This window comes from Coregonus lavaretus (assembly GCF_964263955.1).
Source record: "Coregonus lavaretus genome assembly, chromosome: 5".
In the NCBI taxonomy this organism is placed as follows: Eukaryota; Metazoa; Chordata; class Actinopteri; order Salmoniformes; family Salmonidae; genus Coregonus; species Coregonus lavaretus.
In genome coordinates, this window is record NC_139992.1 from 68,122,304 (window position 1) to 68,324,570 (window position 202,267).

Sequence of the window (202,267 nt, forward strand, 5' to 3'; positions counted from 1 at the left end):
CTGTACCATTCAGCTTTGTCTGGAAAATGACCATTATGAAGTTCCACATTTTGTAATCGCATAACGCAATTTCAATGTAATAGCAAGTTCCACTACTTTTATGTGTGTTCTTACAAGTAGATAGCTTGCATACTTTCACTTTTAAGTAATATGAATATGGGCACAAACCACCCTATGTGTCTATGGGGATATCATTGTGTGTGTGTGTGTGTGTTGCTTAAGGTACTGAAGATGGACAGGAGGGTTTAATGTCTAATGTTGTGGGGCACATGTGCTAGTGGAGCTTGAGGGTGAGTGATGTCATCAACATCTTTCAGGAACCAGACAGCAGAGAGAAGTCCTGTTGAAGAAATGCCACAATTAAAGATCAGTAGACTTTCATCACAATTATTGTTTTACGTATGAATTTCCCCCCATCATAATATTCTAAGAAATGTAAAGATGACAGGTAATTGTATACACAATATGTAGTGTTGATTTGACACTTTACATACCAATTCAGTTTGTGATTTGTACTTATGGTTAGAACCTGCTTGGACAACAAAGCAACAGCTATCGATGAGAAATCTTAATTTTTTTCCTGAGCTGTCCTCTCCTGCCCTCCCTCACTGCAAGATATCTATCTCTAAAATAATTAATCCTAAATTAGTCATACCTGAGCCTTGAGCCTGTGGAACAAGGTCAAGAATCCACAAATTCAAGCTAACACTAACCCTACACCCAATCAAAACACCCCATTAAATCGGCCAAAAGGTTGTACCAATCATGCCATTCATATGGGGATATGTGGTACCACAGCAGGTAAGGGGCGCCTTTTAATGGTGATACGCAAACCACACAGAAGGTAAAGGACGCCTTTTAATGGTGATTCATAACCTTTTGAGAATTAGGGTGCAGGTCTGCAATGGAAGACCAATCTCCCCGAAATATGTATTGGAACGACTATAAGGCTTTACATGACTTTCACATGAAGTCGTACGTTGTTTACACTTCTATATTCGTGGAATCAAGCAGTAAATGTACTAATACTAACTGTATACAACACCATAATTCTCAAAAGGTTATGCATCACCATTAAAAGACGCTCTTAACCTCTGTGTGATTTGCGAATCACCATTAAAAGGCGTCCTTTACCTTCTGTGTGGTTTGCGAATCACCATTAAAAGGCGCCCTTACCTGCTGTGTGGTCCCACATATAAATGTTGTCCTGTGGAATCCACTGGAGAGAACAGCTCATCATGTGTCTCTATAAAAACCCAGTCGGCGTCTCTGTGGTCCCAGTTGAAAGCCAAGGTGAGTTGATGTTATCTAAAAATTCATGTAAGTTATATGAGAAATTAAAGTACGTTTAAGTTATGGTTACTGTTTGATATGTTATATCATGACAAACAGTATGGCTAAGGTTAATGTTAACAAGGACCTTAGGAACGGCCATGTGTCAATAATGCCTTCAGAGTTAACGTTGGGGTCTTCAAGTTAGTTGACGGACGCTAACGTTGGACTAGCTAACGTTACGTTAGTTAAGTTGGCAGACAACTTTAGATTTGGCCAACTAACATTACATGGACAATAAAAGTGCCCCACAGTTGTCCGGTAACACGAACAATAAAGGGAGACAGAAAGTTAACATTGTCAAGTTACAAACAGTAACGTTAACCAGCTAAAATTTAAAAATAGTAAAGCGATTTGCTTAACGTTATTTAGCTAGCTAGTCAACTGTCCTTAGGCGTCACGAGATGTTCTTCAGAACAAACTAGCAAGCTGCAGGTGTCTCTGAGAGGCGGTTAGAACTGCCTTGTTGTAACGTTAACTCGGCTGCAAAGCACCAATATTATTTTTTCTTCTGTTTACCCGTTCTCTTTTCAAGGTAAATTGTCATGTAAAAGACATTACAGAAAATTAATCATTTAATTTAAGGGATTTTCTTAAACTCCTACAATTAGATGTGAAATGTTTGAGTAAACTAATCTAATTGAGTACCCTTATTTGCTGTTTTGTTTACAGTACCATGTTTGCTGTGGTTAATTTCCTGAACGAAGATGACAGTTTAGCTGTCATCTAAAAAACCTGGTGCACCAAGGACAAATGTTATTGGCCTCCATACAAGAGCCAAGAGAAGTTAAGGCAGTGACGTCGCATGAACTGCCGGACATTGATACATGGGAGGTGTATTCAATTCAATTACTGAAGACAAAGAGTGAGTACTTTAACTGAATATTAAGATACTAAATGTCTCGTTTGCAGACATTTTTCAGATGAACTGATAAGCTCCTGTTTTGTGATGTTTTCAGATTTATATGAGAAAGCCCATGAGTGCCTGGTTCGGGCTGAAAAAGGCTCAAGCCTGGAAACAGAGCCAGAGTCTCACCAAAGAAAGAGAAAGTAAGATTTAGTGTTTGAAATAAAAGGAATCTAAACACTACACTACTACTCTGAAAACGTAATGCTTACTGTCATTCCCAGGCGAAATCCTAAATGTGATCAGACCGACTGAGGAGTCTGACACTGATCATAACCAGCACCCACCAGCGCCAAAGGCCCTAAATTCACCAAAAAGGGTTGATTCCACACACACCAAAAGTATATGCAAGATTTCATTTCTTGGCAATGAATTGTTCATACAAAGTATGTCTAATTTTCACAACCTGCATTTCATTTTCACAATTTGTAACAGTATCTTCAAGACCCTCTTTGTTACTCTCTGTTGGGGGTAAGTGCCTCTTATGTACTGAATGTAATGAATTATATCACATAACATTATGCTTAAGAACTAATAATGTTATAATCTGTTTTTTGAAGGAATTCTGAAATAGTTTGGCTGTGAACTCAGATGTATAGGACAAATAACTATGCTTAACTTTGATCTGAACAGGTCCTCAGTCCTCTTCGTCAAAGGGGCCAGCTGCTCACCAGTCTGAAGGTACCTGATCTTGACATTATACTATCTGAGGTGTAAAGGGAGAAATGCTCTACAATGTTAATCTTTTCAAAAAAACAAACACACATCTTCTGTCAGCAAGTTACCACAGGTGATTATCAACACGATTATCAACACAAACCATTTTAGATTTAATTTAAAAAATGTTTTACAAGTAGGATATAGAAATAATGGAGAAATGTGACAGAAAATGAAACGTTAATGGAAAGTGTTCGTTACCTTTGCGAGCAAGTAGTCGAAAGTGAATTCTTGCAATCAAAACGTTGTCCAACTGGGAAAGTTCACCGCTAGTTAGCCATGAACAAACTTGTCTTGTTCACTCCATGTGTTCACTTGTGAAACACGTCAGTTGACTGATTTAAGATTGCATGTGCTTCATTTCTCCAGCAGTAGCTAACTTCCAAATAACTATTTTAGTGCTAGTAATGCTACAACATATGGCCAGTTGCAGTTTGTGGGAAACATTGTTGCAAAGGGGGATTTGGGAATATCTAGCCAAGTCATTTGTATCTGGATACTTTCCCCCAGTTGAGATGTGGGCGCTACTTACTTTAACTGAAATTCTACATTTGTGTATTGTACTCAATTTGCAACAGAATCATCAAGACCCTGTTCCCGTGCCTCTTCGTCAGAAGATTTTCTGGCAACAGTCCACAGTCATTTTAAGTATTCCACTGTACACTTGTTACTGCGTACAGTCTATTAGAAAAGCAAAGTCTGGCTACTACCAGCAGCAATTCTGTAAAGATACATTTAATTAAAAATAATAAGTATTCTTATTAGCTGCATTCTTAGGTAGTTATTTTGAAAATTCTCATCTCAAACAGCTCAATCCTCCTCATCACTGGGCCCTGCTGCTCGTCAGTCTGAAGGTAACTGCAATATGTGCTACATAGTTGTAGTGTGAGGGGCTCCATAATTACATGAAGTGGAATGTTATACAATGTTGATCTTTAAACATTTTTTGTAAAACATTTTTTACATTTACTGTAAATGACAGTGGCTTACACTGGCTTACAGTGTCAGCATTGGTTGTGCATGTTTGGCCCTTGCATTCCATAACTCAGAATCAAACCTGTTTTCATAGAGCTTTTATCTTGTCATTCGAAAGGAATAGGTTTCCAAAGTTTATAACTTGCCCACTGTCATATGTTAAGATTTCCCACTGGCTATCATAAATTGAATGCAACAATTTGTAAGTCGCTCTGGATAAGAGCGTCTGCTAAATGACGTAAATGTTAAATGTAAATGTATTTCCACAGGCTGATTCTTCAGCACCTGAGAAAATTGGCAGAGGATGTCAGAGAGTTGCAATACCAGACCACAGTAAACAGGAACCTCTTAATGCAGCTGACCAATGGGTCTCATGGGGACATGGTTCTGCCAGAGGACATTGTGCTTCCTCTGAAGGACAGGCTGATGCTGGAGGAGCTTGAACATCGGCTTGCTGGGAATGAGGAGCTTCAGGAGAAATTGGTATTTGGCAAGAACATGGCATCACACTACATACAGATACCAGAGGTTTTTGGACAGCGACACTTTTTATCATCCTTAGGGCTCTGTCTATGGGATTAAATAAAGTGCAGACTCTTGGAGTATTGTACATGTTAAGTAATTGGGTGCTTATGAAGTCTGTGACTCGGAAGAGCTCCCCACTGCTTTTCTTTGGAGGGACTTGAGACCTGTAGTTTCTGTATGGTTCACTGCTCTATATACCACTAACTATGGACAATTTATTTTACAGGTGATGTTTTTGGCTGCTAAAGGGGGCAAGTCCGTCAAAGACTCAGTGAGGAGGATGTTTGCCTGCCTTTTCTCCAATGACCTGTCCAGGTTTTGTAACTGGACTGGCTTGGGACATAAGATCTCTTTCAGGCAGCTAGCTTTAAAAAGCATTGTTCACAGTACGTTTCTATTAGTCTATGAATTCACTTTCTGGTAATATAGATATCTTTGATTAAACCTGGAGACAGTTTTGAATCTGAAACATGTGTTTAAATAGTTCTTGACCTTGTTCGTTCATGAAGAACAAATATTGATAAGAATTGTTCTGTGGTTTCAGTAGCGATAAGAAAGAACCCCTCTACAAAAGAGGCAACAGAGTCGCAACATTTCTGAAGGGAGCTGCTGACAGAGAAGGGGGTAGGAAAGAAAGACGGGCCAATTGAAGAGGCTCAAGAAACAATTTTCTGTTTGTCTGTGTATATTGTATTGTACATACTCATTATTTTGTAGTCCAGGACATTATGTTCTGTAATAACAATTAGCCTAAATCTCTATATATATATTTTTATTTATTTATTTATTATTATTACTAATTGTATAATACTTATTTTTTTAAATTATAAAATGCATATTCATCGTTACCATGTATTCAATGTAGATATTTTTATATTGTAGTGTTTTACAATGAATTTGCAATGATTATTGAGGGTGGTGTACATTATTTTGGATTCATTACTGTATGGAAAGATACTGATAATATGAACGCTGGACCGACCGTGGACCGCCAACAAATACTTATTATGAACCAGCGGCCCAGTAGCGGACCTCTGTTGGTAAAGTGGCGGCTGCCGCTGGTGGTCCGCTGGAAAAACGATGCGCAAAACGCTGGCGAACCGCAGGCGGTGCCCACCGGTGGGCCTCTAACTTTGCCACCGGTGGACCACTACTGGCCCGCCGACCATATGTTTGCTGGGTTGGAGCTAGGAACACAAGCATTTCCATACACCCGCAATAACATCTGCTAAATATGTGTATGTAACCAATACGATTTGATTTACGGTGATACTCTGCAGAAGTCAGGGCATTCATACTTCTGGTGATTCGCGAAGCAGCGCAGAGCTGTTGTGAAGGAAGTGAGTTTGTATTTATACAGGATCTCCCGCCCTCACCTACCGTCAACCAATCATGTCAATGCGGAGCTATATGGAGCATTGTTACAAAATTTGAGAGGCGTACGGTGATGCGGTACAGAGCTCAATTTGGCCTCTGCGTGCCTCCAGAGGCTGGTGTCACACCATCCATCCATATGGCGCCTCCGACTACATTTTCAGATCAAGCATAAATTGGCTCTTCAAGGGGCAATGTCATCTTTAAGAGCAACAGAGCTCTTAAAGGGGCAATTTCGTCTTAAAATGGCAATGACATACTTTGTAATAGAATAAATAGTTTTGAATAATCATATTTCTAATAAAATAATAATTGATAACAAAAAAAATTTTTTTTTTTTTTTTTTTGTCATTTAGCAGACGCTCTTATCCAGAGCGACTTACAGGAGCAATTAGGGTTAAGTGCCTTGCTCAAGGGCACATCGACAGATTTTTCACCTAGTCGGCTCGGGGATTAGAACCAGCGACCTTTCGGTTACTGGCACAACGCTCTTAACCACTAAGCTACCTGCCGCCCCAATCAGGATGTTGTGTCCAATGGGTAAATGCAGATGGACAAACCACATACTTCAGCCTATGTACATTTTATAGCCACTATGCTTCATCAGTTGGGCTACAGGTGATAATGCTTATTGCTAATAGCACATCTGATAATATAGAACAGGTCTGGAGCCTGTTAGTTTGCTGTTCTACCTGATAATTAATTTCACACACCAGGTGTCCCAGGTCTAAATCAGTCCCTGATTAGAGGGGAACAATGAAAAAATGCAGTGGAACTGGCTGCCAGGTCGAGAGTTAAGTTTGGTGGGGCTATATGCATGGTCCAAAATGTTAAAATAACTTTACATTTGTTTACCAAAATGTTATTGGGCCCATTTCTGGAGGTGGAAATTATATTTTAGATGGCGTCAGCATAATTTTATTTAAGAGTAGAATCGCCTTTTAAAAAGTCACCAGAACCGAGCTTCTCAGTCCTACATAAAAATTATCCCGAGGAGGACCAAGTGATCCTACCAAATGATCATCTTTCCCTAAAAGCATGATGGTCATGACTTTCTTAAATGAAAGGGAGGTTAAGTTGGCCCCAGGCAATCGATCTGAGATCGACTTGTTTCAGTCATGGTATTTATTTTGCTCTAACCCCTGTATGAAGGGGTTTATGCCATGTTTATTCCATGTGTATTATGTGAAAGGATTGCTTGGTTTCTAGCATTTTTCTGAAAGGAACATTTTTGTGTGACCATTGCTTGTTATTTATACTGAATGTGTGTTCTCCACTGGCTGAATATGTTTCTGTTACAAAGTTGTGCAGCTACAAGGTCTTTTTCTTTGTCCTCTGCTATCGTTGAAGGAATGTTATTTTATAGACAGTATAGATGGGAGTACAGATTTTCTTTGTCCTCCAGCTATGTAGTCCTCTGTAGCTGTTGGTAGAGTATGAAGCTTGCAATTCCAGGATAGTGGGTTCGATTCCTGGGACCCCCATACATAAAATGTATGCACGCATGACTAAGTTGCTTTGGATAAAAGCGTCTGCTAAATGGCATATATCAGGGTTCCCCAACTGGCGGTCCGTGGGCCACATTTGTCCCATTGGTGGTTTTATTTTGTGTGGAATTTTCATTGTTGGACATAAAAGACTAAAAACACCAGGAAATCAGCTCCAAGTGATTTTAATTTAAGAACTATGTTCAAGTATTCCCACGCATAATAGAGAGACACATTATCATATTCAAATGTAAGCAAGGTTTGAAATGATTATGTTTTAGTCAAACATTTCTGTTTGGGCTTCTTGCTGTCAATTTGCAGTCTACAAATTATTTGTAATTATGTTCCGGCCCCCTGACCATCCGCTCCAGAAAAGAAATCGGCCCGCGGCTGAATCTAGTTGATGATCCCTGGCATATAGTAGCTATACATGACAGGAGAGGCAACCAATACAGATATAGAAGTTGTTCTAAACATTGAGATACTTTTGAATTGCAATGCGGTTTCATTGACTTTCAAGAGATACACTACATGACCAAAAGTATGTGGACACCTGCTCGTCAAACATCTCATTCCAAAAATCATGGGCATTAATATGTAGTTGGTCCCCCCTTTGCTGCTATAACAGCCTCCGCTCTTCTGGGAAGGCTTTCCACTAAATGTTGGAACATTGCTGCGGGCACAAAAGTATTAGTGAGGTCGGCACTGATGTTGGGCGATTAGGCCTGGCTCGCAGTCGGCGTTCCAATTCATCCCAAAGGTGTTTGATGGGGTTGAGGTCAGGGCTCTGTGCAGGCCAGTCAAGTTCTTCCACACAGACATTAACAAACCATTTCTGTATGGACCTCACTTCGTGTACGGGGCATTGTCATGCTGAAACAGGAAAGGGCCTTCCCCAAAATGTTGCCACAAAGATGGAAGCACAGAATCGTCTAGAATGTCATTGTATGCAGTAGAGTTAAGATTTCCCTTCACTGGAACTAAGGGGCTTAGGCCGAACCATGAAAAACAGCCCCAGACCATTATTCCTCCTCCACCAAACTTTACAGTTGGCACTATACATTGGGGCAGGTAAAGAGTTTTCCTGGCATCCGCCAAACCCAGATTCGCCAGATGGTGAAGCGTGATTCATCACTCCAGGGAACGCGTTTCCAATGCTCCAGAGTCCAATGGCGGTGAGCTTTATACCACTCCAGCCGACTCTTGGCATTTCGCATGGTGATCTTAGGCTTGTGTGAGGCTGCTCGGCCATGGAAACCCATTTCATGAAGCTCCCGACGAACAGTTCTTGTGCTGACGTTGCTTCCAGAGGCAGTTTGGAACTCGGTAGTTTGTGTTTTTACACGCCACGTTGTTGCTCCTAGGCGTTTCCACTTCACAATAACAGCACTTACAGTTGACCGGGGAAGCTCTAGCAGGGCAGAAATTTGACGAACTGACTTGTTGGAAAGGTGGCATCCTATGACGGCACCACGTTGAAAGTCACTGAGCTCTTCAGTAAGGCCATTCTACTGCCAATGTTTGTCTATGGAGATTGCATGGCGGTGTGCTCGATTTTATACACTCGTTAGCAACGGGTATGGCTGAAATAGCCGAATCCACTAATTTGAAAGGGTGTCCACATACTTTGTACAGTGGGGAAAAAAAGTATTTAGTCAGCCACCAATTGTGCAAGTTCTCCCACTTAAAAATATGAGAGAGGCCTGTAATTTTCATCATAGGTACACGTCAACTATGACAGAGAAAATGAGGAAAAAAAATCCAGAAAATCACATTGTAGGATTTTTTATGAATTTATTTGCAAATTATGGTGGAAAATAAGTATTTGGTCAATAACAAAAGTTTCTCAATACTTTGTTATATACCCTTTGTTGGCAATGACACAGGTCAAACGTTTTCTGTAAGTCTTCACAAGGTTTTCACACACTGTTGCTGGTATTTTGGCCCATTCCTCCATGCAGATCTCCTCTAGAGCAGTGATGTTTTGGGGCTGTCGCTGGGCAATACGGACTTTCAACTCCCGCCAAAGATTTTCTATGGGGTTGAGATCTGGAGACTGGCTAGGCCACTCCAGGACCTTGAAATGCTTCTTACGAAGCCACTCCTTCGTTGCCAGGGCGGTGTGTTTGGGATCATTGTCATGCTGAAAGACCCAGCCACGTTTCATCTTCAATGCCCTTGCTGATGGAAGGAGGTTTTCACTAAAAATCTCATGATACATGGCCCCATTCATTCTTTCCTTTACACGGATCAGTCGTCCTGGTCCCTTTGCAGAAAAACAGCCCCAAAGCATGATGTTTCCACCCCCATGCTTCACAGTAGGTATGGTGTTCTTTGGATGCAACTCAGCATTCTTTGTCCTCCTAACACGACGAGTTGAGTTTTTACCAAAAAAATATATTTTGGTTTCATCTGACATTCTCCCAATCCTCTTCTGGATCATCCAAATGCACTCTAGCAAACTTCAGACGGGCCTGGACATGTACTGGCTTAAGCAGGGGGACACGTCTGGTACTGCAGGATTTGAGTCCCTGGCAGCGTAGTGTGTTACTGATGGTAGGCTTTGTTACTTTGGTCCCAGCTCTCTGCAGGTCATTCACTAGGTCCCCCCGTGTGGTTCTGGGATTTTTGCTCACCGTTCTTGTGATCATTTTGACCCCACAGGGTGAGATCTTGCGTGGAGCCCCAGATCGAGGGAGATTATCAGTGGTCTTGTATGTCTTCCATTTCCTAATAATTGCTCCCACAGTTGATTTCTTCAAACCAAGCTGCTTACCTATTGCAGATTCAGTCTTCCCAGCCTGGTGCAGGTCTACAATTTTGTTTCTGGTGTCCTTTGACAGCTCTTTGGTCTTGGCCATAGTGGAGTTTGGAGTGTGACTGTTTGAGGTTGTGAACAGGAGTCTTTTATACTGATAACAAGTTCAAACAGGTGCCATTAATACAGGTAACGAGTGGAGGACAGAGGAGCCTCTTAAAGAAGAAGTTACAGGTCTGTGAGAGCCAGAAATCTTGCTTGTTTGTAGGTGACCAAATACTTATTTTCCACCATAATTTGCAAATAAATTCATTAAAAATCCTACAATGTGATTTTCTGGATTTTTTTTTCTCATTTTGTCTGTCATAGTTGACGTGTACCTATGATGAAAATTACAGGCCTCTCTCATCTTTTTAAGTGGGAGAACTTGCACAATTGGTGGCTGACTAAATACTTTTTTCCCCCACTGTATATATAGTGTATGTATTATGTTTTTCTGTCATCAAAAGTGTTGTTGACATTTAAAGTGTCCATTAGTTGAACTTTGCAGTCTGCCATCTCTTGAATGCATAAACCATTAGACCTCCCAGTAAACCACAAAATACACCCACAACAGAATCTGGTGTGAGAATTGGTTTATTTTATGCTGCTTTTACAATATGTACCAAGAATAGAATAATAGGATCTAGCTCTTTGTATTAGAACAAGTGGAGGGAATTAAACTAGTGTTTTTACATCCAAAATATAAACTAATCATTCTTCAATAATAAAAAAAGTACATTGAAAAAATGCTTGGGTATGGACAAGCTCAACATGCACCCAACAGACACAGCCAACCATTCCATGGATTTGTTGTCACAGGCGCACACCCTTCATGTTCCCATGGACCCCACACCCTGTCAGCAAGGCGTGCATGCTGTGTAGAATAATATTGCATGTCTTGGTACCATTTCAGCAACACGTAAAACTCTTCGGCTCAATAGGACCACAGAGTAGTACATCCTCCATTCTCGAAACAGGCACAGTTGGGGAGGGGATAAGCAGCATTGTTTGTTGTCATTACTTTATATATTTTGCCTTTCATTTAGCAAAAATTCTCTCATCCTAGTAGCTATTCTACTTAGTAGAAAAAGTATATATAAAATTATGAACCTTAATTATTTTTAAAAGTTATGCAGTTAATAAAACTGAATTTATACACCTTGTCACGCTTTGAAGCTTAAAAGACAATATAGTGCTTTTATCTCAATAACTGTACAAAGTTCCTGCAAGAAAATATATGTACATGGCTACAGGAAAGTTATGCTAGCAAAAATACAATATAAAACACTTAAAAAGCAGTACTGAATTCATTCCACTTGTTGTATGGGTAAATGTGCACAAATGCTGCAACTACATATCTGGAAACTCAAAATGGATAAAACTACTTCTTCTATAGCTTTATAGTGGTAAAAAAAAACATGTTGGCTTTTGTTCTTGGTTATGTCCCCACACAATATTACAGTCTCACTTTCGCAAGTCCCCATTTCCCCAATCTACCACAATGATGATGTGATACAGATACTGCTGGAAACAGGACTGTCAGTGTGTTTGATTTGATTAAAAAGCAGAGCCAGCTCGTGTGTTCTTGTGAATAACCCAATGACAGAAAAGTATCAATAGTCAACAAGACAAACAGGGCTATTTTCAGATCAGTCTTCCAATTGGAACATTAAATCAACACTGGTATGCTAGCATTATCATTACTGGCCATTATAGACTCAGTACTGTGTGTGACTGCTTGTGCTCTCTTAGTAACTGCTGTGAACTGTGAAGTGGATGGCACTTACGTAGGCCTATATGTGAAACAGAACAGATACAGGGGTCGTTGAATGTCCTGCCTCACTCAAGGGACATTGGGTTATGTTACGACAGAGAGTGGATCACCTCTGGGGCAGCTCAGCAGACAGAGTCAGTGTTGGGAGGCAGTCTCCCGCTGCGTCGTGCCTCCTTTTCCCTTTTCTCCCTCTGTTTCTCTAGCTTCTCCTGGGCCTTCCTCATGTCCTTTAGCTTCTTCTTGATGGTGGCCCGGTCACTCTGGCTGGACACACCCAGGGCCTGAGGGGACAAACATCACTGGTCACATTCTAGAACACTACTTTCTGAAATGCATATAAACGTCTGACAATTTCATCTTGTTTATTATGTGTAATTTTCCTTATGTACCATGTTAGTGTACATCATTGTGGAATTCACCCAGTTTATGTTTGGCCATTAGGTGGCAGTCAAGGCCTTAGAAACCTGACTGCTGTAGAAAATAATTGAATCTGTATTTAAAGCGAAATGACATTGTCAGGAGCAGCACCGCAGATATTGAGATGAGCGAGATGCAAGACTTCGCTCTCACACAGTATCTGCGCATGTGCAAGGGTTCTCACGCTGTTCACAGCGTGGTCGCCGGGGCACCACAACACTGGAGAAGTGAAGTCTCGCGCTTCAACGCTCTTAGTTGTTGCAGAAATTGACCCACTATGCTTTTTACTTTCTGCATCTATGTCATATCGCTGAGTCTACCTTTACATTTTCTTCATTCTGACTAACTGTTCACTCTTCTGGAGTCTGTGTGTATTCAACACATGATTCCTCTCACCTTCAACTTGTCACTGTCCAGCTGCATGAGCTGATGGCCATCCACACCCTTGGCAGTGAACTCAGGCGTGTATTGGTCCATGTTCATGCCCATCAACCAGTGACAGACTTGCTGATTGGTCCACTCGGAGACAGGGCGGTTCTGCCATTGATACTCCTTCCCTGTGGGCACTGGCTCATCATCCAGGGTCTACGGAACACCAAGAAACACATGCCATCCCAAGAAAACTAACAAAACAACAGTCACCGACAGCACAGTATAATGGATTAAATAGCGAATCAATGTCAGTTACATGACAACGTTTAAGCACAATATCAAAATATCATTGCACGGTGCAAAGCACATTTGGTACATGCATTGCACATCCAGTGACTGAAATCCCATAAAAAAGCTGTGTGCACTGGTTGATTCAGAGTTTGTCACAACGCTGTTAAGTGGAAGAGGCCAGAACATGCAGAGGGAGCATGTTTGTTTTGTTCTACCTATCATACCTGGTTTGTTTGAGTATAGTAGACAGGGCTTTGGTCTTAACGTTTATCTGAGTATAATAAATCACTTATCAACTGAAACACCAGCCACAAAACACAACCATACACACAATCCAACAACATATAAAAAGGAATTTAAGACAAGTTCAACTAAACAGACACAGTAGCAGCACAGATCATTCTATGGTCTAACTAAGGAGCCTCTTCTGCTATTTCAGCTAGTTGACTGCACAACAAGGACCCAAAGCTAAAGACAGAAATGTGTTTTAACACCACACAGACAACTTCATCACACACATGCAACTTCATTCTCCGGCGGCCATTCATGATTCCATCATCACAGCCACAAGGGGGCAAAGAGCATGCTTGAGACTGTCCCGTCTCAGAGACATCTGAGCAGCACCATCCCACACGGGCTTTTGTGGACGTGGAACAAAGAGAGAGAGCACTCACCTCACTGGACGAGAAGATTAAAGTATGCGAGCGCCCAGACAGATTGGGCTCTGCAACTAAGCCTGCGGTGTCTGAACTGGGGCTGCCAGGGTTTGAATCATCTATGACTGACAAACTCTGGAACAAGTGGAAACAAAGAGGAACGCATTAACTAGACAAACACATGGATGGGTAAAGAACAGTTCTTTACTCTGGGGCGTAAAGCTCTAGGGAGGAAGGGGATCCACAGTAGTACTGTAAACATGGATCAATAATATAATAACACTTTTAGCAAAAATGTTTATTTTCAATTTACAATCTGTAGAAACAATGAATAGAAAGGTTCAGAACTTTTGTAAAACATTACAGTACAGTTGAAAAATATATGGCAAATATAAATCCAATATGGATGGTGTTAAGAGATAGATGGGTGGTGTTGAATGGAGTTGAAGGATGGGACTAATAACAACAAGATAACTAATAATGTAAGCATAATAAGTATATAGGTTATAGGTTGAGAGCTTTTGTGAAAGAGCACAGTTAGAAAGATATGGCATACAGAAGCAAACCGGAGGGACATCATGAAAATGATTGGAGAGGTTGAGGGTCGAGGATGTTCAGGAGTAAAAACAAACAAAATTGAATTATTGTAAAATTGACTGTGTCCATAAAATGTATATAGTATGTATAAGCTGGAAGTAGAGGCCTAAGCATTGTTGTTCACTAGTTTACTCCAATTAGGGAAGGGGTGGTGGGGTTGGAAAGTAATAAAGGAAATATATTTTTATTTAAAGGATATGTATATGTATGTATGTATGTATGTATGTATGTATGTATGTATGTATGTATGTATATATTATATATTTGCGAGAGAAAAAAACATATGGGGGATTGGAAGTGATGCAGACAATTACATTGATAGAAGTTACAATCTATCTGCAATATTAAAGCTGATCTACCCCCTAAAATAAAAAAAATAAAAAATGAAAACATGGAACTTTAGGTTGAGAACTAGAAAAGTACATTTTCTGAAGAAGAAGTGGTGTGCTTGCAAGCTTGTGAAGGATCGATTGATTCTTAGGATAGGATAACGTGAAAGTTGGTTTGGTGTCTTTAGCTTGAACAGAGTTACTGTTGGTGGGCTAATTTATGCAAATTTATGAAAATGTTGATCAAGTTTGAGTTAGGGTAGCCTGAACATGTGAAAGTTGGTTTGGTGTCTCTAGCTTGAACAGTTCAAGACTTAATATTGGTGGGTATTTTATACAAATTTGCGTCATGTTGATGGATGAGTCAGGATTTGGCGTTAACAGCACGTGTCCATGGCCCCATCCTGCCTGGTGTCAACGGTACAGGCTGATGGCAGTGGTGTACTGGTGTGGTAAATGTTTTCCTGGCACATGTTAGGTCCCTTGATACCAATTGAGCAATGTTTCCATTCCTCAAAGAATTCAGGCTGTTCTGGAGGCAAAGAGGGGTCTGACCCGATACTAGATGGGTGTGCCTAATAAACTGTCCACTGAGTGTATATAGTTATAGTTGACACATTTTTAAGAATTTGAAGTTAGGATAGCCTGAACATGCGAAAATTGGTTTGGTGTCTTTAGCTTGACCGTTTCAAGAGTTACTGTTGGTGAGTTATTTTATGCTAATTTATGAATAGCATTTTGAATAGCAACCACTGTATTACTATGGTTCTCACTCAAACCCATGTTAATTTATGCACATTTTAAATGGTTATCGTTCCAAAAGTACACATACTTTTGTTGTGTTACAGCCTGAATAATAAAAAAATTTTTTTACACACAATACCCCATAGTGACAAAGTAAAAACATGTTTTTAGCAATGTATTGAAAATAAAATACAGAAATCTCTCATTTACATAAGTATTCACACCTCTGAGTCTATGCATGTTAGAATCACTTTTGGCAGCGATTACAGCTGTGATTCTCTAAGAGCTTCGCACACCTGGATTATACAATTTTTGCACATTATTCTTTTTTAAATTCTTCAAGCTCTGTCAAGTTGGTTGTTGATCATTGCTAGACAGCCATTTTCAAGTATTGCCATAGATTTTTAAGCCGATATAAGACAAAACTGTAACTAGGCCACTCAGGAACATTCAATGTCATCTTGGTAAGCAACTCCAGTGTATATTTGTTTTAGGTCATTGTCCTGCTGAAAGGTGAATTTGTCTCCCAGTGTCTGTTGGAAAGCAGACGGAACCAGGTTTTCCTCCAGGATTTTGCCTATCCTGAGCTCTATTCTACAAGTCCCTAGTCCTTGCCGATGACAAGCATACCCATAACATGATGCAGCCACCACCATGCTTGAAAATATGAAGAGTGGTACTCAGTGATGGGTGTTTGCCCCAAACATAACGCCTTGTATTCATGACATAAAGTTAATTTCTTTGCCAATTTCGCAGTTTTACTTTAGTGCCTTGTTGCAAACAGGATGCATGTTTTGGAATATTTGTATTCTGTACAGGCTTCCTTCTTTTCACACTCATTTAAGTTAGTATTGTGGAGTAACTAGAATGTTGTTGATCCATCCTCAGTTATCTCCCATCACAGCCATTAAACTCTGTTTTAAAGTCACCATTGGCCTCATGGTGAAATCCCTGAGCGGTTTCCTTCCTCTCCGGCAACTGACTTAGGAAGGACGCCTGTATCTTTATAGTGACTGGGTGTATTGATACATCATCCAAAGTGTAATTAATAACTTCACCATGCTCAAAGGGATTTTCAATGTCTGCTTTTTTTTTTTCCATCTACAAATAGGTGCCCTTCTTTGAGAGGCATTAGAAAACCTCCCTGGTATTTGTGGTTGAATCTGTGTTTGAAATTCACTGCTCGACAGAGACCTTACAGATAATTATATGTGTGGGGTACAGAGATGAGGTAGTCATTCAATAATCATGTTAAACACTATTATTGCACACAGAGTGAGTCCATGCAACTTATTATGTGACTTGTTAAGCACATTTGTACTCCTGAACTTATTTATGCTTGCCATGACAAAGGGGTTGAATACTTATTAACTCAAGACATTTCAGCTTTACATTTGTAATTAATTGGTAAAAATGTCTAAAAACATAATTACACTGACATTATCGGGTATCGTGTTTAGGCCAGTGACACAAAACCTCAATTTAATTCATTTTAAATGCAGGCTCTAACAACAAAACGTGGAAAAGGTCAAGGGGTGTGAATACTTCCTGAAGGTACTGTAAGTCTATGGCCCTTTTTTTGCCATTGAAATGCATTGGGAACTTGTTTAAATATTGTTATAGTTAAAAAAGTATAAATGCTATCAAAACTAATAGATAAAATCGTTTAAGTTCTAGAGTGGGCGGAATAAATATAATAATAATAAGATGTCTATAGTTGCTGGCATTAAAGATTGCACTGAATGAGCTGTATAAGGCCATAAGTCAACAGGAAAACGCTCATCCAGAGGCAGCGCTACTAGTGGCCGGGGACTTTAATGCAGGGAAACTTAAATCCGTTCTACCTAATTTCTACCAGCATGTTAAATGTGCAACCAGAGGAAAAAAAACTCTAGACCACCTTTACTCCACGCACAGAGACGCATACAAAGCTCTCCCTCGCCCTCCATTTGGCAAATCTGACCATAACTCTATCCTCCTGATTCCTGCTTATACGCAAAAACTAAAGCAGGAAGCACCAGTGACTCGGTTAATAAAAAAGTGGTCAGATGACGCAGATGCTAAGCTACAGGACTGTTTTGCTAGCACAGACTGGAACATGTTCCGGGATTCTTCAGATAGCATTGAGGAGTACACCACATCAGTCACTGGCTTCATCAATAAGTGCATCGATGATGATGTCGTCCCCACAGTGACCGTACGTACATACCCCAACCAGAAGCCATGGATTACAGGAAACATCCGCACTGAGCTAAAGGGTAGAGCTGCCGCTTTCAAGGAGCGGGACTCTAACCCGGACGCTTATAAGAAATCCCGCTATGCCCTCCGACAAACCATCAAACAGGCAAAGAGTCAATACAGGACTAAGATTGAATCGTACTACACCAGCTCTGACGCTCGTCGGATGTGGCAGGGCTTGAAAACTATTACAGACTACAAAGGGAAGCACAGCCGCGAGCTTCCCAGTGACACAAGCCTACCAGACGAGCTAAACCACTTCTATGCTCGCTTCGAGGCAAGCAACACTGAAGCATGCATGAGAGCACCAGCTGTTCCGGATGACTATGTGATGACGCTCTCCGCAGCCGATGTGAGTAAGACTTTTAAGCAGGTCAACATTCACAAGGCCGCAGGGCCAGACGGATTACCAGGACGTGTACTCCGAGCATGTGCTGACCAACTGGCAAGTGTCTTCACTGACATTTTCAACATGTCCCTGACTGAGTCTGTAATACCAACATGTTTCAAGCAGACCACCATAGTCCCCGTGCCCAAGGACACTAAGATAACCTGCCTAAATGACTACCGACCCGTAGCACTGACGTCTGTAGCCATGAAGTGCTTTGAAAGGCTGGTCATGGCTCACATCAACACCATTATCCCAGAAACCCTAGACCCACTCCAATTTGCATACCGCCCCAACAGATCCACAGATGATGCAATCTCTATTGCACTCCACACTGCCCTTTCCCACCTGGACAAGAGGAACACCTACGTGAGAATGCTATTCATTGACTACAGCTCAGCATTCAACACCATCGTGCCCTCAAAGCTCATCACTAAGCTAAGGATCCTGGGACTAAACACCTCCCTCTGCAACTGGATCCTGGACTTCCTGACGGGCCGCCCCCAGGTGGTAAGGGTAGGTAACAACACATCTGCCACACTGATCCTCAACACGGGGGCCCCTCAGGGGTGCATGCTCAGTCCCCTCCTGTACTCCCTGTTCACCCATGACTGCATGGCCAGGCACAACTCCAACACCATCATTAAGTTTGCCGACGACACAACAGTGGTAGGCCTGATCACCGACAACGATGAGACAGCCTATAGGGAGGAGGTCAGAGACCTGGCCGTGTGGTGCCAGGATAACAACCTCTCCCTCAACGTGACCAAGACAAAGGAGATGATTGTGGACTACAGGAAAAAAAAGAGGACTGAGCACGCCCCCATTCTCATCGACGGGGCTGTAGTGGAACAGGTTGAGAGCTTCAAGTTCCTTGGTGTCCACATCACCAACGAACTATCATGGTCCAAACACACCAAGACAGTCGTGAAGAAGGCACAACAAAGCCTATTCCCCCTCAGGAGACTGAAAAGATTTGGCATGGGTCCTCAGATCCTCAAAAAATTATACAGCTGCACCATCGAGAGCATCCTGACTGGTTGCATCACCGCCTGGTATGGCAACTGCTTGGCCTCCGACCGCAAGGCACTACAGAGGGTAGTGCGTACGGCCCAGTACATCAATGGGGCTAAGCTTCCTGCCATCTAGGACCTCTATACCAGGCGGTGTCAGAGGAAGGCCCTCAAAATTGTCAAAGACTCCAGCCACCCTAGTCATAGACTGTTCTCTCTGCTACTGAACGGCAAGCGGTACCGGAATGCCAAGTCTAGGTCCAAAAGACTTCTCAACAGCTTCTACCCCCAAGCCATAAGACTCCTGAACAGCTAATCAAGGCAACCCGGACTATTTGCACTGCCCCCCCACCCCATCTTTTAAAGCTGCTGCTACTCTGTTAATTATTTATGCATAGTCACTTTAACTCTACCCACATGTACATATTACTTCAACTACCTCAACTAGCCGGTGCCCCCGCACATTGACTCTGCACCGGTACCCCCCTGGGTACATGTTATTTTATTTTACTTCTGCTCTTTTTTTCTCAACACTTTTTTGTTGTTTTATTTTACTTTTTTATTAAAAATAAATGCACTGTTGGTTAAGGGCTGTAAGTAAGCATTTCACTGTAATGTCTGCACCTGTTGTATTCGGCGCATGTGGCCAATAAAATTTGATTTGATTTAGTTCTGCTTTGCAAGCACACCTAATTAAACGAGGATTAGCATTGATTAAATGTGCTCTATCGTGATATCAGCACTGGGAATCCTGTGTAAATACATTTTCATCATAACAGAGGGGTAGAAAAAAAACAAAGTCAAACAAATCCACAACAAACATAACTCGACAAAATGACTAAACAAACAAACTACTTCTACTACGACACTTATGACACACAAACAACTATTTCTACTATTACAGCACTAACACACCACTCCAGAAACAATGTGCTACTGTATCAAGAGCACGCTTTCTCCATAATTTGTGATTAATTCAGACTGATAATACTAATCATCAAATCATGTATGATATGAAAGGTATGCCGAAGCAACATAAATGTGAAATGTTAGATTTAGAGTGCTTGACACACTACCACAAACCCAATTCCACTACATCGACACAAATCAATTTTGGGGTATATTAGTATGATCTAGATGCGAAATGAACAATCACAACACTAGATGAAGGGTTAGTTCTAGTCTACCAGCTCCTCTAAGATTGGGGGGATGAAAAGGAAATCATACTGTACCAAATCTAATGAGCGACTGAATAAAGAGGACCAGGAGAGATTTGTCTGTTTTGAAAGAAGGACTGTTAGTAGAGAGCTTGTCATGTCGTTCTCCATACTGTACACTGTGGATGACACTGCTCTAGCTGGCAAAGGACCATGGGACACAGACTCCGAGAAGTAGAATCCCAGCCAGCAGAACCAGGGGAGACCCTGTTTGTGGCCAACACTGCCCACACACTGCCCACTAACTCCCCACAGCCCTGGTGCTGTTGGCCTCCATCTACTCCCCAGGCAGCCTGGTTGTGAATTAGTCAGGCCTGTTTGAGTAGATGCATTTAATGGGGATAATTCTCTGGTTGCTAAGCCATTGAAATGCCAGTGAATCCTCCTCCTCTGTCGCTCTCTGATTAATAACGGGGCTGCGTCTCAAAAAGCCCCCTATATAGTGCACTACTTTTGAACAGCAATGTCATCATCCCTCGCTGGGAAACACGACACCGGCCGGCTGGCTGGCTGCCTGCTGCACATCTCTTGACTGGATTTGGTATTTATTTCCATCCAGAGCAGAAACCTTAAAACTGTGGATTACTGACCAATGAATCACTGACTTATTACTGGCCAACATACCATGAAATGGTCCAGAAATGACGGAGAGGGGTCAGTTCAGTGACACAGGAAAGGCCGGCTTTCATTTCACTTTGTAGTAGCCAGAGCCACATAGTTAGACCAACTTTTCAAATTTTGAATATTCAGTTACATAGCATTGTTTAATCATCCCCCATGTAATGTTAATGGGTAGCTAACATGGCTGCCATAGAATGTTGAAGTGTCATGTAAATGCATCATAATGCAGAAACCCATATTGGCCCAACTCTCTAAATACATGGCTAATGAAATGTAATTTTGAGTCCCGGCTGGATTTGGCATACTAGTTAAAATGGCTTAATGAAATCTCTCTTTAATGCAAGTGTCTTCTGCTTCTGTTTGTTACTGGTGATTCTGAAATGACTAAACATCTGTGTTTAGATTATGAGGGCTTTTTCTTTCCGTCTTTTGATGGGGTCAGCTGTGTGTGTGTGCGTTCTTACCTTGTTTTTGCGGTCCTGGCTCTGCTCGCTGCTGGTCTCAGTGGCTGCGTATGGTAGGCTGCTGCTGGAGGACGAAGGCTCCTTGTCCCTGTCTCTGTCTCTGTCCCCAAACCAGGAGAAGGGCATACAGGTGGGTATAGAGGTCATGGACTCAGAGGGGGACAGGTTCCCTCCAGATTCCTCCAGGAGCTCGGCAGAACCCCTGGGCATTAGGAAAATTAAGACAAATAAGCTAAGTCTCCAAATTACATATTGTCTCTTTAATAGTACAAAGGTCCTCTGATAGCAGAGCTGTGAGTGTATGGTGACGACATACCCAGGATGTGGTGACACAGTAGGCATAGTGACATGTAGTGACATACCTGCTGTCCAGAGATGCTCGCATTGCCTCCTTGTCATGTTTCTTCCCTTTGCCACCAGACTTCCGAAGGCCACTGTTGGTTTTCAAGAGCTTTAGATAACACAGGACTAACAGGACTAACAGGACTGTCAAATTGAAAACAAATCATTCTCTCAGGCACTTACCCAAAAATCGTCTTTTTGGGTTTTCCTACTGAAGAACCCTCATTTGTCTCATCTGTAACAGAGTCATATTTTCACAATAACAATGAAATAAACTGCTGCAAGCAGAGTCAGTAAGAGCCAGTAAGAGCCACATCAATATGGTGACAGTCAGCGGTGATAGTAGCAACAACTTGTTTGTAAATGTACTGTGTGAGGAGAATGTTGTTGGTAGCAGACTGATCTGTGGACATGGGCCAGTACCTTTGAGCTCCTTGCCCTTCCCCTTGGACTCCCTCTTCTTGACATTGCGCAGGAGCCCTGAGGGGGAGTGTGGCGAGAGCGAAGAGGCATCTTTAGGCGGGGACAGAGAAGGACTGCTCCCACTCTCTACGCTGTTTCTCTGGGACGGGGGCAGGGAGGCGCTGCTGGAGAGCTCCAGCTTGCTCCTGGATCTCTCCCCAGCCTCGGGGATCTCGTCCCTCTGGCTGTTCCCAGGGTAGCAGATGGGCACGGGCAGGAACAGGCTCTCCTGGATGGACCTCCTCCTCCTGGGATAATCCTCCTCCGCATCCTCCCCCTCCTCCTTGTTCTCCTGGAGGGAAAACACAGTCAGCAGTGATGACTAAAGAGAAACAGTGGCTCGGAGATGGGACTGATACATGTGAACATTGGTATTGAACATGCAGTCAATAGAAGGAGATGAGGAAGGATATATATTTGAATTAGCTAGTAATATTGACCCTGATATTATTTTCAAAATTAATGAGATAACTTTCAGAGCTGACCTGTGACTGGCAAGGGGAGGCGCCATGGTTCTCCTTCAGTTTGTTGCGAGACGGACGATTCCTCCTTGGGGCCAGTAAGCCCTTGGCCTTGTGGGCACTGGTGTCCAAGCGCTCAGTCTCAGGGACCAGCTCGCTCCAGTCTGTATCTGTGGAGGAGGGACAAAACACAGCTCAGTACACTAGACATTAGGGCAGATACAATTTGTATTGCGATTCAATACTGTGATTTTATGTTCCAAACATATTGCTCACTATATGTCTGCTGCAGAGAGACGAGAGAGCATGAGAAAACTAGTTTTGATCAGTCAGGGAAATAAAAGTGCTGAAAACTATTTAAAAAGGAGAACAAGCTATAGGATGAAAAATACCAGAGTTTTGCCGCAGGTACAGCAGAGTAGCGCTAGCTAACGCTACGTACATAAAACATTTTTACAAATCGATACTATGGAGTCAAATATCAATATAATATTGTCCCAAAATAATATTGTGATAAGTAACTGTATATATATATTTTTCTCCATCACTACTACACATGAGGCATACACTACACTATTCTCAGACACTGAGGTTCACAGACTGTGGCTGCTTCCCAAATGTCACCCTATTCCCTATTTAGTGGGCTACTTCTGGTCAGGGCCCACTGGTTCACTGAATGTACAAAACATTAGGAACACATCTAATAATGAGTTGCAACCCCTTTTTCCCTCAGAACAGCCTCAATTCGTCGGTGCATGGACTCTACAAGGTGTAGAAAGCGTTCCACAGGGATGCTGGCCCATGTTGACTCCAATGCTTCCCACAGTTGTGCCAAGTTGGTGACATCAATAAGGGATCATAGCTTTCACCTGAATTTCACCTGGTCAGCCTATGTCATGTTCCTAATGATTTGTGCACTCAGTGTATAGTAAAAAGGGTGCCATTTGAGACGCAAACACACTCTTGCCCTCCTTTGGTGGTAAATGGAAGGTGGCTCCTAGCCTCCTACTGATGCATGCTCTCGTCAAGTGTACGTTTAGCATTACCTAACAGTAGAGAGTCCACAGACTGTGTGTTGGTGACGGGGCCTTCACTCCCCTGGATGCTCCATCTCCTCTCCTCGGCAAGGTCCTGACCCGACTGGGTCTCCAAGCGGTCAGCAGACGGACCGCTGTCCTCCAGGACCGCTATCTGAGGAGAGAACCACAGAACGGACAGTCAACCCTCTCTCTACTAGGTCTGTTCTAATATTCCAGTCTCTTTCTCACAATATGTTCCTCTCACCCTGTCCTGCAGGCTTTCAAGCTGCTCCTTGTACCATCGATCCTTCTCATCTAGAACTTTCTTCAGCTCCTCCTCCTTCTTCACAAAGTCAATCTCCCTGGAAAGGAATCAGACCATTAGACTTCATAAATCATTCCACTGACGTGTGGACATACAGTGCATTTGGAAAGTATTCAGACCCCTTCCCCTTTTCCACATTTCTTACGTTACAGCCTTATTCTAAAATTGATTACATTGTTCCTCATCAATCTACACACAATACCCCATAATGACAAAGTGAAAACAGCTTGTTAGAATTTTTTGCAAATGTAATTAAAATAAAAAACAGAAATACCTTATTTACATAAGTATTCAGACCCTTTGCTATGAGACTCGAAATTGAGCTCAGGTGCATCCTGTTTCCATTGATCATCCTTGCGATGTTTGTACAACTTGATTGGAGTCCACCTGTGGCAAATTCAATTGATTGGACATGATTTCGAAAGGCACACACCTGTCTATATAAGGTCCAACAGTTGACAGTGCATGTCACAGCAAAAACCAAGCCATGAGGTCGAAGGAATTGTCCGTAGAGCTCCGAGACAGGATTGTGTTGAGGCACAGATCTGGGGAAGGGTACCAGAAAATGTCTGCAGCATTGAAGGTCCCCAAGAACATAATGGCCTCCATAATTCTTAAATGGAAGAAGTTTGGAACCACCAAGACTCTTCCTAGAGCTGGCCGCCCGGCCAAACTAAGCAATTGGGGGAGAAGGGCCTTGGTCATGGAGGTGACCAAGAACCCGATGGTCACTCTGACAGAGCTCCAGAGTTCCTCTGTGGAGATGGGAGAACCTTCCAGAAGGACAACCATCTCTGCAGCACTCCACCAATCAGGCCTTTATGGTAGAGTGGCCAGACGGAAGCCACTCCTCAGTAAAAGGCACATGACAGCCCACTTGGAGATTGCCAAAAGGCACCTAAAGGACTCTCAGACCAGGAGAAACAAGATTCTCTTGTCTGATGATACCAAGATTGAACTCTTTGGCCTGAATGCCAAGCGTCACGTCTGGAGGAAACCTGGCACCATCCCTACAGTGAAGCATGGTGGTGGCAGCATCATGCTTTGGGGATGTTTTTCAGCAGCAGGGACAGGGAGACTAGTCAGGATCGAGAGAAAGATGAACGGAGCAAAGTACAGTGAGATCCTTGATGAAAACCTGCTCCAGAGCGCTCAGGACCTCAGACTGGGGCGAAGGTTCACCTTCCAACAGGACAACAACCCTAAGCACACAGCCAAGACAATGCAGGAGTGGCTTCGTGACAAGTCTCTGAATGTCCTTGAGTGGTCCTGCCAGAGCCCGGACTTGAACCCGATCTAACATCTCTGGAGAGACCTGAAAATAGCTGTGCAGCAACGCTCCCCATCCAACCTGACAGAGCTTGAGAGGATCTGCAGAGAAGAATGGGAGAAACTCCCCAAATACAGGTGTGCCAAGCTTGTAGCGCCATACCCAAGAAGCTACTCAAGGCTGTAATCGCTGCCAAAGGTGCTTCAACAAAGTACTGAGTAAAGGGTCTGAATACTTATGTAAATGTTATATTTTTTATTAAATTTTCTTTGTAGCATTACGTCATTACGGGGTATTGAGTGTAGATTGATGAGGGGAAAAAACAATTTAATCCATTTTAGAATAAGGCTGTAATGTAATATAATGTAATATATGTAATATAATGTAATATAATGTAATATAATAATGTGGAAAAAGTCAAGGGGTCTGAATACTTTCCGAATGCACTGTACTGTACTTTCTATACAACATGACTCAGCGTAGAGGAAGTGGAACGAAGCCTTCAGCCTGTTCAGAGTGAGGGAAGCACAGGTCAACACAGAAACTCACTCAGCTGAAGTCGAGACTTAATAATTGGACCCTTAGTGAACTCAACTCACTTCTGCTGGTAATCTTTGAGAAGTTTCTTGGCCTTGTTGTATTTCTTGTCCAGGGCCTCGTACTGGCTCTGGGTCTCAGACAGGTGCTCGTTGACAGTTTTACACAGGGCCTGGGCCTCTAGCCAGTACCCTTCCAGATTCAACATTTTCTCATTGCTCTCCTCAATCTTCTGCTCCAACTCAGCCACCCTCGACTCCCTGGATGCTTTGTCCTCCTCGGACGCCCTTAGCTGTAGAGGAAGAGTGAAATGTATTTTTAGGCTTCTCATCTACTAGTACAATTAACATATTCAAATCATTACGGTCAGTCAGATGAGACAGACAGACGATAATTACGGTTGGTCACCGGGCGGCGACAGATTGCACTCCATGCATTGATCCATTTGTACTCATGTTTATGAAACAGTAGCTTGTTCTTCAGATTTACATACCTTTTCCTTCAGTTGGTTTATTTCAGCTGTTCCTATGCTGTGTTTCAGTTGGAGCTAGGGTAAAGAAATAAACCATTTAAGTAACAAAAACAAACACATTTCACACAAACAATGACACATCCACCATAATATAAACCTGTGATAATACTATCAGGTGAAATACCTCCTGGAATTTGAAGCCCATCTGTGTGGAGTCCATGTTGAAGGGCATGAACATGGCCTCTGTCTCCGGCAGGTCAAACACCTCCACCGTCCTTCCACCAGAGAAACTAGACCCTAGCATATCTTCTTCCTCTCCGTCTTCCTCCTCGTAGTGCTCCTCCTGAAACATAACAAACCACAACCACACAATGACATCACACAGCCAATCACCTGCCCACGCCCACGTGGCGCCCTGCGGCTCGGCACTCAGGGGGGAGGTATGGGTAATCACTACATCATATCCCAGTGTTACCGTGACAGCCTGCAGAGAGCCCAGCAGGAGGCCTGTATCAGAAGGAAACTCATCTCTGCATCAACATGTTCCATCACACAACCAACCCCAAACATGAGGCAAAACAGAACACAGGGAAAAACACGACATAATTCCCCACACAACTCATTGATTTGCATACCTACACAGAAGCGGTCAAATATCTGCCCATTTTGTCACCCACTACCAACACACAGCTCCTTGTACACGAGTAGCCCGGTATTCAAGTAGATGCATGCGTATGAAATATGTTCCATAACGGGACATGTATATCACCTTTTATGAGATCCAATAGGCTTAAGCTTTGTCTCGCTTTTCCAGGAGCCCTACCTTTCCGTGCCCAGTTCCTTTATAAATAAAGGCTTGTGGTTGCTTGTGCTTTTGAAAAGCAAATATTGCACAATTCCAGCAGGCTCCAGCAGCCAGATCCCCCCCACACAGCCCCAGGGTGACAACACACAATGCTCACTCACTGTGTGACTGGACTGGGCTAACCACATGGCCAGGGGCCAGTGTTGGGTGAGGCCGCCCAGGTGACTCACCTCCTCGGTGGACTGTTCGTAGGGGTCGTCCAGGTGCTGCTGCTCCTGCTGGCTCTTCTCCTGCTCCAGAGTCTCGCTGATCAGACGCGCAACCTCGCTCTGTGTCCCCGGCTTCTCCCGGCCAATCAGAAAGCTGTTTGTGTGAGAGCGTGGTAGGTCAGCGTGGAGAGTGGTAGTACCAGCAGACGCCTGGCTGGTCAATTGCATTCCCTTTTAAACTAAACTGGTATGCCAAGGCTTAGAGCAATCATAATAACTGACTCATGCTGATATGAGTCGTTGTAATGTAAGGCAAAACGGATTAAAGCTGTTTATTGAACTTTTCCTAGTGTGTGCGTTTCATTTGCCTATGGTGAATCATTCACATATTCACCCGTGCCCCGTGTGGGCTGCTCTCTTTGTGTAGGCCTGAGGCACAATCAGTATACAATAATAAAAACAAACCCATTTATTCTATATACATTTCTCAAGGATATTCATTTCCCTCCAGTCATACCTAACCACTTTAAAAAGATAGTTATGAGGTAATTTACTGGTAGGCTACCGGACTGCCACACCTTTAATCTCACGTTGCCAGATAACCTAGAACCCTGTGGGCGAGGCTAGTCACACCTAGGATCATAACGACTTATTTCAAAAGGCCTACTGGAGCTGGACACAGCTCACCTGACCGTTCCTTTAGTGTTCTTCAGGACTGTAGCAGCAAACAGCTGAGTCACTCCCACCAGACTGATCCCATCCACCTCCACTATTTGGTCATTCACCTGGATCCTAGTGGAAAGGACAACATGCAATCATAAAGCAAGACATTTAAGACGTACCGTATGTTGGAAAGAGGGCGTGTAATCAACAAGGGATGTACTGTAACAATGTTGTAGCAACTCTTTCCTTTTTTCAGTTAACAAATTCTTCCAGCTGGCAGCGCAACATAAGGCCAGATTCCCTGGGAAGCGGAAGGAGCTATTTTCTTTCGCTGCCTCACAGGGTTATAAATACAGCCAGTTGCTTAGAAATGGTGTCTGAAGACCATGGGGAAATGAAGCATTTGTACCCTTTGACATCCCGGCAGTGTTGTGGATCATTGTGATGGTCCTATTATGCATCCAGAGACAGTTCCAGGTGTCTACTGTACAACATATTTTAACTGCCAAGGATAAAACATGGTTAAAACTTGAACGCTTCTGTAAGCACAGTAGTGTGCAGCGCGTTCCCCCAGGGGGCGGGGCATCACCTGCCATCCCGTTCAGCCGCTCCTCGCTCTGTTATGGTCTTCACAAAGATTCCCAGTTTCTCCAGGCCCTGGTCAGCTCCCACTCCCATCCCTATGATACTGATGCCCAGGCCGTTGTCTCCTGTGGGACAAACAAGTATGGGAAGTTAGAATGGATGGATGGGACTGCATCCTCTGGACCCTTGTGATGATCATGATGATGCTGCTCTTTGCCAGGGAGGCCTTGTAAAAAAATCTCAATGGTACTCAGAGACACTTGGATTAATAAAGGAAAGATGAAATACAGACGAGAACACTGACCCTTTTCAATTTCCACAGGGAATACGTCCATCTTCTCCACCCTCTTCTCCAGCTCGTACTCAGCCGACGCTGCCACGGGGTCCACCTCATCATTGCGCCGGTCGTATTCCTCGTTAGAGTAGGTGCTGAACACCTGCAGTGTGGAAACACAAGCACAGAGGGCTTACAACTAGGTTCACCACAGCTTCCCCACACTCCAACAACAAGCAATTTCAGCCTTTGCCCGCCAAAAAAAAATGTCTCATAAATATTCATTTTGGGGGTGGGTAAACGTAGTTGTACCTGATCCCAACACTTTCTCACTAAACCATACTGGCACGCTCTGATAATAAAATTATGTGCATCACGAACAATTACGGCTCTGGACAGTTAGCTAGCTCACAGTGGTAAAGCGCCGAGTTCCTGACATCTATTGCTACTTGTGGTGTAGGTTTGAATCCACCATGGGATGCCAAAAAAATTCTGAAATCTGTACTCACATTTATCACGGTATTGTGTTGGGAAGAAAAATGCAATCATCACCTTGAAAATTAAGATTAGGGGCTCAATTCAATCCAACCCGCATTGCAGTATTTACGCAGTAGCTCTTTTTCCAATTGTCAAATTAACTCAGATTGGTTTTAGGTACTGTATAAAAACCTATAACTACTACCAGGGCGAACCCTCTCACAAGTATGCTTTCACTTTTCAGAATTAGTGTGTGGGCACGGGATGAATATCGTATGTAATGGATAAAACATGTTGGATTAGAACTCACAACCATTGAACTATGAGCCAACTGTTTTAGTGGACAGATCCACCAATCAGTCATAGTGGTTGGGAAAAGATACAACGAGTTGACATGACCATCATTGCCATCTATTTCTTGTTACGATGGATGTAGCTACGGATATAAACTAATTTTTTTCTTTGTAAAAGCACATACTGTAGATGTAAACGGTAAGCAAAAACATTTACATTTGGTCATATTTGGAAATGTGCCTTACTGCCTTTTGAATTTTGTGTAACGTCAGTAGTCTAGTCAAGGAAGCATCATGCTAAATATATTGGCACACTACACTTACCAAGACCATTGCCAAATAAGGCGTGCTGTCACCTGCTTTTATAGAAAGCCTTGAGGTGGTACCACCCAGCACATCTAGAAGGGAGTGTATTTCATATTGAACCCCTCCCTTGAGATGACGTAGGTGCCTCTACATCACGATTTCAATGGTAGAGTTGGAATGCTAGGGGCAAAAAGAGCTACATTTACCACGAAAATACCAAAATATATCACTTCTGCAACAAACTTTTAAAATGAAGACCAGAATTGGCGTTCCACTATAACTAAGCCAAAAACATTTGGTTTTCAATGGAAAAAAAAGTTTTCATTAAAGTTTCTCTGTAATAAGGGCCAGACACATTTTCTGTCTGTCTGTACTCATAAAACTAGTGTTATTCTCTAAAATAGGCCTGTTTTGCTCTAAACTATTCTATTTATCTGTCTCTACTGTGGTTATGAATTTCAATAAATATCAAGCAGACTAGGCCTTGAGGTCACAAACTCTAACCCTTCATTAGTTATCAATAAAAAAGCGCTCCCAGTGCCATCAACAGTTGTTCTCCCTTTGTATTGCCAGTGAAAGAGGCCTCTGTCTCTGTTATTTTTCGGACAGTGAGGTAGCTCAGTGTCTCACCCAGTTTACAGCAAACAGACGCGCTGAGGCATACAAATGCCAGTACGCACAAAGACACTGTTCCAGGGATTTCATTAAGGTTTAAAGAACCTATGACTTCAGCAGACATAACATAGCAGTCTGGTTCAGTCTCAGTTCAGTGACGATGTGGCTGTTTTCTTGTTAGGACCCTAGTCGCACACACATTATGGCAAGCAAAGCACAACCCGTGAAAAGGTAGGCCACAGCTGCGAGGAAAAGAGCAATGCTCTGTGGCAACAGGTGGTAATCCTCAGTGCTAAAATGAAGAGATAACATGAACAGCGGACAGAAAGCCTGTATTCAGTCCCCGATCTTCTGCCCTCTGCCAGCTTTCATCGCAGGTGGGTCTTTACCGCGGCCATTTCTGTGATTAAATCAAACATCACAGTATATTTACTCAGCATACCGCGTGTATTAGTCGGCCGACATGGCCTCCTTCCATAAGCCAATCTACAAAACACTCCAAGGGTCACGTTAAGGTGAGTTTTCATAGCTGTTCTCCTCATTTTGGAGATAACCATCTGCTGGGAGTGACTCAGGATATAGTAAATGCCCACATGAAAAAATACTATAGCATACTATGGTATAAATACAAAAGTATTTACTGTAGTGTTCTTGCGGACTTTACTGTAGTATTCACTGTAGTATTTACAGTTAACTATAGTATAAATAGTGTAGTAAAAGAAAACTGTAGTATACACTATAGTAATTAGTGTAGTGTTTTTGCGGATTGTAGTATACTGCAGTATTTACTATAGTGTTTTTGCAGACATTACTGTAGTATTTACTATTGTGTTTTTGTTGTATTATCTTTGACATAGAAGTGAAACCTACTGGAAAAATATTAAAATAGCAAAGTTTCCATAACCTGTAGGAAGGTAGGTAGGTAGGTAGGTAGGACTACAGGTTATAGAGCTTCTGCTCTATAACCTGTATGGAACACAATATGGTCTATACTTGGCATGTAGGTTTCTTACTTATGGGTGGCAAACATGGGATATGGGGGAGGGAAATGGGCAGGGTATATGCAAATGAAATACTGTAGTATTTACTATAGTTTAAAAAAGTGTCATGTTTCTGTGGACATTCCTGTAGTATTTGCTATAGTATTCTACAGTATACTACAACATTATATAGTAAGTACTACACATGATCAATGGATACTACAGTGTGTAGTACAGTATTCTACAGTTTACTACAGAATTACAGTATATAGTATGTACTGTAGTATTCTATAGTAAATGTAAGTATTTATTCATGTGGGTGGTACACTATATATACAAAAGGTATGTGGACACCCCTTCAAATTAGTGGATTTGGCTATTTCAGCCACACTCGTTGCTGACAGGTGTAGAAAATCGAGAACACAGCCATGCAATCTCCATAACCAAACATTGGCAGTAGAATGGCCTTACTGAAGAGCTCAGTGACTTTCAACGTGGCACCGTCATAGGATGACACCTTTCTAACAAGTCAGTTTGTCAAATTTCTGCTCTGCTAGAGCTGACCCGGTCAACTGTAAGTGCTGTTGTGAAATGGAAACTTCTAGGAGAAACAACGGCTCAGCCATGAAGTGGTAGGCCACACACGCTCACAGAATGGGACCGCCATTGTGCTGAAGCGTGTAGCGCGTAAAAATCGTCTGTCCTCGGTTGCAACACTCACTACCGAGTTCCAAACTGCCTCTGGAAGCAATGTTAGCACAAGGACTGTTCGTCGGGAGCTTAATGAAATGGGTTTCCATGGCCAAGCAGCCAAGCGCAATGCCAAGTGTCGGCTGGAGTGGGGTAAAGCTCGCCGCCATTGGACTCTGGAGCACTGGAAACACGTTCTCTGGAGTGATGAATCACACTTCACCATCTGGCAGTCCGACGGACGAATCTGGGTTTGGCGGATGCCAGGAGAACGCTTCCTGCCAGAATGCATAGTGCCAACTGTACAGTTTTGTGGAGGAGGAATAACGTTCTGGGGCTGCTTTTCATAGTTCAGGCTAGGCCTCTTAGTTCCAGTGAAGGGAACTCTTAACGCTACAGCAAACAATGACATTCTAGACGATTCTGTGCTTCCAACTTTGTGGCAACAGTTTGGGGAAGGCCCTTTCCTGATTCAGCATGACAATGCCCCTGTGCACAAAGCGAGGTCCATACAGAAATGGTTTGTCGAGATCCGTGTGGAAGAACTTGACTGGCCTGCACAGAGCCCTGACCTCAACCCCATCGAACACCTTTGGGATGAATTGGAACGCTGACTGCGAGCCAGACCTAATCGCCCAACATCAGTGCCCAACCTCACTAATGCTCTTGTGGCTGAATGGAAGCAAGTCCCTGCAGTAATTTTCCAACATCTAGTGGAAAGCCTTCCCAGAAGAGTGGAGGCTGTTAGAGCAGCAAAGAGGGACCAACTCTATATTAATGCCCATGATCTTGGAATGAGATGTTCGACGAGCAGGTGTCCACATACTTTTGGTCATGTAGTGTATGTATCCAACCTATCTAAAGCAGCCTGGGCTGTGGGCTCCAAGGACTTTATGGCGTGTCCTCTCTTCTTCAGTCACAATGTGATATCCAGCCAGAGAGACAGAGAGCCAGAGCAAGCAGCGCAGCCAGATGGGAATTCAAAGCTGCTTTTTACAGATGAGCTCAGATCTGCTCTGCTCTGGGACATCACCAGTAACACAGTAAGCTCGACTGATCACGAAGATGGAGGGACAGTCAAGAATAGAGCAGCCCACATACAGCAGTCTTCGCTCTTCAGCTTTGATATATTTAGGACATTCTGTCTTAAGAACTGCGGGAAACTGCAGATATGTTTGGGTTTAAAAGAGGAGGAATGCTGACGAGTCTACAACTGTCAAAGCCAAAGGAATGAACTCAGTCTAAAGTGGATTCTGTTCTCCCTCATTTCTAAGGCATGGGGTCAGCTTCAAGTGTGACCTCACTGAAATAGTGCTCTCCATACATGGACAGAGTAGTTGTTACCTCATGCATCCACAGTGTCTGGACCCTACCCAATGCCGTCACTATGTTATTACAACTCAATGAATAGCTCAGAAAAGAGGGACCACTGTTACAGTCAGAGCACTTTCATCGAGTAGAGAACACCAGAGACATACAAAAACTGGCGTAGTCATTCTCCAGAGGATAGACGTAAAGCCTGGCATCTATTAACACTCCATGGTTTGGGAAGTTAGATGTCTAACTGGGAAAGACTAATCCTCTCTCTCCATGGCGGTTCATAGCCGTTGTGATCTCCAAGTGCTCCCCAGATGTTGCGAGTGGTGCGGATGTATGGTCCAGGAGATTAAAGCAAGCCATCCTCAGAGAGAAACAGAGGTTGTTGTCTGCTGAGGCTGGCAGAGTGTGACTGAGCAAGGCTATAGGATTATAACTGGATTCATTTGGAAGCTTGGATGGAGTAGTAGTGAGAAGTCTGCATGATGTAATCCAGTAAAGATTTCCACTCTGGGAAGCCCAGCCTGAGGTCTGGATCCGGAAGCGGGTCTGGACTTGAGGAACCAGGCAGACCAGGCGGTCAGTCGTCTCCTACACCCACTGTCTGTGTAGACTACTATGGGTTCTCACAAGAACATTCCCATGTAAACAGATTAGAAACGAAAGGGTTTGTACACAATTTTGTGGTGATGGGAAGAATGCTATTTATGAAGCCTCATCCCCTCCTATAAGCCCAGCTCTATTCTCCTCCTCATTTAATTAGAGAGGTAGATCTAGCTTTTGACCGTGTCTGTGGGTATAATGTTGTCTTAGCTGAACACTATCCTCTGCATCCTCTCCTTTGTCTTTATTCTCCTAGCTGGACAGACAATGCTTAAGTTTGGAGACAAAGGCAAGGCCATGAAGTATTCAGATTAGAGTGGATTTGCCAATTAATACAGGATGTAAAAATGCTCTCTGGTATTTCAAATGAAAACTGTTTAGTCAAAGTACATCAGTCCTTGGATTATCTGACACACACATTTTAAAGGTTGAGAACAGTGCACTTTACAAAGTCAGTATTTACATGAACAACCAGGAAGATCAGTTTGGGATTTAATAGCCAGTTAAAATCCAAACAAATCAATAAAACGAAAGCAGACAGAAATTTAATTAAGGATGAAAAAGGCTTGGTTTTGGGGGTTTACAGTAATTAGGTGGAGAATATGCAATAGAAAATGTAATTGTAGAACGGAGGATGAATCCCAGGCCTTAGTTGGACTCAGCAGCGTTGCAGTGGTTTAGCTTGGCTTCTTTCCTCACACTTTTTTGTCCGACTTTCCTGTTGCCATGGAATACTCCAGCTATTCAGCACAACGTTCCTTTCTCTGCGGCTGAAACCTAATCACTCAAACACTGTCTTGTGTGGTAGACACAAGAAAGAGACTCAGAAATCAATCTCTTTATTAGTGCCGAAAAAACACAGCTTGCTGTTGTTATCACCGATCTCCAGTTACCATGTGAATCCCCCATTTACCTTGATCTCTGTGTGCAGGCCTGGAGGTTGGGCAGGTAAGGGTCACCATTGGTTCCAATTCTGGAGGCCCAACTTTCAGTGAACATCACTTTGCCTACACCGACCAGGACAAGCAGATTCAGATCAATCGGTCAAGCTCACTGCCTTTCCTTTGACTACTAGGCTAAAAGCTTGGCAATTAATGTAGCATTATTTTTAATTGTTTTATGTTGTGCCCCTAAAATCTTTAATGGAGTGGCAGAAGCTGTGAAGTGGCTTGGTAAACAATAGTGCCATCTGCTTCATATTTTCTCTTTCTCCACGGCTTGTGAAAGCCCGTCTCTCAGCACGCCTGGCTTGATAATTGCACGTCATCCACCTTCAATCACCACAGAGGGCTGCTGTAGACACACACACACACAACTCTCCCGTTATCCCTTCCCCCCTAAAACATACCACTGTGGGAAATGAGTCAGCAGCTGAGGGGGAAACTAACCAGAGAAGGCCGCGCCGCACCAGGGCAATAAAGCGAGCACAGAGCGCTGGATCAGGAGGAGCACATTATGTAAGCAGCTCTACAAAGACAACAAATGAAAACATGCTGTGGGAGGGGGAAAAGGGCCTGGTGCGGATCATACAGTAATTAGGAAAGAAAGCATGCTGCCAAGTTATTCAGTCCTGAATAAACCGAGCACAGAATAGGTCCAATACTTCCTGCTAGCATGCTCTACAAAAACATAGGCCCAGATAAACATATACATTGGTTGGATAACAAAAACGATGTCAAGTAGACCTACTTTTGAAACTACCTTTGAAGAAATAAACAATGAATGAATCACTCTGGAAAAGCAAAAGACACTGACTGGCTGTTTAATTGTGACAAAGAAGCCATACCCTAACCCTGTGTTTGAGAAAGTTAGAATGCGGCGGAATTCCATTTTGGAATCAGATACGTGACTCGTTTGAAGAAACTAGGCGTATGTCGCGCGTCACTACTTCACAGGAGCGCCATTTGTTTTTATTTATTATCAAAATGCTTAATAACAAACTTGTATGCTATCTGTAAATAAGAATACAATTGTTAAAATTACTAGCCTAGTTGGTTTAGCCACGGGAAAAGACAGCAACCGTCACGCAAGCCATGATTGGCTGAGATAATGAGTGAGCTGGACATGCCGAGAGATGAGTTTGGATTGGTCTGCCATGTAGCACGCTTCTGTCTATAACATGTGCTGGTCAGTATGTGTAGGTAATACTTTTTAACGCAGCTTTTTTTGATTTTACATTTTACATTTTACATTTTAGTCATTTAGCAGACGCTCTTATCCAGAGCGACTTACAGGAGCAATTAGGGTTAAGTGCCTTGCTCAAGGGCACATCGACAGATTTTTCACCTAGTCGGCTCGGGGATTAGAACCAGCGACCTTTCGGTTACTGGCACTACGCTCTTAACCACTAAGCTACCTGCCGCCCCATTTTGAAAGATATCATGTAGTAGAACTGCATAAGTGTTGCTCTCCACTTTCTGGAGGACCGAGTTTTGAAATCAGCGGAATTAGAGTATGATAGCTAAGGAAATTGAGAAAATTCTGTATTTTGATTGCAAATATGCAGACGGAGTCTAAAAGAGAACACACACCTGTCTCTGGATTACATCTTCAAACTAAGGGCAACCATGGCATCCGTGACAGCGAGGGAGAAGTGTCCATCCATGTATACGGGTAAGAGTCTAGCTAACTACATTTTCAGATATTACACGTTTGTAATTTTGTCAGAAAGTCATTTCAATTGCTAGTTATAGCCTAATGTTAGCTAGCTAACATTGAACCTGGTTGGTTAGCTACCTGCAGATTAATGCAGGGTAGTAACGTTATGAGTTGGGATTATGGTTCATTGTTTAGCTAGCTAGCTACATGTCTAAACAAAATACTCCACTATGCAAGTAACTATTTCAATAGAATGTTTATGATGTCACTGCGACAACTGTCAATAGACATAGCTGGTAAATTCGCTCTGGCTATCTACTCCGATTTCAGAGCACTCTCGTCTGAGTGTGCCAAAGCGCAGAATAACTGACGAAATTTACGAACGCTCAACACCCGTTGAATATGGCCGGTGTCAGTAAACGTTGGCAAAAAAAGCGTAATTTAATTGTTGCCAGTAGCACAGTTGCAGTCACCAACGCTCTGGATTACATAAAAATAACCTAATCAGCTCTGCTAGGGTGAGTAAAATGGTGAGCTGTTCTGGAAGTAGCTAGCAAGCTAGCCAACATTAGCCAGTTAGCTTGGGTGCTTGACTGCTGTTAGGTCAGAACGCTTGGATCAACCCTACTCCTCGGCCAGAGCGTCCAGAGTGCACTCTGAACGCTCAGAGAGTGAAACGCTCTGAATTTACGAACGGCAAATCTGACAACGCTCTAAGTTTACGAACGCCCAGAGCACACTCTGGCAATCCATATTAAATTTACGAACACACCCGTAGTATAAGCCAGCCTTTAGTCTTGAAATATTTGGTTGTTTAGTACATACAGTAGCCTCACATGTGAATCCTTTAAGAGATGGGTGGGGCTAAAGCTTAAGAGGTTGTGAACGATGCTGAATGGGTGTAGACAAAGAAGAGCTCTCCAGTAGGTACCAAAACCAAAACCAAGGGCCATTTTCTCAAAAGTGAGGTTACAAGTTTATCAACTTTCAAAGCAGAATTACTTTCCCATTGTTCCTCAACTGTGGTGTATGATATACCATTTTCTAGCTCTGAGTCTCCACTTTTATCCAATGTAAAAAAACACAATTTCAAATTGAATCGTGCCTGTTCGGTCACATATAATCAAAGGAACTTGGAGTAGAGACAAGTTGAACAGGTTTATTTACAAATGGCCCGCAGATTCTGATTAACCTCTCGTATCCTGCTGAGCGGCTAAAAAGTCTCTGATACCACTTCATCTTCTGTAACGCTGAAAACACAAGTTATTGATGTACTTATTTGTAATCACATAATGAAACACAGTATGAGTCAATCACAATCAGCCCCAGACTAGTCGGTCTCTCCCTGTGCCAAAGAGCTTAAAAGGCAGCATTGAGGCAGCTGAATTAGTATTCACGCCCATCCCTCCAGTCTCCAGCCCAGTGCTAGCCCAGGTGGCTGGAGAGAGCCCAGATCCTGGCCGGGCCTCACTCTCTTCTCAAGCTACGCTGGGTTGGCTTAAATGTGGAAGACAAATTTCAGTTGAATGCACTCAGTTGTACAACTGACTAGGTATCCCCCTTTCCCTTTCCCTGCTGGCTGGATGAGGGGTGGAGTGTGTCAGACACATTCCTCTTGCCACCAATAGACCGAAACAGAGATAGGAAATGGAAAGCATAACACTTTGTGGAGGGGACGGAAAGGAGTAGCCCATAGCGATAGAGCCTCAACTCTGTATCTGTGCCATTATAGTGTCTGTGACAGCATGGGCAGTGCCATTGAGGCTCTCTCACTTTTAAAGTAGTCAATTTTCTTCTTTAAGATTGGCTTATCCCTGCTGATGACATGGTTGGACATGACTCCAACAGGGTCACCAGGAGGGATCAGGTAATGAAGTTGGAAGTCCCACCCAGTTGACTACATTAAAATGGTGGAAGCCCTCAATGGCACACACCCTTTTGGCCACTAGAGGCCTCTATCATTCTCTATGGAGTAGCCACTCTTGGGAGTCCCCCTGGCCACAGTGGTGGGGCCGAACGGTCTCTACTCTCACTCGCTCTCCACTTTCCAGGATTCACACACAGGAAATAAAGTGGGAAGGAGAGGAGTGGCAGTCCACTGCTGTGAACAAAGGATCCGTTTCAGATTTTACAACATACATGAGTAATCACACAGCCTCTGGTATGAGGAATTCATTTTCAGGGCTTGTGGGTTAGAGCAAACGGAGCGAAGCAGGGGGACAGAGGGGAACATACCGTCACCACTGGCAGACTTTTGTCCCTTACACAGTCAGCACTAATGACGCTGCTACCGCCTACAACAAGACAGAGATGGCTGATGCCTTCCCTATACATACAGCGAACAGTACACTCCTAAAAGAACAGTGTCTAACAGTATAGAAAGTTGAGACTATAGTTAAGCCAGTAAGGAAAAAGTATTCTAGACATAAAATGCTCTGCAACCATTCAATGTTGAGTGCAGTTCGCAGCACACGCAAAAGTCAGTCAGAAAACGACTAACATATTCTTATTTACAATGTCCTTTCAAAAGTCTTACCCACCACACCCTGTATGTGAGGGAAGGGACAATGTCTGTGTTTACTTGACCGAGTCAGTGCATGGTACTTCCTGTGACAGCGTGGTGGTGGTGGGGCAGAGTGAGAGAGCAGCAGGTGCACATCCTGGTTCCTGCTGCCATTTACTTTTCTCTGATGATTAACTTATTGCCAACGTCTACTCCAAATGTCCACCCGGCTGAAACAACAATGAGCAATGCAGAACAATAGTTAACCCAGCCCCTTTGGACACTGAATTAACTGCTAACTACAGTGTACATAATACCTCTGTACTACACAGTATCTACAACAGGATAATAACACACCTGGCACTTGGGAGTGTTACCGCTCTACTATAATTCTCCAACCTGTGGTCATAGCATTGGTGTCAAGGTGAACCTGAATTCCAGCAGACACATAGCCGGGTGTGCTGTGTGTAAGCCCTGTGGTTCAGTTTGAACATAGCTCTGTGTCACACCACTCCATGATTTTCCTCAGATTAGGACACACCTAGAAAAACTATTCCGAATGTACAGAGAGAGGGGTTAACCCTTTCCTTACCTCTACTGATGGTGCAACCAAATGTTTCAAAAGCTCTTTGAAGTGCCAATAAAAGCAAAGCTATATTACACTGAGCAAAAATATAAAAGCAACATGTAAAGTGTTGGTCCCATGTTTCATGAGCTAAAATAAAAGATCCCAGAAATTTTCCATACGCACAAAAAGCTTATTTCTCTCAGATTTGTTTACATCCCTGTTAGTGAGCACTTCTCCCTTGCCAAGATAATCCATCCACCTGACAGGTGTGGCATATCAAGAAGCTGATTAAACAGCATGATCATTACATAGGTGCACCTTGTGCTGGGGACAATAAAAGGCCACTCTAAAATGTGCTGTTTTGTCACTACACAATGCCACAGATGTCTCAAGTTGATGGAGTGTGCAATTGGCATACTGACTGCAGGAATGTCCACCAGAGCTGTTGCCAGAGAATTTAATGTTCATTTCTCTACCATAAGCCACCTCCAACTTCGTTTTATAGAATTTGGCATTAAGTCCAATCAGCCTCAAAACCGCAGACCACGTGTATGGCGTCGTGTGGGCAAGCGATATGTCAACGTTGTGAACAGAGTGCCCCATGGTGATGGTGGGGTTATGGTATGGGCAGGCTTAAGCTACGGACAACGAACACAATTGCATTTTATCGATGGCAATTTGAATGCAAAGAGATATCGTGACGAGATCCTGAGGCCCATTGTCATGCCATTCATCCACCGCCATCACCTTATGTTTCAGCATGATAATGCATGGCCCCATGTTGCAAGGATCTGTAGACAATTCCTGGAAGCTGAAAAAGTCCAAGTTCTTCCATAGCCTGCATACTCACCAGACATGTCACCCATTGAGCATGTTTGGGATACTCTGGATCGACGTGTACGACAACGTGTTCCAGTTCCCACCAATATCCAGCAACTTCACACAGCCATTGAAGAGGAGTGAGACAACATTCCACAGGCCACAATCAACAGCCTGATCAACTCTGTGTGAAGGAGATGTGTCATGCTGCATGAGGCAAATGGTGGTCACACCAGATACTGACTGGTTTTCTGATCCACGCCCCTACTTTATTTTTATTTTTTTTAAGTATCTCTGACGAACAGATGCCATATCTTTATTCCCAGTCGTGTGAAATCCATAGATTAGGACCCAATTTATTTATTTCAAATGACTGATTTCCTTATACGAACTGTAACTCAGTAAAATCTTTGAAATTGTTGCATGTTGCGTTTATATTTTTGTTCAGTATATATAAAATGATAGATTGTGCAAGAGGTATCTCAGAAAGAAAACACATGTATGTTAAGGCATAAGCCCGGTGTTTTATGTTGAATATTTACCATGAGGCCTGTACTGCAGGTTATGGGATTGCTGCTGCAGCTTATTACTACTGACACAGCTGCAATGGGAATGAAGTATATCCTATCCAACGCCCCATTAAAGCGCTCCGCTACACAAATATTAACAAGATATTTCCCCACCACTGTATTAATGCATGGACTGTCTGAGGAACCTTCAGCAATACAGAGATTTAGACTACAGTAAATCAAGGAGCAGCAGTCCACCCTATTTCCTGGCGTAAACTGTAGGAATTTGAATGAGTGTGCATGTGTTAACAAGCCAGTGGGTAGTATAGCAGACTGAGAATTAAAAAGGTCCAATGCAACCTTAGTGTAGGCTAAATGTCACCTAGTAAGATAAATAAGCTTAACCTTTAAATCAATATCGCACTTCAGGTTGGAATACTCAGCTTCTGATGGGCACAGGTGAGAAGCATCACGTAAAGCTGGGATTCCCCAAGTAAAACACCTGACAACCTCTTTTTTTTATGACGGTATCAAACAGAACAAACAGATCAACTATAGAGTTAATGGAAAATGATGAGAATACATGCATCTCACAAACAATTAGTCTGAATGAATTACAATGTATTCATTGGAGAAACAAACAGTCTATCCATATGTGCAACTGCAAACTGCCTTTTGAACTTGGTCATCGGACATGTTCAGAATGGAAGTCTCCTGCAGCAGCAGCTTGACAAAGATGACCTTTCTTCCTCAGATGACAGCTCCTCTGTACAGGCTCAGGTTGCACACAGAGACCTAATCCTGCTGCAGGCTGGAGCAAAAAGCACTTCATCTCTCCTCCTGATAGCAGGCCAGGGCTCCAGAGTGGTCCGCCACGCCAGGGCCAACTCAAACCTGCACACTGCTGGAGGAAAAAGGATGGGCACGACTGCTGGGTGAGAGAGCCATTGACAATGGAAACCCCCCCAGTCAAGCACTACTAGTAAAGTGAACTAGGACGTCATTCGTAATGTGCCGCTAGAGGTGAGGACAGACTTGTGTTGGAGATGCAATGGAAAGATGCTTCAGTTAGCTAAAGATGAAGATCAAACTGTCAAATGGGTGATTCCACACCAGTGGGAGCAGAAAATATGTTGGGTATCTCAGCTTGTTCAGGCAATTCTCACTTAGGAACTTAATTGGAAGGTACAATATTTAACATGCTTTTTACATTTGTATCACAAACCATTGTTTTTTTCAAATCATGATGAAATTGGCAATTTGAGGCCCTTTTTAAACCTATACATGCCTCCTGTAAGACCTTATGATCCATACATGATACAGACAACATTATACTCCTTATAGTGTGCTCTAACTTATGGAGTATGTCTAGATTCTGAAATACATTTTTCACTGATTCAACATAACAAATATGAATGTCTCCAAACTATCCTTTTGGATTTTGTTCATTTTAAGACATATTGTTTGGAACAATATGGTCTACAAGTACATAACATTTCCAGTGGCCTCTCTGCTAATTCTGAAGTTATGATTAATTTTATGAGCACCACCAACAGAGTGAATGGTAAATGGATTCAAAGGGAACTCCCTCTCCTGGTGATTTGCTGAATGTGCAATCTTAAAGGAGGGTTGCCCATTCCTATCAAAGTCACCTTGTCCTAGAGAGATTTACACGGTTATCAAAACGTCACACCAGGGTAAGCCTACACGAAACACAGCCCTTATTTTAAGTGTTTCTAAAATCCCCTATGGGAAATGGTGGAAAAACGATTGGAACAATTTCCTTGTTTGACCGCTAGGTTTTATGGGTATTATGACTCATACTGTGGTACTCTATTTGAGAGGGAAATAATACAGCTTCCATAACTTGACTCTCTAGCCTAGTAAGGCTAGACCTTGGAAACAAATTGATAAGTATTGTAAGAGAAACCATTCCTGCTTGCAATATAATCGTTGAAGATTTGTTCCATATAGTGCATTCCCTTTCGGAGTCAACACATAGCAGGAGACATCTCATCCTTGTGTTAGTAAGAGATACTCCCTCATCACACTGAGGGCTTAGTCCTAACGTGGAGACGCCCTCTAATCTTAGTGTTATCTGGACAAAAACACTGGTGATCATACATTTATCTTTCTTTATTACAGGAGTTTAAGAAATGCATTAATTCATTAATTACTGAAACTGTTTTTGATTATGGAGTTTGCAATGGTTTGAATTCCCGAACAAGTTTGTGTATTTGTCTTCACTCACACCGTTGCGATTCTCACTTTTCTATATGTATTGCAATTCGATACTGCGATTTCCTGTTCCAAACATATTGCTCACTATACACAGTGAACAAAACCTTAGGAACACCTGCTCCTTCCATGACATCCTGACCAGGTGAATCCAGGTGAAAGCTATGATCCCTTATTTATGTCACTTGTTAAATCCACTTCAATCAGTGTAGATGAATGGGAGGAGTCAGATTAAAGAAGGATTTTTGACAATTGAGATATGGATTGTGTATGTGTGCCATTAAGAGGGTGAACGGGCAAGACAAAATATTTAAGTGTCTTTGAACGGGGTATGGTAGTAGGTGCCAGGCGCATCGGTTTGCGTGTGTCAAAAACTGCAACACTGCTGGGTTTTTCACGCTCAACAGTTTCCCGTGTGTATCAAGAATGGTCCACCATCCAAATGACATCCAGCAAACTTGACACAACTTTGGGAAGCATTGGAGTCAACACGGGCCAGCATCACTGTGGAATGCTTTCGACACCTTGTAGAGTCCATGCGCAACGAATTGAGGCTGTTCTGAGCGCAAAAGGAGGTGCAACTCAATATGTTTTGTTTCGTACACTCAGTGTTTGTCTGCTGCAGAGAGACAAGAGAGAAAATTAGAAAAATAGTTTTGATCAGTCATGGAAATAAAAGTGCTGAAAACATGTTCACTATTTAAAAAGAAGATGTAGAACAAGCTATAGGATGAAAAATACTGGAGCTTCGGTGCAGGTAAAGCCAACTAGAGCTAGCTAACACTACCTAATTTAGTAAAATATAATTTAAAATATATATAATAAATAAACTATAAATATATATATTTATTTATTTTTTACTAATTTATATTTGTAGTCAAAGTATCAATATATTATCCAAAATAATATTGTGATATGTAACTGTACCAATTTTTTCCCCCATCAGTATTAAAGCCGATTTATGGTCATTCCGCGTCCGCATTGGCCGTACAGCATTTACTGCGATGCAGCCTCTGCAGAAGTCAGGACATTCATACTTCTTGCGCTTTGCGGAGCTGTTGTCAAGGAAGTGAGTTTGTGTTTATACAGGATGTACCGCTCCCACCTACCGTCAACCAATTATGTCAATTCGGAGCTATACGGGAGCTGCACAGCGATGCGCTCCGGATCTTGATTTGGCCTCCGCAAGCCTCCGGAGGCTTCGCAATTACACACCCGCTGTACGGAGCCTCTGCATCGCATTTACCGGATAAAGCGTAAATCAGTTTTAACTCTGTCCCTCCAGGATTTCGTGCCGTTCTTTTTTTTATTTTTTATTTTATAGTTGTGGCCCAAAATGCTTGATTTAGCTTTTTTCGTGGCAATTTGCAATGATTTTGTCAAATTTATCAACAAAATGCGCTGACGGCGTTTTGCTTGATTTAACCATTTTATGCGGTGATTGGTTAAAATTGCGAGCCCTTGCAGAATCGCAAAATCCTGGAGGGACTGGTTATTGAGCTCTGTCAATATGTGAACTGTTACTGAGCAGGAGGAAGACAATGTAACACATTGTTGTAAACTGTAAAGCTAGGCTAATCTCTGCTATGTCATCCCTGGGACAGATGCAGCACACCATTGTTTGTGTCGTCCTCCAGGTCAGCTACAGGACCCCTTTCCGAGGACCTCCTCCCTAGGAACCCCTGCCAGGCCGATTGGGGGCATCCACACCCTGAGATAACACACATTTGAGGCTCTGGATAAACATTGAACAGATCACAGGCTGTGGAATGCCCTGAAGTGATTTGTTTTCCCCTGTTCTGTCAAAATGTTGATTAGATGTGGTGATAATAGGAGATATCACCCAACCCAGCCCACTCCATGTTAATGCTGTTTACATGAGTGCCAGTGGTAATGGGGGGAAAAAAGAAAGAAAATGACATCATGTCTTTGGTAATGCCAGGCACAGGCCCAGATAAGAATACTCTCTAGCTTACCATCTTTAAAATCACTCACCAACTAAGCATATAGAAAAGGCGGATCATTAACACAATAGATGGGAGGGAGTTCTGAGGGCAGGAATGTGTTGTTTATTCCCAAAAGGATTTATGTTCTGCTCGTAAAGGTAGAAATTAAATAGTAAAACCAAGATTTCCCCTTACACACCGCTATCATGAAATGACTTGGCACCGGTCTGTAAATCAGATCATACGAGTGAACAAACATCTACACGTTGGCCAAGAAGAGTCCTTACATGTTCACAAGTATGCATGGCTGATTAACAGTGAATGGAAAGAATCCTTCTCAAGGACTAGGCCTACAACCAACCACCTACAAGTCACTGGAGGAGCCATGATGAGGTTGTTTATACTGTACAGTAAAGTCAGGTTCCACCACGTCACACCAGTTCCCTACCGGCTGTCCTCATTCATAGCCCTTATGTAATGTCAACAATGTTTCCAAAAATACCCCTTGGAGCATTCCGGACTAACATCCACAAATATGTCTCCACTACTACTAGCCTAGATCCTCCGCATTGTTAATAGGAGAAATGTGACTCTCAGACACACCAGCTTTAGGCAATGCCTCAGTAATTACAGAAGCTTAAACACCCCAGAGTTTGGGTTCTCATCCATTACACGGTTCGTCTGATGATACAATACTACTACAGCAGCCATAACATCAAAATGTGGAACAAAGATACTCATTTTGTGTATGATCTGTCAGTCAACGCACTAAAGAATGCCCTCCACAAATATGTCAACACTGAGTGAAGTTAATGGTTAATAAGTTAGATCCAAAGGGCACCAGCGGTGACATTGTCCAGTATATTACCACATATACAGCAGACCTCTCTCAGACCTTTTAGGTCTGACAAAAGTTAGCCAGCTACGAAATCCTATTGTAAGGTTTGCATTCTTGAAGACTTGAATAATCAAATAAATTATCATGAACTACAGTTTAGATTAACAATGTGACATTTCCCTTTTTTATTCAATAATACATTCTTACCCGTATCGGTGAAGTTGAGAACTTGATCTTCCTCCGTGGTTCTGGTTCCTCGTCATCTGAGAGTCCAGGGGCCTCCTCAAAGTCCTCTTCATACTCCTCCTCACAGAGCTGCTCCCCCTGCTCTTGTTCCTCCTCCTCGAGGATCTGGTCAGTATCCCTATCATCCACAAATGCTGCATTCTCTATGCCGTACACCACTGGGGAAACCTTGCCCTTGATGCTTTGTTCCACCTGTTCACTCTCCTCCTCAGCAACCTCCTCATCCACCTCTTCCTCGTCGCAATCCCCAGTTTGATTTACAGGACTTGTCTCTTCCCTCCTCTCCTCTTTCAGTTCATACTGCTGCAACTCCTCAACTTTACTTACTTCTTCCTTCTCCAGTGTAATCTCAGTCTCCTTGCCCTCATCTTTCTCTAAGATCTGCTGATGGGGGTCATCATTCTGACTGATCACCTTTGGTGGTGATTCTTTTAGCTCAACTTTGATCTCTTTTGGGGGGTGCACATTCAGCTCCTCAAAAACATTGTCTTCGACATTCTCATCTTCATTCTCCTCGCTCTCGGATGACTCATTTTGGACCACTACGAGCTCAGCCCGGACCATGCCAGGCAGAGATGATGCCTGGGTAGGTGACTTTTCCATGGTGGGACTCTGTGCCACATGCCCATCACTCTTGGCTCTGTCTGAGATTTTTGCCCTGTTGCTACTGTAAACACTACTGGCAATCGTGGTATGCTGTTTTTGATCCCTGGGGGATGGACTGGAGGGTTTTACTCCATCACTACTCACAGATGGTCTACTGAAACCGTCACTGGTTGGGGGGGAGCGCTTGTAAGAGCTTTGGCCACCTGGGGATATGGGCTCTGGGGAGATGGGCTTTTGGGTGGCATTGGCTATTGGGGGAATTTGTTTTTGGGTGGCATTAGTGACTGGGGAGGTTGGTTTGAGAATGATACCGGTAACTATGGAGGTGGGTTTGTTAGTGGCATCACTAGTTGGAGTGGTGGATTTATACAAACCGTCCCTTGTCAGAGACGTAGGCAGTGAGCGATCAGTGGGACTGCATACTTTAGATGACATCTCTGTGGCTTTTGCCCCATTGTCACTGTCCACAATGAAGTTGTCTAGCCGCTTGGACATGGGTCCAGCATTCAGTGACAACCTGGACACATGTTTTGTCTCCTCAGTATCACTCCTCTCATCTGGCCGGCTTTTCACCAATGGTGTAGGACCAGGCTCTGTTTTGATGTTGCTTGTCTCAGTGGACCCCGACAATCTCCTGGTACTTTTCCCCCCATCAGACACACTGCCCAGGGACACCCTGCTTACAACTCTGTTGGTAGACTTCTCCGCTGCGGGTTGTTCTTTGACGCTCCTCTCAAAGAGTTTTCTGGTCGAGCAAAACTTCTCTGCCAAAGCTGCTTTGTCAATTTCGACATCTTCTCCCTTGGGGTTTTTGTCTAAACTTTGAGATTCTGGGCTAGTGGCACTGCTCAAGCTTGTTTTGTGTGTGGTGACTGCAAATGGCACCTTTGGTGGGGAGACCAGCGACACATCAGATTTCACCTCTTGACTCTCTAGCTGCTGACCATCCATTTGCAGGAAAATATTCTTTATCTTGTTCACCCGATTGCCAAAAGGTCTCCCCCTCGTGTCCTCCCGGGTATCACTAGAGCCATTTGCATATGTCTTTGCAGCGCCGTCGGATTTCGTCCCATCAAAGGAGCACTTGATAGCATGGAAGTCCGACTTGTATGCATTTCTATGCGGCGAAGCACTCCTCAGAGTCCTTTCTCCTTTGCTCTCGGCTTTTATCATTTTCTAAGATTTGCAGGGAGTGTCTTGGGAAGAGATTGAACTGAGTATGTCCTTGTTTCTTGTTCCACTATTGTTGTTCTCTCTCGACCAGTGCCAAGGGCCCCGCTGAGATTCTCGGGCGCCCTTACCTCAAATCATGCGTAATGTGGTGGACATCTACAAAGAAAAGAGCAAAATACACGTTCAAAACCTAGCTGCTGTTAGTACTATTCGAGCCTTTCCCGCCAGGACCAGTGTCATATTAACTTCATATAGACCTCGCAAACTTCGGGCAAATTCAAAGTAAAGGATCCCCCCCCCCCTCACCACTACTGTACATCGTTGTAGACCAACTTCTTTAACAAAAGGATATCAATAAATTTAGCCAAACTGGATTTCAAATCATTTTTAAAAATCTAACACTAATAACCATTTAAAACACACCATGCTGCAACACTATGACTTTACTAGCCTACTGTAGGCTATTGCGTAAATATATAATTGGCTACAGTCGAATTTATTGTTTAAACTGAATGGGCTTTCAAGTATGCAATTCTTAACCGGTCAAAAATTTATAATAAAGTCAGTTAAAGAGTTTCAACTGCGTCTGTGAGAAACACGTTCGATACAAAGTGTCTCTAGTGGTGATCAGTTTCATTGTAACAATTCCAAGTAACCGTGAGCAAAACATTTGAGCATTCCCGCACACAGATTAACTAACTTCACATTTTACCTCCTATGGTACTTGTTTCATCGTCCTAGGCGCGGAAGACTCCTCAGTAGGCAACTCTTGTGTAATTTATACTCCCAAACTTGTCATTTCTTCACCGCCATCATTCCCCTTTCCATAGTTTCCCTCCCTCCTTGTACTCCATACACAGACCGGTCGCGCTTAAGCGCGTACCCTCGCCCTAGAGCGCGCCACACGATCAGACAAGCTCGGGGGCGCGCACACGAACACATTCCAGGACTAGAAACCCCCACCCCCTTCTTGAGTGCATGCCGGTTGCGCAGACACATGAAAGGTTTGGGGAATGTCGTGGGAAAGAGCATTACTGTATATTTCATGGAGAAACTCACCTACCGCACTGCTGCATATGAAAGAAGAACTCGGGTCTGGAAAAACTATTAAAAAAATTCCTCACACCAACACCTGACCAATATCAGGTTAGAGCATTGGTCCAGTAACCGAAAGGTCGCTGGTTCGAATCCTGGAGCTGACAAAGTAAAAAATATATATATTGCTCCTGGGGCACTAGACAATGGTGACCCTGGCTGTAACCCCACTCCCTGCTGGTGTCTTAGGGGGAGTTGGGATATGCAAGAAACACATTTCCATTACACACTTGTGTGTAACAGGGCAAGAATAAGCACCCTATGTGTCTTCAACTGCTCTATCTGATAGTGATAGTATTGTTTGGGGGGTAAATGTCTCTCAAGAGCAATATGGATATTTGATGTTTCAAAATGTTTCCAACAAGTGGCTGAGATTTTGCTGAATAATCTGAGTGAGATCTTGTGTGATATAGGCTTGGCATTATGATACTTCAGAACAGCGCCCAGGTGCAATATCTGGCCCCTTGGTCAGACCTCACCTCCCTAAATGGTCACCTGCATGACTCTCTAACTGACAGATAAGTGACACTCAACCAATATACATTTTTGTCATTTAGCAGACGCTCTTATCCAGAGCGACTTACAGTTAGTGAGTGCATACATTATTTTTTCATACTGGCCCCCATGGGCATCGAACCCACAACCCTGGCGTTGCAAGCGCCATGCTCTACCAACTGAGCTACAGCTATATCACACAACCTGATCCTGACTGTGCATGTGTCATAACTTGACTCTGTTCATTGTGTAATAACATTGTTCCAGAATAGCTGACCTGTAAAGTAACTAAAAAAAAGCTTAATAAAAGGCACGATTTCCTCAATGAGGAACTGTGCTGCCTTGCAGAGAAGCCAAACTAGTCTCCCTCATACAAAGCAAATAGGTCACCATCACAGAGCGCTCTCTCTCTCTCTCTCTCTAGCAGCCTAAGCAGTATTTATGGCTGTGCAGTCTGTCTCATAGAAAACATGACTGGTTTTAATTTTAGATGCACTGTCTGGTGCTTCGGTGCTTGCTTAATGAGGATGGAAAAGTACAGTGAAAATGATGAGTGCAGTTTGACAGGAGAACGAGAGCGTAAACACTGGTGGTGTTTGTACAGGTATGGTAAGGAAAGATCATCTTCTCCGTGGAGAACACACCATAACACTTAGTAAATAGAGAAGATTACTTCACACTCACAGAGTTAACTATTCATTGAGATATCTATTGAGGAAAATTAAGTTGGTAAATTAGGCTATTCCAGCCAAATGTTTCCACACAATCCATACAATGGCAGTCATATTCTTTTCAGATTTAACAGTACAACACATTGTAATGCAATGACTTGATTATTATATAGGCAGATGAGTCAATACAGTACCTCTTTCATATGGAAAATGGAGCAACTACTTACCATGCAGCACTTGAAAACTGGTTCCTTCCTTGAGGACAGTAGAAATTTACTTTCATTTCTATGTAAATTCTAATGTGAAAATACCAAGATAGCCTTATCAGGATTTGCTGATGTTCTTGAGATCAGCCACAGACTCACGGAAAGAGAGTTTAGTGACATTTCCCAGGTGGCATGAGGACCTAGTTTTCAAAAATACCAACCAATCAAATAGAAAAGGGGGATAGAAGAGGCCGAAAACAGTTTCAGAAAAAAGGGCTTTGAACGCCACCCTTACAGACATCAATGTGATTTAATAGGATACATTTTTAAGTAGATGTCCAATCCACTAAAGAATAATAATATAATAATATATGCCATTTAGCAGACGCTTTTATCCAAAGCGACTTACAGTCATGCGTGCATACATTTTTGTGTATGGGTGGTCCCGGGGATCAAACCCACTACCTTGGCGTTACAAGCGCCGTGCTCTACCAGCTGAGCTACAGAGGACCACAAAGAACACAGACTTGATACAATTTGTTGATACCCAGCACAGGCCCTGACCACTTTGAAAGTCAATGTACAAGACTAACTAGATATCTTAAAAACGTTAATAAGTGGAAGTTTTAATGACATCTGAATCATCTTTGAAATGTTTGAGTGAAAGCATACAGGCCTCTGCTGTACTGAGCCAAGATTTGTTCAACAGTAGTTATTTTGTAGAGCATCAACTCATGCCCAATGCCGTCTTGGTGCAGGAGAGTTGTCAGACTGGTGTAGGTGGATGATAGGAATCAGGCGCAGGAAACCAGGAGGACGTCAACAGAACTTTACTAAGTCCAAACACAAGTATAAGTCGCCAACCCAACCGGGTGGCGCGAACAATTACGCACGAAATACACAGTGCGAAAAAACAAGGAAAAGCGCACACAGTGCGAGCTCTCGTAATTACAACACAACGAGAGAACAAACTCGAAGAGGCAGGCTGACAAAACCAATCACGCATAACACCTGACCCAAACAAACAAACTAAATAAGGGGAACAATCAAGACACAAATAAGGGACAGGTGTTATGAACAGACAAAACCAAAAGAACAAGAAACATCGAACGGTGGCAGCTAGTACTCCGGAGACGACGACCGCCGAAGTCCGCCCGAACAAGGAAGAGGAGCAGCCTCGGCCGAAACCGTGACAGTACCCCCCCCTTGACGCGCGGCTCCAGCCGTGCGCCGACCCGGAGCTCGAGGACGACCCGGACGACGCGGAGCAGGGCGCGCAGGATGACCCCGATGGAAATCGGTCAGTAGGGACTGGTCTAACACGTCCCTCCTTGGCACCCAGCACCGCTCCTCCGGACCGTACCCCTCCCACTCCATGAGATATTGAAGACCCCCCATCCGGCGTCTAGAATCCAGGATGGACCTCACGGTGTACGCCGGAGCCCCCTCGATGTCCAACGGGGGCGGAGGAGTCTCCTCAATCTCAAAGTCCTGGAGTGGACCAGCTACCACCGGCCTGAGGAGAGACACATGGAACGAGGGGTTAATATTTTTGTAGTCAACAGGTAGTTCTAACCTATAACTCACCTCGTTCAATCTCCTCAGGACTTTAAACGGCCCCACAAACCGCCGACCCAGCTTCCGGCAGGGCAGGCGGAGGGGCAGGTTTCTGGTTGAGAGCCAGACTCGATCTCCAGGTGCGTACACTGGCCCCTCACTGCGGTGTAGGTCGGCGCTCGTCTTCTGTCGACGTATGGCACGCTGCAGATGGACGTGTGCAGCGTCCCACGTCTCCTCCGAGCGCCTTACCCACTCATCCACAGCGGGGGCCTCGATCTGGCTCTCATGCCATGGTGCCAGCACCGGCTGGTACCCCAACACACACTGAAACGGGGTTAGTTGGGTGGAGGAGTGGCGAAGAGAGTTCTGTGCCATCTCGGCCCAGGGCACATATCTCGCCCACTCCTCCGGCCGGCCCTGACAGTATGACCTCAGAAACCTACCCACATCCTGGTTGACACGTTCAACCTGCCCATTACTCTCCGGGTGGTAACCCGAGGTAAGGCTTACCGACACCCCCAACCGTTCCATAAATGCCCTCCACACTCTAGAGGTGAACTGGGGGCCTCGGTCAGACACTATATCCTCGGGTACCCCGTAATGCCGGAAGACATGGGTGAACAGAGCCTCAGCGGTCTGTAGGGCAGTGGGTAGACCCGGCATGGGAAGGAGACGACAGGCCTTCGAGAACCTATCCACAACGACCAGGATGGTAGTATTCCCCTGTGAGGGGGGAAGGTCGGTAACAAAATCCACCGAGAGGTGGGACCAGGGTCGTTGTGGAATAGGCAGGGGTTGTAACTTACCCCTGGGCAAATGTCTGGGCGCCTTACACTGGGCACACACCGAACAGGAGGAGACATAAATCCTCACATCCCTAGCTAACGTTGGCCACCAGTACTTCGTGCTAAGGCAGTGCACTGTCCGGCCGATACCCGGATGGCCAGAGGAGGGGGACGTATGAGCCCAACAAATGAGGCGATCGCGTATCTCGAGCGGAACGTACGTCCGACCCACAGGACACTGAGGAGGACTCGGGTCGGTGCGTAACGCCCGCTCGATCTCACCATCAACCTCCCACACCACCGGAGCAACCAGACAAGACTCCGGTAGTATGGGCGTGGACTCAACTGACCTCTCCTCTGCGTCATACCGCCGGGACAGAGCATCTGCCTTCCCGTTCTGGGACCCCGGGATGTATGTGATCTTAAACACAAACCGGGCCAGGAACATAGTCCAACGAGCCTGGCGAGGATTCAGTCTCCTAGCTGCCCGGATGTACTCCAGGTTACGATGGTCAGTTTGAATGAGGAAAGGGTGTTGAGCCCCCTCGAGCCAATGCCGCCACACCTTTAGGGCCTGTACCACGGCTAACAGCTCCCTGTCTCCTACGTCATAATTCCGCTCCGCCGGACTGAGCTTCTTAGAGTAGAACGCACAGGGACGGAGTTTAGGTGGAGTACCAGAACGCTGGGAAAGAACGGCCCCTATCCCGGCCTCTGACGCGTCCACCTCTACTTGGAACGGTAAAGAGGGATCCGGATGCGCCAACACCGGCGCCGAGGTAAACAGGTCCTTCAGTCTCCCAAATGCCCTGTCCGCCTCAGCTGACCACCGCAAGCGCACCGGACCCCCCTTTAACAGAGACGTTATGGGAGCTGCCACCTGTCCAAAACCCCGGATAAACCTCCGGTAGAAATTCGCAAAACCCAAGAACCGTTGCACCTCCTTCACAGTGGTTGGGGTCTGCCAATTACGCACAGCTGACACCCGGTCTACCTCCATCTTCACCCCTGACGCAGATAACTGGTAACCCAGAAAGGAGACCGACTTCTGAAAAAACAGACATTTCTCTGCCTTGACATATAGGTCATGCTCCAACAGCCTCCGCAATACTCGGCGCACCAGGGCTACATGCTCAGCACGGGTAGGACTATACACCAGAATGTCGTCGATGTACACAACCACTCCCTGTCCCTGCATGTCCCGGAAAATCTCATCAACGAAGGATTGGAAGACTGAGGGAGCATTCATCAACCCATATGGCATGACTAGATACTCGTAGTGCCCGGAAGTCGTGCTAAACGCTGTCTTCCATTCATCGCCCTTTCGGATGCGCACCAAGTTATATGCGCTCCTAAGATCCAATTTTGTAAAGAACTGCGCACCGTGCAGTGACTCCGTCATAGTCGCAATCAGAGGAAGTGGATAGCTGTACTTCACTGTGATCTGATTGAGACCGCGGTAATCAATACACGGCCGCAGACCTCCATCCTTCTTCTTCACAAAAAAGAAACTTGAGGAAACGGGTGAAACGGAGGGCCGTATGTATCCCTGTCTAAGAGACTCAGAGATGTATGTCTCCATAGATTTCTTCTCCTCTTGAGACAAGGGATACACATGGCTCCGCGGGAGAGCTGCGCCTGACTGGAGATCTATCGCACAATCCCCCCGTCTATGAGGCGGCAGCTGCGCAGCCCTAGTCTTACTGAACGCCAATGCCAAATCCTCATACTCGGGAGGAATATGCAGTGCTGGCATTAGATTCGGACTCTCCACCGAGGTCGCCCCTATGGAAACACCCAGACACCGCCCCTCACATTGAGCAGACCACCCTTTAAGAGCTTTCTCTCGCCACCCAATAATAGGGTCATGAGTCATCAACCAGGGAAGACCCAGCACCACCGGATACGCAGGAGAGTCAATCAGATAAAGCTGAATTCTCTCCTCATGACCCTCCTGCGCCATCATCTGAAGTGGTGCTGTGACCTCCCTAATCAACCCAGACCCTAACGGACGGCTATCTAGGGCATGGACGGGGAAAGGCTTATCCACTGGAAGAAGGGGAATCCCTAACTCTAAACAGAACTGGCGATCTATAAAATTCCCAGCTGCGCCTGAATCTACCAGCGCCTTATGCTGGGAACGAGGTGCAACCTGTGGGAAACAAACAGGCAAGGTTAGGTGCACGACAGAAAGCTCTGGGTAAGCAGGGCGCCTACTCACCTGGGGGGACCCCCCAATGCTAGACCTGCCATCTCCTCCCCTGGAGGACCCGCCCCAGCACCTAGCCGCAGTGTGCCCTCCACGACCACAGTTGGTGCAAGGGCCGGGTCCCCGTGGGCTCCTCCTCCTCCTTTCCCTAGCGCCAGCACCCCCGAGCTCCATAGGACTCGGCTCGGAGGCGCTGGAGAGTGGAATGGACGAACCCCCCCCTCCGGGACGCCCACGGGTGGCGAGCAGGGTATCCAGCCGGATGGCCATGTCGACCAGTTGGTCGAAAGTTAACGACGTGTCCCTGCACGCCAACTCTCGCTGGACGTCCTCTCGGAGGCTGCAGCGGAAATGGTCAATATGGGCCCGCTCATTCCACCCTGCATCAGCCGCTAGGGTCCGGAACTCTAAGGCAAAGTCCTGTGCGCTCCTCATCCCCTGTCGGAGGTAGAACAGACGTTCCCCCGCCGCCTTCCCTTCTGGTGGATGGTCGAATACAGCACGGAAGCGGCGGGAGAACTCCGCATAGTTCGTGGTTGCGGCGTCCATTCTCCTCCACTCGGCGTTGGCCCACTCCAACGCCTTGCCGGTGAGACAGGAGATGAGGGCTGAGACGCTCTCGTGTCCCGAGGGCGCCGGGTGTACGGTGGCGAGGTAGAGCTCCACCTGCAGCAGGAACCCTTGACACCCGGCGGTGGAGCCGTCGTACGCCCTCGGGAGCGAGAGCCGAATCCCACTGGGTTCCGGAGATGAAACCGGAGGGCTGACCGCTGGAGCTGGGTCGGTGGTTGGAGGTGTGGGCACCCCGCTGGTCTCCCATCGGTGTAGAGTGTTCATCACCCTCTCCAGGGCGTGACAGACCTGGTTCATTCGGTCCTCCTGACCACGAAGACGTTCGTCCATATCGGCGGTCGGCGCGGTCGCTCCTGCTGATTCCATTGTGATGCGTGATTCTGTCAGACTGGTGTAGGTGGATGATAGGAATCAGGCGCAGGAAACCAGGAGGACGTCAACAGAACTTTACTAAGTCCAAACACAAGTATAAGTCGCCAACCCAACCGGGTGGCGCGAACAATTACGCACGAAATACACAGTGCGAAAAAACAAGGAAAAGCGCACACAGTGCGAGCTCTCGTAATTACAACACAACGAGAGAACAAACTCGAAGAGGCAGGCTGACAAAACCAATCACGCATAACACCTGACCCAAACAAACAAACTAAATAAGGGGAACAATCAAGACACAAATAAGGGACAGGTGTTATGAACAGACAAAACCAAAAGAACAAGAAACATCGAACGGTGGCAGCTAGTACTCCGGAGACGACGACCGCCGAAGTCCGCCCGAACAAGGAAGAGGAGCAGCCTCGGCCGAAACCGTGACAAGAGTAGGCCATAGTTACTGGTCTACCTAAGCTAATCATACAGTTGAAGTCAAATACATTTAAACTCAGTTTTTCACAATTCCTTACATTTAATCCTAGTAATAATTCCCTCTCTTAGGTCAGTTAGCATCACCACTAAATTTTAAGAATGTGAAATGTCAGAATAATAGTAGAGAGAATGATTTATTTCAGCTTTTATTTATTTCATCACATTCCCAGAGTGTCAGAAGTTTACATACACTCAATTAGTATTTGGTAGCATTGCCTTTAAATTGTTTAACTTGGGTCAAACGTTTCGGGTAGCCTTCCACAAGCTTCCCACAATACGTTGGGTGAATTCTGGCCAATTCCTCCTGACAGAGCTGGTGTAACTGAGTCAGGTTTGTAGGCCTCCTTGCTCGCACACGCTTTTTCAGTTCTGCCCACAAATTGTCTATAGGATTGAGGTCAGGGCTTTGTGATTGCCACTCCAATACCTTGACTTTGTTGTCCTTAAGCCATTTTGCCACAACTTTGGAAGTGTGCTTGGGGTCATTGTCCATTTGGAAGACCCATTTGCGACCAAGCTTTAACTTCCTGACTGATGTCTTGAGATGTTGCTTCAATATATCCACATAATTTTCCTTCCTCATGATGCCATCTATTTTGTGAAGTGCACCAGTCCCTCCTGCGGCAAAGCACCCCCACAGCATGATGCTGCCACCCCCGTGCTTCACGGTTGGGATGGTGTTCTTCCGCTTGCAAGCCACTCCTTTTTCCTCCAAACATAACGATGGTTATTATGGCCAAACAGTTCTATTTTTGTTTAATCAGACCAGAGGACATTTCTTCAAAAAGTACGATATTTGTCCCCATGTGCAGTTGCAAACCGTAGTCTGGCTTTTTTATGGCGGTTTTGGAGCAGTGGCTTCTTCCTTGCTGAGCGACCTTTCAGGTTATGTCGATATAGGACTTGTTTTACTGTGAATATAGACACTTTTGTACCTGTTTCCTCCAGCATCTTCACAAGGTCCTTTGCTGTTGTTCTGGGATTGATTTGAACTTTTCACACCAAAATACGTTCATCTCTAGGAGACAGAACGCGTCTCCTTCTTGAGCAGTATGACGGCTGCGTGGTCCCATGGTGTTTATACTTGCGTACTATTGTTTGCACAGATGAACGTGGTACCTTCAGGCATTTGGAAATTGCTCCCAAGGATGAACCAGACTTGTGGAGGTCTACACATTTTTTTCTGTGGTCTTGGCTGATTTCTTTTGATTTTCCCATGATATCAAGCAAAGAGGCACTGAGTTTGAAGAAGAGGCCTTGAAATATATCCACAGGCTAACACCTCCAATTGATTCAAATTATGTCAATTAGCTTATCAGAAGCTTCTAAAGCCATGACATCATTTTCTGGAATTTTCCAAGCTGTTTAAAGGCACAGTCAACTTAGTGTATGTAAACTTCTGACCCACTGGAATTGTCATACAATGAATTATAAGTGAAATAATCTGTCTGTAAACAATTGTTGGAAAAATTACATGTGTCATGCATGAAGTAGATGTCCTAACCGACTTGCCAAAACAATCGTTTGTTAACAAGAAATGTGTGTGTTGTGGTTGAAAAACAAGTTTTAATGACTCCAACCTAAGTGTATGTAATCTTCCAACTTCAACTGTAGATAACAAAATGCATTTAGAATGTGTTGATGCTTCATTCCAAAACTGTTGTATATAACAAAATAAATACAGAAAAACTCATCTGAGTACAATTGATTTGTTTTGAATGAAATATGAAATACACTTGGCAGCTAATGCATAAACAGATGGTGATCTATTTAGCAGGGCAATGTTTTGAGCTTTGCTATTTTTTCAATCGCCCCAGGAGTGAACGCATACATATTTAACTGTGTGAAACATGAAAATGTAACCTTCGCTGACACCATGAAAGACTATAGTAGCACATCAAACATGTTTCTCCACAAACATAATATTTTACCAAATTACTCACTCACTGCAGTGCAAAGTAGGCCTACCCAATGTATTTCCTGACAAGTTTAGTCAAGCTTATCAAAGCTGTAAAACAGTATTTTACAACATGTTAGCGTAGCAGTAGCTACATTTAGGGAAGGGATCTGTGCAGTCTGACTGGAGAAATGCTGCTCCTCAGGCATTTCCTGGGGAGTTATCTGCTCTCACATTCCATTTTAGACAGTTATCTGAAGTGGGAGGTTTTTATAAAGCTTCTCACAGAAACCCACATGTGCTTCTGGTTTAATTGTGATTTATTTTCTATAGATAGATTTAAAATTTGGTCACCCATAGGAATTGGTTGTGGGTTCAACAAGGTGAAGGTTGAAAGGTCTCAATGATTTAAATTATGAAGCAGATTGATGATGGCGCTGACTTGATTTCCCTTGACATTTAGCACTTAGCTTTTCAGTCATAACTCACGTCTAGATCCACCGTGTGTGGAGCCTTGAAAAAAAAAGTTAAATATTATTTATTGTGTGAAAATGACTATAGTATTTTAGCCCATGCCTTTTTCAGTAGTGGGTAACATGGAAACTTATCTACTACATACTAGCTGCAAAAAAAACAGCTTCCTGAATGCTTGTCAGCATCTGAAATGATGCTGCGTGTGCACACGAGGTCTGCATGTGTGTGTTTACTATTACAAGCTCACTGGATTATCTCCTAGCAACGGTGGGCCATTGGGCCCTGAAAGGCATACAGGCAGTCAGTGGGCCAGCTTCCCTCCCAGGGGTAAAATCGCAGAAGGCCATTGTCAAGCCCACAGTCCCCATGACAACATCTCAAACAATGTCTGAATGCACCAGTATCTTCAAATCAAGGGAAGACAGGACATTGTACAGGCAACAAAGCACTCTAAAATCATACTACAAAGTGGACAGCTCACATGATATCATGAAGATGTTCAGCCCTCTGAAGGACCAGAAATCACAAATGTTTTAGTAATAGCACAGCTATAAGCCATTTTTCATTAGGCCTATATACGTAGATCCTCCTGTCAGTTTTGCTGGCAGCCTCCCCTTTACTGCCAGAGAACCCATGAAATACAGACATGAATCCTGAAACAAAGGTCAGTTGTGTTTCCTTTCAGAACACCCTTTGCCATCACACCACAGATAGACCGAATCTACAACAGTCGATCAGACTTGACAGTCGTATGTTGGTATGTGAGTTGTGGTCTGTGCCCAGTTGGATAAGTATACATTATTCAAAAGTTGGAAAATAAAGGATATCATGATGTTACTGGACAGAATGCACCCAGATAGGGTTACCTTTGAGAAGAAACAGTAAATACTGCCATCTTCTGAGAGAAAATGAAATTGCTGTGAATAAATCAAATCAAATGTTATTTGTCACATGCACAGAAAACAACAGCTGTAGACCTTACCGTGAAATGCTTACTTACAAGCCCTTAACCAACAATGCAGTTGTAAGAAAACAGAGTTAAGAAAATATTTACTAAATAAACTAAAGTTTAAAAAAAAGTCACAATAAAATAACAATAATGAGGTTATATACAGGGGGTACCGGTACCGAGTCAATGTGCGGGGGTACAGGTTAGTCGAGGTAATTTGTACATGTAGGTAGGGGTAAACAGCAACTGCTCGGCATCCGACCGTAAGGCGCAACAGAGGGTAGTGCCCAGTACATCCTCTGACACCGCCTAGTATATAGGTCCTGGATGGCAGGAAGCTTGGCCCTAGTGATGTACTGGGCCTTACGCACTACCCTCTGTAGCGCCTTACGGTCGGATGCCGAGCAGTTGCCATACCAGGCGGTGATGCAACCGGTCAGGATGCTCTCGATGGTGCAGCTGTAGAACTTTTGAAGATCTGGGGACCCATGCCAAATTTTTTCAGTCTCCTGAGGGGGAAAAGGCGTTGTCGTGCCCTCTTCACGACTGTCTTGGTGTGTTTGGACCATGATAGTTTGTTGGTGATGTGGACACCAAGGAACTTGAAACTCTCGACCCACTGCACTATAGCCCCGTTGATGTGAATGGGGGTGTGTTCAGCCCTCCTTTTCCTGTAGTCCATGATCAGCTCCTTTGTCTTGCTCATGTTGAGAGAGAGGTTGTTGTCCTGGCACCACACTGCCTTGTCTCTGACCTCCTCCCTGGGTGAGATAGATCAGAAATGCTCCTAAATAATATCAGTAGTATGATGATGGCAATGATGATGACGACAATGATAATCTCATGTCAAAATAATAACTTTAAAAAAATCTATACTGTTTAAGTGCCCTCGTTAATTAATATAATACCACACATTGTTTTTATTCCCAGTTCAGTGAGGTCATTTTGGACTAAAAACTGTAATCAGATGGAAATTTCAAACACGTATTACAGTCTAGCTAACAAGCACATAGTGGATAAAAAAATAATACTGCCACAGCTAATGAGGCAAGACAACAAGATAGCCATTACTTTTACATTCCCAAGGCAACTGTTAAGGGAAGGACAAGAAACAACTTAACATTGTAATAAATGTGGTACTGTTTTTGAACTCTATTTTTCTCTTCTCCATAGTCACAGGCAAAGTTCCAACAGTGGATAAATGAGATTAGCATACACATTTCAGGAGAAATAATTGTGTGCAATATGAAAAAAAATTCATTCTATGGTCATTACAGCAGCCAAAGTATACTATAGAGCAGACATAAGCAAATCTTATTCCCTGTCTGTCCTAGCTTCCTGCTACGTGACTTCACCGGACCCTTCCTGTATGGTCCTCCAAATATCACACTATACGCCTGCCTGCCTGCATGGCATACTAATACCCTTTAGCACAGAATTCCCCTTCAAATCCATCAGAGAGATGGTTGGAAACCGGAGTGATTTGAGTGAACCAGAGTAATGTTAATTACTGATTTTTGCAAAACTACAAAACATAGGAATCTCTCTCAGGTTGCCAAATGAAAAGCAGGCATTAGCCTACATGAATGTGAAATTTGCACTTTTATTGTCCTGTGATCCACAGCGTACCAGTGTGTCATTCCAATATGGACTATTCATGACCTACCATGGGCTGACTGCAGGTTCTTTCTTACAGTGGAAATAAAAGCATTTAACTGTTTCCCTCTATATCCTCCCACTCATTTTGCTGCAGTGCTGTCACCGTGGTGACTGGCCTTCAAAGCTACTGTGTTGTTTATTGCTTGTCTGCTTTGCTTTGTCACCCCCTCAACTCAGCAGCATGTCTCTGGTGGCCGTGCATTTAGTGTGTTTGTATAATCTACTGCAATCGAACCACCATAGTCATAATGGCTTTGTATCCCAAAGTCTGCACAGTAGCTAGCTTGTTTTATTCATCATCATTAAGGTGACAACCCAGCACATTACCTCTGTTACATTCACCCCTACATTCAAGCTCATTTGATCACCTCCTCCTCTCCGCAGCAACCCCAGCAACTGACTAATATCAGCTCTCTGGAGATACGGCTCACGGCACCACTGTAACCGATTTCCATCAAACTTTGGCTGTCAGTGCTGGGACTCTTTTAGGTCCCAGGCAAGGCTGTAAACACTGAGCTATTGCAAAGCCTGGCTTTAAAGGGGCAATCTGCAATGCAAACAACAAAAAAGCGGCCACCCCAACAACTGTTTTTGGGAAACAGCTGAGGGATCAGGCTGTAGACATGTAAACACTCTCAAATTCATATGGGACAAGATGTGAAGCAAGTAAGGTTCAAAGTCATTAAAGGGGAAATCTGCGATTGGTACACCCAATGTTGGACTTTTAAATGAATGATATACAGTGAGGGAAAACGTATTTGATCCCCTGCTGATTTTGTACATTTGCCCACTGACAAAGAAATGATCAGTCTATAATTTTTATGGTAGGTTTATTTGAACAGTGAGAGACAGAATAACAACAACAAAATCCAGAAAAACGCATGTCAAAAATTTTATAAATTGATTTGCATTTTAATGAGGGAAATAAGTATTTGACCCCCTCTCAATCAGAAAGATTTCTGGCTCCCAGGTGTCTTTTATACAGGTAACGAGCTGAGATTAGGAGCACACTCTTAAAGGGAGTGCTCCTAATCTCAGCTTGTTACCTGTATAAAAGACACCTGTCCACAGAAGCAATCAATCAATCAGATTCCAAACTCTCCACCATGGCCAAGACCAAAGAGCTCTCCAAGGATGTCAGGGACAAGATTGTAGACCTACACAAGGCTGGAATGGACTACAAGACCATCGCCAAGCAGCTTGGTGAGAAGGTGACAACAGTTGGTGCGATTATTCGCAAATGGAAGAAACACAAAATAACTGTAAATCTCCCTCGGCCTGGGGCTCCATGCAAGATCTCACCTCGTGGAGTTGCAATGATCATGAGAACGGTGAGGAATCAGCCCAGAACTACACGGGAGGATCTTGTCAATGATCTCAAGGCAGCTGGGACCATAGTCACCAAGAAAACAATTGGTAACACACTACGCCGTGAAGGACTGAAATCCTGCAGCGCCCGCAAGGTCCCCCTGCTCAAGAAAGCACATACAGTGGGGAAAAAAAGTATTTAGTCAGCCACCAATTGTGCAAGTTCTCCCACTTAAAAAGATGAGAGAGGCCTGTAATTTTCATCATAGGTACACGTCAACTATGACAGACAAATTGAGGAAAAAAAATCCAGAAAATCACATTGTAGGATTTTTTATGAATTTATTTGCAAGTGATGGTGGAAAATAAGTATTTGGTCACCTACAAACAAGCAAGATTTCTGGCTCTCACAGACATGTAACTTCTTCTTTAAGAGGCTCCTCTGTCCTCCACTCGTTACCTGTATTAATGGCACCTGTTTGAACTTGTTATCAGTATAAAAGACACCTGTCCACAACCTCAAACAGTCACACTCCAAACTCCACTATGGCCAAGACCAAAGAGCTGTCAAAGGACACCAGAAACAAAATTGTAGACCTGCACCAGGCTGGGAAGACTGAATCTGCAATAGGTAAGCAGCTTGGTTTGAAGAAATCAACTGTGGGAGCAATTATTAGGAAATGGAAGACATACAAGACCACTGATAATCTCCCTCGATCTGGGGCTCCACGCAAGATCTCACCCCGTGGGGTCAAAATGATCACAAGAACAGTGAGCAAAAATCCCAGAACCACACGGGGGGACCTAGTGAATGATCTGCAGAGAGCTGGGACCAAAGTAACAAAGCCTACCATCAGTAACACACTACGCCGCCAGGGACTCAAATCCTGCAGTGCTAGACGTGTCCCCCTGCTTAAGCCAATACATGTCCAGGCCCATCTGAAGTTTGCTAGAGTGCATTTGGATGATCCAGAAGAGGATTGGGAGAATGTCATATGGTCAGATGAAACCAAAATAGAACTTTTTGGTAAAAACTCAACTCGTCGTGTTTGGAGGACAAAGAATGCTGAGTTGCATCCAAAGAACACCATACCTACTGTGAAGCATGGGGGTGGAAACATCATGCTTTGGGGCTGTTTTTCTGCAAAGGGACCAGGACGACTGATCCGTTTAAAGGAAAGAATGAATGGGGCCATGTATCGTGAGATTTTGAGTGAAAACCTCCTTCCATCAGCAAGGGCAATGAAGATGAAACGTGGCTGGGTCTTTCAGCATGACAATGATCCCAAACACACCTCCCGGGCAACGAAGGAGTGGCTTCGTAAGAAGCATTTCAAGGTCCTGGAGTGGCCTAGCCAGTCTCCAGATCTCAACCCCATAGAAAATCTTTGGAGGGAGTTGAAAGTCCGTGTTGCCCAGCGACAGCCCCAAAACATCACTGCTCTAGAGGAGATCTGCATGGAGGAATGGGCCAAAATACCAGCAACAGTGTGTGAAAACCTTGTGAAGACTTACAGAAAACGTTTGACCTGTGTCATTGCTAACAAAGGGTATATAACAAAGTATTGAGAAACTTTTGTTATTGACCAAATACTTATTTTCCACCATAATTTGCAAATAAATTCATAAAAAGTCCTACAATGTGATTTTCTGGATTTTTTTTCCTCATTTTGTCTGTCATAGTTGACGTGTACCTATGATGAACATTACAGGCCTCTCTCATCTTTTTAAGTGGGAGAACTTGCACAATTGGTGGCTGACTAAATACTTTTTTTCCCCACTGTATACAGGCCCGTCTGAAGTTTGCCAATGAACATCAGAATGATTCAGAGGAGAACTGGGTGAAAGTGTTGTGGTCAGATGAGACCAAAATCGAGCTCTTGGAGGAGGAGGAATGCTGCTTATGACCCAAAGAACACCATCCCCATCGTCAAACATGGAGTTGGAAACATAATGCTTTGGGGGTGTTTTTCTGCTAAGGGGACAGGACAACTTCACCGCATCAAAGGGACGATGGACGGGGCCACGTACCGTCTAATCTTGGGTGAGAACCTCCTTCCCTCAGCCAGGGCATTGAAAATGGGTCGTGGATGGGTATTCCAGCATGACAATGACCCAAAACACACGGCCAAGGCAACAAAGGAGTGGCTCAAGAAGAAGCACATTAAGGTCCTGGAGTGGCCTAGCCAGTCTCCAGACCTTAATCCCATAGAAAAAGCTTGTTTTATTTAATTGTTTGTAAACAATGTAATTGTAAACAAACATTGTATAGCATCAAAATATGGTTAAAACTACAATTTGGATGATGGATGGTCAGTCCTTCAATCCGAAGCTCTGTGTATGAATTTGAAAGTTATATGCTTTTTTATTTTTATTTCACCTTTATTTAACCAGGTAAGCCAGTTGAGAACAAGTTCTCATTTACAACTGCGACCTGGCCAAGATAAAGCAAAGCAGTGCGATAAAAACAACAACACAGAGTTACATATGGGGTAAAACAAAACATAAAGTCAAAAATACAACAGAAAATATATATACAGTGTGTGCAAATGTAGCAAGGTATGGAGGTAAGGCAATAAATAGGCCATAGTGCAAAATAATTACAATTAGTATTAACACTGGAATGATAGATGTGCAAGAGATGATGTGCAAATAGAGATACTGGGGTGCAAATGAGCAAAATAAATAACAATATGGGGATGAGGTAGTTGGGTGGGCTAATTTCAGATGGGCTGTGTACAGGTGCAGTGATCAGTAAGGTGCTCTGACAACTGATGCTTAAAGTTAGTGAGGGAGATAAGTGTCTCCAGCTTCAGAGATTTTTGCAATTTGTTCCAGTCATTGGCAGCAGAGAACTGGAAGGAATGGCGGCCAAAGGAGGTGTTGGCTTTGGGGGTGACCAGTGAGATATACCTGCTGGAGCGCATACTACGGGTGGGTGTTGCTATTTTTTTTTAAAAAAATTTTATTTTTTATTTCACCTTTATTTAACCAGGTAAACCAGTTGAGAACAAGTTCTCATTTACAACTGCGACCTGGCCAAGATAAAGCAAAGCAGTGCGATAAAAACAACAACACAGAGTTACATATGGGGTAAAACAAAACAAAGTCAAAAATACAACAGAAATACATATATATACAGTGTGTGCAAATGTAGCAAGTTATGGAGGTAAGGCAATAAATAGGCTATAGTGCAAAATAATTACAATTAGTATTAACACTGGAATGATAGATGTGCAAGAGATTATGTGCAAATAGAGATACTGGGGTACAAATGAGCAAAATAAATAACAATATAGGGATGAGGTAGTTGGGCGGGCTAATTTCAGATGGGCTGTGTACAGGTGCAGTGATCGGTAAGGTGCTCTGACAACTGATGCTTAAAGTTAGTGAGGGAGATAAGTGTCTCCAGCTTCAGAGATTTTTGCAATTTGTTCCAGTCATTGGCAGCAGAGAACTGGAAGGAATTGCGGCCAAAGGAGGTGTTGGCTTTGGGGATGACCAGTGAGATATACCTGCTGGAGCGCAGACTACGGGTGGGTGTTGCTATGGTGACCAATGAGCTAAGATAAGGTGGGGATTTGCCTAGCAGTGATTTATAGATGGCCTGGAGCCAGTGGGTTTGGCGACGAATATGTAGTGAGGACCAGCCAACAAGAGCGTACAGGTGTCACGCGTGCTGTAGGTGGGTGTAGTGGTGGAATCAAACGCAGGACACCGAAGTATAGTCCAACAGACTTTAGTAACTCTCCAACAAGGAAATTACGAGAACACTTGCCCGTAGGCGAAATAACGCACGACGGCGAACAAAACAATTGCGTACTACACAGGTGCGTAAACACTCCACGCAGTGGAGGGAAGCTCAACCGAGCGAAAATGCGAACATCAGCCCTACACACGACAGACAAAAATCAATAACACACAACACCTGACAAACACAACGAGAACTAAATAGGACACTAATGACACTAAATGAAAACAGGTGTGACAACAATCAGACAAAAGCAAACGAACATGAAACATACAACGGTGGCAGCTAGTATTCCGGAGACAACGAACGCCGAAGCCTGCCCGAACAAGGGAGAGAGGCAGCCTCGGCCGAAACCGTGACAGTACCCCCCCCTTGACGCGCGGCTCCAGACGTGCGCCGACTCCGGCCTCGGGGACGACCCGGAGGACGCGGAGCAGGGTGCGTCGGGTGCCCACGATGGAATTCCGTCAGGAGAGACGGGTCCAAAATGTCTCTCCTCGGCACCCAGCACCGCTCCTCCGGACCGTACCCCTCCCACTCCACTAGATACTGGAGACCCCCCATCCGACGTCTCGAATCCAAGATGGACCTCACGGAGTACGCCGGTGCCCCCTCGATGTCCAATGGGGGCGGAGGAGTCTCCCTGATCTCACTTTCTTGGAGTGGGCCAGCTACCACCGGCCTGAGAAGGGACACATGGAACGAGGGGTTAATACTTTTATATTCAACAGGTAGCTGTAATTTATAACACACCTCGTTCAACCTTCCCAGGACTTTAAATGGCCCTACAAACCGCCGACCCAGTTTCCGACAGGGCAGGCGGAGGGGCAGGTTCCTGGTAGAGAGCCAGACTCGATCACCAGGTGCGTACACCGGTCCCTCACTGCGGTGGAGATCGGCGCTCGCCTTATGACGTCGGAGGGCCCGCTGCAGGTGGACGTGTGCAGCGTTCCATGTCTCCTCCGAGCGCCTCGCCCACTCATCCACCGCAGGAGCCTCGATCTGGCTCTGCTGCCAGGGTGCCAGAACCGGCTGGTAACCTAACACACATTGGAAAGGGGTTAGGTTAGTGGAGGAATGGCGTAGGGAATTCTGGGCCATTTCGGCCCAGGGAACGTACCTTGCCCACTCCTCCGGCCGGTCCTGGCAGTATGTTCTAAGAAACCTGCCCACATCCTGGTTTACACGTTCCACCTGCCCATTACTCTCCGGGTGGTAACCCGAGGTGAGGCTCACCGAGACCCCCAACCGCTCCATAAAGGCCCTCCAGACTCTGGAGGTAAATTGGGGACCTCGATCAGACACAATATCCTCGGGTACCCCGTAGTGCCGGAACACATGGGTGAATAGGGCTTCGGCAGTTTGCAGGGCGGTAGGAAGGCCCGGCATGGGGAGCAAACGACAGGCCTTAGAAAACCGGTCCACAACGACCAGTATAGCGGTATTCCCCTGTGAAGGAGGAAGGTCAGTAAGGAAATCCACCGAGAGGTGGGACCATGGTCGTTGTGGCACGGGCAGGGGTAGTAACTTACCCCTAGGCAGATGTCTAGGCGCCTTACACTGGGCGCACACCGAGCAGGAGGAAACATAAACCCTCACATCCCTTGCCAACGTGGGCCACCAGTACTTGGCACTAAGACAGTGCACTGTCCGGCCGATACCCGGATGTCCAGAGGAGGGTGACGTGTGAGCCCAATAGATCAATCGATCCCGAACCTCGAGCGGAACGTACTTCCGACCCTCCGGGCACTGTGGTGGACTAGGGTCGGTGCGTAACGCCCGCTCGAGCTCAGCATCGACCTCCCACACTACTGGTGCCACCAGACACGACTCCGGCAGTATGGGAGTGGGCTCCACGGACCTCTCCTCCGTGTCATACCGCCGAGACAGCGCATCTGCCTTACCGTTCTGGGACCCAGGGATGTACGTGATCTTAAACGTAAACCGGGTCAAAAACATATTCCATCTAGCCTGCCGAGGGTTTAGCCTCCTCGCTGCCCGGATGTACTCCAGGTTACGGTGGTCCGTCAAAATGAGGAAAGGGTGTTGAGCCCCCTCAAGCCAGTGCCTCCACACCTTTAGGGCCTGTACCACGGCTAACAGCTCCCTGTCCCCTACGTCATAGTTTCGCTCCGCCGGACTGAGCTTCTTGGAATAAAAAGCACAGGGGCGGAGTTTAGGTGGCGCGCCTGATCTTTGTGAAAGCACGGCTCCTATACCGGCCTCAGACGCGTCCACCTCTACCTGAAATGGTAAAGAGGGATCCGGATGCGCCAGCACTGGAGCCGAGGTAAACAGGTCCTTCAGCCTCCCAAATGCCCTGTCCGCCTCGGCAGACCACTGCAGACGCACCGGGCCCCCCTTCAAGAGAGACGTGATGGGAGCTGCCACCTGTCCAAAACCCCGGATAAACCTCCGGTAGTAATTCGCAAACCCCAAAAACTGCTGCACCTCCTTCACAGTGGTTGGTGTTTGCCAATTACGCACGGCTGACACCCGGTCTACCTCCATCTTCACCCCTGACGCAGACAACTGATACCCCAAAAAGGAGACCGACTCCTGGAAAAACAGACACTTCTCTGCCTTAACATACAGGTCGTGCTCCACCAGCCTCCGCAACACTCTGCGCACCAGGGCCACATGCTCGACACGGGTAGGCGAGTACACGAGAATGTCATCTATGTACACCACGACCCCCTGCCCCTGCATGTCCCTGAAGATCTCATCCACGAATGATTGGAAAACTGACGGAGCGTTCATCAACCCGTATGGCATGACAAGATACTCGTAATGGCCCGAGGTGGTACTAAAGGCTGTCTTCCATTCATCGCCCTCCCTGATGCGCACCAAGTTGTACGCGCTCCTGAGATCTAATTTAGTGAAGAAACGCGCCCCATGCAAGGACTCAGTCATGGTCGCAATCAGCGGGAGTGGATAACTGTACTTCACCGTGATCTGATTGAGACCACGGTAATCGATGCATGGGCGCAAACCACCATCCTTCTTCTTCACAAAAAAGAAACTCGAGGATGCAGGGGAAGTGGAAGGCCGTATGTATCCTTGTCTCAGAGATTCGTCTATGTAAGTCTCCATAGCTTTCTTCTCCTCCTGAGACAGAGGATACACATGGCTCCGTGGGAGCGCAGCTCCTGCCTGGAGGTCTATAGCACAATCTCCCTGCCTATGGGGCGGCAACTGCGTTGCCCTCGACTTACTAAACGCAATAGCCAAATCCCCATACTCAGGGGGAACGTGCAATGCGGGCACCTGGTTTGGACTCTCCACCGAGGTAGCCCCTACGGAAACGCCTAAACATCTACCCACACACTGGGCAGACCACTCCATCAGAGCCCTCTCCTGCCACGAAATAGATGGGTTATGGGTACTCAACCAGGGCATGCCCAGCACCACCGGATACGCAGGAGAGTCAATCAGAAATAGCTGAATCATCTCCTGATGACCCCCCTGCGCACACATCCTAAGTGGCGCAGTGACCTCCCTGATCAAGCCCGCACCCAACGGACGGCTATCTAGGGCATGAACGGGGAAAGGGACATCAACAGGAAGAAGGGGAATCCCTAAAGCTAAACAAAATTTCTTATCAATAAAATTCCCAGCCGCGCCTGAATCTACCAGCGCCTTATGCTGGGAATGAGGTGCTACCTGTGGAAAACTCACAGGCAAACAGAAATGTGCAATAGAGAGCTCTGGGTGAGTGGGGCGCCTACTCACCTGGAAGGAATCCCCAGTGCGGGACCTGTCGTCCTCTCCCCTAGGAGGCCATCCCCAGCACCTAGCCGCGGTGTGTCCTCCCCGACCACAGTTGGTGCAGGGGATGGACCCCCTAGTAAGCCGACCCCTCCTCTCTCTAGCGCCAGCACCCCCGAGCTCCATGGGACACGGCTCGGAGGCGCTGGAGGGTGAACTGGACGGACCCCCCTCGGAACGTCCGCGGGTAGCTAGTAGGTTATCCAGCCTGATGGACATGTCGACCAACTGGTCGAACGAGAGGCTGGTGTCCCTACAAGCCAGCTCCCGACGGACGTCCTCTCGTAGACTACACCTGTAGTGATCGACGAGAGCCCGATCATTCCACCCTGCATCTGCCGCTAGAGTACGGAATTCGAGGGCGAACTCTTGCGCACTCCTCCTCCCCTGCCGGAGGAAGACCAGACGCTCCCCCGCCGCTTTCCCCTCCGGGGGATGGTCAAACACCGCCCTGAAGCGGCGGGAGAACTCGTCGTACGTGATGGTGTCCGCGTCGATCTTCCTCCACTCCGCGTTGGCCCATTCCAATGCCTTCCCGGAAAGGCAGGAGATCAGGGCGGACACGCTCTCATGTCCCGAAGGCGCCGGGTGCACGGTGGCCAGGTACAGCTCCACCTGGAGAAGGAATCACTGACACCCGGCCGCGGTTCCATCGTAGGACCTCGGGAGCGAGAGTCGGACTCCTCAGGGTTCCGGTGCTGGAATGGGCGGACTGGCCGATGGTGCTGGCAGGGAGGGTGGCGGTGGAGGCGTTCCCCAGCCTCGAATGGTGGTGATCACCTCCTGCAGTGCGGTCCCCATCTGCAGGATCTGGTCCCGTTGTTCCCGAACCTGGTCCTCCAGCGTCGTCTGGGCTGCTGCGGCTCCTGCTGATTCCATTTTAAGGTGTGTTATTCTGTCACGCGTGCTGTAGGTGGGTGTAGTGGTGGAATCAAACGCAGGACACCGAAGTATAGTCCAACAGACTTTAGTAACTCTCCAACAAGGAAATTACGAGAACACTTGCCCGTAGGCGAAATAACGCACGACGGCGAACAAAACAAATGCGCACTACACAGGTGCGTAAACACTCCACGCAGTGGAGGGAAGCTCAACCAAGCGAAAATGCGAACATCAGCCCTACACACGACAGACAAAAATCAATAACACACAACACCTGACAAACACAACGAGAACTAAATAGGACACTAATGACACTAAATGAAAACAGGTGTGACAACAATCAGACAAAAGCAAACGAACATGAAACATACAACGGTGGCAGCTAGTATTCCGGAGACAACGAACGCCGAAGCCTGCCCGAACAAGGGAGAGAGGCAGCCTCGGCCGAAACCGTGACAACAGGTCACAGTGGTGGGTATTATATGGGGCTTTGGAGACAAAACGGATGGCACTGTGATAGACTACATCCAATTTGCTGAGTAGAGTGTTGGAGGCTATTTTGTAAATGACATCGCCGAAGTCAAGGATCGGTAGGATAGTCAGTTTTACGAGGGCATGTTTGGCAGCATGAGTGAAGGAGGCTTTGTTGCGAAATAGGAAACCGATTCTAGATTTAACTTTGGATTGGAGATTCTTAATGTGAGTCTGGAAGCAGAGTTTACAGTCTAACCAGACACCTAGATATTTGTAGTTGTCCACATACTCTAGGTCAGACCCGTCGAGAGTAGTGATTCTAGTCGGGTGGGCGGGTGCAAGCAGCGTTCGGTTGAAGAGCATGCATTTAGTTTTACTAGTGTTTAAGAGCAGTTGGAGGCTACTGAAGGAGTGTTGTATGGCATTGAAGCTCGTTTGGAGGTTTGTTAACACAGTGTCCAATGCTATGGTGACCAATGAGCTAAGATAAGGCGGGGATTTGCCTAGCAGTGATTTATAGATGACCTGGAGCCAGTGGGTTTGGCGACGAATATGTAGTGAGGACCTGCCAACAAGAGCGTACAGGTCACAGTGGTGGGTAGTATATGGGGCTTTGGAGACAAAACGGATGGCACTGTGATAGACTACATCCAATTTGCTGAGTAGAGTGTTGGAGGCTATTTTGTAAATGACATCGCCGAAGAATCAATGGATGTATATCATTCATTTAAAAGTCCAATATTGGGTGTACCAATCGCAGATTTCCACTTTAATGACTTTGAACCTTACTTGCTTCACATCTTGTCCCACAGTCTATTATTTTTGTATTGTAGTAGGTATGTTTTCCAAAAGGTGCAAGCTGGTCTTGAGAGCTAAAGTCTGGCAAAAGCTCCCAGGTCTGTATTGTTTTTGGAAATTTACCAAAGTTACAGTTGTAACTCGTAGGCTAAAAATGATCCCATAAATACTTTGTTTTCAGAATATAACCCCCGTCTCCCAACCATCAGTTTTTTTTATTTATTTTTTATTTACAAAAAATAGAATTCTTAACATTCCACTCAAGTAACCTATTGCGTGAAAATGATCACAAAAGGCGTCAAATTCAACGATGCATTGAAGAGCAGGAGCGATAATAATAAAATAAAAAGAGCTGCTGATGCAAGGCTTCCTTTCACCGGGTTTATGATCTTTCCGAAAATGGTAGCAGCGCACACCTCTGGCCATTCCTCTGCGTCTGCAGATTGGATTATTTGCCTTGATAAAAGGTAATTCCAAATTTCTTTAAAATGTATTTTGAAACCAGCTTCATACTTTTCACACTACGCTATGTATTAGTCTGAATATTGAGATGAGTACTACGTTTTAGGCATTTCCTTCCAATGGGACCAGTGTAGTCTGTTTACTTGCCTCACAGAAGCAGGTTATCCTCCGCAATGCACTCTTTTTAGGCTACCATATGTTGTGTAACGGGTGAATTTGATATAGTGAATATCGCTAGGTTTATGCCTTTATAATATGTCTTCATAAATATGCCATATGACACACCGCTCTAGGCTACGTATGTTTATATTCTAGAGCCAGACCATTTCTAAACACGATATGGACTGGCTCAGAGCGTGGATTTGCATTCATTCCTAATTAGCATATAATACTACTAACTGATGATTCTGAAAGTAATAGTAGGTTACATTCTTTAATTATGAGATCGTTTACATCAAATGTCACGAGGAGATGGACAAGAACCAGTGATGTATTTACAAACACATACTGCAAAGGTCCCCCACTGTGGGTGCACCCCATGCAGTCTATTGAGTGACTAGGGTGCACCACTGGGTAAATTATTAGATGGAAATATCAGTCATTGAGTGTTGAATGTTCATAATCTATTTATGACTGACAGATATGTAACTCCCCATAATGGTCAGGTGTTGGACCCAAGGGATGATCCTTCTACAAATCAAGGTTACTCTATTCCTACTACCACTGCACTACTCTTCATGCAGAATATAACCTTAGGTCAGAAATACTGTACATTTACTTATTCGATTCTTATTATCAAGTGAGATTTGTAAACATAAGTGAATACTTCCTGGACTATATGTGCTTTCTAACAGCATTTTAAAGGTGAGGAACCTGTCAGGAGAAATAGAAAGGGCATGTGTTGAATCACCAAATACATCTATTAGGTGATACAGATGGGAGGTTGTGGTTGTTTCACTGTTGATTGCTCTAGTCTAGAGCTTTAAACTTGTCATTCTACCTTTGCCCAGAGTAGTATGATGCAAAGCTACCTGTCTGGAAAATGACTTGTAACACGAGGAGGAGATGATGCGGGGGCTGACATGGTTTATTCTTAAGGGGGTTCTCCAGGCCCTCTGGTGGCTGCTCTAAATACTGAGCTGTGGATAAGGCTGCAGGAGAGAGGAAGGAAAGAGGCCCCAGCGCTCCAGAAAACCTCCTTCTCTGCAGTCTCTCCATTCAGCACCATCACATCCATGAGAGAGAGAGAGAGAGAGAGAGAGAGAGAGAGAGAGAGAGAGAGAGAGAGAGAGAGAGAGAGAGAGAGAGAGAGAGAGAGAGAGAGAGAGAGAGAGAGAGAGAGAGAGAGAGAGAGAGAGAGAGAGAGAGAGAGAGAGAGAGAGAGAGAGAGAGAGAGAGAGAGAGAGAGAGAGAGAGAGAGAGAGAGAGAGAGAGAGAGAGAGAGAGAGAGAGAGAGAGAGAGAGAGAGAGAGAGAGAGAGAGAGAGAGAGAGAGAGAGAGAGAGAGAGAGAGAGAGAGACAACCATTCTAAGGGCAGGTTCAAAGTGCATTAGCCACACGGCCATCACGGCTTACCAGATGTGTTTACACAATAAATGTCCCTTTGTCACTGAAGAGAGTACTAGGAACTTTAGGCAGTGTAGCTTAAATGAGTTGCTTTTGGTGTGGCTCACTATCACCTGCCGGCAAACATGACTCACCTTAGGATGTAGACATTTGACATTTACAGTACTGACTTTTGATTTGACTATGGTTGGTTGTGTCACTTTCCCCACCAAACGTACGTGCAAATACAATGTGAATGGCTAAATTTAGCATTTCATATGTGCATTGTTATACTCAGTCTTGCATTAAACACAACAGGTATCAAAAGGGCCTATACCAACTACCAAGACAGTTGGTAGTCTCTCAAATATTTATGATCCCATGGTCAGCTAGTAGGGTACAGAACAAGCAGCTATAATATGTCATGATGAAAAGATGTAACTCACATGATGCAATTTGGGGCTTAAAATATTGTTGGTGTGTAGAAAAGGAATGACAGGAAATAGGAATAGCTGAATATGCAGCTGTATCCCTCACATTTAGGAATTATCTTCATAAATCTGCATCCAGTCATGTTGTTACACTTTATCAGTATTGGGAAGTTACCTCAACGCTAGGGAGTTGAAAGTGTGCCAGAAAAACGATATTTTTTGCGCACTTTACCCCCAGGCTATAGGTCAGTGAAATATGTTGTATTTCTATATATACTTTAACTGTGGCAAGTGATTCCACGGAGTAATGTGAAGGCAAGATAGTGGATCCAACACGGTATTGTCAGGGGGTGCGAAGCATCAGGAGTCAGACAGAATCAGTTGCAAAATTGTGGTATTTATTTACAGGGGCAGATGGTGAACTGGAACCATGAATATTTACAAAACGTTGACAAACACTGACAAATACACAGAGAATTTCAGATAATGTACTGGCTTCTAAGGCAGAGCGCCTATAATTTTGACAGTCAATTATTTCTTACACTACTGAGGCTGAGAGCCCTAGGACAACATGTCACTCCAGCCCAAGCTCTCCTGAAATAAGCATCCTGAACAGGTTAAATGCCCAACCCCTAACACATGGATATTCCAAAATGCACCTAAACAGGTATTTAATAAATTAATATTAATATCTCACTCAATAAACAATAATTTTCACTAGTTTCAATATCAATAGCCAACACATAATACATTTCAACAAATCACAACGTAACATATCATAGAAACATTTTACGAATAAAGATATTAGGAAAATAGCCCTCAATATAGAACTGTGGTATTCAAAGTTGGAGTCGCACTGCAGTGGGGTTGCCAAAATGAAAACAAATTATTAAGGAACAAAATAATTAGAGTACAGATTTTTGTATGGGACAATATACAAACGTTTTTGAGAAAGATAATTTGTAAGATACAGTGGGGGAAAAAAGTATTTAGTCAGCCACCAATTGTGCAAGTTCTCCCACTTAAAAAGATGAGAGAGGCCTGTAATTTTCATCATAGGTACACGTCAACTATGACAGACAAATTGAGAAAAAAAAATCCAGAAAATCACATTTTTGAATTTTTTATGAATTTATTTGCAAATTATGGTGGAAAATAAGTATTTGGTCACCTACAAACAAGCAAGATTTCTGGCTCTCACAGACCTGTAACTTCTTCTTTAAGAGGCTCATCTGTCCTCCACTCGTTACCTGTATTAATGGCACCTGTTTGAACTTGTTATCAGTATAAAAGACACCTGTCCACAACCTCAAACAGTCACACTCCAAACTCCACTATGGCCAAGACCAAAGAGCTGTCAAAGGACACCAGAAACAAAATTGTAGACCTGCACCAGGCTGGGAAGACTGAATCTGCAATAGGTAAGCAGCTTGGTTTGAAGAAATCAACTGTGGGAGCAATTATTAGGAAATGGAAGACATACAAGACCACTGATAATCTCCCTCGATCTGGGGCTCCACGCAAGATCTCACCCCGTGGGGTCAAAATGATCACAAGAACGGTGAGCAAAAATCCCAGAACCACACGGGGGGACCTAGTGAATGACCTGCAGAGAGCTGGGACCAAAGTAACAAAGCCTACCATCAGTAACACACTACGCCGCCAGGGACTCAAATCCTGTAGTGCCAGACGTGTCCCCCTGCTTAAGCCAGTACATGTCCAGGCCCGTCTGAAGTTTGCTAGAGTGCATTTGGATGATCCAGAAGAGGATTGGGAGAATGTCATATGGTCAGATGAAACCAAAATAGAACTTTTTGGTAAAAACTCAACTCGTCGTGTTTGGAGGACAAAGAATGCTGAGTTGCATCCAAAGAACACCATACCTACTGTGAAGCATGGGGGTGGAAACATCATGCTTTGGGGCTGTTTTTCTGCAAAGGGACCAGGACGACTGATCCGTGTAAAGGAAAGAATGAATGGGGCCATGTATCGTGAGATTTTGAGTGAAAACCTCCTTCCATCAGCAAGGGCATTGAAGATGAAACATGGCTGGGTCTTTCAGCATGACAATGATCCCAAACACACCGCCCGGGCAACGAAGGAGTGGCTTCGTAAGAAGCATTTCAAGGTCCTGGAGTGGCCTAGCCAGTCTCCAGATCTCAACCCCATAGAAAATCTTTGGAGGGAGTTGAAAGTCCGTGTTGCCCAGCGACAGCCCCAAAACATCACTGCTCTAGAGGAGATCTGCATGGAGGAATGGGCCAAAATACCAGCAACAGTGTGTGAAAACCTTGTGAAGACTTACAGAAAACGTTTGACCTGTGTCATTGCCAACAAAGGGTATATAACAAAGTATTGAGAAACTTTTGTTATTGACCAAATACTTATTTTCCACCATAATTTGCAAATAAATTCATAAAAAATCCTACAATGTGATTTTCTGGATTTTCTTTTCTCATTTTGTCTGTCATAGTTGACGTGTATCTATGATGAAAATTACAGGCCTCTCTCATCTTTTTAAGTGGGAGAACATGCACAATGGGTGGCTGACTAAATACTTTTTTTCCCCACTGTACCATTTTATTGAGTAAATGTATTGGTTTCTTTTCATTTTGATAAGAGATAAAAATGCAATGAATTTACATTGACATTTGAGTCATTTAGCAGATGCTCTTATCCAGAGAGACTTACAGTTAGTGACTGCATACATTTTCATACTGGCCCCCCGTGGGAAACGAACCCACAACCCTGGCGTTGCAAGCGCCATGCTCTACCAACTGAGCTACAGGGAATTGAAGGTTATTTGTTGATGTAAAAATCAAAATGTAACGATTTTAAGGTTGTGTCATTAGATTTGGTGTGGGATCGCAATAAATTCTGGGGGAAAAAAATAGGGTCCCCAGAAATTCTGGCGAAAAAAATGAGGTTCCCGCTGAAAAAGTTTGAATAGCACTGACATAGAACATTCTGCACACCTGCTGGATGCATGTGTGCTCTCCAAATCAGTACGCAAACAATCTGCTGTGGTGAGTAGGCTACAGGTCGGCGACACAATGTAAGTTTAAAGTTTAAATTCGAATAAACAACTATTTGAAATGTTAAGCGATAGAAATACGTTTGAAAACGTAACATGGACAACCATTTTGCAATCTGCTTTTGGCTCTAATCGAGGGGATATGAGTGGAGCTGAACGTCTGATGGGTGCTCTCCAGTGAGAATTGTCACACACAATTATTTTCCTAATTCTCTAACGTTGTGCTGAATAACTGACTGATAGGATATGTCCTCTCCATCTAGACCTGCTGAGCGCTCTGGGGAAGATGTGGAGATCATCCTGGCCAGGCTGAAATGTGTGAAGGCCTTTGAGCGGTTCCACCCTAGCCTTCTACAGCAGATATGCCTGTGTGGATTCTACGACTGTCTAGAGAGGGGTATCACATGTAAGTTTTGGCTTCATGTTCAAAAGACCTGTATGTTAAAACGAGGCTCTAGAATATGTTCTCACCTCATGTATTTTCTTTTACAGTATACCGGCAAGGAGATATTGGTACCAGCTGGTATGCTGTCATCTCTGGCTCACTTGATGTGAAAGTGTCAGAGACAGCAAATCATCAGGTATATTTGGGGGGGTGGGTATGGCTGAGTGCAAAGAACGGGATGCATAGAAATAGCGCACATAGAACATATCTACCGCTTCTTAGACTTACGTTCAATGAGAATAACAGATCTGTAACTCACATTTCTATGGGAATTTGGTCGGGTCACCCATAAAGTTATATATTGCAGCTTTGATTATGTTTTTTTATATATATATATATATATTTTTGTTCACCTTAGGTAAGCCAGTTGAGAACAAGTTCTCATTTACAACTGTGACCTGGCCAAGATAAAGCAAAGCAGTGCGATAAAAACAACAACACAGAGTTACATATGGGGTAAACAAAACATAAAGTCCCAAAATACAACAGAATATATATATACAGTGTGTGCGAATGTAGTAAGTTATGGAGGTAAGGCAATAAATAGGCCATAGTGCAAAATAGTTACAATTTCGTATTAACACTGGAATGATAGATGTGCAAAAGATGATGTGCAAATAGAGATACTGGGGTGCAAATTAGCAAAATAAATAACAATATGGGGATGAGGTAGTTGGGTGGGCTAATTTCAGAAAGGCTGTGTACAGGTGCAGTGATCGGTAAGCTGCTCTGACAACTGACGCTTAAAGTTAGTGAGGGAGATAAGAGTCTCCAGCTTCAGAGATTTTTGCAGTTCGTTCCAGTCATTGGCAGCAGAGAACTGGAAGGAATGGCGGCCAAAGGAGGTGTTGGCTTTGGGGATGACCAGTGAGATGATATACCTGCTGGAGCGCAGACTACGGGTGGGTGTTGCTATGGTGACCAGTGAGCTAAGATAAGACGGGGATTTGCCTAGCAGTGATTTATAGATGACCTGGAGCCAATGGGTTTGACGACGAATATGTAGTGAGGGCCAGCCAACAAGAGCGTACAGGTCACAATGGTGGGTAGTATATGGGGCTTTGGTGACAAAACGGATGGCACTGTGATAGACTACATTCAATTTGCTGAGTAGAGTGTTGGAGGCTATTTTGTAAATGACATCGCCAAAGTCAAGGATCGGTAGGATAGTCAGTTTTACGAGGGCATGTTTGGCAGCATGAGTGAAGGAGGCTTTGTTGCGAAATAGGAAGCCGATTCTAGATCTAACTTTTGATTGGAGATGCTTAATGTGAGTCTGGAAGGAGAGTTTACAGTCTAGAGAGTAGTGATTCTAGTCGGTTGGGCGGGTGCAAGCAGCGTTCGGTTGAAGAGCATACATTTAGTTTTACTAGTGTTTAAGAGCAGTTGGAGGCTACGGAAGGAGTGTTGTATGGCGTTGAAGCTCGTTTGGAGGTTTGTTAACACAGTGTCCAATGAAGGGCCAGATGTATACAAAATGGTGTCGTCCACATAGAGGTGGATCCGAGCGTCACCAGCAGCAAGAGCGACATCATTGATATACACAGAGAATAGAGTCGGCCCGAGAATTGAACCCTGTGGCACCCCCATAGAGACGGCCTCGTACTCGTCAGACTGTTGGGGGGAGGGTTCGATAGAGTACCACAGTATGAGTCATAATACCCATAAAACCTAGCGGTCAAACAGGGAAATTGTTCCAATCGTTTTTCCAATATATTGACAAAAGTCACCTTGTCCGAGAGAGATTTACATGGTTATCAAAACGTCACGCCAGGGTAAGCTTACATGAAACACAGCCCTTATTTGAAGTGTCTCTAAAATCCCCTATGGGAAAAACGATTGGAACCATTTCCCTGTTTAACCGCTAGGTTTTATGAGGATTATGTCACCTCCACTGTGGGGCTCTATTGCTCTTTGCTGAGGGGGTGACCACTGGGAGATTTCTTTGGTAGAACGACTGAGAAGGTAACTGGTAAAAAATATATTCTACTCTACTTATGTTGACACCATCGGTAATATAACTGATGCATGCCACTGCACTATAGGTGGCTGTGCACTCGTGTCTCTCATTCGTGCCGCTGCTCTCTCTGGTTGCGACAAATATATGTTGTGATTGTCACGCTGATCTTAAATGGATAATGTGAGATTTTGGCTTACCCAGAGTCAGGTGAACTCATGGATACCATTTTTATGTCTCTGCGTGCAGTTTGAAGGAAGTTGAAGGGAGTTTCGCGAGCCATTGACTGGAATTCTACAGGAACAGCTGCTGCTAAATGAATATAGGGGAAACACTGCCTTTAATTAAATAATTAATATTCCTTATGGATTGCCTGTAGGGTTGCAAAATTCCTTGAACTTTCAATAAATTCCCTGGTTTTACCGAAATCCCGGTTGGAGGTCTCCGGAATCAGAAGGAAATAAGCAGGAAATATGGAATCCTCCAACCAGGATTTCTGGGAAACCAGGGAATTTATTGAACATTCCCAGAATTTTGCAACCCTAATTGCCTGACATGGGAGAAAACCTTGTTTCTATTAGTTTGTTGGTCTCCTCTCACGTCAGAAAGGATTAACTGCTCTGTAATGTGCATGAGGAGATCAAGAAGCACATTAACCCTGGAGCTCATCTGAAGAGCCAACTAGAAAGGGCACTCTATTTCACAGTGATTTGTGTCTGAGATTGGTAACCTTGGGGACACCAGGAGCCTTTTCTTATAATTACCAGCGCCCCATGTGCCCCAGTCTGTCTGGCGGCCCTCTGTTGATTGGAGTGATTTTAGAAGCCCTCTGTCTAATGCAAGTGTTCAGATCTGCTAGATTGCGTCCCACCTTTGGGAGTGATCTGATCACTGCCGAACCCAGCATTTTGAGTCCCATTTTTAAGGGAGGGCCCATTTTTAAGGGAATAAAAACATTTGATTAGCATAGTCCCCCTACCTCCTCCCTGTCTCTTCCTCTATTAAAAACAAAGCGGAACCATCCAAGCAGAGATCATTTTTGGTGTCTCTTGTAGGATGCTGTCACGATCTGCACTCTGGGTATTGGGACAGCATTTGGGGAGTCGATCCTGGATAATACCCCTCGGCATGCCACCATTGTCACCCGGGAATTCAGTGAACTCCTCCGCATCGACCAGAGGGAGTTTAAGTCTCTGTGGGAGGTAAGCAACAGCATTACTCCTCACTTTTGTGGATTCATGCTTTCAATACACCATCCAGTATGTCTCACCTCAGATAGTGGCTGTAGCAAAGGTGGCTGCTGAGTGGAGGACAGTTCATAATAATGTCCGGAACGAAGCGAATGGAATGGCATCAAACACATGGTACCGTTCCACTTAATTCTGCTACAGTCATTACCTCGAGCCTGTCCTCCCCAATTATGGTGCCACCAACCTCCTGTGGGCTGTAGGTAAGTACCTGTATCAGTGGACTGATAATACCCACACTAGAAATAATGAGGCTTTGTGGGGGTTCTTGGATTTTCTTTGATCTCTGCAAAATAAGCCTGCAGGCCTGTTGATTTAATGCTGTTTACATTCTTTGAGGTGTGTTTCTGAGGCAGTGGTTTATACAATGTGTTTACATCACGTGAGGAGGACATGAAAGCGCAAAGCAGATTATATATACCACAAGAAATAGCCTTTTTTATATATTAATTGGGATGGTATTTCTCTTCTTGAAACATCTGTTTGAAGTACCAATATGAGACAGTATCATTTAGACCTTTTGACCACTAGGGGGAAGTGCAGTGTTATAGAGAATCAGTGCACTTCATATTGTGTGTGGGCTCATTTATCTCCATGATACGTTTTACAATTGTGGTTAGACCACTGGCGTCATCATCATTTAAGCGGTCAGCTAGAGACATTCTTCCCTTGAATAATTAGTGTAGCTCAGTTGGTAGAGCATGGCGCTTGCAGCACCAGGGTTGTGTCTCCCGAGTGGCGCAGTGGTCTAAGGCACTGCATCGCAGTGCTAGCTGTGCCACTAGAGATCCTGGTTCGAATCCAGGCTCTGTCATAGCCGGCCGCGACCGGGAGACCCATGGGGCGGCGCACAATTGGCCCAGCGTCGTCCAGGGTAGGGGAGGGAATGGCCGGCAGGGATGTAGCTCAGTTGGTAGAGCATGGCGTTTGCAACGCCAGGGTTGTGGGTTCGATTCCCACGGGGGGCCAGTATGAAAAAAAAAAAAATTATGTATGCACTCACTAACTGTAAGTCGCTCTGGATAAGAGTGTCTAGTAAAACGAATAAAAGTTTACCGCTGGGTAGATTTTTCTCCCATATCTATGACAAATGGATCCTTGTGCTCAGGGCAGAAGTATTCCATGGGGATTTGTTTTGGAAGAGCAGTATTGATGTTTGTATGTGTGTCAGTGTCACCCATGTTGGGTTAAGAGTAAAGGAGTAGAGCTTGTCATTAGCAGGTTAGACAATTATAGCACTTGCCAAATTGTCCCTTCCTGCCGCGCTGAGGAGCTCCTCTCTCCCCTCTTCCTCCACCCCTCAGCCCTACAGGAAGGCACTAGTGAGTGAGTTGGTCAGGATAGGAGGTGTCACACTGTCCAAAGGCCCCTGTCTGTCCTGTCCTGGTTGAGCCACTACACTGGCTTCCTGAGTGAGAGAGCTGGTTTCCTCTGAGAGCAGAGGGCAGGCAGGGGGTTGTTAGTGTTAAAGCTATGGACTCTACGTCACTCACTGGTCCTAACTGGAACTGGAATCTGAGCCCAGTCTGAATGTACTGTGTTTATGCTGTGGACAACCACATGGAAACACGACACATCTCTATCCAGAGGATAAGCTCTTCTGAAAGGTTGGTCTGAGGTTAGCCGCCCGAAAAAAGGCTTTTAACTGCCAGACAGGAACACCATCATTGTACATTTGCTCATGCTTCACTGATGGAACATGTGTTTGTCCAGTCTTAAGATAATACTTCCTGCCCACGGTCGTGGTTAGCTTTTCAGAGCAGGGATAAAAAGGGGTACTGAGTGATATAATGGCCTTCTATATTGTGGCTTTCAGTTGGATTTGTTGATGGTTTCAGCTCAGAACTTTGGATGATTGTGTAGTTATGTTTAGGGACTTATTTTCAAAAGATTCAACAATAACACACGTTAGTGTCTAGAGAAGTGTCTGCATCTCCCTCACTATGATGTAAATGTTTTGCATTTCATTGACTTGATCCTATTTCATTACTAATACAGCCAAGTCATTGGAGGTACTGTAGCAACTCACAGCTTAATTACTGTCAATAGTGTTCAGTGAAGGCAATCTCCTTTGCCCCAGCCACTCTAGCCAATGCCCATGACAGCCATTTGGTTCTGCAAAACATCACTCCATCGTGGCGTTGTTGCTTGACGTGCTGAGTTAGCTATGTCACACAAGCTGTGAGTGACTGAACTGCTATCAAAAGTGAACCCTGTGAACTTGCCCGTTGACAAGCTTTAAATGAATGATGTTGTCAGCATGTCTATTGTGACTTTGTATACTGGGTATGCTGTCACTAAGTATTTTTTATCACAGAACATATAACATATAAGAGTCCAGATTTCGTTGATCCCTTTCAGTTCTTTTGAGAATCTCCTCAGTGTCAAGGTGCTAGACACAACATGTTATAGGAATATTCAGCTCTGCTTGTCCTCACCTGTGGAGCCTTGGTTTGAGACAGTCCAGAGGTGCCCATTCATTTCTGTCAGCCATGCCGCAATTTTTTTATTTACAGTGAGGGAAAAAAGTATTTGATCCCCTGCTGATATTGTACGTTTGCCCACTGACAAAGACATGATCAGTCTATAATTTTAATGGTAGGTTTATTTGAACAGTGAGAGACAGAATAACAACCAGAAAATTCAGAAAAATACGTCAAAAATGTTATAAATTGATTTGCATTTTAATGAGGGAAATAAGTATTTTACCCTCTGCAAAACATTACTTAGTACTTGGTGGCAAAACCCTTGTTGGCAATCACAGAGGTCAGACGTTTCTTGTAGTTGGCCACCAGGTTTGCACACATCTCAGGAGGGATTTTGTCCCACTCCTCTTTGCAGATCTTCTCCAAGTCATTAAGGTTTCGAGGCTGACGTTTGGCAACTCGAACCTTCAGCTCCCTCCACAGATTTTCTATGGGATTAAGATCTGGAGACTGGCTAGGCCACTCCAGGACCTTAATGTGCTTCTTCTTGAGCCACTCCTTTGTTGCCTTGGCCGTGTGTTTTGGGTCATTGTCATGCTGGAATACCCACCCACGACCCATTTTCAATGCCCTGGCTGAGGGAAGGAGGTTCTCACCCAAGATTTGACGGTACATGGCCCCGTCCATCGTCCCTTTGATGCGGTGAAGTTGTCCTGTCCCCTTAGCAGAAAAACACCCCCAAAGCATAATGTTTCCAACTCCATGTTTGATGGTGGGGATGGTGTTCTTGGGGTCATAGGCAGCATTCCTCCTCCTCCAAACACGGCGAGTTGAGTTGATGCCAAAGAGCTCGATTTTGGTCTCATCTGACCACAACACTTTCACCCAGTTCTCCTCTGAATCATTCAGATGTTCATTGGCAAACTTCAGACGGGCCTGTATATGTGCTTTCTTGAGCAGGGGGACCTTGCGGGCGCTGCAGGATTTCAGTCCTTCACGGCGTAGTGTGTTACCAATTGTTTTCTTGGTGACTATGGTCCCAGCTGCCTTGAGATCATTGACAAGATCCTCCCGTGTAGTTCTGGGCTGATTCCTCACCGTTCTCATGATCATTGCAACTCCACGAGGTGAGATCTTGCATGGAGCCCCAGGCCGAGGGAGATTGACAGTTATTTTGTGTTTCTTCCATTTGCAAATAATCTCACCAACTGTTGTCACCTTCTCAACAAGCTGCTTGGCGATGGTCTTGTAGCCCATTCCAGCCTTGTGTAGGTTTACAATCTTGTCCCTGACATCCTTGGAGAGCTCTTTGGTCTTGGCCATGGTGGAGAGTTTGGAATCTGATTGATTGATTGCTTCTGTGGACAGGTGTCTTTTATACAGGTAACAAACTGAGATTAGGAGCACTCCCTTTAAGAGTGTGCTCCTAATCTCAGCTCGTTACCTGTATTTAAAAATATATATATTTGTACCTTTATTTAACTAGGCAAGTCAGTTAAGAACAAATTCTTATTTACAATGACGGCCTACACCGTGTGCGCCGCCCTATGGGACTCCCAATCACGGCCGGTTGTGATACAGCCTGGAATCGAACCAGGTGGTCTGTAGTGACACCTCAAGCACTGATATGCAGTGCCTTAGACCGCTGCGCCACTCGGGAGCCAGAATAAAAGACACCTGGGAGCCAGAAATCTTTCTGATTGAGAGGGGGTCAAATACTTATTTCCCTCATTAAAATGCAAATCAATTTATAACATTTTTGACATGCGTTTTTCTGGATTTTGTTGTTGTTATTCTGTCTCTCACTGTTCAAATAAACCTACCATTAAAATTATAGACTGATCATTTCTTTGTCAGTGGGCAAACGTACAAAATCAGCAGGGGACCAAATACTTTTTTCCCTCACTGTATTACATTTTTTATTTCACCTTTATTTAACCAGATAAGCCAGTTGAGAACAAGTTCTCATTTACAACTGCGACCTGGCCAAGATAAAGCAAAGCAGTGCGATAAAAACAACAACACAGAGTTACATATGGGGTAAAACAAAACATAAAGTCAAAAATACAACAGAAAATAAAATATATATATACAGTGTGTGCAAATGTAGCAAGTTATGGAGGTAAGGCAATAAATAGGCCATAGTGCAAAATAATTACAATTAGTATTAACACTGGAATGATAGATGTGCAAGAGATGATGTGCAAATAGAGATACTGGGGTGCAAATGAGCAAAATAAATAACAATATGGGGATGAGGTAGTTGGGTGGGCTAATTTCAGATGGGCTGTGTACAGGTGCAGTGATCGGTAAGGTGCTCTGACAACTGATGCTTAAAGTTAGTGAGGGAGATAAGGGTCTCCAGCTTCAGAGATTTTTGCAGTTCGTTCCAGTCATTGGCAGCAGAGAACTGGAAGGAATGGCGGCCAAAGGAGGTGTTGGCTTTGGGGATGACCAGTGAGATATACCTGCTGGAGCGCATACTACGGGTGGGTGTTGCTATGGTGACCAATGAGCTAAGATAAGGCGGGGATTTGCCTAGCAGTGATTTATAGATGGCCTGGAGCCAGTGGGTTTGGCGACGAATATGTAGTGAGGACCAGCCAACAAGAGCGTACAGGTCACAGTGGTGGGTAGTATATGGGGCTTTGGTGACAAAACGGATGGCACTGTGATAGACTACATCCAATTTGCTGAGTACAGTGTTGGAGGCTATTTTGTAAATGACATCGCCGAAGTCAAGGATCGGTAGGATAGTCAGTTTTACGAGGGCATGTTTGGCAGCATGAGTGAAGGAGGCTTTGTTGCGAAATAGGAAGCCGATTCTGGATTAATGTGAGTCTGGAAGGAGAGTTTACAGTCTAACCAGACACCTAGGTATTTGTAGTTGTCCAAATACTCTAGGTCAGACCACGTTGAGAGTAGTGATTATATTCGGGTGGGCGGGTGCCAGCAGCGTTCGATTGAAGAGCATGCATTTAGTTTTACTTGTGTTTAAGAACAGTTGGAGGCTACGGAAGGAGTGTTGTATGGCATTGAAGCTCGTTTGGAGGTTTGTTAACACAGTGTCCAATGAAGGGCCAGATGTTTACAAAATGGTGTCGTCTGCGTAGAGGTGGATCTGAGAATCCCCAGCAGCAAGAGCGACATCATTGATATACACCGAGAAAAGAGTCGGCCCAAGAATTGAACACTGTGGCACCCCCATAGAGACTGCCATAGGTCCAGACAACAGGCCCTCCGATTTGACACATTTAACTCTATCTGAGAAGTAGTTGGTGAACCAGGCGAGGCAGTCATTTGAGAAACCAAAGCTATTTAGTCTGCCAATAAGAATGCGGTGGTTGACAGAGTCGAAAGCCTTGGCCAGGTCGATGAAGACGGCTGCACAGTACTGTCTATTATCGATCGTGGTTATAATATCGTTTAGGACCTTGAGCGTGGCTGAGGTGCACCCATGACCAGCTCAGAAACCGGATTGCATAGCGGAGAAGGTACGGTGGGATTCTAAATGGTCGGTGATCTGTTTGTTAACTTGGCTTTCAAAAACTTTCGAAAGGCAGGGCAGGATGGATATAGGTCTGTAACAGTTTGGATCTAGGGTGTCACCCCCTTTGAAGAGGGGGATGACCGCGGCAGCTTTCCAATCTCTGGGGATCTCAGACGTTACGAAAGAGGTTGAACAGGCTAGTAATAGGGGTTGCAACAATTTTGGCGGTTAATTTTAGAAAGGGTCCAGATTGTCTAGCCCAGATGATTTGTAGGGGTCCAGATTTTGCAGCTCTTTCAGAACATCAGCTGTCTGAATTTGTGTGAAGGAGAAGCGGAGGTGGGCATGGGCAAGTTGCAGCGGAGGGTGCAGAGCTGGTGACCGGGGTAGTGGTAGCCAGGTGGAAAGCATGGCCAGCCGTAGCAAAATGCTTGTTGAAATTTTCGATTATTGTAGATTTATCGGTGGTGATAGTGTTTCCTAGCCTCAGTGCAGTGGGCAGCTGGGAGGAGGTGCTCTTATTCTCCATGGACTTTACAGTGTCCCAAAACTTTTTGGAGTTAGTGCTACAGGATGCAAATTTCTGTTTGAAAAAGCTAGCCTTTGCTTTCCTAACTGCTTGTGTATATTGGTTCCTAACTTTCCTGAAAAGTTGCATATCGTGGGGGATATTCGATGCTAATGAAGTATGCCACAGGATGTTTTTGTGCTGGTCAAGGGCAGTCAAGTCTGAGGAGAACCAGGGGCAATATTTGTGCAGAAGGTGCTCCTGATGTCCTGTTACTAGCAGCACAGGGCTTTAGAAATTCTTCATTTTCTCAAATGTTTATTCCCTGCCTGTTTACGATACATCACTTGTACTGTGCTGTAATTGATTGTAAATGCAGACTAACTCCCTACGGCATAGACAACCTGACTTCACCTTGTGTGTTTTTCTGATTGAGTCAAACACAAAGCTAATTAAAGGCAAATGATCTCCCTCAGGCCGTGACTACAGTAGTATTCAACAGTGTATGAGTTGTATATCATTATTTGTCTGAAGAAACAAAGAGTAGTAGTTGCCTTATGAGCTCCTTTGGGAGTTGATTGAGCACAGACAGATCTGTGAGAGAGAGGTCACGTTGAGGTGATGCTGACCGGAGTCGTCCGAGCCCCAGGTCCATCCCCTGAGGAAGAAGATTTTTAGGGTGAGGGAGACCTTGACGCACACACACACACACACACACACACACACACACACACACCACAGACCTCCACCCACAAAACTACACCCACACAGCTCTGAGATCTCTCTCCCTGCAGTGAGCAGAAAGCCTTTGGCTCTACACTCCTACAGAGTGGTGGCAGACTGAGAACAGCGCTGCCTGAATGAACTGGGTATTATTCTTTATTCATAGCCGCCATCTTAAGTATTCAGAACACATTCTTCATCCAGTCTCAGCCTTCTCACGTCAAAACATCATGAAAAAAAACAAAATGTCCAGACGGTACGTGTATATTCACTGACGGCTTTGCTCCACGTTTGCTCCCAGTTTTGTGCCTTAAATCTTCTTCAAAGCATTGCATCCGTCCATGCTGAAGTGAATGGGACACAAACCATTTGTGATTATGGTGTGATATACGGTCGTACTCAGCTTGACATTGACGGTGGTGGAATCACAGAAATATCTCTGGAACATGCCATGGTCATTGTTCTCTATTCCCCTGACCCCCGCATTCAACAACACTATCAACTGTCACGTATACACTCTTAGAAAAAAGGGTTCCAAAAGGGTTCTTCGGCTGTCCCGATTGAAGAACCCTTTTTGGTTCCAGGTAGAACCCTCTGTGTAAAAAGTTATACATGGAACTCAAAAGGGTTCTACCTGGAATCAAAAAGGGTTCTTCAAAGGTTGTAGATAGCCATTTTTGTTCTTAGAGTGTATCAGGCATGGCTCCCGCTCCTGCACATGTCAGAGTCTGGCTTATGTTATTGGGAGAGGCAGGCGTGTGCTTGTTTGTTTAACAGAGAAGACATGGGCTCTTCACACACAGGAAAACTGTCTGTGGCTCCAATGACCTGATCATCAATTTCCCATACACTTTGTTTCCTGTTTCCGCCGGCCACTGAGATTTGCATTTCCCCACTTCCTATTTTCTTGCACGACAGCACAATCTGTATCAGTAGCCTATAGCCAGCCGATCCCTGTCTGTTCCATGTCCTTGGTGCACATAGGATTGATTTTCATACCCAGGATTTTATTTGTAGCCCACTTTGCAGTTGTGTTATTATATCTGTGCTGTAGGGTAGTGGAGAGAAAGTGTTCAAAGGCATGTCAATTTTGGCGTGTGTGCATTACAGGCGAGCCCTGCAGAGTTGAGGCAAGGCTCTGTTGGAGGCATGGCGGTGGGTGGGTGGTTGGTGAACACTGTAACATCAGTCCATGAGGCAGCCTGGCGGGCATGGCTAAGGGGAGGGGGACAGAGGGCTGAGGGCCGGTATGTCTGCGTGTGCATGTTGTGTGTGTGTGCACCCTTACTACATCCAAATGCCAGCACATCTCAGCACAACCACAGTCCTTCCCAGAGAACAGCGGATATACACAAGGAAAGAGCACAGAGATGACTGTATCAACAACACCCGTTTATTTCCTTATCTGTTCTCACAGAGTTATTACATTATTAAAAACTTTCGAACAATGATTTTGAACCAGGAAGAGAATAATTTTTTTGTTGTACAGCAATTTTAGTTTACAGCACCATAATCTCTATTGCATCATGTCTTTAGATACATCAGATAGTGTTGAATCCCTAAAGATCTCCTTGAACTATCTTTCTGAGGATGCATTTCAAATCTTTAGATCTTAACTCTGCTTTTCTTGGCTGATTGTTCAATCGGATGCAGTGATAAGAGATCAATGGATTACATCATCACTAAATTCACATTTAGACATGCACATTCATTGCACTTTCTTTCACAAACACACACATGCATTTTGTTTTGCACTTAGTAGTGTTCCCGGGGCTTTGTGAATTGAATATGTATGCACTGCTATTTAACATAGAATTACACATTTTTTGACAATGGTCCATTATTTATTGTACAGTCGTGGTCAAAAGTTTTGAGAATGACACAAGTATTGGTCTACACAAAGTTCGCTGCTTCAGTGTTATGAGATATTTTTGTCAGATGTTACTATGGTATACTGAAGTATAATTACAAGTATTCCATAAGTGTCAAAGGCTTTTATTGACAATTACATTACGTTTATGCAAAGAGTCAATATTTGCAGTGTTGACCCTTCTTTTTCAAGACCTCTGCAATCAGCCCTGGCATGCTGTCAATTAACTTCTGGGCCACATCCTGACTGATGGCAGCACATTCTTGCATAATCAATGCTTGAAGTTTCTCCGAATTTGTGGGTTTTTGTTTGTCCACCCGCCTCTTGAGGATCGACCACAAGTTCTCAATGGGATTAAGGTCTGGGGAGTTTCCTGGCCATGGACCCAAAATTTCGATGTTTTGTTCCCCGAGCCACTTAGTTATCACTTTTGCCTTATGGCAAGGTGCTCCATCATGCTGGAAAAGGCATTGCTCGTCACCAAACTGTTCTTGGATGGTTGGGAGAAGTTGCTCTCGGAGGATGTGTTGGTACCATTCTTTATTCATGGCTGTGCTCTTAGGCAAAATTGTGAGTGAGCCCACTCCCTTGGCTGAGAAGCAACCCCACACATGAATGGTCTCAGGATGCTTTACTGTTGGCATGACACAGGACTGATGGTAGCGCTCACCTTGTCTTCTCCGGACAAGGTGTTTTCCGGATGCCCCAAACAATCGGAAAGGGGATTCATCAGAGAAAATGACTTTGCCCCAGTCCTCAGCAGTCCAATCCCTGTACCTTTTGCAGAATATCAGTCTGTCCCTGATGTTTTTCCTGGAGAGAAGTGGCTTCTTTGTTGCCCTCACTGTGCGTGCAGATGCACTCACACCTGCCTGCTGCCATTCTTGAGCAAGCTCTGCACTGGTGGTGCCCCGATCCCGCAGCTGAATCAACTTTAGGAGACGGTCCTGGCGCTTGCTGGACTTTCTTGGGCGCCCTGACGCCTTCTTCACAACAATTGAACCTCTCTCCTTGAAGTTCTTGATGATCCAATAAATGGTTGATTTAGGTGCAATCTTACTAGCAGCAATATCCTTGCCTGTGAAGCCCTTTGTGTGCAAAGCAATAATGATGGCACATGTTTCCTTGCAGGTAACCATGGTTAACAGAGGAAGAACAATGATTTCAAGCACCACCTTCCTTTTAAAGCTTCCAGTCTGTTATTTTAACTCAATCAGCATGACGGAGTGATCTCCAGCCTTGTCCTCGTCAACACTCTCACCTGTGTTAACGAGAGAATCACTGACATGATGGCAGCTGGTCCTTTTGTGGCAGGGCTGAAATGGAGTGGACATTTTTGGGGGGGATTAAGTTCATTTTCATGGCAAAGAGGGACTTTGCAATGAATTGCAATTCATCTGATCACTCTTCATGACATTCTGGAGTATATGCAAATTGCCATCATCAAAACTGAGGCAGCAGACTTTGTGAAAATTAGTATTTGTGTCATTCTCAAAACTTTTGACCACAACTGTATTGTAACACAATTTATCATGCAAGAAACTTCAGTCTCTGAATATTTGGATACAACCCAAACATATCTAATCAATGACTTCAAAACAGAGCTTTGTGTTTCCTGTCATTCCATATACCCAACATTTTCAAACACATTATTTTAACCTTTGTGTCCAAAGCTGATTGAAAGTGTTCTAAACCAAGGCTTGGGGGTCAAAGTGTGAATTCCAGAGCATGGAAAACCAAAAACAAGTGATATGATTTACAATTATATGATTCTCTTGTCATCTTTGATTATTTTGTTGTTTCCCCAAATTAGCCATGACAGACTGGGTGGCTCAGAAGCTGGGTATGAGGTGTCCACATTTACCAGAGCTCCTCCACTAACCCATGCCTCTGCACCTGCTCACCTCCTTGCCTCTCACCCTGCTCTCTCTCCCTCTCTCTCTCTCTCTCGGTCTCACTCCAAACCCCACTGAAAGAGTGGTCATTCCCACAGACACCTCTCTCCAACTATTACTCTAATCTTTAAAAAAATGTTTTGCAGTGGTCAGCCCTCAGATAATAACATATTTACAACCTAACAATATTGTCAAAAACACTTATTTGATGCCGTGTGGCTGTTGGTTACAAGGCCAGAACAGAGTTAAAAGCTGCAGGCCTGTGTGACTGTAATCAGTTGGAAGGTCAAAGATAAGATTCCATCTGCCCACTGTCCTTGATGTAATACAGAGAGGCTAAGTAATATAACCAGGTGTACTGAATGTACGGAACATTTGGGGGTCAGAACTCAATAAATAAAGGAGAAAGGATTCAGGGCCTCAGAGAATGCTCCTTGTATGCCACCCTACCGCCCCTGAAAAATAGGAGAGCAAGAGCGATTCCTCAGTCCAAAAAGCTATTTCTGCAGTTGGCTTTCTGCTTTGCTCTGGCTGTAATGTCACTTACTACCCTGCTGTAGGCCTAGTGTGCCTGGACAATACGTTACTGTCAGATTAGTTTAGTTTCAACTGTAGGTTTGAACATGCAGTTTTGAATAATGAATTAATTTCATGAATGCCCTGTGTGCAAAATGGGAAGAGGGGTGCTGTAAATGTAATTTGCCTTCATTAAACATTGGTACATTTTAATTTAGAAGTCACTCTCAACAAGAGAGATGTACAGTTGTTGCATACAAAGTGGATGAACCACAGCATATACAGTGGGGGAAAAAAGTATTTAGTCAGCCACCAATTGTGCAAGTTCTCCCACTTCAAAAGATGAGAGAGGCCTGTAATTTTCATCATAGGTACACGACAACTATGACAGACAAAATGAGAAGAAAAAAAATCCAGAAAATCACATTGTAGGATTTTTTATGAATTTATTTGCAAATTATGGTGGAAAATAAGTATTTGGTCAATAACAAAAGTTTCTCAATACTTTATGAAAATTACAGGCCTCTCTCATCTTTTTAAGTGGGAGAACTTGCACAATTGGTGGCTGACTACATACTTTTTTTCCCCACTGTAAAACAACAATTCCAATGTGAATATAAAATAATGAAATCCTCAAGTTTTCAGTAGGTATCAAATTGAGGATAACTGCATAAAAGGTACAAAAAAGTTGGTATTCTTTGTGCTACTATGATGAGTGTTCTCCCAAATCATTGTTCCAGTCTTATGTATTCACTTTTCAAGACTGGATGGCACTTAAAGTACACATCTGTATGTTCCATATAAATACGACTTCATCGTTTAAATAATAGAGTAAAGCTCCCGTTTATCCCTGCCTTTTTGGGACCACGTGAGCAAGTTACAACTCTGTCTGCGCTGCATGTGTGTAGTGAAGCTGTGTGGTGCTGTGCTGCGATGGCGAGAGCGTCCACTCATGAGTGCATGATGATTGGAGGAGTAGAGTAATCGCCTAGCAACTGCTGCGTGGGGGAAGTCAGCTGGCTGGCAGGCAGGCAGGGAGGGAGGGAGGCACTCTGCTGGGCACAGGCAGGCTGGGCTCAACTCATTTTGCTCTGAGAGAGGGATGAAGGCTGGAGCACCAGGACTGGACCACACTAACGACCAGGGGATGTGGGGGGGGGGGGTTTAGACCAGTTACTGACACAGGGACTCTGAAAGGTGGATTCTACTACTGGGACTGTAGAAGAAGGGAGTCGCATCTTATTAAGATAACTAGGCACTAACAGTTGTCTGCACATGGGACACTGAACACTTTTAGGTGAGTCTTGCTTTATCAAGTGTCTGTGTAATGCTAATGTGGAGCTTTAAAAAATGGGATGATCTTCTAGACATTAAAACACATTTTAATACATAATTTGACGACATTTTAATTATGTCTTATCATTTGTACAGAAACTTATCACAAGGATAATGTGCATAACTGCAATGTTTTGGATACTTGAAATGTCTCTGTTTGGTGAGAACCTAAAACTGCAGAACTGAACTGAACCTCTTGGGAGGGGCTTCCCCGAATTGTTTTCCAAGCAGCCTGAAGTCTGCCAGTCAATAGAAGGTATGTACTAGTTTAGAAAACGTCTTGAGAGCAGGCAGCAGTTTGTATTATGCATGTTATGTAATCTGAGGTGAATTATTCAACATACAAGTGTGCATCCGTGCATAATAATGCGCAGAGTGCTGAATGTACTCAAGCATGCAGGGCAGAGGAGCAGAGAACATGAGCTGTGAATTTAGTAATGTGACATGTTCTATTTTTGTATTTCTAGACTTTGATTTTAAGATCCATATCATGCATATCATCACTGATATGATACAGTCTGTTAGCATTCATTTAGAAATTATTCTGTATAATTTTGACAAATACATAATGTTATGTTTGAAGCATTTTAGTATTTTGAAGCATGTATTTATAGAAAAATTAACATAGAGAAGCCATAAGGGTTGGCGAGGTGGAGTGGATCGTGTGTGTATGTTTGTGAACAACAGTACGCATCAGTGTGTCAGAGTGGATGTGGCAGATCAGATAGTAGTTTCCCAGACTACCCCCCCACTTCTCCCGCCATAGAGAAAGAGCATGAGAATGGACACATCTGTCATTGCAGACTCCATTGATAAAGCCTTTGTTTGTATGTAGTATATAAGTGATGTTTATGATGAGTCACAGTGTTATAGTTGCACTCCTCTTATTATGAGTGTATTAACACATAGATATGGGGCTTTTTGGGTCTGTGTTTATACTTGACATGTCTGCATTTAATTGCATAAGAGTTGTTGGCAAAATATGATACAGTAGTCATTTTTTTTCTGTAATCTGGGTTTGTGGGTTGGATTCACTCCTCCACAGTAATTTATGTTCTCTTCTTCCAGACTCAAATCCCAGGTAACAACCTGATATGGTTCGATCATGTCCTCCAATTCAGAGAACAGTTTTTTTATTTCCTGTGTATGCCTTTAGTTCCTTTCATTAAATCCAAGGAAATCAACTCTAACAATGTTTCTAATCAAACCTCCTAAACCTACTGCTATGATGGGATCACAAACTGTTTCATTATCTGGAGGAAGACTAGGATTAGTTTTTCAGAGTTATATAAGGCAAAGAGCATTTTGACTACTAAGCCATGGTTTTGACTGTAGCCTAGTTGTAAAACAGTCTTTAAGGATTTCTTGACAGGGATTGCCTCCATAGACTGCATTTACTTTGAATGGTGACCACCAATCCTGTTGACTCTGCTTTGCTGGAGGTTCAAATGGATTCTGGATTATGCATCAGTGACTGACCCTTCTATAGTTCAATCGCGTACAGGATTATCTGAACGAACAATGGAGACAGAATGCAATATGGAATTTTATTAAATTGTTTGGGGTATGGCCTCGTCTCCAGGGAATGCTCCTCGGAGCCAGATGCTGATGACCGGTAGCCCTTTGCTGGGCAGCTGGCATCAAACCCCCCCCCTGGGGGAAAGGAGTTCCAATGACTGGGCTTAAGGTTATTATAGCTGGTGATGGTGGGGAGGTGGATGGTTGTCAACAACTGTTGCTAAAAAACAGCAAGTGAGAGAACATGGGTATGTTGACATATAAATACATCCCAAGATTTACGCCCATTGGTTGAGCAGAAGGTGATAATTGCATTGGTCCTTACTGTTGACCAATGACCGACGTAGGGGTGTAGACTTCGGCTACCGAAATTCGCCTTCCTCGAAAACAATGTGTGTGCACGAACAGCTGAAAAAACCCTTGCCGAAGACCAAAACGAACAAAATGTCATCATAATACAGTATATGCACAAACTGTTTCGGATGGGAAGCATGTGGACGCCTTTAGTGAGCTGATGAATACATTTTCACAGATGAAGAACAATCAAATATACCGTACATTATATTTGATGTTGTATCTATATTCCTTTTGTCAGGAGAGCATTTCTGGTGTAGACTATAATAAGGCAAAATAAATCATCAATAATGTATTTGATTGTTCCTCATCTGTATAGCTAAAAGCTTCCTATAGAAGCCAGTGCAGAGTACAGTAGGTCACAGGGGGAGAGTGTAGCTTTGTGAAAATGTAGTGTTTTCTGACACACCTCCCACATAAAACAAATACTACAGTTTACTATAGAATTCTGTAGTAAACTGTAATATACTATACTACACACTGTAGTATCCCTCATTCATGTGTAGTATTTTGTAAATACTACAGTATTATCCGCAAAAATACACTATAGTCCGCAAAAACACTTAAAAAACTATAGTAAATACTACAGTATTTAATTTGCATATACCCTGCCCATTCCCCTCCCCCATATCCCAATTTGTGCCACCCGTAAGTGAGAAACCTACATGCCAAGTATAGACCATATATTGTGTTCCCTATGGTTATAGAAAATAGCAGAAGCTCTGAACTCTCCGTTCAGAACCCAGTCCTACCTACAAGTTATGGAAAATGTGCACTTTCAGTATTTCTCTAGTTTTCCTCATGGAGTTTCCTCATGGAGAAAGCCCCCCACTTCTATGTCAAAGACAATTAAACAAAAACACATTAATAAATACTACAGTAATGTCCCCAAAAACACTACAGTAAATACTACATTATAAATTGGGTGGTTCGAGCCCTGAATGCTGGTTGGCTGAAAGCCACGGGTATGACAAACATTTTATTTTTACTGCTCTAATAAAGTTGGTAACCAGTTTATAATAACAATAAGGCACTTCTGGGATTTGTGGTATATAGCCAATATACCACGGCTAACGGCTGTATCTAGGCACTCTGCGTTGTGTCGCGCATAAGAACATCCCTTAGCCATGGTATATTGGCCATATACCACACTATACTGTACTACAGTCCGCAAAAAAACACTATAGTAAATACTACAGTATAAAACAGTCTGCAAAAACACTACAGTATTCCTACCATAGTATACACAATAGTATGTTTTTCCATGTTGGCCGCCATCAGCGCTAATCCCCATCTAAAATAACACCCCCACCCACCCTCTATCCAACACCCCCACCCTCTATCCAACACCCCTCCCTTTCTCCATCAGTCAGTCCCCTAGGGGAGAGCCTTATTGGTCCAGTAGGGTCATTTAAGTGTTGGAGGAGTCTCCTGTGCACTGAATGCTCTTTTGTTGCTCAGTTTAAGTGCTCCTCTCAAGCCCAAGCCCTTTCATTTTCAACAAAGAAAGATGGGCATGTTTACAGTAACTGATCCTAGAGGCTTTTTTTCTATGGCACTAATACTAATTTATTTACATGTAATAATTAATCGAAAAAGCATGCTGTTATATGCTTTCAGACAAATGTGATGATTAGGTCAGTTCTAAGATTGAATAAATGCTGATATACAATGTAAGTCTCGTGGTTTATGATACAATTTTTTCTCATTTTGGTAACTCTCAAAGAGCACAGAGTCAATTAGCGTTTTGGACTACATTAAGGGAAATGCTTTTTAAAATCGGAAGTCATTATGACATTTTCAAAAGGCTTCTTAATTAGCTGGAAAAGCGGTTTGCCTCTGAGGGGGTCTTAAAGTGATTAGCTGTGGGTAGAATTGAATTTAGAATTGGACCTCTGGGAGCAAACTGCCATCTGGTAACAAATGACTCTGTTGGTTTGGCTTTCATTAGGTCTGTAGTGACCAAAAAGATAAAGGATGGCAGGCAGCATCAATATGTTGCTAAATGCACCTTACTGAGAACCACATACCGGATTTCTAACAGGGTCATTAGCATTAGGAAAAAAATACAATTTCTTGCCCCGACCTAGCTCAATATCCAGGCGTCAGTTAAGAACGAGACTACAGCGTCTATAAAGTGACTATTAGACTTGCCACCTGTCGGAATGAATACGTTTGTAGGGGAAACAGTTTTGATTAAATTTTTATGTCACTCTCACGTGCTCATTTCTGTCCATTAAGAACCAGAGATGTGCTACCTTTATGTAGCCTTTCTGACGATGCAAACATATTTTCAGCCGAATCTCAGAGTTCTAAAACCTGACCAAAGCAGTTGGGTTGCGCAGCAACAGTGCTAGTAGCTAGTTAACACTAGTTGGATGAGAGGCAAGCGACAAGCAAATTAAGCTAGCTATATTTTGCTATGGAAGGTTTTTCACATGGCTGAAGTTATCTGTGTAAACTGTTGGCCTTGACACTTACGTGTAATCAGAGCACAAACAAATAAGCACAAATAAGATAGCGAACAGCCTTGGCTGCTAAGTTAGCCAGTAACGTTAGCTAGCTAGCTACAAGGCTGCAAAATTAGCAGTATGGACAGATCGCTATGCACCAGCACAACTTAATCTTGACAATATCTCCCACATTTTTCCACAAAGCACAGCTAGCTAGCTAGCTAGTAAGTAAGTTAATAGAACATCAAACTTTGGGAAACTGCCACGCTGCTAATGTATAATAGAAGCAATGGGCATTGCTCATCTAACGTTACTGTTAGCCAACGTTACTCCATACACTAGTCAATCTGTCTTGCCAAGCAATGTAGCGAGCTAACATTACAGCCCTTACCTTATGCATTGATTCTGTCAATGCAATTTTCTTCTTGTCATTATAATCCAAATTTGCGCTGACTGGTTTGACACAGTGTCAAGTTGCTTTTCAATGTATTCCTGAAAACCTGAAGTCGCCATCCAAGTAAAAAGTAGCCAAGGGGGTGCGGGTGCAACCAGGTTAAACAACACCAACATCATTGCTTGCTTGCATGACCTTTGCGCAATCAAAATAAAACGCCATGCTTGCTTACTTGGTTGGCTATGTGACTGTTTTCAACACATCAACTGTTTTAGACTATTTCTTTTTTTACCAAGCAAGAAAACATTCAATCAGTGCTGAGTGAATGAACAACAACAAAAGCTTCCTGTCATCACCAGACTGTCCATTTAAATAGTGTCAAGATAATGCGTTCATGGCAGGGTTCGTAGCGTAAGCATTAACGTCTTAAATTCCTGGGTTCGCCTCTGAGGAGACATTTTGACCATTTTTTTCCGTGTATAGTTTTGACACACACACCGGCCTGCACGTTGTGTGCTTATTTTCAATTATTAGGTGGCTCTTACAATAGCATCGTTGAGTGGCAATGGACAGGGACTGTGGTGTGCGTACTACTGCGCGTTTCTTGCCAATCGTGTGTGATTGCGGCCCGCAATTCTGGGCGTTCCTGATGCACCACCCCACCGTCGTCATCATAACTGCGTGAAAGCAGTGCCAGACTGGCGGGGGGCGAAGGACACTGTCTACCGGTGTCCTGGCTATCGTTAGCTAGCTAGCTACCTATCCCACCTTCTGTGTACCGGAGTACTAGCTAACACCCAGTGTCCTTCGCTAACGCTTGCCGAACACCTGCCCTCGCGGTCGTTAACAAAACTGCGGGAAAAGTGCTCTACAGGTGGGGGCAAAAGACACTGTCTACCGTTGTCGCCCCCGCCTCTTCTTCTCTTGGGTCTATCTGCGGTTGGCATCCAACGTTATGGTGCATTACCGCCACCTACTGTACTGGAGCACTCCCGCCTAAGTGCTGGAGTCTTAGCTCAATATAAATATAAAGAGGGGTTCCTGCAGATGCAGGAATGCCCACATGCAGGAACGCCCCGAATTGCGGGCCGCAATTGCACCCTTCTCTTGTCAATATCTTGCTACTACGAAGGAGAGAACGGTGGAGACTGGAGAGACCAACTCTCAAGGAATACATTGTTGCCCTCATCCCTCAGATGCACGCCACCCCTACGGTACATCCCAGGGGCACACTGCTTAATGGCATTGTGGTGGATTGTGTTACTTGAAATGTGTACACCAGCTGATTGATGGAACGCAGGGCCCTCTCTATGCACTTGTTTATCTTCTGGTCCCACTGGAAAATCCAGCTCCTCGGCTGTGCGATGTCAGAGAAGACCACCGTTGTCCCGGGAAACATTCGGATGACCACCTCTAACTCCACACATCTGCCACACCAGTGCCGTCCCCTTTGTGTATTTTAAGTAGTTTCCACCGAGGTGGATGACTAAGATGTCAGGGGGAAAAGTAGCACAGGCCCTCTGCTGGAGCAGAACTCTGAGCAGTTTGTGCCACTTCATGCCTTGCTCTCCGAGCCACCAAATGTGACAGTCAATAATGTATGTGATTAGTTCATGGGTAGGCTACATGCTCATCACTAAGCTAAGGATCCTGGGACTAAACACCTCCCTCTGCAACTGGATCCTGGACTTCCTGACGGGCCGCCCCCAGGTGGTAAGGGTAGGTAACAACACATCTGCCACACTGATCCTCAACACGGGGGCCCCTCAGGGGTGCGTGCTCAGTCCCCTCCTGTACTCCCTGTTCACCCATGACTGCATGGCCAGGCACGACTCCAACACCATCATTAAGTTTGCCGACGACACAACAGTGGTAGGCCTGATCACCGACAACGATGAGACAGCCTATAGGGAGGAGGTCAGAGACCTGGCCGTGTGGTGCCAGGATAACAACCTCTCCCTCAACGTGACCAAGACAAAGGAGATGATTGTGGACTACAGGAAAAAAAAGAGGACTGAGCACGCCCCCATTCTCATCGAAGGGGCTGTAGTGGAACAGGTTGAGAGCTTCAAGTTCCTTGGTGTCCACATCACCAACGAACTATCACGGTCCAAACACACCAAGACAGTCGTGAAGAGGGCACGACAAAGCCTATTCCCCTCAGGAGACTGACAAGATTTGGCATGGGTCCTCAGATCCTCAAAAAATTCTACAGCTGCACCATCGAGAGCATCCTGACTGGTTGCATCACCTCCTGGTATGGCAACTGCTTGGCCTCCGACCGCAAGGCACTACAGAGGGTAGGGCGTACGGCCCAGTACATCACTGGGGCCAAGCTTCCTGCCATCCAGGACCTCTATACCAGGCGGTGTCAGAGGAAGGCCCTCAAAATTGTCAAAGACTCCAGCCACCCTAGTCATAGACTGTTCTCTCTGCTACCGCACGGCAAGCAGTACCGGAGTGCCAAGTCTAGGTCCAAAAGACTTCTCAACAGCTTCTACCCCCAAGCCATAAGACTCCTGAACAGCTAATCATGGCTACCTGGACTATTTGCACTGCCCCCCCACCCCATCTTTTTACGCTGCTGCTACTCTGTTAATTATTTATGCATAGTCACTTTAACTCTACCCACATGTACATATTACTTCAACTACCTCAACTAGCCGGTGCCCCCACACATTGACTCTGCACCGGTACCCCCTGTATATATAGCCTACCTACTGTTATTTTATTTTACTTCTGCTCTTTTTTTCTCAACACTTTTTTGTTGTTGTTTTATTTTACTTTTTTATAAAAAATAAATGCACTGTTGGTTAAGGGCTGTAAGTAAGCATTTCACTGTAATGTCTGCACCTGTTGTATTCGGCGCATGTGGCCAATAAAATTTGATTTGATTTGATTATTTGTGTATTTTCCAGGAGCTTGCTTGATTGTCTTGTTAAAAGAGATCAGGGATTTTTTTCTCCAGTTTACTCCGTATTGGCTTAAATGGGTTTATGGTTTTTCGCTTCCCTCTGAAATATCAGCTATTAATATCAAATAAATACAATGAACTATTATTTCTGCCATTTGTCATTTTTTTTTTTTTTTAATTTTTTTTAATTTTTTTTAATTTTTTGGGGGGTAGATCAGCTTAATATTGCAGATAGATTGTAACTTCCATCAATGTAATTGTCTGCATCACTTCCAATCCCCCATGTTTTTTATACACTGCTCAAAAAAATAAAGGGAACACTTAAACAACACAATGTAACTCCAAGTCAATCACACTTCTGTGAAATCAAACTGTCCACTTAGGAAGCAACACTGATTGACAATACATTTCACATGCTGTTGTGCAAATGGAATAGACAACAGGTGGAAATTATAGGCAATTAGCAAGACACCCCCAATAAAGAAGTGGTTCTGCAGGTGGTGACCACAGACCACTTCTCAGTTCCTATGCTTCCTGGCTGATGTTTTGGTCACTTTTGAATGCTGGCGGTGCTTTCACTCTAGTGGTAGCATGAGACGGAGTCTACAACCCACACAAGTGGCTCAGGTAGTGCAGCACATCCAGGATGGCACATCAATGCGAGCTGTGGCAAGAAGGTTTGCTGTGTCTGTCAGCGTAGTGTCCAGAGCATGGAGGCGCTACCAGGAGACAGGCCAGTACATCAGGAGACGTGGAGGAGGCCGTAGGAGGGCAACAACCCAGCAGCAGGACCGCTACCTCCGCCTTTGTGCAAGGAGGAGCAGGAGGAGCACAGCCAGAGCCCTGCAAAATGACCTCCAGCAGGCCACAAATGTGCATGTGTCTGCTCAAACGGTAAGAAACAGACTCCATGAGGGTGGTATGAGGGCCCGACGTCCACAGGTGTGGGTTGTGCTTACAGCCCAACACCGTGCAGGACGTTTGGCATTTGCCAGAGAACACCAAGATTGGCAAATTCGCCACTGGCGCCCTGTGCTCTTCACAGATGAAAGCAGGTTCACACTGAGCACATGTGACAGACGTGACAGAGTCTGGAGACGCTGTGGAGAACGTTCTGCTGCCTGCAACATCCTCCAGCATGACCGGTTTGGCGGTGGGTCAGTCATGGTGTGGGGTGGCATTTCTTTGGGGGGCCTCCATGTGCTCGCCAGAGGTAGCCTGACTGCCATTAGGTACCGTGGTACTCTGTAGCTCAGCTGGTAGAGCACGGCGCTTGTAACGCCAAGGTAGTGGGTTCGATCCCCGGGACCACCCATACACAAAAATGTATGCACGCATGACTGTAAGTCGCTTTGGATAAAAGCGTCTGCTAAATGGCATATTATTATTATATTATGAGATCCTCAGACCCCTTGTGAGACCATATGCTGGTGCGGTTGGCCCTGGGTTCCTCCTAATGCAAGACAATGCTAGACCTCATGTGGCTGGAGTGTGTCAGCAGTTCCTGCAAGAGGAAGGCATTGATGCTATGGACTGGCCCGCCCGTTCCCCAGACCTGAATCCAATTGAGCACATCTGGGACATCATGTTTCGCTCCATCCACCAACGCCACATTGCGCCACAGACTGTCCAGGAGTTGGCGGATGCTTTAGTCCAGGTCTGGGAGGAGATCCCTCAGGAGACCATCCGCCACCTCACCAGGAGCATGCCCAGGCGTTGTAGGGAGGTCATACAGGCACGTGGAGGCCACACACACTACTGAACCTCATTTTGACTTGTTTTAAGGACATTACATCAAAGTTGGATCAACCTGTAGTGTGGTTTTCCACTTTAATTTTGAGGGTGACTCCAAATCCAGACCTCCATGGGTTGATAAATTTGATTTCCATTGATAATTTTTGTGTGATTTTGTTGTCAGCACATTCAACTATGTAAAGAAAAAAGTATTTAATAAGATTATTTCATTCATTCAGATCTAGGATGTGTTGTTTAAGTGTTCCCTTAATTTTTTTGAGCAGTGTATATATACACTCCCCTTTATTACTTTTGAACCCCGCCATCCTTTCCCTACTTGGGGTAAAGTAGTGAACATTTGTCATTATTGTGTATTTTTACTTTACTTGTATTGCTGTGTTATGCTGTATTATAATGTTGTATAATAATGTTGCATAATTACCCTCTGGTGTAAAAAACATGGATATTAGTTTTTTTGTTTTTTGATTTAAGTGAAAAGTAGGCATTGGTCTGAAGAAAGGAAATTCACATGAGCACCACATTGCCTACTCCACCCATGCACTACCAAGGTTTTCCAGTGCACAGCTTTGACCTATTACAGTAGCTATGTTGGTCTATTACTTCAAACAATGTGTATGCAGGTTGCTTAGGATTCAAACCTTCTCAAACAGTCTAATTCATACTCTTCAGTGGAATAACTTTACAGTGTCCTGCTATTCAAATAATATGTATATATATATCATTAAGCTGTATGGATTTTTAGATATAGGGCTATTGTAAATGTGTATTATTGTAGCGTAACCATCTTTATTGCAAAAATAAATACAAATACACACAACTTTAAACTACATATTCATTTGACAGAGGTAATAAACTGCCCATTGATCAGCACAGCAATTGATAAAACAGGACCATGTTTGCAAAACACGTGTTTCTGAGCTTATGTCAATATTACACAGGTAAGCTAACGGTTACAGAAATCAGGAATGCAGACAGGCTGTATACACCTCTATATATGAGTGACTGTGTCCAACACACCACCACCTTGTGTTATGTTGGGCACCTACTGACCCCAAAAAGATTTTATGAAATATGAAGGTAACCCATACAAATGAATGGAAGTATGGATGTAGTTTTGTGCCAACAAAAATAAGGGGTTAATTATGTGTCCCAAAAAATATTTCCTTAGCTTTCTTTATATCTCCTAGATATAGGACAGACACTTTAAAACCTTATTACTTATGATGTCTTTTTTGACTGTCTTTTTTGCCATCTAAGAATGTGTTATTCAATGTGTTTCTATGGGCTATAAAAGTAAAGGCCAAATTCAATATTTTATCAACTAATTTGTGTATATACAGTACCAGTCAAAAGTTTGGACACACCTACTCATTCAAGAGGTTTTCTTTCTTTCTTTTTTTACTATTTTCTACATTGTAGAATAATAGTGAAGACATCAAAACTATGAAATAACACATGGAATCATGTAGTAACCAAAAAAGTGTTAAACAAATCAAAATATATTTTATATTTGAGATTCTTCAAAGTAGCCACCCTTTGACTTGATGACAGCTTTGCACATTCTCTCAACCAGCTTCATGAGGAATGCTTTTCCAACAGTCTTGAAGGAGTTCCCACATATGCTGAGCACTTGTTGGCTGCTTTTCCTTCACTCTGCGGTCCAACTGATCCCAAACCATCTCAATTGGTTTGAGGTCGGGGGATTGTGGAGGCCAGGTAATCTGATGCAGCACTCCATCACTCCTTCTTGGTCAAATAGCCCTAACACAGCCTGGAGGTGTGTTTTAGGTCGTTGTCCTGTTGAAAAACAAATGATAGTCCCATTAAGCGCAAACCAGATGGGATGGTGTATCGCTGCAGAATGCTGTGGTAGCCATGCTGGTTAAGTATGCCTTGAATTCTAAGTAAATCACTGACAGTGTCACCAGCAAAGCACCCCCACACCATCACACCTCCTCCTCCATACACGGTGGGAACCACACATGCGGAGATCATCCGTTCACCTACTCTGCGTCTCACAAAGACATGGCGGTTGGAACCAAAAATCTCCAATTTGGACTCATCTGACCGAAGGACAGATTTCCACTGGTCTAATGTCCATTGCTCGTGTTTCTTGGCCCAAGCAAGTCTCTTCTTATTGGTGTCCTTTAGTAGTGGTTTCTTTGCAGCAATTCAACCATGAAGGCCTGATTCACGCAGTCTCCTCTGAACAGGTGATGTTGAGATGTGTCTGTGACTTGAACTCTGTGAAGCATTTATTTGGGCTGCAATCTGAGGTGCAGTTAACTCTAATGAACTTATCCTCTGCAGCAGAGAACTCTGGGTCTTCCTTTCCTGTGGCGGTCCTCATGAGAGCCAGTTTCATCAAAGCGCTTGATGGTTTTTGCGACTGCACTTGAAGAAACTTTCAAAGTTCTTGAAATTTTCAGGATTGACTGACCTTTGTGTCTTAAAGTAATGATGGGCTGTCGTTTCTCTTTGCTTATTTGAGCTGTTCTTGACTTAATATGGACTTGATCTTTTACCAAATAGGGCTATCTCCTGTATACCACCCCTACCTTGTCACAACACAACGGATTGGCTCATTAAGAAGTAAATAAATTCCACAATTTAACTTTTAAGAAAGCACACCTGTTAATTGAAATGCATTCCAGGTGACTACCTCATGAAGCTGGTTGAGATAATGCCAAGAGTGTGCAAAGCTGTCATCAAGGCAAAGGGTGGCTACTTTGAAGAATCTCAAATATATTTTGATTTGTTTAACACTTTTTTGGTTACATGATTCCTACATGATTCCATATGTGTTATTTCATAGTTTTGATGTCTTCACTATTATTCTACAATGTAGAAAATAGTAAAAATAAAGAAAAACCCTGGAATGAGTAGGTGTGTCCAAACCATTGACTTGTACTGTATATATTTTTGATACCTAAAGGGGTCCTAAAATTGAAAATCAAATGGCTAAATTATCAATGTTATGACCATCTTAAAACAATTACATATGTTAGCTTAGTAGAACTCCCCTAACAGCTTAGACTTTTAGAATTTAGGAAATACAGGCAGGCACCACATTACTACAAGACAAAATCGCTCAATCAATCAAGCATTATGGTCTTGTAAGTATAAAAACAAAGCTTGTTTTCATATAATTAAGAAAAGCTTGAAAAGATAGTGGAATGGGATTAGTGTGTGTGTGAAGAATCCAATACTTTAACTTGTATGCGGTACAAATCACATTATTGTGGGAGCACCTCTTCTAAGAGTATGAATTAGGCTGTTTGAGAATGTTTGAATCCTAAGTAACCTGTATACACATTGTTTGAATTACAATAGACCAACATAGCTACTGTAGTAGGTCAAAGCTGTGTGCTGGAAAACCTTGGTAAAGCATGGGTGGAGTAGGCATTGTGGTGCTCATGTGAAGTTCCTTTCTTTTTAGGCTTCAGACCAATGCCTAGTTCTCACTTAAAACAGTTTTTTGTTTTTAATTTATTTAGATTATAGTTGTTTGATGAGTTATGTTTAGTTTCTTATTGTGTCAATAACTCAAGACAATTGATTCAGTGACATTGCACAAAGTACTGATCTAAATGACTGTTACGAACCCCGTGGCTCTAAACGTCTAGGGTGGATGGACATGAGACCCGTAACATAATTCATGCAAATTAGGAGTGTGACATGGAACAGTGAGAACAAAAACTACACGACAACCATAAACTACCGTCAAACATAAATGGTTTATTGCTGAACACACGGTAAAGGTTTGGGAAAAAGGGCTGAGCAGGACCCAAGAAATGAAACAATAGTGTAAAAAAAAAAAACTAAACTGATCTTGCCTGCCTCAAGAACCGCTAAGCTACTGCTAATCATACAAAAGTACAGGGGGTGGTCCGCTCAGGTCTAACTAGTGTATTTAGACAGATTTCTTCCTACGGGTAATGTACGCCCAAGGGCAACTTGCTTCAACTCCCCTTTTCCCAGAAACACACAAAGTTACCAAACAAAGTAATCAGCAATTTAGTGAGTACACAATACACAGGACACCACCGTATCCATACTCGCATACAAAAAGTAGTCGAACAAAGTTACTAAACAACAGAACCAGCAACTTAGTGCGTAAACAATACACAGGACAACACAGTATCCATACTCACATACGGAAATAGTCTCTCTCACAACAAACATAACTGACTGGTTTTTATACAATGGGATGTGTGATTGAAAAACCAGCAACAGGTGGTGCAATGCAGAGGAATGTTCACTGATTGGTCCACCTTAGCAACCAGCAGACATCTCAACGACCACCAATCAGGAACATACAGGACACCTGTGATTAGGGCAGAAGGAGAGGAAAACACAGGACACAGGATACCTGTATCCGTAACAATGACCCTCTCCTTGATGTTGTGTGTTTTATTTTGTACTTGAGGGTCTAGTAGTAGGGAGACAGAATTAGCCTATAAAAGCTTAGCAGAAGAAAAGTGCTATTCTGCCAGAGAAGCAGAGCTGTATTACTCTCTCTTTGATATGGAAGCTCTTCACATATAATTACACATGCAAATGGTTTCATGCATTTTTTTGATTATTTAAGTGATATACACTGAGTGTACAAAACATTAGGAACACCTGCTATTTCCATGACATAGACTGACCAGGTGAAAGCTATGATCTCTTATTGATGTCACTTGTTAATTCCACTTCAATCAGTATAGCTGAAGGGAAGGACATAGGTTAAAGAAGGATTTTTAAGCCTTGAGACAATTGAGACATGGATTGTATACAGTATGTCTGCCATTCAGAGGATGAATGGGAAAGACAAAATATTTGTCCAGCCAACTTGACACAACTGTGGAAGCATTGGAGTCAATATAGGCCACCGTCCCTGTGGAATGCTTTTGAGACCTTTGTGGAGTCCATGCCCCAACAAATTGAGGCTGTTCTGAGGGCAAAGGGGGGGTTGCAACTAAATATTAGGCCTATACTGCATTGTTTGTTACATAATAGTCATGCTGCAAGGCACAGCTACAGTATAAGCCATTTATAGCCTTATTGTCATGCTCTGATTCCTCAGAGGATCTCTCTACATGTAGGATGAGTGCACTAATGCTTACAGACAGATATGGGTTGAGGCTAAAGCCAAGTAGTAGGAGTCTGTGGAGCATACAGTTGAAGTCGGAAGTTTACATACACCTTAGCCAAATACATTTAAACTCAGTTTTTCACAATTCCTGACATTTAATCCTAGTAAACATTCCCTGTCTTAGGTCAGATAAGATCACCACTTTATTTTAAGAATGTGAAATGTCAGAATAATTGTCACGATCGTCGTATCGAGTAGACCAAGGCGCAGCGTGTTGAGCGAACATACTTTATTTAATTAAAGTGTACACACGAATAACAAAACAACAAACGATACCGTGACGTCCTAAGTCTAAACACAACCAACTGGAACAAACCAAACGGAAACAAGATCCCACAAACACTAAGGGAAAACAGACGGTTTAAATATGGTTCCCAATCAGAGACAACCAGCCACAGCTGACACTCGTTGCCTCTGATTGAGAACCACACTGGCCAACATAGAAATACAATACTAGAACACGACATAGAAACACAAACACATAGAAACTACACACCCTGGCTCAAAATATAGAGTCCCCAGAGCCAGGGTGTGACAGTACCCCCCCCCAAAGATGGTCATTATGGCCAAACAGTTCTAGTTTTGTTTCATCAGACCAGAGGACATTTCTCCAAAAAGTACGATCTTTGTCCCCATGTGCAGTTGCAAATCGTAGTCTGGCTTTTTTATAGTGGTTTTGGAGCAGTGTCTTCTTCCTTGCTGAGCGGCCTTTCAGGTTATGTCGATATAGGACTCACTTTACTGTGGATATAGATACTTTTGTACCTGTTTCCTCCAGCATCTTCACAAGGTCCTTTGCTGTTGTTCTGGGATTGATTTGCACTTTTCACACTAAAGTACGTTCATCTCTAGGAGACAGAACGCATCTCCTTTCTGAGTGGTTTGATGGCTGCGTGGTCCCATAGTGTTTATACTTGCGTACTATTGTTTGTACAGATGAACGTGGTACCTTCAGGCGTTTGGAAATTGCTCCCAAGGATGAACCAGACTTGTGGAGGTCTACAATTTATTTTCTGAGGTCTTGGCTGATTTCTTTTCATTTTCCCATGATGTCAAGCAAAGAGGCACTGAGTTTGAAGGTAGGCCTTGAAATACATCCACAGGTACACCTCCAATTGATTCAAATGATGTCAATTAGCCTATCAGATGCTTCTAAAGCCATGACATCATTTTCTGGAATTTTCCAAGCTGTTTAAAGGCACAGTCAACTTAGTGTATGTAAACTTCTGACCAACTGGAATTGTGATACAGTGAATTATAAGTGAAATAATCTGTCTGTAAACAATTGTTGGAAAGATTCCTTGTGTCATGCACAAAGTAGATGTCCTAACCGACTTGCCAAAACTATAGTTTGTTAACAAGAAATTTGTGGAGTGGTTGAAAAACGAGTTTTAATGACTCCAACCTAAGTGTATGTAAACTTCCAACTTCAACTGTACATAGATAGGCCTAATCTACAGTACACCAGAAACCACTGGAACCCAGTTGTGTGTGCCTGTGCTCTGATGGGGGAGGGACTACACACTGGAATATTAATGCAGTGAAAAGAGATCCAGACTTATTTTCAGAAGTTTGGATGCTTCCCTCTTGTGTGAGTGTCTGTGTATGTGTTTGTGTGTGTCTTGTTAAATCTTGGTGTAATCTGTTGTAATTCCTTTTCATCTGTAAAGACTACAGATTGAGGGGATTTCATCAACTCTAAATCAACTATTCTGCCACAATCTGCTCATCCCCCAGTAATGCCATCATTAGCTACATGAAATGTGTATTTTGTTCTGTCCTTTGAAATGCACTGGGACACTGTGGAGCTGTTTGTGAGATGAAGGCTCATTTAAATGAGGCTGCATCAGTTGTAAAGCTTCTGAATGCTCATAACTGCCAGCTGGAGGCATCAGCTGTGTATTTACATAGTCCTCAATGGCCATGTTGATAAAGAGTCTACAGAGGGAGCAGTAGCGGAGCATGGGTAAAATCACTGGGGAAGCCAAGCCAGAAAAAAAAGGCATATTACAACCTATGTGTTGTGATAATTGCATTGTTCGCTCTGTAACCTGTTAGTTCATATGCCTTACCACCGTGATAAATAGGCCTAAGGCTGAGACAATAAGAAGACACAGTGGCAGAATAAATTCAACCACACCTTTGTTTCATCACAAAACCAGAGAGCAACCTCTGTCCGGTGAAGTCCACAAAGCATATTGCATGTAACAAACAGTTACATGACCTACAGCATTGTCAAGCAAGTTAATGTTTCAGACATTTTCAGACTACTAAACAACTATTGATTTAGAACCACGGAGAGTTACCTCAAGTCGCAAAGAAAACAGGATCTGTCTCCACCATTTCAACTTCAACATTTCAACATCATCAAATCACCTATGTTTATTCTAAACCAAAAACAATTTAGTCCAATTTAAGCTAAATATGATGTGGCTGTCCATGGTTCTGATTTCTCTCTGTTTGTGTATGTGCGTGCAAGTAGAAAAAACATTTTGACTCACCCTACATGTAGAGAAACGCCAATGTCATCCTCCTATTTTTCATATTGACGAAACAGTCGATGACTCTGTCATACAGTACACGCTTTTAGTTTTTGTTGTCCTAGGCTACCTGGCTAAAATGCTTGCTCGCTAGCCTAAATACCTTTAATCGTCAACGATTAGCCAGCTAGTTAACATTAGCCTACGACATCTAGCTACATATTGAACTTCCATCCTCTCAGGCCAGGGGCACAATATATGAATTTATGGTTGGATCAGAATTGCAGTTTATAATTATTGGCCAGTATGGAGAATTAAGTAAAACCACAAGTCCAAATCCCTATCCCCATCCATGGCTAATTTAGGAAAGGGACCATTTTAGCTAGCTAGCCATCAGAGGACAACAACATTCAAGTTTTGTCTGTCAATTATGTTTTGCTTTTGATGTGATGTGATTTGGTGTGAAGCCAAATCCAAACTGGCTTCCCTTGTAAACCAGAAGCCATGGATTACAGGAAACATCCGCACTGAGCTAAAGGGTAGAGCTGCCGCTTTCAAGCGGGACTCTAACGGGACTCTAACCCGGACGCTTATAAGAAATCCCGCTATGCCCTCCGACGAACCATCAAACAGGCAAAGAGTCAATACAGGACTAAGATTGAATCGTACTACACCGGCTCTGACGCTCGTCGGATGTGGCAGGGCTTGAAAACTATTACAGACTACAAAGGGAAGCACAGCCGCGAGCTGCCCAGTGACACAAGACTTCCAGACGAGCTAAACCACTTCTATGCTCGCTTCGAGGCAAGCAACACTGAAGCATGCATGAGAGTACCAGCTGTTCCGGATGACTATGTGATCACGCTCTCCGTAGCCGATGTGAGTAAGACTTTTAAGCAGGTCAACATTCACAAGGCCGCAGGGCCAGATGGATTACCAGGACGTGTACTCCGAGCATGTGCTGACCAACTGGCAAGTGTCTTCACTGACATTTTCAACATGTCCCTGACTGAGTCTGTAATACCAACATGTTTCAAGCAGGCCACCATAGTCCCCGTGCCCAAGGACACTAAGATCACCTGCCTAAATGACTACCGACCCGTAGCACTGACGTCTGTAGCCATGAAGTGCTTTGAAAGGCTGGTCATGGCTCACATCATCACCATTATCCCAGAAACCCTAGAACCACTCCAATTTGCATACCGCCCCAACAGATCCACAGATGATGCAATCTCTATTGCACTCCACACTGCCCTTTCCCACCTGGACAAGAGGAACACCTACGTGAGAATGCTATTCATTGACTACAGCTCAGCATTCAACACCATAGTGGCCTCAAAGCTCATCACTAAGCTAAGGATCCTGGGACTAAACATCTCCCTCTGCAACTGGATCCTGGACTTCCTGACGGGCCGCCGCCAGGTGGTAAGGGTAGGTAACAACACATCTGCCACACTGATCCTCAACACGGGGCCCCTCAGGGGTGCGTGCTCAGTCCCCTCCTGTACTCCCTTTTCACCCATGACTGCATGGCCAGGCACGACTCCAACACCATCATTAAGTTTGCCGACGACACAACAGTGGTAGGCCTGATCACCGACAACGATGAGACAGCCTATAGGGAGCAGGTCAGAGACCTGGCCGTGTGGTGCCAGGATAACAACCTCTCCCTCAATGTGACCAAGACAAAGGAGATGATTGTGGACTACAGGGAAAAAAAGAGGACTGAGCACGCCCCCATTCTCATCGATGGGGCTGTAGTGGAACAGGTTGAGAGCTTCAAGTTCCTTGGTGTCCACATCACCAACGAACTATCACAGTCCAAACACACCAAGACAGTCGTGAAGAGGGCACGACAAAGCCTATTCCCCCTCAGGAGACTGAAAAGATTTGAATTGAATTGCATCGACACACTGTAAAATAAACCTTGTTAAGGATTTGGCTTGTGGCTTGTTCCACCATGTCTAATTATAAGACCGTTCTTCTGTCTTCTGTGTCTCTGTAGAAATATCGTCAGTGCATGGCTGGACTGCTTGCCCCACCCTATGGAGTTATGGAAAGTGGTGGACGCAGCACTGACAGTGAGTACAAGAACTACAGTGACATCAGTAATGTTCACCTACAGTAAAATGCTCCTTACTGGCCTACCTCTTGCCTTTACTATGAAATAAGCGATATCACAGTTTGAAAGTCTAAGAATAGTCAGGTATCTCCCCTCAGATAAGGTTTTGAAGTGAAATGACTAATGATGTTTTTCCTGAAGGGTAAAAACACACACACTCTTCTTACTGTACAAATCTCCCTTGGGGACTGTCCAATGATATTATGTAACACACTCAAGGAGATTCTAGTCGACACATACTGTATCTACATTCAACATAGCATCGCGATTATGTATTTATCTGTCTAAGTATATTTGTGAACATGCACCAATTGTTGCATAGAAACAAGTGCTAGTCATGTCTGAAAATAAATACTAATCTGTGGGATTTATTTTGTGTTGCTTTGGCTTTAAACTCAGACTTAATGTTTTAGGAATGAAAACAAGTGGCATTTTTCTATTTTCTTACTCAGGAATGCCTGACAAAGAGAACATAAGCAACAACTCTTTTGGATCCATCTCTAAACATCTGAATAAGGTACAGTAGTGTATCCTGAACACAAAACGGAGACTTCATCATTAAATATCATAATGATTTACTTTCACCATCAAACATTGTCCACTATCATCATCCAAAAAGCACGGTATGACTGTGGCAGTAACCATGAAATCTTGGCAGCCCAGAGACAAAATCTAGCGTAAACGTCTGTGTACGAGAGATTAGTAACCACTTTATGTGAAGTGAATATCATCCAGATTGAACACTGTTGTGAATGGCAGAGTGACAGTTGGTGGTAAAGTGATGGGTATTTACTCATATGTACTTGCTGCTTACGTGGATCCTGATCTAACAACATCCTCTGTAGTTGCCAGAAGCTCTAAATAAGTCTGGAATGTGGAGTTTGTTTAAAGTTTGACTAAATATAAACAAGGCTGCTTCTAAGACCTGGCTTCCGTTGGTGTGCATCATGTCCTTAGTAGTTCCCGTTCCACCTTAACCCTGTGGTGACTTCCTTACCTCCATTCATATAACATGGTGCTACTCTGGAGGGGGTTTCACTATTTATTGCCGCTTGGACTTTGTTCTTTTCAGACCAGCCAAAACATGTGCACAATAAATAACTACAAGGACAGTATAAATTAGGTTTTTTATTTTTGTATTTTTTTGCAAACCCTCCTGCGGTTGTATTGTTGGTAAATATTTGCCTAACTCGAAGGCTCTACATATTTCAGTCACAGAAAAAAAACATATGCAGTGATAATCTTTTTGTTATGTAATTCATACCTTCAGTTAAAGGTGAGTGCACCCATCTATATGAATATTAGACCAGTGAACCCTAACCCTATAGACACAGAATGCATAAATTCCCACAGTAATACATTAATTATGGGAATCCACAGTCCTCACTGACATGTACGTTAAGTGCACATGCTGTAGCCTATATATTCTTAATGAGTCCAAATTATCACTGATGCATGTAGAAAGCTCTTGAAATGTCACCTACAGTATGTGACTATAGTATGCCCACTTCGAACTACATCCTTGTGTTCATCCTCTCATGTCATTTTATGACCATCATAAGATGTTAAAGTGGGTCAACTGTGCTGTGGTGTTAGTGCATTTCACCCTCATCATTGATGATGAATTTATATAGTGGTTAAGCATCTATGTAACTATTGGTCATGGCTGTGAGAGTAATGATGTTAGAAAAGAGGTTATGTAGAGTTTGAACAGCAGTCATTATGTCCACTCTGTAGTGCATGGTGTGCTGCTTTAGTGCATAGTCTCTCTTGATGTTTTTACCTTATGAATACCACATCCATCCACGACTAGTTCAAGGTGGTTTCTGTGCTGTGGGTCCAAGGGTTTGGGATGTAAGCACTGACATCTGCTAATGAATCTAGTAAATAAATGCCCATTTAATGGGGCCATGTTGATAGTGGAGGTTGTTAGTGGTAAAGACTACCTCTACAAAAATGCCTAATCTCTGTCATCATTGAAAAACATAGGGAGGGAACTGTGACCATTCACTACAGTCTGTATCATGTCATACTATCACTCATTTCCATATCATCCCTGTCCTTTATTTTGTGCTTTTATTTTGGAATCCATGATGTTTCCTTGTGTGTGTTTTTTCAGTCATTGTCATGTCATTTGATTTTTCAGAATTCATTAATTGAAAGCCCAGCCAAACTCCATCCTAAATCCATTTCTCAGATAGTAAAGACCATCACACCAGTAAAGGCCAACTCCTCTGTTTCTATTGTAAAGCCCTGCCTCTACTCCATCCTTCTATTCTCTCCCAACAGGTCCCATCTGAGAAAATCCTGCGAGCGGGGAAGGTTCTCCGTGATGCTATCCTCTCCAGAGCTCCCCACATGATCCGAGACAGGAAGTACCACCTGAAGACATACAAGTGGGTTGTAGTATCTCATGTACCATGTACACCTGCTACTCTCATGTCACAGAATGTGTACATCTGTGTGTGCGCGTGTATTGTTAATGTCTGTTTTTTGCTGTATGTATTTCCTGATGTGATGTGTGTATCTCCTGCAGGCAATGCTGTGTGGGAACAGAGCTGGTTGACTGGCAGATGCAGCAGAGCTCCTCTGTTTACTCTCGCATTCAAGCAGTGGGCATGTGGCAGGTGCTGCTGGAGGAAGGTGTTCTCAACCACGGTGAGCCACAAAAGTACAATAGACCGTAGCTAAGGATACCCTCTGTGTGTGTGGGCCATTCCACGAAAAGAGTGCCTTTTGCATCCCTTTAATATTTTAAGTAGAAATTGTGCACCAATATTGCATTTTAAAAGCCTGTTATATTAAATGAAGTGCCCGTTAATATAGACCACATGGAGAATTCAATAAATCAGATTCTTTTATATGAATAAAGGCTTGCTAAAGTGCTAAAATTCAGCATTTTGACGTGCCCCTCAGTCAACCCTGTCACTTCTAGGAAGATTTTAACCCACATTTCTCCAAGTTTCACCATCATTGTTAAGCCCTAGTTATTTTGATGCTTTGACAAAGTCTTCTCTGAAGATGATAATTTATATAATGTGATTAGTGATTAATTTATGTCAAATGTCAACAATTACAAATTTGCATTCAATTGCCACTCCCTGTTGCACACAACAAGCTTGCATTCCCTCTGTCTCAAGGGTATTTATGGCTGAAATCTGTTTATGGTCAACCCTGTTACTTTATTTGGCACTTAATAGGCACTTACTATAGTAATTTGAGATGGGGAAAACATGTTTTTTATGAAGTTGACAGAATGTTAAAATTAGGTGAAAACAACCTTTTTATTTTCACCAAGTTACACTTCTCAAAAGGCACCGAATTGGTGGAATGACCCGTGTGTGTGTGTGTGTTTGTGTGTGTGTACCTGTGTATGCATGCATGTAAAATATGCTGTGTTGGGATTGTGCTGCAGTGGACCAGGAGCTGACCTTCCAGGACAAGTATATTTTCTACCGTTTCCTGGTTGATGAGCAGGAAGACGCTCCCCTGCCCACTGAGGAGGAGACCAGGGAGAGTGATGAGGAGCTGCAGGATACCCTCCTCCTCCTCTCTCAGGTCGGCCCTGATGCCCACATGCGCATGATCCTGAGGAAACCGTAAGGACCAATCATAGAGATTGCCACCTGCTGGTATGATAGATATACAGTATCTGCAGGTTTGGCAGTTTGGGTTAGGAAAGATATATGTATGTATATATGTATATATGTGTGTAAGCTAAGTGCAAAGCTGATGCTAGCAAAGCTGATGCTAGCAAAGCTGATGCTAAAGTCCTGTTCAAAGTGAATCAATTAGATTGTAATCAAGGTCAAATAATTGTTTAATTGGTGCATATTTCCCCTTCCCCAGTCCAGGACAGAGGACAGCGGATGATTTGGAGATCATTTATGAGGAGCTGCTCCATATAAAGGCCTTATCGCACCTATCCACCACTGTGAGTGCAGATTCGGTTACAATAATAACCCATTGTAGGCCTATATTAGATGTCGGCAACAGTCGTCCCGCGGGCCGGTTTTGGATGTTGTTTTTTTGTAATGTTTTTAAAAAACAAATTCAATGATTTTTGGAAAAAGAAAAATGTGTAAAAGAAAAAGACTGTAAAAGCACCAGGAATTCAGCAAAAAAATATTTGTATTCAGTAAATCTGTTCCCAAGTATTCTTACAAATAAAAAGAGAGAAATATGTGATCGTGTCTCAATGTAATGAGGTGTGAAATTATTGTTATTTTCAAATGCAATCTATTTTTGAGTTTACTTATGGTCAATTTGCAGTGTACAAATTATTATAATTATGTTCCGTCCCCCCGACCATCCGCTTGAATCTAGTTGCCTACCACTGGCCTATATGATTTCACCTCTAACCTATCTGGTTTTCCTATGCTTCTACAGGTAAGGAGGGAACTAGCCAGTGTCCTGATCTTTGAGTCCCATGCCAAAGCAGGAACAGTGTGTAAGTAGTGTAACACTGTCTTCATGACCGGAGTTCAATTTATTTAACCTAATCAACTTTGCACGCAAGACATCGTTTTATAAATGCATTATCTACATGGAGGTTGTATACTAAACCCTTTTTTTCTGTTGAATTCTTTGAAATGTTTTGGTGGAAAACCTCTTTATAACCTCTTTACATATCAGTTTTTTGTTGTAATCTTTCACTTGTTCAGTGTTCAATCAAGGGGAGGAAGGCACATCGTGGTACATCATTCTAAAGGGCTCTGTAAACGTTGTCATTTATGGAAAGGTAAAAAAAAAAATCAGCCTTCAGAAATAACATGTATTATTTGAATCTCTCATCTCATACAATTGATCCCCATTTGATCAATACAGCTAATCACCATAGCTTACTATAGAATATATGAGTGTGTAAGAGTTATATAATTTAAAATATGCTGTATGTGCTCTCACTCACCTCATTTTCCCTGCATCGCACATGTATTCTTTGTTTGCTTGTTTCACACAGGGGGTTGTTTGCACGCTGCATGAGGGAGATGACTTTGGGAAGCTTGCCCTGGTCAACGATGCCCCCCGCGCCGCCTCCATTGTCCTACGAGACGATAACTGCCACTTCCTACGTGTGGACAAGGAGGACTTCAACCGGATCCTGAGAGTGAGTTATCTGGGGAAGTTAACGTGGCCCTCCTCCACCTCTGCTCAGTGTCAAGTCCCACTATCATTTTTCAATGGTATAGTCTCCCTCTATTGGTTGAGGTTCAACATTGCAGAATGATGCCTACATTAAAGGATACTCTACTATCAACTTTGTAGTTCAATGGAGACAGATGTCTGTAGAAAAGGTACAGGATAAACCCTAAGGCAAACCTTCAACTGTTAGCCTCTTGTCTCTCTACATTCTCCCTCCACAGCCTATTGTTTAGCCTGGCCCATATGCAGCCTGCATCAGACTTTGATAGGACATCAGGGTCTTGATTGTGTCTATTGAAAAGCGGATGGATGGATGATGGTTATCTGTGTGATCCACAGAGGCAGGCACTCTGTATTAGGCTCAATCAATCCTCTGTATATCTCCTGTTGGCTCTGGCCTGATGGGCTGCTAGGCCAGACACAGGCTACGTCCCAAATGGAACCCTATTCCCTATATAGTACCCTACTTTTGAATAGAGCCCTATGGGCCCTGGTCAAAAGTTGTGCACTACATAGGAAATAGGGTGTCATTTGGGATGCAGCCTCAGTCAAACTGCTGACCTCCCAGTCTCCCTGTCAGTTGTACTAGCATACTAATCCATCAGGCTTACAGTACCATAGTCCTGATGGGATGATGTAGTCAGGCCTCTGCATGCGAACTACCAGGGGCCATATTTAAGTCAGAGAAAGAAGTCAACTATCCCCCCATTATTTTGGCTGCATGTACTGTAGGCCTATTCTGCAGGATTTGCTTGTACAATATTACCGATATATATTATTATAATATACAGTATATATATACACTATATATACACACAGTGGCAAGTTTATTAGGTACACCCATCTAGTACCAGGTCGGACCCCTTCTTTGCCTCCAGAACAGCGTACCGAGATGCCGTTCTGCACACAACTGTTGTAGTGCACAGTTATTTGCCTGTTTGTGGCCCGCCTGTTAGTTTGCACGATTCTTGACATTCTCCTTCGACCGCTCATCAATGAGCTGTTTTCGCCGCCAACTGGATTTATTTTGTTTGTCGCACCATTCTCGGTAAACCCTAGACACTGTCGTGCGTGAAAAGCCCAGGAGGCCGGCCGTTTCTGAGATACTGGAACCGGCACGCATGGCACTGACGATCATACCACGCTCAAAGTCGCTTAGGTCACTCGTTTTGCCCATTCTAACGTTCAATCAAACAATAACTGAATGCCTCGATGCCTGTCTGCCTGCTTTATATAGCAAGCCACGGCCATGTGACTCACTGTCTGTAGGAGTGAACCATTTTTGTGAACAGGGTGGTGTACCTAATAAACTGGCCACTGTGTGTGTATATACGTATATATACATACATACATACATATACAAAAGTATGTGGACATCCCAAAATTTGAAATTGTGTTTTTTACATTGGATAAAAGTAGAGACTCAGAGCTACAAAATGGTATACCACATACTACAGTTGAGGAACAATGGGAAAGTAATTATGCTTCGAAAGTTGATAAACTTGTAACTTCACTTTTGAGAAAATGGACCTTGAATGATTTGGTACACCTACTGGAGAGCTCTTCTTTGTCTACACCTATTCAGCATAGTTCACACCCTCTTAAGCCTTAGCCCCACCCATCTCTTTAAGGATTCATGTATGAGGCCATGTGCTAAACAGAGTAAAGAAGTGTAGTAAACAACCAAAGATTTCAAGACTAAAAGTGGGTTAAGTAGTAGCCTACAATAAGGAAAAACTCCAGGTAAAAATACACTTTATCTAGTCCTTGGCCCATATCCTAATCTGACTTTGAAAGTGTACAGATCAAAATATTGTATCAATATTTTATAATTATTAGATGATGCTTACCCAGACACTTGTCTAAATTGATGGGTCATGTGAAATAAATGCTATAACCACCCCCCAGCCACATCTAGCTAAGTGGATGGGTCACTATTGTCTAAACATGTACACGTCCATGAAATACAATAAATGGCCGTAATCACCCCCAGACACACCTGGCTAACTTGATGGGTCATGTAATCATTCTCGTACGAAGTGTAGTCTTTTGTTTAGACATGTAGCTAGCTAGCTAAACAATGAACCATAATCCCAACCCATAGCTACAGTACAAACGGATTGTCATAGCTAGCCACCATGCATGAAATGCTGGAGTATGAATCTGCAGGTAGCTAAAGCTAACCAACTTGGTTCAATGTTAGCTAGCTAGCTAACATTAGGCTATAACTAGCAATGCAAATAGTTTTCTGAGATACAAATAATATTACTACACAGATTATACACGTAACGTTAGCTAGCGAGTCAGCAAGCTAACGATTGCTAGCTTGCTAACATTACGCTTTATCTTGCAATGAAAACGACTTTCTGACAAAAGTTGAAACTTATAATATCTGAAAATATCTGAAAATGCTAGACTCTTACCCGTATACATGGATGAACGCTTCACGGCAGTGTGTCTTTTCCGTTTGGTTTGTAGCTAGTTACAGCTTGTTTGGCCCATTGTTGTGTCAAGACACTCTGGTTCACACTGACCGTGTGCAGAAAGTAGTCCATCACAATTTTTTCCCACTCATCTTTGTCAATAGCGCCTGCTAAATTCTGGGCCGCAATGTTGTTGAGAGCAGTAGCAACACTTTTTCAGTTATCCATGGCTTATATCTTTCAAAAAAGCCACGGTAGCAAGGACTATCTACACATACTGAGCAGCTCATGTTATAGACAGAAGCGAGCTACATGGCAGACCAATCCAAACTCATCTCTCGGCATGTCCAGCCCATCCATTATCTCAGCCAATCATGGCTACCGGGAAGGTTCCTGTCTTTTTCCGTAAATGTAACAATTTCATTCGTTTTTACAGATGGTATACAAGTTTGTTATAAAGGCACATGAAAGTTCACATGTTCCAGATGGCATTTCTGCCAAAAAAATGCATTTTGATAAAAAACATTAGAATAACGTTCAAATGCCTCTCCTGTGAAGTAGTGACGTTTGACATATGCCTAGCTTCTTGAAACTGGTCTTATTTATGATGTTATAATGATGAATTTGTGCCTGTGTGTGTGTGTGTGTGTGTGTGTGTGTGTGTCCAGGACGTGGAGGCCAACACGGTGCGTCTGAAGGAACATGATCAGGATGTTCTGGTCCTGGAGAAGAGCCCCAGCAGCAGCCAGACCTCCACCCACGGCACCACCACCACCTCCCACTACAAGTAGCCTACTGAGCTAACTCTATCAGTCTCACCTTTTCATCTACTCACTATATGATTAAACCACTTACTGTAGCAGCACTGTTCAATAGAGGTAGATTTATATAGGAAGTTAAAGGGGACTGTAGGTGTGTGAGACCCTAACCTCACTCCCTTCAGGAAAGAGTATGAGAAACTGGAAGACAAGTCCCAAATGGCACCCTATTCCCTTTAGAGGAGTGTGGTTAGTGTGTGAGATACTCTCTTGAAGAGATTTGTGAGTGGAAGAAGTGGGTGAGTTTGAGTTACTCTCTGCTAAAGGGTGTGTAGTAGTGTGGAGCTAGAGACCGGGCATCAGTTCTAGGGTAAGCCAAGGCTGTGACTGCGAGGCTGCAGACGTGTGTTATCTACTAGCTAGGCTTAATGGAGGTTGCTGCCAGTGACCGCGGCTGCAGTAATGGAGAGAGACACTTTAATGGTAATCACTGAGAGATGGACTCCCATGGAGAAGGCAGGCCCCGTGGGTCACAATCACTCTGCCAAGGTTGGCCTCTAATCAACTACGGTGCCAGTCACATATGAAGAGTGTGAGGGTGTCAAGCTCCTCTCCTTCCCCAGTGGAGTGCCTGGCACACACCGCCTGTGTCCCAAATGCCACCCTATTCCCTATTTAGTGCACAACTTTTTTTTACCAGGACCCTATGGAGGAATAGGGTGCCATTTGGGACACATACACCTTGTTTTCTGTCTCCCCTTAACTAGCCAATCACAACAAGCCTGGCTTTGTAGTGTGTTGATTATTAAGGTCAAGTGGTGGTCTCTCCCTCTGTTTACCTATGGAGAGACTTCCACACCCACTCTCACCCAGCCAGCCCATTATAACCTACAGCACTGGTCAGGATCTCTTTGACTGTAGTTTGGATTATTATCTAATGTAGTAATCACAGGCAGGTATTCAGATGACACGGCTCAGTGAAGTGTGGATGGAATAGGAACTGTAGTGAGAACTAGCAGGAACCTGTCTTGTTTAATTTAATAGGTGATTGATTGACACTGCCATTCCAGATACACTGTGATGTCAGGGACACCAGAGAAGATTCTGGAGCACTTCCTAGAAATGATGCGACTGGACTCTCACCTCAACGAATCAGGTACAGTAGTGCACTCTGTCCCTCCAATAACATCTCTGGCCACTGTGTACTGTTGTATTTCTGTGTAGGGACCAAATTACCACTATTTCAACCCTATGTGATATGGACTAATGTAGATGGATGTGTTGTGTTCGTCATGGCTGTCGTGTTTAGATTGTCTCCACTGTACCCTCTGAGAGAGAGAGCATCCATCCTCCGTGCTGCTGCTGACCTGTTTGTTCATGTCTATAATTAGTAGCGCATCACAGTGCTTATCTAATTACACTTGGTTGTGTGGACTCTCCTGGCTGCTTTCATGTCCCAGCCGTCCACGGTGACAGAGCCATGTGTGATCAAGCCTATAATACTGTCAGCATGCTGGCCTGGCACCCATTCATCTGACATCACAGGTGCCTCTTTCTCTATCTCTCCCTCTCTCTGCACAGACCCAGCTCTGGACGACTTTGTGCTCATGCACTGCGTCTTCATTCCTAACAGCCAGCTGTGTCCAGTGCTCATGGCCCAATATCCTTTCAGTCACTGAAAATAGCAAATTATGAGCGTATATGTTTTTGTGTGAATTTTTACAAATGAGTATCAGTATCCCTTATGTATCCTGTATGTATTAGACATCCAAGAGTAGGATCAGAATCAGGATATAGGATCAGGTCCCCCATGTCCTAATAATCATATTCATTGTTACTTAAATGGCAAAACTGATCCTGAATCAACACTCTGAGATGCTTGCTACAAATGGCCCCTGGACTAAAATGGGAGTCAAGCTGTAGCTCCTATGTGTTTCTGTCCTTAACGTCACTGCACCTACCACGCTGAGGCGTCCCAGGGCTCAGAACAGGAGCGTCTGGACTACACCTTGAACAACAAGAGGAGGGTGATCAGGCTGGTGCTGCAGTGGGCCTCAGTACATGGAGATCACCTTCAGGAGGAGGACGCCTCACTAGCCTTCCTAGAGGTCAGTGGATACATCCCAAATGGCACCCTATTCCCTATGTCGTGCACTACTTTTGACCAGAGCCCTAGCCCAAAGGTAGTGCACTATAAAGGGAATAGGGTGCCATTTGGGACTTATATTCCTCACCATCTTTTCTTGTGTACTGGATTCAGCTTGTTGCTTAAAAAGATACTGCTTGCTGTACATTGTATAGTATTAGTGATCCTCATCTGATAATCCAAATGAGTTTGGGCTCATTTTGAACCTCTCCTCATTGTGAGTGTCGATATGTTGCAGGAGTTCTTTGTGTCTGTATCTGATGATGCCAGTGTGATTCCTGCTCTGAAAGATCAACTCCCAGAGTTAGAGAAGATAGTTAAAAACAGGTAAGTGTGTGTAAATGTACAGTGAGGGAAAAAAGTATTTGATCCCCTGCTGATTTTGTACGTTTGCCCACTGACAAAGATATGATCAGTCTATAATTTTAATGGTAGGTTTATTTGAACAGTGAAAGACAGAATAACAACAAAGAAATCCAGAAAAACGCATGTAAAAAATGTTATAAATTGATTTGCATTTTAATGAGGGAAATAAGTATTTGACCCCTCTGCAAAACATGACTTAGTACTTGGTGGCAAAACCCTTGTGTCACGATCGTCAGGGAGAGACCAATGCGCAGCGTGATGAATGAACATGTTTACTTTATTAAATTAAAGCACGACCAAAACAACAAACGACTCGTAACGTCCACGGTGACAATGACCGAACACGGAACAAAAACCCACAAACCCAAAGGGAAAACATACAGTTTAAATATGGCTCCCAATCAGAGACAACCAGCCAACAGCTGACACTCGTTGCCTCTGATTGGGAGTCACTCAGGCAAAACATAGCAATAGACGGACTAGAACCCCCAACATAGAAACACACCACATAGAACAAACACACCCTGGCTCAACAACTAGAGTCCCATAGCCAGGGTGTGACACCTTGTTAGCAATCACAGAGGTCAGACGTTTCTTGTAGTTGGCCACCAGGTTTGCACACATCTCAGGAGGGATTTTGTCCCACTCCTCTTTGCAGATCTTCTCCAAGTCATTAAGGTTTCGAGGCTGACATTTGGCAACTCAAACCTTCAGCTCCCTCCACAGATTTTCTATGGGATTAAGGTCTGGAGACTGGCTAGGCCACTCCAGGACCTTAATGTGCTTCTTCTTGAGCCACTCCTTTGTTGCCTTGGCCGTGTGTTTTGGGTCATTGTCATGCTGGAATACCCATCCACGACCCATTTTCAATGCCCTGGCTGAGGGAAGGAGGTTCTCATCTGACCACAACACTTTCACCCAGTTCTCCTCTGAATCATTCAGATGTTCATTGGCAAACTTCAGACGGGCCTGTATATATGCTTTCTTGAGCAGGGGGACCTTGCGGGCGCTGCAGGATTTCAGTCCTTCACGGCGTAGTGTGTTACCAATTGTTTTCTTGGTGACTATGGTCCCAGCTGCCTTGAGATCATTGACAAGATCCTCCCGTGTAGTTCTGGGCTGATTCCTCACCGTTCTCATGATCATTGCAACTCCACAAGGTGAGATCTTGCATGGAGCCCCAGGCTGAGGGAGATTGACAGTTATTTTGTGTTTCTTCCATTTGCGAATAATCGCACCAACTGTTGTCACCTTCTCACCAAGCTGCTTGGCGATGGTGTTGTAGCCCATTCCAGCCTTGTGTAGGTCTACAATCTTGTCCCTGACATCCTTGGAGAGCTCTTTGGTCTTGGCCATGGTGGAGAGTTTGGAATCTGATTGATTGATTGCTTCTGTGGACAGGTGTCTTCTATACAGGTAACAAGCTGAGATTAGGAGCACTCCCTTTAAGAGTGTGCTCCTAATCTCAGCTCGTTACCTGTATAAAATACACCTGGGAGCCAGAAATCTTTCTGATTGAGAGGGGGTCAAATACTTATTTCCCTCATTAAAATGCAAATTTATAACATTTTTGACATTTTTTCTTGATTTATTTGTTGTTATTCTGTCTCTCACTGTTCAAATAAACCTACCATTAAAATTATAGACTGATCATTTCTTTGTCAGTGGGCAAACGTACAAAATCAGCAGGGGATCAAATACTTTTTTCCCTCACTGTATTGTTACTGCGTTGCACTTATCTTTAGTGTCCCGAGCTTTAGAATGGTGTAATCTCATTTTGTTTACCTTTTCAGCTCTGATGATGCAAGATCTTCTCCAAAAAAGGTATGTGACCCAGCTATGACCCCGAGCACAGTAGTCGTATTCTGTGCTTTTGTTTTCATTGTCAACCCGCGCTATAAACTACCAGTCAAAAGTTTGGACACATCTGCTCATTCAAGGGTTTTTCTTTATTTTTTACTATTTTCTACATTGTAGAATAATAGTGAAGACATCAAAACTATGAAATAACACATATGGAATCATGTAGTAACCAAAAACATATATTTTATATTTGAGATTCTTCAAATAGACACCCTTTGCCTTGATGACAGCTTTGCACACTCTTGGCATTCTCTCAACCAGCTTCATGAGGTAGTCACCTGGAATGCATTTCAATTAACAGGTGTGCTTTCTTAAAAGTTAATTTGTAGAATTTCTTTCCTTCTTAATGTGTTTGAGCCAATCAGTTGTGACAAGGTAGGGGGGTATACAGAAAATAGCCCTATTTGGTAAAATACCAAGTCCATATTATGTCAAGAACAGCTCAAATAAGCAAAGAGAAACGACAGTCCATCATTACTTTAAGACATGAAGGTCAGTCAATCCGGAAAATTTCAAGAACTTTGAAAGTTTCTTCAAGTGCAGTCGCAAAAAACATCAAGCACTATGATGAAATTGACTCTCATGAGGACCGCCAAAGGAATGGAAGACCCAGAGTTACCCCTACTGCAGAGGATAAGTTCATTAGAGTTACCAGCCTCAGAAATTGCAGCCCAAATAAATGCTTCACAGAGTTCAAGTCACAGACACATCTCAACATCAACTGTCCAGAGGGGACTGTGTGAATCAGGCCTTCTTGGTTGCATTGCTGCAAAGAAACCACTACTAAAGGACACCAATAATAAGAAGAGACCTGCTTGGGCCAAGAAACACGAGCAATGGACATTAGACCGTTAGAAATGTGTACTTTGGTCTGGAGTCCAAATTTGAGGTTTTTGGTTCCAACCGCTGTGTCTTTGTGAGACGCGGTGTGGGTGAATGGATGATCTCCACATGTGTATTTCCCACCGTAAAGCATGGAGAAGGAGGTGTTATGATGTGGGGGTGCTTTGCTGGTGACACTGTCTGTGATTTATTTAGAATTCAAGGCACACTAAACCAGCATGGCTACCACAGCATTCTGCAGCGATACGCCATCCCATCTGGTTTGGGCTTAGTGGGAATATAATTTGTTTTTCAACAGGACAATGACCCAACACGCCTCGAGGCTGTGTAAGGGCTATTTTACCAAGAAGGAGTGTGATGGAGTGCTGCATCAGATGACCTGGCCTCCACAATCACCCAACCTCAACCCAATTGAGATGGTTTGGGATAAGTCGGACGACAGAGTGAAGGAAAAGCAGCCAACAAGTGCTCAGCATATGTGGGAACTCCTTCAAGCCTGTTGGAAAAGCATTCCAGGTGATGCTGGTTGAGAGAATGCCAAGAGTGTGCAAAGCTGTCATCAAGGCAAAGGGTGGCTATTTGAAGAATCTCAAATATAAAATATATTTTGATTTGTTGAACACTTTTTTGGTTACTACATGATTCCATATGTGTTATTTCATAATGTTGATGTCTTCACTATTATTCTACAATGTAGAAAATAGTAAATATAAAGAAAAACCCTTGAATGAGTAGGTGTGTCCAAACTTTTGACTGGTACTGAACGTACATTTCCCCCGCTCATGCTTTTGTTGTCATGCTGTCCTGTTTCAGCACAAAGTCCTGTTGCGGCAGTTCAGCATGGGGGATGAGAAGCTGCAGAAACGACAGGTCATCAAGAGTAATGATGAGAGTAAGTATGGCGTAGTGTATGTGTGAAATCATGCAGGATATGAGTTAGAAGAGAGCTAAAAGCTATAGAAAAGCACAGTGTAGTAGTATGAGCCTTTTGGCAGCCAGCAGTGACACAGTGTTTTGAACATCTACAATGACCTGGACTCTAGTTTGTCTTCCCATCCCCCATTCCTCCATGTTAATGACCCTGTATTGTGCTCTGTCCCCATGCAGTCCTGTTCAAAGTGTACTGCAGTGACCACACCTACACCACCATCCGGGTCCCCGTGGCCGCCTCAGTCAGAGAGGTCATCAGCGCTGTGGCCGACAAGCTGGGGTCAGCGGAGGACCTCCTCCTGGTCAACCTCAGTTCGGCCGGAGGTGAGAAGGGCCACAGCCACACGCTAATCAAACGATGGTGGACGCCACACAGTCTTTCCACACATAGCTATTTGCAGATGCTATGATGCTCATTAATCAGGGGCTGATTTACTGGGAAATGATTGGCTTTTGGTGCTGGATTGCTCTGTTCCAATTACCTGGTGTATGCTCAAGATAGTACCGTAGCCTGCAGGAGAGCAGCATAGAGAAAAGCTTGGGGCAATATTGCTGTTCTTGCTTCAACTCATAAGATTCTACACCCGCCTGTTGCTGCCATTGGCTGGTACTTGCTGTATGGATATTCCAGTGTCTCTGCCAGGGCGTACTTATCCACCTCTCTCTCTGGCCCATGTTTGATCTGCTCTTTCCCCGTACCAAGTAGTAAATAAAGCCAGAAGCGCAGCTGCTCCATGGTCTCTGAGACCCTAATCATATTGCCCATTAATCTAGTTATTTACTGGCATTTGTTTTGCTGCTAAGAATCTGGGCACAATTCTCTGCTGAGGATTCAGAGGAATTTGGATGCCCCAGTCTGTCATATTAATCAAATCAAATCAAATCAAATTTTATTGGTCACATGCGCCGAATACAACAGGTGCAGACATTACAGTGAAATGCTTACTTACAGCCCTTAACCAACAGTGCATTTATTTTAAACAAAAAAGTAAAAATAAAACAACAACAAAAAAAAGTGTTGAGAAAAGAAAGAGCAGAAGTAAAATAAAGTGACAGTAGGGAGGCTATATATACAGGGGGGTACCGTTGCAGAGTCAATGTGCGGGGGCACCGGCTAGTTGAGGTAGTTGAGGTAATATGTACATGTGGGTAGAGTTAAAGTGACTATGCATAAATAATTAACAGAGTAGCAGCAGCGTAAAAAGGATGGGGTGGGGGGGCAGTGCAAATAGTCCGGGTAGCCATGATTAGCTGTTCAGGAGTCTTATGGCTTGGGGGTAGAAGCTGTTGAGAAGTCTTTTGGACCTAGACTTGGCACTCCGGTACCGCTTGCCGTGCGGTAGCAGAGAGAACAGTCTATGACTAGGGTGGCTGGAGTCTTTGACAATTTTGAGGGCCTTCCTCTGACACCGCCTGGTATAGAGGTCCTGGATGGCAGGAAGCTTTGCCCCAGTGATGTACTGGGCCGTACGCACTACCCTCTGTAGTGCCTTGCGGTCGGAGGCCAAGCAGTTGCCATACCAGGCGGTGATGCAACCAGTCAGGATGCTCTCGATGGTGCAGCTGTAGAATTTTTTGAGGATCTGAGGACCCATGCCAAATCTTTTTAGTCTCCTGAGGGGGAATAGGCTTTGTCGTGCCCTCTTCACGACTGTCTTGGTGTGTTTGGACCATGATAGTTCGTTGGTGATGTGGACACCAAGGAACTTGAAGCTCTCAACCTGTTCCACTACAGCCCCGTCGATGAGAATGGGGGCAATATTGCCAGTTCTAATGCTAACATAATGCAGCCTCTTCAGAGTCTTCTTGACCACTTTCTTTGATGATGAAGTTAAAGGACGACTGGGGGTTATATCAGATGAAACAGCAGAGCTCCATGGCAACCGCAGCCAGTTAAACCCTGTAGCAGTGTAACCTTCTACTCCTGGGATTAGGGCTAAGTAAAATACCGGGGGGCATCTTTAGCACCTTACCCTTGTTATGTGACTTTTGAACATAGTATAATAATATGCTTATGTTTTTATATGATGATGATGATGATGATAATAATAATAATAATAATAATAATAATAATAATAATAATTGATTAAACTTCTATAGCGCTTTTCATAACAGAAATAAATCTCAAAGCGCTTCAAAAGCAAAAAACTAACAAACAAGCAATACACTATCATGAGTAGCCTAGAAAAAGCTAGCTAGGTCAACCAATAGAGGCCATAGATGGAGAGGGACAGTTCATGGCGTGATCAGAGGAAGGTGGTCAAAGAGATAGTTGAAGAAGAGTCTGGTGACGATCTTGTAGAGGGCTACTCTGGGAACAAGCTTGAGTTGTGTAGCCATTGGACCTTTCCTCCTTCACAGTGTGTGGCACCCACTTGGGTGATGGCTCAGCAGCTCTGGGCGCAAGAAAGCTCACCACACACAGTTCAGAGTAGTAGCCAGTCATCCTCCCTACGAACCCTCTGCCTCAGCACTGCATTCCTCCACTGCATTTCCCATTCCTCTCAAGCTTCAGATGGCTCCTCAAATGATGTTTTCAAAAGATCAGGAACCAGCAGCCAGGTGAAACAAAAAAGCTGGTAGCTGTGTCCAGATGAATCATTCAAACAAAAACATTAGCCAGCTAGCTTGCTAGCTACAGTAGCAAAGCCAAAAAGAGTTGACCTGCCAGTCAGTCTGCAAATTTGTGGGTTAAAACTACCAGATATATGTGATAAAGACTCAATGTTATAAAGAAAAAAACTGCTGATAATTCTTTTTTTTACAGGAGCTCTGTCTCATGTCTTTGCCATCTCTCGTTTGTTGTTTTCCTTCAGATAAAGTGGTGCTGAAGCCCAACGATATTTCAGTCTTCTCCACACTCAGCATCAATGGCCGTCTGTTTGTCTGCACCAGGGATCAACTGGATTCATTGGTGTGTAAATGCCCCTCAAATCTCGTGCATCTGTTACTTTGAAGCATGTTGCTTCTCATGTATTTCGCTCATGTAATATTTTGTTTTAAATCAACAGACATATGTTCACTGGCCGGAGGCTACTGTTGCATTTCGACTTGTTATAGTTGTGTAACTGTCATTGTATCTATCAAAATGGTCCTGTATTTCATATGAGTGTTAATTGTATGATGAAGAATGATATACAGACAAATGTAAATTATACTGTATATTAAGTGTGCGCTATATTTCAGACACCCTTGCCAGAGCAGGAAGGGCCCTCCACTGGCTCCATGGGCAGCTTTGAGTTGATGAGCTCTAAAGACCTGGCCTATCAGATGACTGTCTACGACTGGGAACTCTTCCACTGTGTACATGAGGTGTGTCAGACCACTGAGGGAATGAGGAATTACTTGATTCTATGGCTGTGTCCTAAATGACACCCTATTCCCTATATAGTGCACTACTTTCAACCAGAGCCCAATGGGGAATAGGGTGCCATTTGGGACGCAGTCTGTCTTCCTATCGATTAACTATTCAACCAATATATTGATACCTTATTATGGAAACTATCAGGGACACGGTAATTGACTTTCTCTCTTGCCCTGTTCTACAGCATGAGCTGATCTACCATACGTTTGGGAGGCAGAACTTCAAGAAGACCACAGCTAACATGGACCTGTTCCTCAGGAGGTTCAATGAGATCCAGCTGTGGGTGATCACAGAGATCTGTCTGTGTACTCAGCTCAGCAAGCGCGTTCAGATGCTCAAGAAGTTCATCAAGATCGCTGCCCAGTGAGTGGCACTTGCCATGTCCCAGTCCTCCTGTCGCCCTCTCTCTCTCATGCACGGATTCATGCACGTTTGTACACACACACACACACACACACACACACACACACACACACATGGCCCTGCTACTCTACAGCCATCGGGCGTCAGCCATTGAGGGAATGATTCCTTTGAAAAGAAATGAAAGCTGCTATACTGCCCTTGTTGTGCTCGTGTTGCGTCACGTCCAATGGCAGCGTCTAAGCTCAAGAATCGCTGAGGTTCAATTCTTGATGGCTGACGCATACATTCATTGATTGAAATAATGAGAAGTTGATTTTGGTTGCTTATGGTCTCGACTATATACCACTGGTCATTTTATTAAGAAGCTACTAGCTAGCATAATGTCAAGAAGCTACTAGCTAGCATAAAGTCAAGAAGCTACTAGCTAGCATAAAGTCAAGAAGCTACTAGTTAGCATAAACTCTTAGCTAGCTAGCTAGCTACATTGAGTACAGTTACATGCACACAATAATATGATTATTGTGAATAGTCAGATAGATATAATAGTTTGATTTAAACGTTTACATGCTTTGCAAGAAGAATGATTTCCCTAATAATCCTGTTTACATGGACACATCTGAAACCAGGCTACCTGATGGGACTTTGATAAATGCAGAAAATTGCCAATCAAAATAAACGTTCTACTACACATTCTACCACAGCCACCATGTTATTTTGGGGATTTCGGACATATAAAAGTTGTATGGGAAAACTATTTTTAAGATGCATAATTTTTCCGAACTCACTTTATTCGCGCAAAAGAAGGAAGCTTGCGCTGCTAGTGCTAGCACATATCTAATACACCGCTGTAACTCTGATTTAAGGCGTTTACATGTTATAATAATTCGAAAGATTGCTCAGAAAACCAGGTGTTTTAATCGGCGTATGCTTACTTCGATTATGATTTTACGCCGATTTAAGATAAACAGAGTAAGTAGGCAGTGCTACATGACTAATGCCATACTCGGCATACTGCCATAATCAGTTTAATATCGAATGTAAATGTACTCACGGACTATGTTCACAATGTAAACAAAAGCAACTAGTGTAATTAGAGGGTAATTTAGTACAACCACTAGCAACAATTTAAGGAGTACTTGCGAAAAACTGGACCAAAGCTATTGTACTTACACATAAGGATGAATATATTACAGTACATTAGGGGTATAAAAACAAATAAAGAGAGTCGCACACTCTATGTATAAAATCACTGTTAAGAAGGCACAGTGATGCCGAAACGTTGGTGGTTTCTTACCCAATAAATTACTGGGAGTTTATACATCGAGTGTGCGACTCTCTTTATTTGTTTTTATAGCTTACAGTTTATTCACCGTTAGTCAACACCTCTACACTAAATAATGTTATCTGGGTGTGCGCCAGCTCATGCTTTTTACAGTACAGTAGGGGAAAATAGAATAAAGGTGCTCAGGTAGCAGGTAGATTTTTTTTTTTTAGCAGAGCGACTTACAGTTAGTGCATACATTTTTTTCTTCCATACTGGACCCCCGTGGGAATCGAACCCACAACCCTGGCGTTGCAAGCGCCATGATCTACCAACTAAGCTACAGTAGGCAATTTCACATTGACTCGACGCTGATGGGAAAGCAACCAAACGTGTATAATGGCCACACACACACACACACACACACACACACAGACCCCTATGATGACTTATATTAGTCACATGTAACATGTGACCTGATCCTGATAAATGATTGGACTATTTTCTCTCTGTAACAGCTGTAAGGAGTATAAGAACCTCAACTCCTTCTTCGCTATCATTATGGGCATGAGCAACCCAGCCGTGAGCAGACTGAGTCAGACCTGGGAGGTGGGTGTCTGTCCGTCCGTCTTTGTCTGTCACGGTGTCTGTATATCTGTCTGTCCAACAACACTCACCTGTGTTTAGCACCTGCCCAAGAATATAGTGGTTTCATCTGTCTGTTAACCTTGCTTGTTATTTGTGTTGACAGAAACTACCCAGCAAATTCAAGAAATTTTACAGCGAATTTGAAAGCTTAATGGTGAGTAGTATGAACCATTTTAGCCCCATACAGTGGCTTGCAAAAGTATTCACCCCCCTTGGCATTTTTCCTATTTTGTTGCCTTACAACCTGGAATTAAAATGGATTTTTTGGGGGTTTGTATCATTTGATTTACACAACATGCCTACCACTTTGAAGATGCAAAATATATTTTTTATTGTGAAACAAACAAGAAATAAGACAAATAAGATATTTGTAGAACCACCTTTTGCAGCAATTACAGCTGCAAGTCTCTTAGGGTATGTCTCTATAAGCTTGGCATATCTAGCCACTGGGGTTTCTGCCCATTCTTTAAGGAAAAACTGCTCCAACTCCTTCAAGTTGGATGGGTTCCGCTAGTGTACAGCAATCTTTAAGTCATACCACAGATTCTCAGTTGGATTGAGGTCTGGGCTTTGACTAGGCCATTCCAAGACATTTCAATGTTTCCCCTTAAACCACTCGAGTGTTGCTTTAGCAGTATGCTTAGGGTCATTGTCCTGCTGGAAGGTGAACCTCCGTCCCAGTCTCAAATCTCTGGAAGACTGAAACAGATTTCCCTCAAGAATTTCCCTGTATTTAGCGCCATCCATCATTCCTTCAATTCTGACCAGTTTCCCAGTCCCTGCCGATAAAAAGCATCCCCACAGCATGATGCTGCCACCACCATGCTTCACTGTGGGGATGGTGTTCTCGGGGTGATGAGAGGTGTTGGGTTTGACAGATCATGTGACACTTAGATTGCACACAGGTGGACTTATTTAACTAATTATGTGTTCTGAAGGTAATTGGTTGCACCAGATCTTATTTAGGGGCTTCATAGCAAAGGGGGTGAATACATATGCACGCACCACTTTTCCGTTATTTATTTTTTATAATTCTTTGAAACAAGTGATTTTTTTCATTTCACCTTACCAATTTGGACTATTTTGTGTATGTCCATTACATGAAATCCAAATAAAAATCTATTTAAATTACAGGTTGTAATGCAACAAAATAGCAAAAACGCCAAAGGGGGTGAATACTTTTGCAAGGCACTGTATCAACTATTCATCCACTCACATAGTCTCTAGCCTTGCTTTCTATAGCTTCTATTTATTCAAATATTGAATTGAAACTTGACATTCTTGGATGGTCATTTGTCATCGAGCAATGTATGGATTGAGCAGCACCACCCTTGGCTGTGACTGTGATATGCCCACTTAACATGGTTATGGCAGATCTCAGAACAGTGTGAGTGTTTCCACAGGACCCGTCCAGGAACCACCGGGCGTATCGGCTCACTGTGGCCAAGCTGGACCCACCCATCATTCCCTTCATGCCGCTGCTGATCAAAGGTCATTGCAACACAACACAGCTCTCTCTCCACTGTCTATATGACCCTCCATGTTGTTTTACCCATTATCTTACCCATTGATTGACCATTGAGAGGTTTATCCTCACTGCCTCTTGTGTGAAGAAATGACTTAAATGTAAAATGTAAATGTTAAAGAAATTATTATCAGCAACTTTTGAACTATTGTTTTGGAGTGTCGACCTGTGACACAGTGTAACTACAGTAGCTTCTATATTGTTTGCTTGTGTCAATTCCACTCCTTGTACTTTTGTATATGCTCTTTCTATGTGTGTAATCATATTGCTGTTATCTTTTCAGACATGACATTCACTCATGATGGAAACAAGACGTTAATTGACAGTTTGGTCAATTTTGAGAAAATGGTAAGGCCCTCCAGGATGATATAGATTTTTACATTATATTATTTTATATTGAAAGGCTAAATTATTAATGGCACCCTGAAAAAGGAACAGTGATGCCGAAACATTGGTGTTTTAGCCACAAAATTACTGGGAGCTTACATATAGTGTGCGACTCTCTTTATTTGTATAAATTAATGATGGTAAAGTGTGTTTGTGTATTTATTTATTTTTAGCGAATGATCGCTAATACAGTGAGGATTGTGAGATACTGCAGAAGTCTGCCATTCAGTAAGTCAACATACTGTTCATCTGTGTAGTCTTCACTTGACTGGCTTACAACAGGACATTGTTTTAATAAAAGTGGGTTTCCTCTTCCTCTCAGGTGCAGAGACATCTCAGACCAGTAAGAACCACCCGGACGTGCGGAGCTACGTGCGCCAGCTGACTGTTATTGACAACCAGAGAACACTGTCTCAGCTCTCCCATAGACTGGAGCCTCGCAGAACCTGAATCCTCCCTGGACACTTGAAGGACACTGGACAGACACTGGACAGACACATGTCACATGCTGCTACTCTACTGCCAAAAATAAGCTTGCTTTATAAAGTATGTTATACTAATACACACACATACTACATGGAACTTCACATTATTACATGGATAGTCAAGTATCATTTTAGATGCTACAGCTACAGAGTTAATCAGCTCCACCTTCAACAGTATTTCAAATGTCACTATAATTTCTGCTTCTTTGTTTCCTTTATGTGTATTGTTTTCATTTTTATAAACAATTGGCAGCAGTCTGGTTTAAATTAAAGGATATTTTGGAAATAATCATCCATTAGATTGTTGCACAAATCTATGTCAAGTTGATGTTAGTAAGGAAACTTTCCGAATGGAAACATTGGCTCTTATTTCACTCCCTGACCTGAATTACAAATCCTGATATTCAGTTGTGGTTTCATATCTTTTTTTGTAAATCAGATTATATTTATACATATTTTAGTTTGTGGTTTTTTATTACACATTGTACAATGTATTCATATATTTATTATGACCTCAGCATGCAATGATTTGAGATGTTGGGCTGGATATATGTGAGCACATTCCTCTATAAAAGTCTGAGGTAACTATTGTCTGCAATATTTTTTCCCATGTTTATTCTGTAAATATTAAAAACGAATTAAATGTATCTGATGACGATGCTGTTCATTTGATTGTCCATTGATTATTTTGATAACTATTTTGTATAATAACTAATTATGAGCTGAGCTGATAATATATTTAGAGTAGCCCGAAATAATATTTCAAATACCGTTTCATGCTGCCATAGTAGTCTTTCGATGATAATAAAACTAATTCAATTCCCTAAGACTGCAGGTGTTGGTTGTTATAATATAGCTGCTACGTCTATGTAGTGCTAATATCGTTTGGGGTGTACAGATTTTGTCCATTGAGCGGAGCTGTTGTCATCAGCATTTGTGTGAAAGTACTCGAAATATGTCGAGATCTTCTCTCTGTATGCAGCCCGGGTCAAGGAAGTTGGGCAACTCTAGAAATCACAGTGTGGGAAATCATAAACGTCACGCCCGTGTTCCGAAAGTGGGGTCTTTACAGTACTGTGTTTGGTTATATGATTTCCTGCAGAAGTTACGGTACCCATTGAATCTGCCAGACTGTGTTTGCCGCTTTTATTTGTTGGAAAAGTTAAAGGTAGGTAAATCGCATTATGTTTCAGTGTAGCCTAGCCTACGCGCCATGAGATGTTTTCAATTACATCATTTTTTGAAAGCTGTGATAGTCATTAATGCGCGATGTAAACATGTACCAGACAAATAACCTAAATCCTATTATTTGTATCTTTATTTTACAGTTGTCTATTTTTGGCAAAGCTTGATCTCGTGCGTTAGTGCTTTCACTTTTCCAGGGAGAAATGTCTTAGTAATGCGCAACATGGGTGTCATCGAGGAAATGGGCTGTCTTGCCTCAAACGTATGTTAATCCTTAGCTGTCTATCTTGCTAAATTATATTTTACACAATTTAGGGCTCAATTCAATCAAACCCAGATTTTACTATTTACACATTAGGGATGGTTCAAAATGTACATAATGGGGACCTGGAGGGAAATGGGGGAGGGTCATGCTTTTTAAATTTTAGTCAGGGGGACCTTTTAGTATTTTTTTAAATCTAGTCCAGGGTAGGGTCATGTCATTTGTAATTGATGAAATGTCTATATTTATCAGTGTTCTAGAATTAGTTGCTTATTAGGCTATATATCGATGAGTGCCTGATGCTGCCCGCATCTCTGAGCCCTGGCCTGCTCTGCTCTTGCTGATCAAAACCTTTTTTTTGTGCTGCCTAACCAATGGCGGTGCTGTGTAGGCCTACTGTGGCAGATCAAGAGGAGAGTCAAAGGCTTCTCCTGATGTTTAAAAAGAAAACGTGGCCTAGTCCAAAAACTGCAATATCGTGTGCGCGGACTAGCCTATATATTCTGTTCAGTTTGAGAAGGAGAGTGGAAATATGTGAAGGAGGTCTTGAGGTCAACTTTGATAGCTTGCTACTACTATAACTGATTTTAATAACAACAAATGTTTCTTGCTCATGATGTATTTATCAGAGTTATTGACCTCACAATAAGCCAGATTCAATTAACTTGGTGCTGAAACTTGAAGCGGCAGCCGCTGCACAATCAATCTGAAATGGACAGCTCATGGTGCTGAAATTAGGCAAATTTGAGTAGGCATAATTACTTTAAACCGTCTTTACTTTATTAACAATGAGAGGGCTTTATGTTGGAGCCTATTTCTTCCTATTTAAGAAATAAGAGGTAAGCCTACCTGTTTGACAGACAGAATTAGGCTATAGGCTGCTATCCATCGATTGTTTGACCAATTCCTCCACCCACCATACACTCTTTAAATAGCCTACCTCCGTGTCAGTGAAGGGCTGTTAAGTTAAATCCAGGACTCGAATTGAGGGGTATGAGAGGGTATACCATACGCCTACCTTATATTAAAGAAAATTGTAAAAATCATAGGCCTACCCCTTGTTAGCTTAATTTACTGAAATGGGCTAAATCAGGGTCACACTCTTGGTAGTCTTAAACAAATCTACTTTGAAACAAAAGTATACACATCACACACATGCTTATGGGCTTAAAAACAAGACACCTGTACCATGTAAGACATAGAGTTGAAATGTATTCCATTTTGAGTTTGCATCCCAATATTACACTTTATATACATCACAGACAATTGAAATATAACACAACCGTTTGATATAGAAACACCGGATTTTCAGAATTTTTTAAAACGTTTATTAATTATGAAATTATGAAACATATGAATAACATTCCACCCATTAAGCCACTAGAGGGTGCTTTGGTCATTCGACTGCAGGAAAGGGTTTTTAAGATTTAAAATAAACTAAAACGGATCCAATTATATAAATTGAACTATAACAGCGCTTTGGTCCGCGATGCTTTATGCTAGAATCAAGTTGTAAAATACCTGGGAAAGACGTGACTCCGATGCATATGGGGATATCTTTGTTTTGTTTCTTTGACATTCAGAGGCTGAGCTACAACCTTCTATAGCCGAAGAGACAAAAAAATTGACTGTACTTGGAAAGTAATCTAATTCTGTCACTATCAATTGATTAAGCTATTCACTTTCTTTACAATAGAAGATGTTTAAACCCAGACAGCTTTTAGGGAAACACTTATGACCTTTTCTCATTGGGTTAAGCCACGGGAGAAGAATAGCCATCGGTTTGAATTCATAACGATGCCTCAGATTGAATTATTTGCAAACAGGGACAGTTTCGTTGCAAACAAGACACACTGATTTGGCATTGGATAAATATGATAAGATGAATGCATAACCTATCTCTCTGTCCATTCTCAGCCTGTATTTTTATGTGGTAATAAAAAAGATTCTACTAAGGCCTCCAGTCATGTAAAATGACGTAGAATTGCATGACATTTTTATAAAAGGCAATTTTTTTAACGGACCCATAAATACGATGATAGATTCATGCAATGTTTTTACTATAAAGGACATCTTTCCACCCCTACTCTTGTCCACGGTGGTCTGCGAACCCACAACCTTCTGGCTCGCAGCCCTGTGCGCTATCAAAATTCCTGTGTTTCAATGTAATGCTTACAGGACGAAGAACAATGTTCTCTGCTATCCACTTTATGTTTTCATTTTTATTTTGGGCATAGGGGAGCGTCACTTTAAAAAAAGAAATATCACCATGTCATTGAAAAAAGTCAAAATTCCCTTACGTTGATGACTTTTTGCAAATCCAATCAATTTTCCAAGTTGTTTCAACGTCATCACATTTTATTTTTTTGAAATGATATGGAAACAACGTTGATTCAACCAGTTTTTGCCCAGTGGGTAGTCTATACATATTTTGGGTGTGGTGCATGCAGCAGCATATACACCAATGAGCAATGGCCCCTTCCCATACAGTAGCTCACCCATTGTTTTCCTTGATATGGTGATCTCTCCAAACAGAGCACAGGAGTTGTAACCAGTGCTGTCCTCTTGGGTGCACCAGTATCTATACTAGTATGAGCTAGTAATATTTGAAAATTATAGCTGTTTATGCCACAAATTTACATTTTTCTTGAATCAAATGCATTATCTTAGGGTTGTGGAGAATTTGAGGGGAGGAAAGAGAACAATCTTGACCATCCAACATTTTGTCCACAACACAATGTACTTGATACACGGTAGCTTATTCAGTGTAGTATCACTGTCATAAACGTCAGTTGATAATTTTTTCCAGAAGTTTTGTTTCTTCATTAGTGCTGTTTTGCCCTGGCTGAATTATTGACTGTACATCCCTGGAGTCATTTTGATTATGTAAGGAATCAAAATGGTAGAGTTTAAACACTGCAGCTTCTCTGGAGCTGAAGTTAGGAATTCCTGATGGGACACTTACAGTGTTTGTTAATGTAGTCGAGTTAAACCTATATCAATATTTACAGGAATTACATCCACCACAGGGATGATATAGATGGGTAAAGCAGATGAGGTAATTCAATACATTTTTACTATATGCAGAGCTCTGGCAGGTATGTACTTGCCTGTATATTTCCACATGGGTATTGGTCCAGAGTGTTTACTTTCCAGTGAGGACAGGCAGAAACGAGCCCTAAAGTAGAGTGAGTGCTCCAATAACATCCCAGTAACCCTGGCGTCTTGAGTGGCCACAAAAAATGTCAGAGCTGCTCATGTACTGGGAAGATTGGTGTGAAGGTAAGTATTGCATGAATAGCCATACATTAGCAGAGAGCATTGCCTCCCCTCTGTGACAATGGAGGCATTTTCTGCTGGGTTGGATAGCAATCCTGATTCAGGTCCAGGTAAAGAGCCTCTTAAAAGCCATAATTGCTGAGCAGTAAGTGGGTCATTTATTAACAATAACCGAGCTACAATTTCCTGTAATGTAGGGATTATTTCTTTACAGGATGCATTTAGGTTGTTATGTGCAAACAAAAGGTGCAAAGCTGTCATCAAGGCAAAGCGTGGCTATTTGAAGAATCTCAAATATAAAATATATTTTGATTTGTTTAACACTTTTTTGGTTACTACATGATTCCATATGTGTTATTTCATAGTTTTGATGTCTTCACTATTATTCTACAATGTAGAAAATAGTACAAATTAAGAAAAACCCTGGAATGAGTAGGTGTGTCCAAACGTTTGACTGGTACTGTACATTAAGACATAGTCACTGTTCTTTGAATATAGAATTAGAGGTGTAGCACCTTCTTTGGGTTTGTTTTTAAAACAAGTGTGTAGTGATAGTGTGTCATTAAAGGTTTGCAGTGATTCATGGGAGACTAGAGGATGTGATCCCTTTATGAGCGCTGCTGTGTCTAGCTGACTAGCCTTACATGTACAGACCACTCTAGACTGTTCTGGAATAGTCTGTGGCTTTGGCCGTGTGTATTTTGTGCAAAGTGATCACAGCAGAGGGAGAATGAATGCCAGGGATGCCATAGTCCTTATACAAGCTGACAGAGGATCCTGGGCCACTCATTCAGTGCTTACTGGTACTGGTGACTGTTTGACGTAGGTCTGGGGCAGGCAGGCACGTTGAATGTCCCGTAAATCACTGGCTGAGATCAGGGATATCACAGTGCCACTCTGGGCAGACATAGCCAATGACACAGAGGCCTCCCTGGGGTACTGTTAGCAGCAGATTCAGTCACACACTCTCTAATGCGCTAGTGTACAGCTGCTCTTTTAGTGTGTCACTGGTGCAGGACTTTTACTTGAGGAATCAGAGGGGTCTTTTTTGGGGAACAAGCCTGAGACAGATTTGAGCATCGGTTCTAAAAAAGCATTTGAGTGAACTCTGTGCTTCTTCTTCTTCCTCCTCCACTGTCTCCTTCCCTGTGGTCCTCCAGATAGACAGACATACAGACGTCGAGTTGGGTCTGAGTGTCATTATGAGATGTCGTCTCTCAGTGCCTCCTTCGTGCAAATCAAGTTTGATGACATCCACTTCTACGAGAACTGCGGCGGCGGCAGCTTCGGTAGCGTGTACCGAGCTAGGTGGATCTCTCAGGACAAAGAGGTGGCAGTGAAAAAGCTGCTCAAGATCGAAAATGAGGTAGGAGTCGTAATTGCCAAGGCTTTTCATATACTTTTTAATTGTCGGTGTAGCAATCATTTTAATAGCTCCCCCATTTAGTGGGTTGTGGTGACTTTTGGTCCCCGTCAGTCATATTCATACTCCCCATCGCTTTGTGCACAGAATTGGCACATACTGTATGCTTTAAAATAAATATTATTGCCAAATGAGAGATCATATTAGGACCAATTAAAGCATGGGTTTCTTAGTCTGGGGATTTCTTTTAAGTGATGGCCTCATTGTCCTAAGACAAAAAACACATGGGATATACCTTTTCATGCGTATTCTATTTAATCTTCAGCTTTGAGTCTTCATTTCAATACATAGTTCACTGATATCCATTGATCTTCAGGAGTTAAACATAATGCATAGTCAAGTCAAATAATTCTTAATGGAAATGCAATACAGTCCTGTTTTGCAACTCCATTTTCCACGCTGTTATGCCGTCTGTATCTTTTGTTTTCTGTGTTTTTTGTTCAGGCTGAAATCCTCAGTGTACTCAGCCATCGGAATATCATTCAGTTCTATGGGGCGATCCTTGAAGCACCCAACTATGGAATCGTCACTGGTAAGTCCATGCAACCCTTATCTTGTTAGTTTGTCATCCAATAGTAACCACAGGTATTATCTCCACAGCAATTCAGACCACGTTTATGTCCGTCACGTTAATGGAAAACCAGGAATCACCATCTGAATCATGCTTGTTTCACAGATATTTTGTTTGCTTAGAACTGAATGGTGCTGTGGTCTATATTAACAGTATTAGTAGATGGCTTTATGGTTCAGTAAGATTACATGTTGCTGGCTTTTTGTTCATGTTTCTAAAGTTCATGCCATGTGACAGTCCTCTCCATGTGGTATGGGGAACCCCTCCCTGCTCATGTTCTGAAGATCTTATCACATGACAGTCATTGGCAGACTGAACGCTCCCATGATTAGGATGTTAGCTATGACCGTTTCTCAGCCAGTGAGTGGTGAATGACACTGCTGTTGATAGGAATAGGGCAGTGCTCACTCAAGATATTTATTTACTATTGACTTGGATTTTCAACTTTCTTTTACTACTAGGAGTTCGCCTACTCTATTTCCTTCCTTAGGGGGTTTTAAGCATGCTCTACACTCTCATTTTATGGTACACTCTTGTATGCTTCAGACTTAATTCTATCTTTGTTCCCTATAACTCCTTTTTTGGGCAAGCTTAAGTCTTTGTCCTTTTGCTTGTCATCTCTTCTCACGGTCTGGCTTTACAGTGACCTAAGCAATCAGGTCATTTTGGAAGTGTTCGACCACTGCTTTTAGGATGATTTAGACAAATTACATTTAACTACATGTATTCCTTCCCATTCAATGTCTACCCACCCACACTCCCACGCTTACTCTGCCTGCTCCTGCTCTACTCTCATAGATCATGGAAGGCTGTTGTATGGAAACTTGCTGCCCTAGTTGGGAAAAACCGAAATCACATTGCATAAATATTGTGTGTGACTTCATGGATTGAGGAATTGGAAAATACCCTCATATCTTTGTAATCAATAGGAGTTGCTAGATGGAAAAAGCTGCACCTTTGATGTTCCTGCTTGCTTCCCTCTGTCTGTTTATGTCTTATAATACAGTCATATATTTGCCCTGTAGTGTAGTAGTCGTTACAAGGCAGTAATGTTAAAATCTTTCACAGAGTTCTCAGACTTGACATTTCACTCCTCCGGCCAGTGTTACGTGAGTGCGAGAGATGGGGTTGGCTGGTTGTCAAGGAGCTGCTGTCTATATTTATCAAAGCAGAATCTAATTAGCACCAGATAAAGGAAAAATGTTAATGACCGTTCTGACCATGCCATTTCCACATTCATCAGCTCTGTTATAAATTTCCCCTGTCTGCTCATCTATCAGGGACTGTTGTCTCAGCTATCTAACAAACAATATCTATCAGGTGAAGACATTTGTCTCCGCTGACCCACGTGGCAGAGAGTTTGTCAATAACTACCTACATTTACTAGGCGAAAGCTAACTTTTTTATGTCATAACAGGTTATAACATTATTCCTTTCGGTTAACTCATGCTTCATACTCACTTTGAGAGGCTAAACTGTGACTGATAGTAAAACTTTGTATGATGAAAGCAGTTCAGGAAGTTGCATTATCTATGGAATTTTCCAGTCTTGTAAAAAAGTACAAAGTACAGAGCCAAATTAGAATTTCTGCTTTGTAGTTTGAGAAAGTGAGCCTATCTTAGAGATATATTATACTGAGATGGCTCAGTATTTGTTTTCCAGTAGGCGGACCTAATCATGCAATACCATTACAATTAACAATTTTCACAGAACTTGTTTGTAGTTACAGCTTTCGTAGGTCATGACAATTCTTTTAAAAATCTACATTATAATAGGGCATAATATGGTCAGGTCAAATAATATTATTAATGACAAGTATAAGCCTGGTTCCTTCCCTCAAGGTTGATTCTTGTTTGCACTATTTTATGTGGTGACATGGAAGTTTGGGTTGCGCATACATCCAACTCCCACTAGTCTAGCTGGTATCAGATAATATCAGTTTTAGCCATCTGTCTTTGTCAGGCCAGGCCACTTAATAGTTCATGGAGCGACTGGAACGCTGTGTGTCTGTCTCTCTGTCTACCCGGTTCTGAAGTGTCTCAGTGATTTAACAATGTTTATTGGCAGGGCTTGTGTGCTTTTTTAGAAGGAGGTGTTGCATTGAGTAGCAAAGCATCCAAGTCCACATAATGCTTCTATTGTTAGTGTGTTTCCCTTCACTACTGGTCTGGGAAAACAATTGCATTAGAGTAATATGATGGGTCTGCTCCTTCTTGAACATTGTATCAAAATTGTTTTACAAGGATCGCATTAACAGTGCCATGTACCTGCCAGTATTAATTTACAGTATATGGGAACTTTGTGTGGCCATACACCTTGACTCTATTTGGATATGCAGAGGCACAGCTTGAATAATAATGACAAGAGAACTGTTAGTGCACAAGAGCGAAGGCCCCAGGTGTTTGAACAAAGTGACTTTGAGTGACTTTGATAGAGTAGGACCCCTTTCCTGCAGTCAAATGACCAAAGCGCCCTCTAGTGGCCTCATGGGCGAAATGTTATTTTTCATAATTTCTTAATGAATCAACATGTTTTATTTGTAAAAGTCGAAAATCCTGTTTTTCTATATCAAACGGTTTCGTTATATTTCAGTCTTCTGTGATGTATATAAAGTGTAATATTGGGATGCAAACTCAAAATGGAATACATTTCAACTCTATGTCTTACATGGTACAGGTGTCTTCTTTATTTTAAGCCCATAACCATGTGTGTGAGGTGTATACTTTTGTTTCAAAGTAGATTTGTTTAAGACTACCAAGAAACACTCTGTGTGACCCTGATTTAGCCCACTGCAGTAAAAGGTTAAAGAGTATGTGGTGAAGGAACAGAGGAACAGGGACACTCAGGGTGTTTCCCCAATGCATTGTGATAAATGAGCTCATCCCGTGTAGCTCAGTTGGTAGAGCATGGCACTTGCAACGCCAGGGTTGTGGGTTCGATTCCCACGGGGGGCCAGTATGATTTTTTTTTTTATGCACTCACTAACTGTAAATCGCTCTGGATAAGAGCGTCTGCTAAATGACTAAAATGTAAAATATCTTCTGACAGGTCAATGACAGGACAGAGGACAGTACTGTAAACAAGACTTTAGCTACTGTATAAACCAAACTGTCTATTCACAAATAGAGGACATATTGTCTCACATATTTTATTAACTCATTATTTCTGAACGAGATACGGTTTGAAGTATACAGATATATTTGATATTGCACACTCTTAGAAAAAAAGGTGCTATCTAGAACCTTAAAGGATTCTTCGGCTGTCCCCATAGGAGAACCATTTAAATAACCCTTTTTGGTTGGAGGTAGAACCGTTCCACCCTTTCTACAGAGGGTTCTACATGTAACCCAAAAGGGTTCTACCTGAAACCAAAAAGGGTTCTCCTATGGGGACAGCTGAAGAACCCTTTTGGAACCCTTTTTTCTAAGAATGCAGTGCAATGTAACTGTAGATCTGGGAGTCTTAATACTGTATGTGTTTTCCCACAGAGTATGCCGGGGGAGGGTCCCTGTATGACTATCTGTCCAGTGCAGAGAGTGAGGAGATGGATCTGGGACAGGTCATGACTTGGGCCATGGAGATTGCCAAAGGTACAGTCATGATTCATTGTCTGATCTACTTGAAACCAGGCAATGCTACATGTTGTTTTGGAATTTTTGCATAGCCATTTGACTTAACTAAACCACTCACTGATATTCCACATTTGTTTTAGCTCATTACCAATTTAGCAATAGAATATATTTCAGATTTGTCCACTTATGGTCTTTTCCAACTCATTGTTATTCGAGGCATATTTTTTAAAGAATTTGGTCTCACTGAGAATAAGTGAAGTCAAAACATGTAGGCCTAAATGTGATTGATCTGTGTCCTTAGTTTGCATAAGAAATGAGCATTGAGAGGGAGGCATGGAGGAGAGCACAGACGAACACAGACTTGTTTACCTCTGCTGGTTGCACATTGATCTCAGTCAGAGGAAATGTGCTTTATTTCCCCATTAGGCATGCACTATTTACACTCAGAGGCCCCGGTCAAGGTTATCCACAGGGACCTGAAGTCCAGGAATGGTAAGGTTTAAGATCCATCTGCATGATCTCTGTGTCTGTTTCAGTCTATACAGAATATACCTCTGATCAAACTGATTATGTCTATAACCAGAGGCAAATATTACCTAAGCTGAATTAAAAGAAAACTAAAAATACATATTCTCCTAACTTGAAAAATATGTTTTCTATTGCAGTGGTTGTGACGGCAGACAAAGTTCTTAAGGTACATTTGTTTGCACATACATGGGATCTTACGTTTGCATACTGGCTTCACCCAAAACGGTTTTATCCCCAACCCTTGCTAAATCCTGGGACCACCTGTTTCCCCCCTGTGTAGATCTGTGATTTTGGGGCATCCCGGTTCCACTCCCACACCACACATATGTCCCTGGTGGGCACATTCCCCTGGATGGCCCCGGAAGTCATCCAGAGCCTGCCCGTGTCTGAGACCTGTGACACCTACTCCTACGGCGTGGTAAGTGACCAACACAAAGGACACACACTGACCACAGATCAGCTGTTGATATTCAATACAATAGTTACTTAGAAAAGGCTATTTTTATTCTCAAACTGATTATGCAAGACAATCTGCATATGTATGGACTCATACGTGGACTTTTATTTACAGTAGTATACTGTAATTTAACTACAGAAACCATCAGAGGAGATTTAGGGACTGAACCAGCTTGGTAAGGAACTTGCTTAGTTTGTAGAGGAAGCCAAATAACAAGTATGGTTAAGAAATAGCTCTAATGTCACTGTTGCAACTTCATGGCCAAGAGAGTAAACTGTCAATCAAACAGTACCTAGCACTTGAAAGAACAGACTTTACAGAGATGACATTTTCATGCCTGCATTACATCCACTGGAAAAGTAGACGCAAGTGGCATTATTGACCTTTGTAGAAGTGCTAACAGCAACTCCATAAGTTTTCTGCCACATTCCTATCATCATCAGAAGATGGAATCTGTCATCCCTAAGTAGAGAGAGATTATGAAGCCTTGGCATATGTTAGTGTGTGTGGGTGTGTTTGTGTGCGTGCGTGCGTGTGTGTGACTGCGCATGGCTTTGCGTGGTTGTGTGTGTGAACAGAAAGTATTCATACCCCTTGACTTATTCCACATTTTGTTGTGTTTCAGCCTGACTTCAAAATTGATTAAATGTTACACACAATACCCCATAATGACAAAGTGAAAACATGTTTTTAGAAATTTTGGCAAATTTATTGAAAATGAAATACAGAAATATCTAATTTGCATAAGTATTTACACCCCTGAGTCAATACTTTGTAGAAGCACCTTTGGCGGCGATTACAGCTGTGAGTCTTTTTGGGTAAGTATCTAAGAGCTTTGCACACCTGGATTGTACAATATTTGCCCATTATTCTTTCAAAAAGTATTCCGGTTCTGTCAAGTTGATTGTGGATCATTGCTAGACAGCCATTTTCAAGACTTGCCATAGATTTTCAAGACGATTTAAGTCAAAACTGTAACTAGGCCACTCAAGAACAATCAATGTCGTCTTGGTAAGCAACTCCAGTGTAGATTTGGTCTTGTGTTTTAGGTTATTGTCCTGCTGAAAGGTGAATTCGTGTCCCAGTGTCTGGTAGAAAGCAGACTGAACCAGATTTTCCTCTAGGATTTTGCCTGTTCTTATAGCTGTATTCTGTTTCTTTTTATCAAAAAAAACCTCACTAGTCCTTGCCGATGACAAACATGTCCATAGCATGATGCGGCCACCACCATGCTTGAAAATATGGAGAGGGGTACTCAGTGATGTGTTGTATTGGGTTTGCCCCAAACATAACGCTTTGTATTCAGGACATAAAGTTAATTTATTTGCCACATTTTAAGTGCCTTGTTGCAAACAGGATGCATGTTTTGGAATATTTCTATTCTGTACAGGCTTCCTTCTTTTTACTCTGTTATTTAGGTCAGTATTGTGGAGTAACTACAATGTTGTTGATCCATCCTCAATTTTCTCATATCACAACCATTAGATTCTGTAACTGTTTTAATATCACCATTGGCCTCATGGTGAAATCCCTAAACAGTTTCCTTCCTCTCCGGCAACTGAGTTAGGAAGGACGTCTGTATCTTTGTAGTGACTAGGTGTATTGATACACCATCCAAAGCCGAATGAATAACTTCACCATGCTCAAAGGGATATTTAGCGTCTGATTTTTTTTACACATCTACCAATCGGTGCCCTTCTTTGTGAGGCATTGAAAAACCTCCCTGGTCTTTGTGGTTGAATCTGTGCTTGAAATTCACTCCTCGATTAAGTGACCTTACAGATAATTGTATGTGTGAGGTACAGAGATGAGGTAGTCATTAAAAAATAATGTTAAACACTATTATTAAACATGGAATAAGTCCATGCAACTTATTATAAGATTTGTTAAGCACATTTTTACTCCTGAACTTATTTAGGCTTGCCATAACAAAGGGGTTGAATACTTAGTGGCTCAAGACATTTCAACTTTACATTTTTTTTCTTCTAAAATGTTCTACAAACAAAATTCCACTTAGACATTATGGGATATTATGTGTATAGTAGTGACACAAAATCTCAATGTAATCAATTCTAAATTCAGGCTGTAACACAACAAAATGTGGAAAAAGTAAAGGGGTGTGAATACTTTCTGAAGGCTCTGTATCTGCCAGCCTGTGTGTATGGCTGCTCGGCCACATTCCTGCATGGTGACGGAGAAGGTGTGAAGTGTAGAGTGACAGAGCATATGGGGCACGCTCTGTGTCACCCAGCCAGCCAAGGGCCTAACTCCTGAGTGCCATAAACAGTCAGTGTACAAACAGAGCAGGACCTGGGTTCAGGCCAGCTAGTGTCTGGGTCAACAGACTGTTCTCTATCACAATCCACCTGGCTTTCACTTACACTAGGGTTTATTTACATAGTGAACAATGATATTTACTAGTCTTATAAATGTGTTTTTTATGGGTTTAGTGATGTGTATAATTAGCATTTTCAATCAAGCACTCCATTTCATATCATACAAGGTTTTTGTTCTCCTAATATAGTATCTAATCTTAGTCTGTATTGTATCTCAGTTCAGTGGAAGACCCTGAGCAGACCATGTAGTCTGTGGGCTAGATGCATTATGCTCGTTGACTGACCATGACGTCTCTCCCTGTGTCAGGTTCTGTGGGAGATGCTCACCCGGGAGATTCCCTTTAAAGGCCTGGAGGGCTTACAAGTCGCCTGGCTGGTGGTGGAGAAGAGTGAGGTACAGCTACACTTGTTTTTTCCCTTTTACTCGTTATGCAGTCTTCTAGGAACAGCTGCCGCTTCCTTTATCTATGCTAATGATTTTGTGAAGAGACACATACCTGACAGTTTTTCGTAATGAGCCAGTGTATCTGTACAGGAATAATTTCAGTCATCACACACCAGCATAGCTAGTAGGGAGATCGTCATATGGGCCGAAGCCAATTGATCCCACTCGTGCAATGTCTGCATTCACAGTCTCCAGTCACATAAGTCATCAGTATATTTTACCTGCCTCCTGACATGAATGCTCTACTAATATCCTGACCTCAGAACTGAAAGCTGAAACTACTGCAATCCTTTCAGGGAAACGGGAAGAGTGAGTGTGTGTGTGACTGTGACCCTGTCTGTCTGTTCCAGAGATTAACCATTCCCAGTAGCTGCCCAGCTAGTTTCGCTGAGCTGATGAGGAAGTGCTGGGTGACTGAGCCCAAGGTACCACATCCTCACACACACAGATCATTTTAAATGACATATGTAATTCTATGCTCACGCATACCTACACACTGTGCCACTGTGCACAATAGACTCGGCACTACAATGGATAATACTAATGATTAATGTTATGTTACATACGGTTAAGAGACCAGTCGAATTGTCATGAATAGATACCCTGCATGTCTGCTTATGAATATCACACTATGCTATGTTTTTCGTTTCCATCTAGGAAAGACCAATGTTCAAACATATCCTTACAACCCTGGAGTCCATGTCCAATGACAGCAAGCTTCCTGAACAGTGCAACTCCTTCCTACACAACAAGGCAGAATGGAGGTACTGAGATCATACTGTATCAGACTGCATCTTCTCTATCTCTTCTAGACAAACACACTGCTAGAGCATAAGGAGATGCCAGAAATGTTTCAAATATGCCTATCTACACTGAGTGATCAAAGCATTAGGAACACCTTCCTAATATTGAGTTGCACCCACTTTTGCCCTCAGAACAGCCTCAATTCGTCGGGGCATGGACTCTACAAGGTGTCGAAAGCGTTCCAAAGGGATGCTGGCCCATGCTGACTTCAATGCTTCCCACAGTTGTGTCAAGTTGGCTGGATGTCCTTTGGGTGGTGGACCATTCTTGATACACACGGGAAACTCTTGAGCGTGAAAAACCGGTGCGCCTGGCACCTACTACCATACCCCGTTCAAAGACACTTCAATCTTTTGTCTTGCCCATTCACCCTCTAAATGGCACACATACACAATCCATGTCTCAAGGTTTAAAAATCCTTCTTTAACCTGTCTCCTCCCGTTAATCTACACTGATTGAAGTGGATTTAACAAGTGACATCAATAAGGGATCATAGCTTTCACATGGATTCACCTGGTCAGTCTATGTCATGGAAAGAGCAGGTGTTCCTAATGTTTTGTACACTCAGTGTATGTGCAAGTGCTGCTTTTGTGGGCCTGAAGGGACTTTGGAGTGTGCATATAGATATTTTATAATTGCACTGATAACATAAAGGCATCAAATATCTAAAGAATCCCCCATCTGGATATTCTTCCTCTCTATACCCATAAGGTCTATAAAATAATCAACGTCTTTTTCAAGTCCAAGTGTTTAATTGGCCTGTATGAGCAGCTGGAGGATTAGTGGTGTTCAGCACAGCATGGGTGTCAGCTGCTACTGCTTACTCTCTCTTTGGGCTTTTCTACGCTGACAACTCTTCATAGAGGCATGTCCAAGCAGGCATCTGCAGGTGAACTGCTCAATAACGAGAGTTGATAAAGAACATGTGTGATAGAAAGAGGGAAGTGTTGCACATCAAGCACGGTGGTAGCTAGCTTCCAAGGCTGTCTATCATCATTGTGAGAAACAGGAGAAGAGTGGAGTGGTACGGCCTGAGCTCCTCTTGCTTCAGAGGCAAACAGGTGTTGCAGGTGCATTGTGTTATGAGGGAGGCCCTGTGCAGACAGATGCTATGTGCTGGTTGGGCTGGACCACTACAGTTTGGGTTATACACAGACATATCTCCTGGGTACTATGTAACAGTCTGCCAGGCCAGCAGCTGTATATTTATCCATGTTTCTACTACTAGGTAATATGCCACTGTCCCACTGATGAAGGCTCAATGGTTATGTGAGAAAGTTCTACATTAATGTGGATGCTACCATGATAACGGATAGTCCTGAATGAATCGTAAATAGTGATGAGTGAGAAAGTTACAGACACACAAATATCATAACCCCAAGACATACTAACCTCTCACCATTACAATAACAGGGGAGGTTAGCATTTTTGTTTGGGGGGGTATGATATTTGTGCGTCTGTAAGTTTCTCAGTCATCATTATTCATGATTAATTCAGGACTATCCGTAATCATGGTAGCATCCACATTAATGTAGAAGTGTTTAGAAACATATTCTATTCTTATTTATGATAAAAGTCAATTATTTAAAACACAACCAAAACCAACAGAAAATTCATCCAACAAGTTTGTAGAGTCACAAGCTTGGTGTAATGATTGCATGCTAAGAATATGGGACCAAATACAAAACTTTTGACTATTTTAATATACATATAACTGAATTTGTCCCAATACTTTTGGTCCCCTAAAATAGGGGGACTATGTACAGAAAGTGCTGTAATTTCTAAACGGTTCACCCGATATGGATGAAAATACCCTCAAATTAAGGCTGAAGGACACCTCATAGTCATTGTATCATTTAAAGTACAGAGCCAAAAGAAGAAAAAAGGCTTCACTGTCCCACTTGCCTTGCCACCGTGATATATACAGTGGGGGAAAAAAGTATTTAGTCAGCCACCAATTGTGCAAGTTCTCCCACTTAAAAAGATGAGAGAGGCCTGTGATTTTCATCATAGGTACACGTCAACTATGACAGACAAAATGAGAAAAGAAAATCCAGAAAATCACATTGTAGGATTTTAAATGAATTTATTTGCAAATTATGGTGGAAAATAAGTATTTGGTTAATAACAAAAGTTTCTCAATACTTTGTTATATACCCTTTGTTGGCAATGACACAGGTCAATTGTTTTCTGTAAGTCTTCACAAGGTTTTCACACACTGTTGCTGGTATTTTGGCCCATTCCTCCATGCAGATCTCCCCTAGAGCAGTGATGTTTTGGGGCTGTCGCTGGGCAACACAGACTTTCAACTCCCTCCAAAGATTTTCTATGGGGTTGAGATCTGGAGACTGGCTAGGCCACTCCAGGACCTTGAAATGCTTCTTACGAAGCCACTCCTTCGTTGCCCGGGCGGTGTGTTTGGGATCATTGTCATGCTGAAAGACCCAGCCACGTTTCATCTTCAATGCCCTTGCTGATGGAAGGAGGTTTTCACTCAAAATCTCACGATACATGGCCCCATTCATTCTTTCCTTTACACGGATCAGTCGTCCTGGTCCCTTTGCAGAAAAACAGCCCCAAAGCATGATGTTTCCACCCCCATGCTTCACAGTAGGTATGGTGTTCTTTGGATGCAACTCAGCATTCTTTGTCCTCCAAACACGACGAGTTGAGTTTTTACCAAAAAGTTATATTTTGGTTTCATCTGACCATATGACATTCTCCCAATCCTCTTCTGGATCATCCAAATGCACTCTAGCAAACTTCAGACGGGCCTGGACATGTACTGGCTTAAGCAGGGGGACACGTCTGGCACTGCAGGATTTGAGTCCCTGGCGGCGTAGTGTGTTACTGATGGTAGGCTTTGTTACTTTGGTCCCAGCTCTCTGCAGGTCATTCACTAGGTCCCCCCGTGTGGTTCTGGGATTTTTGCTCACCGTTCTTGTGATCATTTTGACCCCACGGGGTGAGATCTTGCGTGGAGCCCCAGATCGAGGGAGATTATCAGTGGTCTTGTATGTCTTCCATTTCCTAATAATTGCTGCCACAGTTGATTTCTTCAAACCAAGCTGCTTACCTATTGCAGATTCAGTCTTCCCAGCCTGGTGCAGGTCTACAATTTTGTTTCTGGTGTCCTTTGACAGCTCTTTGGTCTTGGCCATAGTGGAGTTTGGAGTGTGACTGTTTGAGGTTGTGGACAGGTGTCGTTTATACTGATGACAAGTTCAAACAGGTGCCATTAATACAGGTAACGAGTGGAGGACAGAGGAGCCTCTTAAAGAAGAAGTTACAGGTCTGTGAGAGCCAGAAATCTTGCTTGTTTGTAGGTGACCAAATACTTATTTTCCACCATAATTTGCAAATAAATTCATAAAAAATCCTACAATGTGATTTTCTGGAGAAAAAAAATCTCAATTTGTCTGTCATAGTTGACGTGTACCTATGATGAAAATTACAGGCCTCTCTCATCTTTTTAAGTGGGAGAACTTGCACAATTGGTGGCTGACTAAATATTTTTTTTCCCCACTGTAGGCCTAAAGGCCGAGACAATAAGAAGACACAGTGGCAGAATAAATTCAACCACACCTTTGTTTCATCACAAACCAGAGAGCAACATCTGTCCGGTGAAGTCCACACAGCATATTGCATGTAACAAACAGATACATGACCTACAGCATGGTCAAGGAAGTTAATGTTTCAGACATTTTCGGACTACTAAACAACTATTGATTTAGAACCACGGGGGAGTTACCGCAAGTCGCAAAGAAAACAGGAGCTGCCCCCACTATTCCGGCACCATTTCAACTTCAACAATTAAACATAATCAAATCACCTATGCTTGGTCTAAAACAGTGACAACTAAAAGATACCAAAAATAATTTAAAGCTAAATATGATGTGGCTGTCCATGGTACTGATTTCTGTGTGTGTGTGCGCATGCGCGTGCGTCAGTGCAAGTAGAAAAAAACATGTTTACTCACCCTACTTGTAGAGAAACGGCAATGACATCCTCCTCTCTTTCATGTTGACGAAACGGTCTGAATAGTCTGAAAAGTTCATGAATAAAAGTTTTTAGGAGTGATCCATGCTCAATCAAGCACAATCATTAGGTGAGACCAAAATGTTCAGCTGCCCCTTTAAGGGATGTGCCATTACCATGGTAACTTGGGCACTCACTTGTCTGTGATGAAAAAAATCCCTGACTGTGATGTCTTCCTAGCAGCAGACAGTTGCAACAAACTCAAACTAACATTGAAAAACAACCTAGCGTGTATACAAAACGAAAGACGAGGCCAAAGTCACACTTTAGTAGCCTTTCTTGTCAATTCGACCAACTTCTACAGGTGGCGTTTGGATAAAAAAAAACAGTTCCCAAATGCTCTGTGTGACAGCCTTTGTGTGTGACCACCCGCCAACGTGGCTGGTGAAACAGACATTCTTACCCGCCAATGACAAAATCTACCCGCATTTGGCAGGTGTTAATTTCCAACCCTGTTTGCATAGCTCCTGTTGTAGGCTATATTAGATCTGGCATGGTGGTACAGTATGTTACTGTTAGTCCACTGAACAGTGTCTTTCCGTCTCTTTAGGCTATCAATGCACTCATTTGTGTAAATGTGACAGTCAAAAGTTGCTCACAGTTCTGTAACGATGGCTCAGAGGGCTCTTGTTGCAGTCTATTAAGGCAGTTTGGACATAGTCCAGGACAGCATGAAGATACTCCTCTTTTCCCTGTTTCTCTGGCAGCTGTCTGGATCAGAGAGGACGAGCAGACAGGGGGAATTAGTTGGGGAGGGAAAGAAAGTGCGAGTTAGAGTGCAGGGGGAGGGAATGTGAGAGGTATTTGTTTTTAAATGGTATAACCCTTACTGAAAAAACCCATTTGCACATTTTTTGGAGCACTTCACATGTGATGATACACTATATATGCAAAAGTATGTGGACACCCCTTCAAATTAGTGGATTCGGCTATTTCAGCCACACCCATTGCTGACAGGTGTATCCAATCGAGCACACAGCCATGCAATCTCCATAGACAAACATTGGCAGTCAAATGGCCTTACTGAAGAGCTCAGTGACTTTCAACGTGGCACTGTCAGAGGATGCCACCTTTCCAACAAGTCAGTTCGTCAAATCTCTGCCATGCTAGAGCTGCCCCGGTCAACTGTAAGTGCTGTTATTGTGAAGTGGAAATGTCTAGGAGCAGCCAATGTCTCAGCCGCGAAGTGGTAGGCCACACAAGCTCACAGAACGGGACCGCCGAGTGCTGAAGCGCGTAGCACATAAAAATTGTCTGTCCTCGGTTGCAACACTCACGACCGAGTTCCAAACTGCCTCTGGAAGCAACGTCAGCACAAGAACTGTTTGTCGGGAGCTTCATGGCTGAGCAGCCGCACACAAGCCTAAGATCGCCATGCACAATGCCAAGCGTCGGCTGGAGTGGTGTGAAGCTCGCCGCCATTGGACTCTGGAGCAGTGGAAACACGTTCTCTGCAGTGATGAATCACGCTTCACCATCTGGAAGTCCGATGGACAAATCTGGTTTTGGCGGATGCCAGGAGAACGCTACCTGCCAGAATGCATAGTGTTTTTCGTGGTTCGGACTAGGCCTCTTAGTTCCAGTGAAGGGAAATCTTAACGCTACAGCATACAATGACATTCTAGATGATTCTGTGCTTCCAACTTTGTGGCAACAGTTTGGGGAAGACCCTTTCCTGTTTCAGCATGACAATGCCCCCATGCACAAAGCAAGGTCCATACAGAAATGGTTTGTCGAGATTGGTGTGGAAGAACTTGACTGGCCTGCACAGAGCTCTGACCTCAACCCCATCTAACACCTTTGGGATGAATTGGAATGCTGACTGCGAGCAAGGCCTAATCGCCCAACATCAGTGCCCGACCTCACTAATGCTCTTGTGGCTGAATGGAAGCAAGTCCCCACAGCAATGTTCCAACATCTAGTGGAAAGCCTTCCCAGAAGAGTGGAGGCTGTTAGAGCAGCAAAGAGGGACCAACTCTATATTAATGCCCATGATCTTGGAATGAGATGTTCGACGAGCAGGTGTCCACATACTTTTGGTAATGTAAGCCTCGAGTCTTCTTAGGTATGACGCTACAAGCTTGGCACACCTGTATTTGGGGAGTTTCTCCCATTCTTCTCTGCACATCCTCTGAAGCTCTGTCAGGTTGGATGGGGAGCGTTGCTGCGTAGCTATTTTCAGGTCTCTCCAGAGATGTTCGATCGGGTTCAAGTCCGGGCTCTGGCTGGGCCACTCAAGGACATTCAGAGACCTGTCCCGAAGCCACTCCTGCGTTGTCTTGGCTGGGTGCTTAGGGTTGTTGTCTTGTGGGAAGGTGAACCTTCGCCACAGTCTGAGGTCCTGAGCGCTCTGGAGCATGTTTTCATCAAGGATCTCTCTGTACTTTGCTCCGTTCATCTTTCCCTCGGTCCTGACTAGTCTCCCAATCCCTGCCGCTGAAAAACATCCCCACAACATGATGCTGCCACCACCATGCTTCACCGTAGGGATGGTGTCGGTTTCCTCCAGACGTGACGCTTGGCATTCAGGCCAAAGAGTTCAATCTTGGTTTCATCAGACAAGATAATTTTGTTTTTCATGGTCTGAGTCCTTTAGGTGCCTTTTGGCAAACTCCAAGCAGGCTGTCATGTGTATTTTACTGAGGAGTGGCTTCCGTCTGGCCACTCTACCATAAAGGCCTGATTGGTGGAGTGCTGCAGAGATGGTTGTCCTTCTTGGAAGGTTCTCCCATCTCCACAGAGGAACTCTGGAGCTCTGTCAGAGTGACCATTGGTTTCTTGGTCACCTCCCTGACCAAGGCCCTTCTCCCCCGATTGGTCAATTTGTCCGGGCAGCCAGCTCTAGGAAGGGTCTTGGTGGTTTCAAACTTCTTCTATTTAAGGATGATGGAGGCCACTGTGTTCTTGCGGACCTTCAATGCTGCAGACATTTTTTGGTACCCTTCCCAAGATCTGTGCCTCGACACAATCCTGTCTCGGAGATCTACGGACATTTCCTTCGACCTCATGGCTTGGTTTTTGCTCTGACATGCACTGTCATCTGTGGGATCTTATATAGACAGATGTGTGCCTTTCCATATCATGTCCAATCAATTGAATTTACCACAGGTGGAGTCCCATCCAGCTTCCATTGAACATCTCAAGGATGATCAATGGAAGCAGGATGCACCTGAGCTCAATTTTGAGTCTCATAGCAAATGGTCTGAATATTTATGTAAATAAGGTATTTCTGTTTTTTCTAAAAACCTGTTTTAGCTTTGTCATTATGAGGTATTGTGTGTAGATTGATGAAGATTTTATTTTATTTAATCAATTTTAGAATAAGGCTGTAACGTTAAAAAAAGGTGCAAAAAGTCAAGGGGTCTGAATACTTTCCGAATGCACTGTACATGATGTATGTATATTTATACAGAAATTAATTATTCAATGTCCCCACCTGGGATTTGAACTCACAACCTCTTGGTTCACTGCATTCCGATCTTCCTGCTATGTCACCATATCTGTGTCAATGACTGATTTCACCTGTATTCTGACACTTTGGACATCAAGGTAAATCTCAGCTTTGTATAATACACTCAAGAAAAACTATGATATTTATCATAGTGTTTCAGGTGTAACATTAAACAGAATAAAATGCCCCAACATTAGACAACTATACAGAAAACCCTCAAATTGAATTTGCACTTTCACATGTAATAAAACGTGTACTTTCATGATGTCACATGTAAAAAAAAAAACATCCCCATGTTGTCACATTTATTTCACGAGATCATGTTTTCACATGCGTAGTGTCATGTTATCACATGTTGGTTTTACATGTTGTCACGTTATCACATTAACTTCACATGAGATCACTTGTGATCACATGAGATCTCATTTTATTACATGTGGAAATCTCATTTTATTACATGTGAAACGTGATCACATGTGAAATTCATGTGGTTTTTCCATAAGGGAACAGCAGGGTAGGAGGACGAGAAATACCAAGAGTGTTTGTCAGGAAAGCGACAAGCAAGAATATCAATTATGAGGAAAGTTTCGAGCATTAGTGGAAAGTCTTTGAGGTAGGGATGGGAGGAGGGACAGGAGGAATGGGAGGGTGTAGGAACGGGCGGGAGTTCCTGTCTGCATCACATGCCTGACATTGCCTGTTTATAAATAGTTACTGTGGGAGCAGATTGTCTTGGCGTCTGACAGCATGGCTACCCTTGTTGTGCTTCACAGCCCCACCTGCTGGGCAAAGCAGACCAGACCACTCTCAGTGGCTGAAACCCATTAGCAAAGACACTGGAATATAAGTGTTCCTCTACCGTCTGTGGCCTTAGGGCTGTCGCTAAAAAGGCAGAATCCAAACTTGAGAAATACATTCATAACTCCAAACTTTTGTGTATAATGCATTGATGTCAATGAGAGTCGAAATTTGAGTTTAGCACAAGTATCTCAAGTCAATGGTTTGACACCAGTATTGTAAGTGCAGAGTTGGATGGGATGAGGTGGATGATGCTTGATTCTAAACACATCTCAATGCTGTCTGTACTGTAGATGTGAGATTGAGGCCACACTGGAGAGGCTGAAGAAGTTGGAGAGGGATCTGAGCACCAAAGAGCAGGAACTGAAGGAGAGAGAACGTCGCCTGAAGATGTGGGAGCGCAAGCTCATCGAGCAGTCCAACACCCCAGTAAGTTCCTCAGTAGCCTATACCCACCTGCACACCACACCACCAACACCCTCAGCACAACCACAACTACCACACACTGTGTCTAGTCACTGAACATGAACAGCACCCCAGCTTAGCACCACCTTCACCGTGTTGGTCCATGTGTCACAGTCCACAGTCCTGTCCACATTGTCACAAGGAGAAGCAAATGCTTCAGACTGGGGTCTGTCTGGAATGAAGGGGAATGGAATTAAATGCAATGCAATGGAGGGAAATATATAAGGCTCTGGTTCACTGAGTCTCACTGATGGGCATTTGAGTTGAGGAGAGGTATTAGCTCATCATGGTACTCTGTGTGTGACTATGTCACTGAACCCCCATTGGCCATCAGTCATAATTAGAGGTCAGTGTAATTGCAACGTTGGTAATGCCAATGTTGTCACGCTGATATGGGAGTCTTTGCTGCTTGTGTGGATGTGCCTGTACTACCCTTTCTATGTGCTGTTTCCAAAGCGACGCCCCGCTAGGTCTTGGCCACCTGTTTCTGTAATTGCTTGTGCATGATTTGATTTAATTTGATTTAACACATCTAACCTGAATATTACCTTTCTAGTTGGTTTTATTGGTTGGATTTGGTTTCCAAACTTCCACATCACTAATATGTTCTATACTAGATTATTTGTTTTGTCCGTTGTGCTGTGTAATTGCATGCTACAGCCATGCATTGGGATTGTCTTACAGTGCTTTGCCTTGGTATCAATTTGACATTAGTTGAAATTGATACACGCACTGATGTAGTGTGTAAGAATCAGTACCATCATCCTGAGCTCTCCAATTGTCAGGAAAGTCAATACCTCTTTATTCGTTGTTTTCTCCGTATCTCCTACCTTCATCTGTCCTGTAGACTCCAATCATTTCAGTCCAACCTTCTCTGATAATCCAATTTACTGTATCTCTGAACTCTCCTCTTCTAGTTTTTGACAATCACCTTTTATATTGGGTAAAAAATGATTTCACATTTCATCATTCCTCTTGGTGTATGTAGTCTAATTTCCTTCCCTCCTTTTCTTTCCCGACCTCTTCTTCCCTTCCTATCCTCTCTCCCCCATCTTTCCCTCTCAGTTGTTCTTACCTGTGGCGGCAAAGATTAGCGCCGAGTCGTTCTATGAGTCTAAGATGGAGGAGTCAAAAAGTTCTGAGATGTCATGTCAGATCACATCCTCCAGTAACGGGGAGGTGGACGGGATGAGTCTGCAGGCCATGATGAAGGGCTTTGGGGACATGTTTGCCTTGGACATGGGGAGCCCCGTCCTGCACTCTGGCATGCAGGTCAACATGCAGGCCAAGCAGAACTCTTCCAAGTCCAGCAGTGTCAGAGAGGGCCGCAAAATCAACATGGCCTTGGGGATGTCAAACTTCAACTGGTCAGACGACAGTGATTAGAGCGACCTGATTGGTCCAGCTATGTATGGGCCACTCAGTAGCATCTGTCAATCAATCCCTTCGGCCTGTGTCGAAACTGTGGTCTTGCTGCAAGTTCCCATGCATATTCCTTCTCACATCACTGGTGTTATGGACACAAGCTTCGAACATTAGATCATTCATTACGAATAGTTTTTTGCATGGCTGTTTTATTTTGTAACAATCCATTTTCTTTTGCACACATTCTTTTTAAAATGCTGTATGAACATAATGTATTAGAAACCTTTCGCCTACATGGCCCTTATGGATGTCATAAAAGCCTAATGTACTGTATAGTGCCATGCTGTGAAGAAAGAGCCATGTGAGCAAGTTGCATGGAGGAGGCGAAGCTTTTATGATGAAGTGACATTTCGCTGACATTAATAGTGGCCAATTTGTTCTGTATGTGGTGGAGCATAGTTGCTGTGATTAAGTCTCTCACCAGGATGAGAAAGAACAAGTTTCCCTCAGCTGACCCAGACTGGAGTCAGCAGAAGAGAGAGAACGTTTCCTGATAGCCCTGTTAAACTACAGACTTCCTGTGCCTTTTTCTGTATACACTGTCAGGAATCTTTGGATTTCAAGCCCCCATACTATGGCTTATTGGTGTAAAGTGCACAGTAGGTGTTTGTGTCTATCTGCGAGGGCCCCAGTAAAGTCTTGGTTCATGTGCTGGTTGACAGAAGCATGTTACAGATACATATAATCAAGATGTTTATTAGGAGTGCCATAGACCTTAGACTACCACTCCTTGACAGGACGAAGTTCTCATAGACAAGGGCAACTATATAGGACCTTAATTCAATTAACTCAATCTTATTCACTGGTAAAAGCTCTACTGTGTGCTATAATAATTTATTTAAATCAAATGATATATGAAGTAAAAACAGTATTTAATTGCAGAGAGTATATGAAATACTCTTTAGAGGGCTTCTCTAAGCTAAAGATTATTTATCAGCTAAACATGTTTGCACCTGCACCAACAGTTTTGACCTTTTTTGACCACAGGCCAAAGTGTGTTTAACAACCCCCAAAGTGAGCCTATTGAAGCTCAACTAACGAGTGCCATCACCAAATGCCCTGTAAATCCTGCTGGGAGCTCTTCTCTTCTGAACATAGCCAATATGGAGGATCTTTCTGTCTGACTCCAAAGAGCTTGGGCCTAGGCCCTGCAGCTTTCATTTCCTTCTACTTAGTTGATGTATGTTTTTATATACTGTTGTGTAGTTATTAAACCTAGTCTGAAACACATCCATTAACAGACAATAACCAACCAATACACTACCTTGTGTGAATGTCAACCACTTTGTAAGGTATTTTCTAGACATCTAATGCCCAGAGTTGCAATATGATCTATGCAAACTACAGCACCTTGGATTAGTCCAATAGTGTCTCTTTAATGGTGTGCCATAACTCTATTAGACCGACCACTTTTTGATGTGAACCTATTTTGCTGCAAAATTTCTCTACTGTTCCTTGTTTCTCAATAAACATTTTCTCATTAAACATTGAACTTCCTGCTTTGGTTCTTCACTCTTCCTGTTTTCTCAAATTTCCTCTTGGTTTACCCAGTTTTGTTTACCTTGAATTAGGAAAGAGCCATATAAGTAACATGCATTGAGGAGGCGAAGCTTTTATGAGGAAGTGACATTTCGCTGACATTAAGAGTGGCCAAAATCGAACAACTAATTCAATAATGTTACAATAATGTAACAAATCAAAGGTTGTTAACTACAAAATTCCAAAAGTGGCAAGAAAATAAGAGTGAAACAATTCATGCCAGGAGAAGATTAAGCAAATGTGACTGTACTAACTTCAGATGAAAAGGTCTGTAATAAAAAAAAATTGTACATGTAAGACCTGAAATCATTCTCGTATTACATTAATTTATTTGCATTAGACCCATGTTCACTGTAGTCCTCAAGGCTTCAAATAAACATATAATCAATGGCAGGATTTCTATAACGAACTAATGAACAAGTGGTACGGGGCACTACTCATACTTGGTGCAGCACACCCATTTGTATTGTATATGTTACACTTACTGACAATGCCTGCTTAATTGCCCCTGCGGGGATTGACAGTCATATTGAATTGAATTTGTGGTGTAGCCACTAGCGTACTAGCCAATAGGTTTCCAATGCTTGTCCGCCTCTATAGTATAATCAACTTGCTACAGTATACTCCCATTCCACAAGGGGGCAGAGTGGTGTGAACTACTGAACTCCTCTTCCCTGTCAAAGGAATTCCAAAGGCTGAGCAATTTCTGCTGACTTCCCCCTTCCCCTCCTCTCATCAATTAAGATCTGTTTCCCTTTGTCAACAGTATGCTTTGGATTTTAATAAAGGATGCAAGTCATTTGTGAAATACAATATGGCTGCTCGAAATGTGATATTATGTCACTTTAATTAGGCAATATCTGTAATGGAACTTTGGCAGTAGGGTAAGGGGGTTGTTTTTGAATGTGTTTACTTCCGAACCATACCACTGCAGTAGACGGAAAATGCAGCTGGGGGTGAGGGAGTTTAGAAGGCTGCAAAGAATTGTATCGCGCTGATTCTGAAATGGCCCTCTTTGAATGTGATCTGTCGAGATTGCCATTCAGCTCAGACTGAGCTGTTATCAGATGCCGTGGGAAGCAAATATTGAATGCTTAGATTAGTCATTCATTTAGTCATCTATCCCTCAATTCCCCCGGTGCATTGTTTCTATCACCACATAGCAGCCTCATGATCAGAATGATGAAATCTTTATTTTAGCTGGCTACTTTCTGCTTGATTACACTTAATGAACAGTCAATTATTCATCATTGAAATGCATCATGAAAGACCAGTCAGATGGACATTGGACACATTTTAGTTTGAGGTAGGCCATTAGGACGCAGTCATCTTGATTGCAGAACACAATAGCTGCAAAAATCATTGCTATAATGCATGGTAAACTTGTCTTGGAATGATGTAGGCCTATATGTAATGTATTTTGTAATGCATACTGCACACATGAATGCTAAATGCAAGATTTGTGTTAAGAGTCCAAACATCAAGAATAGGCAGCACATTTCTTTATTTGAGCTGTACACATTTGTATGACATGACCATTAGAGCAGTATTCCCTGGTACTATTTCAGTTTTGTCTTTTTTTCACACAGCTCCTTTCCAACCTTCATATTCATTCCTGGACAGAGGAACATGTGGTCAGTATCAACAAATATCAATCGACTACTTCCTTTGTCTAATTAGCCATTAATAACCATCATGGCTCCACCTGAATGGCTCCATCTTAATATGAATGCTTTTGCAATTCCATCCCCACAGTACTTTTGGATGCAGCAGATATTTGGGGCAGGTATGTTCACCTTATAGATTTCTCATACTGTAGGTATGATCAAATGAATGAACCCATCATTTTGGCGTGTATGTGTTGTGTTTTAATTAGCATTTGTTTTCCATGTTCTCAGGGGAGGGGGCAAGTGGCATGCAGCTGTATGGTGACCTGTTTAAGGAAAACCACATTACAGGCAAGAGGCTGCTGCTGCTCACGGAAACAGACATGCGAGACCTGGGGGTCAAGTCCAAAGGTCACATCATGCACCTCAAGGTATCATACTACCTTTCAAACTATCGTGAACTAGCCAGTCATTTCACAATGTGTCCAAATGGTATCATTATTTAAATTGAGCTATATACTCATACAAATGATTTTGAAGTCTATGTATAACATGATTTCCCCAACAGAGTGAAATTGAGAAGCTAACCAATGATTACATGGGGCTATTCCACTTCCCTCCACTAATGAAGGTATTGTATGTCTTTTCTCTTTGTTATATAATGGTTGGCAGTGTTTACTGTTGCAATATGTTAGCCTGGAAATCTCTGTTCCACAGGATGAGTGTGCAGAGGAGGAGGAGGAGAGAAGGAAGATTGTTAATCTGGAGCTGGTGTTTGGGTACCACTGGAAAGCAGTGGGTCACTCGGTAGGTTTTCAATGGACACTGAAAATATTCTATGACAAATAACCAAGATGTCTAGGAGGGAATCTGAATATATTTTCATCCAAATACAGTCATTTCTTCCCTGCATTTTCAAATGTATTTGTAAACTAATTTAGTCTCAGCATATAGTAATAGCTAACTAACTTGTTGTTGTCAGATAAGATTAAAACTGGTATGTCAAGATGGAAATGCTCCTTCAAGTTGCTGTTTCTCTAGATAAAGATGCACATTATGGTCCCCATCAAACTCAAGCAAACACTGACCACTGTTACACTGAGCATGCTTTGCCTTCAAGACATATCCTTGCAAGAGAAACAGATGAATAAATATTTCATCTAAAGCCATGCATCCCATCCACCCCCACTTGCTCACCATCCTTTGTTAGGGTCTCAAACGGTGGAGAAAGGCTGCTTCTCCACTTGCTGTTTGAATTTAATCAAAAATAGCCAATTTAGTCAGAAGTCATTTTCTTTTTAGAAAGGCAAATGTTATTTAATCTTTCAGCTGTTCATTGTCCCATCATAAATAGTCCCCTTTCAGTACGTTCGGCGGGGCTGAAACGAGCCTGCTAATTGCCTCCCATTTCTTCTGACATGTGGTGGTTTAGTGGGTAGAAAACACAGCAGGGAGAAGGAAACAGGAGGCTGAGAAAATGAGAGCTAATTATTTTCCCCTGCCTGGTGTCAGGTTCCATGTCAGCCTTGTTTTTACAAACTGGAAGGTTTTTTGCACTAAATAAAACAAACCCGCACTGCGTTTTTTTCCGCCCCTCTTTGCTGGTGGTGTCATGGAAGCAGCTGCACTTCTCAAAGACAAAATGAGGGCCTGCGATTGTGCGGCCACCATCTGACAACCACTGAGGGTCCCCCACTAATGAGGATATCACCGCACAGCCAAGAGAAAGGTGCTGAATTATGTATGAGTTGCCATTAGACCAGACACACTCCGGTCTTGGGCATCATTACCAGACATTGTTTCTGCTGGAGTGATTAGACCAACAAGTGGACCTGGAGGCCATGGTGCGACTGGCCAGGGCCGACCCGGGGCCGCTGCCTGGTGTGTCTTGGAGCCAGAGCCTTCCTCACGCTAGCTCCCCCTTTGAGCCCCGGCCAGCCCCTGGGGACAGTGTAGGAGTGGGCTGAGACTCCTCAGATGAGTGTGTTAGTGGCACTTCTTTGATGTCTTCTTCTGTGATCCCCACACAATAGATTGGCCCACACCGTGAACCGTGTGTGGTTAAGCAGTGACCTGTGGCTTCATGGCTGGTTTTTGGGGATGGCAAAATCATTACTGCTTTGTCAGCATGCAATATTCAGCAGGAGTATGGGGTTTGCTCAGATTTGTATTTCCTAGTGAGGATTTGATCCCTGTGTGCCTTGTGCAACAGTGATCGTAATACTGAGTTTATTTTCACCTAACTGGAATAACATTAGCATTACTCAAATGTGTATTTCACCAACAATAGCACCAGGTGTCAAGATACTGCGAACCATATCCCCTACAGGAAATAATACAAGTTATTCACCATAGCAACTTATGTTTACCCCTGAAGTAAAATGTCTCTGCAAAGATTGATAGGTTCTTAATATTCTCATTTACCACTTGTTATGTCATCCTTCATGCTATGATCATTCAAGAGACATGCTATCCTCTGTGATTCTGAGAGCACATCAAAGAGTGTGTGGAAAGCAATCAATCTCCAAACGAATTATACATTTGTCTCAATTGAAGGCAACTCACAGTGGATACTAGGTGAAATTAGGATTAAAATCTAAATGTACAACATAACTTGTGCTACTGTCAAGTTTGATCATGATTTCATATAAATTCACATTACATTCCGGAAATGTTCAATTCCAAGGAACTACCTCTAGGCTGTGCTGTTGGTTTAGGAAAAATGCAGTTAGGTTCTCAACTGACAGCAGTTATTTCATATTTTTTTAAGACCTATAATCTCTCTTTTTTAGGACTGCAAATGGAAAATGTACATGGAACTTGACGGAGATGAAGTTGCAATAACATACATCAAGGATGTGACCTTTAATGCCAACAGACAGGATGTGGATGTCCTGAAGATGACCAAGGTGTGATCATAAGCATTACTCCAGGCCATGCGTTGAAAGGGCATCAGGACTTAAAAACAGTCACTTGTCCATTACATTTCTTTGTTGAAGGTTTTTTAGGATCATTGAAAGAGTGTACCCTTTTGCTAATGTTATGACATAAAAAATCCCTCTCTGTATCTTCAGATAAATATAATTATTCCTTGAATTAATGTCATTGCTGTATTGAAGATACCGTATTGAAGTAACTAACATGTATGACGATTAATAACCAACATCAAACTAATTCCTTGCAGCCCCCATTTGTGATGGACAAATGGGTAGTTGGACTATGGGAGAATCAGGTTGTTGACTGCATTGTTAATTATGAGGTGAGTCAGTCAAAACATTGCTATAGGATCAGGGCCAGATTACCACATCTGGGGCCCCAGGGCACCTACCTCCAGGGGGCCCACAAAAGGGGGAGATCTTGGAGGGTTGGTGGCCTGGCGGTTGGGAGTTGCTTCTGTGGGTCGCTCTGGATGGGAGTCTGTTAGATGACTGAATGTAATGTAAATGTTGAGCGGCTTCACTGCAGGTAGATTGTATGTTTTAATATTCAATAAAAATATATATAGATAAAAATATATAACAAATTATAAAATACATAAACAATTTGCAGTTTTATAGCTTATCATGCTATTTTACACATTTTGCAATGAGGCTTAGAGAAAAGTTTGCAGTTTTAAAGCAAATTTCCTACAATTCTACACATTTTGCCATGGGGCAGAGAGATAAATGTGCAGTTTTATAGGTAATCTCATACTATTCTACACATTTTGCCATGAGGCTGAGAGAAAATGTTCCAGTTTTAAAACCACATTTCTGCAATTCTACACATTTTGTCATGGTTTATGAGTGTTCATATGCTATCTGGGGGGGCCCGACCTCCAGGAGGCCCCAACTGATATGTTCATATGCTTTCTGGCGGGGGCCCGACCTCCAGGGGGCCCTCAACCGGTGTACATATTTATTATTATTATTATTACATATGCCTTCTGAGTGGTTGGGGGCCCCCTGGAGGTCGAGGCCCCAGGGCACGTGCCCTGCGTGCCAGGTCGGTAATCCGGCCCTGTATAGGAGCCCTTCAATATCCTAACCCTTGCACTACATACACTACACCACATTTAGGTTAATCATTACCAATAATAAGAATTATACAGTAGAATGAAGGTCCACAGTGTACTGTATGGTGTGCCTTTAAAAACAAGTAATACATTGTGAATTCAATTTGACATGTAGCTAGATATGATCAATGTTTAAAATACCCTACAGTGATTGTTGTGTCCTTATACTTGCCACTAGAATGATGTGAGATCACCCAGGTGTACGAGACATAGCCATGCAGTGAGGTGGAACCCCACCAGTGGACGAGATGAGATCAAGACTGTGGAGCTACTGATAGAAACAGCTCAGTTAAACATTGAAGGAAACCCCAGAAGCAGATCAAACTCAAAAGGTCAACTTTCTATGGTGTTTTGGATGCAGATTTCATTGACAAATGGTCAATTTAGAGCTGTCTTAAATACAGAATGCACAAATGTATGCACACATCTATGTAGCCAACAATACCAGTGGATGTTCTTTCTCCTTCCAGATGTGGATCCCAGATGGTTGTACAACCTGAGACAGAGGCAGCTGAAGAGCCAGTCAGCAGCAGAGCAGCATGGTTCCCGGACCCCCACCGGAGGCTCAGAAACCCGCACCCTGTCTCAGTTCCTGTCTGCATATGGAGATCAGGCCTCTTCCTACGCTGCAGCAGTGCGGAGGTCTCCCAACAGCCCCCTCTCTCCCTGGTGCTCCCGCAGCTCGTCCCCCACTGCTGGCCTGTCCGCCATGCTCTCCCCCCTCTACCTGGGGTCAAAGGGCAGCAGCCCCTCCAGCACCACCTCAGAGAGTGCCTTGGAGCGTGAACGCCTGCTCATTGCCGGGGAAGTGCAAGGTTACCACAGGCACAGAAGCTACATTGGCAACTCATTGAGTGCAACAAGGGACCACAACAGAGACACATGGTCCCATACAAGGGGCAACTTCACACAGAATAAGTCAAGCAGAACCTCAGAGCAAATGGGGAGGCCTCAGTCCAATAGTTACAATATAGCATCTCAGAACCGGGCCAGGGTGATACCGGGCATATCGGCGGTGGTAGAAAACCCCAGTACAGAGCAAGAGGGGGCTAAAGTCAGTGATGGGGGATGGATCAAAGTGGAGCGCCAGAAAAGGTTACCTCGACAAGACAATAAACAGGCCAGAGGAAGACAGAGAGGGGGTAGAGGTGGCCGTGGTGGACGAAGCTGAGAATAATTTGCTGTTTGAAAGTGTTAACATGTCTTAATAGATTGGACATCAGGTTTACTTTGAATATTATCTTTCACACTACATATACATTTTCTCTCTGGAGGGATCTTTCTAGGGGTCATTTGAACTAGGGACAATTGTGATTTAGGGAATGCACCCAATTCAGTCTTTTAGGGCTGAATTCTGAATTGTACTGTATGCACTCAAATAATTTTTGGATTTAGCATGTAAGCCTACATATCATTTGTAGTTGTATATTGTGAACTGTTCTACATAAGGCTATTGTAAATTGTATAGCCTACATTTTCCTAATCTTTTTATTTATGAGATATACTGTATAGCTAGATAATTGTGCCTTTTATTACAATATAAAAAAGTGAATGTACATATGGATTTTTAAAAAGAATATATATTTTTAATAGTCTATAACTATATGACGGGTAAAAAAAGATAAACGTACATGAAGTTGATGGAAAGGACGCGGGAGTTTTTCTATAAACCCGCCCCTTTATGTAAATATGTTCGCTATGATTTCGCGCCACGGCTTAGTACTTAGAAGGTTAGAAGTTGGTGGATCAGTATATGACATAATATTTTGAAAAATGTGTACAAAAATAAAAGTGTCCATCAGCAGTATTTTCTAAAGATTTTTTCACATTTTATGTGGCGTATATTTGTGTGTTCTATTTCCCTTTTAGACCGTCTTTTGAAACAAAAGTTTATACAGCTTTAAGGACATTTTCCTTGCGCGGGAAATTTCTCAGCACCCCATATGCAAGTCTGGTCTGGTGGGGTTTCCCTGCATTCGTAAAACGACTGCAGAAACGTGTACTAGAGTTTTGACTGAGTTTCTTTGCAGAAAACTTTAAACCCAACAAAATGCGTCCATCTCGCTCTACGGTAAGGAATGTTATAATATATGTAACGTACTATATCAAACAATAACAGGGTGACATACCCTAATGTTCTGATTTTATAGCTGCAGAGAATGTAAGTAGCTAACAAAAATTCTGCTGTGGTAAACCTAACGTTGGGCTCTTATTTTCTTGCTAACATTTTAGTAAACCTGTTGCCTTAGCTACTTTATGCAAAAGCTGCTGGAGACTGTGCCTACGGTCTCATTGGAGTTGCAATGCAACCATTACTTTTCTCTGTAGCTCAGCTGGTAGAGCACGGCGCTTGTAACGCCAAGGTAGTGGGTTCGATCCCCGGGACCACCCATACACAAAAATGTATGCACGCATGACTAAGTCGCTTTGGATAAAAGCGTCTGCTAAATGGCATATTATTATTATTATTATTATCTTATTAGTTACCATCTAAATTAGCTATCATTTGAATCTAGACAGTTTTGATGTTGAACGGCTGTTTTTAATTCATAACAATTTCAGTGGCTACTATCTAGTTATACCACATAGTTTTGACTACACAGATTTAGATTTTATCCTGACAAAAGTTTTGCCATTTAAAATGTCGGTTTTATCCACCATCAAAGTAAGTAAATCTTACATGGCTAATCACACTCCTTTGTATAACCACCTAACGTTAGCTAACTAGCGTCAATGACCTTGTAAGATACATTTTGTGTTGGCCTTGATATGGCTTAACTAGCTTCCATTGTTGTATCTTGCAGTCACATCCCTATCACCATAGGTATTGCTGCTTCTCTCATTTTGCAGGAGGGCAGCAGTGTGACTAATAGTACTCACTTTGTTCATATGTCTATGGTCTGAGCTTCCAGTCTATTCATTCAGTTTTTCCTTACTCGTTCATCTTGTCTCTCCAGCGCCAGCAGGCCCCCCAGCCTCCCTCCACCAGGATGGGTTTGCGGAGTTTCCGTAATGTGCCCATGGAGACATCCTCTTCTTCATCAGATGACAGCTGTGACAGTTTTGGCTCTGACGGTGGCTTTGCTAACACAGTAAGGCAAATTGCCACATTTAGCTCCGATAACAATCAGTGTTTGACCATATTCACTCATCTAATGAGTTAGTTGTTGATGAAACTAACTGAAGGTTGTGCTTTCACTTTCCACAGAAAAGTAGCTTCAGAGAAGCTAGGAAGGTGGCGGAGAGAGCCAAGGTGTTTGAGGCTAGTTCGGAAGAAGAGTCTCTCAGTGGGTTTGAGAATGCCTTCAGCAGTGAAATGAGTGCCATGGTGAGTGTTTTTTGTATTGATATTACCAATTTAATGTTATTGCACAATAGTGGCTACTATACACAAAAAACATTTCAGAATGTGTGCTCAGACAAATGTACTGTGTGTTTCAGAGAGTGGACTCTGACTCTGAGGAGTCAGTTGAGCCGCGGAAGAGGAGCCGCCGGTCCCAAACCCTTAAGGTGGCCATGAAATTCCCCACCAGGAGGGCCAGCCAGAAGAAGACTACTGCAGCAGAGCCCCCTAAACAGCCCAAAGTTTCTCCCAAACAGTCCGACACTGAGGATGGAGACAACTTCATGGACAAGAGAGCACTTAACATCAAGGAGAACAAAGCCATGGTACGACAGGATCATTCAGAGTCGTCGTTGTGGCTGTAGCTTGCTGAGTGACATTTTAGTCTAATTATGTAATTGCAATTTTATTTGTTTAGCTTGCAAAGCTGATGGCAGAACTCAACAAAATACCTGGCTTCCCTAGAAGAACGTCCCTGCCCATGATGAATGCGGTGAGTGAGACAAGATGGTGGATATGGCTGTTCTATAAAACATGTATTCAGGAAATATTTGAGTATTGATGAAATATGCTACCACCATTTACATTTTTGGACTGTAGTTAATGCGTTTTTGTTTCCTCTGTAGCCTCGTCGCGCCCCACGCCGGTCTCTGGGAGCCCCTGGACCCCGCAGGAGGAACCCTGAGCGTACCTCTAGGCCCCACACTCGCTCCCGCTCCCTGGTGGACGGCCCCCCCAGCCCCCCATCAGAGGAGGAAGAGGAGGACAAGTTCAGCCTGGTGCGCAGGAGCCGCTACTACGAGGAGGTGGATGAAGCGGTCAGTGGCACACACACCTTTGTTGACCTCAGTGTTTGGTTGGTAACGTCGAGTGTCAAGTAAAGTTGGATTTTTTTTTTGCGTTTCCTGATCTGTCCGTTCAATAATAGTGAATACCGAATTTCAGGACTTGTCCGTTTGGTTGACATGTGTGTGTTTACAGAAGGAGCCCCGTCGGCGCAGCTACAACGGGGTGCTGGCCATTCCTCATGTGGTGCGGCCTGTGGAGGACATCTCCCAGATGGAGCTGGATCTGATCGCAGGCAACGTGCGGGAGAAGGTCTACAACAGATCCACTGTAAGTTCCCATTCTCCTACAGTGGTACTCAAAACGCCTGTCTTTAAAGTTTGATTTCTGTTAGTCACCCCTCTAATTTGCTTGCTGTAGGGATCCACTTGCCATCAGTGCCGCCAGAAAACGATCGACACCAAGACCAACTGCCGTAACCCAGAGTGTGTGGGAGTAAGGGGTCAATTCTGTGGCCCATGTCTCCGTAACCGCTACGGAGAGGAGGTCCGAGATGCCTTGCTGGATCCTGTAAGTACTGCACTCGTCTTCTCCGAGCCATCAAGAGACAGTGACACGTGTCCATTTGATTATTGACTGTTTTGTCAAGAGAATACAGTTGACATCGTCTTGGTCTTGTGCAGGAGTGGGAGTGTCCGTCATGCAGAGGGATCTGCAACTGCAGCTTCTGTAGAGCCAGAGAGGGTCGCTGTGCCACTGGAGTCCTGGTCTACCTGGCTAAATACCATGGCTACGACAACGTCCATTCTTATCTCAAGAGGTAAGGTTCATTCTACTTCTGAACTTAAACCTTTGTCTTGTAATCGTATTTGTACTTCGACTGCTACTGTGTTGGGAATTAAAAATGTGTCTCTCTCTGCAGTCTGAAGAAGGAAATGGAAGAGAGCCAGTAAATCATGGAGAATGTAACCTGATTCTGGATCTGACTGACAATGTTCTCATGTGATATGGCTTTTATATTCCATAATGCAAAACTGTTGATTCTTCCATTACTGATTCTGTAAATTTTTACATTGTTTTAAATGTATACGGTTTTACTGTCAATTACTCCATGCAACTGGGTATGTTTATACTGTGATGTTTGCCTGTGACGTTCTCACTTTTAACCTGCAAGTTTGGATAAAAACAATATGTATAAATTGGTTGTCCTCTACTATGTTAATTGTACTCGAGTCGTCCATTTTTTGTATAAGAAAATTAGCTTTCGACTTCAATAAGGTTTATTCTCTCTTCCCAATGTCACATGGTTACTTTTGACTCTGCTCAGTAGTCCACCATTGTACCATCATACCCCTGAGGTGGTGAGGGTGGAAAGGGCACAGCTAGTGGGGGCTATTTCCCCCTCCTGAGCAGAGAGAAGCTATGATATAGTACAGTGCCTGGTTAAATCCTTCATTAGATAACTGTTACTAATGGTGTGGAAACAATTAGCAGTCTGTAATGGGAATCTCATACCTGTAAATCATTTATCCTATTAAAGCACTTCCTTGCTCTGGTCTTTTTCTCTCCTTTCATTTTCCAACAATGTTTTACAGTGCAAATAGTAATGTTCTCAGGTGTCACTCAAGTGGCAATGAAGTTAATGCCGATATTTTCTGTTCAGTAGTGTGTGGTACTACATAGGAAATGTCGTGAGGTGAATCTTGGGTGGTTCATTGCTATTAAGCCTTTGAAAATGTACTTCATTTGACCTGCACCATTTCCAGTGAGCATGCTCTCTCATTAACACTGACACTTACCTTTTGAAATTACAGTCCACACTTGAGCGTTTTTGCTGGTTTGGTAGGAGACTTGGTCTCTTATTACGAGAGTAACTACTCTAATTCAGAGTGCACTGCTTTGTTCTCTTTTTGGAAAAGTTGCCAGCTTGCCCTGTTGGGTTTACAGAAAGAGACATGTTTGGCCTCAACAGTTTGTAGTAGTCCATTGCATTCTGTCATTGCTAGTTATATGCAGTAGAAAATGGCTTTGGAATGCAGTGAGGCCATAGAAAACATTTGGAGACCTTTTCAAACAAGCTGATCAAGCCTCCAATTTTGTCTGAATGTCATATTATAATAAAAGTAGCCATTTTTTATCTGAATATGAGCAAAGAAAGAACCGAGTGCTCTAATTCTTTTAACAGCTGTTCTCCACAAAGCCGTTCATTATACAGTGACGCTGTTCTTAGGTCCTCATCCCCATTCCTTACAACATTTCCATCACACTCAAAAAATCTGAATTTTTCTTACCCAGAAACAAATATTATTAGCATAATAAAGATGCACTTGAAAATACTGGTATTAAATACCAATGATCATCCACTTTGGGGGTGATGAATATTTAGGGAAATAATTGTTTACGACGCTCAAGCATTGAGTTGATCTGGTAATCAGGCTATGAAATACAATATTTATTCATTAGAGCGGATTTAATGAGGCCTTGCGGCGCTAATTATGAAAAGCAGTGTAGCAGTAAATGAGTAGCGCACGGTGGCGGGCTGTTGGGTACCTGTAAGAAGGGAATGGGGGATGAAGTGCCATGCAACACAGAGCCACAGCCCTTCCCTGGGCCTGTCTGTCCAGCCCCCAGCACTACATCACTGGACCTGGAGACAGCACACAGACTATGCCTTGTTCTGCTTGGGCTGGAGGAATTAGAGCAGTAATGACAACCTTGTGATATTGTGTGCTGGTTGAACGGTGAGCAGTGGTGCTGGAAGTAACTGCATAGTTATAATCATGCAGCTTTTCAGATTACATAGAATGATTTCACATGCTGGTGTTTTTTCAGTTGTTCGATTGATTAATATTTTCATTATGGCTGCAGGGTTGTGAAATTGCTGTTCATTTCCTAGTGTCCTGCGGGTTTCTAGTGATTGTTGTGGAGCCAGAGGAAGAACAGCTGAATAAATGGAACACATGAGGCATGATCACAATGAGATCTGTAGGTCAAAATCAACAGATTAATTACAATGTAGAATACATCTGTCAAGCCTCCGCAATAAACATCCTTTTCAGCTCGGTGCCTAATAACTAGATTGACATGTCATTCCATGTTAGGAGCTACAGTAAAGCCTGGATCACACAAGCACAAAAATCAAGCCAGAAGAGTACATTCAGGGGCACTAAGATATCCTCAGTCCTCTTTCTTTTCTGTGATTTCTTTTGCAGGCAGACAGACATTTATAGACAAGAATATTCCTTTCCCCCTGACAACTGTGTCCTGTAAAGTGGAGAGAGAGAGAGAGAGAGAGAGAGAGAGAGAGTGCTGCTGTTGAGGTATAGCAGCGAATGACTCCGGGTGTCTGGAGGCTTATGACATGTTTCTTACCTCTGGTTCCAGACTGTGCGTTGATGGAAACAACCGTTTGGTCCAGGTGTCAGGGACATTATCAAAGAAAAAGGCTGACTGCAGTTGCTCCATCTCTGAGGAAATTGCCAACACACCCTAACAAAGGAAGGCATAAGTGCATTCGCTGCCGCCTTCAAAGGGAGCGTGATAAGATGACATTATAAATATACCATTTTTAACAGAGGGGGAAAAACACATCAGGCAGCTAAACTTAACAGTTCTGTTATTTCTGCATGCTTCCTTAAGGCTAACTTGTTGTTTACCCAGGGAGCATTTCAAGCAAATGTTCAATATCATGAATAGTATCATTTGGATATTTCAGATATAAGTGATAAATCTAAAAGGGAATTTCTGAAGAGTTACAAGGTTGTTCATCTCACACAGCTAGGCTATATTAGTCAGTGCACTACCTCTACCACACTCACCTTTGACCCTCTCCTTCTCACCACAGCAACCCTAACTGCTCTATTTGTGATCACACATGCAACACAAATGATCCTTGGTGGTCATTGCTCCATGCTCCACATTCTTAACCATACATGCCTGCTTTTTTTGCAGTTTAGACAGACATAGCATGGCTTCTCACACAATCACCAGGTTTTGACTGTTTGATTTCTATCGATTCACCTCATCTGTTGGAAGTTAACCAATACATTGTTTCCTTTACTTCCTAAAGGGGGAGCTCTAATACAGGCAACGCTGTAGACAGCCTTACATCTTCAGACAGCTTCAACATTCAGTGACTCTTCCACAGACTTGGTGGAGAAACAAGTATCTTATCATTGAGGTTGTGGTAACGATTTACCTGCAAGTACAGACAAATTACAGATTCATTTGTCTTTAGTCAATGAGAGCAACACCTTCACGGAGGTGTCACCAATCCATGTTTTGTCGACCATGTACATAGCAAAGTGTATTCCATTCTGATTAATTTAGACAACCATTTAATTGCTGTAGCTTATACCCTCAATACACTGAGTTAGGAGGGACTTACAGAGGAATAGAGCTGAGGAGGAGGATGACGAGTCTGGGGTGATTGTCCCTCACTGTCTGTCACCCTGGTGAGGGCTTCATATAGAAAAACAGGGGCTATAGCCTGGGCCTGAAAGGGTGATGACATTGTCAGTGTGCACAGCCTTGGTGAGGGCTTCGTACAGACAGACAGGCCAATAACGTGGGCCTGAGGGCGTAGTGACATTGTCAGTGTGCACAGCCCTGGTGAGGGCTTCATACAGACAGACAGACAGACAGGGCTATAGCCTGGGCCTGAGAGGGTGATGACATTGTCAGTGTGCACAGCCCTGGTGAGGGCTTCATACAGACAGACAGGGCTATAGCCTGGGCCTGAGAGGGTGATGACATTGTCAGTGTGCACAGCCCTGGTGAGGGCTTCATACAGACAGACAGACAGACAGACAGACAGGGCTATAGCCTGGGCCTGAGAGGGTGATGACATTGTCAGTGTTCCCATTAAATTATTGAGGAGCAATAGGGAGATTATGGGAGTCCAGCCTGCCACTATGGCCTGGCAGAGGGAGGGGCTAATTATGATGCGGGGGAGTGCAGGGCCGTAATGTGTAAATCTAATCTTACCTTAAGTGAGAACTGGTACATTGGATAGATTTTTATTGCGATCATATAATATGAAGAGGAGCTTACAGCCATGAGTTGGTGCTACTCATGTGCTTCATTAATTTTTACTTCATTAACTCTCTCCTCTAGAGCCTACAACACAATTCATTGCTGGTCATGAATCCAGAGCACAGGCAAATGCACTGCAGGATTAGATACAGACAACAATGCAATGGATACACTGACTAACGGTGCATTTCCACATAACATGATGGGGGTGATGAAACAACGGAGCCCCATTCATTTTCAATGGAGGGGAAGTGTGCGGGGGACCTTTGGGCGATGCGAGCGTGAACAGGGCGGGACCAAAGTTGGGGAAAGCTCAACTTTATGCAAATACTCTGCGATATCGCAACGCTATTGACCAATCAAAGCTCACTATAGCTTCCAGACCGTACTGGATTGGCTGCTGATATCTAGCACTACCTAGCCTGCTTGCTAGCTTGCGAGCACCCACATGAGGGCGAAGCTAGAGTGGCTATCTGAATTATCGTGTTATGTGGAAATCCCCTCTAAGGCTGGATTCAATCCGTATCACGGAAGTATCGTGGAAGATCTGCGTTAAAATGTAAAGGTAATTCCCAATTGAGTTGACATATGCAGCGTTTACCCTGAATGCAGTCTCCGCAAACACGGGAACATTTCCTTTAAATTTAAATCAAGCTTTAATGCGGATCTTCCACGATACGGATTCAATCCAGCCCACAGTCTAAACAAATCACAAACACATGCAAAATACAGAACCTCAAAGGCATTTTGTATTTATGACTTACTGCACTACATTTGATCAATGTCTTCGCATTTGGAAAACAGGTCTGAAAAACAAAGCATTCTTTACTCTAGCTAGTCAAAGGAACCATTTAAATTAAACTGTAGAAATTATATAATGATGTCTCAAATATGGATGGTGTGCATGTTTCTGTTACGCATACAAAGCTATTCATTTTAGTCTATTTAAACAGACCCCATTTCAAAGGAAACAAGCACTCATTAAGATCACACATGAACACACTTAACAAGATAGAGGATAGAGCGCGTTTCGTTATTGCTGAGAACAGAATGTATATGTTTTTAAATAACATTCTTATAATGTTCTCTGAACATTACTAAAGTTTTATTGTGGTTTTTAAAGAAGGTTTCCTTAATGTTATCGGAACAATGTGAGAACATGACTTTAAATACAACCATGAGGAAACCTGTAGGAAACTTTATGGTGAAGTACTGAAATTCCTACAGAAGAATGTGGTTTCTTAACGTTCTCTGAACTATTTGAGAACATTCCCAATGTCAAACCAGTTGGAGAACGTTCTAAGGTTCCAAAATTGAAATGAAATGTAACCATGTTTGAACTTTTATGAAATGTTCTGTTAAAGTAATGAAATACCAAGAAAATAAAGTTTTTTTGTCAAGTTACTTAAATGTGCTGAGAATGTTCCAAAGCCAAGCAACTATCCTGCACCATTCCCAGAAAGTTGTAGGAAGGTTGTATGCAAAATAACCATAGGACAACCACGCTCTCATCAAGCGCTAAGAAACATTAGGTGCTAGCTGGGTCTTGTCTTGCCTGAAGAAAAGCAGACCATAAATTAATGAATCATGTATGAACCATCATTCATTCAAGGTTGTGGATGCACAGAGCTGAAAATACAAATAAAGTAAAGTTTCTTATGAGTTCTCTTGGTTTACTCAACATCTATTTGACATCTAGCTGTCCCTTTTCCCTGGGCAAGGATTTCAACCATTCTCATGGCACATGGCCACTTTTCAATGGACCATTTGTTTAATATTATAGTCTTATAGTCTTAAACCCAACAATATAAATCAGTCATGAAAGCACCTGTGCATGCTTCTCTGCCCTGTAATATCCACTGTCTCTATTAACCCATGGTGGTTGACTATACTGGTTTACAGGGGAGAAGAAAGGAGAGAGGATGGAGAGAGGGTGTTAGAGGGTGACTTTTAGATAGTTCTATTGTGACCTTGTAGATTGACCAGCAAGTCCAACAGCTGGACATACAAGTCTTATTAGTCCTGGATCTGATGCTTGACCTGGAATATGGTATAATACTGGAGAATCAGGCAAAAGCCAGACTGGAAAAAAGGATGCATTTTCCCTGAAGAACATGAGTCTGGAGAGAAGAGTGGGGTGGTAAGTTAAGCAACTAGAGAGCGTTGGCTGTGTCTGACTTATGGTAGGAGCACTTCTGCAGGGGCAATACAGCTTCTAAAGTTTCTGCATTTCAAATTAGCTTTAGAACTGCCGTCCCCAAGATGATGATATGGCATCTGTTTTACCGCACATGCTGAAATAATGTTTCTGTTATGGTTGTTAGCCGATTTTCAAGCAATATCACCACAAAGCTATCAGTTGACAAAAGAAACTGCGAAAACATTTGAGGTAGCCACTCTAAAGTAGAATTAATGGGACAGAAAGAAAAGAGCTCTTAGACAATTAGCACTAGAGACCACTCTATAATCTTAAGATTATTCTCACCACTTAAAAGCAGCACAGATGGTTTATATTATTGTAGTGAAACAGAATTAACAACACTCGACTGGATATGATTTCGTTCCCTTAATGTGCATTTCCTTTAACATGTCTTTCATCTGTTCCTAAATGTCAGTATTGATCTGACCCAGCTGGCCTAACGAACCTCTGTGTCATCATCCCACAGTTTCTCTATTGTAACATCTACATGTTGTAACCTAGCTCTTGAAAACCCCTCTTCTCCGTATGTAGGGTTTTCAGCCATTACATTCGCCCACATTTGGTTCCGTGTAAACGACAATTCCGACGCAGTGTTTAGAAATGTCAATAATCATCACTTTCAAAGCGGTTTTCGAAACACATGCTGATATGCCCCTTATCTTTCATCTCAGCGAGAATGAAGCTTTAAAAAAAAAAAGATACACTTACTGTAGCAGTTTTGCACAGATCCATACACTGTGTGCCTCCTGTTGATGAACTCCACTTCCTCCCCAGTTAGCTTACACACAGGTGTTCGGAGCATGCTAGATAGCTAATTAGCACAAGTGGTGGCCTATGTCTTCCGTCTGTCTTCCGTAAACAAGCCCTGTAACATGGAGATATGGCCGTGTGGGAACACTAACCCAAACCCTATAAAGGTGTGTAGATACCATATAATGGCGCTGGAGGAGATGGCTGCCGTTTTATGGGCTCCTAACCAATTGTGCTATTATGTGTGTTTTTTCACGTTATTTGTAACTTATTTTGTACATAATGTTTCTGCCACCGTCTCTTACGACGGAAAATAGCTTCTGGATATCAGGACAGCGATTACTCACCTCGAACTGGACAAAGATTTTTTCTTCAACGAGTCGGACGCGAAGGATTTACTTCAGACACCCGACAAGGCCCAAATCCCCGTCATTCGCAGGAGAAAGAGACAGAGATGTTGGGGACGAAGGTCAGGGTGCCTTGTAAGGATCCGAAGGCGAGTGGGTAATCTGACTCTTCCATCAGTCCTATTAGCTAATGTACAATTATTGGATAACAAAATTGACAAGCTACGATCACAAATATCCTACCAACGGGACATTAAAAAACGGTCGTGGCTGAACGACGACATGGATAACATACAGCTGGCGGGGTTTACGCTGCATCAGCAATATAGAACAACGGCCTCTGGTAAGACAAGGGGTGGCGGTCTGTGTATATTTGTAAACAACAGCTGGTGCACGAAATCTAATATTAAGGAAGTCTCAAGGTTTTGCTCGCCTGAGGTAGAGTATTTCATGATAAGCTGTAGACCACACTATTTACCAAGGCGGAGCTCCTAGTGCCCGGTGGCGGCGCTCCTAGTGCCCGGGGACTTTAATGCAGGGAAACTTATATTAGTTTTACCTAATTTCTACCAGCATGTTAAATGTGCAACCAGAGGAAAAAAAAACTCTAGACCACCTTTACTCCACACACAGAGACGCGTACAAAGCTCTCCCTCGCCCTCCATTTGGCAAATCTGACCATAATTCTATCCTACTGATTCCTGCTTACAAGCAAAAACTAAAGTAGGAAGCACCAGTGACTCGGTCAATAAAGAAGTGGTCAGATGACGCAGATGCTAAGCTACAGGACTGTTTTGCTAGCACAGACTGGAATTTGTTCAGAGTTTCCTCCGATGGTATTGAGGAGTACACCACATCAGTCACTGGCTTCATCAATAAGTGCATTGTTGATGTCGTCACCCCACAGTGACCATAGGTACATACCCCAACAAGAAGCCATGGATTACAGGCAACATCCGCACTGAGCTAAAGGGTAGAGCTGACGCTTTTAAGGAGCGGGACTCTAACCCGGACGCTTATAAGAAATCCCGCTATGCTCTCCGACGAACCATCAAACAGGCAATGCATCAATACAGGACTAAGATTGTCGGATGTGGCAGGGCTTGCAAACTATTACAGACTACAAAGGGAAGCACAGCTGCGAGCTGCCCAGTGACACGAGCCTACCAGATTAGCTAAATTACTTCTATGCTCGCTTCGAGGCAAGCAACACTGAAGCATACATGAGAGCATCAGCTGTTCTGGACGATTGTGTGATCACGCTCTCCGTAGCCGATGTGAGTATGACCTTTAAACAGGTAAACATTCACAAGGCCGCAGGGCCAGACGGATTACCAGGACGTGTACTCCGAGCATGCACTAACCAACTGGCAAGTGTCTTCACTGACATTTTCAGCCTGTCCCTGACTGAGTCTGTAATACCAACATGTTTGAAGCAGACCACCATAGTCCCTGTGCCCAAGAACACTAAGGTAACCCGTAGCACTCACGTCTGTAGCCATGAAGTGCTTTGAAAGGCTGGTCATGGCTCACATCAACACCATTACCCCAGAAACCCTAGACCCACTCCAATTTGCATACCGCCCCAACAGATCCACAGATGATGCAATCTCTATTGCACTCCACACTGCCCTTTCCCACCTGTACAAAAGGAATACCTACGTGAGAATACTATTCATTGACTACAGCTCAGCGTTCAACACCATAGTGCCCTCAAAGCTCATCACTAAGCTAAGGACCCTGGGACTAAACACCTCCCTCTGCAACTGGATCCTGGACTTCCTGACGGGCCGTCCCCAGGTGGTAAGGGTAGGTAACAACACATCTGCCATGCTGATCCTCAACACGGGGGCCCCTCAGGGGTGCGTGCTCAGTCCCCTCCTGTACTCCCTGTTCACCCATGACTGCATGGCCAGGCACGACTCCAACACCATCATTAAGTTTGCCGACGACACAACAGTGGTAGGCCTGATCACCGACAACGATGAGACAGCCTATAGAGAGGAGGTCAGAGACCTGGCAGTGAGGTGCCTGGATAACACCCTCTCCCTCAACGTGATCAAGACAAAGGAGATGATTGTGGACTACAGGAAAAGAAGGACCGAGCACGCCCCCATTCTCATCAACGGGGCTGTAGTGGAGTAGGTTGAGAGCTTCAAGTTCCTTGGTGTCCACATCACCAACAAACTATCATGGTCCAAACACCCCAAGACAGTCATGAAGAGGGCACGACAAAGCCTATTCCCCCTAAGGAGACTGAAAAGATTTGGCATGGGTCCTCAGATCCTCAAAAAGTTATAAAACTGCACCATCGAGAGTATCCTGACTGGTTGCATCACTGCCTGGTATGACAACTGCTCAGCCAAGCTTCCTGCCATCCAGGACCTCTATACCAGGCGGTGTCAGAGGAAGGCCCTAAAAATTGTCAAAGACTCCAGCCACCCTTGTCAAAGACTGTTCTCTCTGCTACCGCACGGCAAGCGGTACCGGAGCGCCAAGTCTAGGTCCAAAAGGCTTCTTAATGGCTTATACCCCCAAGCCATAAGACTCCTGAACAGCTAATCAAATGGCTACCCAGACTATTTGCATTGTCCCCCACCCCCTCTTTTACGCTGCTGCTACTCTCTGTTTATTATCTATGCATAGTCCCTTTAACTATACCTACATGTACATATTACCTCAATTACCCTGCACATTGACTCTGTACCGGTACCCCCTGTATATAGCCTAGCTACTGTTATTTTACTGCTTTTATTTTTTACTTATCTATTATTTACTTAACACTTATTTTCTTAAAACTGCAATGTTGGTTAAGGGCTTGTAAGTAAGCATTTGACTAAGGTCTACACCTGTTGTATTCCGCGCATGTGACACAATTTGAATTGATTTGATAGTATTTTACCTTTATTCTTTTGAAAATGATTTCTCGCTGATATGAAAGATAAGTTCGTTATGTTTCCAAAATACTACCGCAAGCGATGCGTTTTAACTTTCTGACCAAGCGTCAGGGCTCTTAACAAAAAGCCCCCCGTAAAGACGATACTATCGTCAATAGGCGCTAAAGCAGTTAACGTCTATGAATGAGGTAGTTGTAACCTTGCTTATCTCCTATACAACCCTCCTCTCATTGATCAAATCAGTTTGTACATGTTTCTAAGTTCAACATTCACTTTTAAGCCGAGATTCACCGTTACACATCCATTTGTTTTGTCCCACATGCTGTAACAACAACATAGGGGTTGGCACCATACCAAGGGGCTTTCTCCAACACAAACGTCTAAATAAATGAATAATTACATTGACATGGTTATACATCCATTAGCCAGTAGCCTATGTCACTGATTCACATATTAACTGTTTAAGCTCCCTAATATAAAATCCTGGAAGCATGATCCCAGAAACATCCCAAAGCTATGATCATTTAAATAATGCATTACATAAAAAAAACACAAAAAAACCTGTAATTGCAAAATATGAAATTTAACCCTGGAGCTTGGTTGCTTAACCAAACATGCTTTGGCTGGTTAGGCTTCATCGCTGAGGAAATGTCTGGCTCACAGATTACATTTGTTCTCTCTAGAGTCAAGAAAGGCAAGAAAACAATTAAGTGTCTGCAACACATTTCACTGTGTGCCACTTGACACAGTTTTCACATCATCGGGGCAATTGTCTGCAGAGGGCTATGAGACAAAGTCATTATTTCCAATGTTTCAGAAAGATGGCGTTGTCATTTTCCTGATTTCGAAACATTTAAATTAAGCTGCTGATGGTGATAATAAACATAATGGTGTGAGACTTCTAGTGTTGTCTTTTGTCCTGTCATGTCCCTGTCAGGAATAAGGAGGGTAACTGCTGTTGGGCCAGAGGTGGGAGGAATTGCTGACACCCAAGGGGTTTCTGCATGTCCCCCCCCCCCCCCCAACCTTCCCTTTTCATTCAGTATCTAGCCTTTTCAAAACAAGGTGAAGTTCAACAAAGTTTCTCTGCAGCGATGATCAAACAGAGTCACATCACTTATGGAGCTGGGTGACGGGGGCAGTGAATACAGATTAGCTTTAACTGTAGCAGGCCTTACTGCCACTGTCTGTCAATCAGAGCCTTTGAATTGGGGAACATTTGCTCTGTTCATTCTGTTAAATGATGTATCCAATTAAACGTGTTAGAATTCATGATCTTCAGTCAAGGTTAAATGAAAGCAGTTACTCCTGTCAGTAAGGTGATTAAATGCTGCCTTCATCAGGCACATTTTGTGCAAAATAAAAATGTGGGTCTAAAGCATGAATCTTTATTAATTATCTTGCAGTCCTGCTATACAAATGCCTGGCACATTTGCTCTTAATCACCATGTTCATTTTAAATCTTCGCATTAGTTTCTTTATTAAAAGGAATCTCAATCCTCAAATTACAGTGTTTTACATATTCAGAGAGGAACTGCGGCCAGGTCGACTGATGTACAAAGACCTCTTTCAACAACAAAGAGGAATCTTTTATTTGAGTTTATGCCTATAGGCTTAGTTTACTTACTTGGTAGCAAAAAAGGCACAAAATACATTAGCAGCCCAAAATATGATTTGCTTATAAGTCATACCTCAAGTGACAAAAATGAAGAATTACGCAATAGGAGGGAAATTAATTTTGCTTCTGTAAGATGAATTGTGTGTGGTGTTATTAATGTGCATATGCACGTTGCGAGTACGTTTTCTGTGTCCCTGTGATGAATGTGATGATGCTGGTGAGGAGCATGATGACTAATGACCAAAGTCATGGGTTCTAGTCTGGTGTCCTCTGGGGAGAAGGAAGGGCCTCGCTCCGAGTATGGGTGTTTCACACATCATATGACATCACTATCTCAACATATACTGTGTGAGTATAGCTATATCTATTTATTCTAGTAAAGCACATAAAGTGTTACCAAACTGAAAGGGTTAAATGTTGACAAAAACGGAATAGAATGGCTCACCAGATGATACTGATGACAGAGTCTGCATTCTGTTGAGGTTTGTCTGAAACCACAGAGGTCAGCCAGGCCAACCATGCCAGGGGGAGATGGATGATGCTCTGCCTTATCCTAGAGAGGAGAATACTATCAACAATATCGATCAACATAAAGGAGGAAGAGGAGAACAATTCCCCTCTGTGTATTCTTGACAGAAGTTCCACACACTTACTTTGCAATTTCAAGGTAGAGCGGGTCAAACAGAGAAATTAAAAGGCCTAATGGATGCTTCAACACCTCATGCCACTTCATACAGCAGCTTTATGGGAAATTTGACAATGGCCTTACTATCTTTGAATGATTGCCAAATGCTTGAGATAGTCTTTCTCGGGGTCTAACATGAATAAATAAGACTTTGGATTCCACTGAGCCTTGTGCTCTCGCCACTGCTATACCCACCACTCCTAGTGTAGAGACCCTTTAGACTTTAGAACAAACAGCAGCAGTTGGTCTCATTTAAACAAGTCTAAGAAAAGTAGAAAATAAATACAGCCCCCAGCGCTCTCCTTTAATGTATTCAATTAACTGGGGTCCCTCTAGAGAACTCCAGCGCACACTTGGATAAAGAGAGAGGATATCGCCTGGAGATGAATACGGTGAATGCACTCATTCTGAAAACCATGATTGGAAATCTTCCTCAACAGGTTCTTACTTAATTAAACTTCCCTTCTTCTGACTTTCTGTCGCTTTCAAAGGAAAATTGGGAGAGGCATATTCAAGACTGGTGAAAAACTTTTTATGCTATCGCATTTTGTTTACAGAGTCATTCAGGAACTTGTAGAGCCTGTAATAATTTCCACCGGTATTGTGTAAGGGAAAGTGAGCTTCTATGAACTGCATAACATTTCCCACCCATTCATAGTCAATTATCAGATGGAATGAAAGGAATCCTACAGCTTCCAAAACTCTGTGTGGGTGAGATAATTAGCTGACAGTCATCAGCACATCCATAATAGAAGTATGATATATTCATATGGGAACATTCTCCACTTGTTCTCTCAAGAAAAATATGTGCGTTCAAAATAATCAACCCATGGACATATGAAACATACTATGAAATACAATATGTTGAAAAATAACACCTGAAAGCATAACACAGTCAATGTGTGCTCGGTTAAATGAGATATGGTATTCCTTTTTTTGTAATTATCTAAAATATGTCTGGTAAGAATTAATTTACCATCCCTTTGTACCTTACACTAATTTCCCCTCCAGTCCCATTGTGTTTCAAAGCCCTACAGAATTTGTTATCTATTAAAATGAATCTCTCATTACATCGCCTGCATCCACCCTTTGCTACTTTGTTTTTTTCCATAACAAATCAACTTAATCAAGCTCATTAAGTGTCATTATTAGCCATTTATTGTTATCTTTCCCAATGCACTCCTGACAGGCATATCCCGCCCACCCATGTCCTCCTGACACCGGGGCCCTCGCTTGTCCCCAGCACCTCACACACGCCGCCCGCCACTGCCAAGACACCGGCTTCTAATTGTCCCTCATTGTGTTGGGCTCTCATCAGAGAAAATAAATATGACATCGCTCAGAAAGTTGTATGTCTACTTCTCACCAAAACTAACACACTTGATCAAAAACACTACCCCTAAAAGAAATACCAGGCCTTTACAGTGGCTTGCGAAAGTATTCACCCCCCTTGGCATTTTTCCTATTTTGTTGCCTTACAACCTGGAATTAAAATGGGGGTTTGTATCATTTGATTTACACAACATGCCTACCACTTTGAAGATGCAACATATGTTTTATTGTGAAACAAACAAGAAATAAGACAAAGAAACAGAAAACTTGAGCGTGCATAACTATTCACCCTCTCTAAGTCAATACTTTGTAGAGCCACCTTTTGCAGCAACTACAGCTGCAAGTCTCTTGGGGTGTGTCCTTCAAGTTGGATGGGTTCCACTGATGTACATCAATCTTTAAGTCATACCACAGATTCTCAATTGGATTGGGGTCTGGGCCATTCCAAGACATTTAAATGTTTCCCCTTAAACCACTCAAGTGTTGCTTTAGCAGTATGCTTAGGGTCATTGTCCTGCTGGCAGGTGAACCTCCATCCCAGTCTCAAATCTCTGGAAGACTGAAACATCATTCCTTCAATTCTGACCAGTTTCCCAGTCCCTGCCGATGAAAAACATCCCCACAGCATGATGCTGCCACCACCATGCTTCACTGTGGGGATGGTGTTCTCGGGGTGATGAGAGGTGTTGGGTTTGCACCAGACATAGCATTTTCCTTGATGACCAAAAAGCTCAATTTTTGTCTCATCTGACCTGAGTACCTTCTTCCATATGTTTGGGGAGTCTCCCACATGGCTTTTGGCGAACACCAAACATGTTTGCTTATTTTTTTCTTTAAGCAATGGCTTTTTTCTGGCCACTCTTCCGTAAATCCCAGCTCTGTGGAATGTATGGCTTAAAGTGGTCTTATGGACAGATACTCCAATCTCTGCTGTGGAGCTTTGCAGCTCCTTCAGGGTTATCTTTGGTCTCTTTGTTGCCTCTCTGATTAATGCCCTCCTTGCCTGGCCTGTGAGTTTTGGTGGGCGGCCCTCTCTTGGCAGGTTTGTTGTGGTGCCATATTCTTTCCATTTTTTCATAATGGATTTAAATGGTGCTCTGTGGGATGTTCAAAGTTTCTGATATTTTTTATAACCCAACCCTGATCTGTACTTCTCCACAACTTTGTCCCAGACCTGTTTGGAGAGCTCCTTGGTCTTCATGGTGCCGCTTGCTTGGTGGTGCCCCTTGCTTAGTGGTGTTGCAGACTCTGGGGCCTTTCAGAACAGGTGTATATATACTGAGATCATGTGACAGATCATGTGTCACTTAGATTGCACACAGGTGGACTTTATTTAACTAATTATGTGACTTCTGAAGGTAATTGGTTGCACCAGATCTTATTTAGGGGCTTCATAGCAAAGGGGGTGAATACATTTGCACACACCACTTTTCCGTTATTTATTTTTTAGAATTTTTCGAAAGACGTATTTTTTTCATTTCACTTCACCAATTTGGACTATTTTGTGTATGTCCATTACATGAAATCCAAATAAAAATCCATTTAAATTACAGGTTGTAATGCAACAAAATAGGAAAAACGCCAAGGGGGATGAATACTTTTGCAAGGAACTGTACATGTGCCAACATCCTGTGGAATAAAAACGAACTAAAAAACATCAACACCTTCTCTAATATTTTAAATGCTGGAGAATCCGTTGGCAAATCTCTTAAATAGGACACTTGCATAGTTGCCCCAAGGGCAGTTTGAATTATCGGTTCCTTTTGTGCTTAAAGTGTTGCTGTACACAGCGGATGCTTTTAAATACTGCATGGAGAATGTATTTCCACAGCTGTCAGAATGATGGACAGAGGGGCTGGGAATTCCAGTAACAGCATGCTCCTACCTGCACACAGTAACCCTGCGGGACCCACCAGTGTGTGTGGAGCTGGCTGAGGGAGGAGGTGAGGTTTGCAGGAGTTCTTAAGTTTGTCTGTACTTGGACACACTTGGTTTCACCAGGATGCTCATCCCTCATTCATAATAGATGCTAATCTGTTCAGGGTTGACTGATGACAGAGCTTCCTGCCCTTCACCAAATTAGTCCTCAGCTTTATCAAAGGACCCAAACTGCCTGCTAATTAGACTAATTTCCCCCATCATAAATTATTTATTTCCATTGTAACTGATCGTAAATGGGTGATGGTAACTAACGCATCCTGCTGCACCCAGTTTTCACACAGATGCATGCACATGCCAACACAAGTTTAGAAACTCTCCCTGCATGCCTCAGAGTTCACTGTGCTATGGGATGGGAGAGGAGAGCTGTGTTTTTAGAACAGAATGCATTGTTTTCTCATTTAGTATTCCCACTTGTACAAAACAAAAAAATACTTCATACAATAACTGGTGTGGTTTGGTCACAACTTGTCTCTAGCGATAGCCTGAACATCGAGTAGCTGATTTGGTTCTGGGTGCTGAGATGAGGTTACAACACAATGTTAATGAAACAATAGAAAACAATGCAGTCCATGCTATCTCAAAATTACTCATCTTCTGCTTAGCCAACCACTTAGAAATGGTATACCATATACAGTGGGGAAAAAAAGTATTTAGTCAGCCACCAATTGTGCAAGTTCTCCCACTTAAAAAGATGAGAGAGGCCTGTAATTTTCATCATAGGTACATGTCAACTATGACAGACAAATTGAGATTTTTTCTCTCCAGAAAATCACATTGTAGGATTTTTTATGAATTTATTTGCAAAGTATGGTGGAAAATAAGTATTTGGTCACCTACAAACAAGCAAGATTTCTGGCTCTCACCGACCTGTAACTTTTTCTTTAAGAGGCTCCTCTGTCCTCCACTCATTACCTGTATTAATGGCACCTGTTTGAACTTGTTATCAGTATAAAAGACACCTGTCCACAACCTCAAACAGTCACACTCCAAACTCCACTATGGCCAAGACCAAAGAGCTGTCAAAGGACACCAGAAACAAAATTGTAGACCTGCACCAGGCTGGGAAGACTGAATCTGCAATAGGTAAGCAGCTTGGTTTGAAGAAATCAACTGTGGGAGCAATTATTAGGAAATGGAAGACATACAAGACCACTGATAATCTCCCTCGATCTGGGGCTCCACGCAAGATCTCACCCCGTGGGGTCAAAATGATCACAAGAACGGTGAGCAAAAATCCCAGAACCACACGGGGGAACCTAGTGAATGACCTGCAGAGAGCTGGGACCAAAGTAACAAAGCCTACCATCAGTAACACACTACGCCGCCAGGGACTCAAATCCTGCAGTGCCAGACGTGTCCCCCTGCTTAAGCCAGTACATGTCCAGGCCCGTCTGAAGTTTGCTAGAGTGCATTTGGATGATCCAGAAGAGGATTGGGAGAATGTCATATGGTCAGATGAAACCAAAATATAACTTTTTGGTAAAAACTCAACTCGTCATGTTTGGAGGACAAAGAATGCTGAGTTGCATCCAAAGAACACCATACCTACTGTGAAGCATGGGGGTGGAAACATCATGCTTTGGGGCTGTTTTTCTGCAAAGGGACCAGGATGACTGATCCGTGTAAAGGAAAGAATGAATGGGGCCATGTATCGTGAGATTTTGAGTGAAAACCTCCTTCCATCAGCAAGGGCATTGAAGATGAAACGTGGCTGGGTCTTTCAGCATGACAATGATCCCAAACACACCGCCCGGGCAACGAAGGAGTGGCTTCGTAAGAAGCATTTCAAGGTCCTGGAGTGGCCTAGCCAGTCTCCAGATCTCAACCCCATAGAAAATCTTTGGAGGGAGTTGAAAGTCCGTGTTGCCCAGCGACAGCCCCAAAACATCACTGCTCTAGAGGAGATCTGCATGGAGGAATGGGCCAAAATACCAGCAACAGTGTTGTGAAGACTTACATAAAAATGTTTGACCTGTGTCATTGCCAACAAAGGGTATATAACAAAGTATTGAGAAACTTTTGTTATTGACCAAATACTTATTTTCCACCATAATTTGCAAATAAATTCATTAAAAATCCTACAATGTGATTTTCTGGATTTTCTTTCTCATTTTGTCTGTCATAGTTGACGTGTACCTATGATGAAAATTACAGGCCTCTCTCATCTTTTTAAGTGGGAGAACTTGCACAATTGGTGGCTGACTAAATACTTTTTTTCCCCACTGTATGCTGTGGTGCCTTTTGTGACAAGCCATGAGGTTGACTCAACCATTGGAATTAACAGTTTAAGTAGACAACAGACAACCGAGTTCTCCCACATTAACTCAGAATCGCTCAAGCCTTAGCATAGCTGGTGAAAAACTCAGTTGACCATTTAAAAAATATCTACTTCTTCTACAAATCAACATAAGCATGGTGTCCATAACCTAATGCATTACGCTACCATACACTGTTCCAGGATTAAAGAATGAATGAAAATATGTCTATTTTCTAATGTGGGGACTCTACATTATAGAGATTTATGGCTATATTCTTTAAGTTCTGTTCCCCTCATCACTGCATGTACTCCCTAATTACATCTAGTTAAGCAATTCAGTGGCGAGAAAAAAATGATGTGCTTAATTGCATTACTATCTGGAAGGCAGAAATATGCAGAGCGAAACAACGTATAGCAATGTGAGGGAATTGCTAATTAGACTGATATTTCCTTGGCATTACTAATTAGCACAACCAGACCAAAACAGATAGCAGCATGCTGAAGAGTTTGGGCTCCATATATTTCCTGTCAACAAATGAAACTAAGACAAACACAGATGTACAGACAAACACCTCAGGTGGCTAATTGGCTTAGAATCCGGGTTATATTTGGAAGTCTAAAGTATATCTCATCATAATAAGAATATCAGCTGCAGCTTTAAGCCTATACTGAGTTCTTCTTCCTGCCAGACATATCAATATAGAATATATAGAGATTATCATTTGTAGGTCACTGTTGTCTATCCTAAACACCAATGATGAAATATGCAAATAATAAGATGCAAAACATTTCAATATTAATGAGCTTGTACAGTACAATATTTCAAAAGCTTATATTAACAAATCAGCCCAGTAGAAAAGGTGCTCAAGAAGCCTGCCATTTTCTCTCTCAGCAAGGGTCAGTGCATAATAAGAATCAGATCCAGCTCACAATTTGAAAGTTTAATCACACTTTCAAAGCTGCAATGCGAAGTGTCTTAAACAGAGGCCCTGCTCTGCACAATGACACTTAAAACTGTTCTTTGTGTGGCTTTTTTACACGAACAATAGGAAATTATCACACATTTGCTGATTGCAAATAATTGCATTTAGCGGCTTATTTTCCTTGGGTCGCTGAGGGTGACTCCAGTGTAACTAATATGAGGATCTGATCCCTTACCCTCGCTGATGAGGCCTATTCACAGCTCCACTGACCTGCGCCCCCCCCCCCCCCTCCTGGCTCCCCACACTTCATTGTGATGGAGGTGTGTTTGGTAAAGTTTTCAAGCGAGGTGCGATTATACCAGAGCCCCACTTCTCCTTCTCAACCCTTCACTTTATAGCTTTATAGTACCCTGGACTCAGGGGTAGATGTAACATAGTAAACGAAAATCCAGGACACTCAAATGAGTATATGTTACATTTGTTATGGTATGTATTCATTTGTGGATGTCCATCATCCATTTCGTATGATATGTTATGAAATACAATTTGTATGGTATGTTACGAGCAAAACATTTTAGACGTCCCCCTCGTGACAGCGAAGAGAACAATTTAAAATGTTTAAGTTAATTTCCTGCAAATCTAGCCACCTAACGTTAGCCACAACAAATTAGTACAATAAGTTCCGATTTGCAATCCGTACAATATCATACACAATGGATGACAGCCACAAATTAATACATACCATACAAAACGTAAAATATTAGACTCAGTGTATGTAGGCTATTGTACATTATTTTAGCCAGCTCCTGTTATTATTTTGGATGTGCGTAAAACCCCATCCATCTATACAGTCGGAAGTTTACATACACCTTAGCCAAATACATTTAAACTCAGTTTTTCACAATTCCTGACATTTAATCCTAGTAAAAAATCCCTCTCTTTGGTCAGTTAGGATCACCACTTTATTTTAAGAATGTGAAATGTCAGAATAATAGTAGAGAGAATTATTTATTTCAGCTTTTATTTATTTCATCACATTCCCAGTGGGTCAGAAGTTTACATACACTCAATTAGTATTTGGTAGCATTACCTTTAAATTGTTTAACTTGGGTCAAACATTTCGGGTAGCCTTCCACAAGCTTCCCACAATAAGTTGGGTGAATTTTGGCCCATTCCTCCTGACAGAGCTGGTGTAACTGAGTCAGGTTTGTAGGCCTCCTTGCTCGCACACGCTTTTTCAGTTCTGCCCACAAATGTTCTATAGGATTGAGGTCAGGGCTTTGTGATGGCCACTCCAATACCTTTACTTTGTTGTCCTTAAGCCATTTTGCCACAACTTTGGAAGTATGCTTGGGGTCATTTTCCATTTGGAAGACCCATTTGCGACCAAGCTTTAACTTCCTGACTGATGTCTTGAGATGTTGCTTCATTATATTGACATAATTTTCCTTCCTCATGATGCCATCTATTTTGTGAAGTGCACCAGTCCCTCCTGCAGCAAAGCACCCCCACAGCATGATGCTGCTACCCCCGTGCTTCACGGTTGGGATGGTGTTCTTCGGCTTGCAAGCGCCCCCTTTTCCTCCAAACATAACGATGGCCAAACAGTTCTATTTTTGTTTCATCAGACCAGAGGACATTTCTCCAAAAAGTAAGATCTTTGTCCCCATGTGCAGTTGCAAACCGTAGTCTGGCTTTTTTATTGCGATTTTGGAGAAGTGGCTTCTTCCTTGCTGAGCAGGCTTTCAGGTTATGTCAATATAGGACTCGTTTTACTGTGGATATAGATACTTTTGTACCTGTTTCCTCCAGCATCTTCACAAGTTCCTTTGCTGTTGTTCTGGGATTGATTTGCACTTTTCGCACCAAAGTACATTCATCTCTAGGAGACAGAACGCGTCTCCTTCCTGAGCGGTATGACGGTTGCGTGGTCCCATGGTGTTTATACTTGCATACTATTGTTTGTACAGATGAACGTGGTACCTTCAGGCATTTGGAAATTGCTCCCAAGGATGAACCAGACTTGTGGAGGTCTACAATGTTTTTTCTGAGGTCTTGGATGATTTCTTTAGATTTTCCCATGATGTCAAGCAAAGAGGCACTGCGTTTGAAGGTAGGCCTTGAAATACATCCACAGGTACACCTCCAATTGACTAAAATTATGTCAATTAGCCTATCAGAAGCTTCTAAAGCCAAGACATCATTTTCTGGAATTTTCCAAGCTGTTTAAAGGCAAAGTCAACTTAGTGTATGTAAACTTCTGACCCACTGGAATTGTGATACAGTGAATTATAAGTGAAACAATCTGTCTGTAAACAATTGTTGGAAAAATTACTTGTGTCATGCACAAAGTAGATGTCCTTACTGACTTGCCAAAACTATAATAATAATAATAATAATAACTATAGTTTGTTAACAAGAAATTTGTGGAGTGGTTGAAAAACAAGTTTTTCCATCATGGAATTAGAGATGAGATAATCCGGTGACACTCGTATTGAGGAACATTTAAGTTATTTTCCTGTAACAATTGCTTGTTTTCCGTTTCGTTTGATTAAAAAACCCTTACCCTACTATAACCAAAGCCTGTTCAACAGAAATGTGTCTGGTGTCTTTGTTTCCTGGCCATGCAGTAGTCAAGTAGCCTATCCAATAAAAGGTTTCTAAATGGTCTACTCCTGAGGCTTTTGCCAAAATGCTTTTGCATTATTCACAATTCCTATAGGCCTACCTGCAGTGCATACTCCATTTGGCTTGTATCCATCTCAATTTCCAAAGATCGCCTCTTGTCCAGTTACCAAAGATGCGTTCCTCCAAACATATTCACATTTTCAGTCCTAGAAACGCCATAACAACGGTAGGCCTAGGCTACATCTTGCTTATTGAGAACATGCACACATACAATACAATTTACAGGAGCCTAATATTTTTTATTTGAGGAGAAGTACGATGCACAAAGGCCTATATTTGTTGAAACCAATTACAACAATGTTCTTCTTCTTCTTCTTCTTCTTCTTCTTCTTTTATGATATAATGGCAGTCCGCAAACAAATGTTTAAGGTGCATGCCACCACCTACTGTGCTGGGGTGTGTGGTCAATCACAGTAAATAATAATAATACAAAAAACATTAGCTCCACATTTCTAAATCCTCCTACCTAACTCAATACTAAAGAAAAATAAAGAAATAAAAATACCCTACTCAGGCTCTGGGGCCTGAGAGGGTGGGACCGCACTAGACAGTACTCCAGCTAGCTCTTCAGATGTAAAATATTTTAATCCCAGAAAAAGTTCAGCTGCAGAAACAATGATATCGATCTTTCTTGACTTCCTTTCAACTTGTGCAGTTCCGTTTATCACCATTGCTATAAATTACACAAAGTCCACTTTCTTCACATGTAGGATTTCTGGGTCCTGCTGTTGATTATCAGGCTATGGTGTAGGCTCCAATGTAGGCATACCATTATTCACTACCACTGGACCTCCAAAGATACTAACTCTTTCCACCCTTTTGACAACCTCCGCATATGAGACTCTCAACTGCCCTGATTTTAGCAAACTCAGTCTCTTTCACTCTACTCGGGCACTCTAAGGATTCCGCTTCATGCTCACCACCACAGTTGCAACATTTTGCTCCTTGTCCATTCTCTTCTACTAGACATTTAAAATCTCCTTCATAGTGGTCTTTCCCACACATCCCACATCTCGGCTTCTCCCATCTGCAGACACTACTTCCATGTCCAAACATTTTACAGAAAGAACATTGTAAAGGCCTATTTACAAAAGCTCTAACAGGATAGTACACATATCCCAGCTGCACTCGAGCAGGGAGAGACTCCACATAAAAAAATACTAGAACAGACAAACTCTTCTCCTTCCTGCCATTAACCATACGATTCATTCTACATGCATTGACCACTCCTGGAATTTCCTTCAATAAAGCAATGTCAACATCCTCCGATACTACAGAAATTACTCCATTGACAGGTGCCCTGCTCCATAGCTCAAAGCATGATACATCATATCCATCAACTTGTTTGATATCCAACACACATTTTTTCTGATCCTCAGAAACACAAGAATTCAGAACTGACCCACTTCTCGTGACCTTCACTAATTTGACTTTACCCATTGCTTTCTCCTTCATTTTGGATGTTTCAAACGAGTTCCATAAGTCAGGCATATTCCTCTCTTTCAAAAAACGTTTTCCTACCAGATACGATGGGTTATTATCTGAACTATACGTATTATTTCCCACAACAATCCCTTCATCCTTATTTCCACCGCCATGTGGTTCAAACTCCATATCTGCCATCGCTAGCCGGCCTTACAACAATGTTGACTGTCAACAGTCCAAACATACACTGAGTGTACAAAACATTAGGAACAACTGCTTTTTCCATGACATAGACTGACCAGGTGAATCCAGGTGAAAGCTTTGATCCCTTATTGATGTCACCTGTTAAATCCACTACAATAAGTGTAGGGGAGGAGATTTTTAAGAGACAATTGAGACATGGATTGTGTATGTGTGCCATTCAGAGGGTGAATGGCCAAGACAAAAGATGTAAGTGCCTTTGAACGGGTATGGTAGTAGGTGCCAGGCGCACCAGTTTGAGTCCGTCAAGAACTGCAACCCTGTTGGGTTTTTCATGCTCAACAGTTTCCCATGTGTATCAAGAATGGTCCACCACCCAAAGGACCTCCAGCCAACATGACACAACTGTGGGATGCTTTGGAGTCAACGTGGATCAGCATCCTTGTGGAACGCTTTTGACACCTTGTAGAGTCCATGCCCCAACAAATTGAAGCTGTTCTGAGGGCAAAAGGGGGTGCAACTCAATATTAGTGTTCCTAAGGTTTTGTACACTCAGTGTATTGAGCAAACACTAGATGTTTGTTTTTTTACACTGCTATCACTCGTTACTGTAGCCTATGCTATTTAAGAAACTGTAGTATCAATCCACAATGGATTAGGACTAGAATATTCCGTGTCCCCAGCTGAATTGGAGTTGATGACAACGCAAAGTCTGTCAATAACCTATAGAACTTGAGACAAACGCATGCAGTATTAATACATGGAAAGCCTTGATTGGCCAGTGAGTGGCCAAGCCCTCCTCACACCTACAACTTGTTTATTCATCAAAACCCAGCCTTTTCATGCCACTGCCAGCTACAGTATTGCGCTCATAATTCCAGCTGTGAAAATAGCTAAACTATTTCTGACACACCTCCTGACCTATAGCACTACCGTCAGCGCTTAGATCTAGCATTGCGCTAGGTTTGTTCAAATAGAGCCCTAAATCATCAATGTAACTAATTGCCTTAATTAACAGAAATGACCACGATGGGTTGAGTAACATCAGCCAAAAACCGAAAACCTCTTTGGAAAGGGTCTGTTCATCCTGCATTGATAATATGCACTAGTCTACACATGATGTATTGATGGTTGTGGCTTCCATAACCACCATCTGTTTATCATTCTTGGCTATTTGCTAAATATACGTGATCTGTTTGTTTAAAATGTTGACCTGGTCATTTGACTGTGTCCAGTTACAGTTACAGTTAACCATTCAAAAATTGGCATGTTTTCTTACTGCATTCTGAATGATGATGAAAAACAAACCAATAATTGTACACATTGTCCTGGATTTGAAAGGAAATACCGAGGGAAATCATCACAATAACAAAAACATATTTCAGATGGATGCTACCATAATTACATTAGGGTATCCAATATTGTCTCATGGAATATCTGTGAGGCCCCAATGTCTGGGTTCTGACCTGAAAGTGCTGAGAAATCCACAGAAGAAACATGACAAAATAAACATCTCCCCTTGTGAGCTGACATATTGTCCCCATGAGAGACAACTACCACACACAGACTCACCACTAAGTGTTCAACAGAGGTCCCCTACTTCCCCAGCAAACTATTGCCTATTTGGGATAATCACTTAAGATTTATAGACATATTGTAGGCAGGGGAGCGGGTGACCACTAAATGGTTAATGCTGTAAGAACACTTACTCAGAATCTAAACCAGTATGAAACCCTTTATCTTTTAAAGTCACATGGCCATCTGCTAAATATGTCATTAGGCAAAACATTTTACCTTGGATGTCTAACTAGTACAAAAAAGTACAAAAAACAATTACATTGGAAATAAATCTCTAGTCTCGCTATTCTTTTAAAACCATACATTTTTATAATTCCCCAGTGTGATCGCACATAAAGATTCATACATTTCCGAAAACTGAAATCAAGTAATTACTGATTATTTGTAAACCATTTAACATTACACTTAATGGAATAATTTATAAAGAAGGAACGGTTTCATATTTAATTAATATTTGTAAAGTTACACAAGGCCTAATATTTTCAGATGTGGGTTTAATTCTGAGAGCATAATTTCTGAGGTGATTAAAATAATGAGCGGAACTGAGAGGAGTGAAAAAGAGGGAAAGTTTTGCAGTTCATATACAGTTCATGCATAGCCTCCTCAGGAACCAGCGCTTATTAGTTACCCAATGGAGGACTGGCACCCACGGCACCATGCAATTAAGTGTCTCCATGCAGAATGAGCGCTCAGGTCAGGTTTAATGGGCACAGAGCTAATAAAGGTTGGCCAAGGCGGGAGGGGAGGTGAGTCGCCCATACCGTAGCACTGCAAAGGTGTTGCACAGGCAGAAAGGGACCATGGCCATCATGCAGTCCCTCTCACAGTTCAGACACCTCATCATCTCCCATTGCTGTACCAGGTCTTTGGAGGAGAAGACCACAGGTCCTCATACAGCTGCTCTGAAATTATAAAGCTTTTTCCATTGTGGAGGTCTGGAAATTACATGAGCAAAATGTGTTAAAAGGTCCATTACTAACTAAACAACTGGAGGAAGCTGCATGATAGTGCCGGGTTTAACTTGTCATATTGGCTATCAACAATGCATCAACAAAATGTGCTACTCTTCTTATGATGTGCACTTACGAATGGGATTTTCTTATGCACAAATAAATGGTTGTTGGTCTTGGCATGACCTACATGACCATCACCAAGTATGCAGAGATATGGATTTGTGGGTGTATGATTAATATTCTCTCCGTAAATCGACGGTAGGACACCTGCACACTGTTGACACCCTTTTGATCTCTTAGTCAATGGTATTCTACTAATGGAGAAAAACGAAAATATCGATAGAAACTTGTTCTGTGTCAAATTACTTATTGCTAATTGATTTCAACAACCTAACGGAACATGTAATTAAAAAATCAATCGAAGTTGGTCAGTCACTGCTCAGCCAGTGGAGAGGGCATTACCAGAGAGGGAGTCCAACAGATCACACCACAGATAACATAAAATAGTTGTTTCCAGGAAAAAGCACCTTCTTGAACAACAGCCTGAATCCTAGGAGTCAGTAGGACTACGTTAAATCCTATTTCCTGAGAAAGCATGAGGCAAGTAAGTAGAAGAAATCCCCTGGTAAATGTTATTATAGAGAATAGGACTCGGCCATGAAAAATCAACACCACAAGAGCAATCTGCAAAGAGACCCCTCTGCAAACCGTTTATCAGCTTGAAATGCTATTTCATGCATTAATACTCCACAAACTGCCTTCCCCCCAACGTTTGCAGAGCAAAAAGCCCCCTGACTTATGATTACCAGTCAACTAAACAATCCCCTCTCACCCCCGTCGACATCACTTCCACTACCCTCGCCCCGAGCCTGTCGCCGGTGCCCCTGCAGGTTTGGGGACTGGGCTGTCAAGAGTAATGTGATGAAGGTGGACTCAGGCCGAGAGGAGCTAAATCGTAGGCGAAGGATGACGTTCTTAGATTTTTAACCATTACAGAGTTTTCATAGAGCTGCAGTCAATTTATTTTATTTATTCTAATGAAGAGCATTAGGAGTGCCGTAGTGTGCTGCGGCGCACATTGATCGCCTCGTTAATCACACTTTGCAGACACTCGCAAATCAAGTTCTAACAGCAAGCACTGAATCAAGGGCAATGAAGCATAAGCTCTTTCACAATTTATGATCTTTCAAATTGCATCTTTTCAACCATTAAATTGCAAGATACCATAAATTTGAATCCTTGCTACTTCAGTCCTGGTATTGATTGTGCCATCTAAAAAATAGAATAGTAGTAAATTCAGGCAGATAGACCAAATGTAAGTCTTGTCTTCAGAAAAGAAACTGAATGGCACAAGGAAGGCTGTTAATTAGCCATTGAGAACAAATATCAGGAGTGATAAAATGTAAAAGCCCAACAGGGGTTTAAAAGAGCCAGCTCAGATGGGTTGCAGTCCTCTGCAACCTTGACTTTTTTCTGTCTTATTTCACTAGCTCTGAAATGCCAAAGCACCTTCGATCTCTTTTACTTGCCATTTTAAAAGATTAGGTACCTGATGTGCTGCAGAATTAGAATTAACTTCACATTCTGGAGATTCTGGTGAATGGATGGTGGTAAAGGAAGCAGTGTGATACAACAACATGACATCTGTCACGAGTGAGTCAACATGTGCCCGATCAGATCACTTGTTCACAGATAGGATCCATGGATCCACATGACCCTAAAATATCAACAAGCTCCCCCACAGGAGGGGTGAGGAAATGTAGGAAAAGGTCACACAGTAGCCATCAGTCTCCAGAAGCGACAGTGACTGTAATGGATTCCATCCACTCCAAACCAACTTTGAAAAACTTGCTGGAAATTCACCAACTTTGAACAGGCACAACCATTATTCGCAAACTAAGAAGTTCAACTCTTGTAGAGGGCTTGAGTGAGGCCATTACATTTAACCTTACGAAAGCTGAAAGGCTTCTTACCTTTCCCATACTGTTCTCAGGAATGGGCATAATTGTTTTTAGATTACATATCAGTCACTCCAAGCTGTAAGGAACACACTTGTCAAACAATATAGTTAGATTAGCTCTTTCTGATTGAGAGTGTTGAGTATCTATCCAGCTCCTTAAATACCTAACAAAAGAAACAAAAGCACTGTTAAAGTGACTCAATTACTGGCATAAAGCAGGAGTTACAAAGCCAGCCTGTGGGATCTAAGAGTGAAGTATTAACCCCTTCACATCTGTACGGAGAACAACACTTATGCTATGATTTCAGAAGGACGCATGCTGGTACAGGTGCCAGGAACAAACAATGCCTAGAAGTCAGTCTCTGCCTCTCAGTGATCAACTCAGGTCAAGTTCTGCTCCCCACCTTCTCCTGTATAGCTAGACACCTGTAGGGTTCACATGTGAATGTGAAGGAGGACCATATCACATTTCATCATGTCGAGGGAGGCTGTCTGTCTTTGAAACATCAGCCCACAGAGAGATCTGCAAATCTGCATGGCACATCAGCTTATGCTGCAGTGTCCCCATAACATACACAAGACCACAATCAGAGAGGGATATCTGACTACTCTGCAGCATTAAATTCCTAACACAGGAGTTGGGCTCCAAGCCAATCTGTGTCGCACAGCATCTGTATCAGGGACTGAGCGCCTAAATTCCAAACAAAAAAAGTGACCGAAAAAACAAAGGCCCCAAAAACTAGCCGCTTCAGAGAGAGCGGGGACATCAGCCATATGTTGCTGGATGTTGCTCTCCGTTGTGGGCATTAAAACTGCAGCAGCATGGGGGGGGGGGGGGGGCAGGCCACGGTCCAAGCCCTGGCAGATGCAGCGATGGCCGGGCAGATTAACTCTCTGGCCCTCCCCAGGGCAGACAAATCACCAGAGGAAATTACACGTAAAGAAAACAAACCATATTAAAAGAAATAAAAGCCCACAAACATTGGATTGATCAAACGATTACAACCCATCTGGCTTGTTAAACTCAATCTGCTATCTTACCTATGCACACGGTTTGGTTTTTGTGGTTGCTATCGACGCTGACCACTTCTGCATCTGCAGGAAACTGGGAGACCTGATCACAAAGACGACTGAATAAATACTGGAGCTTCTGCGAGAGTTGCTGTCTTAACCAAATGAACCAGCAGAGT

At 43.1% G+C, this 202,267-nt stretch overlaps 4 protein-coding genes and 2 long non-coding RNA genes across 12 annotated transcripts; 5 read left to right on the forward strand and 1 right to left on the reverse strand.

Annotated features, from left to right (window-relative positions):
• Positions 1–2,317: 2,317 nt before the first annotated feature.
• Positions 2,318–3,599, forward strand: LOC311130130. Its single transcript, XR_014613334.1, has 5 exons — positions 2,318–2,382; positions 2,464–2,580; positions 2,675–2,710; positions 2,873–2,920; positions 3,535–3,599. It is a non-coding gene; the product is annotated as an uncharacterized lncRNA (long non-coding RNA).
• A 165-nt stretch (positions 3,600–3,764) lies between these two features.
• LOC311130131 lies at positions 3,765–4,739 on the forward strand. The gene is made up of 3 exons (XR_014613335.1): positions 3,765–3,810; positions 4,201–4,414; positions 4,683–4,739. It is a non-coding gene; the product is annotated as an uncharacterized lncRNA (long non-coding RNA).
• A 5,954-nt stretch (positions 4,740–10,693) lies between these two features.
• LOC311130103 (neurabin-1-like) lies at positions 10,694–48,934 on the reverse strand. Of its 4 annotated transcripts, none has more exons than XM_084162778.1 (20): positions 48,700–48,934; positions 46,170–48,143; positions 28,693–28,825; positions 28,393–28,513; positions 27,828–27,932; positions 27,162–27,294; positions 26,311–26,469; positions 26,148–26,201; positions 25,717–25,946; positions 23,788–23,884; positions 23,550–23,694; positions 22,528–22,673; positions 22,004–22,334; positions 21,764–21,815; positions 21,601–21,672; positions 21,239–21,338; positions 20,169–20,213; positions 13,646–13,762; positions 12,705–12,893; positions 10,694–12,172 (listed from the first exon to the last, which is right to left on the reverse strand). In XM_084162778.1, exons 2-20 carry the CDS (start codon positions 47,985–47,987, stop codon positions 12,014–12,016), a joined length of 4,206 nt encoding a protein of 1,401 aa, XP_084018904.1. In that variant the 5' UTR covers positions 47,988–48,143; positions 48,700–48,934; the 3' UTR covers positions 10,694–12,013. The 4 variants fall into 4 exon arrangements, with proteins under 4 accessions (XP_084018904.1, XP_084018902.1, XP_084018905.1 ...); XM_084162776.1 differs by having other exon boundaries at positions 21,239–21,440; XM_084162779.1 differs by lacking the exon at positions 20,169–20,213.
• Positions 48,935–72,786: 23,852 nt separating this feature from the next.
• LOC311130105 (rap guanine nucleotide exchange factor 4-like) lies at positions 72,787–136,520 on the forward strand (the record flags this gene model as incomplete). Of its 3 annotated transcripts, none has more annotated exons than XM_084162783.1 (31): positions 72,787–72,869; positions 78,138–78,280; positions 78,367–78,455; positions 81,332–81,478; positions 113,300–113,375; positions 113,869–113,933; positions 115,563–115,616; positions 115,709–115,812; positions 115,953–116,074; positions 116,832–117,015; positions 117,266–117,350; positions 117,806–117,866; positions 118,081–118,157; positions 118,377–118,523; positions 121,650–121,768; positions 122,810–122,895; positions 123,321–123,394; positions 123,692–123,847; positions 124,124–124,212; positions 126,045–126,075; positions 127,771–127,849; positions 128,065–128,211; positions 130,704–130,801; positions 131,074–131,199; positions 131,436–131,614; positions 133,394–133,484; positions 133,627–133,677; positions 134,927–135,014; positions 135,332–135,396; positions 135,609–135,663; positions 135,758–136,520. In XM_084162783.1, 31 exons carry the CDS (start codon positions 72,787–72,789, stop codon positions 135,883–135,885), a joined length of 3,099 nt encoding a protein of 1,032 aa, XP_084018909.1. In that variant the 3' UTR covers positions 135,886–136,520. The 3 variants fall into 3 exon arrangements, with proteins under 3 accessions (XP_084018909.1, XP_084018908.1, XP_084018910.1); XM_084162782.1 differs by having other exon boundaries at positions 115,563–115,613; positions 115,706–115,812; XM_084162784.1 differs by lacking the exon at positions 115,563–115,616 and having other exon boundaries at positions 115,706–115,812.
• A 374-nt stretch (positions 136,521–136,894) lies between these two features.
• On the forward strand, positions 136,895–169,966 carry LOC311130107 (mitogen-activated protein kinase kinase kinase 20-like). 2 transcript variants are annotated; one of them, XM_084162785.1, is made up of 20 exons: positions 136,895–137,088; positions 141,807–142,012; positions 142,514–142,601; positions 146,129–146,230; positions 146,639–146,704; positions 146,878–146,906; positions 147,021–147,158; positions 149,841–149,927; positions 150,329–150,403; positions 150,636–150,742; positions 159,363–159,498; positions 164,088–164,132; positions 164,254–164,284; positions 164,397–164,536; positions 164,674–164,736; positions 164,823–164,912; positions 166,898–167,014; positions 167,290–167,364; positions 168,338–168,491; positions 168,630–169,966. In XM_084162785.1, the coding sequence occupies exons 2-20, from the start codon at positions 141,854–141,856 to the stop codon at positions 169,328–169,330; spliced, it is 2,403 nt and encodes an 800-aa protein (XP_084018911.1). In that variant the 5' UTR covers positions 136,895–137,088; positions 141,807–141,853; the 3' UTR covers positions 169,331–169,966. The 2 variants fall into 2 exon arrangements, with proteins under 2 accessions (XP_084018911.1, XP_084018912.1); XM_084162786.1 differs by lacking the exons at positions 164,088–164,132; positions 164,254–164,284; positions 164,397–164,536; ... (4 more) ...; positions 168,338–168,491; positions 168,630–169,966 and adding an exon at positions 160,600–162,451.
• Positions 169,967–170,133: 167 nt separating this feature from the next.
• LOC311130118 (cell division cycle-associated protein 7-like) lies at positions 170,134–173,846 on the forward strand. Its single transcript, XM_084162802.1, has 10 exons — positions 170,134–170,230; positions 171,117–171,251; positions 171,368–171,487; positions 171,601–171,828; positions 171,921–171,995; positions 172,129–172,320; positions 172,484–172,618; positions 172,709–172,858; positions 172,972–173,108; positions 173,211–173,846. Exons 1-10 carry the CDS (start codon positions 170,210–170,212, stop codon positions 173,239–173,241), a joined length of 1,224 nt encoding a protein of 407 aa, XP_084018928.1. The 5' UTR covers positions 170,134–170,209; the 3' UTR covers positions 173,242–173,846.
• The last annotated feature ends 28,421 nt before the right edge of the window (positions 173,847–202,267 follow it).

What these genes read in the sequence shown, in the direction of transcription:
- LOC311130118 (XM_084162802.1), top strand. Translation starts at nt 170,210, where the DNA reads ATGCGTCCATCTCGCTCTACG. An exon ending in CCCTGCCCATGATGAATGCG is followed by an intron (nt 171,996 to 172,128) that starts GTGAGTGAGACA and finishes TTTCCTCTGTAG; the next exon opens with CCTCGTCGCGCCCCACGCCG. An exon ending in GTCCATTCTTATCTCAAGAG is followed by an intron (nt 173,109 to 173,210) that starts GTAAGGTTCATT and finishes CTCTCTCTGCAG; the next exon opens with TCTGAAGAAGGAAATGGAAG.
- LOC311130103 (XM_084162776.1), bottom strand. Translation starts at nt 47,987, where the DNA reads ATGATAAAAGCCGAGAGCAAAGGAGAAAGGACTCTGAGGAGTGCTTCG. An exon ending in TGTGGACTCTCTACTGTTAG is followed by an intron (nt 22,674 to 23,549) that starts GTAATGCTAAAC and finishes CCTCCTCCACAG; the next exon opens with ATACAGACTGGAGCGAGCTG. An exon ending in CCCAAAAAGACGATTTTTGG is followed by an intron (nt 21,673 to 21,763) that starts GTAAGTGCCTGA and finishes GAAAACCAACAG; the next exon opens with TGGCCTTCGGAAGTCTGGTG.
- LOC311130107 (XM_084162785.1), top strand. Translation starts at nt 141,854, where the DNA reads ATGTCGTCTCTCAGTGCCTCCTTCGTGCAAATCAAGTTTGATGACATC. An exon ending in TCGAGCAGTCCAACACCCCA is followed by an intron (nt 159,499 to 164,087) that starts GTAAGTTCCTCA and finishes TTTTTCACACAG; the next exon opens with CTCCTTTCCAACCTTCATAT. An exon ending in ACTGCATTGTTAATTATGAG is followed by an intron (nt 167,365 to 168,337) that starts GTGAGTCAGTCA and finishes ACTTGCCACTAG; the next exon opens with AATGATGTGAGATCACCCAG.